The following is a 218,459-nucleotide window of genomic DNA, read 5'->3' on the forward strand; positions in this document are numbered from 1 at the left end:
CAAACCTATTATAGAATTAATCAAGATCTTGATTCATCCAACATATCATTTTGATGCGATTCCATTCTCCTATATCTGACATTTTCTTCATTGCTTTTTATTATACATAAACACTTGGGCCACAATCTTTTGAGAGCTTGTAATCAATTTCGCAACTGCTGCTATTTGACTCCCTTTAACAGTTACTAAAGAAAAACCGTGGCAAAGCAGGTCTGGTGCTGGACCAGAATTACTTCCACGACACTCCTCTGGAAAAACTGGTTTCTGACAGAGACACCAACCCACTGAAGTTCTTGGGTGTGTCATATTCTCACCAGCGAGGTGACACAATTAACTGTAGGTGTGCTTCATGAAAGAATGTGTCGATACTGAAAACAGCACTGGATTCGTGTCACCCGCCCCCACACTACCTGCCGCGTACCTGAATACTGATTAAACAAAGCGTAGCCAATAGCGAGAGCCCACCAAGTTCAGTGCGAAAGTAAGCTCCACCCCATCACGTGGTAACGGAGACCGAGGGATGAGACTTGCAATTGTTGGTCACTTCGCTGTGGCTGCTTCACCTGATCTCTTAACAGGTAAAAAAAAAAGGTTTCCTTTAATCTTTTTCAAATTGTCCTGGATTTTCGAATATACGTCTTTTATTTCATGATTAAAGGGGGTAACAGGTTTGTGTCATTCAAGTAGTTGCAAAGCAGTTAAAAAAAAAAGCAAATGTTGAATTGGATTGAAACGTGAGCTTTTGTGTGTTTTATATAAAGACGTTTCGCATCTACTTTATTTAACCTTGACCATTGGCGGGCTTTTATTCAATTTTTTAAAAGCTCAGAGCTGGTGAATGAGTGTAACAGTCACAGAACTCTTACTGACTACACGTGTCTAATGTTCGGTGCATTTGAAAGTCGTCGTTATTCCCTCAAATCATCTCCTGGTTAATGATATAAATGCAGGTGGACTCCGAATGTCGTAAGGCTCCAAAGAGACGGGTTTGATCCAGTTGTAGTAAATTAGGCATGAATTCTATTGTTTATCGAAGGGTGTGTTGCCCATTTCCAATTGATAAGGCCAGGGTTGATTTGGTTAATCTTGGCATTTAACCTACTCACGCTCTCTGCTACTTCGCAGACATTACGTTCAACACTGATAACCTGCACTCATTTGTGTATTGATTGAGGGTGGATTTATGCGATAGCTACTATTGGTTTTGTATAAATCTTAACCTTGAACAGGTGAACTGATTCTGAAGCTTTAAATGCAAGTTTCTTTTCTCTTATTTTAGTTTGGGCCCTGGGTCTAGATTAATTTCACAAACTGCACTCCTAAGTAAAAGACCATTTTAAGACTGGTATAACATAAATACACTTTTATTAGCGTTTAAGCAATACTTGCATGGTTTCCTCCAGTAGTTATGAAAAAGTTTGCTGCACTCTTTCCCTCAGTGCTGCTATGATAACATTTCTATGTTAAATTTTCCTCTTGCTTCAAAACCCACCCAAGTAGTTACAGTGCCTCTACACTGGAACTAGATTTGTTAGCTCTGCACCTCTTATAATGTGCCTAATTACTGATGTCTCTTAACTGCTTAGTGTATTTACTAGTTTGAGTGTAATCCCACCGCAGTACTGTAATTATCTCTTGCCCCATACGTAAATCCATCAAGTTTACCGATACTGAAATTCCATTTTGTCTTGGGCTGGGTTACAGCTAGTGTAGTTTTGTCTAAGGTTTCAGTGAGGTGTAACATCTGGTTTGTGGCTTGTTCTTTCTCTGTTTGAACTGTTCTAGATAAACTAAAGCCGAAACTCTGCATTTCTACCTCCTTCCGCCAATGCACAGCAATTATGTATTATAAAGTGTTCACAGCACAGAACCATAGCATTTTGCTCAACAGGTCTATTCTGGTGTTTATCTTCTACATGAATCCCTTCTAATCCAGTCATCCATACCCTTCTATTCTTCTTCTCTCTGTGCTTACCTAACTCCCTCTTGAATGCAGCTATGTTATGCACTTCTCTCTGGGGCAGAGAGTTCTGCATTGTAACCACTTTCTAGTAAAGAAGTTTCTCCTGAATTCCCTATTTGAATTATTGGGTATTATTTTGTATTGGCAATATCATTTTCTGTCTACTCAGCCAAACCCTTTCATAATTATGATATTGAAGCATGAAAACAAGCCATTTGACTAAACCAGTCACGAATGTACCGTAAATGAAAAAGGTAAGGGAGATTATCCACGTAGGACTGAGATAAACGTTCCACATGTCTGCAGGCATAATTAAGAGACACACTGGTTCACATAATGACATCTTTTATTTGGAAGAAGTGAGTGGAGTTGAATGAAACTAAGATCACTGCTCATGTGGATGATAAACACCAATTGTTCACCCACATCCCATGAACAAATTTAGAAAGTTGGTATTTATCATCCACATGAGCAGTGATATCAGTGTCATTCAACTCCACTCACTTCATCCAAATAACAGGTGTTATTATGAACCAGTATATGTTTTAATTATGCCTGCAGATATGTGGAACGTTGTTTATTCCAGTCTGATGTGGATAATCTTCCTCACCTTATTCATTTGTGGTATGTTCATGGCTGCTGATGACACTTAGCACTCAGTTTGAACTGCAAAATGTCATCAACTTTTTCATTAATATGAATTCCTCCTCCTTTATGCGATTAAGGGGAGGTGATGGTGTAGTGGTATTGTCGCTGGACTAGTAATCCAGAGACCCAGGGTAATGCTCTGGGGATCTGGGTTTGAATGGAATTTGAATTCAATACAAGTCTGGAATTAAAAGTCTATGAAACCATTGTCGTTCATCTGGTTCACTAATGTCCTTTAGGAGAAGGAAATCTGTAGTCCTTACCTGGTCTGGCCTACATGTGACTCCAGACCCACAGCAATGTGGTTAACTCTTAAAATACCTTCTGAAATGGCCTAGCAAATCATTCATTTGTAACAAACCACTACAAAGTCACAGAACCCAGCATTGGCCTAGGCACCAGAAATGACAATGGCATTTGCAGCCCTGTTGACCCTGCAAAGTCATCCTTACTAACATCTCACAGACTAGTCAAGCAACAGCCTGACATAATTATCCTCACTGAATCATACCTTACAGATAATGTCCCAGACACCACCATCACCATGTCCTGAACAGGACATACCCAGCAGAGGTGGAGGCACAGTGGTATACAGTCGGGAAGGAGTCACCCTGGGAGTCCTGAACATTGATTTTGGACCCCATGAAGTCTCATCAGGTCAAACATGGGCAAGGAAACCTGATTACCGTGTATCACCTTCCCTCAGCTAATTAATCAGTGCTTCATCATGTTGAACATCATGGCACAGAAGGTACTCTGGGTGGGGGACTTCAATGTCCATCATCAAGTGGAGCTTGGTGGCACCACTACTGACCAAGCTGGCCGAGTCCTAAATGTCATAGCTGCTAGAACCAATAAGAAGGAAAAACATACTTGACCTCATCCTCACCATCTTGCCTGCTGCAGATGCATCTGTCCATGACAGAGGGTAGGAGTGACCACTGCAGAGTCATTGTGGAGACCAAGTCCTGCCTTCATATTGATGATATCTTCCATCATGTTGTGTAGCACTAAATGGGATAGATTTAGAACAGATCTAGCAACATAAACTAGGCATCCATGAGGCACTGTGGGCCATCAGTGCTGAGTGCCAGAAGCACTCACACAATCTGTAACCACATACCATCAAGCCAGGGGATCAACCCTGGTTTAATGGAGAATGCAGAAGGGCATGCCAGGAACAGGCATACCTAAAAATGAGGTGTCAACCTGATGAAGTTATAACCCAGCACTAATTGCATGCCAAACAGCTTAAGCAGCAAGTGATACAGAGCTAAGCGATCCCACAACCAACGGATCAGATCTAAGCTCTGCAGACTCCACCAGTTGTGAATGGTGGTGGACAATTAAACAGCTCACTGCAGAAGGAGGCTCCATAAATATCCCCATCCTCAGTGATGGAAGAACAGTGCAAAAGATAAGGCTGAAGCATTTACAACAATCTTCAGCCAGAAGTACCGAGTGGATGATCCATCTCTGCCTCCTCTGGAGGTCCCCAGCATCACAGATGCCAATCTTCAGTTAATTTGGTTCACTCCACTTGATATCAAGAAATGGCCAAAGGCACTGAATACTGCAAAGGCTATGGGCCCTGACAATATTCGGGCAATAGTATGGAAGACTTGTGCTCCAGAACTTGCCACACTCCTAGTCAAGCTGTTCCAGTACAGCTACAACACTGGCATCTACCTGGCTATGTGGAAAATTGCCCAGGTATGTCCTGTACACACAGGACAAATCCAACCTGGCCAATTACCGCCCCATCAGTCTATTCTGGATTATCAATAAAGTAATGGAAGGGATCATCAACAGTGCTATCAAGTGGCACTTGCTTAGCAATAATCTGCTGACTAATGTCCAGTTTGGACCTCATTATAGTCTTTGTTCAAACATGGACAAAAGAGCTGAATTCCCGAGGTGAGGTGAGAGTGACTGCCCTTGACATTTATGCAGCATTTGACTGAGTGTGGCATCAAGGAGCCCTAGCAAAACTGGAGTCAATGGGAATCAGGGAAAAGTTTCCACTGGTTGGAGTCACACCTGGCACAGAGGAAGATGGTTGTTGCGGGTCAGTCATCTCAGCTGCAGAACATCACTGCAGGATTTCCTCAAGGTTGTGTCCTAGGCCCAGCCATCTTCAGCTGCTTCATCAATGACCTTCCTTCCATCATAAGATCAGAAGTGGGGATGTTTGCTGATGATTGCACAATGTTCAGCACCGTTCATGACTCCTCAGACACTGAAGCAGTCCATGTCCAAATGCAGCAAGAACTGGACAATATCCAGGCTTGGGCTGACAAGAGGCAAGTAATGTTCACACCACACAAGTGCCAGGCAATGACTATCTCCAACAAGAGAGAATCCAACCATTGCCCCTTGATGCTCAATGGCATTACCATCACTGAATCCCCCACTATCAACATCCTGGGGGTTACCATTGACCAGAAACTGAACTGGGCTAGCCATATAAATATTGTGGCTACAAGAGGTCAGAGGCTAGAAATCATGCAACGAGTAACCTCCTGACTCCCCAAAGTCTGTCCACCATCTGCAAGGCACAAGTTAGAGTGTGATGGAATACTCCCCACTTGCCTGGATGAGTGCAGCTCCCACGACACTGAAGAAGCTGGACACCGTCCAGGACAAGGCAGCCTGCTTGATTGACACCACATCCACAAACATTCACTCCCTCTGAGTAGTAGTAGGAACAGTAAGAGCAGCCGTAGTAGTAGCAGTAGTAATATGCACTGCGCCAAGGCCCCTGCGACAGCACCGCCCGCACCCACGACTGCTACCGTCCGGCAGACAAGGGCAACAGATAGATGGGATCCCCTCCAAGTCGCTCACCATCCTGACCTGGACTTGGAACTATAACGCCATTCCTTCACTGTCGCTGGGTCAAAATCCTGGAACTTTCTCCCTAACAACCCTCTGTGTTTGTGTGTGTGTCAGCCTACACCACATGGACTGCAGCAGTTCAAGAAGGCAGCTCACCACCACCTTCTCAAGTGCAACTAGGGATGGGCGATAAATGCTGGCCCAGCCAGCGAAGCCCATATCCGATGAAAGAATTAAAAAAAAATCTCCAACTCTTCCCTATTCATTGACATCTGCATAACCCACTAATGCCTGCAGCAGCTTGGTTACATTGTCTCCCACCCTGCTTCCTATAAGCACTTGACTCCATTCTCCCAGGATCCTCATCTCGGTTTTATTTATTCTGACGCTGTCACCTTCCACATCATTGTTTCTGATATGTCTGTTTCCTCAATCAAGGAAACCCTTTTGCAGTTGACAGGCCTTGACTGTGTTTGTCCTATTTCCTGCATTTCTGCTCATGTCTTCCTTCCCTCAACCACAATTAGGTTCCCCTTGTCGTCTTCTCCTTCCATTCCACCAGCATATACTTTCAACAAATCATTTTCTAACACTCGCATCATTATACCTTCACCAAACACATCTTCCCACATAACCCCACCCCCCCCACAAAAGCCCTGCCCCTTTCAGCGTTCAAAGCGTGCTGTTCCTTCCTTGATACCTTGGACCACACTTCATGACCTCCAACACCTTACCATCAAAGTGCAGTGGACCGAGCACCAGTCCTTTCACTTCTTCCATACCATACAAGGCCTCAAATGCTTATTCCAGTTGAAACAGCAAAGTACTTGTACTTCTTCCAGTTAATACTCTCCTCTCCAATTCGTGATGCAGTCCCCTCTACATTGGGGAAAATAAATGCGGATTGGATGATTGTTTGTCTGACCACCACCACTCACGCCCAAGCATGACCCTTAGCTTGTGGTCAATTGTTAACTTAATTCTCCATCTCCTTAGATCCTAACCATTTCCTCAGACAGTAGGTGCTGGTAATGGTTCTCTAATCATTTTTCACTCTTGCAGATTCACCCTTTGTTTCTTTACTTGGCCCATTATCACCACCTTTTGTCTTTATCATTCCTATTCTCTATCTCATCACAGGCCATCCTTTTGTTTTTTTTTCTTCCAGCCTCCTCCACACACTTTTCCTGACTCTATATTAGTTGATAAACTGTTAAATCTAACAATCTGAAATGTTAACTCTCATTCTCTCTACAATTGCTGCCTGACCTGTTGAGTGTTTCAGGTATATTCTATTTTTTATTCTTAATCCCATATGACCTATTTTTAACTGTTGACAAGCTTTCTGTCAATCATAATGCTAGTACTGCATTCCATAGCCTCTCAAATTCTCCTACCTCTCATTTAACCTTGTAGAAGTGCCTGTGCTTGGTAGGGCCCCACAATATCTTCCAGGAGCGTTGTATGGTTTCAGTGATTAGGCAAACCTGTATAATTGAGAGCAAGGCCTTAATGAAACCTTTCATCCATCTTCACAGCCATCAGCTGATCCACCATTCAAGGATTTTCTTCTGGTAGGACTTATTGAATGGTGCCTCTGCTTGCCATGTCACTGGGTGCAGTAAAGTAAGAGGAATAATTATTGGCCAGGGCACTAGGAATAACTCCTGTACTTTTCAAAATAGTACCATGGGATCTCTCATGACCACCTGGGAGGGCACGTAGAGTCTCTGTTTAATGTCTCATCCGAAAGGTGACACCTCTGACGGTGCAGCAGTACTGCGTGTTGAAATGTCAGTGTAGATTATTGTGTTGGAGTAGGACTTGGACTCATAGCCTTGGGACGTAGGAGAGAAGCTAGAGAGAGATGCAAAAACAGGGCTACGGCAAGGAAGAGTATTAAAGGAGGCTTGGCCAGGTACCAGAAACACTTAATTGTGTTTCTTTTCCTCCTATTTTAGTTCACTGACTTAAGGGTCTGTTACAGATTGTGACAAATTGCTCCAGCAGCTAACAGGTGAAAGGAGGTGGGCTAATGGAAGGGAGGGACATGAGAGACAACTAATCAGATAGTCTCAATCTTAACAACTAAAGTTCATGAACTCCTCACACTTATTGGGGCAGGGGGACAGGGGTTTAAGCAGATGGTTTTTAGTTGAGAAAAGAAGCCGGCATTATCTTAGCATTCCAGGATGATCTTAGAATAGTGGGTAGGACTCGATAGTGTTTTACATGGTTTAGCCAGATTTGGCAGTGGATGGTTAAACCAGTTGTCTATCACATACTTTCAAGTCTGTATCCCTTGGGCTTAAGGGAGCAAATTGTGGGGATGTTACTGGAATTGAGTCATCAGAGCCAGAGAACTTGGACAAGTATGGCTGTAAAGAGTGTGCCGGTTTTAGCTAAACAAAATAAGTGACAGCCACTTGCTGACTCATTCCTCAGGGCAATGCCTTGACCAATCAGGGTCAAGCTGCCTGGTTTAAATTTCAAACAGTGCTTGACAGTTAACTGTCATTCACCATAAATTGGTGCATTCTCCATGGCAACACCTCTACCAATCAGGGTCCACTTGCCAACCAATCAACACTCTTCTCATACAGTATAATTTGTTTTCCCCTTGTGAAGTGTTCTGATGAGTGCAACACAAAAAGCTTTGATATGTCTCTTTTCAGCAATACTCAAGTTCTGCATTACCAAATGACTAAAATCTGAAAAATTGACTCGAGTTCAAATCTAAGGCCTGAACCAAATCTGAACCAATTGGAAGCAAAGAGGGAAAATTCAGTGGCTGGAATGATTTTTAAAATGAAAGAAAATTACCACAGCAAATTCCCTTCCCCAACACTCAGAAAAAGGCAACTTTCAATACACAGATGTGTATAAAGCAAGGAAACTTAAATGGTGAAACATTAGCATCATTAAGCACAGAAAAACTGAAAGCTGTAGCTCGGGAAGTAGAGTTGAAATTACCCAGTAAAGTGAAAAGAAGTGAACTGGTCCAGCATTTGGACCTCACTTATCAACCAGAGCAGGTAGCAAATGAGTTCAACCCTGAATCTAAATCCCTTCCCCTATCCAAATTTGAGCTGGCAAGTTCAGAATGCAGCTAGAGGTTTTGAAGAGTGATATGGAATCCTTTTTTGCGACTTTTGAGAAAGTAGCAGGACAGCTAAAATGACCAGCTATCTGGACTTAATTCAAAGGCAGTTGTCAGGGTGAGCCCAAGAGGTCTACTTCATGCTGATTCCTGACATGTCCACTAATTACGAACAGACCAAGGCTGCTTAGTGCCTCCGAGTTAGTCCGAGAGGCATATCGCTAACAGTTCCAGAACACCTGTAAGAAACCCACGCAGATCAACATCACGTGATTTGTTTCAGCCGTTCGAATGTTAAACCAGTGGGTACGCCCTTTAAAAATACCACGTACCTACGAGGGATTGCACAACTTTAATGTTGAAGGAATTTAAAAACTGCTTGCCCTCCAACCTAAAAATGCACTTGGAGGAGCTGTGAATCCTCAGGCAGGGATGCAGCTGTCACAGCAGGCAGCTATGATCTCACCCATAGGCCTTTTCCATATTATTCCCATGACCATTGGGAAGATAAGCAGGGCAAGATAGATAGGAAATGCCCTCCACCCAGAAAGGAAAGTGCAATGAGGGCGCAAGGAGTTCTCCTCAAGCTTGAAAGGAGAACATCTAGAGACTGGTTTGTTCCCATTGTAATAAAATAAGACATTCCAGACCTGAATGCTGGAGGTTGAAAGGGAAGCTGGTGGGTCTAATTGGGGTCAAGCAGATGGGTGAGGCATCTCGCACTAGTTGACAAGCCCTGAGGGAGTTCAGCAGGTGCTGAACATCCACTTGGGGACAAAAGCGTTCCAGGGGGAATTGAACAAGTTAGGTGATCGCCCTTTCCCAATCTAAAGGAACGAGCTAATGAGCCAGGATCGGTTTAGCCAATAGCTTTATGGCAGACTTAAAAGTGGACCAGAGAAGTTCCCAAATAGACAAAGAAAGCATAAGGTGATACCTTACTAAGTTAAAGAGCAACAGGGGAGTACTGCAGAAGCTGAACATCCACCTGAGGACATGGGTTTTCCCCTCAGCTACTCCATTCCTGAAACAGAGGAACTGGGTCTATACTCGATGGAGTTTAGAAAGATGAGGGGGGATCTGATTGAAACTTACTGAATGCTGAAAGGCCTGGATAGAGTGGACGCGGGGAAGATGTTTCCATTAGTAGGAGAGACTAGGACCCGAGGGCACAGCCTCAGAGTAAAGGGAAGACCTTTTAGAACAGAGATGAGGAGAAACTTCTTTAGCCAGAGAGTGGTGAATCTATGGAATTCATTGCCACAGAAGGCTGTGGAGGCCAGGTCATTGAGTGTATTTAAGACCGAGTTAGATAGGTTCTTGATTGGTAAGGGGATCAAAGGTTATGGGGAGAAGGCGGGAGGAGGGGTTTGAGAAACTTATCAGCCATGATTGAATAGGTGGAGCAGACTCGATGGGCCGAATGGCCTAATACCTGCTCCTATGTCTTATGGTCTTATGGAACAACAAGGATGAATTGCAGCAAGACATAGGTGAAGCCCCACATTGAACCCCCTACTATCCGATTATTAACAGGGAAATTCTAATGGGATTGGACCTTGTATTCACCCATTTTAATGCAGAACCACACAACAACCTGACAGGGCTGCCCACTGCATTTAAAACAATCTGTAAAGACAAACCACGCTGCACTACTCTAACTGTAGCTCTAACTGATGTGGATGCTGGAAAGACCCCCTTCCATAAGGAAACATCCTGATCATCTGGGTCCATAAAAGCTGGCCCAGGTTCGGGAGTAGATTAACCCCATGTTGCAGAACCCACTAGTGGAGCCTGGCAGCAGTAAACTGGGACACCCCAGCTGTGTTCATGCACAAGCCGGACCCTAAACTGGAATCCCTGCAGGACGCCAAAATCACATTGCCAGGAGATAGGTGGGCTGCAATCAGCTTGATGACAGTGCATGGGTTTGAGCAACTGAATTCACAGGTTAAAAAGGTGGACAGGGAAGAGTTAAGCTTGACGAGCAGCTCAGCCCCACAGTCAAAAGACTCCTCACTTGGAGTGAGAAACCCAGATTACCCCTCGAGCTAACCCAGAGCAGCTTGACTGTCATTAACAACCTGGATGCTAACCGCAATGTCTAAAGGGTCTTGGGGTTTTACAATACATTATTGGGATTTGGAGAGGCACTGAGTTCTGAAATTAATATCTCTGCCCACGCCTGACCCCAAAAGAGAAAAGACATTCAGAGCTCTAATCCCCGAATAGTCTTTTCCCAATAAAGTCTTGAATGTAACTAGGTCACCTAAACATTACCCACATTGCAGGAAAGGGCAGCATTATTGCTGACACCCTATCCCAAATAAACTTCAGAAATGCAGTAGAGACCTGACATTGCCCCTGCTAGCTGTGTTTTTCTTTCCAGTGTGCAAGAAAGACTGACTGCATACCTCTTTATTTATTAGTTTTCTTTTGCAAGACCGCGTTTTAAGGAAAAATAGAAATGGAATTCATTTTTTCCCAGAGGGTGAAAGGACTGTTGGGTTCCCTATGACATGAAGAGAAATCCAGAACTTTATTCTTTTGCCATTTTTGTTTTTTTTTTAAAAAAACATGACTTTCTGCTGAACCAAAAAAGATAGGCTGCTTCAAGTCACATGACCACAGGTTTGGCTCTTTGTTCTGGTGAACCACCAAGAAGCAGACCCCCAGGTAGAACAACAGCCTGCTCCTTGAAGACTATCTTTGCTGGAAGACTTCCTACCAATTTCCTGCACAACCAATGGAGTTTCTGTGTACCTGCTTCATCTTGGTATCAGCCTAAATATAAAGCAAACTCTACAACTCTGGTCTTCAGCCACCTCAATTTGAGCTCCTATGTGAAAGAATTCCTCATTGGACTCTAACTCTGGAAACTCATTTCTGTGGTTCTTGTACTGTTACCATCCATAGCTGTAAAAAAAAAAAAATTCTACCCCTTACTTTACTGTGTGTGCACGTTCATGCCATGTGGTGGGAAGTTGCAAACATCACTGCCCTAGATTTGCACACACCAAGGGTTTCACAAAATATGCTACTGGGTACCTTCTGCTTATGGACAGGTGGTGAAAGGCAAAAGTAAAGTTTGCCTGTCCATCCCCTGTCCATAACAGGAAGTTCAATAAAATCTAGCAGGAAAGGCATCAACAATATTATCTTGGTAATGTCAAAAAGCTAATGTTGCAGGGTTGTTTCTCAAGTTGAAAACCTTCATTGGGCAAAAAGAGAAATCAGCAATGTTGAAAGCTGAAAATATCCTATCACTTATTAGAAACTCATGAACTTTGAGACCAAGGTTTTCTGTTTGTTCAACTCCAATTAATCGTTAATTGGCTTTTGTAACTTAAATTTATACCAGTATTGCCTTGAATGAAGTTACACCATTTGAACACATTTAATTTGATGACACCAATATAATAAACACTGGACCATAAAAGAGAACTCATCTTAGCCACATTGCAGAGGAGGGTGACAGAATATAGTAAGATCAAAGAACAGCACCTCCTGTTTCGACTTCTGGACTCAATGTTGAGTTCAACAATTCTAGATTGTAGCCTCTACCCCCATTTTATTTATTTTTTGTTTATTTCTATATTCTGTGGCAAGGAATACTACTATACATTCCAAATATGGAAATTTCTCTTTAACTCTCCTTTTCTTGATTTTTAAATTGACTCCTCACTACTGTCCCAACCTGTAGAAATCTCTCCCTATTCACTATCAAACTCTAATTTAAAAAGCTCTTCAATAGAAGGTACTACACAGAAACAGACCATCACTGAGTTAAATGTTTGTTCAAGTAGTGTCACTTCATTTAAGTCAAGATTGGTGTAAATTACTATTACTAAAGATTCACAACTGACTATTAATTATGGGAAAATAAACTTGGCTTTGAATGTTCACATTTCTAAGTCATGGGCTGTTTATTTTTAGCTTTCAATATTACTGATTTTTGTCCAGTGATGATTTTCAGTTCCACGCCAGCTTCCTTCCACTCCATTTCATCTAACCCAATGAACGTATCCCTAACCATATCCTTCATTCCTTTCTGCCTCATGTTGATCTAGCTTCCCCTTAAATGCATCTGTTACTTGTCTCCATTTCAGCCATACTCAGGGTAAAGAAGTTTCTCCTGAATTACCAGTTGGATTCAATAGCAACTATTTTATATTTATGGCCCTACCTTTGGTCTCCCCACAAGTGGGATAGCATCTTTTCTGCATCCACCTATCAAATCCTTTGATAATCTGAAAGACCCTCTAGCAGGCCACCTGTCGGAATTCTCTTTTCCTTAGTTCCCTTACATTACTTGAATATGAGAGAATATCAGCAGATTGGGGAAAAAAATGTTTAATACTGTATCAGTGCTTTGTCCTTTCCATAATGGGATATATAAATTGCACATTCAGTATACTTAACCACTGTATAAATTTCAGTACTTTCTTTTATTGTACTGTTTCTATTTCCAAAGCTCAATGCTGAGAGACTTTTATGGCTTTATTCCTGCAATTGGATAAAAATCTATTTGAACTTCGCAGTATGTTTGTTTGCACCCTTTGTGATCTTTTCATTAAGCATGTGCTCCCATTTCTTTTGATTTTCTTAAAAAAATATCTTGCCACACCCTGCTGCACATTTGAATTTCATCTGCCACTTGTTAGTTCATTCAGCTAAAATGCCTCCTTGAAGCCTTTCAGAGTCCTCTTCGCCAAATCTTTACCAACAAATTTCAGTGTCTTTCCTATCCCTCTGAGTCATAGGGTTTTGGGTTCAAGCCCCACTCCGTGGTTTAAGCTCAAAAATCGAGTCTGACACTCCAGTGCCGTACTGAAGGAGTACCGTACTGTCGGAAGTGCCGTCTTTCAGAACAGACATTAAACCAAGGTCCCGTCTGTCTGCTTGGGTGGATGTAAAAGATCTCTTGGCAATATTTCAAAGAAGAACAGTGAAATTATGCTGGACAATATTTATCTCTCAACAGCACAAAAAAAAATTAGCTGATTATGATCACATGGCTGTTTGTGGGACCTTGCTGTGAACAAATTGGCTGCTGCATTTCCTACATTACAACATTGACTGACTACAGTACTATAAATGCAATTTGATTTTTAAGCCAAATCCAAAGAGGACCCAACATTGACTTCTCTGATAACCCAGTACCAACCTTCCTACAATCTGAGCAACACTGATGAACCTAGTCTCTGTTTGATGCATTGTATGTTTCCTCTTGTATCATATGTCTGAATTTTCTTACAAGCCTCTTGTAAGATATTATTGAATGTTTTCTGAAATTCCACATATTATGGCTTCCGTATTCCCTTTATCCAATTGGCTACGTTTTCAAAACACAACTTGTCATTAACAAACCTGTGCTGGCTGTCCTTGGTTAACACATATGTTTTAAATGCTTGATAATTTTACCTTGGATTATCGATTCTGAATTTGTCCACAAATGTAATTGGTTCAAATAGTATATAGTTAGGCAGTTTATCCTCTCTTTACATTGGCTTCATGATCATACACAACTGCATATTTAAGGAAGATTAAACATTATGGGCAGAATCTTGCTATCTCCTAATCTAATATTCATTCATCAGCCTAGGATATATGCCATGAAGGTCCAGTGACCTATCCACTGAATTCTACTTTTAGAACCAATTTTTTTTTTCCTTTTTATTCTTTCATGGGGTGTGGGATGTTGCTGGCAAGGCCAGCATTTGTTGTCCATGGTGGCATGAACAGCTCTGTAGATTTTTAGATTCGCAGTGCTATTGAATTATTTGAACACTGATTGATACTCCATTATTAGATGATAGAATCTTACAGTCTGGCTTCAATGGGTACTTGAGGTTTTTTTTCTTCCTCAAACTTTCTGCTCCTCTCCTTGGAAGGCAGTGACCTTCAGTCTGGAGTACAGTTTCATAGGTACCACTTGCTTTCTGGGCATTCCATTAATTGTGAGACTAAGTAATTGGGGAAAGTATATCATTGAGCTTGATTTAGCCTTGCATTGCATCCCCCACCCTCCCCCTCCCTCCAACGACCTTTCATGCTCAATTGCAGGACAGACTGAAAACAGTTAACTCAGAGGGGGATAACGAATGAACTGTTTTACAAATGTGTCTATGAATTTGGCAGGTGTGTATACAAATTATTTTGTTTCCTGGCAACATTAATGCACAACATTTAACAGTCACTAACTTGACCAGTGGACTTCGCTATACTGAAATGAGTGCTGTAAACTTGGTCGTCTTCTGATCAAAACTGGGGTAAACTAATAATGACACAATTTTCTCTTTATTTTGTTGATAATTTGATCAAATCCTGTATGCATGTCTTTGATTTATATTTTAGCAAACATGCATTCCCATTATGAACTAGAATGTAAGCAGTGATTTGACATCAATTCTTAAGGTGACTTTGTTATACAGTACTGACAGAATATCAATTGGGCTGCTGATATTGAGTAGATATTTTGAATTTGCCAAAAAAGGAAGGGCAGAGATGTTAGCATTTATGTATGCTGAGTTTTTTCTCTCAATCTTACCACTAGGCGTTCAATAAGGTGTGATGAGCTGGAGGGATGGGCAGGCTTTACCTGCTCAGTCTCAGCTCTGCTGAGGAGTCTGATAGCTTTTTTATGTATCATGTCATGAGCTACCCAAGTGTGGTATTAACGTGAATTGTAGCTGTTAGTATCTGGCTATTTGGGATGGTCTAAACATTGTATATCAAATTTGAGAATCTGCACTGGTCTTGAATGTCAATAAGATTTCAAAACAGAGATCACTGGGAATATGTAATAAAAACAAAATGCTAGAAATACTCAGGTCAAGCAGGATCTGTGGAGAGAGAAACAGTTAATATTTCAGGTCCTTGAACTTTCATCAGAAATAGTAAAAATTAGTGATTCTAATAGATTTTGAGCAAGTGAAAGGGGGAGGTGGTGGGGTGGGGAGAAATTGAACAAAAGGGAAGGTCTGACAGAGTGGAAGGCAGGAGCAATTAAATGATAAAAGGGTTGATAGTGCAAGTCCCCTTGCAAGGCTCAGATCTTTCTCTTCTCAGTCCACCGTTCCAAAGAAGCTTGAGGAACAGCATCTCATCTTTTGACTGGACATTTTATAGCCTTCTGGACTCAACTTTGAGATCAACAATGTTAATTCATAACTTCTGCCCACATTTTGCTTCCTTTTTCATGGTTTTGGTTTTACTGTTTCTTTCCCCTTTTTCTTTGATTTCAGATGGCAGCTGTTCATGATTCTGCCATTCACACCTGTTTAATGAGATATTTAGTGGTAAAAGTATGCTGCAGATTGTATGTAATGTCTGCTTATGGGAGTGATGTTGAAACTGAGAGAATATTGTCATACCCAGTACAGGCATGTCATATTCATAACTTTACACATGAACTGAGCTCATATGAAAGCTTCTGGAACTGTAATTTATTTAAAATGGACACTGAACTGTTGAGATGACTGCCCAAGGGTGACATTTGTTTATTGAAATTGGGACAACAAGCTTCCAGAAAGTTCTGAATTGAATAACTATTCAAGGGATTTGGGCCATCCCCAGGAATAGACATACCAAGATGAATCTTACCTGTTGAACTGGCACCTGCCATTGTTTGAAGCTTACCCGAAATAGAGTCAATGGACTCCTGGACTCTGTCTCCAGATTTGCAGTTCAACAAAGGAAGCTGACAAGACCAATTATCCACAATTTAAGTATGAAAGCCCACCATGTATGTCCTATTGTATCTCAATGGCCGCCTTAGCTTTAAGCCATTCTGGGTGGACAATGGCTGTAGACCATGTGACTGAACCTGGCTTCTGACTCTGAAATCCTTTTATTATTCCAAGGCCCAGAAGAGATTTGGGCAGACTGTTGAAGAACACAGACAACAGCTGCAGAGAGACTGTATCATCTCTGCCTTTTTAAGATCCACCTGTCATTAGCCAGCCTGAGAACCAGACTCAGGAACTAGCTGCAAGTCATCCAGCAGCCAAAGGACTTAACCTGCTCCAGTTTCAAAGTTCACCTGAGAACCAATCTCCTAGATATTAAACTACAAGAAACCTCAACCTGCTGTGAACCATTTGCTTTACAAGACCCTCCATGCTTGTGCAAATTTGAGCTAAGGTTTTAAATTAAAATAAGTCTGCTCCTACGTCTTACAGTCTTATGGACTACACACTTTAAGGTTAAGAAAAGAGACATTTCTTTCCATACAGAATATACATATTACAGGCAATAAGAGAGCAAGTATATTGCTTGACAGAATCTAACGCAGACCTGAAATTCTTGCCCTATTGTTTTAAGGCCCTTTTCTTCAATGCACCATTCCCTGATCCAATAATCTCCATCGTTTACCAAGTGCCAGACATTCGCTTGTCCAACTATATATAAATAGGAGGCAAAAGTACAGTAGGTTGAACTGCCTTTATAACTGTTGATTTCTCTTCTGCAGAACAGTGCTTTGCTGTCTTGTTGCTTGTTCTGTCCAAGCATGATAGCCTGATTGAGCTTGAATGGAAAATTTAAAGGATGTTACCTACAGTAACTTTATTTTGGGGGATTTAATGCTGTGGTGAGAGTTTAATTCAGGGTTTCTTGGGGTTTAGTGCTATGGTAAGGGTCCTTTGGGGGTGGGGGGGGCGGAGTTAATGCTGTTGTAGAGATCTTTTGGGAGAGATTATAGTAATGTAATGGGGGCTTACTGAGGTGGTTTAGCACTGAAGTATGGGTTTACTAAGGGAGTTAAATTGCTGAGGTGGTTTAGTGAGGGGGCTTAATTTAGCTTGTTAATTTGCCCAGGTGGGGGCTCTATAAAGGGATATTAATGGCCAGGCTAGGTTTGGTCAGCAGGCACCATAGGTAGGGGCTGGCTGCAGTGAGGGACCAAGGAATGGCACACCTGCAGGACAAGATCAGATCTACGTTCATGGCGATCTGGGCACTGCTGATCGGTGCCTCTCAACATTAACTATGAGTTAATGGCTAAAGAATTAAACCCAACAATCTGCAGTGGAGTCCTATTAGGCCGTTGGCATTTCCCCGGCTAGAACCTTCTGGCAATTCCTGCAACTGACTAGACTCCAGATAATGTGTAGGCTTTAGTCTTTCCTCTGGATACCAACTTATGAGGTCAAGAGGTGGGGGTTGGTAAAGAAGCTTTGAAAGTCTGCACCTCTAAAACCATACCTAGGCTATGCAGCAAACAAAGGTAACCTTTTGGCTTGGAAGCTGGAATATGGGGGCTATGCCCTGGCATAAACAACCCACATTCCATAGCAAATGTATGCAAGATGGCCCTGATTGACAGTGAGCTACTTAAGCTTATTGTTGACATTGCTGCTCTACATGAAACAAGATTAGCAACACAGGCTGAATTCTTGGGGGTAATTATACTCTCTTTGCATGGAAAGAGTGCTGAACCACTCTATATGGTGTTGGTTTGACATTGAGCAACCAGCTGATGGTCTGAATCACCAGGAGCAAACTTGAAGAGCCTTATCTCCCTGTGGCTATCATCTGGAGGTGCACTTGACTCGTGCGCCCAAGCATCAACTCTATTATTATTTTTTAAATTCATTTATAGGATGTGGGTGTCATTGGCTAGGCCAGCATTTATTACCCAGCCCTAATTGCTCTTGAAGGTGGTGGTGAGCTGCCTTGAACTGCTAAAGTCCATGTGTAGGTAGTAATGCCTGGACAATATCCAGGCTTGGGCTGACAAGTGGCAAGTAACATTTGCACCACACAAGTGTCAGGCAATGATCATCTCCAACAAGAGAGAATCCAGCCCTCACCCCTTGATGTTACCATCACTGAATTCCCTACTATCAACATCCTGGGGGTTACCATTGACCAGAAACTGAACTGGACCAGCCAAATAACCATTGGCGACAGGAGCAGGTCAGAGGCTAGGAATCCTGCAACGAGTAACTCTCCTCCTGACTCCCCATCTACAAGGCACAAGTCAGGAGTGTGATGGAATACTCCCCACTTTCCTGGATGAGTGCAGCTCCCGCAACACTCGAAGCTTGACACCATCCAGGACAAAGTAGCCCACTGGACTGGCACTTCATCCACAAACATTCACTCCCTCCACCATTGACGCACAGCAGCAGCAGTGTGTTCCATCTATAAGATGCACTGCAGAAATTCACCAAGGCTCCTTGGACAGCACTTTCCAAACCCACGACCACTACTATCTAGAAGGACAACAGCAGTAGATAGGTGGGAAAACCACCACCTAGAAATTCACCTCCAAGTCACTCACCACCCTGACTTGGAAATATATCGCTTCCTTCACTGTCACTGGGTCAAAATCCTGGAACTCCCTTCCTAACAGCACTGTGGGTGTACCTACACCACATGGACTACAGCGGTTCAAGAAGGCAGCTCATCACCACCTTCTCAAGGGCAACTAGCGATGGGCAATAAATGTTGGCCCAGCTAGCAAAGCCCACATTCCATGAATGAATAAAATAAAAGCTACGCCCACAGTGCTATTAGAGAGGTAGTTCCAGGATTTTGACACAGCAACAGTAAAGGAATGGGGATATATTTCCAAGTCAGGATGCTGTGTGGCTTGGAGGGGATCTTCCAGATGGTGGTGTTCCCATGCGTTGAGGGTGGTGGTAGCATAGTGGCATTGTGACTGAACCACTAATCCAGAGACCCAGGGTAATGCTTTGGGGACCCAGGTTCAAATCCCACTGCAGCAGATGGCGAAATTTGAATTCAATAAAAGCCTGGATGGTGAAAAGCTGATGAGCACAAAACCATTGCCAATTGTGATAATGACCCACCTGGTTCACTAATGTCCTTTAGAGAAGGAAATCTGTCCTTGTGACTGCAGCCCCACAGCAAAGTGGTTGAATCTTAAAATGCTGTCTGGGGACATAAATGCTTTGCCAGGGATCCCATATCCCATGAACGAATCAAAAAAACAGCTGCCCTTCTCCATCGTAGCAGTTGTGGGTTTGCAAGATGCTGTCTGAGGTTTGGTGAGTTCCTACAGTGCATCTTGTAGATGGTACACACTGCTCCCTAATGTGCGTTGGTGGTGGAGGGATTGAATGTTTGTTTGTGGATAGGGTGCCAATCAAGCAGGCTGCTTTGTTCTGGATGGTGTCGAACTGCACTCACCCAGGCAAGTGGAGACTGTTTCATCGTACTTGTGCCTTGTAGATGGTGCACAAGCTTTTGAGAGTCAGGTGGTGAGTTACTCAACACAGGATTCTAGCCTCTGACCTGCTGTTGTAGCAATGGTATTTATATGGCTAGCCCAGTTCAGTTTCTGTTCAATGATGACCCCCAGGATGTTGATAGTGGGGGATTCAGTGATGGTAATGCCATTGAATGTTTAGATTCTCTCTTGTTGGAGATGCTCATTGCCGGGCACTTGTGTGGCACAAACGTTACTTGCCACTTCTCAGCCCAAGCCTGGATATTGTCCACATCTTGCTGCATTTGGACATGGACTGCTTCAGTATCTGAGGAGTCGCGAATGGTGCTGAACATTGTGCAATCATCAACGAACATCCCCACTTCTAAACTTATGATGGAAGGGGCGTCATTGATGAAGCAGCTGAAGATGATTGGGCCTAGGACACAACCCTGAGGAACTCCTCCAGGATGTCCTGGAGCTGAGATGACTGACCTGCAATGACCACAAGCATCTTCCTTTGTGCTAGGTATGACCCCAACCAGTGGAGAGTTTTCCTCCTGATTTATTCCTTGTTGCATTTCCAAACAGACTTGTAGCAATTGTACTCGGCTAAGGCTAATCTAGCATCCTACAGCTTTCCTCTCCTGGAAGCTTGTAATAGCCACGGGTTAATGTTGAACAAAAGGTCAATCCCGAAACTGTAGCAGGAATTGTATAACAATGAACTATGGGTGGAATTGCATAAATAATGATTTCCAACCATAATGATGGTGCGGATTTTCTGATGAAATTAGAATCATAGGTGGTAACGTAGGAAATGACCTGGGCTTGTCGCTGGAGTCCAAAAGCTATGCTTGAGGCAGAAATGTTGCAATGGCTCTGGTGATCAAAATCATTCTCCTAATTATTTTAGTGATCTGGAATAAAAAAAGAGATTTTTATTCTGGCAACACTTCTGCTCCATCACTTGCCTCCCTCTAACAGAAAATAAATCCAGCCCTACTCCTTGTGTGGAGTAAAAAGACTTAACTAGACAATTCATTGATATTGGTATTTCATTTTTGTTTTCATATGGTGTTAGTTTTCTAAGTGAGTAATTTTGTGCAATGGATTAGAAAATTGCAAATGTCACTTGATTATATAAGTGGAAGAGAAACTAAGTTACTCCAGACTTGTCAGTCTAATGTCAGCTATGAAAAATTAGTAAATCTCATTTGCGACAGAATGACTTGGCACTAAGACAATTATGAGGTGATGAGTTTGGATAAGTCATGTTTGAGGTCACACATGGTGAATATGGATGTTTCTGTATGGAATTTCAGAAGACATTTGGTAAAGTTCTACGTAAGATTTTTTTAGCAAAAACCAGAATGCACAGAACTGAGGAAAGAGATGAGTAAGGATAGAGCTTGTTCTAATTGACAGGATGTGGCCAGTGGTGTCCCCTCAGCTGGGGCCTCGGCTTTTTGCCATTCTTATCAATGAGTTGGATGAAGAAATAGAATTGCATAATCCAAGTTTTCAAATGACACTAAGTTAGGCAAAATAGGTTGTGTGGAAGGGTGCAGGAAATTACAAATAGACCGACAGATTAAGTGAGAGAGCATAATTGTGCCAAACTATAATGTTGGGAAGTATGAATTTATCCACTTTGGATCCAAGAAAGATGCGTCCGAATCTTTTTTAGGGGTGAGAGACTAGGAAATATTGGAACAAAGGATTTGGGTGTCCAAGTACAGACACAGTGAAGCTAAGGGCAAAGGTGCAAAAGGGCTCCTGGAATCCAGGGTGGGGTGGGGGAAGTTTCAAATACAAACTGGAGGGAGTGACACCTCGGTTGTTTTGAGCCTTGGAATACTGCATTTAGTGGTGGGCACTACACTTCAGGAAGGATGTATTTGTCTTGGAGAGCGTGCAGTGTAGATTCCTCAAAATGATGGCGATTGGCGCATACCAGCAGAAGAATGAATAGAATCAGAGGTAATTAAAATCCTACACAAAGGTCATCAGGAGCAGAATGGTAACCATCAGGAAGGGATCAGAGCTAGGTGAAAGAGTGAAACATTTCCTGGCAGAGGGTCAGAGAACTTGGTCCATATTCTACAGTATAAATACTATACATTTACTGCTGCATGTTTCTTTCATGATGTCCTCCATTGAAGCCTGGCATGGATGGCCCAGAGGGGAAGCTAAATCAGCCAAAAATAGTCCACTTTGAATTCAGACTCCTGACTATTACCCTTATTTCTAAGAATGGCCCCTGGCAAAAAATATGCTGAGAGGAGTTTCCTGTGACAACCAAACCAATTGATTTTTCAGGATGGATGTGGGGTAAATTGTAGTGTTCAAGCTTGTCATTCAATCAGTCATGACCAGCTTAATTTAAATGGCCATTGCACAATACCCACGTAAGTGTGGAAAAAAGGTGGATTTGTGGAATGTGAAGTGTTTCAATGCAGGCTGTCTCAAGACTTAAAACAGGTTTTTCAACATACTTGAGTAAACTGATTTAGTATATCTGCCATGTATCCTGTTCACTTTTGCAAAGATTCTGAGGGATTCACTTTTTTGATGGGAACTATTTTTACCAGCAGAAGAGGGGGCTATTGGACCTATTGTATCTGACTCTCTCTTTTGTTACAGTCCAGAACCACTCTGGCTGCCCTGCTGTCTCTGTCCTGTATTTTACATCTATTAAATACTCACCACCTCTTCCTAGCAAAGGATGCCATGGTCTCTGATCTGTGACAAAGCATTCCATATATTTAGCCTATTTACATTATGACCTCTCCATCCCTGTTTTAAGTTGTGTGCTCCCTCACACAGAAAAACTCTCCATTGTTTAGTCATACCTAATACAAAGCTTGTGGTTGTCGGAGGTCAGTCATCTCAGTTCTAGGACATCACTGCAGGAGTTCCTCAGGGTAGTGTCCTAAGCCCAATCATCTTCAGCTCCTTCATCAATGACCTTCCTTCCATCATAGGGTTAAAAGTGGGGACGTTTGCTGATGATTACACAATGTTCAGCTCCGTTCATGACTCCTCGGACATTGGTGCAGTCCATGTCCAAACGCAGCAAGACGTGGACAATATCCAGGCTTGGGCTGAGAAGTGGCAAGTAACGTTGCCTGACAGTTGTGTGGCATGATTGACCATCTGCAACAAAAGAGATCTAACCATCACCCCTTGACATTCAATGGCATTGCCATCACTGAATCCCCCACTATCAATATCCTGGGGTTACCATTGACCAGAAACTGAATTGGACACATAAATACCACTGCTACAAGAACAGGTCAGAGACTCGGAATCCTGTGGTGAGTAACTCACCTTCTGACTCCCTAAATCGTGTCCACAATCTACAAGGCACAAGTCAGGAATGTGATGGAATACTTTCCACTTGCCTGGATGACTGCAGCTCCAAAAGCACTCGAAGCTTGATACCATCCAGCACAAAGCAGCTCGCTTGATTGGCACCTCATTCATTTCCTCCATCACTGACGCACAATCACAGCAGTGTGTACTATCTACTAGATGCACTGCAGGAACTCGCCAAGCCTCCTTAGATGGCCCCTTCTAAACCCACAACACTACCATCTACAAAGACGAGGGCAGCAGACATGGAACACCACCACTGGAACTCCCCCCTCCGAGCCACTCACCATCCTGACTTGGAAATGTATTGCTGACACTCACTGGGTCAAAATCCGGGAACTCCCTAACAGCACTGGTGTACCTACACCACATGGACTGCAGCGGTTCAAGAAGGCAGCTCACCACCACCTTCTCGAGGGCAATTGGGGATGGGCAATAAATGCTGGCCTAGCCAGCAACACCCTCATCCCATGAATTGAATAAAAAAAGGAAGGAAATACAATAATGCAGTGAAAATGGTACTGAACAGAAACCCAAGTTGAATCCAAATCCCACCATTGCAGTTTGAAGGATTGAATTCTACACTCCAATCATCTTGAAAGAGGTTAAGAGACACCTTTTAAGATCCCTTCATCAGAATCTCCAACTAGATTAAATATTTTCCAATATTTCATAATTTTAAAACATCATGTAAACAAATCATGTTAACCTCTTTGTCCTTTTGTCTGTGACATCTTTTGGTTATCTCCACCAATCACTGGCCCTCTATCCGGCTCTTCTTGTCCCAACAACCCCTCCCCCACCCTTAAACCTCTCTTCTATTTTTACTTAGTTCTGTTGAAGGGTCATTCGGACTTGAAATGTTAATTGTGCTCCTTTCCGTGGATGCTGCCAGACCTGCTGAGTTTTTCCAGGTATTTTTCTTTTTGTTTTGGATTTCCAGCATCTGCAGTTTTTTACTTTTATGCTGTTAGCCTTCCCTGCTTCCATGGAACAGTACCAGTAATTCAAAAGTCTCAGAAACCATTTACCACCCTGGGATCATTCTGATAAATCTCATCTTTTTATGTTAGTTCTCTTTATGCAATGGGGCACAAAGCTTCACACAGCACTCTGCTGGTCAAGCAATTATTCGAAAGTAGTAAAACCCTCCATTTTATTTCCCTGTGCCTCAGACTGGCTTAGTACAGAATAAATTTCTATTTAAAAAGTTTGTTTGCTTAGATCAATTTGGTTTTATCCTTAAATTGCTTTTAAAGGGGAATGCACATGATCTGCCTAAATTTTATTCTGAACCTATTTTCTGGAAATTGCTGCACTGAGCTGTTCACTAATTCATTTTGTGTCTCTTCCATTCTCTTGTGCTCATGCTCTTTACAATTGTTAATGACTTTAGTTCGTTCTTAAACTGCAGATCTAATGGGTTCTAATCATTCTCACACCTTGTGAAGCCAGCTAATAGAAAAAATATCCTGGATATTTTGTAGTGCTTTTGAGAGAAAATTGGTATCACATTACCACCTCCAATGAAACAGATTTATAGGAAGTAACATGCATTTTGTTTGCAGGACTGAAGTACTCCTGAGTAGCATTTTGTGCATTGCTGGAAATGTCCTTCAAAGAACTGACAGCCAGAGCCGTGCTCCTATATGATGAATGGCTTAAAGATGCAGGTAAGTGCCTTTCTATGCAGACCAGAACTAGGAAGAACTTGATGTTAGTTTGGATATTAGGCTGTCTTTGAATGTGACGGAGGAGGGGTGGGTTCTGTTGCAGGGTGGGAGGAGGGGGGCATGGGTATCATGGTACACGTTCCGTGCCCCGCTCTTTCTCACGCCCATAATACCTTGCATGCTCTGAGTGACCCAATCCCTCTTGTCGATGTTTCTGAAAGACCTTTAATGACCTGCAGGCTATTGGAATCAAAGCAATCTTCCAGGATTAGAATTTTCATAATCCTTACCAGTAACTTACCCACTATTGGTTCAATGATGACTAATATTCAGCTTTGCAAATTCTGTGTACGAGCTGGGTGGGGTCAGTAAAAGCAGTTACACAATTTTTTTCTTGGTTCTGAGAGTGGTGACTTCTTGGGGATGTTCTACTTATGTGGTTATCAACAGCCCCTTGTCACAGCAGCAACTTACAAAGCTTATCAGTTTCATTATTTGGGTTGAGAAGTGTTCTATAAGAACATGATCCTGGCATTGTCCCAGACTCTCAGGTTTTCCTGCTCTCTTCAAAACTCCCTCCCTCCCTACCCCTAGTTGATTTAACAATTGTGGAAAATCAGGTGAGTCAAGCATATGCTAACTTCATTCATTTCTCCAACCACCATGTGAGGCTGCCAAACAAAGAGCAAGTCTAAATATTAACCTAATGTACTAAGCACTAGGACTTTAGGAGGGCTCATTTTAGTCATTCATTTTTGGTGACTCTGGCGGAACCCAAACTGGGCTTCAGTGAGCAGGTTATTGATAAGCAAGTGCCGCTTGATAGCACTGTTGATGACCCCTTCGGTCATTTTACTGATGATGGAGAGTAGCCTGATGGGGTGATAATTGGCTGGGTTGGATTTGTCCTGCTTTTTGTGTACAAGACATACCTGGGCAATTTTCCACATAGCCGGATAGATGCCTGTGTTATAGCTGTATGGAGCAGCTTGGCTAGGGATGCGGCAAGTTATTTAGCACAAGTCTTAGGTACTATTGCCGGAATGTTGTCAGGCCCAAAGCCTTTGCAGTATCCAGTGCCATCAGCAGTTTCTTGATATCACGAGGAGTGAATTGAATTGGCTGAACTCAGGCATCTGGGATGCTGGGGGTCTCTGGAGGAGGGAGAGATGGATCATTCACTCAGCACTTCTGGCTGAAGATTGTTATGAATGTTTCAGCTTTATCTTTTGGACTGATGTGCTGGGCTCCCTCAGCATTGAGGACGTCAGTAAACCAGGGACAGTGATGGTCACTCCTATTGACACTGTCATAGGACAGATGCATCTGCGGTAGGCAGGTTGGTGAGGATGAGGTCAAGTATGTTTTTCCCTCTTGGTTCCCTCACCACCTGCCGCAGACCCAGTCTAGCAGCAATGTCATTTAGGACACGGCCAGCTCGGTCTGTGGTGGTGCTACTGAGCCACTCTTGGTGATTGAGATTGAAGTCCCCCCATCCAGAGTACATTCTGCGCCCTTGCCACCCTTAGAGTTTTCTCCAAGTGGTGGTCAATATGGAGTACTGATTCATCAGCTTAGGGGGGTTGGGTGGGGTGGGGGTTGGGGAGGTGCTCGGGGGTGCAGTATGTAGTAATCCGCAGAAGGTTTCACTGTTGATGCTTGATGCCATGAAACTTCATGTGGGCTGGAGTTGATGTTGAGGACTCCCAGAGCAGCTCCCTCCTGAATGTATACCACACTGTGCCGCTACCTCGGCTGGGTCTGTCCTGCCGGTGGGACAGGACATGCCCAGGGATGGTGATGGTGGTGTCTGGGACATGATCTGTAAGGTATAATCCTGTGATGATGACTATGTTAGGCTGTTATAAAAGCAAAATACTGCAGATGCTGGAAATTGGAAACAAAAACAAAAATTGCTGGAAAAATTCAGGTCTGACAGCAACTGTGGAGAGAAAGACAGAGTTAACATTGAGTCCGTATGACTCTTTAGATAGATGGAGGCAAAGAGAGATTGCAAAAGATGTCATAAACAAAAGGTTGAAGGGGTGTTGATGGTGACATTAAGAGTAGAAAGAAGAATGAGCAAGTGACAGGTGGCCCTAGTGGGGGTGGTGTGGGGAAAAAAGATCAAAGTAGCTAAAAGGTGGGGATAAAACAATGAGTGGAAATAAATTTTAAAAATAATAAAATAGGTGGAAAAAAAAATATATATATAAAAAACTTTTTTTAAATTGAAAAAAGGGATCAAAAAGAGGTGAGGATGGATGAGAGAGCTCATGATCTGAAGTTGTTGAACTCAATGTTAAGTCCGGAAGGCTGTAAAGTGCCTAATCGGAAGATGAGGTGCTGTTCCTCCAGTTTGCATTGAGCTTCACTGGAACATTGCAGCAGACCAAGGGCAGACATGTGGGCATGAGAGCAGGGTGTTGTGTTGAAATGGCAAGCAACAGGAAGGTCTGGGTCATGCTTGCGGACAGTGATCACTCAGTCTGCGTTTGGTCTCCCCAATGCAGCGGAGGCCACGTTGGGAGCAGCGAATGCAGTAGACCAAATTGAGGAAAGTGCAAATGAAGCGCTGCTTCACCTGAAAGGAGTGATTGGGCCCTTGGACAGTGAGGAGGGGGGGAAGTAAAGGGGCAGATGTTGCACCTTCTGCGATTGCATGAGGCGGCACCATGGGAGGTGGTTGAGGTGTTGGGCATGATGGAGGAGTGGACCAGGGTGTCCTGGAGGGAACACCAGACATGGAATGCCGAGGGGGGGGCAGGGTGAAGGGAACGTGTGTTTGGTGCTGGAATCATGCTGGAGTTGGCGGAAATGGCGGAGGATGATCCTTTGAATGCAGAGGCTGGTGGGGTGAAAAGTGAGGACAAGGGGGTTCCTACCATGGTTCTGGGAAGGAGAGGAAAGTGTGAGGGCAGAGGCGCAGGAGATGGGTCGGACACAGTTGAGGGCCCTGTTAACCACCATGGGTGGGAAACCTCGTTTAAGGAAGAAGGAAGACATGTCAGAAGCACTATTTTGGAAAGTGGCATTGTTGGAACATATGTGACGGAACTGAGAGAATGGGATGGAGTCCTTACAGAAAGCAAGGCGTGAGGAATTGAAGTTGAGGTAGCTGTGGGAGTCTGGCTTGTAATGAATATTGGTGGACGGTCTTATCACCAGAAATTGAGACAGAGAGGTCAAGGAAGGGAAGGGAAGTGTCAGTAATGGACCATGTGAAAGTGATGGATGGGTGGAAATTGGAAGCAAAATTAATAAATTTGTCCAGGTCCAGGCGAGAGCATGAAGCGGCACTGAAACAGTCATCGATGTACCGGAGAAAAAGTTGTGGGAGGGGGCCTGAGTAGGACTGGAACAAGGAATGTTCCACATACCCCATAAAGAGACAGGCATAACTGGGGCCCATGCGGATACCCATAGCCACGCCTTTTATTTGAAGGAAGTGAAAGGAGTTTAAGGAGAAATTGTTCAGTGAGAGAACAAGTTCAGCCAGACGGAGGAGAGTAGTGGTGGATGGGGATTGCTCGGGCCTCTGTTCAAGGAAGAAGCATTGACCTCTCAGATAATCCTGGTGGGGGATGGAGGTGTAGAGGGATTGGACGTCCATGGTGAAGAGGAGGCGCTTAGAGCCAGAGAGCTGGAAATTGTTGATATGATGTAGGGCATCAGAAGAATCGCGGATGTAAGTGGGAAGGGACTGGACAAGGGGAGAGAGAATGGAGTCAAGATAGGAAGAAATGAGTTCCGTGGGGCAGGAACAGGCTGACATGATTGGAATACCAGGACAGTCCTGTTTGTGGATTTTGGGGAGAAGGTAGAAGCGGGCTGTCTGAGGTTGGAAGCTGTGGAGGGAAGATCCCCAGAGGAGATGAGGTCAGTGATAGTCCTGGAAATAATGGCTTGATGTTCGGTGGTGGGGTCATGGTCTAGGGGGAGATAGGAGGAAGTGTCTGTGAGTTAGCGCTCAGCCTCTGCGAAGTAGAGGTCAGTACACCAGGCAACAGCACCATCACCCTTGCCGGCAGGTTTGATAACAAAGTCCGATTTGGACATGAGAGAACGAAGTGCGGCAAGTTCAGAAGGAGGCAGGTTAGAAAGGGTGAGAGGAGCAGAGAAGTTGAGACAGCTGATGTCACGCCAACAGTTCTCAATAAAATGATCAAGAGCAGGTAAGAGGTCCAGGTGGAGCAGAATACTGGAGGCAGGTGAAAAGATCCATTGAACGGGGGGAAGGACTCCTGCCCAAGGAAGTGAGCACGGAGATGAAGGCGGCAGAAGAAGAGTTCAGCATTGTGCTGAGCCCGGAATTCATTGAGGTGAGGGCGTAAGGGTATGAAACTCAGTCCTTTGCTGAGTACTGAACTGAATGTTCAGCATCAGAGTGGGGAAGGTCATGCTGAATACACAGCTGGGGCTGGGATTAGAAGATGGGATGGGGTTAGGGGGATGGGAAAGGGTGGAGGGTCCTGGATGGGCGTTGGTATCAATGAATTGTTGGAGCTTGTGTTCCTTAGCACCTGTCAGGCTGTTGTTTGACTAGCCTGAGACAGTGTTCTCAATTTTGGCACAAGCCCACAGATGTTAGTAAGGGGGATTTTGCAGGGTCAATCATATTTCTGCGGATCTGAAGTCCCATCTGAAGTCCCATGTAGGCCAAACCAGGGCAAGTGAACCATATGGTTTTGTACGACAATTGACAGTGGTTTCATGGTAGTCGTCAGACTTTTAATTCCATAATTTTATTGAATTCAAGCTCCACCAGCTGATGTGGCGGGATTTAAACCTGGGTGCTGGGTCTCCACTGCATTACTGGCCCAGTGACAATACCACTATGCCACCACCTCCCCCTAAAGGGGTGAGAGTGCCTTTGACACCAAGGCAGCATTTGACAGAGTGTAGTATCAAGGAGTCCTAGCAAAATTGGAGGCAATGGCTATCGGGAGGGGAAATCTCTCCGCTCGATGGAGCCTTATTTAGCACAAAGGAAGATGGTTGTTGGAGGTCAATCATCTCAGTTCCAGGACATCACTGCAGGGGTTACTCAGGGTAGTGTCCTTGGTCCAACCATCTTCAGCTGCTTCATCAATGACCTTCCATCCACCATAAGGTCAGAAGTGGGGATGTTCGCTAATGCTTGCACAATGTTCAGCACCATTTGCAACTCCTCAGATACTGAAGCAGTCCATGTCCAAATGCAGCAAGACCTGGACAATATCCAGGCTTGGGCTGACGAAGTGGCAAGTAACATTCACGCCACACAAGTGTCAGGCAATGACCACCTTCAACAAGAGAAAGCCCAACCATTACCCTTTGATGTCTGATGGCAATACCATCACTGAATCCCCCACCATCGACATCCTGAGGGCAGCCAATGTCCAGAAACTGAAGTGGACTAGCCATATAAATATGGCTACAAGAGCAGGTCAGAGAGTAACTCACTTCTTAACTCCCCAAAGCATATCCACTACCCACAATGCACAAGTCAGGAGTGTGATGGAGTACTCCCCACTTGCCTGGATGAGTGCAACTCCAACAACACTTGACACCATCCAGAACAAAGCAGCCCGCTTAATTGGCACCCCATTCATTAACATTCACTCCCTCCACCATTGATGCATAGTGGCAGCAGTGTGTACCATCTACAAGATGCACTGTAGAAACTCATCAAGGCTCCTTCGGTAGCACCTTCTAAATCCATGACCACTACCACCTGGAAGGACAAGGGCAGCAGATACATGGGAACACCACCACCTGGAAGTTCCCCTCCAAGCCACTCACCATCCTGACTTGGAAAGATATCACCGTTCCTTCACTTTTGTTGAGTCAAAATCCTGGAACTCCCTCCCTAACAGCACTTTGGGTGTGCCCACACCACATGGACGGCAGCAGTTCAAGAAAGTAGCTCACCACCATCTTCTAGGGGGTTATTAAGAAATGTTGGCCTAGCCAGCAATGCCCACATCCGTGAAATGAAAAAAGAAATATAAATTATGAAATTGAAGTGAAGCTAAGAGAGAACAACTATTGTTTTTTTCCTTCCTGTAGATCCCAGAGTTGAAGACTGGCCATTAATGTCTTCTCCACTCCCACAAACAATTATTCTTGGAGCCTACATCTACTTTGTAACATTCTTTGGACCAAAACTGATGGAGAACAGGAAGCCATTGAACTTGAAGCAAATAATGATTGTGTACAATTTTTCCATGGTGATCTTTTCAATATATATGTTTTATGAAGTGAGTATTTTCTTTCTGCGATTTGACTACTTCTGTAAAACTTGCACCTTTTAGAAGACTATTCATGAAATTCATTGTGTTGAATTTGCATTTTTTAGCTGTTAGGGCCATTTGAAAGGATTAAGCTGCAAGTTCATATTTCCTTGTGTGTGAGAGCACATTGCTGATTTCTTTTGCCCACGTTCACAGCAAACTAGTTCCTATTCTTTTCTTCATGGTATTATATATTTTTATTTACTTCAAATTTGAAAGGTGCAAGTTTGAACCTCCCTGATGTCCAGTAAGCTTAGTCATCCATCACATCTTGTTTAACCAAGTCGAACATTGCTGTCTTTGATTCTCAGCTGTGAAAGCCACCTACTATTCCAGGATTGTGCTGAAGGGCAGGTGTAACATCTTGGGGCACTCTTTCTCTCATCAATCAATAAACTCCTCCCCTGCCTCTTTTGGGCTGTCCTCGTAGTTCCACACCGCCCACCCACCCTCCCCCCCCACCCCCAACCCTCACAGGTAGTGCAGGAAGCTTATAGGTTTCTTTGGGCTGAAGAATTTGAGTAGCTGCTTTCCAAAACACCACTCGGGCTTTTGCACTCACCCGTGCTCTCGCCCTGAACTCTGTTTTATCAGCTTTTCCCTTATCCCATAAGCAATATACCCTCTAATGTTTATTTGTAGGCATGGCTCATTAATTTTGTGCATGGGCCCTTTGTTTTTGGTACAGCTGTGCGCACACGGTATGTTTAAGGGACCGAATTGTCTGCAGCCTGTGCAGGAACTTTTGGGTTGCACAGCTTACCGGGATCACTGCTCATGAGCTTCACTTCCTGTTCCCTCAGTCAACCTCCCACTCAGTGGAACAAGCATATTCTCCTTTCTTGCTGTAATGCTGCCTTAATATAATAATAAGTTTCTTTTCCCCTCCAGTACATAGCTTCTTCCGTTCTTGCCACCTCAAAAAAATTTGGTCTTGCTTTCTATCTCTAATATTCCTCAAATGTTTGGCTTGATCTCACATCTCCATCTCTCGCATGGCTCTGTTTGATTCCCTGTATCCAATTACACTCTCTCAACTCTGAAACAACATTTTCTGTGCTGCTTTATCCTTTCCACAGAATTTTGAAATGCAATCTCGCTTTGTGTTGCCCTCAGTTCCATTTCTACTTATCCAAACGCAGCCATCACATTTCTACCAATAGTTGCCTTATGTCTCCTTCACATTAGCATGAGGTACCTGCAGATTTGTCTTCAAGCCCCACCTTATTCATATTTACATGCTGTTCCTCAGTAACATCATGCAGTACTATTGGGTCTGCTTTGCTAATTATACAGCTCTATTTATCCACCACCACCTTTTGGTTTCTTATCTGCCTTTGTGTTGTCAGACTGCTTGAACCATCATCCAGAGGTGAGTTACAACTTCCTCTAACTCAACAGATGACCAAATTTTCAGATCCATACCATGTATTTCTTCTGTCTCCATGGACTCTCCCTCGAGCAAAATTAAACCATTTCTAACCATCGGTCATCTTATTTAATTTTGAACTGTTTCAGATCCTATATTCTCTACAGTAACGTTGCCCACTCTCACCTTTGCAATATTGTTCTTCCCTGCCTCTAAATGCCTGTCTTTGCCTCTCCCAGTTTTCACTCGTCCAATTCTCACCCTTCCTATATGTGTAAGACTCTGCTGCATAATTCCTGTCTGCACAGACCTATTTTGACTCTCACCCCCAGTGCCTTAAGTTTAATCTTTTTAAATCTGCTAATGGCCTTGTCCCACCATATCTGTGCAATCTCTTCCTACCTTGTTTTTTCTCCTCCCTTCACCCCAGTATTTGCAACCAAGCCTTTAGCTGCTGTGGTTCTTGTCTCTGAAACTCTGTGTAAATCCAACCCTCTGTTTTTTGTGAAAAATACATCTGTGAAGTAAGTGTATTCACCCAGCAGAATCTCTCCGCTCCTGTCCCAGCAGCGGTTTCTGTTTTGCTTGTTGTTGCTTTCATGTTAAAAGCACTGCATAAAAGCAATTTGCCATTCCATTGCTCAAAGGCAGTAAGAATAATTGGTGTGGAAACTGGAGGAATCATCATTGCTCTCTGGAGTGTGCTCTTTTGTAGCTGGGGAGGGAGGTAAAGTACAATTTTGTTGACCCAGGTGCTTAGTGCACATTACTGGCTATTCCATTTTCCAACACAGGCATGTGACAACTTCGTCAGCGTGAAAATTCATCTCATATAATCACATTTTTATGTAGATCATTGGGAAATATTCCAAGAATCCTTGTTGGATGTAAAGCCACTTTGGGTAGATTTCTAAATGGTGCACTTTTGGGTCAATGCGGAAAATGAAATCCATCCAGCATTATTTAATCTCTCTTGCTGTAAAACTCAATAAGTTTCACCTCATATAAGATTATGTTTATTTTGTATTCCCACTGTGGACTTGCCTACTAACTATGCTCAATTTACTTGAGGCCTGTTTCCTTATCACTATTGTCTCATTTACATTTTTGGCTGCTTATCCTTACACTTGCATAGTAATCACAAAGTAGGTTCAACTTCTCATTTGCTCCTCCTTCCACATCAGTTCTTTACCCAACTTTATTCCCAGAATTAAATCAAGCAGCATTTCTTTCCTCATTTTATTTGAAAAACATTGACCTGTGTATTATGTTCTTCTCTTTGATGTAAAGGTACCAATTGCACAACAAGAACTGGTAACAATAATATGGGTTCTTTATTTGAAAACAATTATATACTGAGAGTTAACTTGGAGGGAGTTTGTACATCTAGTCAGTCTACAAGCAGAGATCAGAAGTCATGAGACTAATATATCACACTCCGTGTTGGTTGGTAGTAGTTGACAGCTGTTTGAGATAAGCATCCTTTTAAAGGTACATATGCATCAGGTCACAACATCTTTCTGAGCCATTGTTTGGTGAGTTTGGCTGTGAAAGGCTGAATCATCACTTGTCACTTCTGTGGGTACATACATTTCGGTGCATAAAGTGGAAGAATGTTTGCACCCACACCCGTATCCAGTTTTGCATAGAAGTTATGCTGACCTTGCATCTGTGGGCATGCAATCTCGATGGTGGCAAAAGCTTCTGTTGATACCACTGTGCCAATAAGTTTTTTGATCTTCACCGCACTGATTGTCGGCTCACTTTGTGTATTAAAGGCCTGGTCATCCTCCTCATCTGACTTTGTAGCTTGGCTAGACATTTTGTGCATCTTGTCTTCATACTGTTTGGTACGTGCTCTTGGTTGTTTGGAATGCTGTACCAATGTGGCTTCTCATGATGTCTAGCCACTTGTTCCCGCCTTTGCTTTCTGCATTGGCATTACATGTCCTCTGGTGCTACTTGCTTTACATACAGTGTTAAAAGCTGGACAGTTTCTGGGTGCATGTATGTAACTGCATCACCCATATTCCTTACTAGTCTTGCCTGCATTGGCTATTCTGGCAAGGGTGGACGAATTATGCATAGCCTGTAGACTGTCTACCCAGTAATATGGCTTTGTATTTTGGTCTGCTTTGGTTTGGTTTAAGAGGTCTTTTTTGTAACGCCTCTATCAGGGTAGATGCTATCACCAGTTTGATTTTATCCTATTGGCTAGCTCTGTTGCTGTGAAGCTGTAATTACACCCCTTGGGCAGAATTTTCTGCTAGTCGGGCGGGCCCGACCCAATCTCCGGCAGGTGGGGGGCTAATCCCCATTGGAGAAGTGGGCCCCGTTGCCATTTTACGTGGGCGGGCCAATTAAGACATCCAGTGGGAAGCGCTATGTGCTTCCTGTGCGATTGGGGGGGAATTCCCTAAAAGCGAGAGTGCGCTCTTTCGCGCACGAAAGAGCGCACATCTCCCTGAGGCTAAGTGCTGCCTCATGTGACAAAGTCACATGAGATGGAACATGTTCATAATTTACATAATTTTATTAAACTTTTTAAAACCCTACATGAAACCTCATCCTGCCGGTGGATGCGGTTTCATGTTTTTTCTATTTGCTGCCGGGGCTCCTGGCCAACCCGCCAACCTTAAGGTTGGACGGGCAGGTCCTTTTAATTGTATAATTGATCCTTAGCCATTGACAGGTTGGCGGGCCCGCAGCTGATTTTGCTGAGCCCCCGCCTTCCTGAAAATTTAAATGGGCTGGGATGACGTCGGGGGTTCCACCTGACATCATCCCATGTCATTTTATGTGTCAGCGAGCGGGCCCTGCCCCCTGCTTGCCAATGGCAAAATTCTGCCCCTTGTCTCTGCATCTACCTACAAATTGGTCAATGGTCTCTGTCGGTAATTGCCTAAAAGACCAGCTTCACTTGTAATTGGTCTTCGAGTTTTGGGCATATTTTATCTGGATTTTTAAGATGGTTGTTGCGCTGACCTGTATGTTCAGTCTTTGGAGGCTTTGTTGTCTATAACAATTCTAATTTTCATGGCTTGTTTGGTCCGTAAATATTGAGGTCCAGAAAATGTAGCCCAGCTTGTTGGAACACAGTAAACTCAGGTGGGTGATCTGTTGCTTTTCAATCAAGTGTTGGAAACTTTGTGGTCATCTTGTAGTTTTTGTGGAATTTCTAATACTATGTGGAAGCCATTCAGGTTGATTCCCTTTTCCTAAAAAGACGGTGGAAGCAGAGTTTGTATATTTTTAAGGCAGAGGTAGATGGAATCTTGATATGCAAGGGGGTGAAAGGTTAACAGGTAGGTAGGAATGTGGAGTTGAGGTCAGCCATGATCCTATTGAATGGTGGAGCAGGCTCAAAGGGTTGAATGGCCTACTCCTCTTTCATATCTTTATCAGCTTAAAACTGCACAATTGGTTCCCAAAAATAGTAAAATTCCCAGAATGTATGCCATATAATTCAGTCATTGTAAATGAATGGTCATGATGAGCATTAACATAAAACCACATCTTGTCAAATTCTATGCAAAACCCCAGGGCCATATTTAGTATAAAAATCACATGACCATGTGCATTTCCTGAATCTCATGTTCCATTTCTAGACAAATTTGTTGAAAATTACACTCTTGCCCTTGGTAAACAGTATTTTATCCAATTTATTGAGTAAGGGATTCAACTAATGTGATTGTCGCATGCTAATTAAAGTTACAAGAGTAACCAATCACTTGTGGCTCTCCTATAAATTTCAAGCAATTTATTTGGAAATCAGCTGCTTGCAGGTGTAATGGTCAGCAAGGGACTTATTCTGAAAGTGAAGAATGCAATACTAAAAACATAATTTTTATATATATTACACCCCATGCATTTACCCCTGAATGTTTGGTGCTTTTATACCTGTACTAGTATTTGTTTAGTTTTGATTTTCTGCTGTCATTTATATTTATATTAAATTTGGCTTCATCCTTGTGGGTGAAGGTTTTGATTCCACAGCTGATATTGGGATTGGAGTGTGGATAACTCAGATCCTGGACTCCCAAATCTAGACTAGACTCTGGTACAAAACAAGTATTGTTTTGTATGACAAAGTGGTGCAGGAGTTGAAAAGAATTCCTGCAACAAAATTGAGTTAGCAAGGATTTTTTGGTGTGTAAGTCAGTGTTAACATACCTCTGATATTTGTGTGTGTGTGTGTACGTGTGTGTACGTGTGTACCTTGCAATAATTAACTTTTTTTGGTTGCTTTACCAATTAACAGTTTCTTATGTCTGGCTGGGCCACTGGATACTCATTCCGCTGTGACATTGTGGATTACACCAGGTCACCACAAGCCCTCAGGGTAAGTGAAAATTCAGCTGCCCTTTTTCAGTTCTGCTTGGAGCATATCTGGGTTTCAGATTTCATCTCTCGGTTAATTCTGAAAGTTGTTGAGGGAAAGGAGAGGCACATGGATTAGCAATTGGCTCTGCCAGAGAAACAACCTGCTATAGCAACAGCCAATTGTTTTGGCTGAGCAAAGTCTTACCACTGTTAGTTAGTTCATTGTACAACTTCCCACAAATCATGTTTATTTGCATGCAGCTAAAATTTTCATATACTGGAGGAAACATCTGCTGAGAAGGGCAAGGGCAGTAGGCGCATGGGAAAAGCCATCACCCAAGTTCCCCTGTAAATCAGATATCCTCTCGACCTACAGAGACATCACTGTTCTTTTGTCACTGGATCAAAATTCTGCAAATCCCTTCCCAATAGCAGTAAAGGTGTACCTGCACCATATGGACTGCTGCATTTCAAAAAGGTGGTTCAGCACCACTTTCTCAGGGACAATTAGGAATAATCAACAAACCAGTCAGTGAAGCTCACATCCTATGATCTAATAATAAAATATAAGCATGCATGAGTTTTATATGAGATAACTTAAGCAAATTGAAGATAGTGAATTTAAAAAAACCAAATGTCAGGGATTTCTGAATCTCATTGTCACCTCTGGAAACAAAATCTCAATTGAGGCTTGTTGTTGCATTCAATATGTTACTTTCTGTATCTTCATGTTTTAGATGGTGCAAGTTGTAATTTTTTCCTGTCTTGTTTTGAGACTTTGAATACAGGCGCAATCTGTCCTTGAAGTAATGTAAATGAGTCCATGGCATTATTTAAAGATCAAGGGTTTTATAAGACCATAAGACATAGGAGCAGAAATTAGGCCATTTGGCCCATCGAGTCTGCTCCGCCATTCAATCATGGCTGATAAGTTTCTCAACCCCATTCTCCCGCCTTCTCCCCGTAACCTTTGATCCCCTTAGATAGAACCTATCTATCTCGGTCTTAAATACACTCAATGATCTGGCCTCCACAGCCTTCTGTGGCAATGAATTCCATAGATTCACCACTCTCTGGCTAAAGAAGTTTCTCTTCATCTCTGTTCTAAAAGGTCTTCCCTTTATTCTGAGGCTGTGCCCTTGGGTCCTAGTCTCTCCTACTAATGGAAACATCTTCCCCACATCCAAACTATCCAGGCCTTTCAGTATTCTGTAAGTTTCAATCAGACCCCGCCTCATCCTTCTAAACTCCATTGAGTATAGACCCAGAGTCCTCAAACGTTCCTCATATGTTAAGCCTTTCATTCCTGGGATCATTCTCGTGAACCTCCTCTGGACCCTCTCCACGGCCAGCACATTCTTCCTGAGATACGGGACCCAAAATTGCTCACAATATTCTAAATGTGGTCTGACCAGAGCCTTGTAAAGCCTCAGCAGCACATCTCTGCTTTTATATTCCAGTCCTCTTGAAATAAATACCAATATTGCATTTGCCTTCCTAACCACTGACTCAACCTGCAAGTTAACCTTAAGAGAATCCTGGACTAGGACTCCAAAGTCCCTTGCGCTCCAGATTTCTGAATTCTCTCCCCATTTAGAAAATAGTCTATGCCTCTATTCTTCCTACCAAAGTGCATGACCTCACACTTCCCCATGTTGTATTCCACCTGCCACTTCTTTGCCCATTCTCCTAACCTGTCCAAATCCTTCTGTAGCCTCCTGGCCTCCTCAATACTACCTGTCCCTCCACCTATCTTTGTATCATCTGCAAACTTAGCCAGGATGTCCTCAGTTCCTTCATCTAGATTATTAATGTGTATAGTGAAAAGTTGTCCCAACACTGACTCCTGCGGAACTCCACTAGTCACTGGCTGCCACCCTGAGATGGGCCCCCTTATCCCCACTCTCTGCCTCCTGCCAGACAGCCAATCTTCTATCCATGCTAATACCTTGCCTCTAACACCATGGGCTCTTATCTTACTGAGCAGCCTCCTGTGTGGCACCTTGTCAAAGGCCTTCTGGAAGTCCAAGTAGATAGCATACATTGGGTCTCCTTTGTCTAACCTACTCTTTACTTCCTCAAAGAAGGCATGACGTCCCTTTGATGAAACCATGCTGACTTTGCCTGATTTTATCATGCACTTCCAAGTATTCGAAATCTTACCCTTAATAATGGATTCTAAAATCTTATCAATGACCGAGGTCAGGTTAATCGTCCTGTAATTTCCCGTCTTTTGCCTCACTTCCTTCTTAAACAGGGGGGTTACCTTAGCGATTTTGCAGTCCTCTGGGACCTTCCCTGACTCCAGTTCTGCTGCCTCAAGCAAAATTTGTCCCTTAACCATGAGCATCAAACAGACTTTATGATTATAAAAACAAAAAAACTGCGGATGCTGGAAATCCAAAACAAAAACAAAAACAGAATTACCTGGAAAAACTCAGCAGGTCTGGCAGCATCGGCGGAGAAGAAAAGATTTGACGTTTCGAGTCCTCATGACCCTTCGACAGAACTTGAGTTCGAGTCCAAGAAAGAGTTGAAATATAAGCTGGTTTAAGGTGTGTGTGTGGGGGGCGGAGAGAGAGAGTGAGAATGGAGGGGGGGGTGTGGTTGTAGGGACAAACAAGCAGTGATAGAAGCAGATCATCAAAAGATGTCAACAACAATAGAACAAAAACACATAGGTGTTAAAGTTGGTGACATTATCTAAACGAATGTGCTAATTAAGAATGGATGGCAGGGCACTCAAGGCATAGCTCTAGTGGGAGTGGGGAGAGCATAAAAGATTTAAAAAAATTTTTTTTTTTTTAAAATAATGGAAATAGGTGGGAAAAGGAAAATCTATATAATTTATTGGAAAAAAAAGGAAGGGGGAAACAGAAAGGGGGTGGGGATGGGGGAGGGAGCCCACGACCTAAAGTTGTTGAATTCAATATTCAGTCCGGAAGGCTGTAAAGTGCCTAGTCGGAAGATGAGGTGTTGTTCCTCCAGTTTGCGTTGGGCTTCACTGGAACAATGCAGCCAGCCAAGGACAGACATGTGGGCAAGAGAGCAGGGTGGAGTGTTAAAATGGCAAGCGACAGGGAGGTTTGGGTCATTCTTGCGGACAGACCGCAGGTGTTCTGCAAAGCGGTCGCCCAGTTTATGTTTGGTCTCTGCAATGTAGAGGAGACCACATTGGGAGCAACAAATGCAGTAGACTAAGTTGGGGGAAATGCAAGTGAAATGCTGCTTCACTTGAAAGGAGTGTTTGGGCCCTTGGACGGTGAGGAGAGATGAAGTGAAGGGGCAGGTGTTGCATCTTTTGCGTGGGCATGGGGTGGTGCCATAGGAGGGGGTTGAGGAGTAGGGGGTGATGGAGGAGTGGACCAGGGTGTCCCGGAGGGAGCAATCCCTACGGAATGCCGTTAGGGGGGGGTGAAGGGAAGATGTGTTTGGTGGTGGCATCATGCTGGAGTTGGCGGAAATGGCGGAGGATGATCCTTTGAATGCGGAGGCTGGTGGGGTGATAAGTGAGGACAAGGGGGACCCTATCATATTTCTGGGAGGGAGGAGAAGGCGTGAGGGCGGATGCGCGGGAGATGGGCCGGACACGGTTGAGGGCTCTGTCAACGACCGTGGGTGGAAAACCTCAGTTAAGGAAGAAGGAGGACATGTCAGAGGAACTGTTTTTGAAGGTAGCATCATCGGAACAGATGCGACGGAGGTGAAGGAACTGAGAGAATGGGATGGAGTCCTTACAGGAAGAGGGGTGTGATGAGCTGTAGTCGAGATAGCTGTGGGAGTCGGTGGGTTTGTAATGGATATTGGTGGACAGTCTATCACCAGAGATTGAGACAGAGAGGTCAAGGAAGGGAAGGGAAGTGTCAGAGATGGACCACGTGAAAATGATGGAGGGGTGGAGATTGGAAGCAAAATTAATAAATTTTTCCAAGTCCTGACGAGAGCATGAAGCGGCACCGAAGTAATCATCGATGTACCGGAGAAAGAGTTGTGGAAGGGGGCTGGAGTAGAAATGGAACAAGGAATGTTCCACATACCCCATAAGGAGACAGGCATAGCTGGGGCCCATGCGGGTACCCATAGCCACACCTTTTATTTGGAGGGAGTGAGAGGAGTTGAAGGAGAAATTGTTCAGCGTGAGAACAAGTTCAGCCAGACGGAGGAGAGTAGTGTTGGATGGGGATTGTTCGGGCCTCTGTTCAAGGAAGAAGCTAAGGGCCCTCAGACCATCCTGGTGGGGGATGGAGGTGTAGAGGGATTGGACGTCCATGGTGAAGAGGAAGCGGTTGGGGCCAGGGAACTGGAAATTGTTGATGTGACGTAAGGTGTCAGAGGAATCACGGATGTAGGTGGGAAGGGACTGGACAAGGGGAGAGAGAAGGGAGTCAAGATAATGAGAAATGAGTTCTGTGGGGCAGGAGCAAGCTGAGACGATCGGTCTACCGGGGCAGTTCTGTTTGTGGATTTTGGGTAGGAGATAGAAGCGGGCCGTCCGAGGTTGGGTGACTATCAGGTTGGAAGCTGTGGGAGGAAGATCCCCAGAGGAGATGAGGTCAGTGACAGTCCTGGAAACAATGGCTTGATGTTCAGTGGTGGGTCATGGTCCAGGGAGAGGTAGGAGGAAGTGTCTGCGAGTTGACGCTCAGCCTCCGCGAGGTAGAGGTCAGTGCGCCAGACAACAACAGCACCACCCTTGTCAGCGGGTTTGATGACAATGTCAGGGTTGGACCTGAGAGAATGGAGTGCAGTAAGTTCAGAGAGAGACAGGTTAGAATGGGTGAGAGGAGCAGAGAAATTGAGACGACTAATGTCGCGCCGACAGTTCTCAATGAAAAGATCAAGAGAAGGTAAGAATCCAGAGGGAGGGGTCCAGGTGGAGGGAGAATATTGGAGATGGGTAAAAGGATCCGTTGAACTGGGAGAGGACTCCTGCCCAAAGAAGTGAGCCCGGAGACGAAGACGGCGGAAGAAGAGTTCAGCATCATGCCGAGCCCGAAATTCATTGAGGTGAGGGCGTAAGGGTATGAAACTAAGTCCTTTGCTGAGCACTGAACGTTCAGCATCGGAGAGGGGAAGGTCAGGGGGTATAGTGAATACACGGCTGGGGTTGGGATTGGAAGATGGGGTGGGGACGGAGGGACAGGCAGGGGTGGAGGGTCCTAGATGGGTGTTGGTGTCGATGAGTTGTTGGAGCTTGCGTTCCTTAGCACTTGAGAGAAAGAGAAAAAGTTTCTTGTTGAGGCGTCGGATGAGCCGAAGGATAAAATGAAACCGGGGGCACGCGCAGCTTTGAAAAAGAGTACGGCGGTGCTGCTGGAGGGAGAGGTCGAGTGTGTTCACATGGCGGCACATGGCACTGAGTGTGGATTTCAGAATGTGACGGGAACAGCAGTCCGAGAAACGTTTTATGTCCCGGAGATACCTGTAATCCTGGGTGCGTTCGAAACATGAGGGGTGGAATTTCAGTTGAAATCCACGTGGGGTAAGTCGGAGATGGAGACAGTCACTGAGAAAGGAGATATGGCTGTGAAAGTGGGTTTTAGTAAACACCTTGTCAAACACCAGGAGGGAAATGGAAAGCAAGGAAGGTGAGCAGGGCAAAAGAGAGGAACGGAAATCGAATGCAGTAGACTAAGTTGGGGGAAATGCAAGTGAAATGCTGCTTCACTTGAAAGGAGTGTTTGGGTCTTTGGACGGTGAGGAGAGAGGAAGTGAAGGGGCAGGTGTTGCATCTTTTGCGTGGGCATGGGGTGGTGCCATAGGAGGGGGTTGAGGAGTAGGGGGTGATGGAGGAGTGGACCAGGGTGTCCCGGAGGGAGCAATCCCTACGGAATGCCGATAGGGGGGGTGAAGGGAAGATGTGTTTGGTGGTGGCATCATGCTGGAGTTGGCGGAAATGGCGGAGGATGATCCTTTGAATGCGGAGGCTGGTGGGGTGATAAGTGAGGACAAGGGGGACCCTATCATATTTCTGGGAGGGAGGAGAAGGCGTGAGGGCGGATGCGCGGGAGATGGGCCGGACACGGTTGAGGGCCCTGTCAACGACCGTGGGTGGAAAACCTTGGTTAAGGAAGAAGGCGGACATGTCAGAGGAACTGTTTTTGAAGGTAGCATCATCGGAACAGATGCGACGGAGGCGAAGGAACTGAGAGAATGGGATGGAGTCCTTACAGGAAGCGGGGTGTGAGGAGCTGTAGTCGAGATAGCTGTGGGAGTCGGTGGGTTTGTAATGGATATTGGTGGACAGTCTATCACCAGAGATTGAGACAGAGAGGTCAAGGAAGGGAAGGGAAGTGTCAGAGATGGACCACGTGAAAATGATGGAGGGGTGGAGATTGGAAGCAAAATTAATAAATTTTTCCAAGTCCCGACGTTTACTGTTTCAGGGACTTATAGACAATCTATACACAATAACTGTGGCTACACCTCAAACGTAATGTAATGTTGCAAAGCCTTTTTAGACATCCCAAGGATGCTGTATCAATTCAAAGTTCTTCATCTGGAAGAAAGTAGATGGGCTCCACTAAGATGTATCATTATTTTTGTCCTAGATGGCCTGGACATGTTGGCTTTTTTACATATCAAAGTTTATCGAGTTATTGGACACTGTAAGTATCATTGGAGCAGATTTGAAACTTTATTTGTATCTTGACATTGGCACCTTAGATTCTTTTTATAAATCTTGTAGAAATATATATCAGACCTTTTATAGCAACAATTAGCTATAAATTTGTAGCACGATGTTAAGTGTCTTTAAAAGTTTTCAATAGAAGTTGTATTAAAAATTGTACGCTGTTATCTAAAGCTGTAACTTGCTTACAGGACCTCTCTGTTCACATCTTGTGGCACACAATTTGGTGTCTGGGCTTTTGCAACTGCAACCAGTGCCAACATTTGATATCTTCTCTGTCCCATAAATGCACAAGGACATAAAATAAATGCTGACATTGCATCAACTCAGGGAATGCTTGAACATAGTCTAATTGCTGCAAACTTTTATACAATATGAAGTATTGGTACCAGTCTTTCCCTACGTGGAGCAATATTGATGTTTAGTCCTGAAACAGGTTTCTTGTGCATGAACAATTAACCTTAGTTTTATAGTATGTAAATCTAAGATAATATGCCCTAAGAGAAGTCATGATGCTGAGTCATACAATTGCTCTTGTGCTCTCGAACTGAATTTCTGCTCTTCTGTATGCAGCTGTGGCAAAGTGCTAGAAAAAGGCAGGGTTTATTTCACACTCCAGCCGGTATTTGGCTTGCAGTTGCGTTTTTTAAGAAAGAGGAACAGCTCACCATTCCACTGTGTAGATGACAATGATGCATGGCCTGGGGCAACCAAAGAAATGTTTTTTTTAGAATGTTCATATGTGCCAACTTAGAAACTGAATCAAAGCTGATAACAACTTAAAAGACAAGTAGTTACATGGACCTTGACACTTCAGCTGTAGGTAATGGTTTAGGAAAGATGTGAACGCTTTAGAATGCGCGCAGAAAAGATTCACAAGAATGGTTCCAGGGATGACGAACTTCAGATACATAGATTGGAGAAGATGGGACTGTTTTCCTTTGGGAAGAAAAGTTTGGGAGGGGGTTTGATAGAAGTATTCAAAATTATGGGTCAGAAGAGAGTAGATGGCGAAAATCTGTTCTTTCTTGTGGAAGGATTGAGAATGAGAGGGCATGGATTTAAGTTAATTGGCAAAAGAAACAATGTGGGCATGAGAAACTTTCATCAGCCAAACAGCTGCCTTCTGTGCTGTAATGATTCTGCAATAATGCACAACACTCCTTCAATTGTTTTGCGAAATCAGTACATATGAATGGGAAATTGATAGGGTTCCAAGAAGCATGCTTCCCTGGAAAATGTTGAACTTTTACCTTGAATTAAATATTTTAATAGTGCGAATATTTTAATAATGCAAATAATTTAAAATTCAGCTAATTTTAAAAATGCCTGATTTTCAAGCAACCCTTTACTTATTCAAAAGGGTTCTCTCTTCTATTGAAGCAAAGATCTTAGAGATATGCTACGCCTTCTAGAGTGTATACAATAGCACATCCAGCTTCCTTTTATAGAGTTCCTCGTCTTTTCACACTGCCAGTTCATTATAGCATTCTTCTGCTTTTTCTCCCCCCCGCTCCCACTTTTAACTAGTCTCAGTGCAACCTGACCAATTCCTTAATGTTGTTTTAAACTTTCACAAACCCACTTAGGATTTTTAAAAAAACATGTATTTAATCAAATACTTGATTTGCTTACTTGGGTGAGGGAAACCTGATCTGAAACTCCTTGAGCCCAATTCTCTTGGCAGTGCTATGGAGGGTTGGGACTTTCCAGTGCAAGCTTGACCTGCCTCCAACCTAAAATTTTTATTTCACAAAAACTGTTGACTTCAAACTTGCTAGTTTGCGAATGGGAAGCATTAACTCTTTGGATTTGCCATGAGGAAAGGTGTATTGTGGGTTGGGTTTCCACATGTGCATCATGCAGGCCTAGCGGCATATTGGCATTTATTGCAAAGGGATTGGAGTACAAGAATAAATTAGCTTTTTGTTGCACTTATACAGGGTTTGCGAGACTGCATCTGGAATAGTGTATGGTTTTGGTCTCAACATTTAAGAAAGGATTATACTTGCATTGGAGGCAGTACTGCAAAGGTTCATTAGATTGGTCCCTGTGATGAAGGGAATGCCCTATGGCAAGAGGCTGAGCAAATTGGGCTTGTTTTCTCTGGAGTTTAGAAGAATGAGAGGCAATCTCATTGAAACCTAAAAAAATCCTGAAGGGGCTTGATAGGGTAGATGCTAAGAGATTATTTTCGCTAATTGGAGAATCTAAAACATGGGGGCACAGTCTCTGGATAAGGGACCAATAATTTAGAACTGAGAGGAGGGAGAATTACTTCACTCAAAGGGTTGTGATTCTCAGAGCATCCACAACCCTCTGGGGTAGAGAATTTCAAATTTTGAATATATTTAAGGCTGGGATAGACAGATTTTTGGTGTCTCAGGGAATTAAGGGATATGGAGAGCAGGCAGGAAAGTGGAGTTGAAGCCCAAGATCAACCATAACCATATTGGTCTGTTCCTGCTCCTACTTCCTGTGTTTGTATTTTTCTATGGGATACAAGAGACAGGATTTTTGATGGGAACCTGCGGAATGACAATACCCCTTTTGCAGTTGCTTCTGTCAAAATGCCGAACTGGATCTTTTCCAAATGGTGTGTCTCCCTCCCCAGCCTATCAGGGCCTAAGCCATGGAATTCCAGTGCTTTTCTTTAATGTTCAGTCACCTTGCAGAAATAAGTTTTCTTCTTATTCATTTGAGATGGGGTGTTGCTGGCTAGGCTGGTATTTATTGTCCATCCCAAATTGTCCTTGAGAAGGTGGTGGTGAGCTGCCGCCTTGAACTGCTGCAGTCCATTTGTAGGTATACCCACAGTGCTGTTAAGGAGGGAGTTCCAGGATTTTGACCCAGCGACACTGAAGGAATGATATATTTCCAAGTCAGGACGGCGAGTGACTTAGAGGGGAACTTCCAGGCAGTAGTGTTCGTATGTGTCCTCTGCTCTTCCACTTCTAGATGGTAGTGGTCGTAGTTTTGAAAGGTGCTGTTTAAGGAGCCTTGATGAGATTCCTGCAGTGCATTTTGTAGATGGTACACACTGCTGCTACTGTGCATCAGTGGTGGAGGGAGTGAATGTTTGTGGGTTAAGGAGGCTGCTGTGTCCTGGATGGTGTCAAGGTTCTTGCGTTTTGTTGGAGCTACACCCCAGGCAAGTGAAGAGTATTCTATCACACTCCTGACTTGTGCCTTATAGATGGTTGACAGGCTTTGGGCAGTCAGGAGGTGAGTTACTCGGCACAGAATCCCTAGCCTCTGACCTGTTCTTGTAGTCACAGTATTTGTATGGCGAGTCCGTTTCATTATTGGTCAATGGTAATCCCCGGGATCGTGATAGTGGTGGGTGGGGATTCAGCAATGGTAATGCCATTGAATGTCAAGGGGGTGATCATTGCTGGAGATGGTCACTGCCTGGAATTTGTGTAGCATGAATGTTACTTGCCACTTGTCAGCCCAAGCCTGGATATTGTTTGGGTCTTGCTGCATTTGGACATGGGACTGCTTCAGTAACTGAGGAGTCACGAATGGTGCTGAACATTGTGCAATCATCAGCGAACATCCCCACATCTGATCTCATAATGGAAGGAAGGTCATTGAAGCAGCAGAAGATGGTTGGGCCTAGGACAAGTTGGGCTGAGGGAACCGTGTCCTGCAGTCAGCGTTACGGTGAAGCAGTCTGGGAAGAGAGTCCTGCAGTCAGTTCTTCTTGAAAATAACAAGAGTAACATCACAAGATAGTGCAAGAGAGCGGCAGAGAGATCAGAACCAGCGCAAGTGCAGGGAAGCTTCAAAAAATGATATCAGCACAAAGGTGAGATCTGATTGGTGAGTAGTGGGTAAGTGTTTTTCTCCAGTTTAAAATATATTAAGCTAAGGACAGTTAAGAGTTCTAGTTTTTATTTAAAGTACATAAATAATTTAATGTTTTTACTGTATTTAAGGGTTTTTTCAATTAGAGGCATGGCAGGGCAACTCAGTCCCATGTTATGTATCACCTGCAACATGTGGGAAGTCCTAGACACTCCTTGCGCTCTGACCGACCACGTGTGCAGGAAGTGCCACCATCTGCAGCTACTTGAGCTCCAAGCTTCGGAGCTTGTGCGGCAGCTGGAGGCACTGAGGTGCATCCGCGAGGCTGAGAGATTCATGGAGAGCACACTTTTAGACGTGGTCACCCCACAGCTTACGGAAGTGCAGACAGAGGGGGAATGGGTGACCATCAGTCAGAAGAAAGGTGTCAGGCAGGTACTCAGGCGATCCCCAGGGTGCATCTCGCTTGAGAACCGTTTCTGTATTGCAAAACAGTGACAGCGATGGTTCCCCTGGGGAGTGCAGCCACGCTCATGGCACTGTGAGGGGCTCAGCTGCACGGGGGGTAGGGGGGAGGTGGGAAGAGCAATAGTGGTAGGAGACTCGATAGTAAGAGGAACAGACAGAAGTTTCTGCAGCTGTAGACGTGACCGCAGGATGGTATGTTGCCTCCCTGGCGCCAGGGTCAATGATGTCACTGAACAGCTCCTGGGCATTCTAAAGGGGGAGGGCAAACAGGGAGTGATCGTGGTACATATTGGTATCAATGACACAGGTAGAAAGAGGGATGAGGTCCTGCAAACAGAATTTAGGGAGCTAGGAAGCAGATTAAAGAACACGACCTCAAAGTAATCTCTGGATTACTTCCGCTGCCATGCGCTAGTGAGTATAGAAATAGAAGGTTAGTCCAGATGAATGCGTGGCTGGAGAGATGGTGCAGGGTGGGGGGGGGGGGGGGGGGGGGGGGGGGGGGGGGGCTTTAGATTTCTGGGACTTTGGGACTGTTTCTGGGGGCAGTAGGACCTGTACAAGGCGGACGGGTTGCACCTGAATCGGAATGGGACCAACATCCTTGCGGGGAGGTTTGCCATTGCTGTTGGGGAGGGTTTAAACTAACTTGGCAGGGGGATAGGATCCTGAGAGGAGGTTCAGCAGAGGGAGATGCACAGCCAAAATTAGAAGAGAGAGCAAGTGACTGGAGGGCATAGAAATTATAGGCTAGTTAAGGCACAAGGGAGCTGGGCAAGGTTGGATGGTATTTATCTTAATGCAAGGAGTCTGACAAATAAGGCAGATGAATTGAGGGTACAAATTAACACATGGAAGTATGATGTCATTGCTGTCACAGAGACATGGTTGAGAGAGGGGTGGGCAGCTCAATATTCCAGGATATAAGGTCTGCAGGCAAGTCGGAAGGAGGTAAGAGAGGAGGGGGTATTGCAATATTGATCAAAGAATCAATTACAGCAGTAAGAAGGGATGACATCTTAGAAGGCTCCTCAAATGAAGCCATATGGGTAGAACTGAAAAACAAAAAAGGAGCAATCACATTGCTGAGAGAGTACTATAGGCCCCCAAACAGTCAGAGAAATAGAAGAGGAGATATGTAGGCAAATTTCAGAGAAGTGTAAAAATAATAGGGTAGTTATAGTGGGGGATTGCAACTTCCCCACCATTAACTGGATTAGTCATAGTCTGATAGGTTCAGAGGGAGCAGAATTCTTAAAATGCATCCAGGAGAGCTTTTTAAGCCAGTACATAGAAGGTCCTACGAGAGAGGGGGCAGTCCTGGACTTAATTTTAGGGAATGAAGTGGTAGAGGTATCAGTGGGGGAACATTTTGCAGATTGTGATCATAACTCCGTTAGATTCAAGGTTGTATTGGAAAAGGACAAGAATGGGCCAGAAATCAGAGTTCTCAACTGGGGGAAGGCTGATATTTAATAAGATCAGGTGTGATTTGGCCAGAGTGGACTGGGAGCAGCTGCTTTTAGGTAAATCTGCATAAGAGGAGTGGGACTCATTCAAGAAGGAAATAGTGAGAGTACAGGGCCGACATATTGCAGTAAAGATAAAGGGTGGGACCAACAAATCCAGGGAACCCTGGATGTCGAGGGATATGCAGGATTGGATAAAGAGAAAAAGGGATGCTTATGGCAGATACCAAGGGCTCAAAACAGCGGAAGCCCTAGAGGAGTATAGAATGTGTAGGGGAGAGCTTAAAAAGGAAATTAGGAGAGCAAAAAGGGGGCATGAATAATCATTGGCAGGCAAAATAAAGGAAAACCTGAAGTTATTTTACAAGTACATTAAGAGTAAGAGGATAACTAGGGAAAGAGTAGGGCCCATTAAGGACCATAGTGGTAATTTGTGTGTGGAGCCGGAAGATGCAGGTAGGGTTCTAAATGAATATTTTGTGTCACTATTCACAAGTGAGAGGGACAACTTGGGTATGGAAATCAGGCAAAAGGACTGTGATATAATTAAAGAAATTAGCATAGAAAGGGAGGAGGTGCTAAGTGGTCTGGCAGGCTTAAAAGTAGATAAATCTCCAGGCCCGGATGAAATGTATCCCAGGCTATTGAGTGAGGCAAGGGAGGAGATAGCAGAGGCGCTGGCAATAATTTTCAATATCTCTCTGGCCACAGGAGAGGTGCCAGAGGACTGGAGGACAGTCAACGTAGTACTGTTATTCAAGACGAGAGGAAGGGATAAACCAGGGAACAACAGGCCAGTCAGTCTAACCTCAGTGATGGGGAAACTATTGGAAGCAATTCTGAGGGACAGAATTAATCTACACTTGGAGAGGCAGGGATTAATCAAGGACAGTCAGCATGGTTTTGTTAAAGGGAGGTCATGTCTGGCCAATTTGAATTTTTCGAAGCAGTGACCAGGTGTGTAGATGAACGGCAATGCATTTGATGTAGTCTACTTGGACTTCAGCAAGGCTTTTGATAAGGTCCTGCATGGGAAGTTGAGTGCCCCTGGGACCCAAGGCAATTTGGCAAATTCGATCCAGAATTGGCTGAGTGGCAGGAAGCAGAGGGTGATGGCTGAGGGATGTTTTTGTAGACAGGATGCCTGTGTCCATTGGGGTTCCACAGGGATCGGTGTTGAGTCCTTTGCTGTTTGTGGTATATATAAACAATTTAGACTTGAATGTAGGAAGGTTGATCAGTAAGTTTGCAGATGACATGAAAATTGGTGGGGTAGTAAATAGTGAGGAGGATACCCTTAGATTAGAGGAGGATAAAGATGGGCTGGTCTGATGGACTAATCAGTGTCAAATGGAATTTAATCCGGATAAGTGTGAGGCAATGCACTTGGGCAGGACAAACAAGGCACGGCAATACACGATGAATGGTAGGGCCCTGGGAAATACCAGATCAGAGGGACCTTGGTGTGCATGTCCCTTAAGATAGATAAGGCGGTTAAGAAGGCATATGGGATACTTGCCTTTATTAGCCGAGGCATAGAATATAAGAGTAGGGAGGTTATGCTGGAACTGTATAAAACACTGGTTAGGCCACAGCTAGAGTATTGTGTGCAGTTCTGGAATCCCCATTATAGGAAGGATGTGATTGCAGAGGAGATACCAGGATGTTGCCTGGGCTGGAGAATTTAGTTATGAGGAGAGATTGGATAGACGGGGGTTATTTTCCCTGGAGCAGAGGAGATTGAGGGGGGACATGATTGAGGTGTATAAAATTATGAGGGGAATAGAAAGGGTAGACAGGAAGGAACTTTTCCCCTTGGTGGAGGGATCAGTAACCAGGGTGCATAGATTTAAGGTAAGGGGCAGGAGGTTTAGAGGGGATGTGAGGAAGAATTTTTTCACCCAGAGGGTGGTGGGGATCTGGAACTCACTGCCTGAAAGGGTGGTAGAGGCAGATACCCTCATAACATTTAAGTATTTGGATGTGCATTTGCGATGCCATAGCATACAAGGCTTATGGACCTGGTGCTGGAAAATGGGATTAGAATAGTTAGGTTCTTGTTTGACCGTCGCAGACTCGATGGGCCAAAGGGCCTTTTTCTGTGCTGTAGACCTCTATGACGCTATTGAGGAACTCCTGCAGTGATGTCCTGGAACTGAGATGATTGACCTCCAACAACCGTTGCCGCCATCTTTTGTGCTAAGTATGATTCCAACCAGCGGAGAGTTTTCCCCCTGATTCCCATTGACTCCAGTCTTGCTAGGACTCCTTGATGCCACACTTGGTCAAATGCTTCCTTGAGGTCAAAGGCAGTTGCTCTCGCCTCACCTCACCTCAGGAATTCAACTCTTGAGTGAATTAGCCAGTTTGGATTTGTCCTGCTTCTTGTGCAGAGGACATACCTGGGCAATTTTCCACATTCCTGGATAGATGCCAGTGTTGTAGCTGTACTGGAACAGCTTAGCTAGGGACGCAGCAAGTTCTGGAGCACAAGTCTTCAGTACTGTTGGCCAACTGTTGTCAGGGCCTTTGCAGATCCAGTGCCCAACCAGTTCTTGATATCACATGGCGTGAATCGAATTGGCTGAAGACAAGCACCTGTGATGCTGGGATTCCTGGAGGAGACCAAGATGGATCATCCACTTGGCACTTCTGGCTGAAGATTGTTGCAAATGCTTCAGCCTTACCTTTTGCATTGATGTGCTGGGCTCCCCCATCATTGAGGATGGGGATATTTGTGGAGCTTCCTCCTCCAGTGAGTTATTTAATTGTCCACCACCATTCATGACTGGATGTGGTCGGACTGCAGAGCTTGTATCTGATCTGTTATTTATGGAATTACTTAGCTCTGTCTATCACTTGCTGCTTATACTGTTTGGCATGCAAGTAGCCCTGTGTTGTAGTTTCACTAGGTTGACACCTCATTTTTAGATATGCCTGGTTCTGCTCCTGGCATGCCCTCCTGCACTCTTCATTAAACAAGCATTATTTTATTCATTCATGGGATGGGTGCATCACTGGCTAGCCCAGCATTTATTTCCCATTCCTAACTGCCCTTGAGTATTGAGAGGACATTTCGACTCAACCATATTGCTGTATGTGTAGGCCAGACCAAGTGCAGACGACAGGTTTCCTTCCCTAATGGATATTAGTGAACCAGAAGGGTTCTTCCGACAATCAACAAATGGTTTGATGATCATCATTGGTCTTTTAATTCCAGATTTTTAGTGAATTCAAAACGCACTATCTGCTGTGGTGGGATTCAAACCCCCAGAGCATTACCCTGGGTCTCTGGATTGCCAGTCGAGTGGTAATACCACTACACCACTACTTCCACCTTTCAGATATGAATTTAATTCCAAGTAAAGTTTGATTTAATCCAAATTGGTTCAAACATCCCAAAAAAATTCATCACTTATTACTAGTCAGAGCTGTACTTCCAAAAAAAAAACTGCCAGTTAGTTCTGCTTTGGTTTCACCTTGTGTGGGTTTAAAATGCCAATTTGCTTTGGTTTCACCTTGTGTGGGTTTAAAATGTTTGAAATACAAATTTTCTGGGTCACCATCTGTTGAAACTACTATATGAAGTTGGTGAAGCTGAGCTTAACTTTAGAGAAGAGAAGCTTGAGAGGAGATTCGATAAGAGGTTTTCAAAATCATGAGGGATCCAGACAGAGTAGACGGAGAGAGTGAGTTTCCCCATTGGTGGAAGAACAAGAACCAGAGGACACCAGTATTAAGATGAACGGCAAAAGAACTAACAGCAACATGAGGAAAAGCTTTTTTTAATGCAGTAAATTGGTAAGATTTGGAATGTACTGCCTGAGAGGATGGTGTAGGCAAAATCAATCATAGCTTTCTAAAGCAAATTGTATGAGCACATGAAGAGAGATTTACAGATCTATAGGGAAAAGGGCAGGGGAGCTAAATAAATCTTTCAATGAACTGGCATGACACAATAGGCTGAATGACCTCTGATTCTTTATTGTTCAGAACCACTTACACATGATTTTATGCAAATTTTCAACTGATACCAATTTCTTTCACTTTTTCCTCTTTCAGCCTCTCCGTCTATTTTCTCTACTCTTGCTGGGATAAATTTCCATAGGCTCTGAAGAAGCCAGTATCATAATGTGATATAAATCAAGACCACAAGTATCGTTAGCCTCTTTGACAGCTTGGGTCACGGCAGCCAACCCAATTATTTGCAACGAATATATGAATCAGGAGCAGGAGTTGGCCGCTCAGCCCCTTTAGCCTGCTCTGCCACTCAAGATCATGGCTGATCTAATTGTAACATCAACCCCTCGTTCTAGTTTACTCACCTGACACCTATCCACCCGTGCATGCACACAAATCCATGCTTTATTTTTGAAGATAGTGAGGGGGTGCCCTGAATAATTATGTGCTCTGTATCCCCATCAAACCCAGGTGTCAGTTATAATTTTCATCTCCTTGGCTAATTCACTTGGCTAAGTCCACTAATTCACCAAAATAAGACCCTTAACCATTTCTGATCCGAATGGTGCTGCTGGTCAGTATTTATAACTGTCATGGAAGTGCCACTTGAATCCAAAATCTGCCATAATCCTGCCTCTAAAAGTGTAATTAACAGTCCTGTGTATAAAGCTCAAAATTGGCTTTATACCAGCACCATTTTAATCCTGCTTAACCTACAATTTGTGGACATATTTCATATTGTTCCCTTGTTGCAGTTAATGTGTTCCACTTGATTCTACTGTAGTTTATTGGTGGCCTATTATTTATCTAAAAAAAAAACCAGTTTTATTAATTCAATATAATGGGCTGTTCCATTTATATTATACTTATTTCTGGATTATGGCAATAGTTTCTCTCTCTAATGGAAGATTTGCTTTCATAAAGTGTGGGTTTCTTTCACATACTTGAAGCCAATCACAGGCACCTCTAATCCAATTGTTGCTGCACAATTTGGCAATAAAACCTACTTTAACTACAGGAGTAACATTTGTTTCTTTTTCTTTGAGGATGTCAGCCCAAAATCATTTCATTCAGAATGGTTTACCATCACCTCAGGGCATCCAGAAGTGGACAATAAATGCTAGTGTCTCAAGCAACATATCCTAACACTGAATAAAATACAAAGATATGCCAAGTTTGTGGAAGCAATTAATCACAAGTGGGGATTTCTTAAAAGACACTACATTTTTATATTTTAAATTTATTCAGCAAACATTCATATATGATTGGAAACTCTTACCCTGCTGTGTACCCACCCCAGCCTCTAACTGTGAAAGAACTATTCTGATTGAGCTGAAGTTATTATCTTGACGTTGACCTCCAATTAACATTTCTAAAACTAAAAGGTGTGCTTATAAATTACTTGTAAATTGGTAAAATAATTTTCAAATAACTCAACACACATTGTGATGGCATTTCTTGTTTTCCCGCACAGATCTTCTTTGTGCTTCGAAAGAAGAACAGCCAAGTGACATTCCTTCATGTTTATCATCACACCATCATGTCTTTCACATGGTGGTTTGGAGTCAAATTTGCTCCAGGTAAACTTGTTGACCTGCTGATTTGCTCTTATTGTGTGAGATGTTGAACCCACGACTAAACAGTGAAGGCTTGTACTTCGTTATACTTACAACAGTTGGCTCATTCTCTACTGCTTTTAAGCTGTGACTGCGTGTTTTTGTTCACAAAACTAAGTTACCTTACTCAGCAGAAACACTGCATACGGGGATTTCAATTGTTGTCTCTCTGAATCTGCTGTTACTCCAAAACACAGAAAATACTTCACATTGGTCCACGTTGTACAGGCTGAACCACTAAATGAAATTTGAACAATTGTTGAAGTTGGGTAATGTTGAAACATACAATAAATTATTTCACAAGTATAATCTAATAAGCCTTGTTTACAGCACACTGAAATGACACAATGCCATCACTTAATTGTCAGTCTGTTAAATAACTCTTTTAAATTTAATATATATGTAAATATTTAAGACCTGATTCTGCTTGTTGCCAAATCCTAACATCCCTATCTCAATGTTACCTTCTGGGAGCCTCACCCCATAACCAATAGACTCTCAGATTTCCCTTTTGGGGAAACCAAAAGCAAATTGACTGTCCACTTTGCAGCACACCTGCTTTCAGTTCCCCATCTTGACCCCAAGCTTCCAGTCACTTTCCATTTTAATTCTCTTCTGCTGACGCTGTCCTCTGTTCCTGTGATGCTCAATGCCAGGTTGAGGAACAGCACCTCATCTTTCAGTTAGGCACTTGGACTCAACATTGAGTTCAACAATTTCAGACCATAACCTCTGTATCCATTTTTTCTTTTTTTCTTCCAACTGATCAATAGATGGTTTTTGCAGTCCTGCCACAACCAGTCATGAATAGTGGTGCATAATTAGGCAACTAACAGGAGAAGGCAGCTCTGCAAATATCCCTATCCTCAATGATTCGGAAGCTCAGCACATTAATGCAAAAGACAAGGCTGAAGCATTTGTAACAATCTTCAGTCAGAAGTGCTGAGTGGATGATCCATCTCTGCCTCCTCCGGAAGTTCCCAGCATCTCAGATACCGGTCTTCAGCTAATTCAGTTCACTCCAGTTAATGTCAAGAAATGGCTGAAGGCACAGGATACTGCAAAGTTAATGGGCCCTGACAATGTTCCAGCAATAATACTGAAGACTTGTACTCCAGAACTAGCTGCACCCTTAGTCAAGCTGTTCCAGTACAGTTACAACAATGGCATCTACCTGGAAATGTGAAAAATTGCCCAGGTATGTGCTGTCCACAGAAAGCAGGACAAATCCAACTTGGCCAATTACTGCCTCATCAGTCTACACTCAATCATCACCAAAGTGATGGAGAGTGTCATTGACAGCGCTATCAAGCAGCACTTACTCAGTCATAATCTGCTCACTAACACTCAGTTTGGGTTTTGCCAAGCCACTGACCTCATTACAGCCTTGGTTCAAACATGGACAAAAGAGCTGAACTCCAGAGATGAGGTGAGAGTGATTGCCCTTGATATCAGGGCAGCATTTGACCGTGTGGCATCAAGGAGCCCTAGCAAAACTGGAGTCAATGCTGAATCCGGTGTGGGGAGGGGGGGTGGGTGTTGGTGTAGAACACTCCACTGGTTGGAGTCACACCTAGCACAAAGGAAGATGGTTAGTGGAGGTCCGTCATCACAGTTCCAGGACATCACTTCAGGAGTTCCTCAGGGTAGTGTTCTAGGCCTAAACTGGGCCTGTTTCATCAATGATCTTCCCTCTATCATAAGGTCAGAAGTGGGGATGTTTGCTGATTGTGTAATCATCAATATTCAGCACCATTTGCAATGACTCAGATGCTGAAGCAGTCTGTGCCCATATGAAGCAAGACCTGGACAAAATTTAGACTTGGGCTAATGTGGCAAGTAACTTTTGCACCACACAAGTGCTGGGCAATGACTCTCTCCAACAAGAAAGAATCCAACTATCTCCCTTGACATCCAATGGCATTACCATTACCATTACCACCACCACTCCTCCCCCCCCCCCCCCCCAACACCCCCAACTATCAACATTCTGGGGGTTACCATTGACCAGAAACTGAACTGGACTAGCCATATAAATACTGTGGCTACAAGAGCAGGTCAGAGGCTAGGAATCCTGTAGAAAGTAACTCATCTCCTGACTCCTCAAAGCCTGTCCACCATCTACAAGGTGCAAGTCAGGAGTGTGATGGAATACTCCCTATTTGCCTGGATAAGTACAGCTCCCACAACACTCAAGAAGCTCAACATCACACAGAACAAAGCAGCCCACTTGAATGGCACCCCATCCACTACCTTCATCCATTCCCTCCACCACCGACGCACAGGGTAGCAGTGTGTCCATCCACAAGATGCACTGCAGCAACTCACCAAGGCTCCTTCGACAGTACCTTTCAAATCTGCCAACTCTACTAGCTAGAAGGGCAAGGGCAGCAGATCGATGGGAACGCCACCAGCTGCAAGTTCCCTTCCAAGCCACAGACCAGCCTGACTTGGAACCATATTGCCATTCCTTCACTCTCATTTTGTCAAAATCCTGGAACTCCCTCCCTAACAGCACTGTGTGTGTGTGTGTGTGTGTACCTGTACCTAAACCACATGGACTGCAACAATTCAAGAAGGCAGCTCACCACCACCACCTCGAGGGCAATTAAGGATGGGCAATAAATGCTGGCCCAGCCAACAACACCTACATCCCATGAAAGAAAAAAAGGCTGTCTGATTTATACAGTGAGTGCAACTTCCAGTGATTGCACATGCGGTTAAAAGCTGAAATCAGGAAGTTGCTGTCTGAGTTACCCTGGGCCTCCAGAAACTTCTTGAATTAATATCTCACCAGACGATTCAATTGAAATACATGGGCCATGAGAAGTTACTGTACTTCGTTGAAGGCCGCTAAATGTGCCAGAAAAATGAGAATTTATCCATTCCAATGCAAGTATATTTTTAATTCGTAATTCCCGCTAAACAACCTTCATGGCACTGAAAATTAACTTGTACAAGTGTGGAGTTTCATTCTTTTAGATTATCATAGTTGGAGATTTTATTTTGATCAGTTCAGTCTGGAAACAGTTAAGCTATTGTAGCTATGTGCAAGGTGTGCCATCACCTAATGGCAACATGAAAACTAAAGCAGTGAAGAAAAGTGTCAGTTGATCTTCACTAATTTCTTCCATTAGGTGATGTAGTCATGCTTTGGTAGTTAAATTGGGAAATGCTGTCCTGTGATGCACAATTAGTAGTGCTGGAATAGATTGGATATATGGCATGGGGGAGTGGAGAGAACTAACTTATCCATGCTAGTTGTTGCTCTGAGCATGTCATCAGTATGTTAAACCACGGATTTTTGTTTTGATGAATAACTTGAGCATTAATGCATTGGATCACTTGAACATTTTTAAATAGAAGGATTGGCACAGCAGATTGTTCTTGATTTTTTTAACTTTTTCAAAAAATATTGCTTTATTTAATATAATGTTAATTTTTGTCTATACCATCTTTAAAAGTAGAAGCTTTGTGATGTTCTTTCTACGGACTTTTTGTTGTCTACCCCCAGAGAAGTGGTTTAAAAGTGCACCAGCGCAATCTTTGGAGAGACTACCCAGCATCTTTGTATAATTGCTTTTTATTTTCTCCCCTTCCCCATACAGGTGGTCTAGGAACATTTCATGCTCTTGTAAACTGTATTGTACATATAATCATGTATACATACTATGGGTTATCTGCACTGGGACAAACTTACCAGAAGTATTTATGGTGGAAAAAGTACATGACCACAATTCAATTGGTAAGTTTTCTTATTATTCTTGGGGTTGTGGATGACATGAGCGGTTAATTAATTCACAGGTCCCATTCCTTGAAGGACATTAATAACCCAACTGGGTGTATGTATAAATCCAGTAGGTGCCTGGTGCTAGTCCACAAACTGTCATATATTTAAAATGCATTTTTTTTTTTTATTCATTTCATGGCGAGGCCAGCATTTATTACCCATCCCTAGTTAAGAGGGCATTTAAGAATCAACCACATTACTGTGGGTCTGCAGTCACATGTAGGTAAAGATAGTAGATTTCCTTCCCTAAAGGACATTTAGTGAACCAGGTGGGTTTTTACAACAATCAACATCATTAGACTTATAATTCCAAATTTTTATTGAATTCAAATTTCACCAACTGCCGTGGCGGGATTTGAGCCGGGTCTCTGGATTACTAGTCCAGTGACAATATCACTATGCGATCGCCTCCCCATAAATTTTGTAACATGCTGTTGTGGGATTTGAATTCTCCTGTACTTGTTACAATTAGTCTATGGTAGCCGAGTGTTTGGGCCTAAGTTTCCCTTTGAGCAAAATTAAATGGAAATCTGCAATATTTATCACAATTGAAAATTTGTGACTTTGATTATGTTCTGCTAGTGCTTTTTAAAATATTCCTACTGAGAGGATTTGTGGAAATGGTGTCCTGGAAAGAACAAAATCACTTCAGTGTTTTTCTTGGACTTACAAAAAATACAGCCTGCTTTAAATTGAAGTTTTATTTGAATTATACGATTTGATGTGCGGAGAAAACTTAACCCATACAGTAAAATTCAATGTTTTGAACAAGAAGAACACAGTAGACAATATTGATATGTTTGGCACTATATCCGTAGTAAACCTCCAGCTTTCTGTTATGATCCCCGGATGAGGTTACCACTGGACAAACCTGATCCCAGGGTGGAACTCAGCTTGATAGATCCTAACCTTTATTCGTTTAGATACATGGAGAGGGGCTACTAAACAAGTCACCAAAGACAGCTAATGAACTTTTTTTTAACAAAAGCATAAAACATTTATTAAACAAGTAAAGATTACTATATTACAGTACTTCTTCACCCACAACTACACCTTTTAAAGATATATACAGATATGTAAGGAAGATGCAAGTTACAAAAGCTATCTTATACGCTCATATTCCCAGTGGGTACACGGTCCATGTAAATTTATGGCACCCTGTGGTCAGACAGCACACTGAAACCAAATGACAGATGCCACCCAAGACAGATGCTATGGATCTCTCCTCAACTCCCCCCAGATATTTGTTACACCGTGAGCCAACCAGTCTCATTGAACTCAGTCTTTCACATGAGGATTTCCAATTGCCACTTTCCAAGAACTTGCTTTGCAATCTTCTCCCAAACCGATGCTTTCTCTCAGCCTTCCTCAAGGGTTCACCTCCAGGGTTTTGAACTCTCCTTCCAATGTCCCTCTCCCCTGGATCACCACATGCATTCAAGCTGTTTTCCATGCACACATACTCACTGATTCAGCCGTCAACAGTACCACTGCTTCACATGCCCATAGCAAAGGGTTACAGGCCTTCAATTATCTCTTTTGGACCTTCTGGCCTCTTGCAAGCTGTCTCACTTTAAATTTGTTTTCTGCAGCTTTTGTCTCTTTAAATCTGAAGCTTGGATCCTTTTTCTCTGCCCTTCACTCTTAACTTTCCATGTTCCTGCCCTTCCTTTGACTGGAAGGTCTTCTTGGGACTTTCCTGGATTTTGGGGTCTCTTCTTTAGCTTGGGACTGGCTACGAGTCCCCTTTGCTCCAGTCTCTCCTGGCAGCTGTCTTCAAAATCAACTGAACTCAAACAGCTTCCAAGTAAAGCTGCTGTTTCTGGTTTCTTCTGTGTGTGTCTGTGGGAGGGATCTGCCTCTTTGGATCCTGTTGCTAGGCAACAGTCCAGTTTCTCTACTGTTTGTTTAACTTAGTTGCAACAATCGTAAAACTCTCTTAGAAATGCAGGCACCTTTTAAAGTGAAACTAAAACTCAACTTGACCTTTTCTTAACACACACAGATACAGAAATACAAATCGAACTTTAAAGTTTAAAGCTAAAACTCATTCCTAACACCCACAAAATACAAATATAACTTGAGTAAACTATCTCCTAACACTCCACTTAAGGAAACCATTATTCCTTTGTCATTTGACTAGTTTGTGCTAATGCAGGTTGGAGCATATTACCAGCAAGGAATTAATTAAAGATTGTTTTTGCTCTCTTCATAAAACAATTGGGTTAGCTTATGTTACAGCAATGTCACTCTGATCTTATAAAGCAGCCTAACTTTCAATTGTAAAGGGACAACAGTGTCTCAGCAGAGTATATTACAAGATATGTATTTTTGCTTTCCATTTTCTTCCTCTTCTTGCCCAACATCCCAATTTTTCTGAAGGTCATTCTCATTGAAGACCAGACAACATTAGCATTTGGGCAGGAATCACTGAATATGATCCTATTCCATAATCATATCTGCACATTTCCAGAAGTATGAACTTTGACATGCTCTCCATTTCCCAGATGTCAGATATTTAAGGGGAATCCATCCTTCCTGTCTGATTTGTAGCAGGTTGAAGATTTTGGCTGAAGGCGTTGAAATGAATGACCTGTTTACACAATGAAGTGCCTTAAAGTACACTAAAATACATTGAGTGAGGAGTTTGTTTGCTTGTTACAAATTATTCTTTGAGATTATAGTTTAATTCTGTTGAAGATGGTTCAGCTGCAAACCTTTGTAGCTCTAAGTGTTACCATGGCTCTACACCGATGAAATTATGTTGCTTTATCTATTTAAGAGAATCTACTTTTAAGACAAATCAACCAAAAACCTGGTCTGACAGAAGGTCATCAACCTGAAGTATTAGTTCTGTTTCTGTCTCCACAGATGCTGCTTGACCCAAGTAATTCTAGCAGCCACAGTATTTTGCTTTTGACTAAAAATATGCTAGAGAGGTCTAGTTACAACCAATTAACTAGCTGCTTTTTCCCTCCATTTTCAGATCCAGTTTGTGGTGATTACTGTCCATATTGGGCAGTTCTTCTTCATGAAAAATTGCCAGTACCAGTATCCAGTTTTCCTCTACATAATTTGGCTTTATGGAGTTAGCTTTCTGATTTTATTTCTCAACTTCTGGTACTATGCATACACAAAAGGGCAAAGATTGCCAAAGAATGCAATGAACAAGTCGAAGAAGGAGCAGTAAAAACACTAACAGGAATATGTTTGATTTGTACTTATGCTTTAGATGATCATGAACATATACAATATTGTGTAATACATGGTGTACTTTTTTTAAAAACTGGATAATATGGATCTGTTTCTGTGATTCTCTGAAGTTGATCTATTAGGGCATGCTACCATGTAGTTGCTAAATTTATGAAATAAAATGAACCTCTTCAAAATCTGTTGCCACCCTCGCAAACTTGATTCTTTGCCTGGTGTTAACACATCACCTGCTATAATGTGATTGGTCCAGCTTGTAACACTCAAGTGTTTCTACCTTTGCCTCATCCAACTTTCCTAATTGTGTGTAAAGTTATGCAAATGAGTCTTGTGCATTGTTATACTGCACGTTTGACCTTGATGCTGTGTTGTGTTGTTTTTCTTGTGTCAATGGCAGAAGTACAACATCGTGCTGTTGGTCCCATTTTAGTAGCAGTGGTGCATCTGGGCAACTTTGATCTTGCATCAGTTTTGCCTTGCATGGCCACAGTATTTGGGATTGGGACAAAGCCTCTTGTTTAATAAATACTTAAATGAACAGGGTAAAAACTGGCAGGCTAGGTTTCTATTTTGTTTAAAGTGTTTCCTGTATGATGTTTAAATTACAATTTAAAAGCAGTAAAAAGATGGTCAGTTTCAGCTCACCTTGGTGCTCTGTCTTTCCCTATTTAGGTTGCAGATATCATGATGTTGGGCTGTTCTCTTTTTGAGGGACATTAATTTTTCAGCACACATTTCTGTAAATCACTTACTTTTAAGAAGGGAAAAAACCTCCCATGTCATCTAAAAATTGAATTTTATTTTGATAGCTTTTTAATTAAACAAGCTTTCAATAAACAGCTAGAGAGCTCTGCTCTAGAAATATGTTGTGGGAATGCAGAGCCTCACTGTGCCTATGCTTGTGTCTTCATGATTGAAAGTAATTCTGCCTTTAATTTCTGCCTGTGTTTTTAAAGTTGCAAAAAGTTTTTAAAATGTTCCCCTTTCTTTCCCCCCACCCCACCCCTCTCCCCAATCCATCCAGCTTGCTAGTGATGCTTGTAAATGTGTTTAGCTGTAGCTTTTGTAAAAGGCAGAAGATGGTGTTTGGGAATACTGGTAGGAAGCTGTTGAGAGTTAGGCTTTTGCTTTCCTATTTCTGAAATTTTATGTGAGCAGCAGTTTTAAAATGTGAATCCTCATTTTTGAGATGCTATTGGTTTAGGTATGTTAATCACAAATGTTTGCTTAGTTTTCAAGGAAAATGGTTAAAGGAATGTTTAGATATTTCAGCTTTTTCATTGTTGGATGCTGCAGTTTATTCCAAATGCATCATCCTATGGTTAAAATGTTTTTTTTCACTGATTTGGCTTTCTACACAAGGTCAGTTCCCATTTTCTCCACTTATTTTTCTTTTTGCATCCCTTCCTTGTTCAATTGTTCTTTGTATGATTATCGGGATAAATGCTTGATCATTGGATGGTTGGCTATTTTTATATTATATAGGCATATATCTGCCCTATTTGCAGACAAAAATATTTACAGGTTTCTCACCCACAAGCTTTAAATTCTTCACTAAAGTCAAATGTTTTCTGTAACGCTCATTTTTGAAATGCACATTGAATTATTTTTATCTCTGGAAGCTGTTTTGAATCCAGACTAGGATCAAAAACACCTTTCCTGCACATAATGGTCATAATTGAAATATATTTGGGAAGTCTTTGCATAGCAGCGCTACAGATTGGTACTAAACAATGTCGTTTGAAGAGGACAGTAGTGTGGCTGCTACAGGATATGGAGATTTTACTGTTCTATTGATGGTCTGTGTTTTGAGTTTTGAATAGAAGAATATTTTGAAGATGCAATTGAAGCATACAAATCCGGCATCAAGTTTACCTGATTTTTTTTTTTCCTTTTTAAAAGGTGCCAAAAGGGAAGAAATTCCCCAAAAAGCTGTATTCCCAACTGACTGCAATATTTCTAAATTCTTTGTTATTATTAGATTTTTTTTGAGACTGTTACAAAGCATGCTATAGTAGAGTTTTCAGAGGAGATAAACACAGTATCCAATCCAGATATCGCAAACAAGGAGCTGGAGGCCACTTGGTTTGTTTTAATAGGGAGTGTTGTGTCACAAGTTGGAAATTCACAGTGCAAGCACTGTAGTGTAATAATGTGACATTGAGTAAATTGTAAATGCTTCACTTTCTAAAGAGTGTTGAATTTTGCTTTACCATTTTTAAACTTAAGTATTAAGCTATTACAACTTAATGAAAAATGCAGCTTATTGCAAATTAAAAATGAAACCATTGTTGGTGGAAAACTATTGATACAAATGCTACAACAAGTTCATCAAGTGAAATATTGAAGAAAACATGATAGGTTTGGAAAATTGTACCTTGAAGTTTCTGAAATGTTGTACTCAGTCGTAATAGCAGAAGATAAGCATGTTGTATTCTAATTTTAGCAAGTGTTTCCAAATGAATCAATTTCTTTTGTAAGTGGTAACACTTGCAATGATGTCTTAAAATCATTTATATGCACATCCATAATAAATATTTACTATGAAACCTAGATAATATATTTTGTATTATGACAAATGGTATTCATCCAGCAGCACCAACTCCATTCATTTATTGCTCTTAATTTTTTTTTGCGGGGGTGGGCGTGATACTGGCTGAAAAGGTACCTAATGGAAAAGTTTAGTGATGGAATTGAATAGTAAGATTTAGGTAAGTGTCTGTTCTGCCACCAATTTGGGGATGGTGGTGGCAGCTGGATGGTGATTGACTTACAGAATTGGGGAAAGGCAAGGCTACGAAGGAATTTAATCATGGGGATGACAATTTTAAGTGAAGCTTTGGAGTATTGGGAGCTAAGGGGCTGGTAGGTGTGGTGCTTCTGCAGGACTTTTGTGGGCCAGCGTATGGGCAGCAGAATCTGAGGAGCTATTGTTTTAGAATATTACTTGAGATTGGCTGAGAGTGTAAGAATAACAAGAAGCCAAAGGCAATAAGGGCATGGTTGGTGAGCATTTTAGCTGCTGGGCTGAATTTGGGAGGAAGGATGATCTTTTGCGTTGATGATATTGGGTTGGAAGTTCAGTTGAGGAATTTTGTGATGGGCACAGTTTTGTGGTGTAGATTGAAGGCTATAGCTTTAATTTTGTGTAATGGTTTGCCGGAGAAAATCTTGGCACACCCAAGGCTAGATATCAGAAGAGCAGTCTCCAATGAACAAAAGAGATAGAGCTGGGTACATATAAAACCTGACACCATAATGTAGCTGAGTAGCAGCATGTAGATGTGGGATCCAATGATGCAAACTTGGGAATTTGGGGGCAATGGGGTTGGATGAGAAGCCATTGCTTGAAATGTTCTGGCTAAGATTGGATAGGGAAGAATGGAACTAGGCAAGGGCATTCTGACTAAACTGGCCAACAGATGATTGATTGAAATGACATTAGTTGAGGTGGTCAATCAGCATTTTTTTTTTTTGGTTTGTTTCCAGTCAAATTTAAATGGACAAAATCCTTAATTGTAGACTTGGTGTTTTTAAAAGACCATGAAGACTTATCTTAACTTTTTCATCTACATCTACATCTGCTTCCTGTCTAAAACATACATCCTCTTGTTACTTTAATTCTTAGGTTGGCTTTCATCAATCATGAATTCCAATGCCTTTGCCTAGTGGAAAATACCATTATAAAGTGCTTATGCTGTTGTTCCCTCCTGCCAGTGGTGGCACTGTGTTTTGTTCTGTAGTTCCTCAAGTTCTCGAGAAACTCTTATGCTTCAATCAACTATTTTATTGGTATCTAAAATTGTCAAGTTTTACTATAATGACAAACCCATGCTGGCTCCCTGTGATCAGCTGAAAAATTTCACTTGATCTTTAATTGTGGACTCTAGTAATTTCCTGACAACATGTTAGGCTAACTGGTCCAGTTCTGTTGAAGGGTCATAAGGACTCGAAACGTCAACTCTTTTCTTCTCCGCCGATGCTGCCAGACCTGCTGAGTTTTTCCAGGTAATTCTGTTTTTGTTTTATTATTATTATTTTGGTCTATAATTCCCTGATTCTCCCCTCTCACCTTTTCTTAAATAGCAGAATGACGTACACAATTCTCCAATCTAAAGAAATGGTTTCTGAATCAAGAGACCTTTGCAGATACCCTAACTACATAATCTTCCACAGTTCTTACTTGCTTTCTGGGATTGAAACCATCTGGTCTTGGGAATTTGTCACCTTTCTTTAGTGTCATTTGCTTACATTAATTCTGGAGTAAAACAAAAACAGAATTACCTGGAAAAACTCAGCAGGTCTGGCAGCATCGGCGGAGAAGAAAAGAGTTGACGTTTTGAGTCCTTATGACCCTTCAACAGAACCATTCTTCAACAGTCCATTAATTCTGGAATCCTTGATTCAATATTAGTTTCGTTAGGAATGTCCTCTATTGTAGATACTGACCTACAGTTCTGGCCTACGTGTGACTCCAGACCCACAGCAATGTGATTGACTCTTAACTGCCCTCCGAAATGGCCTAGCAAGAGATTCAATTCAAGGGCAATTAAGGATGGGCAACAATGTATGCCCCCTGGTTATTGACCCGTCTACTAATGGAAAAAGTGCTTTCCTTTCCATGCCCATCATAATCTTATAAACCTCTATCAGGTCCCCTCTCACCTTCGTTGGTCCAAGGAAAACACCCCCAGCCTATCCAATCTTTTCTCATAGTTCAGACCCTCCAACCTGGGCAGCTTCCTGGTGAATCTCCTCCAGGCCCTCTCCAGTGAAATCACGTCCTTCCTATAACGTGGTGACCAGAATGGCATGCAGGACTCCAGTTGTGGCCTAACTAGCATTTTATACAGTTCCAGCATAACCTCCCTGCTCTTGTATTCTATGCCTTGGCTAATAAAGGCAAGTATCCCATATGCCTTCTTAACCACCTTATCTCACTGCCGTGCTACCTTCAGGGATCTATGGATATGCACAGACTTCCAGTCACAGAAACATTCCTCCATCATCATCCTCTGCTTCCTCCTCTCAGCCAATTTTGGATCCAACGTGCCATTTTGCCTTGGATCCCATGGGCTCTTACTTTCTTGACCAGTGTGCCATGAAGGACCTTATCAAAAGCCTTGCTAAAGTCCATGTAGACTACATCAAATGCATTACCCTCATCAACACACCTGGTTACCTCCTCAAAAAATTCGATCAAAGTTGTCAAACACGACCTTCCCTTAACAAATCCATGCTGAATCTCCCTGATTAATCCATGTTTCACCAATTGCAAAACTAAAACAAAAATACCTGGAAAAACTCAGCAGGTCTGGCAGCATCTGTGGAAAGGAGCACAGTTAACGTTTCGAGTCCGAATGACCCTTCTGTATTTTTGTTTTGGATTCCTAGAATCGGCAGTTTTTTGCTTTATCTTAGTTTTTTTCTCCAAGTGCAGATATATTCTGTCCCTCTGGATTCTTTCCAGTAACTTCCCCACCACCGAGGTAAGACTGACTGCCTATAATTTCCGGGTTTATCCCTTCCTTTTTTAATAATGTGACATTAGCAGTCCTCACTTTGCAGCTCTCACTTTGTCTGAAACAGTACAGTTGGCCAGGCAGGCTGAACTTCGCAAGCAAAACAGGCTATTCATCCAGGGTGATAGGAAGCCTTCCTGGGGGCAGACCACTGACTTGACTCAAGTAATGAATCATGGGGCTATCAGCGTGCCTGCCAGAAAACACAGCCAGTATGATGAGAGCATGGTCAGTGCCATTGTTCCCTGTTCGCATTGTGGCAGGAAAAACGTCATCGGTGCAAATTAGCCATTAATGAAGAGTGCCGCTCCTGCCATAAGAGGAGGCATTTTATAATAGTAAAGTCCTGTCTTTCGCGGTTTCCTTGTTCGCATATTCACTTACCCATGCTTTGTATTTTGTACACCGCATCGCCCATTTTGTGAGCAATGTTCGCTTATCCACGTTTTCTTTCTCTGAGGAGAAGTCTCTGATAAGCGGATCCCTTCCATTAGTCCTGGACGTGGACATTTAAATCTTTTTCTTTTAATCAGTTTTCCGACGGAGATAAGAAGCGGTGATTGGGATGGTTGCAGCTGTAGTGCAGCCCAAACTGATAAGATTAACTTGGAAATGTCCAAATCTCTTGGTCCAGACCTGCAGTAACGGCTCTGTTCAATTTTGAAATGCTCACCGATTTTGTCTGCCAGTTTCGAGGTGATTAATTTTTTTCTTAAATGAGAATTACCTCTTTTTAAAATTTTCAACACGTTCTTGCATTTCTCAGAGCTTATCCCCTTCTGTCGTATACAGGTACCACAATTTGCTGGACAATACTGTAACTGCACAAACCAATGTTGTCCTCGCATTGCTGCAACCCGTTTAATTGACTCCCGTTGAAAATCATGTTCGTCATTTGTGATTTCGCTATTTGCAAAGTTTCGTGGGACTTTACTGTATGCTGCAATAGCAGAAAACTTCCATTTTTAGGTAAAAAAAATTTAAAGGGTGACCAATCAGATCAAGTAGTATTCGGGAAATAAAAGATTCAGAGAAACACAAAGTGCCTTACTTGAATGAAGTTACTAACTCTATGGACACTTCTTAGAATGCAGACATCATAGTCAATCACCACAAAACTAATTTTAAGTTGGACATGGTTGCAGGAGAGGCTACTCTGTCTGATATGATAACATGGTTGAAGCCTGAATTTCTTCAACATTTAGGACTCGACTGTATAGTCCAGAGGGTATTCCACTCAAGGTGCAAGGGCAGGTGACTGCCATAGGGGAAGAGAAATTACAGAAATTCTGTTATCCCAAGTCAGGAATGTTCATTACTGAGGCAGAGAGCCCGTTCGGATCTGCAACTCTTCTACCTTGTAAAGGAGTTGAAAAACCAGGGCAAACTTAATAAATTCAAAAGGGAATTTCTGAAATGTTTACAGGTCTGGGGAAACTCCACACTGCAATACCGCATTGCTTTAAAACCAGATGCCAAGTTGGTGTGCTTATTTATCTCACAAAAGGTCCCTTTTTTATTAATTCACGGGATTCAGAGGAGGGCTTCTCTGGCTGAGCCAGCATTTATTGCCCATCCCTGGTTGCCCTTGAGAATGTGGTGGTGAGCTGCCTTCTTAAACCACTGCAGTCCATGTGGTGTAGGTACACTTACAGTGCTGTTAGGAATGGAGTTCCTGGATTTTGACCCAGTGGCAGTGAAGGAACAGTGATATATTTCCAAGTCAGGATGGTGAGTGACTTGGAGGGGAACTTCCAGGTGGTGGTGTTCCCATCTGTCTGCTGCCCTTGTCCTTCTAGATGGTAGTGATCGTGGGTTTGGAAGGTGCTGTCTAAGGAGCCTTGGTGAATTGCTGCAGTGCATCTTGTAGATGGTACACACAGCTGCTACTGTGCGTTGGTGGTGGAGGGAATGAATGTTTGTGGATGTGGTGCCAATCAAGTGGACTGTTTTGTCCTGGACTGTGTCCAGCTTCTTCAATGTTGTGGGAGCTGCACTCATCCAGGCAAGTGGAGAGTATTCCATCACATTCCTGACTTGTGCCTTGTAAATGAGTAAGGAGGCGAGTTACTCATCACATGATTCCTAGCTTCTGACCTGCTCTTGTAGCCACAATATTTATATGGCTAGTCCAGTTCAGTTTCTGGTTAATGGTAACTCCCAGGATGTTGATAGTGGGGGATTTAGTGATGGTAATGCCATTGAACATCAAGGGGCGATGGCTGGATTCTCTCTTGCTGGAGATGGTCATTGCCTGACACTTGTGTGGCGTGAATGTTACTTGTTACTTGTCAGCCCAAGCCTGGATATTGTCCAGGTCTTGCTGCATTTGGACATGGACAGCTTCAGTGTCTGAGGAGTCATGAATGATGCTGAACATTGTGCAATCATCGGCAAACATCCCCACTTCTGACCTTATGATGGAAGGAAGTCATTGATGAAGCAGCTGAAGATGGTTGGGCCTAGGACACAACCCTGAGGAACTCCTGCAGTGATGTCTTGGAACTGAGATGACTGACCTCCAACAACCACAACCATCTTCCTTTGTGCTAGGTATGACTCCAAACAATGGAGAGTTTTCCCCCGAATCCCATTGACTCCAGTTTTTCTGCCTTGATATCAAGGGCTGTCACTCTCACCTCTCCTCGGGAATTCAGCTCTTTTGTCCACGTTTGAACCAAGGCTGTAATGAAGTCAGGATCTGAGTGGGCCTGGCAGAACCCAAACTGAGCATCAGTGAGCAGATTGTTGCTAAGCAAGTACTGCTTGATAGCACTGTTGATAACCCCCTCCATTACTTTACTGATGATGGAGAGTAAACTGATGGGGCGGTAATTGGCCGGGTTGGATTTGTCCTGCTATTTGTGTACAGGACATACCTGGGCAATTTTCCACATGGCCGGGTAGATGCCAGTATTGTAGCTGTACTGGAACAAATTGGTTAGGGGCACGGCAAGTTCTGGAGCACAAGTCTTCAGTACTATTGCCAGAATGTTGCCAGGGCCCATAGCCTTTGCACTATCCAGTGCCTTCAGCCATTTCTTGATATCACGTGGAGTGAATCAAGTTGGCTGAAGACTGGCATCTGTGATGCTGGGGACCTCCAGAGGAGACCGAGATGGGTCATCCACTTGGCACTTCTGGCTGAAGATTGTTGCGAATGCTTCAGCCTTATCTTTTGCACTGCTGTACTGGACTCCTCCATCATTGAGGATGGGGATATTTGTGGAGCTAACTTCTCTAGTGCGTTGTTTAATTGTCCACCACCATTCACAACTGGATGTGGCAGGACTGCAGAGCTTAGATTTGATCCACTGGTTGTGGGATTACTTAGCTCTGTCTATCACTTGCTGCTTATGCTGTTTAGCACACAAGTAGTCCTGTGTTTTAGCTTCACCAGGTTGAGATCTCATTTTTAGGTATGCCTGGTACTGCTCCTGGCATGCCCTCCTGCACTCTTGACTGAACCAGGATTGATCACCTGGCTTGATGGTAATGGTAGAGTGGGGGATATGCCAGGCCATGAGGTTACTGATTGTGTTCGAGTACAAATCCTCTCTTGAAAAATGTAAGGCAAAAGATTGATTCCATGCTACACCAAGGAGTGACGTCGCTGGTAACGCAACCCACCAAGTGCTCTGGCATGGACCTGTACCCAAGCCTAACAGCTCACTTCGCATTTATGTGATTCTCACACATTTGAACAAGGCCGTGGAGAGAGAAGTTCACCCCATAGCATCTGTCGATGAAAGCCTGGCAAAATTTGCGAGGAGCACTGTTTTCACTAAACCTGATGCCAAAAGTGGCTTCTGGCAGCACCTGTTAGACGAGGATACAAAATTGTTAACCACGTTGATCACGCCTTCAGCTGGTACTGTTTTAACCACCAACCATGTGGGATTGCCTCAGTGTCCGAGATCTTTCAAAATACTATGACTGGCATTTTGGAAGGCCTGGATGGAATTACCTGCCAAATGGACAATATTGTCATTCGTGGATCCACCACTGAAGAGTGCAATGCCAGGGTGTGAATGGTGTTATGATGATTGCAGGCCATGGGTCTTGCACTTAACCACAAATACAGGTTTTCTAAACCCACTATCAGCTTCTTAGGCCATATTGTTCACACATCTGGCAATCAAGCAGATCCTCAGAAAACCAAAAACATCACAGAACTTCAACATTTTATGGACATGGTTAATCAGCTGGTTAAGTTCCTGCCTAATCTTGCACACATCAACGAACTGTTACGACAACTTCTGAAGCAGGACCAGGCCTAGTACTGGGGCAAAAACCAACAGAAGACATTTGACATAATCAAGGACATGCTCATGTTCACCAAAACACTGGCCCATTACAACCCAGACCTAACCACCATAGTGGTGGCTGATGCACAGCCCATTGGCATAGGGGTTGTTTTGTTCCAAATTCAGTGAGGTAGTTCTCATCCCCCAGCATATTATGCCTCCAGGGCACTGACAGAAACAGAGCAGTGGTATGCTGTCATTGAAAAAGAGGCCTGAGCTGTCACTGGGCTTGCAAAATGCTTTCAGATTATGTCCTTGGACTGAAATTTATGATCCAGACTGATCATAAACCACTGGTTACTCTGCATAACACCAAGCAATTGGGGAACATGGCACCATCCACCACCTCCACCCTCAACATTCAAAGGTTTTATGTATGGCTCATGAGGTTTGACGCTAATATAAAATGTATCCAGAGTAAGCACCAGGCCATGGTGGATGCATTGTTCCACATCCCCATATTGAAACCAGAGGAGGTGGAGTCCAATGTCTCTTCTCCCTTCTGGTGACCACCTAGAAACTAGAAAAAACTTGAGCAATCCAGAAAATTGATGCTGAGTGTGCTCAGATACGGAAGTACTGTACTAATGAATGGCCTGCATATATTCCTAGCAATTGTATTCTGAAGCAGTACTTCGAACAGCGCCGCCATCTTAGCCTCATGGAGGTCTCGTTAGCCTACAATGACCATAATTGTCATTCCCAGGCCCCTCAGGCTAGATATCCTCCAATGGCTGCACTTAGGTATCACCAAATGCAGGGCTAGGGCCTGTAATTCGGCCTGGTGGCTGGGTATCTCCAAAACTATTGAAGATATGATTTCCAATTGTGCTACCTGCACTGTCCATAGACAAGACCACAATGAACTACTGATGACGTTCTCCTTCCTATCCCAACCACTGGGGACACTTCTGGATGGACCATTTTGTCTTTGAGGATAAAACCTTTCTTACTGTTGTGGATTATAACTCGCTGGATCAAAGTCAAATGGCTACATGCACCCACCTCAGTGGCAGTTATTACCATGTGCAAGGAAATTTTCACCACAAGTGGCATTCCCGATTAGTTGTCTCTGATAATGACTCCCAGTTTGCCAATGACTGCTTCAATCACTTCACGGAGACATATGGCTTTGTCTACATCACCAGCTCGCCCAGGTACTCACAGACAAATGGTGAGGCTGAAAGAGAGATCCGTATTGCCAAATCTTTGAAGAAAAATTATGACGCTGACCTAGCCTTACTGAGTTACCGGTCTACACCACTGCAGAGCGAGCTACTACCATTGGAACTCTTTTCTAGATCTAGATCTTGGTCTGCAGGGAATAATTTCAAAGTTTGCAAACGACACAAAACTTGGGAGAATTGTAAACTGTGAGGACAGTGTAGAACTTCAAAAGGACATTGACACATTGGTGGAGTGGGCAGAAAGATGGCAGATGAAGTTCAATGCGGAGAAATGTGAGGCACTTGGGTACAAAGAACATGGAGAGACAGTATAAAATAAACGATACTATTCTAAAGTGTGTGTAGGAGCAGAGAGACCTGGGCATATTTGTACATAAGTCATTAAAGGTGGCAGGACAGGCAGAGAGAGCTGTTTCTAAAGCATACAGTATTCTAGGCTTCATTAATAGAGGCATAGAGTACAAGAGCAGGGAGGTTATGATGAACTTATTTAAGACACAGGTTAGACCTAGCTGGAGTATTGTGTACAGTCCTGGGTGCCACACTATGGGAAAGATGTGAATGTATTGGAGGGAGTGCAGAAGAGGTTTACAAGAATGGTTCCAGGGATGAGGCACTTCAGTTATGAGGAAAGATTGGAGAAGTTCAGTCTGTTTTCCTTGGTGAGAAGGCTGAGAGGAGACTTGGGAGAAGTTTTCAAAATCATGAGGGGCCTGGACAGAGTAGATATGGAGAAAGTGTTCCCGCTTGTAAATGGATTTGAGAACCAGAGGGCACAGTTTTAAAGTGTTTTTCAAAAGAAACTAGTGCGAGGTGAGAAAAGCTTTTTCACACAGTGAGTAGTTAGGGTCTGGAAAGCACTGCTTGGAAGTGTGGTGGAGGTAGGTTCAATTGAGGCATTCAACAGGGCATTGGATGATTATCTAAATAGAAACAATGTGCAGAGTTATGGGGAAAAGGCAGGAGATTGGCACTAAGTTAAAGTGCTCAGAAAGCTGGTGCAGACACAATGGGCCGAATGACCTCCTTCTGCACCATAACAGTTCTGTGGCAGCATCGACGGAGAAGAAGAGTTGACGTTTCGAGTCCTCATGACCCTTCAACAGGTCATGAGGACTCGAAACGTCAACTCTTTTCTTCTCCGTCGATGCTGCCAGACCTGAGTTTTTCCAGGTAATTCTGTTTTTGTTTTGGATTTCCAGCATCCGCAGTTTTTTGTTTTTATAACAGTTCTGTAACCGATTCTCAAGGGCAATGAAGGATGGACAATAAATGCTGGCCTAGCCAGCGCCGCACCCATCCCAAGAATGCATTTTAAAAAGCAACAAAACTGCGGGAGTCCGGGAAAATACTACAATGGTGGAGAGTTGGGGTCAGGAAAGAGGTTAGTTTCAGCCTGCATAGGCCAATTCACCTGCTCACTCCCTTTGTCTGTGCACCTTTAGCACCAGATCCCTGCCTCCCTCTCCCCACAGCGATCACTCTACCTCGCCTCTGATTGGTCCAAGCCCGTCAATTCGAACCTACAGCGGGCCTTACCGTTGTCCAATCCGAGCAGAGGTCTGTCGGTCACGGGGCTATCACTTTCGTCCAATCATAGGGCGAGTTCCCCTCTTGCTCCAGTTTTAAACTGGGCCGAGCACCGCCGGGAGGCTTTGAGCGATGTGATGGGAGCTAACGGACAGCGAGGCCGCATCGCCGGTAACCGGGCACCGGTGCTGCAGGCGTAGTGAAGAGCAGGCAGTGCGAATGTGGAGATCATGGAGAGTAAGATAACACCGGGTCCGTACCGGGCCACCAAGCTGGTGAGTCCCTCTGAACGGTCTTGGTGTCTATTGCAGGGCCGCTGGTTAAAATGCGTCCCCTGCAATCTTCATTTGAGTTACACTTTGTATTTGAAATGCCCTCGTTCGTGATTTAAAACAACCGTATTTAGTTCCTGAGAGACCTCAGTAGTCAGGGTGAGAAGTGAAACGGCAATTCCAGGGTTAAAATAGCAGTCGATGTGCAGATTAATTCAGGAAAATCAGCGCAGGTTTGTTAAAGACAAGAAGTGAAATCTGAAATAAAAACAGAACATGCTGGATACACTCAGCAGGTCAGGCAGCACTTGTTTGTGGTGCGGGGGCGGTGTGGTGTCAAGAGAGAGAGAGAGTTAACATTTGAGATCGACAATCCATGAAAAGTCATCGACCTGAAACTCTTCCCCACAAATGCTGCCAGACCTGCTGAGTATGTCCAGCACTTCATTTTTATTTCTTGAAGGCAAATCGTGTTTAACTATAGTGATTGAGGCCCCAAGCTCTGGAATACCCTCCTGACACCCCTCCATCTCCACCGTGCTTTCATCCTCTTAAGACGCTTTATATCCTACCTCTTTGACCAAACCTTTGGTCATCTGAGCTAATATCTCTTTTTGGATGACTTGCTGTGGTATTTTGTTTTATAATGCTCCTGTGAGGTGCATAGTTTTTTATGTTGAAGGTGCTATGTAAATAAAGTGATTTATTATATATAAATCTTGCTCAATCTATAGCCTTTGACGCAATTAATCACACCATTCTCCTCTTGCAATGTTCCATTCTTATCTATCTAATCTTGGCCAGAATGTCACCTGCAGTTACCTCTCTTCCTGCTCTTGCACAGTTAGGTGTCTCCCTAGGATCTATCCTTGGCCACCTCCTATTATTTGCCTATTATCTACATGTTGCCCTTGGTGACACCATTTGCAAGCACAGCCTCATGTCTATGCTGGCAATGCCCAGCTGTACCTCTCCAATGCTCTCTTGATTCCACTTGTGTAAAATGAATCTCAAAATGAATGTTCCCCATAATTTGAGGAAATGCAATAATTACACTTTTCAGGAAGCACTGTTGCATATTATCAGATCATAGCTTCAGACCTCTACAGGAAATGGTGATTATTTGTGATTCCTGAAATAACTTAACAATCCTTCGGGGAAAGGTGGAGATGAGGAGGAATTTCTTTTCTGAAGAGGGTGGTGATCCTTGGAATTTTCTTTCCCGGAGAACAGTGGGGCTGGGTCATCAAATATATTCAAAGCAAAGTTAGACATCATTGATGGTGTTGTAGTGATAATGTAATTTTGAGGAAAGGAGAGTTGGAAATTGTTGTAAAATGAGACTTTTGGGGTTTATACTTTGTAATACTCAGGTGAAGAATAAATGTAAATACAATTTAAAAACTAAAATGGAATACTTGGAATGCAAATTTTTTTGAGAATTTACATTTTTCACTTCTGCTTTTGCCAATATAGCTAGGACAGAGACAGTTGACGCAAGACTGGCTGTGTGGCATTTAGGGCACATTGAAGGCTATGGTAGCAAATTTCACATTCTAATCATACTTTTTAAAGTTTCTCCTGAATTCCTTATTTGATTTATTAGTGACTATCATATGTTTATTAATTGAATTCGAATTCCACCAGCTGTCTTGGTGAGATTTCAAACTTGTGTCCTTTGAGTTTATGTCCTGGGCCCTTGGATTACCAGTCCAGTGACATTACCACTACGCCACCATCAATGATGTCTAACTCAGCTTTGAATATATTTGATGACCCAGCCTCCACTGTTTTCTGGGAAAGAGAATTCCAAGGAATACCATCCTTTTCAGAGAAGAAATTCCTCCTCATCCCCATCTTAAATGGGAGACTCCTTATTTTCAAACCCTGCCCCCAGCTCTCAATTCCCCCAAGAGAGGAAGCATCCTCTTGGCACCTACTCTGTCAAGCCCCCTCAGCATCTTGTTTCAGCAAAATCACCTCTTATTCTTCTAAACTCCAATGAGTACAGACCCAACCTGCTTAACCTTTCCTCATAAGACAGCCTCTTCATCCCAGGAATCAGCTCAATGAACCTTTTCTGAGCTACTTCCATTGCAAGTATACCCCTCTTTAAATAAGGAGATGAAAACAATACACAGTACCCTAGGTAGTCTCACCAATGTCTTGTACAGTAGTAGCAAGTGTTCCCTGCTAGTCCATGCCACTCCCCTTGTAATAAAGATCAACTTTCATTTGCCTTCCTAATGCTGTACCTGCCTACTAACTTTTTGTGATTCACAGAATAATTATAGCACAGGAGAAGGCCATTTGGCCCATTGTATGTGAACCAGCTCTCCAAATGAGTTAACTGAGTGCCATTCCATGTACATTCTACGTAACCATGTACATTCTTCCTTTTCAGATAAGTCTAATTCCATTTTGAATGCCTTGATTGATCTTGCCTCCACCAAACCGTCTGACAGTGCATTTCAGACCTTAACCACTCGCTGTGTGAAAGTTTTTCCTTGTGTTGCTTTTGCTTTTGCCAATTAATGTAAATCTGTGCCCTCTTTCTTGATTGTTTCACGAGTGGAAACAGTTTTTCCCTTTCTGTCCTATCCTGACCCCTCGTGATTTTGAATACAATCGACTTCTGACATTTGTCACTCCCCTCTATCACAAATTAGTTTACCTGCACAAACGTGTATGTACACCAAATCGCAGTTTGCAGCCCCAAAACTTCACTCATCCACGATTTATAATGTTAATCTCACCTTTCCCACGACGAAAGTGCACATTATGCATGTGCCACCTCTGTACATGTGCAAGTTCACTGTTTACGCTTTCACCTTTCACAAGGTTTCACAGGAAATGAACCCCTGTAAATGATGGGAGTTGATTGTGCCTCTTATGAAACCTCCCCTTGTCCTTCTCCAAGGAAAGTAGTTCCAACTTCTCCAATCTACCTTTGAACTGAAGTTCCTCATCCCTGGAACCATTCTTGTGAATCTTCTCTATACTCTCTTTAATGCCTTCAGATCATTCCTAAAGTGGGGGTGCCCAGAACTGGATGCAATATTCCAGCTGAGGCTAAACTAGTGCCTAACCAAGTTCAGCATAACCTCCTTACTCTTGTACTCTATGCCCCTATTAATGAAGCCTAGGATACTGAATACTTTATTAACTGCTCTCTCAACCTGTCCTGTCATCTTCGATGACTTATGCACATAGACACACAGGTATGCCTCCTCCTGTGCACCCCTTTAGATTTGTATCTTTTATTTTCTCTTCCCTCTCCATGTTCTTTCTACCAAAATGAATCACTTCACATTTCATTGCAATGAGCTTTATCTGCAAGCTGTCTGTCATTTTGACATTCTACACCATCCTTCTCACAGATCACAATGCTTCCAAGTTTTGCATCATCCACAACCTTTAAAATTGTGCCATGTACATCAAGGTCTATGTCATTGATATGCATCAGGAAGAGAAAGGATCCCAATACTTAGCTCTAGGAAACTCCACTACAAACTTTCCTCCAGCCTGAAAACATCCATTAACTGCTCACCACCTGACTTCCCAAAGTCTGGCCACCATTACAAGGAACAAGTCAGGAGTGTGATGGAACTCTCTTCACTTGCCTGGACAAGTGCAGCTCCAACAACACTCGAAGCTCAAGATCATTGAGGACAAAGCAGCCTGCTTGATGGGCAGCCCATCCACCACAAGACAAGAAATAGGAGCAAAGGTAGAACATATGGGCTGCCAAGCCTGCTCTGCCATTCAATATGACATTTTCCTGCACATTCCCTGAGACCAAAAATCTGTCTATCCCAGCCTTAAAATATATTCAAGAATGGAGCATCCACAGTTCTTTGGGGTAGAGAATTCCAATTCCCCTTTGAGTGGAGTAATTTCTTCTCAGCTCATTCTTAAATGATCAGCTTCTTATCCTGAGACACTGTCTCCGTGTTTTAGACTCCCCGACCAGAGGAAACAATCTCTCTGTGCGAACCCTATCAAACCCCTTCAGAATTTTGTAGGTTTCAATGAGATCACCCTTCATTCATATAAACTTCAGAGAATATAAGCCTAATTTACTTGTCCTCTCATCATAGGACAACCCCCTTACCCCAGGGATCAACTTAGTGAATCTTCACCGTGCAACTCCAATACAAGTATATCCTTTCTTAATGTGGGGCCAAAACTGCACACAGTATCCCAGATATGGTCTCATCAAAACCCTGTACAACTGTAGCAAGACTTCTGTATTCTTTTACTCCAATCCCCTTGCAATAAATGCCAACATGCCATTTGCCTTCCTAATTGCTTGCTGCATCTGCATGCCAACTTTATGTTAGGGAGGTTATGCTTCAGGTATACAGGTCATTGGTGAGACCACATCTGGAGTACTGTGTACAGTATTCACCACTTTATCTTGAGGAAAGGTCTAAATGCATTAGAAGCAGCTCAGAGAAGGTTTACTAGGTTAATACCTGGAATGGGCAAGTTGTCTTATGAGGGCTACAGGCCAAGTGCTGGAAAATGGGATTAGAATAGAAAGGTGCTTGATGGCCGGCACTGACATGATGGGCTGAAGAGCTGGTTTCTGTGCTGTATAACTCTGGAAAAACTGGACAGCCTAGGATTGTACCCTGTGGAGTTTAGAAGAGTAAGAGGCTACTTGATTGAAACATAGGATCCTGAGGGGACTTGACAGGATGGATGTGGAAAGGATGTTTCCTTTCCTCTTGTTGGACAATCTAGGACTCGGGGTCACTGTTTCAAGATAAGGGGTTGCCCATTTAGGACAGATGAAAACATTTTTGAGAGTTGAGACTTTGGAGTTCTCTTCCTCAAAAGATGGTTGAAGGCAGAGTCCTTAAATATCTATAAGGCAGAGGTGGATACATTCTTGATGAGCAAGGCATGGAAGGTTATCGGGGAGAGGTAGGAATGTGAGGTTAGAATCAGATCAGCCGTGACCTTATTGCATGGTGGAGCAGGCTTAAGGGACCAAATGGCCTACTCCTAATTCATATGTTCAAATGTTCATATATTGCTATTCCTCCACTGTGCTGGGTCAACATCCTGAGCTCCCTTCCTAACAGCTGTGGGTGTTCAATGACACGTGGGCTGCAGCAATTCAAGAATGCAGCACATCACCGTCTCAAGGGTATTTAGGGGTGACCAATAAATACTGGCCTAGCCAGCAATGCCCACATCCCATGAATGGATAAATAAAAAGCCACCGCCTCTAGCATTTACGCTACTCTTTCTTTTTATATACTTGCAGAAGCTTTTTTTAATCTGTTTTTATATTCTTGCTAGTTTTCTCGTACTCCAAATTCTCCCTCTTTATTTTTTTCAGTCATCCTTTGCTGATTTCTTAACTTACTGAATCTTCCGGCCTAACTCTAATCTTGGCAGTATTGTGCCTTTTCTTTCAATCTGATATCATCGTTGACTTCCTTAGTTGGGCAAGGACAGTGCATCCTTCTCAGTGTTCCTTCTCAAGGGAAGTTATGTTTGAGAGTTAAGTGTCTGCCTCTGCATCTCTGCCATCCCGGCTTTTAACCTATTTTTTTCTTTCCGCTTTAGCCAAGTTTGTTGTCTTGCTCTTCTAATTGCCTAAATTAAGACACTAGTTTTAGACCCAAATTTCTCGTCCTTAAACTTACAATTCAATCATGTTATGATAATTCTTGCTCAGAGGATCCTTTCCTATGAGATCATTCATTAATCCTATATCGTTACACATTACCAGGTCTAAAATAGCCTGCTCCCTGATTGATTCAAGTATTGTTCTCAGAAACGATCCTGAATGCATTTTATGAACTCATCCTCTATGCTATCTTTGCCAATTTGATTTGTCTAATCTATATGAAGGTTAAAATTGCCCACAATTAATACAGTATCTTTGTCACAAGCCCCAATATTTCTCCCTGTATATTTTATCCTACTGAGTAGATACTGTTAGGGGATCTATAAACTATTCCTACCAGTGAATTCTCTCCTTTGCTATTTCTCACTGCAGCCAAACTGATTCTACATCTTGATCTTCTGAGCCAAGAATATTTCTCACTCTAGTACTGATCTCATCTTTAAGTGCTACCCCACTTCCTATTCTTTTCTTTCTGTCTTTTGGAAATGTCAAATATCTTTGCATATTGAAGTCCCAGCCTTGGTTGCCTTGTAACCACATATCTACAATGACTATCATATCATACTCATTTTTTTTGTGTGTGCTATCAATTGATCTATTTTGTTATGAGTGCTATATGCATTCAAATAAAGAACCTTCAGTTTTGTCATTTTACCTTTTTTCCCCATGCTGACCTTACTTGTTGGTGCACTCTTGTTTATATGTTCTGTCCCTCCCTGTCGCACTTTGGCCGTCATTACCATATTGTTTCTCTGTCTCGAAACCCATTTCGTATGAATCCAGAGAATATAACCTTTGTGGTTCTGCCTTTTAATTTGTGCTTAGATGCTCGTACTCCCTTAGCAGAGCCTCTTTCTTAGTCCTCCTATGTCATTGGTACCCAAGTGGACCACAACAACTGGATCCTTTGCCTCCCATTGCAACTTCCTCTCCACAAAGCACATGTCCTTAACCCTGGCACTGGCAGGGACTCGCGCTCATGGCTACAGAAAACTGTGTCTATCCATCTAACAATACTGCCCCTTACTAAAACTACATTTCTTTTTACGTCCCACACTTGAATGCTCTACTGCACCATGGTCCTGTGGTCAGTTTGCTCATCCTTGATGCAATCCCTGCTTTCATCCACGCAAGCTGCATGAGCAGCATTGAACCTATTGGAAATGTGCAAGGGCTGAGGCTCCTTCACTGCTATCTGCTGTATCCCCATATCTGCCTCACTTGCAGTCACACCCTCCTGCCCCTGATCATGTACCAAATCTGAATTACCTAACCTAAAGGGTGTGACTGCCTCCTGGAACAATGTCCAGGTAACATCCCCCTCCCTGAATGCATCATAGTGTCTGAAGCTTAGATACCGGCTCATCAATTCTCTATAAACCTTAATAAAACACTGGTTTGGACTCAACTGGAATATTGCATCCAGTTCCAGGCACCACACTTCAGGAAAGATGTGAAGGCATTAGAGAGGGCTCAGGAGAGATTCACGTGAATGGTTCCATGGGTGAGGAACTTTAGTTACCTAGATTGGAGAAATTGGGACCACTGTTCTTGGAGAAAGAGAGGTTGAGAGGTGATTTAATAGACATATTCAAAATCATGAGGGGCCCGGACAGTGTAGCTGGGGAGAAATTATTCCCATTGGTGGAAGGATTGAGAATGAAGGACACAGATTAGGTGATTGGTAAAAGAAGCAATGGCAACATGAGGAAAAAGCCCTCATGCAGCAAGTGGTTTAGATCTGCAATGCAATGCCTGACTATTATGGAGGAGGCATAGTCAATTGAGGCTCCCGAAAGGGGATTCGATCATTATCTGAAAAGGAAAATATTGCAGCACTATGGGGAAAAGACAGGGAAGTGGCATTAGGTGAACCGCTTCTTCAGAGGGCCAGCACAGACACAATGGGCTGCATGGTCTCCTGTGCTGTAACCATTCTATGATTCTAACTCTGAGCCAAAGTCCTTTGAGCTGCAGATACTTCAGATGTGGTTGCCATGGGTGGTGTCCACCATCCACATGCAACAACAGCAATACATCAGTGTCCTCCTATCTTTATTGTTTTTATTTTAACTTCATGTTTGGAAATGTCACTCAACAGTCAAGTTATTCAGCTGGTTAAGCCTTAAAGTTAGTGCAATACATATATCTTCCCAGTAGCTGTTTAAGCTATTGCCCCAGTTTAGAGAGGGAAAAAACCCTTAGAACTTACCAACCTGCTCACCTACTTAATATCTCTGAGCTTTGGCTCTTAAATGTTTATATTTGATCAGTTTAGATCAAATTTTAAAAAGTGCCAGAAAACTCCACCCTCTCCCCCACACACAAGTGACTCCGTGTCTTGTGACCTCACGTCACTTCCAGGAAGCCAGATCCCAAACTCTCGCCATTGCTTGCCTGTTTCCTTGTGATATCAAGCTATGTTTCTCTTTGAATGTGTTAGCTCCGGTCTTTACACTGCTGTCACTTTACTGAGGAGAAGAAGGGCAAGGAACTGGTAAAGCAAGTCATTGGTGACTGGTGTTACAGAGGGCCGGAAAGAAAAATTATTGGAGTTGATGAATAAGTGAGCAAGTTGGGGAGGTATTTTTCTTGGATAAATGGAAGATCGTTGTGGTATAGAGAGAGCAGTGGCATGTGGGTAGAGAGGAGATGTGGAAATAGCTGGGGACAGCCTTGGTGATGAATGTCTTGGGAGAAATGTGGTGGCTATGAGTGTAGGTTGGAAAGTTTTGAGGAAGTGATTAAGTGTGATGGTGCAGTTAAGTCAAATCAATTGAGGGAGTTGAGCAATGATTTGAAGTCTGGATGAGTCATTTGCTGCTAAGGGAGAACACCTGAGGAAATCAACTTGGGAGTTTGAGGGAAGTAAGCATGGATTTTAAATAAGGCAGGGGAAAGAAGGATGGGAATGGAAGACTAGGAGGTGAAGATGCTGCAAGAATTTGGTGAGGAACGAGGCCTAGGCAGTTTTCAGCATTGTACCTGAGTGGTTTCACCCTGTCCTCTGCATTTGACAAACCTGAAACCTTGGCTAAGGTCATTGAGCCATTGAGGAAGATTTTCTCATTTACTTTACTTTCAGCCATTCTGTCTGTAATTTCATTAATTCAGCTGGAATGACTGAATATTGTGTTTTGACAAAGTAAAGGAGATGGTTTACATATTCTTTATTTTACCTAATTTGAAGATATTACATTGGTTGCTTGCACTGAAAGCTTTATTTCTGTTTGTGCCAGTCTGTTGTAGATATTCTTATTTTACGAGCTCATACAACTGAGGACAAGAAGTGGAGCTGTTTAAACCAATGTTGAATTCGATAAACTTGCTTTGCACATTTCCAATTTACAGTTGATTTTTTTTTTGTGCTTAAGACCTGGAATGGGACTTGAACCTAAACTTTGTGTTGTAGAGACAAGTGAGCCACAACTGGGACGACAATTTACAGTTGAGTTGCAGTACTTGCCCATCACCTGAAAAAGCCTGTCAGTGCTGGGCCAATTGAAATTCATGATTGAGATCAACATCTTTGTTGAGCAAGGTTATAGAGGAAGGTTGATTTGAGATATAAGCCAACCATGATCTAATTAAAAGGTAAACAGACTTTTAGGATTAAATTGCTTCCTGTTTCTATAGTTTTGCCAGGTTTTTAAATTATTCTTTACAGTTTTTAAACATGTAATTTCATCAAGTGATGTGCCTGGACATGATGGGATGTAGTGTGTACCTCAATTCTTACTTTTGAAAATGCCTCTGCTAGTCTGAATAGGTTAGATTACTTTTTTCCCCCTATGTCTCCTAGTGGAATGAAACCATTGAGTTATTTCGAGCCAAGATGCCCCTGAAGAAGCATCGTCTTCACTTCCGTACTCATGATCGCTGCTTTACTGCCTCAGAAGGTGTTGATTGGTTACATGAATTGCTTAAAAGTAATCACAATTTTGGGCCTGAAGTTTCTCGTTTTCAGACTGTGCAGTTACTCAAAAAGTTCTTAAAAAATCACGTGATTGAAGATATAAAGGGAAGATGGGGGAAAGAAGATTTTGAAGATAATAATAGATTATACAGGTATGGCACAATTATTAACTGTTTAATTTATTTTCTTCTTGTGACATATGCATCTGAAACAAAGGCCTACTGCTCACTCGCTGTGGCTATTGCTGAGATGCCAAAATGTTCCTACTGAATCTCCCTTTGATTCTTGTGTCTCAAAAGGAAACTTATTGCTTGATGCATCTCAGATTGGCAATCAAACTTTCATTCATCCCTGCTCAGTAATATCAAACAGTAAATTACTACTATCCTACTCATTGGCTCAATTCAGTCCAATGGCTATTCTGATGATGGGCAGTTTGCTCCCATGCTAACAATGTCACTCTTGAACTGAATGCTGGGTTTCATTTTGTTGCTTCTGTTCAGAAACATTTTCCTCATAGCATATTGATAGTGGTTGATATTGCTGGTATTTTCATTTTCTAATCATCCTTCCAATCTTTGCTCCCTCTTTAATTGTGAAGTTTTTTCACATGACATATATTTCTCAAATTGTGATCTCCTCTTCGTATTCTCTTTCCTTTTTCAATGGTAGGTACCATTTTTGCTTCCAACTTGCAATGTTCTTGTAGTCTTTTTAATATTCGCAAAAGCTAAACTTGCTACAAATTTTGTTTGTATTTTTAAAAGTTCCTCCCATCACTGGATCCTATAATTGGGGCTTTTCCCTTCATGCCCAATAGCTTATTTCTTAATGGCCCAGGTCACAATGAACCCACCCCCCAACATTACGTAAACTCAATACTATTGCATATGAACCCACATGTTTTGTTGTCTTTGTAAAAGATGGATTCATATTCTCTCAGCCGGTTGTAAACCAACCAGTTATAATTTTAAACAATGCCTTGTAAATTCATCATAATCCTAAACTATCCCTGTTAATGGAGTTAAATCATTTACAAATCTCAAACTAGGCAGCACTGTGCTTAAGATACAAACTTTTTTTTATTCATTAACAGGATGTGCGCTTTGGCTGGACCATCATTTATTGCCCATCCCTAGTTGCTCTTAAGGTGGTGGTGAGCTGCTGCCTTGAACTGCTGCAGTCCGCATGGCATAGGTACACCTACAGTGCTGATAGAAAAGGAGTTCCAGGATTCTGACCCAGTGACAGTGAAGGAATGGTGATATATTTCCAAGTCAGGATGGTGAATGACTTGGAGGGGAACTTCCAAGTGGTGATGTCTGCTGCCCTTGTGCTTCTAGATGGTAGTGGATGTGGGTTTGGAAGGTGCTGTTGAAGGATCCTTGGTGCATCCCTGCAGTGCACCTTGTAGATGGTACACACTGCTGCTACTGTGCCTCAGTGGTGGAGGGAGTGAACGTTTGTTGATGTAGTGCCAATCAATCGGGCTGCTTTGTCCTGTACAGCGTCAAGCTTCTTGAGTATAGTGGGAGCTGCACTCATCCAGGCAAATGGGGAGTGTTCCATCACACTCCTGACTTGTGCCTTGTAGATGGTGGACAGGCTTTGAGAAGCAAGGAGGTGAGTTACTTGTTGCACGATTCCTAGCCTCCGACCTGCTCTTGTAGCCACAGCATTTATATGGTTAGTCCAGTTCTAGTTTCTGGTCAATGGTAAATCACCAGCATGTTGATAGTGGGGAATTCATTGATGGTAATGCCATTGAACATCAAGGGGTGATGGTTGGATTCTCTCTTGTTGGAGACTGTCAATGCCTGGCACTTATGTGGCACAAATGTTACTTGCCACTTGTCAGCCTAAGCCTGGATATTGTCCAGGTCTTGCCGCATTTGGACATAGACTGCTTCAGTATCTGAGGAGTTGCAAATGGTGCTGAACATTATGCAAACATCCCCACTTCTGACCTTATGATGAAGGAAAGTCATTGATGCAGCTGAAGATGGTTGGGTGTTTATACATATGAAATAGGAACAGGAGTAGGCCAGTCAGCCCCTCAAGGCTGCTCTGCGATCCATCAACATCATGGCTGGCCTGTTTTGAATTCCACGTTCCCATCTACCCCGATAACCTTTGATTCTCTTAAATTTCACTAGCTGCTTTGGTTCCTTGAGCATTAACCTGGGCCTCTAGTTTACTAGTCCAGTGACGTGACCATTATGCCAACATTTCCCCAGATGGTTCTCTTGCCCTCGACCAGGTTTTCCCATCTGGATGAGAAGGCAAAGATGACGTCTGACCCACTTCATGGGTCTTCATGCCTTCAGCTTTTGTTGCACTTCCGCACCGCCCCTCTCTGCTCCCCCCCAACCCATGTATTTGCCGTAAAATCTGATAAACCTTCCAAGTTATGTGGCATGTGTGGAGCTACCCTTTTCCCTTAGCTGTTTTTAGATCGACTTCATTTCTAGAGCAAGCTTTATTGGAGATTTTTCCCTTGTCTGTTGAATTTATCCTAATAGCATAATATCAATCACACAAAGACCCACAGTGCAATCCTAGTGAAACCAAGTAAATGTTTGGACAAGGTAAGAGGTACATATTTAATTGTACATTCATAAATTTGCAATTGTAAGTGATTAGCTTTGGCCAAACCAAATGTAATGTAAATTTGTTGGCCTGAACTGAATGAAGCAGACCAATACATACTTCAGGGCATCTTTTTGCTTCAATTCATTGTTAGCTCAGGCCCTGATTCTGAATGTGGACTGTATTAGCACTAACTGTTAATATATATTGGTGTGAAGCAAATTCCACTTGTACTAATGCTACTGTGTAGTATAAATCCAGTTAGTCTTCCAGTCAAACGTCTTGGATACATAGGAACACCACGAACTGTAAGCTCCCCTCCAAGTCACACACCACCCAGACTTAATACTATAATTGCCATTCTTTCAGTGTGGTTGGGACAAAAACTTGGAACTATCTTCCTAACAGCATTATAGGTGTACATACGCAAGATGGACTGCAGTGGAAGAAAGGAGGTGACTTGTCATCACCTAAAGTGTTAGGCTGCCAGTGGTGCTCATGTCCCATGAAACAATGTTTAAAAAAAAAATCACCGGCCCACTTGTCAGTTTAAGTTGTTGCAGAATATACAATCGTTAACCATTGTGTAAATGGATTAATTGCATGATGCATGCATTTTATTTTGCAGATTTCCTCCATCCTCTCCTCTGAAGCCTTACCCAAAAAAAACATCTCATTTAATTTGTGACACACGTCCTAAATTTCCAAATTGGAATGACTATGATATTCCAAAGCCAGGCCCTGTCCCAGTAAGGCCTATAATTTTGGTAAGACATCTTAGAAATTATTTGTATTTTAGATTATCATTCAGTTGCAATTCAAGTTTTGTCTATAAAATGTATATACTATACATATCCAATGACCTTCACTTCAGCCATGTACCTACCTTGTTAAACATTGAAAACTCCACACTAAATTGTGCTTTCATATAACTTTTTTTTGAGGTGTAAAACATGCTATAGAATTGAGATCATGTGGAAAATGATTATATTTCCATGTGAGACTTGGAGGTGGAGAATTTTGGAGGTGATGTTGAGGAGGTCTTGGCAAGTTACTGCAGTCCATCTTCTAGATGGTGCACACGGTGTTGCACAGTTGGTGGATGGGGTGCTGATCAAGTGGAGTGTTTGATCCTGTCAAGCTTTTTCAGTGTGGGAGCTGCACTCCTCCAAGCACCTAAAGAGTATCTCATCACTCTCCTAATTTGCATTTTGTAGATCATGAGTCCCTCTCTGCTTCTGATCTGTTGTTGTTACAGTTCAATTAAGGTTCTTATCAATTGTGGTCCCAAGAATGTTGAAGATAATGAGAACTGGTTGGTTTATCATTGGAGATAATTGATTGTCTGGCACTTCCATGGTACAGTTGTTACATGCCACCATCATCCTAAGCCTGGATATGGCCCCAGAGCCTACTTCATGTTGGGAACAACTGTTTCGTTATCTGAGGAGTTGAATGGAATAAAGTACTTCAATCACCAGTGAATATCCCCACATCAGGCCTTATGATAGAGAGAGGGCTATTGAAGCAGCTGCAGATGGTTGGGCCCACGATACTGCTCTAAAGAATTACTGGAACAATGTCCCGGGGCTGAAATAATTGGCCTCCATCCACCACAGCCATTCTCCTTTGTGCTAGATATGACTTGAGCCAGTGGAGACCTCAATTTTATTTAGGGCTCCTTTATGCCAAACTAAGGGAAATGCTGCCTTGATATCAAAAGTTGTTTTTTATTCATTCATGGGATGGCTAGGTCCTCATTTATTGTTAATCCCTAATTTCCCTTGCGAAGATGGTGATGAGCTGCTCCCTTGAACTGCTGCAGCCCATGTGGTGTAGGTACAACCACAATGCTGTTAAGGAGGGAGTTCCAGGATTTTGACCCCCCCCACCCCCTCCCACCGCCAGGCTTTTGATAAGTGTGAGATTCAGCAACAACGGTAATACCATTGAATGTCATGGGGTGATGGTTAGATTCTCTCTCGTTGCAGATGGTCATTGCCTGGTACTTGTGTGGTGTGAATGTTACTTGCCTCTTGACAGCCCAAGCCTGGATATTGTCCAGGGCTTGCTGCACTGGGACATGGCCTGCTTTAGTCGCAAATGGTGCTGATCATTGTGTAACCATCAGCAAACATGCTCATTTCTGACCTTTTGATGGGGGGAAGGTCATTCATGAAACAGCTGAAGATTGCTGGGCCTAAGACACTACCCTGAGGAACTCCTGCAGTGATGTCCTGAAACTGAGATGGTTTAATTCCAACAAACACAACCATCATGTTTTGTGCTAGGTAAGACACCAACCAGGGGAGAGTTTTCTCCCTGATTCTCTGACCCCAGTTTTGCTAGCGCTCCTTAATGCCATACTCAGTCAAATGCTGCCTTGATGGCAAGGCAGCCACCCTCTCCTCCTCTCTGGAGTTCAACTTTTTTGTCCATGTAATGGACAAAGGCTGTAATGCGGTCAGGATCCTACTGGTTCTGTCGGAACCCAAACTGAGCATCAATGAGCAGGGTGTTGCTAAGTAAGTGCTGTTTGGTAACACTGTTGATGACTCCTTCTGTCACTTTACTGATGATCGAGAGTAGACTTGGGTGTTAATTGGCTGGGTTGGATTTGTTCTGCTTTTTGTGTACAGGACATACCTGGAAAGTTTTCCATATTGCCAGATAGAAACCATTGTTGTAGCTATACTGGAACAGCTTGGCTAGAGGCACAGCAAGTTCTGGAGCACAAATATTTCGTATTCTTGCCAGAATATTGTCAGGGGCCATAGCCTTTGCTGTATACAATGCCTTCAGCCACTACTTGATATCACATGAAGTTCAATGAATTGGCTAAAGACTGGCACCTGTGATTCTGGGGACCTCCAGAGGAGGCTGAGATGGATATCCACTAGGCATTTCTGGCTGAAGATAGTTTGCAAATGTTTCAGCCTTATGTTTTGCGCTGGTGTGCTGGACTCCCTCATCATTGAGGATGGGGATATTTGTGGAGACTAGTCCTTCAATGAGTTGTTTAATTGTCCACAGCCATTCATGACTGGATGTGGCAGGACTGCAGAGTTTAGATGTGATCCACTTATTGTGGGGTCGCTTAGCTCTGTCTATTGCATGCTGTTTGCACACAAGTAGTCCTGAGTTGTAACTTCACCAGGTTGACACCTCATCTTTTAGGTATGAATTGTGCTATTCTTGGCATGCCCTCCTGCACTCTTCATTGAACCAGGCTTGATCCCCTTGCTTGGTGGCAATGGTAGAGTGGGGGATATGCTGGGCCATGAGTTTACAGATTGTGGTTGTATACAGTTCTGCTGCTGATGGTCCAGAGTGTCTCATGGATGCCCAGTCTTGAGTTGCTAAATCTGTTTGAAATTTATCCCATTTAGCACAATGGTAGTGCCACATAACATGGAGGGTATCTTCAATGCGAAGATGGGACTTCGTCTCCACAAGGACTGTGTGGTGGTCATTGCTACTGTCATGAACAGATGAATCTGTGGCAGGCATGTTGTTGAGAATGAGGTCAAGTATGATTTTTTTTGTTTTTTGAAGTCCCCTACCCAGAGTACATTCTGTTCCCTTGCCACCCTCGGTACTTCCTCCAAGTGGTGTTCAACATGGAGTGCTGATTCATCAGCTGAGGGGTGGGCAGTGCATGGTAATCAGGCGGTTTCCTTGCTCATGATGCTATGAGACTTCATAGGGTCTGGAGGTTGAGGACTCCCAAGGCAACTCTCTCCTGACAGTATACCACTGCACTGCTGCTTCTACATCTGTCCTGCTGGTGGGACAGGATATACCCATGGATGATATGGGACATTGTCTGTAAGGCATGATTCTGTGAATATGACTGTCAGGCTGTTCCTTGTCCAGTTTGTGGGACAGCTCTCCCAATTTCAACACAAGCCCCCAGATGTTCATAAGGAGGACTTTGCAGTCGACAGGGTTGAGTTTGCTGTTGTCATTTCTGGTGTCTAAATTGATGCCAAGTGGTCCATCCACGGTTTGATGCAACTGAGTGGCTTGCGAGTCCATTTCAGAGGGCATTTAAGAGTCGAGCACATTGCTATGGGTCTGGAGTCGCATGTAAGCCAGACCAGGTAAAGATGGTAGATTTCCTTCCCTAAATGACATTAGTGAGCCAGTGGTTATTTTCTGACAATCGGCAAAGGTTGTTTGGTCATCATTAGACTTTTAAGTCCAAATTTTTAATGATTGAATTCAAATTCCACCATTGCCATGGTGGAATTTGAAATTGGGTGGCTGGATTATTAGTCCAGTGATAATACCACTATTCCACCGCCTCCTTAGTTTCATCTCACCTTTGAAATTCAGCTCTTTTGTGCATGTTTGAGCCAACTGTATAGTCCTGGCAAACTCCTATCAAGTGTTGGTGAGTAAGTACTGCTTGATAACACTGCCATGTGACGTGCTCTATTTTGCTGATGGGGCAGTAATTGGTGGGGCAGAGCATACCTGGGCAATTTTTCACTGTAGGTGTCAGTATTGTAGCTGTCCCAAAACAGCTTGGCTTGAGATGGATCTCATTCTAGAGCTTGAGTCTTCGTCACAGCAGGATGTTGTAGTGCCAGCACTGACTAAGCCCTGGTCATAGCTTTTGCTTTGTCAATGCACTCAACTGTTCCTTGGTCAATCAAATTTGCGAAAACTGACATCTCTGATAACTTCTGGAGGAGGCCCAGACAATTGTCTACTTGGATAAAGAAGGTTGTGAGCACTTAACTGCTGGTTCTGCCATTGTTGAGAATGGGGGGGTGTTCATCCATTATTTGTTGAAAAGCGCCAGGCTGCAGAGCTTTGAGCCGTTGGTTGTGGCATCTCTTGAGCTCTGCTTGTATTATTGTACTACTATTGTACTTGCATGTAATTTTATGTTGTGGCTTCATCAGGTTTTTAATTTTTTTAATTCATTCATGGGATGTGGACATTGGCTAGGCCAATACTTATTGCCCATCCCTTGTTCAGAGGGCATTTTTAAAGAGTCAACCACATTGCTGTGTCCTTCCTAAAGGACATCAGTGAATAATCAGACTTTTTTAATTGGATTCAAATTTTGCCATTTGCTGTGGTGGGATTCGAACCCAGAACATTGCCCTGGGTCTCTGGAATACAAGTCAGCAACAATACCACGATGCCACCGACTCCCCTTAATTTCAGGTTCATTTTCTGCTGCTCTTGGCATGCTCTTCTAGACTCCATTTTATCAGGGTTGGTCACCTGGTTTGATCAGACCATGCACATACAACTGATTAGTGACGAGTGAGGCCAAATAAGATTTTTCCCCCACTGTAAGCCCAGTTTACTGGCTTTGTCCTTCAGGGCTTAGTCAGTGCTGGCATTACCATGTCATCCTTGGTGATTGACACTGAAGCACCCCATCCAGAGCACATTCTGTGCCCTTACCCTCTGTTTCTTCTAAACTGTATTAACATGGAGTACTGACTTATTTGCTGAGGCAGGGCAGTAAGTAATCAGAAGGTTCCCTTGCTCACTTTTGACCTGATTCTGAGTGCAATGGCCTAGATTCTGTTGAGGATGCCCCAGTGCTACTTGTCTTGACTGTATACTATTGTACTGCCATTCTGGAAGGTTAGGATATAACCGGGAAAAGTGATGGAGTCTGGTACATTGGCTGAAAGAAGTTTCTGAGGGCAGAAGTTTTCACTCTGCGGGTGCGCATGTACCCAACCCGCTTGAGCATGAAACAACACGCGATGACATTGGCCAAGTGTGCTGATGCTAATGTGCACTCGTGCAATATTTTGCTACATGGACATGTGATGGATACAGGTGAGCCTGCCATTAATTAAGAGGCCAGTTAATGACCTTGAGACACTAATTGTCTCTGACTTTATGTAGCCCGTGTGATTTTTTTTGGCCTTTGAACAGGCAGGCCACAATTAGCAAAAGCTCATCCATGGGGTAAGAAGGGTCAGTGGCATTGTCAGTGTGAGTAGTGAGGAGTTTTGGATCAAACTTGCTGCTGGTTGCTTATGTGGACTGGACAGCTTCATCTTGTTTATGAGGTGCATTCTGAGCATTTCTAGCCTTCATTTCAGGACTCGGTTTTGTTGTCCATTCCCCCTGAGGATTCAGACCGCGTGGGCCCTCGCAGGTATCAGACAGCTTTCTGTTACCCTGGTAATGGGGATTGTGGCTTCTGCTGGAGGCACCCTCTCAGAGGAGGAAGAGAGGGGCAGAAGGGAGAGGAGGCCTGGTGTCCCAACACAGCTTCCTGGGGAGTGATCTGTGGGAGGAGGTGCAGGCACAAGGGCCAACAGGAAGGCTAAGGTGGAAGGGGCCGCAGAAGTCACCACTCCTGCTGCCAGGGTTTACAAGCAACAATGCAGCTAACTCAATGTCTGAGGTACAATGCCGAAGGAGGCTCCATCTCTCAAAGGAGAAAGTGACCTCCATCTATCAGAGGCAGGGACACTGGGGACGCTTTGATCCAATGCTCCTTCAGCTAGCCTACCAAATAAAATCCACCACCACATGCCAGGGCTGCAGGCTCCGTACTCGATCCCTGACAGGGCCATTTCCTTGGCCAACAATATACACTCTGTGCTTTTGCAATAAAATTTCAGGAGGCCTGTTCATCATTACATAATGGCCTACCCTGCACCTACAGAATAAATGAAGCATACAGAGACCAATAGCATAAAATAACACCTCATTTAATTGTGAATGTGAAAAAGAGCTGAAATGAACATTAACCGATGTTTTTAATCACACCATGAAAAATTTCGCACCAAAATGGGGGAACGAAATATTACAAGTAATAAGTCAGTCTTATGCTTAAGGTGCTTTATATTTATGTTTGAGGGTGCAACGCCTAGATGCTTCCCCATTGCTGGCACTGGCATTAGAGACAGTCTGCTGTCTTGTTGGCCTTGATGACCTTAGCGGTTGTCCTCTGGCCTGTGGAGCCTGTGAAGGCCCTGCCTGGGAGGGAGTGGCCAATGCTATAGCTGGCATCTCCCCAGTTGTCGCAGCCTCATCAGATGCCATGGTCACTGGTAGAGGGGTGGAGGAGCTACTGGCATCATCCAGAGCAGCCTGAGAGGACCCCACAGACAGGTAGCTTGTGCACCAATGTGAGGTTGCTTTGAACCTCCCTGCTCGCCACAGATGGCCATGCACCCAGCTGGGATACTGCATGCCCAATCCATTTCCCACATTGACACTGACCAGCTGAGGGCATTGCTGGTGTGAGGGCTTGCAGTTCAGAGTGCAGCCCCAGGGACCCCAGAGTCAACGCAGTGGTCATGCTCCGCAGTGACTCTCCACTGTGGACAGCGTGGCACACATTCCCTCATGTATCTCTGCCAGATCCTCTCACACACCCCACTGGACTTCCAGCATCTGCCTAATGGACGACTCCAGAGGCCCATCATTAACCATCAACTGAGCATTGTCCTGGTCCCTAACAGTCCCCCACCTGTTGGCCTCTGGGCACACTCTGCATCCGCCTGCACCTCAAGTGAGTATGAGGTGGCCTTACCAATGTGCACCAGTGATCTTATGCCCACTGAGTGCTGGTTCTTGCTTGACGGAGGGTGTGACGCATGTGCGTGCTCAGCATGGTGGTCCTCCAGGGTCTTGTGGGCCTTCAAGCTCCTTATAAGGACATGTCATTAGCTTAAGTCATGACACTGTCACTGTGCATGCCAGTCACCCTGGAGAGAAGATATGCATCATGGTGCCCTTGTCTCCCCATTATCAATGGGGATTCCAAGTTCGCGGCTCAGATCACAATAGAGACAACACCAGAATGATTGCAATAGCCGACATTCTCACCTCCGTGCACTGCATTCGTACCTCTGTCTGGCACCCCAATTTAACCGCGGCCACTTGACCAAGTTGCATGTCGCCTCTCGAGCTCCAGGGCCTCCTGCTCATAACGCATGAGGACTAAGAGGTGTGGGGGTACCTCGCCAGTCCTTGACCCCTCAATATTTTTATGGGATGCCTTAAAGGATAGAGGAGCATTGATCAGACTACTCTCTACCTGCAGCGCCATTGCACCATGGCCAACCCCACCTGAGGAACACCTCACAGGGCTCAGCCGATTTGTGAACCTGGAGCCCTAGGGCACTCAGTCTAAGCAGCCATGGCTCACCCCCTTGGCCAGCTCCTGCCTCAGACATTTTCCACTCACTCTAACACCTCTTTGAGGTCCACAGGGGGGTGGCCAGCTCTTAACTGTTCTGCAAAGTGATCCATTGTCAACACTGTACTCACTTTCCCGATCACAGCAGGTCGTTGAAGCGCTTCCGACGCTGCACCCATGTGCGCCTCACCACGTCGTGGCTGCTGACCCTGGATGCTGCTACTTCCCAGGCCTTTTTGGTAAGTTTGGGAGTGAGGGGGTTGCTCCCCCGCCTCTTAAAGGGTTTCTTTCCTGGCTGCAACCTCCAGGAGAGCAGCAAGACACTCATCTGGGACACATGGGGCAGACTGCCCTGCTGACCTGCCCTCCCGCCTGCCGTGTCCAAATGCAACTGGATCCATCTTCACTTCCGCATCCTTCCGTCGCAGCCTTCTCGGGGCTATCTGGGCCAGTTTTGAATCAGCCGCTGGGTTACCATTGGACCCAGCAGACATCATGTCCCTGCCCGGCCCTTCTAGCTGATTCCTCAGCTGCCTTTCACGCTGGGCGGTCCTTAATTGGCCCGCCAGTGTGAAATTGCAGTGCGCTGCTGATCGTGGTCGTCCCTGCACGCCAAGGGTAAAATTCTGCCCTGAATGTGTGAATGTCGGGCGGTTGCTTGACTAAGCTGTAGGACAGTTGCCTTGACCTGACACTAATTTCCAGGTATTAGTGAGAGAAAACTTTGCGGGATCAACTGGGCTGAGGATGCCAAAGTTGAAGCAGAATGTTCTGTACGATTTTTTTCCGCTGTCCGTCTAGTCTGCATGCCCATGGAATTTTTAAAACACAGGCAAACGTAAGAAATAAGATCAGGAATAGACCAAACGGTCTGTTGAACCTCCTCTGCCATTAAATAAGATCATCATTGATTTTTGGGCTTTAACTCCATTTTTCCTGTATGCTCCCCATATATTTAGATTCCTCGAGAGACCAAAAATCTCTCTCCCTCGGCCTTAAATATATTCAATGGTGAAGCTTCCCTCTGGGAGGGGAAGCTCAAAGCAAAAAGGTTGAATGTCTGCTAGAAGAACTATCCATAAACATGCAAATCACACAACCCACACAAAACAGCATCTTGATGTACAATTTGAGAGATACAAAATGCTTGTGTTTGAGACACTTCATGTTGGGTCTTTTGTGAAGGGTGGATGATTGATTAGCTTTTTGACAATATAGGCTACATTACAAATATGGCTGAAAATAGTTTAAAACCTTAAGTTTTATGTTCTTCCCAGTGGAAACTTCTACAATAGGTATGCTTATGACTTATCTATCTATCGGCAGTTTCATTATTGTATTTATTTTTTTAAAAGAACTCAAAGGTTAATCATTCACAAGCCCTGTTTGTGAATTGTTTTTACAGCCATTCAACTGCCCTTTTGATTTATTGCAGAATTCTGACTTGTGGCAAAAGCGCCACAGCATTGCAATTGGAGAAGTTTCAGAATGTAAAATTGTACATCGGGAAGAGGTTTCCCAAGGAACTGTGGAAGAAATCTGGAAATCAATGACCCTAGCACAGTATGTTAAGTCTTTCTTTTCTTGTTCTTCATTATTATCTTTGCCCTACTCCTGGATTCCCACTCTCCTAGTAAGGCAATTGATGTTGATGTTACTACTTCCTTTCTAGGATATAATGTTCAAAAAGCATATTTTCTGTGAAATAGAAACAAATTGCTGGAAATACTCAGCAGGGCAACAGGGTCTGTGGATAGGTTTCAGGTTGATAGGCTCTAGGCATTGGCCTAGAAACCCAGCCCAGTTGATGCTGAAAAGCCCTTTTTGCTAATGTGTGGGCACTTGTGCCAAAATTGGGAGAGCTATCTGACAGACTTGTCAAGCAACAGCCCTGGCATAATCATATCTTACTGCCAACGTACCAAACTATTTTAACACCATCATTGGGCCTGCCCTGTTCCATTGGTAGGACATAACTAGCAGAAATGGTGGTTGTACAGTGGTGTATAGTCTCTCTAGCAAGTAGCCCCAGGAGTCCTCCACATTGACATCAAACCCCATGGAGTGTCATGACATTAGGTTAAACTTGGACAAGGGTTCTTCTGCTGAATATCACCACGTGCTTTCCATCAATTGATTAGCCTATACTCTTCATGTTGAACACCACTTGGAAAAAGCACCAGCAAGGAACGCAGAATGTACTGTGGGTGGGGCACTTCAATATCCGTCATCAAGAGTGGTTCGGTAGCACCACTACTTAGAGATGACTGAATCATGAAGACAAAGTTGCCACTTGGCTTGGTGAGATCTACCCGAGGGAGAAAAACTTATTTGACCTTGTCTTCTCATTGTACCTACCATGTAACTATCCCTGAGAGCATTGGTAGGAGTGACCACCGCACAACCCTTGTAGAGATGTCCTTTTTTCACTGAGAACCCCCTTCTTCTATGGTGTTAGCACTGTGCTAAAATGGGATAGTCAGACCCGATCCAGCAGCTCAAAACTGGATATGGTGGTGTGGGCCATCAGCAACAGCAGAATTGTATTCCATCACAATCTCCTAGGCAGCATGTCCCTCACCCTAGTATTACTGTCAATCCAGGGGTCCAATCCTGCGCCAGTGAGGAATGTAAGAGGGCATACCTGGAGCAGCACCAGGTGTACCTGATTTTAAAAAAAAATGAAATGTCAACTTGAAGGTGAAAAACTAAATTGCATGCATGCTAATTGACAGAAGCAGCTAAGCACTCCCACAAACAACAGATTAGATCAAATCACTGTAGTCATGCCCCATTCAGCCTTGAATAATAATGTATGCTTGGACAGCTAACTGAAGGAGGAGGCTCCCCATCCTCAATGATAGTGGAGGCCAGTGCATCAGTGCAAAAGACAAGGCTGAAGCAATCATCTTTCAGCCAGAAGTGCCAAGTGGATTATCCATCTCTGCCTTGTTCTGATGTTTCCCAGCATCACAGAAGCTAGTCTTTTATACATGGTATCAAGTAATGTCTTAGCACACTACAGCAAAGGCTTACGGCACCACCAACATCGCTGAAGACTTGTGCTCCAGAACTAGCTGTGCTCCTAACCAAGCTGTTCCAGTACAGCTACAACCCTGTGTCTATCCAACAATGTAAAAATTCTCCCTGAGAATTAAAAAAAAAAGTGGTATACTGAGCAATGCCATTAGATCTAGTTTTTACATTTTTTTCTTCCTATTAAGGGGCAGATTGTAAAATATTTACTGTTTAAATTTAGGATAAGCTTACAAATTACTATTTATATCCTTTGCTTTTAGGATAAAAAGAATAATTGTTGAAAATTGTGTTGACCTGTTTTGTCTTTCAGTTTGCAGAAGATTCTAGGGCTTGATTCTCTGGATGGAGTGCTGGATTCTAAACTGCTCAATCCTAAGCATATCATCTATAATGTTCACCACATTAATAAACAAGGAGTAGTAATTCTAGAGAATAAACTGGGTATGTATTCTTACATAATTCAAATTCTTCAAAAATGAAATGCTGATCTCCAATGTTATTGAAAATGAGCAGAATATTTGTCAAAAATTCTTAGATCCTGATTAAGAGGTGCAAGCTGCCTACTTGCATTTTTGATTTTTTTTTACCTCCCCTCCCTTTTTTAACCTGTCCTTAAAATACTAACTAATGCTCGTCATGGATGCATGAATGCTGGCGGTCATCCAATTCTTTGCCCAAGTCTTTATTTGCAAGAGGTAGCTTGGTTATTCAAATGTAACGGGCTATTCTGAAGCATGGCCAATCAAAGCCTAAGTTGGTCCTTGCAGGATATTTAAACAGGCAAACTTCCAGCCGGGGTTGCTATCTGGGAATGAAGAGAACAAATAGGATATTTCTCTTCCTTACTCCAGACCAGCAAGACTAAGTGAAGCATTGTGATGCTGCCCAGCTGTGATTAACAAATTCTAGGGAAACTCTTGATTTCTGGATCTGTACGGCTTAGTACTACACCTGAAAATGCTTTTACTGACTTGAAGGATGTGGAAATTAAATAAAGCTCCTATAAAACAAGGGAATTCTTGTCATATAGTGATGTTTATAGATTTTATTTTTTTGAAAGGGTTTGGAGGAAATAAAATATTCAAGACTTTGTAAACTGTAAAAATCCTTTAAACATTCACACCTACAGGATTTAAAATCCTAAAAAAAATTCAATGGCATTTCCTTAAATCTCTTTCTGGTGAATACAGAGTACTAAAAATGATTAACTTCCCTCTTTTAAACAGAAGAGCTTCCACACTGGGTTCTGTCAGCCATGAGGTGTCTGGCAAATTGTAAGTATTGAAGTAGTTGTCTATAATTTGTTTTGTGACTTTGTATACAATGATACTCCCATGGATGAATTAGACTCGTAAACCAGGATTTTCCACTTTTGCTGAAGCTCAATTAATCTTTTTTATGGTTGTTGTTTCATTTCAGCTTGAATGAGTGGTGCATCCCTGACTGAGTTCATGCATTTTGCATAGTTTAGGTAGGCTCAAGTCGAATCTGCCAGGGAGATGCTGGAGAACAACTGATAGTCCTGAGTGTTAATTCCAACAATTATATGTTGAGCAAGAGTAAGCCTAAAGCTAGCCTGTGCCTTTTTAAAATGGGTTTATTTCAGAGAGCAAAATAAAGTCAGATTCTCCCAGTTACTGCCAGACACTTGGAATGAACTGGTTTATGTACTCTTGCAATGATTCCCTAATTCATCCACATTTGGGGATAGCTGCACTTAATTACCAACTTAAAGCATGTATTCTATGCAGCACAATTTCAACATTAACAGAGGTCCCTGCTACATACAGTGCAACATTCTGATGATTTCAGAGCTAGATGCTAATGATTTTTTAAAGTAAAAGCTATCCCTTAGCATATACACTTATGTAGACTGTGCAGCCCAGACTGTATTCCTTGTGCCCAGCATTGACAGAAAATGCACTAAATGGTATAGTTTTGAGTAGTGTATCACTATCTGCCAGTTATAAGGTATATTTTATACCCCCATCGCCTTTAGGAGGATATCTTTGGTCCCAGTTTGTTAAAGTTGCATTCCTGAAGAATGTAACCAGAGTGCGAACTTCAGGCCACATTGTAGCCATAAATTATAAATAGGCACATAACACAAACTCCTCATTTAAGTGAGAGCAGAAGAATTTTATTGGCTTTCCTGGGTTGGAGATGATGTGAAATAACGATGGTCCTAAAACAGAGTTTGTATTAAAGCTGACTGATGGCCTTTTTAAAAGCAAAATACTGCAGATGCTGGGAATCTGAAATTAAAACAAAATGCTGGTAAAACTCAGCAGGTCTGGCAGTATCTGCAGAGAGAGAAATAGGTTAACGTTTCAAGTCCGTGTGACCCCATCAGATCTTGAGGTGGAAATGTGACAGATTTTACACTGTTTAAGAGGGGGTGGAGCAACATAGAAGGTCAGGGATAGGTGGGAGTCAGGAGAAGTTTGACAAAGATTTCATGGACACGAGATAAAGGAGTGTTTCATGGTAGTGCTAAGGGCTAAAAAACTGCTGATAGTGACATAAAGGTAAGATAGAATGTGTTATTAGCAGAACAAGGGTCAGCGCTCTGAAAACAAAACTTGAGAACAAGTGACAGATGGCATTTGGTGGGGGCCGCTTGGGGAAAAAATTGGATTTAAAAGGGGTCGAGGTGGAGGAGGGAATTCATGGTCTGAAGGGCTGAGCGAAGGTGGTCTGCAAAGCGGTCACCCAGCTTTTGGTTTAGTTGCTGTAATTAATGTTCTTGAAGGTGGAAATAGTTTTAACCCATGATTTGTACACTGCACCCAATGCAGTGTAATTTTCGTATATTGTGGATAATAGGTTTATTTAACATCAAGCTGAGACTATATTTCAAAATTCCTGATGCTGGAGAGGGCAGAAGTAGCAGTTTTATCAGTCAGTTTAACTTTGGTGGTGGGGAAATGTCTCGGAACAATTATTTGGGATAGAATTAATAGTCCTATGAAAAAATGTGGGTTGATTCAGAAGTGTCAGCATGGATTTGTTAAAGGAAAATTGTGTCTAACTAACTTGCTGGTGCTTTTTTGAAGGGGTAACAGAGATAGTTGATGAGGGCAAGGCCATTGATGATGTGTATATGGAATTCCAAAAGGCGTCCGATACAGAGCCACACAACAGACTTGAAGAAAGTTTATAAGTCATGGAATAAAAGGGACAGTAGCACCATGGATACAAAATTGGCTGAGGGATAGGAAACGGTCATGGATAGAAAACGGCAATGGTTAATGGGTATTTTTTGGTCTGAAAGAAGGTTTGTAGTGGAGTTCCCCAGGAGTCAGTATTGGGACCTTTGCTTTTGCTGATGTATATAAATGATCTCGGCGTGCAGGGGACAATGTCAAAGTTTGCAGACGATACAAAACTTGGGAGAATTGTAAACTGAGGACGACAATGTACATTGGTAGTAGGCAGATGAAGTTCAATGCGGAGAATTAAGGTGATACACTTTAGCACAAAGACCATGGAGAGACAGTATAATATAAAAGATACTATTCTAAAGGGTGTGCAGGAGCAGAGAGACCTGGGTGTATAAGTACATAAGTCATTAAAGGTGGCAGGATAGGTAGTGAGCTGTTTCTAGAGCATACAGCATTCTAGGCTTCACTAATAGGGGCATAGAGTACAAGAGCAGGGAGGATATGATGACCTTATGTAAGACACTGGTTAGACCTCAGCTGGAGTATTGTGTATAATTCTGAGTGCCACACCATGGGACAGATGTGAATATATTGGAGGGAGTGCAGAAGAGGTTTACAAGAATGGTTCCAAGGATGAGAGATTTCGGTTAATAGGAATGATTGGAGGAGCTGAGACTGTTTTCCTTGGAGAGGAGACTGATAGAAGTTTTCAAATCATGAGGGGCCTGGACAGAGATAGGGAGAAAGCGTTCCTGCTCGTAAACTGATCAAGAACCAGAGGGCACAGTTTTAGTGTTTTGCAAAAGAAGCAAATGAGAGGTGAGAGAATGTTTTCACACAGTGAGTAGTTAGGTTTTGGAATCCATTGCCTGGAATTGTGGTGGAGGTAGGTTCAATTGAGACATTCAAGAGGGCGCTGGATGATTTAAATAGAAACAATGTGCAGGGTTACAGGGAAAAGGCAGGAGATTGGTACTAAGTTAATGCTCAGAGCTTGTGCACACACAATGGGCTGAATGGCCTCTACACTAACGATTCTGTGATTTAAAAAAAATTTTTATTATTTGTTCGTGGGATGTGGGCATTGCTGGCTGGGCAGCATTTATTGCCCATCCCTAATTGCCCTTGAGAACCGAGTGGCATTTAAGAATCAACCACATTGCTGTGGGTCTGGAGTCACATGTAGGCCAGACCTGATAAGGGTGGCAGATTTCCTTCCCTAAAGGACATTGGTGAACCTGATAGGTTTTTACAACAATCAATAGGGGCTTCGTGGTCATCATCATTTAGACTTTTAATTCCAAATTTTTTAATTGAATTCAAATTCACCATCCTCCACGGTGGGATTTGAACCCAGAGCATTACCCTGGGTATCTGGAGTAATAGTCTGCCACTGCCTCCCTACCAGGCAGGGTTGGAAAATGAACCAAATCCTGGTAATGCTTGGCAAATCTTCCACTTGTCTCTTCTTCCTTCACCCAGCCCCCAATGTACCCTCCATTTCATATTCAAATAACAAATATAAAGTTATTATTTGGCATCAAAATTTATATGGTCCTTCCTAGACATGCAACTTAGGAACTGAAATATGTGCCTCCAGCTGCCATTTACCTGGGTCGAGACTCATTTAAAGATAGCAGTGCTGCAGTGGCAAGAGAAAGGGACATTCATAAGATTTGGAAGACTTTTTAAAAAAAAACAATAATCCCAAGGCTCTTGAGTGAGCTGAGAACTAGTCATTACCCTACATGAGAGCAGAGGTGAGGGAGGGATGGCTGGTCTTATGCCCTCTTCCTCCCAGAAGAGCTTAACTAGGCTTTCAACTGTTACCCAAGATATTACTACTCCACTCTTAGGCCCAAGTTTCTTGCTCTTGAATTAATTGCTCTGTAAGTCATCATTTTGGCATAGATATCTTTATGATTTTATGCTGAGAACCCATACGTATAACCATTCTATTTTATCCTTTTTCTTTTAGGGCCAAATGGAAGTGAATTGAACCGACCTATGTACTCCGGGTTTGAAAGAGATGTGTTCAAGACAATAGCAGATTACTTTCAAAAACCAAAGGAGCCATTGCTGACATTTGAGTTCTATGAACTTTTCATTAACATTTTAGGTGGGTAATTAATAAGACATACACTCTGTAATTTTAAGCAAAAATCACAAATTTCTTTAATTCATTGTCAGCAATTACTTGAATGCCCAATACTCAAACCTTGTGTAATTCCATTTGTAACTGGCTGCTCTGTTACTCAACCCCACTCCCTTATGGGCCTATTGTATGGGGCAGTATCAAAAACTACTTGAAATCTGCCTACTGGTCTGTAATTTTCTGCAAAGAAATTCAATAATCATGACCTCATGATCCTAAAGCCATGCTGATTGTTTTGGGTTAGTGTATGACCCTCTAAATATTTGACCTATATTATTTCTGAATACTTTTCTAAAACGTTCCCAACAGTACAGTTAAGACTTTGCCCCATTTTGGTTTCAGTTGCTAACTTCCAATCTTCTGAGATTTGACCCAAGTCCAGTGAACCCTGGAAAAACATCTGCAGTAGGTCTTGGATATATAGAGCATGGCTTTCAAAAGGAAATTAGGTAATTAACTAAAGAGAAAAAAAATTGCAAAACTATACTAGTTAAGTTCTTGCACAGAACTGATTTGGATGACTGGCATCCTGTGGGGTAACCATTCTGTGATGAGTCGCACGCCATCCTGGCTTGGAAATATACCTCACTTCATGGCATCAAAACCCTAGAACTCCCTTGCTAATGCCACTGTACGCGTTCCTAGTATTTGGACTGCAATGGTTCATGAAAGCAGCTCACCACCCCATTCTCGTGGGCAATTAAAGATGGGCAATAAATGTGATGCTCCCGTCCAATGAATGAATAATAAAAAATTACCAAAGATGCAATAGCCTGCTTGAATGGCAACTCCAGCTGAACAAACATTCACTTGAACATTCATGTTCCATCCCTGGTGCACTATGGCTACAGTGTGTAACATGTACAAGATGCACTGCAGCAACTCACCAAGGCTTCAGCAGCACCTTCTAAACCCAGAACCTTTACCATCTAAAAGAACAAGAGCAGCAGAAGCATGGGAATGCTGCCATCAGCAAGTGCCCTCCAAGTCAGACACCATCCTACCTTAGAACTATATCACTGTTCCTTCATTGTCACTAGATCAAAACCTTCCTAACCACACTTGATGTGTACCTACACAACTTGGTCTGCAGTGGCTCAAGAAGGTGGCTGACCACCACCCCCTTAGGACAATAAATGCTGGCCTTCCCAGTTGTGCCCACATCCTGTGAATGCGTAAGAAAAAGAAATTGTGACCACCTCCCCAACATTACAAATTGGAGATCCCCATAATTAAGATTGCTATATAGAGTGAGCCCCAATCTCCAAAAAAAAACGAGACACTCCTTTCCACACAGAGACCCCATCCTCCTCTGAAGTCCAAAATCTGTGATGTTTGTGTTTAACGCTTATCCTTTTTTTTTGTATAAGGACATTTTAGTTAGCACAGCCTATTGGCAGGTTTTTATATAACACTAAGTCCCAGATGTATTGCTCTCTGGTGCAGAATTAAGGAACTTTGTGTAAAAAAAAAAAAAAAAAAGTTGGGGTTCAGAAGCAGATAGCTGTGTATATTCTTAATTAAGTGACAAAATACTTCAAATGAGATCCTCATTATTAGGGGCTTTAGAGGCTTTTGACCAGCTGCTATGGACTTTGTAGTTTATATCGAGCAAATGGTAGTTTTTCATTGCGATCGAGATTGAAGAGGAAAAGCAGGCCTCTGTTTCTTACAGTCACGGAATGAAAAATTTTGTTTTACTGAGAAATCTCATTGCTCCTGAGAAGCCAGTAGATAAAGGCTTTAAAGAGCTTATGAACATTTTGAAAAAAAACACTTTGATCCCAGACCAGCAATTATTGCTGAAAGATTTAAGTTTCACTGAAGAGAACAGCATGAGAGTGAGTCAGTTTCCCAGTTCCTGGCTGAGTTGAGAAAGTTAGCCGAACGTTGTGACTTTAAAGGTTACCTGGAAGCATTGCACGATTGCTTGGTTTGTGGATTAAAATGAGAGAATTCAACATAGATTTTTAGAGGAGCAAGTGTTGACACTGAAGAAAGTGTTCAAGCTTGTGCGAAGCATAGAAATGGCAGGGAAAGAAACGGAGATTTGAAAGTGCATTCTAACAATGCCCAAGTTAAAATAGTATAGTCATGGTTTACTTGCTTTCAAACACATTACCGCTGTAATGAAATAGGGCATAATGCAGAAGGCTGGAAGTGGAAGACTGCTGATTGTCACTACTGTGGGGGGTCGGGGGGGGGGAATAAAGGACGCATATAGCGTATATGTAGATCAAAGGCTGATCACAATAAGCAGTACCGCTAAGAAAAGGGCATCATGAGGAGCACACAGACAAACCACACTTGAAAATAAGTAGGCAGTTTTGAAAAGATACTTGGAAACAGAATACGAAAGTAATACAAGTCCAGGCAAGACAAAGTGAAACTAACAGCGACAATGCAGAAGAGCAATTATCTGGCATTCAGTCTGATCTGAAACCAGATGAAGGACTAAAAGTTGGCATTGCCTTAAATGGTAAAATGGTTGAAAACAGGTTGACACCAGAGCATCTGTTTCTATTGCTTCAGAGAAGACAAGGAGAAAAGTTTCAAGAAATACTCATTGGAGGAAACCCTCCTCCAGCTTAGCACCTACACCTGAATCTGAGAGTATACCTGGAAATATGTCAGTTCAAGCTAAGTATGGATATCAAATAGCAAGGTTGCCACTTATTGTGAAAGATGATTGTCCATCGTTTATGGGCAGAAACAGACTGGAATAAAATAAAATGCATTGCAACCCCATGTTGCAGTCCTTGTTAGACAAGCATGCTGATGTCTTCAAACAAGGTCTTGGGAGTTATTAAAGACATTGAAGCCAAACTTGCTGTGAAGGCCAAAGTTTCTCCAAGGTTCTTCAAACCATGTTCAGTTCCCTAAATGTGACAAAATCGAGCAGGAACTAGAACGACTTGGAAACTTTCAGGTAACTGAGAAAGTTGATTATGCAGAGTGGGCAGCTCCGATAGACCTGTCATCCTTCACTACTGGGACTATCAGAATATGTGGTAACTATAAAGTCATCATTAATCCTTTCCTGGAAGTGCATCTGTACCCGCTACTGAAAATTGAGGACCTGTTTGCTGTTCTGAATGGAGGTGAATTATTCATAAAGCTTGACCTATCACAGGCATTTTCACAAATGTGACTGAGTGAAGAATCCAGGGAGTATACAACCATCAGAGGTCTATATCAGTACAAATAACTACCATTTGGAGTCACATCATCACTAGCCTTATTCCAGCAGGCCTTGGACAAAATATTGCAGGGCCTCCCTGGTGTAATCTGCTTCCAAGACAACATGCTCATCACTGGGAAAAACCTCCCGACTTTTTTAGAGAACCTAGGCAGAGTCCTGCCTAGACTGGAAAAATAAGGCATCTGCTGTAAGAAATCCAAATGCTCTTTTCTGAAGCCCTCAATGGAGTACCTGAGATATGTGATCGATGAAACTGGTGCCTCATCCTCACCCAGAAAGGGAAGGCAGTGGTGAATGCATCACAGCCCATAAATGTTAAGGAGCTTTGTTCATTTTTGGGACTTGTGAATTACTATGGCAAGTTCGTTTCCAGTTTGACTACCAAGGCAGCACCACTGGTTAATCTGCTGGAGAATGCAAAATGGGATTGATCACGAGCCTGTCGGGAAAGTTTCAAGGAACTCAAGCAAGAGCTCACTTCTGCTAAAGTCCTGGCTCATTTCAATGAAAAGTTGCCTGTCAGCCTGCCTTGTGATGCATTTGGTTATGGTGTTGGAGCTGTCATCTCCTGCACATTTCCTGATGGCAGAGAAAGGCCCATTGCATATGCCTCATGCACATCGTCCAAGGCAGAACAAAATTATGCCCAAATTGAGGAGGAAGCTCTTGGACTAACCTATCGAGTCAAGAAGCCTGTATGAGGAGCTAGGTACCAAATTAAGAAGCAGAACCTTAAAAGTAATAATCTCCAGATTATTACCTGAGCCAAGTACAAATTGGCATAGGGTAAATTAGATTAGAGAGACTAATGTGTGGCTCAAAGACTGGTGTAAGAAAAATGGGCTCTGGTTTGTGGGGCACTGGCGTCCGTATGGGTGAAAGTGGGGGCTGTACTTTTGGAACGGTTTACACCTGAACCATGCTGGGACGAGTGTCCTCTCAAATCGCAAAACCAGAAGTAGAGAGGGCTTTAAACTAAACAGAGAGGTGAGGGATCAAGCTTGGGTAGAGATAGCAATTCAAGGTGTAGAGTCAAGACGGGAGAGCAAAATAGTAATATAAGAAATGAGGGTCGAGAATGGCAGGAAGGGGCAGAGAAAAAGACCTAAGTACATAGACAGTCAGTTCTAGATTTTTACAAAAGCAACAAAGACAAAACTGAAGGCTCTCTATTTGTGTGTAGAATTCATAACAAAGTAAATGAATTAATGGCTCTCATTTGAAGTAAATAAGTATGATCTGAAAGCAATTACCAGAGACATGGCCGCAGGACGATAAAGACTAGGTCCTTTAGTATTGAAGGGTACATGACATTCAAGAAGAATAGGAAGCCAGGTAAAGGTAGAGTGGTAGTTCTGTTAATCAAAGAGGGCATTTATGCAATAGTTAAAGATGACCTTGGTTCAGGAGAGAGAATCGGTTTGGGTGGAGTTGAGGAATAGTAGGGGAATAAATTCATTAGTGGGAATGGTCTGCAGGCCCCCTAACAGTAATCACAGTGTAGGACAAAATTTTCAAGAGAAAACATTGAGTTTGGGATAAAGGAATGGCAGTGATCATGGGTGATTTTAATCTACATATAAACTGGAAAAAAATCAGATTGGTGGTGGTGGTGGTAGTAGCCTGAATGAGGAGTTCTTAGAATGCTTTTGACATAGTTTCTTACAGCAGCATGTTCTGGAACCAACCAGAAAGTGGGCTATATTAGACTTGGTGCTGTGCAATGTGACAGGATTTATTAATGACCTCCGAGTAATGGCAGCCCTAGGTAGCAGTGACCACGATATGATTAAATTTTACATCCAGCTTAAAAAGGAGAAGTGAGTCTAAGAATAGCATCTTAAATTTAAGTAAGGGCAACCATGTGGGGATGAAAGCTGAGCTAGCTGAAGTGTATAGGGAAACTAGGCTAGAGGATAGATCAATAGAGAAGCAGCAGCAGACATTTAGGGGGATATTTCAGAATATTCAGAACAAGTACAACTTAAGGAAAAAGCATACAACTCTGTGAAGAGTGGCAGGACAGCTAATTGGTCAGAATCTGAAGAAAGGCAGAGAATGACTAAAAGGTTAGTCAGGATGAAGAAATTAGAGTGAGGGGAAGCTAGGTAGAAATGGAAAAATGGGTAGCAAGAATAAGGAAATGGCAGATGAAATGAACAAAATTTGCTTCTGTGTTCACTATAGAGGATAGAAAAACATTCCAGTATTAGCTGCAAATCAGCAGGTGAAAGGGAGAGGGGAACTTGGTGAAATTGAAATAAACAGGGAAACGGTACCGAGCAAATTGATGGAGCTGCGGTCTGGCAAGTCTTCAGGTCCTGATGGACTACACCTTCGGGTCTTAAAAGAGGTGGCTAATGAGATAGTCGATGTGCTGGTGTTAATTTTCCAAAATTCGCTATATTTGGAAAGGTTCTATCAGGCTGGAAAGTAGCAAATATAACCCCACTATTTAAGAGGCAGTAAACTGGAAACTATAGGCCAGTTAGCTTGATGTCTATTGTGGGGAAGTTGTTAGAATTGAGGAGGTTATAGCTGGGCACTTAGAGCTCAAGGCAATCAGGAAGAGTCAGCATGGTTTTGTGAAAAGAAAATCATGTTTAACCAATTTATTGGAGTTTTTTGAAGGACTAACATGCGCGGTAGATAAAGGGGAGCCTGTAGATGTATTGCACTTGGATTTTCAGAAGGCATTTGATAAGGTGCCACATCAAAGGTTATTACGGGAAAATAAAAGTGCGTGGTGTAGGGGGTAACATATTGGCATGGATAGAAGATTGGCTGGCAGAAAGCAGAGTATGCATAAATGGGCCTTTATCAGATTGGCAGGATGTGACAAGTGGAATCCCACAGGTCTGTGGTGGGGCCTCAAACTTTTTGATTTACATCAATGACTTAGATGAGGGGAGGAAAGACATGGTAGCTAAGTTTGCAGATGACAATGATATGTAGGAAAGTATGTTGTGAAGAGGACATGAAGTTGTCAATGGATATAGGTTGAGTGAGTGGGCAAAGATCTGGCAAACTGCGTTTAATGTGAGAAAATGTGAAGTTGTTCACTTTGACAGGAAGAACAAAAAAGCAGAGTATACTTAAATGGAGAACGGCTGCATAATTCTGATGTGCAGAGGGATCTAGGTGTTCTAGTACAAGTCTCAAAGTACGTATGCAGATACAGCAAGTAATTAAGACTAATGGAATGCTATCCTTAATGATTTAACATAAAATTAAGGGTGTTATGCTTCAGTTATACAGGGCATCAGTGAAACCGTACCTTGAATGCTGTGTGCAGTTTTGGCCTCATTTAAGGAAGAATGTAAATGCATTGGAGGCAGTTCAGAGGAGGTTTACTAGATTGATATCTGGAATGAGTGGACTGTCTTTTGAGGAAATATTGGACAGACTAGGTTTGTTTCCATTGGAATTTAGAGTGAGGGGTGATTTGATTGAAATATACAAGATCCGGAACAGCCTTGACAAGGTGGGCGTCAAAAGGATGTTTCCTGTTGTGGGTGAGTCCAGAACTAGGGGCCACTGTTTCAAAATTAGGGGTTGCCCTTTTAGGACAGAAGAGAAATTCTTTTGAGGGTTGTGACTTTGGAACACTCTGCCTCAGAGGGTGGTGGAGGTGGGGTCATTGAATATTTTTAAGGCAGAGGTAGATAGATACTTGTTAGGCAAGAATCAAAAGTTAGATGTGAATGTGGAAATCAAAACACAAGATCGGCCATCTTATTGAATAACGGAACAGGCTTGAGGGGCTGAATGGTCTACTTCTGTTCCTATTTCTAATGTTCTAAATTCCACCAATATTTTTATGGATATAAATTCACATTAATTGCAGACCACAAACCTTTGACCTAGTTGCTTAGCCTGAAGTCACAAACCCCAACACTTGCCTGCACACCTACAAAGGTGGGTACTGCTCTTAGCTGCTTACCAGTATGAAATTACATTTTGCTCCACTGAGAATCATGGAAATGCAGATGTGCTTTCCAGACTTCCATTGCACCACACCTGAAGTGAAGTCACTGCTTTCAATGTGAACCAGATGGACATGTTACCTGTAAAACAGATCAAATTCGACTTGAAACACAGGGATGCTGTACTCTCAAGTTTACCTGTACACTTAGAAGGGTTGGTATATACCTCAAGAAATGATTACTTAGCTTAAACCTTTTACATGCATAGATTTCAGCTGACTCTGTAGGACAGTTGTTTATTATGCGGAATCAATGGTTGTTCCTCAAATTCTAAACATGAGCGTTAGAAGAACTTCACTTCAGTCACATGGGGATCGTCAAAATGTTTTTTAACCATTCACAGGATGTGGGCTTCACTGATTGGGCCAGCATTTATTGCCCATCCCTAGTTACCCTTGAGCTGCCGCCTTGAACTGCTGCAGACCATGTGGTGTCAGTACTCCCACAGTGCTGTTAGGAAGGGAGTTCCAGGATTTTGACCCAGTGACAGTGAAGGAATGGCTATATATTTCCAGGTCAGGATGGTGAGTTACTTGGAGGGAAACCTCCAGGTGGTGGTGTCCTCCTTGTCCTTCTAGATGGTATTGGTCATGGGTTTGGAAGATGCTGTCTAAGGAGCCTTGGTGAATTCCTGCAGTGCGTCTTGAGGATGGCACACGCTGCTGCCATGCATCAGTGGTGAGGGAGTGAAATGTTTGTCGATGTGGTGCCAATCAAGCAGGCTGCTTTGCCCTAGATGGTGTCCAGCTTCTTTAATGTTTTTGAGAGCTGCACTCATCCAAGCAAGTGGAGAGTATTCCATCACATTCCTGATTTGTGCCTTGTAGATAGTGGGGACAGGCTTTGGGGATCCAGGAGGTGAGTTACTCGTCGCACAATTCCTAGCCTCTGACTTGCTGTTGTAGCCACAGTATTTATATGGTTAGTCCAGTTCAGTTTCTGTTCAAATGTAACCAAATGAAAGCATTTGCTCATCTACATGTATGGTGGCCACACCTGGATAAAGACAAAGGTATGGTCAGTGATTGCCTTCCATGCCTAGAAATGAAGTCTTATCATGAACCTGCTCCATTGCATCTATGGGCTTGGCCTGACCACCTATGGCAAAAACTTCCATGTGGACTTTGCCAGACCACTTCTCTGACACACTCCTTGTGTTGCATGCCTGCACAAAATGGCGTCATGTTATTCCCATGAAGCCGACTATGTCAACAAAGACCATTGATGCTCTCTGGAATGTGTTTACTACTTTTGGATTGCTGGAGGAGATTGTGTCTGACAAGGGCATACTGTTCACATCATGTGAATTTCAAACATTCCTGAAAAACAATGAGGTCAAGCAGATTCTCATTTCATCTTACCACCTATCCTCATGGTAAGGCCGAGTGCTTTATCCAGACATTCAAAATGGCCATATTGAAGGAGAAGGAAGCAAATAGATTGGAAGTTGAAGCTGAAGAACTTTATGATGTATCATAACACTTCACATTCAACAACAGGTGTATCTCATGCTGAGCTGACGTTTGGAAGACGACTGTGTACCAGAGCAGATTTGCAGTGTCTGGATTTGAAAGGAAAGATTGGTTCAAGGCAACTTGATCAGAAAAGATCACACGGCACAAGTAAGCCAGCTCATGAGTTTAACCTGGATCACTCTGGGTCTGAAATTGCAATGGGACACCAAGTGGTGCCTGGGTCGAATCATCAAGCATAGAGAACCACTTGTCTTTGATGTTGAATCTTCCTGTGGAATCTGGAAGAGATGCACTGACCAGACTCAGGAAGCCAAATCCAAGGAACCAAATTTCCAAGGATCTCCAGTCACAGTGGAAGATTTCTGGGAAACTTCTGCTCCAGTTGATGAAACCTGTAGCTCCTGAAGAAGGATCATACAGACTTAATGTTAACTGTTTCTCTCTCCACAGATGCTGCTATACCAGTGGCATTGAAGGTTCCTGCTGAGTTTTTCCAGCATTTTCTGTTGTTGTTTTAAAATTTTCAGCATCTGTATTTTTGCTTGTACCTGTGGCACCTGTAGCTGCAACTGTTGAACCTGAACAGAAAAGTGGAACAACAGAACCTTCCATTTCTAAGCCAACACTCTCCTCTAGACCAAAGCAAATCTGCAAACCACCTGGCTAAAAGGGGAGGAGATGGGCATTTTAGTTAAGTGTTATATAACTACCGGCCAGTAAGGTGTGTTAAGTCCTGGATGGATGCCCTCTGGCGTAGAATGAGGAATAAAGGAACCTTCTGTTTTTTTTATACAGGAAGTTGTGGTTTAGAAGCAGATAGCTGTATGTGTATTCTTAATTAGTAAGTGACAAAGCACTTCAAAAGTTTTGAAGCTTCTGCTGCTGTATTCATCTGGAGGAGTGTTCCCTGCTTAAAGTCTACCATTTGAAGAGTTGTTAACATGCAGCATTCTAGACTATGAAACTGCTGAAGTTGCTTTTTCATATGTGCTATGCAAATAAGAGCTTCACTTGCCAAATCAAAGGTGTTCCTAGGCTGTGTTTGGTGGCTGTGTCTTGAACCCCGTTTTTCTTTAGCATGTTTGCTACCTTGTAATTGATCATATTTTCATGTATTTAAAACGATGGCCTCTATACTACTTATCTAGCTATGTGGTCTGTCAGGTGTAATAGTTTTACTGGTGAGTGCAGGTTTTGGGGGCAAGAAGAAAACATTCTATATTTCACTACTGTATCCCTTAAATCATGGCAATTTTATTCATATCTCATCTTCATGCTTGCAATCCTTCAAGGATAGCCTACTGTACATTCAGATGCTTCTCAATCATGGTTAAGAGCCAAATTATTGTAGGGCAGGTGGATATACTGCTGTACAATGTTGTTGTGCCTATTGCAAATTTCTAGAAATAACTAAAGTTGCTGCAGCTGAAGAAGCATCTTTAATGGACATGTATTGTTACACATGAATTACCTCCTCCATGTTAAATTGCACATGTTGGGCTGGATTTTTGCGCCTGCTAAAGTAGGCAAGAGGGTGGGTGGGCAGCCTCAGAATCATGTGGAAGGCTGCACATCAAATCCCTGGCGATGCCTTAACGCCTATGGAATATGTTGGTGGTAGGAGCGTAAGCAAGTGGGAAATTTGCCTGTTAGGTATCGAAAGCCTACCAATTATATGCAAATTACATATAATTTGCCATGAGTTAAAAGAGCCTCAATTAAATGCAACTGACATGAGCCTTCAATAACCCACCCATTGAATGCTGGAAACTTAAGCATGGCTCACCTGACTCATGGAGCTCTGACTTGCAGGACAGAGTCAGAGTTACATTGTCTTTGGAGAGTTTTTCTTGGTGTTAAAATTTGATGATCTTTCTCTGAAGTGACTTGTCAAGCATTTGTTCAAAAAATTAAAGGGGCAATACATATGAGCCCCTAAGGGGAGGGCACTTCAGAAGCTGCCTTGAAAGAAAGGGGGAGGGTGTGCATATTAGGAATTGCCATTCACCCTGTACCTCTTCACCCTCTAGTACTGGATTGGATCACTGCTGTACAGGAACACCTGTACTGCACAGGAACCAGTGCAGGCAACCTAGCAGTAATAACAGGAGGAAGCATAATTACAGGAGGCAAGCCCCTGTTGCATCCAAGAGTTTTCAGGACTCTGATGTACCTACAAATGTCAGAGGGACAGTGCCTGAAGAGATTCTGCCACTCAAGGGCGACCGTTCCAGAAGCATGCATCCTAACGTCGGATGACCTGCATTCAGGGGAAATGGTGGGCACCCTATACCAGTGGCATTGAAGGTTCCTGCAGCTTTTTTGTAGGTGATTCCTTCCAGAGGTTTACGGTGACTTTTGCGGCATCTCCCAAGCAGCCACTCACCGCTGCATCAAGGAGATGACAATCTACTGTACCAAGAGGGCTGAAGAATCCATAACATTCTGGAGGTGGTGGCATAGTATTGTTGCTGGACTTTGGGGACTTGGGTTCGAATCCCAGCATGGCACATGGTGTAATTTAAATTCAATAAAAAAAATCTGGAATTAAAAGTCTAATGATGACCATGAAACCATTATTGATGTCGTAAAAATGTCCTTTGGAGAAGGAAATCTTATGTACTTACCTGCTCCGACCTACGTGTGACTCCACATCCATGGCCCACTGAAATGGCCTAGCAAGCCACTCAGTTGTATCGAACTGCTAAAAAGTCAATAAAAAGAAATGAAACCTTGAAGGACCACCTATCATTGACCTAGGCACTGGAAATAACAATGGCAAACCCGTCCCTGTTGACCCTGTAAAGTCCACCTTACTAACATCTGGGGGCTTGTGCCAACAATGGGAGAGCTGTCCCACAGACTATTCAAGCAACACCCTGACATAGTCATCCTCACGGAATCATATCTTATAGATCGTGCCCTAGACCCCATCGTCACCATCCCTGTCCCACTAGCAGGACACACCTAGCAGAGGTGGTGGCACATTGGTTTACAGTCGTGGGGGAGTTGCCCTGCGAGTCCTCAAAATCTGCTCCAGGCCCTATGAAGCCACGTGGCATCAGGTCAAGCGTAACAAGGAAACTTCCTGCTGGTTACCACGTGCTGCCTCCTCACAGCTGATGAATCAGCACTCCTCCATGTTGAACACCACTTGGAAGAAGCACTGAAGGTGGCAAGAGCGCAGAACTTACTCTGGGTGGGGGACTTCAATCTCAATCACCAAGAGTGGCTTGGTAGCACCACTACTGACCGAGCTGGCCCCAAGTTCTAAAGGACATAGTTGCTAGACTGGGTCTGTGGCAGGTGGTGAAGGAACCAACGAGAGGGGAAAAACATACTTGACCTCATCCTCACCATCTGCTTGCTGCAGGTGCATCTGTCCATGATAGTAATGGTAGGAATGACCGCCACATGGTCCTTGTGGAGATGAAGTCCCATCTTCACATTGAGAATAAACTCAATCGTGTTGTGTGGCAGTAGCACTGTGCTAAATGGGATAGATTTTGAACAGACCTTGCAACTCAATACTGGGCATCCATGAGGTGCCGAGGGCCATCGGCAGCCGCAAACTTATATTCAAGCAAATCTGTAACCTCATATCCTGATATATCCCCCACTCTACCATTACCACCAAGCCAGGGGCTCAACCCTGATTTAATGAAGAGTGCAGAGGGGCATGCCAGGAGCGGCTCCAGGCATGCCTAAAAATGAGGTATCAACCTGGTGAAGCTACAACACAAGATGACTTGCATGAGCAGCAAGTGTAAGGCAGCTAACCCGATCCCACAACCAATGGATTAGATCTAAGCTCTGCAGTCCTGCCACACCCAGCCATGAATGATGGTGGACAATTCAACAACTCACTGGAGGAGGTGGCTTCACAAATATCCCTATCCTCAATGATGGTGGCGCCAGCACATCAGTGCAAAAGATGAAGCATTTGCTACAATCTTCAGCCAGAAATGCAGTGTGGATGATCCATCTCGGCCTCCTCCGAAGGTCCCCAGCATGACAGATACTAGTCTTCGGCCAATTCAATTCACCCCACCCTACAAGAAATTGGTGTAGGCACTAGATACTGCAAAGGTTATGGGCCCTGACAATATTCTGGCAATAGTACTGAAGACTTGTGCTCTAGAACTGGCTGTGCCCTTAGCCAAGCTGTTCCAGTACAGCTACAACAATAGCATCTACCCAGCAATATGGAAAATTTCCCAGGCATGTCCTGTACACAAAAAGCAGGACAAATCCAACCCAGCCAATTACCTTCCCATCAGACTACTCTCCATCAATAAAGTGACGGAAGGGGTCATCAACAGTGTTATCGAGCAGTACTTGCTCACTGACATTCAGTTTGGGTTCCGCCAGGGCCACTCGGCTCCTGACCTCATTACAGCCTTGGTTCAAACAGAGGTGAAGTGAGAGTGACTGCCCTTGACATCAAGGCAGCACCAGTGGTTGTGGTGTATTTGGATTTTCAGTAGGCTTTTAATAAAGTCAAACATAAGAGGTTAGTGTGTAAAATTAGTGGGTAATATATTGGCATGGATTGAGAATTGGTTAGCAGACAGGAAACAGTGTAGGAATAAATGGGTTTTTTTTTTTGGAGTTGCAGGCAGTGACTAGTGGGGTACCGCAGGGATCAATGCTTGGGCCCCAGCTGTTCGCGATATACATCAATGATTTGGATGAGGGGGCCAAATGTAATGTTTCCAACTTTACTGACAACACGAAATTTGGTGGGAATCTGAGCGATGAGGAGGGTGTTGAGAGGCTTCAAGGCGATTTAGACAGGTTGCGTGAGTGAACAAATACATGGCAGGTACAGTATAACGTGGATAAGTGTGAAGTTACCCACCTTGGTAGGAAAAACAGAACGGTAGAGTATTATTTAAATAGCGATAGATTGGGAAATGCCGATGTACAAAGGGACCTAGGTGTCCTTGTACACCAGTCGCTGAAAGCACGCATGCAGGTGCAGCAAGCAGTTAAGGCAAATGGTATGTTGGCCTTCATTGAGAGGACTTGAGTACAGGAGTAAGGATGTCTTACTGCAGCTTACAGATCACACCTGAAAGGATGTACTTGGCAAAGAGGTAATGCAGCGAAGGTTCACCATGCTGATTCCTGGGATGTTGGAATTGTATGAAGAGAGATTGGGCTGACTAGGCCTGTATGCACTAGTGTTTAGAAGAATGAGGGGAGATCTCCTTGAGACATATAAAGTTCTGATAGGGATGGACAGACCGGATGTAGGGATGATATTTCCTCTGGCTGGGGTGGGGGTGCATAGAACAAGGGGTTACAGTCTCAGGATATGGATTAGGCCATTTAGGACTGAGATAAGGAGAAACTTCTTCACTCAGAATTCCCTACCACAGAAGGCTGTGGAGGCCAATTCACTGAATATATTTAAGAAAGAAATAGATATATTTTTGGTGTAAAGGGATATGGGGTTGAGGTAGAGGATCAGCCATGATCATATTGAATAGCAGAGCAGACTCAAATGGCTGAATGACCTATGTTTCTATGAGTCAATAGAAATAAGGGGAATACTCTTTGGTGGTTGGAGTCATACCTAACACAAAGGAAAGTCTCAGCTCCAGGGCACCATAGCAGGAGTTCCTCAGGGTAGTGTCCTTGGCCCAACCATCTTTAGATGCCTCATCAATGACCTTCCTTCCATCATAAGGTCAGAAGTGCAGAAGCTCACTGGTGATTGCACAGTGTTCAGCATCATTTGCAACTCTTCAGATACTAAAGCAGTTCATGTCCAAATGCAGCAAGACCTGGCCAACATCCAGACTTGGGCTGACAAATGGCAAATAACATTAATGCCACATGATGCTAGGCAATGACCATCTCCAAAAAGAGAGAATCTAACCATCGCCGCCCCCTTAACATTCAATGGAATACCATTGCTGAATCCCCCACTACCAACATCTTGGGGGTTACCATTGGCCTGAAACTGAACTGACTAGCCACATAAATACAAGAGCAGGTCAGAGGTTAGGAATCCTGTGGTGAGTAACTCACCACCTGACTTCCCATAGCCTGTCCGTCACCTGTAAGGCACAAGTCAGGACTGTGATGGAAATCTGTCCCCTTGCCTGGATGAGCGCAGCACCAACAACACTCAAGAAGCTTGACATCATCAGGACAAAGAGCCTGCTTGATTGGCACCCCACCCATAAAATTCACTCCCTCCATCACCGACGCAGTGGCAGCAGTGTGCACCATCTGCAAGACTTCTTAGCACCTTCCAAACCCATGGCCACTACCACCTAGAAAGACAAGGGTAGCAAATGCATGGGAACACCACCACCTGGAAGTTCCCCTCCAAGCCACTCACTGTCCTGACTTGGAAATATATTGCCTGTCGTCCTGTCACCAGGATTAAAATCCTGGAACTCCCTAACAGCACTGTGGACTGCAGCGGTTCAAGAAGCCAGCTCACCACCACCTTCTCAAGGACAACAAGGGATGGGCAATAAAGGCTGGCCTAAACAGTGACGCCCACGTCCCTTGAATGAATAAAAAAAATAAAATGGATGGAAGAGGGCAATGGGATTTGCAGCTGGCATTCCACATGTTCAAGGAGTAATAGGCTGCACCAATGTTGCCATCAAGGCACCATCCAAGCAGTCAGCCCAGTTTATTAATAGAAAGGGGTTCTATTTGCTCAATGTGAAGTTAATCTGTGATCACAAGAAATGAATCATGTAGCTTTGTGCCCTCTATTCTGGCAGCAGCCACGATGTCTATGTCCTTTGACGCTCGCAAGTGCTGTACCTGTGCCAAGGCCACAGATCAATGAATGAATCCTAGGTGACGAGGGCTACTCTTTTCACACGTGGGCGATATTGCCCCGTCAGAAAACTTCGCAGTGTGGCAGTAAAGAGTTTCAATGCCAGTCATAGTGCAACAAGGAATGTCGGTGGATGTTGAAAGATTGTTTCCATTGGTTGGGGAATCTAAAACATGGGGGCATAGTCTCAGGATAAGAGGCTGATTGTTTAGGACTGAGATGAGGAAAAATTACTTCACTCAGAGTTGTAAATCTTTGGAATCCTCTATCCCAGAGGGTTGTGGATGCTCCATTGTTGAATAAGTTTAAAGCTGAGATAGACAGATATTTGATGCGTCAGCGAATTAAGGGAGTGGATGAGAAAGTGGGGTTGAACCCAAGATCAGCCATGATTGTATTGAATGGTGGAGCAGGCTCGAAGGGCTGTGTGGTCTACTGCTGCTCCTATTTCTAGGGCAGAATATTACATTCATTATGCGGGTGCGCGCCTGAAACACCCAAGCATAAAATGAGGCATGATGCCATCGGGTGAGCATCCTGACGTCATTGCACAGTCTTGCGATTTTTCATTCAGCGGGCGCGCGCCGGAGTTGGCTGTGTGCCCGCCAACAATTGCAAGGCCTGTTATGGCCATTAAAGAAGCTAATTAAATTCAAATTTATGCTGCTCGTCCAACCTAACAGTTGGTGGGCAGGCAAAAAAGGGCAAGCGGCCTTTACTTTTTTTAGGAAACCTCATCCAGGAGCGGGATGAGGGTTCCTAAAGCAAATAAACATCAAATAAAAATTTTATTTTTGAATTAAAAACATGCCCCAGCTTATGTGACAGACATGAGGGGATGTTTCATGACAATTTTATTTCTTTTTTATTTTAAACAGCGATTCATCTCCCTGAGGCAACTCCATGCCTCAGGAAGATTGAAGCGGTCTTTCGTGTGCATGCGCAAAGATCGCACTAGGCCCGTTCGCCCACCTCTCCCTGCCCTCACAGGCAGCGCAGAGCGCTGCTGCTCGCATTCCACGATGGGCGGACCGTAATTGGCCCGCCATCATGAAATTGTGGTGCAGAGCCGATTGCGGGCAGCGGTTGGCTTCCCGATCGCTCCTGCCGAGCACCCCCACCAAGGGCAAAACCCTGCCTCAAATGTTCTTAGTGCCATACAATATTAATTTTTTTTCACATACCATTTTGTTGCATCTCATGCAGCACCAAATTTTTGAAAATGAAGAGAACTACTTTGTAAACAATCACGACTGACTGGTGCTTCAGGCATCTGTTCCAGGCTCAGTTCATTTTCTTCTTCTGCACATCTTTCGTTGAGTTCAACTTTAAAAGGTTCCACTGAAATACTGCCAAATCAGTCATCACATGGCTGTTTAAAATCAAATCCATGCAGTCAGTCTTTAAATGACTGACATGGAAAGAAAAGTTAGAGGATCGTATTTTTCATGGAGCATACTTAAAGTCACGCTTTTTCTTTAAAAAAAAAACTTGCACTGGTTATATTCCTCACCCCAGATTACAAGCTTGTACAAGATTTGTAGATCACCAGAACATTAAATGCATTTCTAAGGAAAGTATACATTCTGTCAAGATGAGTCAACGCAATAGCTTCAATTTAAAGATGAAATTTAAATCCTTGGCATTGTTCATTAGAAAACCTCATCATGTCAGTAAATGGTGGTATAGTGAAGAGATGTTCTTCCTTGCTCAATTCAAATGGGAATTCACTTATAAAGTGGAAAACCAGAGAATATGCCTAATTCAGTAGTCAATCAATGCAATCAAGGCATGTTTTGGCTATGAATCAGTCAATTTTCCAGTGTGAATTTAGAATAGATTGGATCTGTCATATTTAGCGGAGGCAGTAAATGAAAAATATTGCTAAGGAATTAAAGCTCAGTGGGATAATTTTCAGCATAAAGTAAAGCCTCAACACCATCATAGTGGCAAAACATATTTCATACGAGCAACTGATAACATATTAAATGTTAGCATTTCAAACAAGCCAATGAGCCTCCCATCTCAAGTAGGGCCAGGCAATGACTTTGATAATCAATACGGCACTTGTAACTCACAAAAAAAGTACTATTCAACTTTAGCAGTATGCCAATGCCTCATGCAAATGATTCCGCTCTGTTCTGCTTTCAGGAAGCATCCTTTTGTTAAGCTGCTTTGTGGTGAGCTTTACTTTTCTGTAATATACTTGCATAATGTGCTTTAAATTTTTCTTTGTATGTATGAAGGCATTTTGGGATTATGACTCAAAATGTTATTTGAAACACCTGCTTTAAATAAAAGAGAACTACTGAGTAAAACTGGTGTAACTTAAGCTTTGGGACAATTTTCACGAGTTCTGGTGAAGAAGCAACTTCAGAAAAGTGAGGCTGAATCAGTGCATTCTGTTTGAAGTTTTTATAACTTATTTTTGTCCCGATTCAATTGACTTAACTGTGATTAGATGTAGCCCAGTGGCAATTGATTTAACTTTCCTTTTTGAAAGCTAGGTCTTTTGCAACAAACGCAACATGGTATTGAAGCACTTCAAGTTTGTTGTCTTCTTTTGCCCCCGGAAAACCGAAGAAAGCTGCAGCTCCTAATGCGAATGATGACTCGAATTGCTCAAAACGCTGAAATGCCACTGCTTCATGATGCTATTGCAAACAGAATGTTGGTGAGTTTGACAGTTGACTCAGTTCATAAAACTACTTTGTGATGTATTAAATAATAAGCAGTAACCCAAAATTTCAACTTGATAAATGTAGTTTGTATTGTTATTTCTTACTTCTGGATGTTCTCGTTAGTAAATCATTGGTTAAGGACATTTGTGGCAAACGCTTTCAGATAAAGTTCAATAAATATGCCATCAGCCAATATAAGCTAATTGTGTAACATTGGGTATAATATATATTTTCAAGGCAGTGGGACAAACTTCCTGTTCACTTTTCGTAGACTTTTTTCCAGTCATCTTTATAGAATTTTCCATTTGCTCGTAGTGGTCCTGGTGTTAGGTGCTTGCCTTTGGGTATGTGAGAAACTATGTGCATTACCAATCTTTAAAGGGCTACAGTTAAAATTTAAAAACCTGCAACCAATGTAACATAAGAGAGGAGGCAAAAAAAATTCAGTTGCAAATAAAAGTAATCTATAACCTCAATGGCATCACAATTGGTGTTGGATGGCTAACAGTTAATTGGACAATTATGCAAATGGCTTCCTGCTCATTTGAAGCTGACAGTCATTTTCCAGTGGTCATTACCAGTTAGATATGCCAGATCCCTGCAGATATGTTTAGTTCCACAAGGTTCTTATAGGCACTTTGGCTGTGATGCTTGCTAGTCTCCTTGTCATCCAATCTTCCTATTTGTGCAACTTCCATCACAAAATACTGCATTTTATGTTGCTAAAATACCAAATCCCCTTATTAATTTGAATTTGTTTGGCCACTATAGGGCATTTGCTGAGTTGCCTTGTTGTTCCATGAAACTTATATTGGAAGAGCTCCTTTTTCCTGCTTAGTATTTTTCATGTTTTTCTTTCCTGTTGGCATCATCTGTACTATCAGGTAATTTACAGCCTATACTACCCATGAATGGAACTGACACAAAATAAGAATGTAGGTGTATTGCTAAGAAAAAGAGACATGCTGTCAAAGCATTTTGTCTTGCACTTATCAAGACAGATTTGCAAGAATACCAATTGTAATGGGAACAATAATTTATACTGCATGAAAAGACAGTGCTGATTGGTTGACAATGTGTTAGAAGCATTGTCATGGAGAATGCACCTGGGAACAGTTAACTGTGAAGATTTTGTATAAATTCAAACCAGGCAGGTTGACTTTGATTGTTCAAGACATTACCATGGGGAATGAACTAGGGAGTGGCTGTCCCCCCAAGCTTTTGTTTAATTGAAAAAGGCGCAGTGAGTGTACATGCTCCTTCTGTCTGCAAAGAACAAGGCCCTGTTGTAACTGTTTCCTTGCGCATCCTCCTCGTCAACACCTCTAGCAATCAGCACTCTTCTCATGCAGTATAAATTGTTGTTTCTTTTACAATTGGTATTCTTGCAAATCTGTCCTGATCAGTCCAAGACGAAAAGCTTCGACAGCATGTCTTCTTTCAGCAATACTCAGTTCTGTGCTGCAAAATGTACTAGAGGAGAATGCATCAGCCCCTTCCTAAACATCTCCACTCTCTTAAGATGATTTGAAGATGATCCTTAAAACCACTCCCTTTGGTCAAGTTTTTGGTCACTGTCCAAATAGCTTTTTGTATGGCTCAGTGTCAAATTCTGTTTAACATTCCTGTGAAGCACCTTGGGACATATGAATGATTAGTGATAATTGTAGAAAGAAAATTGCTAATTTTTCCAAAACTAAACTTTAAGGTGCATAAGCTATTGGAACTTGATGGCTGCCTTTTCCGCCTGCCAGCTCTTAATTGCCTCCTTTTGGTATTATCATGGAGAAAGTTCCACTTCCTGTCCAACCATACCAGTCTCCTGAAAACCACACTCCATGATAGGACCTCAACTGCTCTGGCAAAATCTCACCTTACAGCTCTTAGCAGGAAACTCTGTCAGGATAATTCTGTAACTTCACTCTTCTAACTGAAAGCACAGAACAGAGTTCAGGCTACAAAGAGAATTTCATTTTCTACTTTACTCTTGGGTATCTATTTCCTTGAGGATGGTGCAAATAAGCCAAGAGGTTTACCGACTAGAAATTTTCATTTTCTGAATTCCCACTGACTGACTATTTCTTATTAGCCTTATTAATTTGTTTGGCCACTATAGGGGCATTTTGTTAAGTTGCCTTGTTGTTCCATGAAACTTGTATTGGAAGAGCTCCGTTTTCCTGCTTAGTATTTTGCATGTTTTTCTTTTCTGTTGGCATCATCTGTACCATAAGGTAATTTACAGCTCATACCACCCATGAATGGAACTGACACAAAATAAGCATGTGCTCCACCAGCCAAATCTTTGAATAAGTTTCATTATTTTACTTTTGTTTAATATGCTAATGAACCAGTAGTAGACTTTGCTAGATTTGCCCTTTTTCTTTACTTAGTCCTTGTGAAACCTTTCTATTATCTGAGGCTCATTTATCTCAAGCCACTGTTCCACAAATTTATTCTTGATGAACTTTCAACCTATCAGATTACAATTTAGGGAATTCGGTTTTCAATCTCTAATCTGCACTTTAAAAATCTTATTTTCTTTTGAATTTGAAGATGATTCAAACCTTCTCTCGCTGTATCCTGTGTTCAGAAGATGAAGTTGACCTTGATGAATTGCTAGCTACTAGACTTGTCAGTTTCATGATGGACAATAACCAAGATATTCTGAGAGCTCCCGACCATCTGCAAAGTGCAGTAGAGGAACATTTAGCCCACCTCCGAAGAGTTCAGGTATTTGAAAAAATTTTGGTTTGAGACTAAATGTGCTGCAGTATTTTTTAATTTGAAAGGAATAATATTATTGGAAAATAATATGCAAACTGATCTCCTCCTGCAATAACTTTTAAATATGTTGGAAACTCATGCATACAGCCTCAAAGATTAAACATTCATCAAACAAGATGCTCAAAATTATATATTTTTTTCCAGATAAAATACGCAGGTGCTGATGCTGATGCCACACTGGCTTCCTTCACATCTTGTCATCAGATTGGTACTGAAGATTTCAAAGAACAGAGAAGTTCTCAGGTTGCAGTTGCAGCCCTGCTGGAAGAAATAATAATGAATAAAAGCATGTCTGTTAAAGAGAAGAAGAAGAAATTAAAGCAGGTTAAGCATTTAAGAACTCAATTCTGACATTGATTTTGAGTATTACTAAAAATATTTTACTACAGTATATATAGGGTTTCTCCCCTTGAAATTCTGTATTTTTCTTCATTATGTATGCTCCACATAAAGTAAGATTAAAGCCTTGCTTGTTTGGTCCTGGGAAGATTATGCATCTAGGACACAAATAAGAGGATTTTGCAATTAGGCTGTGTTCTACATGTGGCTACCATCTCCATGTTATATAAAGCCCCAGAATCTGCATTGTTGCACTTGTTGATTTGTCACAGTAGAAGGTTGCATTCTTTACTTACTTTGTACCTTTCTCTAACCTTTATTTTCCCTAGTCTAGGGATACTGTATTTCACTAGATACCTGCTACTGCTCGAGGTATAATCAGCTATCTCAATTGAGACTGGATATGAAACCTGGAATGTTCCTGGTCTACACAGCACATCATGTCACATGGTGCATTTATCCACTGAGCTGTTCGGCCTAATAATCAGTTTCTTTGGATGGGGAAATCAGCTGATTGTCTAAGACAACTTGAAACTGATCATGACCTTTAAGAGCCCGAAATCCAATTTACAAAAATATCGCCACCTATGAATGCATAGGAAAGCGCTCAACTTTCCAAAGTCCAGAGAGCTTGAGACCCTCAACTATGTGCATATGTACTGTTGGAGTTTAACCTCCTAAGATCACTTACCATTGGAAATTCCATAAGCTTCCCCACTGCTGCCTCAGTTAGGACCACTGCACCTAATACGGACTCTGCTTGCAAGATTATCTTGAGCAGAATGTGAAGAATCCATGATCCCAATAACTGGTCTACTCTTCGAGGTACCAGACTGACTGGTTCATGTGCTCACCACGGAGAATTAACTTGGCTATGAACTTTCATAGCCAGGTGTATCGTCTTGGAACCATTTCACGCCCAAGGAGACCTTGTTTACTTCTCGGTGTTTCCCGTGAAGGATATTCACAAGTTAGTCAAGACAGTCAGCATGAGTTTGGGTACTTGCTTGGTGGACAGCATGTAGTAGAAGTTACCCAACAGTGATATAGCGAGCAGCATAATCTGCAAAACATGAGTGCAATGTCACCATTATCCTGACAGCAGATGCACAGATCATATCCCATGAAAACATGGTTCCTACATCTGGAAGGTGAGGAGCATGAAAGACAGTTGCTTCACCGTCTGTAACCCAGTCGGTGTAATCGCCAAGCCCTATATATTTACTCCCCCAATACTCAGAATAGGGAGTTGATAAATTTCACAACACCCACAAATTCGGTAGTGCTCTCGCTCATTAGAATGCCTGTAGTTCTTTTGTTGTAAGCACTATATCTTAAAGTCATTAGGTCTGGAGGGTAACACACAGGCAATTTATTGTCCAGTGAAGGAGAGCTACAAGTTACTTGCCTGTGTTATGAATGCAAATTCTTAATTTAATTTCTAAAGCAACACTGTATTGGTTTAGTACAATCTGGTCCTTATTGTAAACCATTTCTCTCTTTCTTTCAGTTTCAGAAATCCTATCCTGATGTTTACAAAGGCCGGTTTCCAACGACTGAGAGTGAGGCAGTGCTCTTCCCTGAGAAACCAAAGTTCAAATCACAGCTCATGTTTTTCACAATGAAGAAATCATTCCAGCCATTTCATAGAACCCGGAGTTTCCGGATGTAAAATTTTATATCTGTGGCAAGCTGCTGCTGCTGTGAGACTTTCTTGGTTCCTGCCCTTGGTTTTCAATTCTGTGTCTGTGGAATTTGGAGATCCTTGGTGCTAAAAATGTTTGTTACTTTGTATAACATGCAGTAATTTTAGTAGAATTCTCTAAACCCTGTTACTTAATGAGTATAAATAGCTGAGTCAAAAATTTAGGAAAAGCCATTCACTTTACAAGCTTATCCATTGGATACTGTGTATAGAAAGTTTCAATTTGATCAATAACCATTAAGTATTAAAGGCAAACTGTTTGGCAGAGCAGAAATGTAATCAAGAATGTTATGCATCTAGCTATTGATGAATTGTTGGCACATTTTGGGCCCCATTTTCAGTGTTAATTTTTGTGCTGATTTAATCCCAATTGGAAATTGGCAGAATAGCTCTCTCTTTTGAGGGTACAGTTGTTGATGGGGCTGGATTAGCAACCTTGAAGTTATAAATTCAAATCCTGCAATAGCAAGTTGTGAAATTGAATTTAAGAATTTGGCAATTTGTTGCCTGGCACCAGAGCAATTAAATGAAAATTGTTGGCTTGTCATTTTAACAAAAATATACTGGTTCACTAATGATCTTCAGCATCTGTGGAGAGAAAAGCAAAGTTAATGTGTTAAGCCAATAATCTCTTGTCAGAACTGCAAAATGTTTATAACGGGTTCTTAAGCAAGTACCGAGGCACTGAAAGTAGGGGGGGAATAAGAAAGAACAAAAGGGAAGGTCTTTAAAATGGTGGAAGGCAAGAGAGTTCAAATGACAGAAGGGAACGATGATGCAAGGTGAAAGATGGTAATGGGACAGGTAAAGAAACAAGGTGTAAATGGGAATAGCAGAATCGTCACCAATAGTTGCCATGTAGAAAAAATGGGGACATAGGTTGTGATCTGAACTCTACGTTGATTTCAGAAAGCTATAATTTGCCTGATTGAAAGGTCATCTATTCCTCAAGCTTACACTGAACTTCGTTGGAATCGTGAGGGAAGCCAAGGACAGAGAGGTCAGTGGGAGTGGAGAAGAGAACGAAAATGACAGGTGGCTGGAAGCTCGGAGTCACATTTGTGACTCAACAGAATGGGTGATTGCTGTGCAAACAATCTGCATTTAGTCTCTCTAATGTAGAGGTGGCTACATCATGAGCATTGAATACAGTATAGAAAATTGAAGAAAAATAAGTAAATTATTATTTCACCTGGAAGGGAGTGTTTGGGACCCTGGATGCTAGAAAAACTAGACTTAATCTCCTAAACTTGCATAGGAAGGTGCTGTGGCAAGAGGGGGGAAATATTGGGAGTGATTGAAGAGTGAACCAGGGTGTTATGGAGGGAATGGTCCCTCCCTGAATGCTGAAATGGGAGCAGGGGGAAAGATGGTGGTGGCACCGCACTGGAAATGGTGGAGGATCATCCACTGAATGTAGAGTCTGGTGTGGTGGAAGGTGAAGGCAAGGTAAACCCTATTGTAGTTCTGAGAGAGAACAGAAGGCTGAGAGCAAAGGTGTAGGAAATGGAACAAACACAATTGAGGGCCTGTCAGCCATGGTGGAGGGAACCCTTGGTTAAAGAAAATGGAAGATACATCAGAAGCACTGGTATTGAAGATAGCATCATCGGAACAGATGCGATAGAGACCGAGAAATTTGGAGAATGGAATAGTGTCCTTGCAGGAATGGGAGGGGGGGGGGGGGTAAATTAGTCAAGGTAGCTATGGGAATCAGTGGGCTTATAGTATAGAATGGTCAATAGCCTATCCAATTAAACGGTGAGAGCGAAATTGAGGAAGGGAAGAGTTGGAGATTGACCATGTGAAGGTGAAAGAAGGGTGCAAATCGGAAGCAAAGTTGTTTAACTAAAAAAAACAGTTTAGGGTGAGACCTGTTATCAGTATAATGTATTGATGAATACATGTTCCTGTGCTCTTATGAAAAAGATTTGTGGGAGTGGATCTGAATAAGACTGGAACACATATCCCATGAAAAGGCAGGTATATACAGGACCCATATCGGTTCCCATAGCATTGCTTTTTATTTAGATGCCATTTCCTGTAAATTTCATCAACTTTGCATCCAATTTCCATCCCTCCCTCATCTTCCTATGGTCCATCTCTACTCTTCCCTCCCTCAACTTCACTTTCTCTCATTTTTCGGGGGATAAGTTATCAACAAATTTCATTATTATCCCCCACCCCCCCCTCACCACCACCACCACCACGCACACACACTGTTTGACGGGGCCCTGACGTTGTCTTTCCCATTTCTTGCACATCTACCTTTTTACTTCCTCTCTTCCCAGGGTCTCAAATGTTCCTTCCAGCTAAATCAACAATTTTCTTGTTCCTTCAACTTAGTATATTGTATTCATTGCTCATTACGTAGTCCTCGCTAAATAGGGGAAACCAAATGCAGATTGGGTGACCGCTTTGCTGAGCGCCTCCACTCGGTCCAAAAATCTGAACTTCTGATGACCTGTGATTTTAATTCTCCACTGGAGTCCCACACTGATTTTTCTGTGGTTGCCCTCCCACACTGTTCTAATGAAGCTGCTCATAAGGTTGAGCAACAGCATCTTGTCTTTTGATTGCAGCCTTCCAGAGGTTAAAATCCCTGCCCCCATTTCTTTTGGATGACAGCTGTTGATGATGATTCTGTTATTCCTGTTCACACCTCCTCTAGACCCATTTTCAATTTCTTTACTTGTTCCATTGTCATCTCCTTTTGCCTTGTACCATCATCCCTTTTGTCATTTAATCTCTCCTGCCTTCCATCCTTTCTCAGACCTTTCCTTTTGTTCACCACCTCCTTCCCCATCTCTGTATTTGCTTAAAACCTGCTATATCTCTAACTTTTCCCCCTTTCTGATGAAAACTCAACCTGAAACAATAACTGTTTCACTTTCCACAGATGCTGCCTGACTTGCTGTGTTTCTAGCATTTTCAGATTTCCAGCATCTGCAGTATTTTGTTTTTGTATTGGCCCATATGTGACTACAACTGTACACTAGAGGGTTGAATTTTAATATCTTCAGGGCAACAAGGATTGAGCAATAAATATTGCCTTGCCAGCATTCTATACACTCAGAGAAATAATTTTTTTTTAAACTCTGCATTAACTTTTCAATTATGTGCTTAACTTGGTGGATAAACATTTACAGTAAGTAGCCTAAAAGCATTAACTGTGTCTGTTATTGGCACAGTAGTCCTTAATTGAAGTCTAAAGGCTTTGCTCAGTCCCATTAAGAAATATTGAATTTGAACTTTGTTTTCTTACTCCTCTTAGCCCACCAGCCCACCACACACACAAGACTCAGCCAATGCTCCCAAAAGGGAACGCATCACAGGAATGGACAGAAATTTATCGACTGTTCTTCTGTGATATGCTCCTTTGAGCATGGTAACAAGTGGCGAATAAGCTGCTTCTTATCTACCAATATAACGTGCCAAGTACTGAGTACTGGAAATTTAAGATAAAGACCGGCAACATCTTTGGAGTGAGAAGCAGAAGTAATGTTTTGGGTTAAATCCTTTCATCCGGACAGTTTAATCACTGACATCGACTGGTTGGCTGAATGGCCTATTTCTGTGGTATATATCCAACATAACCGGATTTGCTCCTTCACTGCTATTGCTGCTTTTGAGCTAGCTACACTGGATGCAAGACTTAGTTTTTTCCTATGCTTTTCTCCTCTAAAGCTATCGATTCCTGATAATTTAGCTGACATTGGGAATTTGTCGACTGGGGAGGCTACAGTATGAGAAGACCTACATAAAGTACATTAATACACCACTGTTGCTATGTCACTAGGTCACTATCTTATTGTTCTGACTGTTCCCTATCTTGATGTAGGGATACAAAAGCAATATTGGAGACTATGACCATTGTTCTTCTAATATTGGCACAATTGGCTAGATTTTGCATTCAAAATAATAGTGAGGCTAACAGCAATCACCATTATTTGCATCAAAATCAGACAGCAACTTCTTATGACCACACATGCTCAGTTAAATGCTGAGCAAAAGCTCAGTTGCTGTCTGAGATGCAATATCCCTGAAAAGCTTCCTAAAATTAAATTTTGCTGTTTGGTTCCTCATTCAAATACATTAGGCAGAATTTTCCCCCTGTCAGGGGAGCGGGCCCGCCCAGCGTGATATCTGCAAGGAAGCACTATGCGCTTCTTGGGTGAGCAGGGGGGGGCGGAATTCCCTGAGCTAAGAGTGCACTCATCTCCCTGAGGCTAAGTGCTGCCTCAGGTAGATCGGCTCCTGTCTGGAAAAATTTTAAAAACAGAAGATATAAATTTCCTTGACATGTCCCCTCATGTGACATTGTCACATGAGTTGGGACATGCCCATCACTTTCATTGACAATTTTATTAAAAATTTCAAAACCAAATGAAACCTCATCCCACCTGTGGATGAGGCTTCATGTTTTTTCTTAAGCCTGCCATGCCCACCAACCTTACGGTTGGATGGGCAAGTCCATCAATTACTTTAACTACTTTATCAATGGCCTCAATTGACAGGACAGCAGGAAAACAGCTGATTCTGCTGAGCCCCTGCCTACCTGAAAATTGAAATGGGGCGGGGTGACATCGGGAGTTCCGCCTGATGTCATCCCTCAACATTTTACATATCAGCGAGTGGGCTCTGCCCCCTGCTCGCCGATCGGGAAATCCTAGCCATTGAATAGCATGATGTTGCTGTATGTGCCTCATAGATAAGAACTAAATTTACCAGAAAAAGTTGGGGCTTGTCCATTCCAGTGTACGTTCCCTTTTAAAAAGCTGATACTGAACAATAACTTTTACAAGTGTGCAGTCTCATTCCTATAGATTTTAATTATTGCTGATGCTTAAAGTAATTTTTTTTACATTTGTTTTCTCTCAATATAACTCCTTTTTCTCTTTTTTGCTTTCTGTTTCTGATTTTTGTATTGAATTCAATATTCTAATGACTGTTCTTTTTCAGTCTCTGATCTTCTTGTTAATAATTCTTAAATCTGATTGGTTAAGGAGATTTTAAAATTCCCATTTCCTTTTCCACAGGTGCTCTGTAGAAGGTGCTGTGCTTTTTGGCTTTGATTACATTAAGGTCCACTGAAATCCCATAGAAAGTATATGCACATGTAAGTGAACAGCACTGAGAGCAAATTCTGGCCCAATTTGTCCCTTTTCCCACCCTCCTTGTAAGTAAGAAAGAACTTGGCTGCCACAATGTACTGAGCAGACCATAAAGATTTGATGTCAGTTGAGGTGGGCAGCCCACGCACAGAAGTCAAAATTATGTTTTAGTGTAAGGGAGAATATTGAAACTAGTTAACTAGTATTTGGTATATGCACAGACTTTCATTTTTTATGTTTTGCCCAGCTGCCAACATTGTATGAGTTTTTAACTTTTCAACAGTTAATCTAATTTGTTAAATGCCTTTTGAAGCTATTACCTAAGTGCTGTCAACTGCAGTTAGTCTCGATCACTGAATATACTTCATTTTGTTATATTGTTACATTGTTCAAATGCTATGTGTAGCATTTTATTAATTGCCTCAAGTAGTGTACATGGAGTTTGTATTCTATTTGGACAATTCCTCATTTTTGTAAAATATAATTTGCAAATCTTTTCTTTTGCTTGATATTTTGTTTCATCTCTTTTTCCTCATACCATTCCTTAGCCTTGAAGTGGCATGGTGACCTATTTCCAAACTTGGACACTGTTCTTGATGTTGCTGCTGGACAGCATGCAAGAGTATTCTGGTTTAAGCTAGCTATTTTTATTAAAGTACCCTTTCTGATGGGGATGTAAGTGTTTTGCTCTGGTTGAGGTTGGCAACTTAGCTGCAGTTGTGAACCTTGTATTCTACCACTTGGTGTCAAAGAATGACTAACTGTAACCTCTGAAAAGTAAATGTACAGTTGTAGCAAAGTAGCATGACAGTTAATGCAAAATTGTATTACATCTACTGTTGCTTTTCTGGTGAAACTACTGAAAACTATTTTACCTCTAATAAAATATTTGAAAATAATCAATTTGGTAATTTGCTGAATCATTTACCAAATCTCTGCACTATTTTGGATCATACAGGTTATTTTGTAAATGACTTAGCATCAACTTTAAGTCAGTGGTTCTCATACTGGGGTCCATGGATGCCTGGAGACCCGCAGAGAACCTTCCAGTGGGTCTGTGACACAGGACTGTCCATGCAAGTGGGTGATGGCCTGGGACGCCGTGGTCAAGTGTGAGAGTGGTGGTTTGAGATGTGCTCTGCTTCCCCTGTGCTGCTGCTTTCTCCAGGCTTCTGCTCCCTCTTGGCTCCTGTTTTTTCTGTGCTCTGCTCTCCCCATCTTCCCACCCTACATTGCTTTTGCTCCCCAACTGTTCTTCTCCATACTCCTGCACAGGATAGATGGATTCTGCTGTGAGAAGCAGGCACACTGATATCTGTAAGTAAATAACTGTTTTCTTAAAAGCACTATTAAACCATTCTGTACATGCAGCTGTTGCATTTTATAGTATTAATTTAGATGGGGGATCCATGAATATTAATCTATTTAAAAAGGGATCCTTCAAACAAGATTTGATAACCATCACTTTAAGTTGTATGGAACAGTTGCAGCTGTTGAAATAGTTGCCTATGTTTCAATTTTCTCCTTTTTGAAAAAAAACCAGCATTTTTTTCTCCTGTTGTATTGCATCCTTTCTTGAAGGAAATGATACTTGGAACAGGCCCCTAGACTCGACGGAGGCGAGCTTCTGGCCACCAGCCAGCCTGCCAGTTTGCCGACACCATCCTGCCCCCAGGCCATTTCCTCCAGACTCTGGATTGGGAGGGAAACAACAGGATTACCTGCCCCCAAGCAGTATATAACTAATTAATGGCAGCTCAAGGTCTATTAAAACCTAAAACTAAAAAAGGCTGGCTGGAATTTACCAGCCGGCCTCTAGACCCCCACCAAAGCATTGGGAACTAAGCCAGTTGCTTGGAGGTGGGCTCCTGACAGCAGACCAGGGGGACTGGCACTCCAGATAGGCTTTAAGGGCATCCTTGCTTGTCTGGCTTCAGCTGAAGCTGCCCGGTGGTGGTGGCCCGATTGCTGAATCTGTTGTTTTATTTAAAAGTTTACAAAGTTGGATTGAGACAAGATTGTTTCATTCTTTAGGTTCCCCCTCTCTCAGCTGAAAAAGCAGTCTTCTGCTTCTTATCTGCTGGAGGAGGTCCTCCTATTGACCCTCCAGCTTTAAGAACCTGCCTGCTGTCCTCAATTGGATATCAAGCTCGCTCTCTGGTCACTAGTTGGCCAGTTCATGGAAACTCACTCTCAGGTTAATGTTCCCCACGCAGTGTAGGGTTCTGACCCCCATTCGAGCCTGATGTCGAGGTCACGTTTCCAATGGCAAAATCAAGCCCTCAGTGTGCAGTTCCCCTGTAAACTAAGATAGTAAGTGTTGATAGGATGAGATTTCCAAAAGCAAATACAAATGAGATTAAAATTTTAATTTTTAATTTAAAAACATGTCCCTGTTTATTTGACAGAGTCACATGAGGGGACATGTTTTGTTAAATTTTTCTGTTGTGGAAAATTTTTTTTCATATATTCTTCATCTCCCTGAGGCAGTTCCGTGCCTCGTAATTATTCAGTGCTCTTTCGTGCACGTGTGCGAAGTTTGTTCTAGGCCAGCTTACCCTCCTACCCCCGCCCTCACAGACAGCGGTCAGTGCTGCCGCTCGCGCATCACGCTGGGCAGGCCTTAATGGGCCCACCAGCATGAAATTGCGGCACGTTGCTGATCATGGGCGGCAGTCAGCTTCCCGCCCGCCCCTGCCAATCCTGTATGCCAAGAGCAAAATTCTGACCCAGGTGTCCAGTAGTGCTGTTGGCAAGCAGCCATTCGCACTGAAGTACTCTCATAGACAGCAAACCCAGAAAATTAAAAGCATTGAATCTCTTAACTTTTAATTTAAATTTCCAAATAGCAAAATAAATGATTATGATTGGATTAAGAACCTAAAATCTTACAAACTCATTATTTTAAAACTATGGGGAATGTTTTATGATGATAGTGAGATTAAATATTCCACAAATATGAAAATACGTTTTTGGGGCCAGTGAGGATGTTCAGCAGTAATGATGAACTAAATACATTGTTTAAAAACACTTGCGTGCTTAAGCGGTTTGTAAAATGTTAAGTTCTTGTCAATTCACTGATTGTTTGTTTGGTGATTGAACTCTGAGGGGAACCTTAAAAGCACAACCTATGGAGGAACCACTGACCGCAACCTCTGGATTCCTGCAATATTCTGCACATATGTGGACTCCCAAGTTGCTGTCAATTTCAGTGGAGTAATGGCTGTGAATGTTGACAGTTTCATCACAGTTATCACTGCAAAATGTGGGCTGATATTTTACAGATATTCAGTGTTTAAAAGGAATAGAATGGAGCAAAATGCACAAAAAATGGCCACAGAGATAAAAAGACAATGGGCAGGATTTTTGAGTCGTTGGGTGGGCACGGCGGGTGGGCCCAGAAGCAGCCGGCAAACGGCCCTGACTGTGATATGCTGGCAGGCCAAGTAACAGCCAGCCAGCGTGAAAGGCACACTAAGAAAGACAGTGCTGTGGGGTTGGGGGCGGGAGGAGGGCGAGTGCTGAAGTCAGCGCAGGCACAGGGGAGCACACAATGAAAGCTTCCTGAAGGCAAAGAGCTGCCTTGGGGAGCTGAAGTGTTTTAAATCAATGAATAAATTTTTCAAAATTCTGGAAAAAATGTCCACATAGCGGACTCACTCACCTTAACAAGTGCTCAAGGAGGATAGCTAATTGGATAGGAAATATGAAAGTGGATTGACCCAACCTGAACATTAACCCACTAACCTCCCTGACCCAAGGAACACCGGTGCACCCATCCCTCATTGTTATCCTGTAGGGCTGGGGAGAAAAGGAAAAATATAGTTAAGATCTAAAGTTGTTAAAAGTCAATATTAGGGTAAGAGACTGTGAAGTACCTCATAAAGGGATGAGGTGCTGTTTTTGAGCTTCATTGGAACAGTGGAGAAGGCTATTGAGAGAGGTCAGAGTGGAAGTGCAATGGGGAACTGAATTGATGCTTAACAGCAAGTTGGAGTCAGGCTTATAGACAACAGAAATGTCAGGCAAGGGATAATTTTGCATTTGATTTCCCCAGTGTAGAGATCGCACCGTTATGCATGAATACCCGTCACTAGGCTGGAGAAAGTACATGCAACTTGCTCTCTCACCTTGGAAGGAGAGGTTGAGGTCTTGAGCAAATACCCAAATATTACCCTGGTTAAAATCAATTCACTCAGCACAAATCAAGATTGAATTTGGTAGCTTTCTGATACATATGATTTTAATCTATTAGTGCTTTTAACTACGTGAGAAACCATGCCCCTTCACCTAGACCTTTCTACCTTGGGAGGTGACCATAACCTACAATGAAGCAACAATAACTTGCACATATATAACACCTTTAATTTCATTAGAACACCCAAGATATTTCACAGAAGCATTATCAGTCAAAACAGGACACTGATCTACTGAGGTATTAAGGCAGGTGACCAAAAGCTTGTTCAAAGAAATAGTTTAGGCGAGGGGTAGAGAAGCAATGAGTTTTTGGGAGGAAATTTTAGAGCTGCGGGCCTAGGCAGCTGAGGACGTTGCTGTCTAAGGTTGCCTACTATGATTAAATGTATTCCTGGAGGTTTCATCACATGACTTACGAACATACAAACATGGAGCAGGAGTAGGCCACTCAGCCCCTCAAGCCTGCTCCGCTATTCAATAAGATGATGGCTAATCTGACTATAAACTTCCGCCTACCCTGATAATCTTTCATCCCCTTGTTAATCAAGAATCCATCTGGTTCTGCCTTAAAAATATTCAAAGGTCCCGCTTCCACTGACTTTTGAGGAACAGCATTCCAAAGACTTATGACTCTTAGAGATGAGGAGAAATTTTTTCACTGTCTTATTGAGCAATTGCTTATTTTTAAACCATGACCCCTAGTTCTAGATTCTCCTACAAGAGGAAACATCATCTACACATCCACTGTCAAGACCCCTCAGGATCTTAAAAGTTTCGATCAAGTCGCCTCTTACTCTGCAAACCTCCAGTGGATTCAAGCATAACCTGTTGAAGCATAACCTTCATAAGACAACCCGCCCATTTCTGATATTAGTCCGGTAAACCTTTTCTGAACTGCTTCTAATGCATGTACATCTTTCCTTAACTAAGGAGACCAATATTCCATGTGTGGACATAATATTCCAGATGTCTCACCAGTGTCCTGTACAACTAGAGCATAACCTCCCTACTTTTGTACTCAATAAACAATAACAGTCTATGAGCTTTTCTATTTACTTGCTGTAACTGCATATTTGCCTTTTGTGATTCATGCACTAGGACCCCCAGATCCCTCTGAATCTCTGTGCTCTGCAATCTCATCATTTAGATAACATGCTTCTTTTTGTTTCTTCCTGCCAGAATGGATAATTTCACACTTACCCACATTATACTCAATTTGCCAGATCTTTGGCTACTCACTTAACCTATCTATGTCACTTTGTAGCCTCCTTAAATCCTCTTCACAATTTATTTTCATACCTATCTTTATGTCATCTGCAAATTTGGCAACCTTACCATCTGTCACTTCATCCTAGTCATTTACATAAATTGTAAAAAGTGGAAGCCCCAGCTCTGATCCCTGTGGCACACCACTCGTTACATCCCACCAACCAAAAAAAGACCCATTTATGGTTACACTCTGTTTCCTGTTAGCTATCCAATCTTCTATCCATACCTATATACTACCCCCTACACTATGAGCTTTTATTTTCCTCAATAACCTTTGATATGGCACCTTATCAAATGCCTTCCGGAAATCTAAGTACAGTACATCCATCAGTCCCATTATCCATAGCATATTTGACACCTTCCAAGCACTCCAAAAATTGGTTAAACATGATTTCCCTTTGACAAAACCATATTGATTCTGCCTAACTGCCTTAAATCTGCTATAATATATTTAATAATAGATTCTAACATTTTCCCTATGACAGATGTTAAGCTGATCTGATTGTAACATTCAGCCAACCCCTGATAACCTTTCACCTCCTTGTTAATCACGAATCTATCTAACGCTGTCTTAAAAATATTCAAAGACTCTGCTTCCACTACCTTTTGAGGAAGAGCACTCCAAAGCTAACTGGCCTGTAGTTTCCTGCTGTCTCCCTCCCTTTTCGGATAAAGGAGTTAAAATTTGCCATTTTCCAATCTAATGGAACCTTGCCCAAATCTAGGAAATTTTGGAAAATTAAAACCAACGCATCAAATATTTCACTAGCCACTTCTTTCAGGACCCTAGGATGAAGCCCATCAGGACCCAGGGTTTTGTCAGCCCACAGCTCCAACAGTTTGCTCAATTTGCTTTGGTGATTGTAATTTTCCTGTGTTCCTCGTTCCCTTCCATTTCCTGATTTATAGCTATTTCTGGGATGTTACTTGTATCCTCTATAGTGATGCCAACTACCAGTTCAATTCATTGCTATTTTCTTAATTTCCATTCTGAATTCCCAGGCTTAATTTCCATAGGACAAACACTCACTTTGTTAACTCTTTTCTTATTTAAATATCTATAAAAACTCTTCTTTATATTTCTAGCTAGTTTTCTCCTGTACCCTAATTTTCCCCTCCTTGTTAATCTTTTTGCCATTCTTTGTTGCTCTTTATATTCTTTCCAATCTTCTGACCTGCCACCCGTCTTTGCACAATTATATGCTTTTTCTTTAAGTTTGACACTGTCTTTAACTTTTTTAGTTAAGCACAGATGGTCGGTCCTCCCTTTGGAAATTTTCTTCCTCATTGGAATGTATCTATTCTGTGTATTCGGAAATATCCCTTTAAAAGTTTGCTGCTGCATCTCTATGGACCTATCCCTTAACTTCATTTGCCGGTTTACTTTAGCTAGCTCTACTTTCATGCCCTCATAATTGCCCTTATGATTGCCCCCATTAGTCAGCCAACACATCCATCCGTGTGACACATTGCCTTCCTACGTCAATTGGAAAGCTAAGTGACTCATTACCCAATTGGATGATGCTTTACTGTCAGCCAAAGAGCTTTTCTTTTCCCAATTTTTAATATTTTCACATCTGGTAAAGAGAAATGTTCAAAGAAAATGACAAAAAATATATTTTTTCATGTTCCTATGATTTTTCTCCAGGGTTGCACAGAGTGTGTCCTGGAGACTGATCTCTAATTCCTGGAGTCTCCATGCCAATCCTGGAGGGTTGGCATCCCTACTGCTGCCAATGGTAGAGTGATGAATGTTGGGGATATGCAAGAGGCTAGAATTGGTGAAACACAGGTATCTTGGAGGGTTCAGCGATGGAAAGTCTGAGGACATGAGGAGCAAGAATGAGAATTTCCTGGAGGATCCTTTGGGGATGTGGGATAGAACCAATACTTAAATCATTCAAGTTTATCTGTCTATTATCCTGGTTTCATTAGAATGTTTGATCTAAATGTCAGGGCAAATGGAAACACTCGGAAACACCCAGTGAAGTGTGAAGCCACTTGAATGAAACAATAGCAATGATGACATGCATTCATATAGCATCTTTAGCCCAGTAAAACAGCAGTTCCCAAACTGTGGGTCGTAACTCCAATTGGAGGCACACAAACAATGGGGTATTGAGCTTCCCTTTCTCCAAGGCTGTGTCTGCAATGGCCTGCTTGCCTCTCAACCTCACTTCACTGAGCCTCAAAGCCCAGCCCGACCATGATGTCTCCAAGGCTGAGCTGCAGCCTGTCTGAACCCAATCCCATCACCCTGACAGTGAAGAATGACCTGGGCTCCAACATCAGTCCCCCAAGACTCTCAAACTGCATTTCCGCTGCTTCCTGGCCAAGGACCATATAAGCTGGAGCAGCACAGATGATGTAATGAGCTAGTGAGTACATGAAGTACTTTAAAAATACAGATTTTCATAGCTATATGATGTATTATATTTTGATCTATAATATATGAATGTTAATAATTATATACTGAATGTTATTATGCTGCATTTTTGCTGTTTTGTTTTTGTTGACATCTGGGGTCACATTAATTTCCAAGTGTTAAGATAGGGTTGTATTAGTTTGGGAACCGTACCAAACATGTCAACGTGCTTCATAGGAATTATCAAACAAAATTTGACAATAGCTTTCAGGGACCCTGCATTAGAGAAGGTTTTAAAAACAAAAGCCATGCCTACCACTTCTAATCATTATCAAATAATCCCTGTTGGGGGTGGGTGGTGTGGGGGGAGGGGGAGGTGGATGCGTAAGTGAAAACTGAGAGAAGAATTTAGCTTGGCTTTGAGGGTCCTGCAATCCACTCACTATCTCTGCTCACACTTTAAAAAATGTCCATTTGACTTTCCAAAGGCAGTCATTGGTTCAAGCAATAGAGGAGAGTTCAGGAGAGATGGGGAGAATGTTTGCAGGTATGTGTTCTTAACACTTTTAGAAAACCTAATTTTGCGTTTTAAAAGGAAAACACTATCACATTGTTGAACTATGAATATTGGACAAAAAGCAACTAAGTTGCATTTATATATGGGTATTTTGGAATGTGCCAAAATGTTCCACATCAACTGAGTTACTTTTACCAAAGCAATTGTGAAATGCAGATTATTTAATTTTTTTTAAAAGTCACACAAATCAACCAAGCAATTTATGGTAATTAGAAACCAAAGATGATCAAAACAAAACTAAAATTTGCAGTGACAAATATTGTACCTAGGAATATTCTGCTTGCTTGAGTAGCTTTGGTACTTGTCTGGAGGGTGAATATTGAATGCCAAAAGTCACATGGTAATCGAGAAAACATTTTTTCCTTTGACAATCCCAGAAATTAGAATCTCTGGGTGAACAAGCAGAATCAGCTGATTATTTAACAGAATTTTTTAAAACTAGCAACCTGTTGGTTCAAATAAATTATAGCACTCAAATCTATTTTGCTTTTGAATGAATTGATAAAATAACAATACACCAAAAGCAAATCTGCAATAACAGTATTTATCTACAATCTTCTAGAAGTGAATATCTACTTCATAAAATGTCATTTATTAGCTGTTAAACTATTACTTCCTGTTTGCTTAATTTGTTCTTTTAAATTAGGTGATCTAAAAAATCTATTTATATTCCTCAAGGAGGATGTCACTACATCTAATTTATTTATTGGCATCTGCCCTGACAATGGAAATTGTTAATATGTCTTTCATATTGAATTATGTACACAGTTCCATTTTGAAAGTTGGTATTGAATTTGTCTCCACCACCATTTCAAGCAGCACAACTAGATCATAACTCATTGTGTTAAATAAATCTCATTCCTTCTCTGGTTCTTTTCCCAATTACCTTAAACCTGTGTCATCTGGTGATTGACCATCCTGGCAATGGAAACATTTTCTCCTTGTATACTCTGACAAAACCTTCATAATTTTAAGCTTTCAAATAAAGTACTGCATTTAATTCACTTAGATTAACATGTAGAGTGTATTCAAATTAGTATGCAAGAGTTTTGCAACTTTTATTCATTCTCAATTCACTTCTGTGTGACTTGTGTCCCACTGGAACTCTGTCCTCTTTGCACTATGACATACTTTCATTGAGTTGGGGAGCAGCGGAGTAGCTTGGTACATGCCTTAAAATGGTGGCCAGTTCATTTGAATATTACTTTAGGGGCAGAATTTCCTACCACAAAATCATAGTAACTCATAGCTATGTAACGTGCACAGCTAAGCTCATGCCTCTAGGGGCAGCTCCACCAGTCTGTCCCCACAGGTGATAGAGGATACGTCAGAAAGCAGATAGGATCAGGCAGTCACAATAGCAGTGGATGTAGTGCCACCAGTTGCAGAGTTACCTCATGACCCCACACTAGGTGGTACCAGGTGGCACCCATTAACATGTAGCAGTCAGCTACTGCACTTATTGCTGTCATTGGAGAAGCATCTAGAAGGGGTACAAGATTTGAGCACACAAATATACAATATCACCCAGGGAAACATGAGGGTAAAACGTACAGAACATATAGGTATTGAACATATATAGGAAATAAATTGAGTTAAGTTCTTGATAATTTATTTGTGCTGGTGTGAGCTTAGCCTTGTGGCTCAGTGGGTAGTGCTCCTGCCTTTGAGCCAAAGCTCTGGGTTCAAGTTCCAATCTGAAACCTTTATATTGGAACTGAGAAGCAGGTTGATAATCAATTTGCTAATCCTTCCATATGCCTATGGCAGGTAGTAAAAGTGGGAGAGATTCCTGCAGGACATTCTGAAGGAGGAGGGTGAACAGCTAGATGTCGTGGTCCATATCGGTACCAAAGACATAGGTAAAAAGAGGGATGAGGTCTTGAAAGCAGAATATAGGGAGCTAGGCAATACATTAAAAAGCAGGATCTCAAAGGTAGTAATCTCAGGATTACTCCCAGTGCCAAGTGCTAGTGAGATCAGGAATAGGAGAATAGACCAGATGAATGCGTGGCTGGAGAGATGGTGTAGGAGGGAGGAATTTCGATTCCTGAGGCATTGGGACTGATTCTGGGGAAGATGAGGCCTGAACCTGTAGCTGGACAGGTTGCACCTCAGCAGGACTGGGACCAATATTCTTGCAAGGGTATTCACTAGTACTATAGGGGAGGGTTTAAAGTAGATTGGCAGGGGGATGGGAACCTGAGCGGGGAGACACGAGAGAGGGAAACAAGGATAGGAATGAAAGACAGAAAAGTAGAAAACTAAAGTGGAAGGTAGAGGAAACAAGGCCTATTAGCAAATAGGAACATAGTACAAACAAAATGTGTAAAAATGTTAAAAAAACCAAGTCTAAAGGCACTGTATCTGAATGCACTGAGCATTCGCAATATGTTAGATGAATTAACACCTTGGGCCCCAGCTATTCATAATATGTATCAATGATTTGGATGAGGGAACCAAATGTAATATTTCCAAGTTTTCTGACGACATGAAACTTGGTGCGAATGTGAGTGATGAAGAGGGTGTTAAGAGGCTTCAAGGTGATTTAGACAGGTTGAGTGAGTGGGCAAATAGATGGCAGATACAGTATAATGTGGATAAGTGTGAAGCTATCCACTTCAGTAGGAAAAACAGAATGGCAGAGCATTATTTAAATGGTGATAGATTGGAAAATGTAGATGTGCAAAGGGACTTGGATGTCCTTGTACACCAATCACTGAAAGCACGCATGCAGGTGCAGCAAGTAGTTAAGAAGGCAAATTGGCCTTCATAGTGAGAGGACTTGAGTACAGGAGCAAAGATGTCTTACTGCAGCTGTACAGGGCCTTGGTGAGACTACACCTGGAGTATTGTGTCCAGTTTTGGTCTCCTTACCTAAAAAAGGAAATACTTGTCATAGTGGGAGTGCAGCCAAGATTCACCTGACTGATTCCTGAGATGGCAGGATTGTAGTATGAGGAGAGATTAGGCTGACTAGGCCTGTATTCAGTTTAGAAGAATGATAGGAGATCTCATTGAAACATATAAAATTCTGACAGGGATGGACAGACTGGATGTAGGGATGATGTTTCCTCTGGCTAGTGGGGTGTCTAGTCCAAGGGGTCACAGTCTCAGGATACGGGGTAGACCATTGAGGACTGAGATGAGGAGGAACTTCTTCACTCAGAGGGTGGTGAACCTGTGGAATTCTCTACCACACAAGGTTGTGGAGGCCTAGTCACTGAATATATTTAAGAAGGAAATAGATAGATTTCTGGACTCTAAATGTGTCAAGGGGTATGGGGAGAGTGTGGGAGTATGGCGTTGAGATAGAGGATCAGTCATGATCATATTAAATGGTGGAGCAGGCTCGAAGGGCCCAATGACCTACTCCTGCTCCTATTTTTTGTTTCTATGTTTCAATGCTCTGTCATTACTTGACAATGTTGCTAGAGCATCAGTATATGACAGAAACCTTTCATAAAAAAGGCATGAGGAGAGCCACATCCCACACTGGATGAACACAGCTGAAGAAAAAGGACTAAACTGCCAGCTTTCTTCTTGCACCTTTAAAAGCACAAAATACAATGTTAGGGACACTTACAAAGCAACCCTGACATTAAAGTAACAGTGATTTCCTTCCTTCCATCATAAGGTCAGAAGTAGGGATGTTTGCTGATGATTGCACAATGTTCAGCACCATTTGCGATTCCACAGATAGTGAAGCAGTCTATGTCCAAATACAGCAAGAACTGGACAATATCCAGGCTTGGGCTGACAAATGGCAAGTAACATTCGCACTACACAAGTGTCAGGCATTGACCATCTCCAACAAGAGAGAATCCAGCCATCACCCCTTGATGTTCAATGACATTACCATCACTGAATCCCCCACTATTAACATCCTGGGGGTTACCATTGACCAGAAACTGAACTGGGCTAGCCATATAAATACTGTGGCTAAAAGAGCAGGTCAGAGGCTAGGAATCATGCAATAAGCAACCCACTGCCTGATTCCCCAAAGCCTGCCACCATCTACCAGGCACAAGTCAGGAGTGTAATGGAATACTCCCCACTTGCCTGGATGAGTGCAGCTCCCACAACACTGAAGAAGCTTGACACCATCCAGGACAAAGCCACATTCACTCCCTCCACCAACAATGCACAGTAGCAGCAGTGTGTACCATCTACAAGCTGCAGCCCAGGAATTGACCAAGGCTCCTTAGACAGCTCCTTCCAAACCCACAACCATTACCATGTGGAAGGACAAAGGCAGCAGATAGATGGGAACACCACCACCTGGAAGTTCCCCTCCAAGTCACTCACCATCCTGATGGGGAAATACATCACCGTTCCTTCACTGTTGCTGGGTCAAAATCTTGGAACCCCCTTCCTAACAGCACTGTGGGTGTACCCACACCACATGGACTGCAGCAGTTCAAGAAGGCAGCTCATCACCACCTTCCCAAAGGCAAGTAGGGATGGGCATTAAATGCTGGCCCAGCCAGTGAAGCCGACACCCCGTGGATGAATGAATAAAATAAAATTGAGAATAAGTCCTGGACTCTGCTGGCAGACCGATGTCATGGGATATCCTGAGATGGAATGAACCTTGATACTTTATAAGTCCAGTGCCTTTAAAGGTTCTTCTTCTGTTGAATTCTTGGAAGATTTATTTTTATGTACATTTCTCTTTCATGTTGGAAACAAATTCAGATGCTTGTTTGCAAACATAAACATTTCCTCTGTGTTCTAACCTGAGAGCCTAGCCAGAATTTATGGAAAGTATCTTTATTAATTGTATAGTTACAATTCAACCAAAAGAATCATTTTAAAGCCTACTCCACTCTACCATGCTCATGCATCTTAATGTTAACTCCTGGGCTGCGTGGATGTACTAACACTTAAACATGAGGATATTTAATAAGGAAAGGTGCATGCTAAAATTTTCCCACTGCGAATAGCCAGGGATAAATGACATGGAAATACAGCCCAAGCTGAAGGAATGCATCTAATGGAGATTGGGAAGAGCAATGGCTGATAAATTTTCTGCCCCACATGCCCAACTGTAACTGACAACCTTCACTGTCACTGGGACAAAATCCTGGAACCCCCTTCCTAACAGCACTGTGGGTGTACCCACACCACATGGACTGCAGCAGTTCAAGAAGGCAGCTCATCACCACCTTCCCAAGGGCAAGTAGGGATGGGCATTAAATGCTGGCCCAGCCAGTGAAGCCGACACCCCGTGGATGAATGAATAAAATAAAATTGAGGATAAGTCCTGGACTCTGCTGGCAGACCGATGTCATGGGATACCCTGAGATGGAATGAACCTTGATACTTTATAAGTCCAGTGCCTTTAAAGGTTCTTCTTCTGTTGAATTCTTGGAAGATTTATTTTTATGTACATTTCTCTTTCATGTTGGAAACAAAGAACTCAAGTTCTGTCGAAGGGTCATGAGGACTCGAAACGTCAACTCTTTTCTTCTCCGCCGATGCTGCCAGACCTGCTGAGTTTTTCCAGGTAATTCTGTTTTTGTTTTGTAACTGACAGTATTGATATCAATGGTCAAATATTTAATTTTCTAGCCTCGAAATTTTTATAGTCTTCCTACAAATGCATCTCACTACCTTTCAGTTTGTAATGTGGTGAATATAGTGAATTAAAATGTTTTAAAATAATATTGATTTTATTAAGTTTGAGATATAATCTGTCTTAATTGATTTAATTGCTTCAGTACGGCGGTGAGGAAGTGATGTGGAAAGAACATGGGTGGAGATGGAAGCTAATTAGTTCATGGTTGGATGATAAATGTATTTTTGAATAACGGACTTTTGAAATGTTTGTGCCTCAATTCTTTGGTTGCTAAGAAGTGTGAAATCATGTGCAACATCAATTGCAATTGGAATCTATAAAAATAAAATTTTAATTTTCAACCAAGATGAAATGTGGAATATATTCTACTTCACCATTCATTCGCATGTACAGTGTCAGAATCCCTCTCTCAAGTCACTCCATTAGAAAGGGCTGCAAGCTCTTCTGATTCTTATCTCATGTAAGGCTTTCCCTGCTCTGCTTTTATCTGCTGGTCCTAACTACCATTATAATATAGACAGAATATGTTATTCTCTTCTAATTTACAGTGAAATAAAACTCAAGGTTATTGCAGCTCAAATAATCTGTGGTGCAAGAGTACTTCAGTTCTAATCACAAGAACAACTCAAGATCTTCTCTTCTTCTACATCAAAAATCTGGGAAACTAATTCTAATCCTGATGTAATCAGTGTTCCCAGACCATGAACTGATGTTTCCTGTTTGCTATCATTTTTACTTTTAGTTTCCTGCACACATATAAATGTGACCACTCCAAGGGAAATCTAGACTTTCTCTAACTGTTCACATATTTCTCTTAATGTCCTCACTGCCATGTGTCTCCAGAGAATACTTTAATGAGATAAGCATTTAAAATAAACGCAAGCTGTGATAGTCTCAATAATATGCAGCAAAGTAATCCCAGAAGCTACTGCTGTTTAAATTCCATAATATATCATTGCTGTTCCGGATAGATAATTCAATTCCTGGAGCTCTTTGGTCAAGACTCAATATCTGACAAACACAAAAACTGTTGTTCATGAGGTAAATGCACCATCTGACAAGATTTAGGTCTGTGCTGATTTACCTAATCTTAACTGGGGCTATAGTGAGCTGCACAAATGGAGGGAATATTTGCTCTAGGGCCCAGTGCTTGCTTGAGGACCCTTTGTTCAATTTTGTTGAAAGCTGCTGTCTATTTGCTAACATGAGAATAAATTATTCTTGTGTATATCTTAAAATTACCTTCTCCCAATGGCAGTAGGAAATCTATTATTATGAAAAAACTTTCAATCAGGATGGGATTGAGTTGGACCTGCTGACCCAGGGAGCAGATCATAGGCAGCCATTGAGTGGGTGAGTGCCGAGGTGGGCTGGTTAGAAGCTACTTTTCCTTCTCTGGGGACTTCATACCAGTTGCTTTAAAAGCTGTTATATCCTCTAGCCCTCACCTCTCCAACTCCCTAACCCCACCCATCAACTCATGTCCCCACCCATGTGCAAATTGGCATAGGGTCAAACAGATCAAAGAGTTAAATACACGGCTCAAAGGATGGTGTGGGGGACAGGAGTTTCAATTCATGGCGGCAGTTCTGAGAAAATAAGGAGCTGTTCCATTAGGATTGTCTCCATTTAAACCAGGCTGGGATCAGTGTCCTGGCAAATCAAATAGCTAAAGTTGTAGATAAGGCTTCAAACTGAAAAAAGGGGACGTGGATGAGGTGGAAGGAACAAGATAAAAGTCAATCCCATAGAAAAGGGTAGTGACTTGATCAAAGTTAAGCAGGACAGGGAGTTTAACAGTAATAGTGCATCAGTGTATTTAGTTGAATCAACATAAATGATAAAATGTTAGAACTAAAGGCACTCGATTTGAATAAACACTGCATTTATAACAAACACAGACAAAAAAAGAACAAATAGAGATAAATGGGTTTGATCTAATAGCCATTATAAAGAGACAGTTCAATAGTGGGAGGTCTTGTAGTACAATGGGTGGTGTCCCTACCTCTGAAGCGAAAAGCCCTGGGTTCAAGTTCCATTCCAGAATTTGACGACCAAGGAAGATGCGGAGAGAGAGAGAGAGAGAGAGATGGAGAGAGAAAGTTGCTGTTTTTCTGTTGTGATCCTCACAATACACAATAGCACCAGAACTAGATCATTCAGATCAGGTGTGCAGCTGGTTTTTTATCCCATTCCCTTGTGTATTCCTGGAAGGGGAAAAATCAAACATGTCCTTTTTCCAGAACCTGCTTTATTTCAACTCAGACCATTTTCACATTCTGAGATATAACTCAACAGGAGATGGTTTCTGCTGAGATGTGGTAATCAGTCTTCATTGTCTCAGCAACCACGGGAGATTAAAGTTCAGTCTTTTGCATTGCATCTTTTCCTTTCAAGTGTCTCTGTCTGAAGTAGGCCTCGACACCTCTTTAGATGCGACATTCCAAGGTCTCTCTGACCACGTCAGTCAAGTATAACCCATGTAGGAGTTTTCCAGAAAATGTTTACTTTACATTCTCAGCCAACGTTTTGCCTGTATGTCTTTTTACTTAAAAAATTCAACATTTGGGGCCATGATCCACTGTTATGTCATAAAAACATAAGAACTAGAAGCAGGAGTAGGCAATTCAGCCCCTCAAGCCTGCCCTGCCATTCAATACAATCATGGCTGATCTAATTTCGGCCTCAAACCCAATTTCCCGGCCTCTCCCGTAACCTTTCAATCCATTACTAATTAAAAATCTGTCTATCTCCCCCTAAATTTATTTAGCGTCTCGGCATCCACTGCATTCTGAGGTAGTGAATTCCACAGATTCACGACCCATTGAGAAAAGTAAATCCTCCTCATCTCTGATTTAACTCTATCCCCCTTAGCCTAAAACTATGGCCTCTCATTCTAGAATGCCCCACAAGGGGAAATAACCGCTCCATGTTTACTTTATCTATCCCCTTTAGCATCTTATATACCTCAATTAGACCTCCTCTCATCATTCTAAACTCTAGCGAGTATAGGCCTAAACTGCTCAAGCTCCCCTCATAAGACAAGCCCCGCATCTCTGGAATCAATCTAGTGAACATCCTCTGAAGCTCTTCCAATGCAACTACATCCTTCCTCAAGTAAGGGGACCAAAACTGTGCACAGTACTCCAGGTGTGGTCTCACCAATGCCTTGTACAGTTGCAACAACACTTCCCTATTTTTATACTCTATTACTTTAGCAATAAATGCCAAAATTCCATTTGCCTTCCTTATTACTTACTGTACCTATATACTAGCTTTCACCCATTCATACACAAGGACACCCAGATCCCTCTGCACTGAAGCATTTTGAAGTTTCTCTCCAATTAAATAATAAGTCACCTTTTTATTCTTCTGATCAAAACGGATAACCTCACACTTATCCACGTTAAACTCCATCTGCCAAATTTTGGCCCATTCACCTAACCTATCCATATCCATTTGTAAATTTCTTATTTCTTCATTGCAACTTACTTTCCCACCTATTTTGCTGTCATCTGCAAATGTAGCTATAGTACCTTCTATCCCTGAATCCAAGTCATTAATATAGATTGTAAATAGTTGGGGCCCAAGGACCACACTCTGTGGCACCCCACTAGTTACAGCTTGCCATCCAGAAAAAGACCCTTTTATCCCGACTCTCTGCTTTCTGTTGGTTAGTCAATCCTCTATCTAAGCTAATATATTACCCCTAACTCTTATCTTGTGTATTAATCTTTTGTGCGGCACCTTATCAAAGGCCTTCTGGAAGTCCAGATATACGACATCTACAGGATCCCCATTATCCACTTTGCTTGTCACACCTTCAAAGAACTTTAACAAATTAGTCAAACACGATTTACTCTTCATAAAATCATGCTGACTCTGATGGATTGCATTTTGACTTTCCAAATGCCCCATTACTTCTTCCTTAATAATGGATTCCAACAATTTCCCAATGACAGACGTTAAACTAACTGGTCTATAGTTTCCTACTTTCTGCCTCCCCCCCACCTTTTTGAATAATGGCGTTATATTAGCATTTTTCCAATCCACTGGAACCTTTCCAGAATACAGGGAATTTTGGAATATTATAGCCAATGCATCCGCTATCTCCGCTGCCACTTTCTTTAAGATCCTGGGATGTAGGCCATCAGGTCCTGGGGATTGCCACTCTTTATTCCCAACAGTTTGCTCAGTACTTTTTCTCTGGTGATGGTAATTGTTCTAATTTCCTCCTTCTCTATACCCTCTGCACGACCTGTTATTGGGATGGTACTAGCGTCCTCCACCATGAAAACTGAGGCAAAATATTGATTAAGCGTCTCTGCCATTTTTACACCCCCCACTATTAACTCCCCTGTCTCTTTCCTCCAAGGGACCAACATTCACTTTAGCTACTCTCTTTCCTTTTATATACCTGTAGAAGTGACAGTGGTGTTAAAAAATCACAAGGGGCAGGGTGCATTGTGGAGTAGTTTATAATCCCTCAAACAGTAGCTATATTGTCAGATAAAATATTGATCAAGAAATAAGAGAAAATTATATTAAAGATAATACAAAAATAATGGAGGATTTAAATCTTCCTATAAACTAGATAAATCAAATTGGTAAGAGTAGTTGGAGGGTGAGTTAATGGAATGCATTCAAGACAGTTTCCTAGAACAATACATCATGGAACCAACCAGGGAATGGGCTTTCTTAGATCTTGTCTTGTGTATTGAGGCAGGTTTAAATAGTAATCTCCACAGTTGGGATCCTGTTGGGAGGAGTGATCATATTATGGTGGAATTTCACATTTAGTTTGAGATTTAAGTACTTTAATTTGAAACAAGAGTCTTAGGTTAAATAAATCCAGATATGAAGAGTGATTAGGCTGAGTAAGGTTTGGAAATTAGATTTAAAAATATGGTGGCAGATGAGTAATGGCAAACATTTAAAAGAATATTTCATAATTCCCAGTGAATATACATTCCATTGAAATGTGTCAGGGGGCTAAGTCCTTACTCTATAGTTTTATAAGATACATATACACATCATGCTGGCTAATCTATAAAATTATTTTTTTAATACTGGACTAAGGCTTTAAACAGATTGAAGTCATGACTGGCTATGACTCACACAAAAGGAATTTTTGCTCTTTAGAATAGCAGCAACCTTGTTATCTCTAAAGAGGTGCTGATGTAGAGATCAAATTGTAAGGAGTTGTACAAAGACCATTTACACTTCTAAGACCAGGTTCTGGCCAAAGGAGATGATCCATCTGTAAATACAAAGGACCCTGAAACCCCTTTTTGAAATTACTAATGGATGCAGCATTTAGCATCTCAAGAATCCAGACAAGGAATGATATGTCATTTGTCCAACCAAGGTGGAGAAGTGAGATTAAAGTAAAATACTGCAGATGCTGGAAATCTGAAATAAAAACAGAAAATGCTAGAAAATCTCAACAGGCCTGGCAGCATCTGTGGAGAGAGAAACAGAGTTAACATTTCGAGTCTTCAGAGCTAAAGAGAAGTAGAAATATGATGGATTTCATATTGTTTAAAAGGGGGTGGAGCGAGATAGGAGGTCAGGGATAAGTGGGAGCTAAAGAGAAATTTGACAAGTATGTCATGGACACAGGATAAAGGGAGTGTTAATGGTGGTGTTAAAGACTAATGAAGGTGCTGATAGTGGAATAAAGGTAAAATAGCAGAATGTGTTAATAGCAGAAGCAAATGGGTGTATTAGTGAGAGGCAGCATGGTTTTGTGAAGGGGAGGTCGTGTCTCACTAACTTGATCGAGTTTTTCGAGGAAGTGACAAAGATGATCGATGATGGAACGGCAGTGGATGTTATATACCTGGATTTCAGTAAGGCCTTTGACAAAGTCCCTCATGACAGATTGGTACAGAAGGTAAAGTTGCACGGGATCAGAGGTGAGCTGGCAAGATGGGTACAGAATTGGCTTGGTCATAGAAGACAGAGGGTAGCAGTGGAGGGGTGCTTTTCTGAATGGAGAGCAGTGACTAGAGGAGTTCCACAGGGATCAGTGCTGGGACCTTTGCTGTTTGTAGAATACATAAATGATTTGGAGGAAAATGTAACTGGGCTAATTAGTAAGTTTGCAGATGACACTAAGGTTGGAGGAGTTGCAGATAGTGAAGAGGATTGTCAAAGGATACAATGGGATATAGATCGGTGGGAGACTTGGGCGGAGAAATGACAGATGGAGTTTAATCCGGACAAATGCGAGGTAATGCATTTTGGAAGGTCTAATACAGGCAGGAATTATACAGTAAATGGCAGTACCCTTAAGTGCATCAACGGGCAGAGGGATCTGGGTGTACAGGTCCACAGGTCACTGAAAGTGGCAATGCAGGTGGATAAGGTAGTCAGGAAGACATATGGCATGCTTGCCTTCATTGGCAGCGGTATTGAATATAAAATCTGGGAAGTCATGCTGCAGCTGTATAGAACCTTGGTTAGGCCACACTTGGAATATTGCGTGCAATTCTGGTCGCCACATTACCAGAAGGATATGGAGGCATTGGAGAGGGTGCAGAGGAGGTTTACCAGGATGCTGCCTGGTCTGGAGGTTATTAGCTGTGAGGAGAGGTTGGAGAAACTCGGATTGTTCTCACTAGAGCGACAGAGCTTGAGGGGTGACTTGATAGAAGTTTACAAAATTATGAGTGGCATGGACAGAGTAGATAGTCAGAAGCTTTTTCCCAGGGTGGAAGAGTCAATTACTAGGGGACATAGATTTAAGGTGAGAGGAGAAAACTATAGAGGAGATGTGCGGGGCAGGTTTTTTACGCAGAGGGTAGTGAGTGTCTGGAATTCACTGCCAGAGGAGGTGGTGGAAGGTGGAAGTAGGTACGATAGTGGTATTTAAGAGGCAGCTTGACAAATACATGAATAGGATGGGAATAGAGGGATATGGACCCCGGAAGTGCAAAATGTTTTAGTTGAAAGGCAATATGATTGGCGCAGGCTTGGAGGGCTGAAGGGCCTGTTCCTGTGCTGTACTTTTCTTTGTTCTTTGTTCAGAACAAGGTTCAGCACACTGTGAAAGCATAACAGCAAGTGATAGATAGCCCTGGCGGAAGCAGGGTGGGTGTGGTGGGGGTGTTGGGGTAAAACTTTAAGTATAAGAAGAAATAAACTTTTAAAAATTAAAAAATTAGATTGAAAAAGGGGTAAAGATGGAGGAGAGAGTTCATGGTCTGAAGCTGTTGAACTCAGTGTTAAGTCTGGAAGGCTGTAAAGAGCCTAATGAGAAGATGAGGTGCTGTTCCTTCAGTTTGCATTAGGTTTCACTGGAACATTGCAGCAGGCCAAGGATGAACATGTGGGCATGAGACCAAGATGGTGAATTGAAATTGCAAGCAACAGGAAGGTCTGGGTCATGCTACCAGACTGAGGGAAGGTGTGTTCTGCAAAGCAGTCACCAGCCTGTGTTTAGTCTCCCCAGTGTAAAGGAGACCACAGCTGGGTACAGTAAATACAATAGACCAAACTGAAGAGGTGGAAATGAAGTGCTGCTTCACCTGAAAGGGTGTTTGAGGCCTTGGATGGTGAGGACGGAGGAGGTGAAGGGGCAGGTGTTGCACATTCTGCGATTGCATGGAAAGGTGCTGTGGGAAGGGGAAGAAGTGTTGGGGGTGATGGAGGAGTGGACCAGGGTATTACAGAGGGAATGGTCCCTATGGAATGCTGATGGGGGGGTGAGGTGAAGGTGTGCTTGGTAGTGGCATTGTGCTGGAGTTGACGGAAATGACGGAAATGACGGAGGACGATCCTTTGAATGCGGAGGCTGATGGGGTGAAGATTGAAGACAAGGGAAACCCTATCATGGTTCTGAGAGGGAGAGGAAGAGATGAGGATAGTGGTGCAGGAGATTGGTTGGACAAGATTGAGGGTCTGTCAACCACAGTGGGACGACCCCTCAGTTAACGAGAAAAGGGAGACGCGTCAGAAGTGTTGTTTTGCAAGGTAGCATCATTGGAACAGATGCTATGGAGGCGGAGGAACTGGGAGAAGTGGGAGTCATGTCACATGACACCCTCCACAAGCTGCTAGACCCTGTAATATTGCCTTGTGGAGCTGATAAAAAGGCAGACTGCCATTTTCCATCTGGCAGGCAGCAGCAGAGAAGTGCCTGGTCCAGGTGTTTTGAATACCTGGTTCCTCATTTATACTAAACAAAAACAGAATTACCTGGAAAAACTCAGCAGGTCTGGCAGCATCGGCGGAGAAGAAAAGAATTGACATTTCGAGTCCTCGTGACCCTTCAACAGAACTGATTTTTCTTTACAAGGAGAGGGTTGAAATATAAGCTGGTTTAAGGTGTGGGGGTGGAGGGGGGTGGGTGGGGGGGTGGGGGGGTGGTGGGGTGGGGGAGAGAAGTGGAGGGGGGTGTTGTTGTAGGGACAAGCAAGCAGTGACAGGAGCAGATCATCAAAAGATGTCACAGACAAAGGAACAAAAGAACACAGAGGTGTTGAAGTTGGTGATATTATCTAAACGAATGTGCTAATTAAGAATGGATGGTAGAGCTCTCAAGGTATAGCTCTAGTGGGGGTGGGGGGAGCATAAAAGATTTAAAAATAATGGAAAAATGTGGGAAAAGAAAAATCTTTATAAATTATTGGAAAAAAATCAAAAGGAAGGGGGAAGAAACAGAAAGGGGGTGGGGAAGGAGGAGGGAGCTCAAGACCTAAAGTTGTTGAATTCAAAATTTAGTCCAGAAGGCTGTAAAGTGCCTAGTCGGAAGATGAGGTGCTGTTCCTCCAGTTTGCGTTGGGCTTCACTGGAACAATGCAGCAGGCCAAGGACAGACATGTGGGCAAGAGAGCAGGGTGGAGTGTTAAAATGGCAAGCGACAGGAAGGTTTGGGTCATTCTTGCGGACAGACCGCAGGTGTTCTGCAAAGCGGTCGCCCAGTTTACATTTGGTCTCTCCAATGTAGAGGAGACCGCATTGGGAGCAACGAATACAGTAGACTAAGTTGGGGGAAATGCAACTGAAATGCTGCTTCACTTGAAAGGAGTGTTTGGGCCCTTGGACGGTGAGGAGAGAGGAAGTGAAGGGGCAGGTGTTACATCTTTTGCGTGGGCATGGGGAGGTGCCTTAGGTGGGGGTTGAGGAGTAGGGGGTGATGGAGGAGTGGACCAGGGTGTCCCAGAGGGAACGATCCCTACAGAATGCCGACAGGGGGGGGTGAAGGGAAGGTGTGTTTGGTGGTGGCATCATGCTGGAGTTGGCGGAAATGGCGGAGGATGATCCTTTGAATGCAGAGGCTGGTGGGGTGATAAGTGAGGACAAGGGGGCCCCTACCATGTTTCTGGGAGGGAGGAGAAGGCGTGAGGGCGGATGCGCGGGAGATGGGCCGGACACAGTTGAGGGCCCTGTCAACGACCGTGGGTGGAAAACCTCGGTTAAGGAAGAAGGAGAACATGTCAGAGGAACTGTTTTTGAAGGTAGCATCATCAGAACAGATGCAACGGAGGTGAAGGAACTGAGAGAATGGGATGGAGTCCTTACAGGAAGCGGGGTGTGAGGAGCTGTAGTCGAGGTAGCTATGGGAGTCGGTAGGCTTGTAATGGATATTGGTGGACAGTCTATCACCAGAGATTGAGACAGAGAGGTCAAGGAAGGGAAGGGAAGTGTCAGAGATGGACCACCTTTGTGGGGGGGGGTGGTGGGGTGGCGCCCTGTGGAGGGTGGTGTGGTTGTAGGGACAAGCAAGCAGTGATAGGAGCAGATAATCAAAAGATGTCACAGACAAAAGAACAAAAGAACACAAAGCTGTTGAAGGTAGTGATATTATCTAAACGAATGTGCTAATTAAGAATGGATGGTAGGGCACTCAAGGTACAGGTCTAGTGGGGGTGGGGTGGAAAGACTAGCGGGGCATAAAAGATTCAGGATTACAGGTCAAGCATAGTATTAGATTAAAAGAAGAGACTTATAATATGGCCAAGTAATAGCAAGCCTGAAAATTAGGAGAATTTTAGAAACCAGAAAAGGATTACCAAGAACTTGATAAAGAGGGAGAAATTAGAAAATTACAGTAAACCAGCAAGAAATATAATAATAGATTGCAAGAACTACTATAAGTATGTAAAAAAAAAAGCACAAGTAAACAAGTTAAAGGCTGAGGTAGGGGAAATCATAATGGGTAATAAGGAAATGCCAGAGGCATTAAGCAAATATATTCTTATATATCCTTACAGCAGATGACACAAGAAGCATATCAGAAATAATGGGCTCCAGTGAGAGTAACGAACTTAAAGTACAAATAGCTATTTGGTAGTACAGAACATGAGTATTACTGAAAAAAGACATTTTGTTGAAGGTTTTCATCTTGCACTCATCAGGACAATCGCAAGAATACCAGTCAGGGGAAGTAACAACTTTATACTGTATGAGAAGAGACTGCTGATTTATTGGCAGGTGGTCTCTGATTGGTAGAGGTGTTGCCATGGCGAATTCACCAGTTAATGGTGATTGACAGTTAACTGCCAAGCATTGTTTGAAATTTAAACCAGACAGCTTGACTCCGATTGGTCAAGACATTGCTCTGAGGAATGAACCTGCGAATGGCTGTTACTTATTTTGTTTTGATTAAACAGATGCAATGTGTGTACATATGCTTTCTGTCTGCAAAGAACAAGGCCCTGTCAACTAATATATGTAACTTCCAATACAATTAAAGTAATTAATATTCATAAAGATACAGCACTGGAGTAACCTGACGATACCCTGGGCCTGATGGTTTAAATCCTTTGATTCCAGAGGAGGTGGCTTCAGAAATAATGCATACATTGGTCGTGATCTTTCAAAATTCACTAGATTCTTGAATATTTCCAGTGGATTGGAAATAGCAACATTGCTATTCAAGAAAAAAGGGAGAGAGAAAACAGAGAACTATGGTCAATTAGCCTGATATCAGTTGGTGGAAAAATCCTGGAATTCATTACTAAGGAAGTGGGCAACAGGGCACTTAAAAATCATGATATAGTTAGGCAGAGTCAACATAACTGTTTGAAAGAAATTGTGTTTGATAAATCTATTTGAGGATTTTGGCGATGTAACTAGCAGGGTAGATAAAGGGAAACTAGTGAGTATAGTATATTTGTATTTCCAAATGGCATTCAGTAACGTTTGTCTTTGGCCGTATCCCAACCCAGGCAGGCAGATTGCTCAGACGTCCAATATATTCAAGAATGAGATAAAGGGGTTTTTGGAATCTAAGGGCGGAATTGTCCCAGATTTGCACTAAATGCAGGAGCATGTTTTACCTACAGGCCACAATGATGGCTTTTCATGCTGTATCATCCCAATCCCGCCTCATTAATGATGCATTCCCAGGAAACACATTCTGATTTGCCTGCCACACCGTCCCCTTGCTGCTTCCTCACACCAGGCACCATATTTAAAGTGCAGCTGCGTGTAAATCTCTCAGTGTTTCCAGCCAAGAACTGCTGCACAGAAGACATGGTCCTGAAAGGCAAGAATACTGCAGCCCCCCAATTTAGTGATGTGCCCCTCAAGCGCCTTTTGGGTGCCGTGGAGGTCCGCCTTGATGCCCTCTACCCCCACACTGGCCGAAGGAGGGGCAGCAAAATTACTAATCCAGCTTTGGAGGTGATGGCAGTGGTGGTCAGTGCCAACGCCCTGCAAAAGATGACAGCCACCCAGTGCTGCAAGAGGATGAATGATCTACTCTGTGTCATCAGGGTAAGTCACATTTCTCATCACTTTCAACTAACACACTCACAAACCCATCAGTCATCCACAGGGCCGTCACTCACTGCCAGTTCAATGGACATCAGCATTCAATCTCTCACACAAGCCTTCATTGTCCTCATGCCATCCATTGGACCACTCTCCACCCACAAATGACAGGTATACTTATCGTCTGGCCTGGCAGGCATCCGGCTTACGCTATCTCCATTTGTAATCGTGCAGGACAAGCTGGCACACAACAAGAGGGAGAGGTCACAGACCAGTGGAGGATTGCCCAACATGAAGGTCCTAACAGACTTTGAAAATAGAGTCATCCAGCTGGCCAGTGAAGATCTGAATTAATAATGCGCTGACGGTGAGGTCGGTGGTGCTGAACCAAGTGAGGATCCAGCAGTGCAACATCCATCAGACAACCATGCTGTGAGTGATGTGCCCCGTTTTACAGCCACTGCCATGCACTAATTATCTCTCTTTGCTTTCGCAGGCACATGTGTGAACTGCTGATGGAGTCCATGACCAAGACCTCCAATCAAACCCCGAAGAAACCTCAGAAAAGGAATATGATGACAACCTAATTGAGGACCCGTCACAGTATTCACCCACACCCTCCAGCAGTGCGGAGATGCACACATCAGTGGGACCTACCTCTCAGGTAGCCTCAGGGTTACAATATGGTGGGCACATCACACCGTCTGATCCACAGCAGGTGGCATCAGGGACTTCCCAGGTGTCTGGCACTTGGTTACTGCTGGAAGCCAGAAATCTTCTGAGTCTGAGTCAGTTATGTCACAATTGCTGGAGCTGCAAAAATAAGCTCAGGAACATGAGGAAGGGATGTCTGCTGCACTCTTCAGAATGCAGGGCACGCTGGAGGAGTCCGTCTGCCTTCAGGCATGCCAATGCACCAAGGTCAATATTGGCAGGGTGACAGCTGCCATGGAGACCTTGCTCCAGAACATTGGTCCTGCCCTGCTGTGCGGGCTCAACTCCACCGCTGACGCCATAGTTGGCCTCCAAAGCTGTTAACATGAAAGGGGTGTGGGACAGCTTGATCTCACTCCAGCTACACCTTCTCCTCAAGGAGTCAGCCAGGGGCCCATAGGGAGGAGGATCAGCAGGTGCACGCTACAAGGCCATCCACCTAGGTGACTCTGGGAGTGTCCAGCCCAAGCGAATTCCCACTTCCTGTGACCTCAGCAGCTTCAGTCACACAGCAGGACCCCAAAAGCAGGCCGGTACCCTCCACAGAATGCCTGTCAAGGCCATCACAAACAGGGCGTAGCAGTCAGCAGACTGCCTCCACCTCTGCTGTGGATTTCAGGGGAGCACCAAGACAGGGTTAGGAAGGTTAAGAAGATGCAGATGCACAGCCTGGGCATGGATGTTAATCACTTGTACAAACTGTTCACTATTGTTAATAAACTCCCATGAATGTCTCCCTGCCTATGGCTTCTTGTTCTGATGAGCAGTGTTTGGGTCACTCAGATGCGAAATCTTTCTGCACAAGATTCTGCACCTGCAAAAGGCAGGTGTCTCAGTCCAGAGCCTCTTTCCTGTGCAGTGTGTAACCTTCAGACCAAACTGATGGTCTGGTCTCACACTCCCTGGACAGATTAGTAATGCCTGCACCTCGATGATGTTTGTCATTGCTGCCAGAATGTCATGGGCAGGTGTCACAGAGTTACGTCATTCTCTCTGTGTGCTCTCAGCACCTTTAAGGTAGGGTTCCCCCCCTCGCCCCTCTCCCCCCCTTCCCCCCTACTGGCTTAAAGATTGAGCATCAAGGTCACTTTCACAACCACGGGCAGTGGGCACCCTCCATGTCCCTGTGGCACCAAATCCTGCATTAGCTGGCATATGTGACTGACCAGTTCCTTAGATATGCACAGTCTTCAGCGACACTGGTTCTTGGTCATCTGCTGGAATGAAAGGTGGCGTCTATAGTCCCTGGGCCCAGCTAGGCACTAACCATCAACGGCTCGCTAGGGCTCATCAGCGGCGTGTGTGGGAGCCCCAGCCGCCCCTTTCTCCTGAGGGTGCCACTCCTCCCTCTGCGCAGCCAGGTGCCTCAGTCGCTGTCTTCTCCTTCTTCTCTGCACTCTCTAAGCCATGAGGCATAGAGCTAGGTCACCAAGTTCCATGCTCCTGATGTACTCCTCCTGCAGGAGGAAAGAGATAGATGCATGGGCTAGCTTGTGTGTACTAAGAATTGCTCTTGGTTAAGTCTGAAGGCCCCTTAACGCAGCCCAGAGAGTGCTGGCCACCACTTGGATGGCCAGAGATTAGTGCACTTCATGGCTGCCTGAAACCCCAATCACCTCTGCCCCACTCCACTTGACCGATTGGCAGCAGCTTTGCCCGCTGTACTGCATGCTGTGCTCTCAGCTCAGGTGCAGGCATTCTCCTAACCCACACTGCAAGTCTGCACTGTTAGCTTGAACCATGGGGGAGACTGATCCAAACCGGGATGTTGACATTGCAAGGGGCTGTGAGTGCCTCCACTAGTGACTGCTCCATGGCCAGTTATAGCAAGGAGATTGTACAAGATGCGCAGTTGTCCCAGTGTTCTGCAGCCCACCAAAATGCTCATTAGTTTGCAGTCTGTGCCTAAGGGATGAAAAGTTCTGGAGCATTTGATGCCTCTGAACTACTTGGGGTAGGCGGGGTGGGGGGGTGGGTGGCTGATTCCAGTGAGCTGGGCTTACAGTGATATACAGATGTATCACACTGAAGTTCCTGACGTCTGACATGGGAAATGTAACCCGGCGTTGAAGGGCAGAGCAGACTGCTGCAAATGTGTTTCCCAAAGGTGTGAAACCGATTTTTGGCCATCCTGCCATATCACCCACTCACACTCACCATAACTCCCACCACCAACGTGGATGAACAATTTTGCCGTAAGAAAATCAAGAAATATGGGGATTGGGTGGGAAAGTCTAGTTAAGGTTGAAGATCAGTGGGCTCATTGAATGTCTGAGCAGGCTCAAGGGGCCATATGACCTCCTCCTACTGGTATTTTAGTATTTTCTTACTTTAAATGTTTGCACGAGAAGCAGAGAAAGAGCTGTAATGTTGTATTAGGACTTATCATGGGGAAAGAGTACATGTAGTTCTTCATGGGGCGCACAGTTGGGTAGATTTCCCTTGCCAGATTTTTTTGTGTGTATTGTGTTACGCATGGTTGCCAGGTCCTACAGTGTTGATCCTGTTCACCATCTGCTTCATGCACCTTCATCTATTGGGGTGCAGTGTTTTAATACTCTCTGCAGCACGAGGGGTGAGGTTCCCTGTTGCCATTAGGCAATCAGAAAATCACTCTCCCCCCCCCACCCCCACTTTAAGTCTTGTGTTTCTAGTGTCAATTTTTCCATTTGCTCAATCTGTTGTTGACCGGTTAGGTTTATACTGACACAAAATGAATTGGAAATACTGATACTTGCCACTAGAGGTCTCCTGTGTGATGTGATAGAAATATTTCAGTACCACTGACCATGCACATGTATCATTGATTCAACACAACTTACAAATAAACATAGGGCAGAATTCTCCTATCTGGGACTAAGCCCCGCGGCAGGGATGGGGAGGTACGGGGAATGTTTGCCGTTGTGAAGGCCGATGGGAAATCCTGGCCCCGGCGTCACTAATTATGCAGTCGGGAGTTTTGAGATGTCTTCTGTGGCGGGGCGGGTTGGATGGCGAGCACCCCGCCGAAATATCCTGTCGCTATATTTAAAGGGCTCCTGGATATCCTCAATATCAACGCAACCTACGAGATGTCTGGGAGTGGAGGTGAGGGCCCAAAATTTAGTGACACTTCCCTGCACATCCCCCTGGACCATGTCGAGTTGTGCAGGAATATATTGTACCCGCCTGATGAGAGAAGGAGGAGGCCAAGATGTGAAACCAATGCTGCATGGGTGTAGGTGGCTGATGCCGTCAGAGCCCAGGGGGTGCACAAGGGGTGGACCATACAGTGCCGGAAGAGGATGAACAAACTTATTCATTCTGCTAGGGTAAGTCTCATCAGATGGTCGCATAAACCACAAGGACATGTCAGGGTACAAGGCCCTCAGTGGCTCCTGACCGCAATTTCGCGCTGGCTGACCAATTAACGGCCAGCCAGTGTGAAGTACACGGTGAAATGTTCAGCACTGCAGGGGTGGGGGCGGGAGGAGGGTGGGCAGTGACATAAGTGTGGATGTGGGGGAGGGCTAAATGAAGGCTCCCTCAAGGCAGAGAGCTGCCTCAGGAAGCTGAGGGCTTTAAAACCAATAAATAAAGTTTTAAAAATCATGAGAAAAATGTCCAGGCATCACAAATATACATGATAAAAATGCTGTCCATAGATTTTAATTTTTTTTAAATTTAGTAACGGAAACCTCATCTCGCCCTTGGATGAGGTTTGATGGAAAATGCAAAGTCCGCCTGGCCGATTCACCCATCCGCCAACTGTAAGGTTGGACAGACCACAAAAAATCAGACAATTACAGCTCTAATGACCTTAATAGGCTTCTTAATTGTCAGCAGGCGCGCTTCCCACTTTCACGCATGCCCACCGACTGAAATATTGTGAGTGTGGGATGATGTCGGGACGCTCACGATTTCACATCTGATCGGGTCAGGCACGCACGCACACACCTACCTAAAAATTCTGCCCTCTGTTTTTATTTCAGATTTCCAACATCCACAGTACTTTCCTTTCATTATAAAAGACAAAATGTCATTAGCCCTGTCGACCCTGCAAAATCTTCCTTTCTAACATCTTGTGCCAAAATTGGGAGAGCTGTTCAACAGGCCAGTCAAGCAGCAGCCTGACGTAGTCATCCTCATGGAATCATGCCTTACAGACTAAGTCCCAAATACCGCCATCACCATCCCTGGGTATGTTCTGTCCCACCAGCAGGACAGACCCCGCAGAGTCAACGGTGCAGTGGTATACAGTTAGGAGGGAGTGGCCCCAGGAGCATTGATTCCAGACCTCATGAAGTCTCATGGCATCAAATGAAATATGGGCAAGGAAACCTCTTGCTGATCACCACGTACCTCAGCTGATGAATCAGTACTCCTCCATGTTGAACACTACATGGTAAAAGAAGCATTGAGGGTAGTAAGGGCAGAGAATGTACTCTGGATGTGGACCTCAATGTCTAAGAATAACTCGGTAGCAAAGAACTGACCAAGCTGACCAAGACTTAGAGGGCATATCTAGCAGACTAGGCCTGTGGCAGGTGGTGAAAGAACCAATATGAGGGAAATACCTACTTAACCTGGTCCTCACCAATCCGCCTGTCACAGATGCATCTGTCCATGATAGTATTGGTTAGATTGCCTGGGGTTGGCTGTGACCCCGATATCTGGAGCGGACCCATTAGGAAAAATGGGGTGGGAAAGGCCAATGCAAATGGCATCCTCCTGCTGATAGCATATGGTCTCATTATAACAAACACCTTCTTCCGTCAGAAAGACAAATAAAAAATCACATGGAGGCCTCCTAGATCAAAGCATTGGCACCTCCTAGATTATATCATTGTTCAAGTTAAAGTTCTAAGTGATATCTGTATCAGTTATCCATGTGGGGGACTGATGCCTGCTGGACAGATCATTGACTTGTTTGATTGGTGATGTAATTCCACCAAGACATCGCAAGACCCAAATGTCTGAGAGGAAGAGGATCAATATCTTAGCCCTAAAGCAACCCGAGCAAAGAGAGGAATCCCAAGTGCAGCCCACAACCAATTTGGAAAATTTTCACATATCCAACTCAATTCAAGAACAGTGGGATCAAATAAAATCAGCTGTACTAGAATCCTGTATCCAGAGCATTGGGTTTGAGCAGCGTTGTCACCAGGACTGGTTTGACGAAAGCAATGCAGAAATTTGTGGCCTCCGGGAATAAAAATGAGCAGCTTTTATTGCCTGACAGAACAACCCAAGGTTGCAAGCCAAGAAGTCAGCCTTCCACCAGCTCAAAGCTGACACCCAAAGACAGAACCAGAAGATAAAGAACATATGGTGGGAAGAGAAAGCCTGGGCAAGCCAACAATATGCTGACCATAATGACATGCAAAGCTTTTTTTAAGCCACGAGGGCCATGTATAGACCAAGGTCTAATGGACAAAATCCTCTTTGCTCGCAGGTTGGTGTCTCTCTCCTTCAGAATGACAATACCATTTGTCAATGCTGAAACTAACATTTGCAACAGCTCCTCAACCGGGAATCCACAGTTGCAGCTGATACCCTCCAGATTATTCCCCCAGTACTCTGTGGTAGAATCCATGGGTGAACCACCATCGATAGGAGAGCTGCAACAAACAATCAAATGGGTGAAAAACAACAAAGCCTGCCGGCCCAATAAAGTTCCAGCTGAGATCTTCAAAGCTGGTGGGCCTTTGAACATATCATGACTCCATGCACTCATCCTATGGAATTGGGAGGAAAAAGTACACCCCCACACTCCTCCTTCCCCTTTCCCCCCACCCCACTCCCCAACCAACAACTTCAGGAATGTGACAATTGTAACTATCTTCAAGAAGGGAGATAAATCATGCTGTGGAAACTATCGAGGTATTTCCCTCTTGCCCACAGCAGGGAAAATCCTGACCTGCATTCTCCTGATTTGCTGACTGCCTATTGCTGAGGACATCCTCCCAGTGTGGCTTCAGACCTTCCAGGTGCATCTCTGAAATGGTCTCTGTTGCCAGACAAATCCAATAAAAATGTTTCGAACAATACCAGAAACTCTTAATTGCATTCATCAACCTGACCAAAGCATTTGAATCAGTAAATCACAAGGGTCAGTGGATTATGCTCCAGAGATTTGGATGCCCAAGAAACTTCATCGCAATCCTGCAACTGCTTCATGATAAGATGACTGCAGCTGTCTTGAGTGGGAATTCTGAAACCATCCACCTGTCCACCATCTACAAGACACAAGTCAGGAGTATGATGGAATACTCCCCACTTGCCTGGATGAGTGCAGCTCCCACAACACTGAAGAAGCTTGACACCATCCAGGACAAAGCAGCCCGCTTGATTGGCACCACATCCACAAACATTCACTCCCTCACAGACGCACAGTGACAGCAGTGTGTACCACCTACAAGGTGCACTGCAGGAACTCATCAAGGCTCATTCAACAGCACCCTCCAAACTCATGACCAGTACCATCTAGAAGGACAAGGGCAGCAGACACATGGGAACACCACCTGGAAGCTACCCTCCAAGCCACTCGCCACCCTGACTTGGAAATATATCACCGTTCCTTCACTGTCACTGGGTCAGAATCCTGGAACCCCCTCCCTAACAGCACTGTGGGTGTACCAACACCACATGGACTGCAGTTGTTCAAGAAGGCAGCTCAGCAGCTCCTTCTCATGGGCAACAAGGAATGGGCAATAAATGCTGGTCTAGCCAGCAACACCTATATCCCATGAATAAATAAAAGTGAGCCTTCAAAATCAGGACCTGTGTTAAGTAAGGCTGTGTAATAGCCCCCAAACTATTTAGAATCTACTTGACAGTGGCTATTCATGTCATCAAAGATCAACTGCCCTCTGATGTCAGTATTAAACACTGCTTAGATGGAAAACTCTTTAACCTCAGCCGCCTCCATGCCAAAATTAAACTGACCACGTAGACGCCAATGGCTGCAGTGCTGCTGCCACTCTGCATCAGATTTGCAAACCACTCTTGATCTATTCAATTTTGCATACAAAAGACTCAGCCTGTCCTTGTTGCCAAAACAAAGCACATATATCAACCCACACCTGGTCAGTCAAATATTCCAACTTTCAACTGAAGGAGAGACTCTGGAATATTTTGTTCACTTCCCACACCTTGGCAACCATCTCTCCCAAAAGGCCATCAATGATGAAGAGATCCAACACCTGATCAGCCTTCTACAAACAATGGAAACGAGTGTTTGCCAATAAAGACCTCTGCAAGTCAACATAAGTCTTAGTGCACAGAGCAGTTGTCACCACTACACCTCTGTACTGCAGTGAGACCTGGACCATGTATCAATGACACATAAGAGCGCAAGAGAAATTCCACCCATAATGCCTCTGCCACATCCTCTAAATTCAATGGGAGGACTATTGAACAAACGCTAGTGTCCTTCTTGAAGCCAACTCCACAAGCATTCAGGCAAAACTCCTGCAAAATTAACCGTGGTGGAATGGACACTATGTCCAGATGTTCAAAAAAGCATCTCTCCTGCCAGGGCCTGTCTTTTCAACTCTCAAATGGCCAGCATTCCAGGGGCGGACGAAAGAAGGCTACAAAGACACATGAAATCTCTCCTTGAAGTGCAGCAGCATTGACATTAACGACCGGGAGGAGCTTGCTACAATTCATTCAAAATGGTGACAACTTGTCCATCAAGTTGCATCATTCTTTGAGTCCAAATGGCTTAATGATGAGGCAGAGAGGTGACAGAGAATGAAAGAAAAGGAAGCAAATCCTGCACTCCAGATCCCACATCCTCCCCCATGCGCCCAAAAATTTCCGGGTTGAGAGTTGGCCTATTCAGCCACATAAAGACCCAATGCAGAACTCACATGCAGTTTTTGTGGAGAGAAAGTTCCGTCTTCACAGTGAGGATACTTTCCATTGTTTAGCATCATGTTATAGGCATAGATTCAGAACAGATCTATTAGCATGAAACTGGGCACCCATGAGTTGGTATGGGCCATCAGCAGCAGAAGCATTGTATTCCACCGCAATTTCTAATTTCACGACCCTCACTCTGCCATTACCGTCAAGCCAGGGGCTCAACTCTGGTTCAAGAAGGAGTTTTGAAGACCAATCAGGAATAGCAGCAGGTATCCCGAAAAATGATTTTCAAACCTGGTGAAGCTACAACACAGGACTACGTGCATATTAAAAAAGGGAAGCAACATGCATCAGACAGAGCTAAATGAACCCACAACCAAGGGATCAGATCAAAACTCTGCAGACCTGCAATACACAGTCTTGAAAGGTGGCGGACAATTAAACAACTAACAGGAGAAGGAGACTCCATGACCATCCCCATCCTGAATGATGATGGAGCCCAACATGTGGATGCAAAAGACAAGGCTGAAGCATTTTAAACTATCTTCAGCTAGAAGTGCCAAGTGGATCATCCATCTCTGCCTGCTCATGAGATCACGACAGATGCTATTTCACAGGAAATTTGATTCACTTCTGACTAAAAGAAAAATTGTTCAAGTATGTCCTGTCTATAAAAAGCAGAACAATTACAACCTGGTCAATTTATTAGGTATTTATCACCACCTTAAACATTCACTCCCTCCACCACAGATGCACAGTGGCAGCAACTTGCAAAGCCCCCTTGTCTTCTTTAACTGCTGTGGTCAATGTAGTGTAGGTGCACCCACTGTGGATTTTGGGAAGATATTTGAATTTCCTGTGGCTAACTGAAAGGATCATATGACAAGATATTGAGTTTTAAGACTGTAACGGTCACATCATGCCTGTAAAGCAACATGAATTATGGACACTGTACGTCACAAAATAGATTTCAGAAAGTTAGGTGACTTCATTTGGTGTCTGGGCAGGGAGAGACTGGGAAGTTACCTAAAATGCAAATTGCTTTCCCAGGTGTTACCATTTCAATAGAAGAAGCTTAATGGGAAATCACTGCTCTACTCTGCTGGTCTCATGAAGATGGGACTTCAAGTAAATCCATTCAGTGAGGATGGTTGTAGCTTGATGGGATCTAATCACCTCCCCCCTGCCAAAGCCCAAAGTGTTTCAATTAAATTGGCTCCAATCAATTGTGTGGATAATGGCATACATGGATAAAATATCACATGACTGAAACTGACTAGAGAGGGATTCGATCCCTTATTAATCCCCAAGGGTGCCCAGCCGGGCAGTTTGTGACCAGCAATACAGAGAGAGATCAGATCCAGTGAAAGGAAAGAACCCTGCCTCAAAAAAACAATAATTTCAGGCAGTGAAAAGGGGCTAATTTGTTTCCCCTGCAAGAGTACATTCCTTCACTACAGGAGCTCAGCCACAGCTTCATCTGAAACAGCTAGAAAGTTACAACTTTCATTTATCTTCAAGGAACCAAGAGACAATTCTTCAGGCCAACGTTTTCAACCTCAAACTTAAGGACTAGTTAAACAAGTGGTTTGTTTCTTGTAATCTAAATACATATTACATGTCTAGAAATTACCCTTTCTCATGCCTGTGTGTTTGGGGAGTAGTGATCCTTTCTTTTGATTTAAACTTACAAGAAAGTTTGTTTATGTCTGTTCTTTAAAGTCACAGCACTCAAGAAGGTTAAAACACTCCTTCTCAAAAATAGATCTCGTTGCAGAGAGTTGAGGAAAAGATGAGAATTATCCTATGCATCTCTCCCTGTCCATTACAAATTTTAATATCATAAAGAAACCAAAGGCAACATTGTTTAGACACTATTCAATGGGCACTTATATTCTAAACTACAGAAAAGATTACCACTTTTAAAGCAACAGAAAATCTCCATCCATGGTTACAATTTTGTCACTGACAGGTTTTATGTGTTTCTTTTTACTGCACGGGATCAGTATGTATGGAGGTAAGGGTTATGTATTTTCTTACCCTCAGAATGATTGTCCCAACTTAAACTAACCCAGCAGCAAGCTTTTTGTGAATCTTAAAAATAAAGAACATTATTTATTATAACACACTTGCCCTGGATGTTTAAAATGCAACATCTCAATCTCTCAACTCACAAACACTATCACACACACAAAGTTTAGAGACGGGTGAAGGTAAAACAATTGAATTACAGTTTATGATTGTATTAGTCCATTTCATGACAGGCACATAATTTCTTAGGTGAGTTGATCATTAAGTTGAAGTGAAAGTCTTGTAAAGCCGTAAGCTATGTGGTTTTTGTAGTCAAATTTCCAGGAGATTGGTTCTCAGATGAACTTGAAGCTGGAACAGATTGGGAGAAGTCCTTCTCCCACTTTCAAGGTATTGCTGTTTATTGCTTTCTCTGCTTAGATAACTCACAGCTGGTTCAGTGGCTTTCTCTTGGAACTCTGTCTTCAGAAAAGCTTCTTGCTATTATTTTAAAAGCAGCCTTACCGTATGACGCGTACAAGTTCAAAGTCCTTTTTCCAAAAAGGGGTGGACTGTTGATTACACATCCTGTCTTGTGGTTTGACACTTTGCAATTCACCCAGTTTAGGTTGGACAGGGGAACCATTATAATACAATGGAGGGTTGATAGGATCCATTAACGTTTGTCTAACACACATTGAGTTTCAATGTTTCTCCTGTCCATGGTGAAACAGAAAGGACAAGGTCAAATAGGTTTTGTTGGTTCCCTCACCAGCTGCCACAGTTTATCAGCTATGCCCTTTAGGACTTAGCCAGCTCAGTCAGTAGTGGTGTTACCAAGCACTCTTGCTGATGGACATTGGAGACCCCACTCAGACTACATTCTACACCTTTGCCATCCTTATTGCTTGGTCCAAGTGGTGTTCAAGATAGAGAAGCACTGATTCATCAGCTGGGGGTGGGGTGGTCGATGGTAATCAGCAGGGGGCTTCTTTTCCCAGATTTGACCATGACACTTCTTGGGCTCTGGAGTAAATGTTGATGACTTCCAGGGCAAACTCCCTCCTGGCTGTATACCACTGTGCTGCCACCTGTGGTGGGTCTGTCCTGCCGGTGGGATAGGACATACCCAGGTATGGTGATGGTGGTGTCTGGGACATTATCCGTAAGATAAGATTTTGGGAGCATGACTATGTCAGGCTGTTGCTTGACTAGCCTGTGAGACAGCTCTGCCAATTTTGGCATACACACCCAGATGTCAGTAAGGAGGACTTTGCAGGGCCAACTGGGCTAGGTGTGCCGTTGTCGTTTCCAGTGCCTAGGGCGATGCTGGGTGGTCCATCCAGTTTCATTCCTTATTGACTGTTCTGTGGGATTTTGGTACAACTGAATTGTTTGCTAGGCCACTTAAGAGTCAACCACATTGCTGTGGGTCTGGAATCACATGTGAGCCAGACTAGGTAAGGATGGCAGATTTTTCCCCCTAAAGGGGCATTAGCAAACCAGATGGGTTTTACCGACAATCGGCAATGTTTTCATGGTCACCATTACTGAGACTAACTTTTAATTCCAGGTTTTTTTGTTAAACAAATTTAAACAACACTAGCTTCTGTGGTGGGCCTTGAACCCATGCCCCCAGAGAATTAATCTGGGCCTCTGGTTTACTAGTCCAGCGACATTACCCTATGCTGCCCCATTGAAAGCATTCTAGAATGTCCAGCAAAAATTCTATAGAGAATAACCTTTTCTGTTTTCCTTAGCTATTTTCTTGGTCAGTGTTCTGTGCTGAAGACCACTTGTTATGAAGTGTATTATGGTTACAGGTGCACACAATAGGGTTGATTTTCATTATCAGCAGATATTGAGCAAGCAGTCATCTTGCCCGTCTTGCATCCTTGGCGAGACGGCCAAGCCACTTTGATTTGCATTTGATTGATATAAGTTGTGGGTACAATACCATTGCTCAGATGCACCTCATTGGAGGTGAGGAAACCAGGAGCCTCTCTGCAAAGCCCAGCTGGAAGTCAAGACTTAAAGCAGGCATGTGCTCTGGTTACTTGTTTCCAGGATTATTTGAAAATGGCAGATCAGGAGTGGGATGTGGTGGTAAGTTTAGACCATGCTTTTTGGAACACCATCACCCCATTCCCACAAAAGAGACAAGGAAAATTGGCACTGATATCTGGTAATGTAGAATTGCCAAGGGATCAAACAGATCAGTTGAATTATTGTATTCAGCTTTCTGGATCTGACAGTAGCCCTATTGTGATCTTATAGATTCTAGGAAATGGAGGAATATACTCTATTATCAACTGTGGTTTAATCTACAAAACTGGTTTATTAAAAGTAACAGATAAAACAGTAGCAATAGACACTATACCCATTGCAGTGTTTTTATAGAACTTCTAATTCATGTGCAAAAATAACAAAGTACGCAATACTTCACTGATTCTACTAATAATGCTAAACCTAGACCAAAGCCCATGAAATTTATGTTCTGATGAAGAGTCATATGGACTTGAAACATTAACTGTGTTCCTTTCTGCAGATGCTGTCAGACCTGCTGAGTTTTTCCAGCTATTTTCGTTTTTGTTCCATGAAATTTAAAAGTGGGTTCTCATTTATCTATCATGGAGTCTCGATACACCACCTCTATTTGAGCTGATACGGTGATATCCATGTTGTTCTTCTCAACTCTTTGAATTTGAAAATTGGGGTGTGATTCTGCCTCAACTGGGATAGGACAGCAACAGAAAACAAGGCAAAATCTAACGGCAAGGATTACTGCTATCTCACTGCCCAACCTTTCATCAGAACTAGAAGATGTTAGAGATGAGCAGCTTTTCAGCAAATCCTGTTCTGATGAAAGGTCAGCAACCTGAAACATTGGGCAAAATTTTACAGCAGCGGGATTTTACGCTTCCGCTGAAGTCAATGGGGTTTAGAATGTCTCGCCGCATTTTAACGCCCTGTCCCCACCGAAACAGGGCCATAAAATTCTGCCCATTAACTCTGTTTCTCTCTTTACAGATGCTGCCTGACCTTGAGTGTTTCCAATATCTTCTGTTTTTAGCTCAGATATCCAGTATCTGCAATATCTTGCTTTTTTTATTGTACTTTCTTAATTGTCTCTTGAAGTTGGTTTCCAGTTTGACTTAGTGGGCAAGTCTCTGATCTATACAAAACACAAGAAATATTGGTGGAACAAAGATAGGTTTGTTTTGTTAATTTCCTCCACCAATTTTCTCTCTCCACCACCCCCTCCACCCCCGCACCCACCCCCCCCAAAACCCCCAACCCCAACTCCTCTCTTCTCCTGCAGATATTGGTTCTTTACTGCAGCATGGTTCCATTGGTACTTGGCAAATGCCATTATTGATCTGTTAGCCTTGACAGAGTGCGAGCAGTCGCTTTGATTACAGAGTACATCACATTTGAGCTCAATTTTATTCTCATCCTTATCCATTGTTAACAAAGGTGCTCTTTCCTGCTGGGGTCATTTGAGAGCAATCAGGAATAGATATTCCTTCCCCAGTCCAGAAGAAGCCATTAAAGCAACTTGACTGAGATCGGTGTTGAGACTCCACCTTAGAGAAATGCATATTTTGACTTGCTTGTTTATAACCCTATGGTTCAGCAAATGATATTACTGACAACTGCATAGGTCCACTTCCTGATTTAAATAGTGATATTGCTATTTCATGAAAGAGAGAACTCTCGCTGTATAGTCTAGCTCTACATATTTGGTGATTTTAAACTCATTGAATGGATCCTAACATTTATTACTCTGTCTATGTTCAAGGCTGTGATGGGGGTTAAGTCCACCCTTGTTTTCATTGATATTCTAGGATACCTCAAAACTATAATTCAAACATTGCAACTCAATACCAGTGAGGTCACTCACTGTAGCTCTGAATGCAAGGTCCAACTTTTACAGAATGAATTTTGTACTTAACTTCCTGGGGGAAGCCTTGCAGGTAAGCAGTTAAAATCATCAAGTTACCTGTCAACTAACGTCCCACTATTTCTCATTTTCATCAGCAGTTCTGGACAGATGCCTAGGCTGTCCACCCAAAGCCTGCATGCTCCTTCTTTTGACGGGATCTCAGGCTGTGACTCCATTCCAACTGTAGTTTTAAATGCTCTGAATGAAGAAGTTTCTGACGTTCCTCAGCCAGGTGAAGGCCTGGCAATAAGGGTCAGAAGTAGAAGAGGCCACTTAAAGTAGGATTTTAACAGGAGTGCTCCTCCAGTTCCCCCAAGTAAAGTTTAGGTTTTCCCTGCCTGGAACTCTCCCTCCATCCATACTATGAGATATGCCTAGAATCCCATGCCCCAAAATACCTGAGTCTTGGCACACTGCCAGCAGCAAACCAGCACCTGCTTCCTGGCTGGCAGGGTGCTAATGAAGCTCAATGATTAAAATCACTGTGGTCTCATTATGCCATAGGCAAGTGGGAAATTAACTTACCACCTTTTGATGCTATTTGCTTGAATGTTAAAGCTGATGGTATTGCTAATAGATTTCATACTTCACACTCATGGATGAAAGTAAAGAATTCAGACTGTGCATTTGTATTAAAACTCTGACTTCAAACCAGCCAATTATTCCTTGAACTATTCCTACATAGCATGCTGGTGTCCTATAAAGCCCCCAGTTAGTGATATGATTAATTTGCTACTAGATCAGTAAAATACAGCCCAAAATCCTACTAGGTTGAACAGCTTCTTCACAAAGGTCTGAATGACCTCCTTTTGCACTGTAGGATTCTATGATTCCATGATCCCACCAACCAGAATCAATAGAATTAATTTTATGTTGAAGGTATGGTATTATGTGCTATTCTTCAAGATTGTCTCAACTGTATGCAGATATCAGTGAACCTATTCTTGACTGCACCACAAACCTGAGAATCAGTGAATTTACTTTCATCCGAATGCATTCCATCAAAAATTCCAAGGGTCAAGACTCTGTTGTTAGTAATCAAATGACAAATGGCGCTGTAAATGCTTTAACTGAGCTTTTATGGTTGTTATTGGGTGGAATTGCCCCAGATTTGCACTAAGTGCGATAGCGGGCAGGAAAAAGGAAGTTTTACCTGCCGGCCGCAGTGGCGGCTTTTCGTGCCTTATCATCCCATTCCTGGCACGTCCTGCCTCATGAATTATGCATTTACTGGGAACATGCCAGATTGCTGGTGGGCGGGCTTGGATTTGTCTGCAGTGCTGTGACTTCAGCGCTTCCTTGTTCTAGGCACCATATTTAAAGTGCACCCGAGTGCATGCCTACTTCATGTCTTCAGAACAGGACTGCTCCAGGCGACAGATGGACCTGAAAGCAAAGAAGGTAGCAGCCCCCAAATTTAGTGACGCCTCTCTGGGGTGCCTGCTGAGTGCAGTGGAAGGCCGCTGCGATGTCCTCTATGCTCACTCTGGCTGTAGGAAGTCCACCAGAATCACCAATCCAACCTGGGAGGTGGTGGCAGCAGCAGTAAGTGTCACTGGAGCACAGAGGAGGTCGGTGATCCAGTGCAGGAAGTAAGACACCGCCATCCTTAGCCAGCCAGCCCCTTAGTCCATCCAGGTTCGCACCACCAGCCAAGACCACGCTCTCTTCCTGCACTACAGGCCTTTTTGCCTGTGCTGGCTCTTTGAAGAAGCTGTTCAATTTAGTGGGATTTTGGGCTGTATTTTACTGATCTGGTCGGAAATTAATCATATCACTAACTGAGGACTTTATAGGACAGCAGCATGCTATGTAGGAACAGTTCAAGGAATAATTGGCTGGTTTGAAGTCAGAGTTTTAATACAAATGCACAGTCTGAATTCCTTACTTTCATCTGTTGCACCAGGGTAAGTCAACAACGCCATCACTCCCAGCTCACAACTCACAAACCCATCACTCATCCACAGGGATCTCACACCTCAAGGGATAACATTACTAACTCTCACATGCACCCTCACATCTCCATCAGGTTCATACACTCTCGAGCTCACATCCTGATCCCGTCCATGGCTCCACTCATCACACAAACATTCCACGCAGTGCCATGTGTCCTGCTCACACTCTGTCCATCTGTTTTCATGCAGGATAAGCTGGCTCACAACAGTAGGGAGAGGTCCAAAACTGTGGGGATGGAGTTGCCTACATTAGGCCTCTGACTTACTTTGAGAAGCATGCCATCATGCTGAGTGATGAGGAAATGGACCATGCCTGTGGCAACGGTATGGTTGGCGACGAACACCCACGTGAGGATCCTGCATCACATCATCCTTCTCTCAACACAACTGTGAGTGCTCTCTCTCCTGTTTTTGACTCTGCTGCGATGCACTAATTATCTCTACTTTGGTTCACAGGGAGCTCTGCCAAGCGACTGGCATCCTCAGCCAGCCCCTTAGTCCATCCAGGTCCGCACCACCAGCCAAGAGCACACTTCTGTTGTGTACTGTATGTCTTGTTTAGCTTGCTGTACTTTGCAAGCCAGTGCATTATGGAGTTGCAGAATCCATTTTCTTTGTTAGTTCGGTTGCTAAAGCAAAATAAAACAAAAGCTGCAATGATCAATCACTTCCACACCTATGTGTATATTGACAAATCTTTGAAAAGTTATCAGCAGTACCAGTATTAAAGTGTAACAAATTGGCAATGAGGACGACGGACCTTTAAGTTAATGACACTCAAAAAGTGAAATTAAAGTGAAAGAGCTAGAAGAAGGAAATTATTGGCAAAGAAAGCAGAAATGACAGTAATCAAAAAGCAACTGATGAAGAAGCAAAAATGGAAAAGTGGAAAATGACTGTACTTATCTGACCTATGGGACATTTCGATGAGGCTGTTGAACAGTGGAGCTCCTACACTGAACATTTTGGTTTTTTTGTCCTTGCAAATGGAATTGGAAATAATAGAAAGGTGGCAACTTTCTTATGTGTGATGGGAGCTAAAACCTTTGGGTTATTAAGAAGCTTGGTGTTTCTGTTTTCCCCCAAGCCACTTGTCATAGCAGAAAGATTTAGGTTTCACAAAAGAAACCAAGAAGAGGAGGAAACAATTGCCAGTATGTTGCAATACTTAAAAAGCTCACTGAACATTGTGAATTCAAGGAAACACTGAATGATACCCTCTGTGACAGGTTGGTCTGTGTCCTTCACAGTGAAGCAATCCAAAAATGCCTCCAGACAGAGGCTAACCTCACTTTGAAGAAAGCCATAAAGATTGCAGTCTCCATGGAGCTGGCTGCAAAAGAAGCACAGCAGCTGAGTGCATCAACTTGAGTGCATAACGTGACAGCTGAGCACGCATACAAAATAGCAAGCAGAAGAGTGTGTTACCGTTGTGGAAAGACTGGTCACCTTCCATCTGAATTTTGGTGCTGAGACCTTGAATTCCGTCAGTGTGGCAAAAAGGGACACATTGAGTGTGCCTGTAAAAACAAAAAAGTAGCAGTGAATCAGGAAAACAAACCAGAGAAAAAGAAATCTGCAGTCTGGCATAACAAGAAGAAAAATCTTCTATGTCTTGCAGCAGGAACGGGAGGACCAGAGTGACACCAAGTCTGAGGAAGTGCCCCTCCACATTTTGTCAGTGGCAGGTGGTTCACAGGGCTACTGGGTAACACACTGCTGGAGGGCTAACCAATACATATAGAACTGGATACCAGGGCAGCAGTTTCTCTGCTCCCGAATGCTGTGTATAAGGAGAAGCTTAAACATCTTCCTTTGACACCTGTAAAAATTGTTCTGAAAACATATACAGGGGAATCTGTACCTATAATGGGCAGAGCAGAAGTTAAAGTGGAACTAAATGGACAGACTGCTAAGCTACCACTGTTTATGGTGAAAGGCAACTACCCAGCTTTAGTTGGACAGTCATGGCTTGAGCATACCCAAACTGGGTAGAAGCACATAGCATTATAAAAGAAGAAACTGGTCTGACAGCTGTTATAAAAAAACATGCTGTTGTTTTCGAATGAGATTTGGGAAGCATGAAGGGAATCACTGTAAAATTGAATATCAAAGCTGACTCTCAGCCAAAATCTCTGAAGGCCAGAACTGTGCCTTATGCCATGTGACCAAAAATCGAAGCTGACTTGGAGCATGTTGTCAAGGCAGGAGTCTTGGTACCTCTCTCTCAGTGAATGGGCAACACCCATCGTCCTAATGTGCAAGAAAGACAACTTCATACGCATCTGTGGAGATTTCAAGGTTACTGTTAAACCTGTGTTGTGTGCTGAACAATGTCCATTTCCCCATATTGAGGACCTTTTTGCTGGCCTAGCTGTTGGACAGAAATTCAGCAAATGAGATCTATTCCAGGCCTACTTACAAATGCACATTGATGAGAAGGCACAAAATTACCTTACAATCACAACACACAAGGGACTGTACAGACATTGCCATTTGCCTTTTGGAATAACATCAGATCCAGCCTTGTTTCAGAGAGCCATGGACCAGCCATGGCTTGCCTGGAGTTCAGTACAGCCTTGACAACATCTTGGTAATGGGCAGGACTGATGAGGATCATCTCAGGAACTTGGATACCACTCTACAAAGACTAGAGAAGCGTGGCCTCCGGGTTCACAAAGATAAATGTGTTCTTTGAACCCTCTGTGGAATATTTGGGGCACGTCGTTCATACTGCTGGGCTTCACAAAGCACACTCCAAGGTCAAGGCTATTGTGGATGCTCCAGCTCCTCAGAATATCAGCCAGCCTTGCTTGTTCTTAGGTTGCTGAATTATTATTGGAGATTTATCCCACAGCTGGCAGCCCTGCTGAACCCCTGCATGAACTTCTGTGTCAGAACAAAGCCTGGAAATGGACAGAAAACTGCGATGCTGCATTCAACAAGGCTAAAGCAATGCTGACAGATTCTGAGGTACTGACACACTTTGACCCCCTCCTTACCTTTGCAACTTGTATGTGATGCATCGCATTATGGAGTTGGGGCTGTTGTTTCCCACATAATACCTTCAGGTGTGGAGAGGCCCATAGCATTCGCTTCATGGACTTTAAGCAAAGCAGAAAGCCAATACGCTCAAATCAAACGCGAAACACGGGAATCATTTTCGGAATCCGGAAATTTCACCAGTACCTGTTTGGATGGAAACTCACGCTGCTGACTGATCATCGGCCACTCACCTCAATATTCGGTCCACACCAGGCATCCCTTCTTTAGCTGCAAGCAGGATGCAGCGTTGGGCCTTGATGTTGAGTGCTCGCACAAATGACATCAAATATCAAAAATCTACTTTACATGGCAATGGGGGTGGTCTTTTGTGGCTGCCCTTACCAGTCAGCCATGTGGACACTGCTCAGAAAGACATCTTCTACTTTGTACACGTGGAGAACACACCCATCATTTTAGTCCAAATCAAGAAGGCCGCTCGAGTGGACCCAACATTGTTCAAAGGCATGGAGCTTGTGATGCATGGCAACTCTTCCCCGAACTTCAGAGTCTCACCTAGCCTTCATCCTTACGTTTCCAGGAAGATGAAGTTATCAATCATTTCAGGATGTTTGCTTTAGAGCTTGCAAGTTATTATTCCATCAACATTGAGGAAACCAGTGTTGGACCAACTACATTCTGGACACTGGGATAGTTCACATGAAAGAGAATGCAAGAAGCTACTTTTGGTGGCCTGGCCTGGGCCAAGACACTGAAGCCAAGACAAGACTTTGCCCTTCGTGTCAGAGTATGAGAAACATGCCTCAATTGGCACCCCTCCATCCATGGGATTGGCCGGAAAACCCTTGGCAGCGCATCCATGTCAATTTCACTGGTCCATTTGAAGGAACAATGTTCATGGTTGTTATAGATGCTCATTCCAAATGGCGAGAAGTGTCAGTGATGTAGCTGTAGGGCTCCAGCATCTTCTGCTCCTTGGATGTCTGCGATGTGGGCGAAGCATTAACAGTAAGTCCTGACCTCTGCACATCAAACTTGCCCAGATACGTTCTGGGCAGGTGTACTTACCTGTTGATGTGGGTGGTAAATTTGATGTGGGGGGGATGATTCTGGTGAGCAGGCAAGATGATCAGATGCAAATGCATTGAAATTAGGTTCCTGATATCGGAGGGCGGGAAGGTGGCCCACCATTGATGGGCGGAGCGGACGTTGGCTAACTAGTTTCACGATGACATGAAACCAATTATGACCTTCCTGCCATATTATCCACGCCCAGACCGCCATGATGCCCGATGCCAGCAGGGACGGAAAATTCCGGATGTAGTCTGGCTGTAATCCATTAGCTGTGTATTTGTGTGGATCCAAATAATATTAAAGTCTATTTGTAATTTGGTGTGTTTCTCTCCTTTTTGTTGTTTTACTATCTGCTATGTTTGTATCCTCACCTTTCTACCTGGATGACTTATGCTTCGCCAACAGTGCAACATTCCTTCATCTAGATCTTTGTGTTCAAGTCCCGGAATGGGACTTAATTCTATAATCTTTTGATTCTGAGGCAAGGGACCTACCCACTGAGCCATAGCTGATGCTACAACAATGCATCCAAATGTGGTATGGGTGGGATGTGTTGAGAAGCTATTGGCAGTTGCACCTGAATTGCTCTTCTAATATAATAACATTAAAGTATTTCTCTTAGTCTTTATTGAAGCAGCCAGATAAATAAATGAATAATATGCAAAGTAAAAGTGGAAACTTTAATTATCTCATGTGGCTTCCTTCAGGCTCAGGTGATGACAGGAGCCTGTGTCTGACCAGACAGATACAGTGATTCCATTATAAGTTACTGGCAGCAGGCGAGGCTGTGAATCTGATAGTAAATTCCCCAGTGGTCATTGTCATGACCAACCTCTTCCTGCAAGGCAAATTTCTAAATTTGAAACATGGAAGAGCTTATAATGCACAGAATAACAGTCTCAAACAATAGTTGCTCAGTGTACAAGCATTGCAATACTTTGAGAAAGTAGATAAAGATAAGACTATCTATGCTGAACACTTCCAAGTTTCGGTTAACTTTTTATCACCATTTTGTCCTCTCCCATAGGTTCTCCTCTCTGCCTACCTACAACTTGTAGTGCATCTTCTTTACATGCACTTAGAGATTTCAATTTGTCTCTCCTTCCCCCAGTTGTATCACTATGGTGCTGGTTGTAGGTCATCTGTGAGTGAAAGCAGACAATCTTAAGCGATTGTGAATAGCATAGATACTACCCCCACGGTGAATTCCTGCAGTGCATCTTGTAGATTGTGCACACTGCTGCTACTGTGTGTCAATGGTGGGGGGAGTGAATGTTTGTGGATGTGACACTAATCAAGTGGGCTGCTTTGTCCTGGATGGTGTCCAACTTCTTGAGTGTTGTGGGAGCTGCACTCATCCAGGCAAACATCACCCAGAAAGTGATGGTCCCTATAACTGGCTGAACTGTACTCCCCTTTCACCAGCTGTGGTAGAGTTATTACACAGTATTACACCAATCAAAATTTGCACAACAAATGAAGTACCTTGAAAAATGGTAATGTGTCACTATTGTGCTCACACTGGGGTGAAATATTCTCACTGCCATTAACCCACCACAGGAGGGAAAATTAAGCCCTGATGCTATCTGCTACATGGTATACACTCCCCAATAGTTATAAAACAAAATGGTCCAGAAATTGGGTTTATTCCCTGTGATAGAATGGTGAGGCTCAAGTTTCAACAGATATTAAGCCATGAGCCTTATTGTAATGCAAACAGTACAACCTCAGAACCTACTGGCTAAGAGTCATGGAAAATTTGTCTGGGGCTAGGGTAAGTGTGAAGGCAACTGGGTCTAAGGTTCGAGGGGAGGGGGATGGGTGTTGTAGCTGGAAACAGAGAAGGTCCGAGGTTGTGGCCAGGAGATTGGGCATTGAGTTTGGGAGTGCAGAACACTGAGGATTGGGGCCAGGGTTGGGGAAAATGTGGCAGGAGATCTTCCCAAAACCTTATTTCCCGCGTTACAATTTTGAATTATGTTTTTTATGTCAACATTTAACATAGAATGGCCCATATCAGCATTTACAATGGGCATGTGCTTGTCAAGATAGTGCCAAAATCCTATTTCAAAATTTTGCCTTCAAGGTTTATTAATGTTGAATTGGCTGGAATTTCCATGTTTAAATTAAAATTATTACCAAATTTTTGAAAGCAACTTTTAGGTCATTCATTTCATGGGATGTGGACATCACTGGCTAGGCCAGCATTTATTGCCCATCCCTAACTGCCCTTGAGAATGTAGTGGTGAGCTGCCTTCTTGAACTGCTGCAGTCCCTGTGGTATAGGTACACGCACAGTGCTTTTTAGGAGTTCCAGGATTTTGACCCAGCGACAGTGAAGAAATGGTGATATATTTCCAAGTCAGGATGGTGAGTGGCTTGGAGGGGAATTTGCAGGCAGTGGTGTTCCCATGCATTTGTTGCCCTTGATCTTCTAGGTGGTAGGTATTGTGGATTTGGAAGGTCCTGTCAAATGAGCCTTGGTGAGTTGCTGCAGTGCATCTTGCATAGGGTAAACACTGCTGCCACTGTGCATCAGTGGTGGCGAGAATGAATATTTAAGTTGGTGGGTAAGGTGCCAATCAAACGTTCAGCTTTGTCCTGGATGGTGTCAAGCTTCTTGAGTGTTGTTGGAGCTGCACTCATCCAAGCATATGGAAAATATTCCATCACACTCCTGACTTGTGCCTTGTAAAGGTGAACAGGCTTTGGGGAGTCAGGAGGTGAGTTACTTGTCGCACGATTCCTAGCCTCTGACCTGCTCTTGTAGCCACAGTATTTATATGGTGAGTCCAGTTCAGTTTCTGGCCAATGGTAATCCCCAGGACTTTGATGGTGGGGGGTTCAGCGATGTTAGTATCAAGAGCAAATGGTTAGATGCTTTCTTGTTGGAGATGGCTATTGCCTGGCACTTGTGTGGCATGAATGTTATTTGCCGCTTGTCAGTCCAAGCCTTGGATATTGTCTAGGTCTTGCTGAATTTGGACATAGACTGCTTCAGTATCTGAGGAGTTGTGAATGGTGCTGAACATTGTGCAATCATCAGTGAACATCCTCATTTCTGACCTTATGATGGAAGCAAGGTCATTGATGAAACAGTTGAAGATGGTTGGGCCTTGGACACTACCCTGAGGAACTCCTGCAATGATGTCCTGGAGCTGAGGTGATTGACCTTCAACAACCACGACCATCTTCATTTATGCTAGGTATAACTCCAACCAGTAGAGAGTTTGTCATTGACTCCAGTTTTGCTAGGGCTTCTTGATGCTACACTTGGTCAAATGTGGCCTTGATGTCAAGGCCAGTTACACGCACTTCACATCTGCAGTTCAGCTCTTTTGTCCATGGGCAGAATCTTCCCAGATTTACACTAAGTGCAGTAGTAGGCGGGGAAAATGACCTTTTTCCCCGCCAGTCGCAATGGCAGCTTTCACGCCGTATTAGTTACGTATTCACAGGAAACATGCTGCTTCCATGGAAAGCAGGTTCTCATTTACCCACCATGCCATCATCTCGCTACTTCATCACGCTGGGCACCATATTTAAAGTGCAGCTGCGCGCACGCCTCTCAGTGCTCTCAGCACACGACTGTTGCAAAGAAAACATGGCCCTCAAAGGCAAAAAGACTGCAGCTCTCAAGCACCTTTTCGGCACCGTGTAGGCTCACCATGATGTCCTCTACTCCACTCTGGCTGCAGGATGGGCAGCAAGCTCACTAATCCGGCTTTCAGGCAGTGGCAGTGGTGGTCAGTGCCAATGTCCTGCAAAAGAGGACAGCCACCCAGCGCTGCAAGAGGATGAATGATTTTCTCCATTCCATGAGCACACTCACAAACCCATCATATATCCACAGTGCCTCACTCACTGCCAATTAAAGGGACATCATCATTCACTCTCTCACAAACACCTTCATTGTCCTCATCCTGTCCATGGGACCACTCACCACCCACACATGCCAGGCATACTTCCGCTGCACTCCTCAGATTGCAAGGTACGATGGCGGAGTCACTCTGTCTTCCGGCTGAGGTGATTGTGCTGGCATGTCAATGCACTGAGGTCAACACTAGTAGGCAGCCGCCATGGAGATCTCAGTCCAGAACATTGGTCCTGCACTGCTGCACAGGCTAAATTCTATTGCTGACACCATAGTTGGCCTCCAATAGTGTGTTCACAAGATGGGTGTGGGGCAGCCTAATATCACTCCAGCTATCTTTTCTCCTCAAGGAGTCAGCCAGGGACCCTCGGACATCCATAGAGAGGAGGATCAGCAGGTGCACACCCCGGGGTCATCCACCCACGTGATTCCAGGAATGTCCAGCCCATCCAAAACCTTCTTCCTGTGACCCCAGCAGCTCCAGATCACAGGTCGAGGAAGGTGCCACTGCCATACAGCAGGATCCCAAAAGCAGGCTGGGCCTCCAGGTTTCATCCTTCCAAAGGACGCCCATCAAAGTCATCACAGGGCGTCATAGTCAACAGGCAGCCTCCACCTCCACTGTGGATGTCGGGGGAGCACCAAAATTTAGCGGCAGGACTAGGAAGGTAGTCAGTCGCACAACGTGGGCATGGGTGTTAATGACTTATACATACTATTCAACGTTCCAAAGAATGTCTCCCTGCCTACGGCTCCTTATCCTGATGAGCAGTGTTCATGTCACTCAGATGTGAAATCTTTCTGCACAAGATAAAGGCAAGTGTCCTAGTCCAGGGTCTCTTCCCTATGCTTTGTGCAGCCTTCAGGCCAAAGTGATGTGTCTGGCCTCACACTCCCTGAAAACATTACTGATGCCTGCGCTGTGCTGTGCTGCGCTGCGCTGTGTCATTGCTGCCAGAATGTAGTGGGCAAGTGTCACAGAGTTCTCTCATTCTCTCTGTGTGCTCTCAGCATGTTTAAGGTGGGGCTGGCCCCCATCTCTTCAGCATCTGTGACCAGTGACACTGTGCTCCTGAAGGGGTCAGTTGCTGAAGGCCGAAAAGGATCAGATGCTTTTAAAGTTTCATGCTTGTACCTCTATGATATGACGCCGATCACAGAGAGCAAGTGAGCTGCCCTCGGCCAGACAGGAGTCAGACATTCTCAGAGGCTATGTGAAGATCTGTGGAGTGTCCTCACTGCATGTCGTCATTATCCTCCTGCAATCGAGCGACTATTAGGGCCCCCACTGCATCTCCATGACAGGAGCATTATCACAGAGGGTATTCGCGCTGCCATAAGCGAAACTGGAGTCAAATGTTCAAAGATGCAATGTGAGGATCTATGGTGTCTCCTCCCTGCATGTCGTCATCATCCTCCACAAATCTAGCAGCTATGAGGGCCTCTCGAGCGTGCCTGCCTCATCTGGTCAGTGAGAGGGCCTCATCATCACCTTTGAGGACCTCCTTACCCTCATCATTGTTGACGTCCTCCTCATCGGAGGAGAATTCCAGTTCCTCCTTCTCTTCCTCAGCTGCTTGTCTTCCCATTGCAGCACCAAGTTGTAAAAGGCGCAGCAGGCGATGACGATGCGTGAAACCCTCTATGGACTATATTGCAGGGCTCACCAGACCGGTCCAGGCACGGGAACCTCATTTTCAGCATCCTGATGGTCTGCTCCACCAAGTTGTGAGCCGCAGCATGAGCCTCGTTATACTGTCACTCTGCTACAGTCTGAGGCCGCCGCATGGTGTCATCAGCCACGGCCTCTGTGGGTAGCCCTTGTCCCCAAGGAGCCATCCCTGCGGCATCTGTGAACCCTGGAAGATGTCAGGGCTTTGTGACTGACTGAGATTGTGGGAGTTGTGGACACTCCTTGGAAACTGTGCGTAGACCTGCAGGATGCATTTGTGGTGGTTGCCACCAGCTGCACATTCAGTGAATGGAACCCCTTGTGGTTAACATAGTTGACCGCGTGCAGCGACGGAGATCTGAGTGCCACATGATTGCAGTGGATGGCACCCTGCACCTATGGGAAACCCAAGATCTGGGCAAATCCAATCATTCTTGCATCCTGGCTCTCCTGGTCCTGGGTGAAATGCACAAACTTGTGTGCCCTTGAGAAATGACATCCATGACCTCATGGATGCATTTGTGGCTGGAGGCTTGTGATATCCCACAGAGGTCACCTGTGGAGCTCTGAAATTGAGTGCCGCTGTCATTTTCACAGCCACTGGCTGTGGATGCCCTCCATGTGCCCGTGGTGCCAAATCCTGCATTAGCTAGAAGATGTGATCGACCAGTTCCCTAGACATGCGCAGTTTTTGGCACACTTTCAGTTATCTGCAGGAATGAAATGCAGCGTCTATAGACCCTGGATCTAGCTAGGCTCTGACGAGTGACGGCTCGCTGTGGCTTTTCGGGTGTGCAGGACCCTCAGCCGCCCCTTCTTCCAGAGGCTGTTGCTTCTCCCTCTGTGCAGCCAGGATCCTCAGTCGCTCTCTTCTCCGTTGTCTTCACTATCTGTAAGCCACGAGGCATTCCACTAGTTCACCAGGCTCCATCATCCTGATGTGATCCTCCTGCAGGGTGAAAGATAGAGACACGTAGATCAGCATGGGCGTACTCAGAACTTGTCTTGATTAAGTCTGATGGCCCCTTAACACACCCTGGAGAGTGCTGGTAACCACTTGGATGTCCAGAGCTTAGTGCACTGCATGGCTGCCTGAAACCCCACCTTCATCCACCCCACCCCCCCGACCGATTGGCGGCAGCTTTGCCCATTAGACTGCATGCTGTGGTCTCAGCTCAGGCGCAGGCACTCTCCTAACCCACACTGCAAGGTTGCACTGTTAGCTTGAACCATGGGGGTGATTAGTCCAAATCAGAATGATGACTTTGCACTTCCACCAGTGACAGCTCCATGGCTAGCTTTAGCAAAGAGATTGTACAGCGTGCCCAGTCACCTAACTGTTCTGCCGTTTATGTCTGAGGGGTGAAAGACTCTGGAGCATTTTGTTTGTTGGCATTTTGATGCCTCTGCGTTGCTTGAGTGGCCAGAGAAGTTGGAGGCCTGGCTCCAGTCGTATCAATGTGGCTGTGCCTGAACTGTCTCAGCTGTGGAGGAATGGTCATTTTATACAAGGTGTCCCCAGTGTGTGACCATTTCCCTCACCCATCCCCTCCCACCCTGTACGTGCTTGTGCGCTACTTCCAACCACAGGGCAGTCTTTGCTCCAACGCACCTCAACCTTGAAGTCCAACAGGCGACCCTCGCGAGTGGCCTGCAACGTTACTGTGCACTCACCTCCGAGTTCCCTTTGAAGTGTAGCCCGCCATGTGCATGCTTTTAACATGATGTTGTGAAACATGCCAGTGTGCAATCATGCTGATGTGGACAGATGACCTAACAGCAGGGGTGGGGGATGAGTCCAGCAGGCTGGCCTTATGATGACATGCATCTGTATTACAATGAAGTTCCTGATGTCCGATGGCGGGAAACGCAGCCCGCCATCAATGTGCTGAGCAGATGATCATAAACTGCTTTCACGATGCCATAAAACTGATTTTTGGCCTTCTCGACATATTATCTGCTCACACCACCGAACATGCCCAATGCCAGCGGGTATGGACGATTCCGCCCCATGTTTGAACCAAGGCTGTAATGAGTTCAGGAGCTGAGTGATCCTGGCAGAACTCAAACTGAGTGTCAGTGAGCAGGTTATTACTAAGCATTGCCATCTGATAGCACAGTTGATGACCCACTCCATCACTTTACTGATGATGGAGAGTAGACTGATGGGGCGGTAATTGGCTGGATTGGATTTGTCTTGCTTTGCATTTACAGGACATATCTGGGTAATTTTCCACAAAGTTCAGTAGATGTCAGTGTTGTAGCTGTACTGGAACACTTAGCTAGGGGCTTGGCAAGTTCTGGAGCACAGGTCTTCTGTACTATTGCCAGAATATTGTCAGGGCCCAAAGCCTTTGCACTAACCAATTCCTTCAGCCATTTCTTGGAGTGAATCAAATTGGCTGAAGACTGGCATCTTTGATGCTGGGGACCTCTGGAGGAGGCTGAGATCGATCATCCACTCGGCACTTCTGGCTGAAGGTTGTAGTGAATGCTTCAGTTTTACCTTTTGCACTGATTTGCTGTGCTCTCCCATCATTGAGGATGGGGATATTTGTGGGGTTTCGTTCTTCAGTGAGTTGTTGAATTGTCCAGCACTGGATTTTGCAGGGCTTCAGAGCTTAGATCTGATCTGTTGGTTGTGGGATCGCTTAGCTTTGGCTATCGCATGCTGCTTGCACTATTTGGCATGCAAATCGTCCTGTGTTATAGTTTCACCAGGTTGACACCTCATTTTTAGGTATGCCTGGTGCTGCTCCTGGCATGTCCTCCTGCACTCTTCATTAAACCAGGGTTGATCCCCTGGTTTGATGGTAATAGTAGAGTGGGGAGTATACCAGGCCTTGAGGTTACAGATTGTGGTTGAGTATAATTCTGCTGCTGCTGATGGCCCACAGCACCTCATGGATGCCCAGTTTTGAGCTGCTAGGTCTGTTTGAAAACTATCCCATTTGGCATGGTGGTAGTGCCATACAACATGATGGAGCGTATCTTCAATGTGTAGATGGGACCTCAAGGACTGTGCGGTGATCACCCCTACTGATACTCTCATGGACAGATGCGCTTGTGGCAGGATGATTTATGAAGGTGAGGTCAAGTATATTTTTCCCTCACCTCCTGCTGCAGATCCAGTCTAGGCGCTATGCCCTTTAGGGCTAGACCAGCTTGGTCAGTAGTAGTGCTATTGGGCCACTCTCGCTGATGGAGATTGAAGTCCCCCACCCGGAGTACATTCTATGCTGTTGCCACCTTCAATGCTTCCTCCAAGTGGTGCTCAACATGGAGGAGCACTGAGTGGGGTGGGGGGTGGGGAGGGGGTAGCTCTGTGGGCAGCTGGTGCGGGAGGTTTCCTTGCTCATGTTTGACCTGAAGTTGAGGATTCCCGGAGCAGCACCATCCCGACTGTATACCACTGGGACAGGACATACTCAGGCATGGTGATGGCACTGTCTGGGACATTACCTATCTGGTATGATTTAGTAAGTAGGACTATGTCAGGCTGTTGCTTGACAAGCCTGTGAGACAGTCCCCTGGGTGCCAGTAAGTCGGCCGAACTTGCCTCCTCCTGCTGCGGAAACATGTCTGTACGGTGACCACCAGATTGTGAATCTGATCTGCTTTAGATCGAGATTCCATCGGGGTGTGTGTCTCTGTGCTGATGGATGGTATGTGTAAGCACTGTGATGGGCCTTCCAGGCTGCTTATTTCCAGCTCTTCAATGGATGAGGTGTCCTTTTGGCAGGAAGTGACGATGTGAATGAAGCCGAGGGACTGGCAGTCGGTCACTTGGCAGAACTCCCTGTGAACCAAAGTAGAGATAATTAGTGCAAGGCAGCAGAGTCAAAAACAGAAGCGGAGCATTCATAGTTGCACTGAGAGAGAGATGATCTCTCAGAGGTGCAGAATCTGTAGGTGATCACCACTAACCTCACTGTCGCTGCGGGCACGGTCCACGTCTCACCAGTCAGTATGATGGCACATTCCTCAAACTGGGTGAGGCACCCAATGAGGGCCACTCCGCCCCCGGTCTGGGACCTTTCCCTCCTGTTGTGAGCCAACTTCTCCTGCATACACATGCATGAGTGTGAGCAGGATGCATGCTATGGCTGAGGATAAGGACGCGTGGATTATTTGTGTGGTGAATGGAGCCATGGTTGGGATGAGGAATTGAGCTCTGGAGGATATGAACCTGGTGGAGATGTGAGGGTGTGTGTGAGAGTTAGTGGTGTTGTCCCTTGAGGTGTGAGATCCCTGTGGATGTGTGATGGGTTTGGGAATGTGTGAGTTGAGAGTGATGAGGTAGTTGACTTGCCCTGGTGGAATAGAAGAGATCATTCATTCTTTTCCTGCACTGGACAGCTGACCTCCTCTGTGCTCCGATGGCACTGACTGCTGCTGCCACTGCCTCCCAGGCCGGATTGGTGATTCTGATGGATCTCCTGCGGACAGAGCAAAGGTAGAGGAGTTTGCGGCAGCCTTCCACTGCATCCAGGAGGTGCCCCAGACAGGCATCACTAAATTTGAGGCTGCTGTCATGTTTGCTTTTGGGGCCATTTGTCACCTGGAGCAGTCCTGGTCCGTAGACATGAAGTAGTCTGAGCACTGGTGTGCTTTAAATATTATTTCTTGTATTCTTGTGGGCTTTGCTGGCTGGGCCAGTATTTATTGCCCATCCCTTATTGCTTTTGAGAAGGTGGTGATGAGCTGCTTTCTTGAGCCACAGCAGTCCATGTGGTGTGGGTACACCCACAGTGCTGTTAGGAAGGGAGTTCCAGGATTTTGACCAAGCAACAGTGAAGGAATGGTGATATAATTCCAAGTCAGGATGGTGAATGACTTGGAGGGGAACTTCCAGGTGATGGTGTTCCCATATATCTGCTGCCCTTGTCCTTCTAGATGGTAATAGTTGTGGATTTGGAAGGTGCTGTCGAAGGAGCCTTGGTGAATTCCTGCAGTGCATTTTGTAGATGGTACACACTGCTGCTGCTGTGCATTGGTGGTGGAAGGAGTGAATGTGGTGCCAACCAAGCGGGCTGCTTTGTCCTGGACAGTGTCAAGCTTCTTGAGTGTTGTGCTCATCCAGGCAATGGGGAGCATTACATCACACTCCTGACTTGTGTCTTGTGGATGTGGGACAGGCTTTGGCGAATCAGGAGGTGAATTACTTGTCACATGATTCCTAGCCTCTGATCTGCTCTTGTAGCTAGCTCAGTTCACTTTCTTGTCAATGGTAACCCCAGGATGTTGATCGTGGGGGAGTCAGTGACAATAATGCCATTGAACGTCAAGGAGTGAAGATTAGATTCTCTCTTGTTGGAGATGGTCATTGCCTGGAACTTGTGAGGAGCGAATGTTACTTGCCATTTGCCAGCCCAAGCCTGGATATTATCCAGGTCTTGCTGCATTTGGACATGGATTGCTTCAGTGTCTGAGGAGTTGTGAATGGTGCTGAACATTGTGCAATCATCAGTGAACATCGCCCCCTTCTGATCTTATGATGGAAGGAAGGTCAGTATTGAAGCATCTAAACATGGTTGGGCTGAGGACACTACCCTGAAGAACACATGCAGTGATGTCCTGGAGCTGACATGACTAACCTCCAACAAACATAACCATCTTACTTTATACTGGGTATGACAGGGGCGTTTTCCCCCTGATTTCCATTGACTCCAATTTTGCTAGAGCTCCTTGATGCCAACAATCGGTCAAGTGCGGCCTTGATGTCAAGGGCAATAACTATCATCTCACCTTGGGAATTCGGCTTTTTTGTCCATGTTTGAGCCAAGGATGTAATGACATTCCTGGCGGAACACAAACTGGGCGTCAGTGAGCAGGTTATTGCTAAGCAAGTATCGCTTGATAGTACTGATGATGACCCCTTCCATTACTTTACTGATGATTGACTGTAGACTGTGGGGCTGTAATGGCCAGGTTGGATTTGTCCTGCTTTTGTGTACAGGATGTACCTGGGCAATTTTCCACATAGATGGGTGGATACCAGTGTTGTAGCTGTACTGGAACAATTTGGCTAGGGGCATGACAAGTTCTAGAGGACAAGTCTTCAGTACTATTGCCGGAATATTGTCAGGGCCCATAGCCTTTGCAGTATCCAGTGCCTTCAGGCATTTCTTGATATCATTTGGAGTGAGTCGAATTGGCTGAAGACTGGCAACTGTGATGCTGGGGACCTACGGAGGATGCCGAGATGGATCATCCACTCAGCACTTCTGGCTGAAGATTGTTGCAAATGCTTCAGTCTTATCTTCTGCACTGATGTACTGGGCTCCCCCATCATTGAAGATAGGGATATTTGAGGAGCCTCCTCCTCAAGTGAGTTGTTTAATTATCCACCATCATTCATGGCTGGATGTGGTAGGACTGCAGAGCTTAGATCTGATCCGTTGGTTGTGGGACTATTTAGTCCTCTCTGTCATTCGTTGCTTATGCTGTTTAGCATGCAAGTAGTCCTGTGTTATAGCTTCACCAGGTTGACACCTCATTTTTTTCAGTATGCCTGGTGCTGCTCCTGGCATGCCATCCTGCACTTTTCATTGAACCAGGGTTGATCCCCTGGCTTGGTGGTTTGGTAGAGTCGGGGGGTATGCTGGGCCATGAGGTTACAATTGTTGAGTACGATTCTGCTGCTCCTGATGCCCACAACGCCTCATAGACACCCAGTCTTGAGTTGCTAGATCTATTCAAAATCTATCCCATTTAGCATGGTGGTAGTGCCACACAACACAATGGAGGAAATCCTCAATGTGTAGGAGGGACTTTGTCTGCACAATGACTGTGAGGTGGTCACTCCTACCTATACTGTCATGGACAGATGCATCTGTGGCAGGCACGTTGGTGAGGATGAGATCAAGTATGTTTTTCCCTCTTTTTGGTTCCCTCACCACCTGCTGCAGACCCGGCCAGCTCAGTCAGTAGTGGTGCTACTGAGCCACTCTTGGTGATGGACATCGAAGTCCCCTACCCAGAGTATATTAAATATGGCACTTGGAGCGAGGAAGCGCTGAGGTCATGGTATGGCGGGCAAATCCGAGCCTGCCTGCCAGTGATCCTGTATGTTCCCTGTGGATGCATTATTAATGAGGTGGGACATGCCAGAAGGGGGCGATAAGGCACAACAATTATGGCTGGTGGGTAAAATGTCATTTTTCACACCCACTACTGCACTTAGTGCAAATCTGGTACAATTCTGCCCTATGGAGTCACAGAAAGGGAAAATATTTACCACACATCTCTAGGACAAAATCTTTGAGACATTTTGTGTGTCATGCAACTGTTTAGCACATATATCCTCAGCAGGGGCAAGCAAAATGTTTGAGTGGCATCTCCTCATGCTATATCGGCTGCTTAATGATGACTAGGTTCTCGCCATGGGCATAATTGCAGCCGTGGACTGTAAGCACTACATAGGTTGTTGCATGCCAAATAGCTCCCCAGTCCCCAGATCACCTACCTCTAGAGGAATGACTTTGCAAATGACAGTATTCTACACAAGTGGGAATTGGAAATATTGCATTCGCAGTATTATTGCATCCCACTGAGCTCTACTTACTTCAAACGTGCTGCAAAAAGGGAGACGTGGGGTCGGACTTTCATCTTCTCATGGAGATGGGAATCACCTTGCAAAACACAGAACATTAGTTTTTTTTCAGGAAAACAAATTTTCCTGTGCCTTCTCACCCCTACACTATTTCCGTATGGCCTTTTGCTTTTTGGGAGGGCCTTGGGTGCAAAATGTACAGGTACCTCTTCCGAGGTCACTGCCTCCATTGTGAGGAAAATTGCAGACTATTTTCATGTGCTGGTGAAGGTTTAAGAAGCCCCAAAAAAAGTATCCCCTTGGAGAGTTCATGATCATGAAGGGAAGCCCCTTGAGGAGTCAGGAACATTCAGACAGTGAAGTGTGAAGCATTTGGACACCTTCAGATGTCATGATTAGATATTGTATTGTAATGTAAATGTGTTTTAACTGTAGTGATTCATCTTAGGGCTCTGGTCTGCAAAGATAAGTTGACCATTGCATTGATCAGCATTGTGTAAGTGTTGAAAAGCCTACAATATTTTACCTTCGGGAAAATGCCACAATGCATTCAAAAAGGTAGAAGAATATCACAAATATTGCAAAATTACAAATATGACAATCACCAGGTAAGTGGTACTGAGCAGGACCTGGACATTATCCAGGCTTGGGCTGACAAGTGGCAAGTAACATTTGCGCCCCGTATGTGTCAGGCAATGACCATCTCCAACAAGAGAGAATCCAACCATTGCTCCTTGATGTTCAAAGGCATTACCATCACTGAATCCCCCAGTAACAACACCCTGGGGGTTATCATTGACCAGAAACTGAACTGGACTAGCCATATAAATACAGTGATTACAAGAGCAGGTCAGATGCTAGGAATCGTGTGACAAGTAACCCACTTTGTGACTCCCCAAAGCCTGTCCACCATCTACAAGGCACAAGTCAGCAGTGTGATGGAATACTCCCCACTTGCCTGGATGTGTACAGCTCCCACAACACTCAAGAAGCTTGATACCATCTAGGACAAAGCAGCCTGCTTGATTGGCACCACTCCACAAACATTCACTCCCTCCAACACCGACACACAGTAGCAGCAGTGTGTACCATCTACAAGATGCACTGGAGGAATTCACCAAGGCTCCTTCAATGGCACCTTCCAAACCCACAACAACCACCATTAAGAAGGACAAGGGCAGCAGATGGATGGGACCACCACCTAGAAGTACCCCTCCATGTAATTCAGCACCCTGACTTGGAAATATATCCTTGTTCCTTCACTGTTACTAGGTCAAAATCCTGGAACTCCCTTGCCAACAGCACTGTGCGTGTAGCCACACCGCATGGACTGCAGCGGTTCAAGAAAGCAGCTCACCACCACCTTCTCAAGGGCAACTAAGGATGGACAATAAATGCTGGCCCAGCCAGTGAAGCCCATATCCCGTGGATGAATTAAAAAAGAATTGTTGGAGCTGCAGGCTGACAAGTGCTTGGGTCTTGATTCAGAGAAGGTCCCATTACATTGAGAGACAGAAAGCTGGAAACTATAGCCCAGTTAGTCCAACATCTATCATAGAAAAATGTTAGAAGCTATTATTAAAGACATTATAGCAGGGCTTTTGGAAAAATTCAAGGCAATCAGGCAGAGTCAACATGGTTTTGTGAAAGGGAAATCATGTTTAACCAACTTATTGGAGTTTCGTAAAGAAGTAACAAATGCTGTGGATAAAGGAAATCCAGTGGATGTACTGTACTTAGATTTCCAGAAGGCATTTGATAAAGTGCCACATCAAAGGTTATTGCAGAAAATAAAAGCACAAGGTATAGGGGGTAACATATTGGCAATGGATAGAAGATTGACCAGCTAACAGGAAGCAGAGAGTAGGTATAAATGGATCATTTTCTGGTTGGCAAGATGTAAAAAGTGGTGTGCTACAGGGATCAGTGCTGGGGCCTCAACCTTTTAAAATTTGTATGAAAGACTTGGATGAAAGCACCAAAGATGGTTGATAAATTTGCTGATGAAAAAAGAAAGGTAGGAAAATAAGTTGTGAAGAGGACATAAGGAGGCTACAAAGGGACATAGATAGGTTAAGTGAGTTGGCAAAGGTTTGGCAAATAAAGTATAATGTGGGAAAATGTCAAATTGTCCATTTTGACAGGAAGAATACAAAATAAGCATATTATCTGTATCAGTGATCTTCACTATTTTGCGAGCATGGGTCACTTTAGCAAAAAACCTGCAATGTGAGAGCCACATTGACTAAGATAATAGAAGCAATTGCCTCATTTACTCTTGCTTGCAATAATGCAAATGAAGAAATAACATTAATTGAAAAGCAGAATACATTCTTCTCTCTGGGGGAATGCAGGCTTGAAGTGAACTGACTGGGCCTTGCCTCAGTGCCAGGGTGAGGGATATCCTGCAGGATGTAATTCTCTCTCCTGGTCACCTGGTGGCACACTCCTGTACACCACATCCTGCTATGATGGCGGCTGCCCCTTGAACACTTCCAGTCACGAACTGCATTGAAATGCCAGGTTGCGTCTGCCTGTGTGGAGGCCATAGTCAGGACTGGCTCACTCCTGAAGGAGCGGGTCCATTTTGGATACAAACGGGCCTCCCACACACATGCACTCACTCACTCATTCCCACACACACACTCACTCACTGTCTCACTCCTAAACACACACACACACTCACTTTCTCAGTCTCTCCCCAACACACACACACTCACTCTCCTCACACTCCTACTCACACACACACACACACACATAAACAAACACACTCACTCTCTCACTCCCAGACATACCCGTTCTCTCTCTCACTCCAACACACATACCCAATCTCTCACTTCCCCCACCCTCCCCCAACACACACACACAAATACACTCTCTCTCACTTCCACACACACATACACATACACACATGCACACATAAACACTCTCTTTCACTCCCACGCACACATACATATACACACACACACACACACACATAAACACTCTCACTCCCAAACACACATACATGTACACACACACACATACACATAAACACTCTCTCTCACTCCCACACACACATACACGTACACACACATAGACATACACGCACACAGATACACTCAGCTGTCAACCCTTCGTCCCCCCCATGTCCTGGGGCTCCACTCTGCAGCGGCTCACTCTTGGATCTCACAGCCAGCCTCTTCTTCCCGGGGCCCTGGACCTTGCAGCCAGCCTCTCCTCTCTGGGGCCCCGGCACTCTGCCCTGCCACACCCTATTCTCCAGGCCTTGGTTGCAGGTGCTGCAGTTCTGCTCTAGCAATACTACGCCACTGTTTGGGGAGCTGCACTTGGCGTTGATGGGAACTGGCACTGGCTTGCGGACCTTGCAATGAAGAAGATTGATCTAAATGGTGAGAGATTGCAGAGCTCTGAGATACAGAGGGATCTGTGGGTCCTAGTGAAGGAATCACAAAAGGTTAGTATGAAGGTGTAGCAAGTAATTAGAAAAGCTAATAGGATGCTATCGTTCATTGCGAGGGGAATTGAACACAAAAGTAGGGAGGTTATGCTTCAGTTATACAAGGCATTGGTGAAACCACATCTGGAGTATTATGTACAGTATTGCCCTCCTTACTTAAGGAAGGATGTAATTGCATTGTTAGCAGTTCAGAGAAGGTTTACTAGACTAATACCTGGAACGGGTGGATTGTCTAATGTGGAAAAGTTGGATTGTATCTGCTGGAGTTCAGGAGAGTAAGAGGTGACTTGATTGAAATATATAAGATCCTGAATGGTCTTGACAAGGTGGATTTGGAGAGGATGTTTCCCCTTTGGGAGAATCTAGAACTAGGAGTCTCTGTTTAAAAATAAAGGGTCAGATGAGGAGAATTATTTTCTCTCAGAGGGCTGTGAGTCTTTGGAACTCTGTTCCTCAAAAGGTGGTTGAAGCAGAGTCTTTGAAGATTTTTAAGGCAGCGGTAGATAGATTGTTAAAAGCAAAATACTCCGGATGCTGGAAATCTGAAACAAAAACAGAAAATGCTGGAAGAGCTCAACAGGTCTAACAGCATCTGTGGAGAGAAAAAAAACAGTTAACGTTGTGAGTCCTTATGACTCTTCAGTCATAGGACTCTTTGGAAGGGTCATATGGACTTGAAATGTTAACTCTATAGATAGATTGTTGATGAGCAAGGGGGTGAAAGGTCATTAGGGGTAGCTGGGAATGTGGTGCTGAGGCTATAATCAAATCAGCCACGATCTTACTGAATGGCGGAGCAGGCTCGAGGGTTCGAGTGGTCTACTCCTGCCCCTAATTCGTATGTTTGTAATAGGTTGGCAAACACTCCTGTCATGATTGGTTCTGTGATTTAAATGTACAAACAGTTCTGACTTTGAAATGAAATATCCCTGCTGTTGAATGTTAAAAAAATCTGAGCACTTGCTCGCTTCCATCGATTGAAAAGCAATCTGCTTTGAAATGGAAATGTGACATCATCTGTTATTTCAATTCTAGGGTATTGTCGCTGTAATGATTTGCTTTGATAGCTCTGACTATTGTGAAAGTTTGATTGAATTCCAAAAGTTTAAAATGGCCTGAGATCAGCAGCTGGTCTATTGATACAATTACAGGGGAATGACTGACAGTTTAAAGTGGTTGTAATAACATTCTGCCTTTGATGTGATATCTGCATGCATGGTTTGTTTGCACAACTTAATGGTCACTTAAGGGAGTAAAACTTTTCTATAGGAGTGCAGTTTCTTTTCTTTGCAGCATCAATTACATGTTTCTGAGTGAGAGCTTTTTTAGATTGTCATGGGTTTAATATTTTACACCTGCCTTTAAAAGAATTCCCATTGCTATTGCATGGCTCTTGAGGGCTGTATATAATGGATACTGGGTGAGTGGCTATGGAGGGTACATGAGGGACATGGTGGTGGCATGAGATGGAACGGGGTGGCATGGGATCTGACGGGACATGGAGGAGGCGTGGGGTGGCATGGAGGGTGAGTGGTGGCTGAAGGGGGTGAGGGGAGAGGTTTAGGGGCCTTTTAGATTATGTTGAGAGCCAGGGTGCTGTCTCCAAGAAATGAAATAAGCCTTCTTACAGCCCATGCCCACACCTGCACCCCTCTTCTATTCCTTCACAGCTGCAAACTGAATTGCGAACCCAAACCCTGCATGAAAACGCAACTATCCCGGGCAAATTCAATCATGAGCCTGGTGTCCATTTTGGAAGCCACAAAAGGGCCTGATGTGCATTTCGCCAGACTGAGAGGAAAATCTGGGCATTGCTTTCTATTTTTTCCTGAGGGTGGATGAGAGAAACACTTCCTTTTAGATCATGCCTTCTATGGGTGAAGAGCAAATATGTATACAGAATTCCTTCATCTTCAAACAGCCAACTTTCCTACCTGGCTAAAATTACTTCAATATGAAAGTGATGATGTTTAACCCTTGGGTAATATGGATGATTTACATGCATTGGTTGTCCTATTTTATCAGGAAGACCTCATAGTTGGCTGATAACGCAGAGAAATCGAGGGGAACGGGATGGTGAAAAAGGTGTAGTAAGATGTTCACTAGTACTTGGGTTCAGAGCCAGTAGAGTTTAATGGATTGAAGGAATGTAAGGGTCCTGTGTGAAATGAGTGTGAGTAGTCTTCATTCTTCTCATTGCATAAAATTGTTCATAATTTGGTACAAATCACAGAATCAAGCGGGGCTATAAAACTGACTTGTGCAGTCAGGATTGCTGTTCAGTTTAAGGCATATTTTTGGAATAAAGAAGTGGGAGCTTTAATGTGCATCTGGCCATATTACTCTTTACTTGGAAATGTTTAATATCTGTCCAGGGTAATTAAGCTGGAAAAATATTCATTGTTTCTGGATTTGTACCCCTCAATTGTTCAATGTAAAGTCATAAATATATGTGGACAGCACTATTCATTTGTGATGATCCTTGTCCTACAGTATCCGTGATATTTCCAAATGTTAACAGCTGACCGAAGTTCATACTCAAAGGATGCTTACTGCTACAACAACTTCTTTACTGACTTTTTATTTTACTTCTGCCTTGGTTAAATACCTTACAAAATACCATATCCGTTTAGAACTTTACAGCTTGCAAAGCTGGGAAGGAAACAAGGTGAGAGATGAGGCCAAACAGAAATGGAAGTGTGACATTGCACTAGATTCACAGTTTGGTGCCCAGCAAAGCAGACAAGCCACTGCATGAGATAATTGCAAGGAGGGCTGCCCTCTTTGAAACTCAAAGCTCTCAGAGCTTGGTAGTACCCCACGTCTGACAGAATGAATCATGAACGAGGGAGCTGCATCCAAAGACAAAGCTACTTACAGTTTCAGGGCAAATGTTCACTGAAGAATTACAAATTGTGGCTAAAGAAAGAATGGCTAGGATCACTGCTGCAAGGGAGTGCTGTCCGCCAACAAACTCAAGTATGACTGTATGCGGACAATACGGCAGATTGCTTCATATGTGTGGATGTTTTCACATCTGACTATCAATGATCCTGGTCAACTACTTCAGATCCCTCTGGGTCAGCATGGTATGAGTCACTAAGCTTTGCTGTCTAACGATACCTGCACGTATATTGTGTCATTGGGATTATACTGCTCTCAATGTTTGCATTAGTGACTCATTGCCAATTAGCACTCCAACATCAGCTAGTTATAAAGATGATTTTTTTTGGTCATTACACCCAGGGAACTGAAAAAATAAATGTAATAAAAATCAAAAGGGTTCTTTAAGAAGCAGGTGATCCGTCTCATCAGGTTACTGGCCAAGTGGTGAAACTGAAAATCTACTGCATTGAGATCTTACTCCATAACATGGCTCTTCTACAGATTGCAGCACAAAAATTCTTGTCTTTCTTATTCTTTCCACCTTTTTGAAATTGTATTTTGCAACTGTAGTAACATGTGACAGACTTAAAGGCTCAAAGATTCGAGGCCCATCCGACATTCTCCCACTGTAACTTGCGTACGCTGGGTTGTTATGACCATGGCTGGTGTTAATTGCTGCACAAACAAAACCCCAGAGGGATTTTCTTTTTGGTATTCTGAAAAGGAGAAGAAGACATATCAATATCAGTAGTAAGAGATCCAGTAACACTCTTGGGATTTTAAAAATTAAAAGCAAGTTTTATTGACAAGGATAAAAGAAAACTTAAGTACATAAGATTACAGTTGCACAATTAATGTTAGTCTTACAAACATTCCCCCAACAAGACTTGCCACTTGGTCAGACCCATAATAAACACCTTCCAGGCAACATTCCCTTATATATGTTTAACTATAAGAAATACAGTAATACTATCCAAGGCAAACAGCTGTGGCTTCAATAAAGGCATACCACATGACCTGTAAATCACTTCCTCTCTGCTGTGGAAAACCAAGCTTCAGAATAAGATTGCTTATTGTAGCCCAAGACTTTTCTGGCTTGACTGGATGGTTTGCATCTCCCCCCAGCCCAGAGCTAACAGCTCCCAACTCAACAGCTCCAGTTGCCACCTCAACAGCTCAGACAGCTATCACTCCAGCTCAACAGTAACTCAAAAATTCCATTTTTCCCCTTTCATCTCAGGTTCCATTGTTTTCACACCTCTTTGAAACTCAAACCCTTCCAAATATAAGATCTTTTGTGTTTCCATCTTTGCTTTCTGGTCAATAAAAAATAATATCCCCACTTCATGTTTACCCATGGAACTCCTGCAAGAGGCAACCATGTTTCTTTCACCTCTGACTCCACTTTGATATTCAAACTTTCAACTTAACTAAAAGTACAAATTTTAAACTTAACCTATTTACTTGTACCTCAAACATAACACTTCTATCCTTTTCTTGTTTTAACCTCCCCAGACACCCTAGCTTCTATTAATTTCTGCCCTGATGAAATAAATCATGCACACACACATTCAGACATACACAACCTTTTCCACAGAATAACACAATATTCCCCAAAAATATTTTAAAAAAAAAATCCATTTCTCACATGTGTCTAGCCTCAAGTTAGAATTTCCACTCAGCCTCATAAGGGGACTGTTCTCTGTCCACCCATGACAAGATAACAGCATGAGAAAGGGTGAGGTTGAAATTCACATCTCTTTAGGCTGGGATTTTTCATGCCCTCTGGCATCAGGTGTGTTTTCAGTGGCATGGGTGGACAATATGGCGAGAAGGCCAAAAATCAGTTTGACGACCAGTGAAAACAGTTTGTGGTTATCTGCTCAGCCCATTGATGGTGGGCTGCATTCTCTGCCATCAGACGTTGGGAGCCTCATTGTAATACATCAGCATGTCATTATAAGGCCAGCTCGCGAGACTCATCTTCTCCTTGCCGCTGGATTGTCAGCCCATGTTGGCAGGAAAACACACCGACGTGTTTCACGATAGCATATATATAAAGTGTGCACTTGGTGGGCTGCACTTCCTCAGGATTTCAAGATTTGTTTGCCTGCTTTGCTCTGGTCAGCATTCACAGTCATCAGCACCAGGCTTCACAGACAGCACCACATCACTTTTAGGGGGGCTCACGGGCAGGTCTCTATCTACCAGACCAGCCATATGTGGGTGGCTTTTCAATGGCTGCAGGGCTAGGACTTGCTTGGGGAATGGGGAGAAGTGGCCTCAGGCAAGGGAAGAGGCTGCAGGACGAGGGCTATACTTAGCAAGTGGGGTATCTCAGGGTGTGTGTCGGGCACATGTTGATCTGTGCAAGTGGCTTCAAAATGGTGAGGGCTGAGGAGGCCGTCTCTAGAGGAGATGAGGCCAGATGGAGATGTGAGGGTATGTGTGTGAGAACGGGTGGTGATGTCCCTTAAGCTGGCAGTGAATGAGATGCCAGTGAATGTGTGATGGTCTTGAGTATATGAGTTTAGAGTGATGAGATGGTTGTCATACCCTGGCTGCAAGGATGAGATCATTCATCTTCCTTCTGCATTGGATGGCCAACCTCTTCTGTGCAGCATTGTCACTGATCACCACTGCCATCGCCTCCCAAGCTGGAGTGATAATGTTGCTGCCTATCCTGTAGTCAGAGCAAGGGTGGAGGACATCACAATGAGCCTCCCCGGCATCCAAAGGCGCTCAAAGGCTGCAGTCTTCTTGCCTTTTGGGGCTATGTCTTTTTTGCAGCAGTCCTGGGCTGGAAGTACTGAGCGTGAGTGTACTTTAAATGTGGTGCCTGGTGTGATGAAGAGGCGAGGTGATGGCATGGCAGATGAATCAGAGCCATCCCTGCCATGGAAATGGCATGTATCCCAGGAAAGCATAATTAATGTGGCGGGTCTGGGAGGATATGGCGTGAAAAGCCGCCATTGTGGCCGGCAGGTAAAGCATCGTTCCTCTTGCCCGCTACCTCACTTAGTGTAAATCTGGGACGATCCTGCCTTTAGGGATAGGATTGGCAACCAATAACAGTAGGCCACCACTCAGCATAAATATGGGGGAATCCACCCCCAGCTCATGGCTGGAATCCCTGAAAACAATCTCGGTCTAGAATCTCTGAAGACAATCTAGAATTTTTCCCCCTAAAATATTTAAATATGGCACATTTACAAAGGAGAAGGGGAGGATTCAGTACATCTCCAGTCGTTCATTCATGAGTTGAACTTTCTGCTCCCTTTAGCAGACACATGGGTGCAGGGTTTTTGGTTCCCACCACCAATTGATCAAATGGAGTCGGGTGGAGATTTTGGACAGCCATGAAGTCTACTACACACTGGCCAACCAATTGGTGGCCAGCACTCCCCTGCATGCATGAATGGGCCTTCAGACTTAACCAAGAGAGATTCTTACGACACCTATTCTAACCCACATATCTCTCTCTTTGATCCTGTAGGAGGTGAACATCAGGCGCATGGAGCCTGGTGATTTAGTGGTATGCCTGATGGCTTACAGAGATCAGAGAAGTAGAAGAAGAGAAGGGCAGATGCGCCTGGCTCAGCAAAGTGAGAAGCACCTCCCACAAGATGAAATAGCGGCAAGGTTTGCTGCGCACGCAGCTGAAGATACACAACTCATGGCCACCTTGTTGGACCCAAGGTCTACAGAAGGCGCTTGTCATTCCTGCAGATGACTGAGAACCAGTGTCGCCGAAGACTGTGCAGGTCTAGGGAACTGGTTGGTCACAGCTGCCGCTTGCTTCAGGGTTTGGTGCCACGGGGACATGGAGATCATACACTGCCAGTGGCCAAGAAAGTGACTATGGCGCTCAATTTCTATGCCAGTGGCTCCTACTAGGGGTCCTCAGGTGACCCATACAGGATCTCGTAAGCCTCCACACACAAGCATATCCAGGAGGTCATGGATGCCATCTTTACAAATACACAGAACTTTGTGCATTTCGTCCGGGATCAGGAAAGCCAGGAAGCAAGAGCACTGGGAGTTGCGCAGATCTCAGGTTTTTTACAGGTGCAGGGTACCATCGACTGAACTCATGCAATGCTTAGATCTCCATGGCAACAAGCAATAAAATATGTCAACTGCAAGGGCATCCACTCAATGAATGTTCAGCTGGTGTACAACCACCACAAACCCATCCTGAAGGTTGGCGCTTGATTCCCAGGGAGCGTCAACGACCTCTACATTCTTAGTCAGTCTCAGATCCCTGACATCTTCCAGGGTCCACAGAGGCTGCAGGGTTGGCTCCTCAGGGACAAGGGCTACCCAAAGAGGACGTGGTTGATGATGCTCGCGGGGTGATGAAAGAACTGAGGGCATCCTGGCTAAGTTTGCAGATGATACAAAGATAGGTGGAGGGACAGGTAGTATTGAGGAAGCAGGGAGGTTGCAGAAGGATTTGGACAGGTTAGGAGAATGGACAAAGAAGTGACAGATGGAATACAATGTGGGGAAATGTGAGGTCATGCACTTTGGTCGGAAGAATAGAGGCATAGACTATTTTCTAAATGGGGAGAATTCAGAAATCTGGAGTGCAAAGGGACTTGGGAGTCCAGGATTCTCTTAAGGTTAACTTGCAGGTTGAGTGAGTAGTTAGGAAGGCAAATGTAATGTTGGCATTTATTTCGAGAGGACCAGAATATAAAAGCAGGGATGTACTGCTGAGGCTTTAAAAGGCTCTGGTCAGACCACATTTAGAATATTGTGAGCAATTTTGGGCTCAGTATCTCAGGAAGGATGTGCTGGCCCTGGAGAGGGTCCAGAGGAGGTTCACGAGAACGATCCCAGGAATGAAAGGCTTAACATATGAGGAACGGTTGAGGACTCCAGGTCTATACTCGATGGAGTTTAGAAGGATGAGGGGGAATCTGACTGAAACTTACAGAATACTGAAAGGCCTGGATAGAGTAGACGTGGGGAAGATGTTTCCATTAGTAGGAGAGACTAGGACCCAAGGGCACAGCCTCAGAATAAAGGGAAGACCTTTTAGAACAGAGATGAGGAGAAACATCTTTAGCCAGAGAGTGGTGAATCTATGGAATTCATTGCCACAGAAGGCTGTGGAGACCAGGTCATTGAGTGTATTTAAGACCGAGATAGATTGGTTCTTGATTGGTAAGGGGACCAAAGGTTACAGGGAGAAGGCGGGAGGAGGGAGTTGAGCAATTTATCAGCCATGATTGAATGGCGGAGCAGACTCGATGGACCAAATGGCCTAATTTCTGCTCCTATGTCTTATGGTCTTATGGTCTTATGGGTGGCCTCAGAGTGCAGCAAAGTGACTGTACAATGAGGTTCATGCTATAACCTGGACTTTGGTGGAGCAAACGATAGGATCTGGGTCATAGATCCTCTCGGGGGCTTCCCAAATGTGCCTGCGTAAGCAGGGAGAGATAATTAGTGCATGGCTGGGTAATGCGGATCAGGGGCACTGATTCACAGCATGATTGTCTGATGGATGTTGCACTGCTGGATCCTCACTTGATTGAGCACGACTGACCTCATCATCAGCACAGGAACAGTCCGGATCCTTGCCAGCCAGCTGGATGGCTCTATGTTCAAAGTCTGTGAGGACCTGGATGTCAGGCATTCCTCCACCAGGCTGCACCCTCTCCCTTTGGTTGTGCGCAAGCGTGTCTTGCATGAATACAGATCAAGAACATAAGCAGGATGCCTCACAGGCCAGAGGATAAGGATGCCTGGCACATGTGGGTGGTGCCATGGCCGGGATAAGGATGCGATCCGCAGGGCAGATGAAAGTGTGTGTGAGAGAGTTAATGGTGATGTCCCTTGAACTGGTGGTGAGTGAGATCCCTGTGGATGTGTGATAGGTTTGTGAGTGTGTGAGATGAGAGTTGAGAAAAGTAACTTATCCTGGCAGAATTGAGGAGATAATTCATCCTCTTTTGGCACTGGGCAGCTGTCCTCTTTTGTAGGGCATTGGCACTGACCATTGCCTCCTATGCTGGATTGGTGACATTGCTTGCTGGTCTTCACCCACACTGGGGGTAAGGACTTCGCAGCAGGATCCACTGGGTCCAGTAGGTACATGAGGGAGGCATCACCAAATTTGCGGCCAGTTTTTTCCTCCCTTTGGCAGCCATGAGTTTCCAACAATTTCAGGGCCTTAGAGAGAGCAAGCACCCTTTAAAGATAGCGTCCGGATTCCTGGTGGCCTGAGTTGATAGCAGAGTGGGCAAACCTGAGACGACCCCACCAGCAATCTGGCATGTTTCCTGGAAATGCATATTAATGAGGCCAGACGCCCCAGCTATGGGAGGATATGGCGTGAAAAGCTGCCATTGCGGCCAGTGGGTAAAATGCCCTTTATCCGAACCGCTACCGCGCTTTGAGCAAACCTGGGATGATTTCACCCGCAGTCTCACTGGGACACTGTACAGCTGTTGCAACAGAGGTTAATGATCTAAAACTGAACCAAAAAATCGTTGCTCATCTAAGTTTTCTGTGCACAATTATGTAAATAGATACATTGGGGCCGATTTTAAAAGGGGCCGGAGGTTGGCTGGAAAGACATGTGCAAGCCCAAAGTGGGGCACACCAGGAGAGTTTGTGTATGTAGGGGCCCTGCAATCTTAATGGCAAGGCCTCATTTAAATACAAGTTCCTGGAGTACCACCCAACACCAAGCCATTCTCATCATCTGACTGGTGGGAAGGGATGGGAATTTGTGGGCAGATAGTCGTAGTTAGGGAGTTGCACAAAAGGCCACTGGCAGTTAGTGGGTGGAGGGGTCTGGAGGTGGTTGGCAGCCGGGGTGGGGAATTGTGGGTAGGGTTCCAGGGTGAACAGTGAGGGGATGGGGAGGCCCAAAGACTCCTTGTGGGATGGAGGGGAGCACTCCTGCTCCTCCTGGCTCACAATGGCTTTTAACAGGAGTAAACCTCTAAGCTTACCATGGCCTCTCCTGGCCAGTTGATATGTCCTGCTATGATTTTGCTGCTGGACTGCAGTCAGTACATGTCTTCCCCTCACGTGAATTTAATATTATTTCATAGCGCCCTTTATGATACAGAGCCATAATTTTTGAATGTTAAATCATTTCCCAACTGCCTTTAGCAGGAGCTAATTCAATGGCGTGATTTGGCATTATAAAAATTCCAACAGCCGAGAACTAAGTTTTTCATATTTGAACCTTTCCAACTCAACACTCTCGGTGGACAATGAGGTTGAAGTTCTCAACCATGGTGTAATAGTGGGTTGGGTTAAAAACTTGGAAATAAAAGTATACAGCATTGTAAACAGAGCAGAAACTGGAGATGTTTACCTGAGAGGAATAGAAGTTGAAGGAAGCTTACTTCAACATTATTTTGAAACTGAGTGTTTCGTCATATAATTTTCGTAATTGCTCTGTTCTTGTTTGAATGGGGCACAGTTTTCATGTCAGAAAATGTCCAAAAAACATAAAATAAATGATGCAATTAGTGATGAAGACACTGCGCCTTTTAAAATATGAGTAAGTATGACAAAAGGAAAAGTTCAGATTTCACTAGTGTGCACAGTGAAAAAAATGATTGATGTGAAGTCTCTCTGGGTATTATTTCCTTAGCAGCTTTTTCAGCTCGACACAGCCAGCTAGACTTGTTACATAAAGTATGGTGATTGGCTGGATTCTTAGCTGAGGTTCATAAATTCTAAGCGAGCGTGTATGAGCATGAAGCTCTCATAGTTGAAGGCAACACAGAGGCCTGGCTGAGTCCGACTTCTTGCTTGTTTATTCTTTGTTAGTTTTCTGTACCACAGCTTTGGTTTTTTTGTTCCAAATCGATTGATGTTATCAGCTCCCTTTGGCAAAAAACAGTAAGTTGTCACTTTTCTCAGTCAGGAATCTTACACTTAAATGAAAATACTCTAATTTAACATGCAAAGTGCGTTTGTGTTTAGGAATGTTCAAAACTGATTCCCATTGTGGGTGTATTAAGCTATGATGATTCAATTATGGACTGATTTTATACTGATGCAGCTTAAAGATATTGCTGGAAAGCATTTTGTTTCTGCTTCTTGTAATATGGTGTGATACTGATATAGCATTCTCCAACTCAATCGAGTAATTGAAAGCTACATGGTAATTAGATTCAAAATCTAATTTATATTCCACAATACAACACCATTCCTTTAAAGATGACTTACCTTGAATATTGAACTGTTCATTGTCGGGATGTCTTTAATTTATTCCCATTTATTATTTACACAACTTGGTTAATGACAGTTTAGCTGTCTGCTTTGGTAATTTTCCACTCACTGCTGAAAGCAAGATGTTACTCACCACATTGTAAGAGCACACAATTATTCACTAGATCTGGCATAAATCTACTGATTAACTTCCAAGGCCAAATTACCTATGGATAATTACCTATGGGTAATGGGCTGGTTTAAGTAATTATTAGTTTTCTTTCCAAGACTCTGATAAAAGTTGGGTCTGAAAACACTATTGAAAAGGTCTACACAATGTAATTTTCTGTGTTATATATGAAATTTTGGAATCTTTCAATTTCCCTTTATGCTTCATATTTAGTCACTTATATGGACAAGCAGTAAGATTTGAATTATATTTGTTTGTTGTTATGTCAGTAATCATAGGTATTGTGGAAAATTGTTTATTGCCCTTGTTTTTTAGCATCAATGTAGATTTGGCCTAACAGATTCTGTGAAATGATAAGTCAAAATGCTTATTAATTCGGAAAATAAAGAAAATTGTCAGGAGAAATATGATGTACCAGCTATTTTATGAAGTAGGTCAGTTCAGCTTGGACCATGCCTGTAGCTCAATTCTTTTTGATATGAAAGGAGACAATACAGTAGGTTTGCCACTGCAACCTCACAATATTGGTGCTTTAAATTTAACAATGAGGGACATTAATATTCAGCCATATACAAAATAGACAAATGCAAAATACTGTGGATGCTGGAAATCTGAAATCCAAACAGAAAATGCTGAAAGCAGCTCAGGAGAGCATCTGTGAAGAAAGAAACGGTTAATGGGGTAGAATTTATGGGGAGATGTATCCCCTGCCCCTGCGGCTGATGGAAAAGCTGGTCGTGAGTTTACTCGCTCAGAAGCCGATATTACGCTGGGAGCAGCCTTAATTGAGTTCACCCACATCTGGGAGGATGTCCTGCACTACAGAGCTGCTGGCCAATCTGATTGGCCGGTAACTCTGTAGTCCCAACAGCACCAGGATTGATCCCTGGCCACTGATGGGACTATAAGCAGTCCCAAAGGAAGAAGAGTTATTGAGCCTGGACTCGAGGCAAATCTGGTATTTTGGATGACCCTGTCTGGGAGACCATGTGGGGGAATGGGGTAGGTTTGAGGGGGGGAAGGGGGGATGAGGATGGAAGTGAGGGGGGTTAGGGTTTGAGAGACCAGGTGGTGGGGAGTTAGCGTTAAAGGGAGGGGTACGACCTTCGTGTGGGATGCCTTCGATGAACACAGGGGACTTCTTCCTGCCCAACAGCAGCCTGAGCAGTGAAAGCTGCCAGGCTAGCCTTCTTGCCTCCACCATCCCCTGATGTACATAAAATAGCGGCAGTGGTGGAATGAGGCCCTTAAGTGGCCATTGATTGGTCAGTTAAGGGGCTCAGTAAGGCGGTAGGCCTTACTGTTCACCATATGGGAGACAGGTCAGGGGCGCGTGGCAAGGCCACCCATTTTATTTTACAAGCCCCCACACTGCCTGCCTTCAGATACACTGGTGGGGACCATACATTCCAGCTCAATATTTCAGGTTGGTGACCTTCTGTCAGAAATGGAAAATGTAACAGGTTTTCAGCAAGGACAGGCAGAGATAAAAAGTTATGGTGGAGGTGCAGGTGGAGGGGAGGTAAAAGAAACAAAAGGAAAGGTCTGTTCTGGGGTGGAAGGCAGGAGAGATTAAATCACAAAGAGAATGATGGTGCAATGCCAAAAGGAATAGCAATGGAATAAATAGAGAAACAAAAGATGGGTCCAGAGAAGGTGTACGTGACAACAGTCGAATCATCACTGGCACCTACTAAAATAGGAGCAGGGATTATGACCTGAAATTTTTGAACTCGATGCTTAGTCCAGAGGGTAGTAAGTTGCCTCATCAAAAGATGAGATGCTATTCTTTGAGCTAGTGTTGAGCTTCATTGAAATGCAATAGGAGGCCCAGGACAGAATGGTCAGAGTGGAAGTGGAACAGAGAAACAAAATGATAAATGACCGGAAGCTCAGGATCACCCCTGCAACTGAATGGAGCAAAGGATTTAGTGTTTGGTTTCCCCAATGTCAGAATCACTGGTGTGAAAGGTGACATCGTCAGAACAGATGTGGCAGAAACAGGGAAACTGGGAGAATGGAATACAGTCCTAACATGAAGCAGGGTGGGATGAAAAGTAATCAAGGTGATGTTGAGGTCCAGCAGGTTTAGAACAGATATTAGTTGACAGCCTGTACCCAGAAAGGGAGATGGAGAAGGAAAGAGTGGGCGTGGGCGATGGACCATATAAAGGTGAGGTAGGGGTGGAGGTTTGAAACAAAGTTAATGAAATTTTCCAACTTGGAGCGGATCAGGAAGCGGCAGCAATGCCAGAACAGAGTGAGAGCAGCATGGAGATAAAAGAACATACAAATTAGGAGCAGGAGTGGGTCACTTGGCCCCTCAAGTCTGCTCCACAATTCAAGAAGACTATGGCTGATGTGATTGTGGCCTCAATCCATATTCTGCCTATCCCCAATAACCTTTGACTCCCTTGTTAGTCAAGAAACGATCTCCCTCTGCCTTGAAAATGTTCATTGACACTGACTCCACCACTCTCTGGGGAAGACAGTTTCAACGATTCATGACTCTCTGAGAGAAAAAAATTCTTCTCTTCTCTGTCTTAAAGAGGAGACCCGTTATTTTTAAATTGTGTTTCCTAGTTCATTCTTTCAGCATCCATCTTTTCAAGTCCCCTCAGGATCTTATATATTTCAATAAAGTCACCTCTCAATCTTCAAAACTTCAATGGGTACAGGCCCAGCCTGTCTAAACTTTCCTTATAGGATGAATAGTCCAGCCCAGGTGTCACTTGAGCAAATCCTCTCTGAATTGCTTCAATCACATTTATATCCTTTTTCAAATAAGGAGACCAAAACTGTACACAGTACTCTCGATGTGGTCTTACCAGTGCCATGTACAATTGTATCCAAACATCCCTATTTTTATAAATTTTTATTTTAGAATATAAAAGTAAGGATATAATGTTGGAACTGTATAAAACACTGGTGAGGCCACAACTGGAGTATTGTGTGCAGTTCTGGTTACATTACAGGAAGGATGTAATAGCTCTGGAGAGAGTGCAGAGGAGGTTTACAAGAATGTTGCCAGGGTTAGAAAAGTATATCTATGAGGAGAGATTGGATAGGTTGGGGTTATTTTCCTTCGAACAAAGAAGGCTGAGAGGTGACTTGATTGAGGTGTACAAAATTATGAGGGGAATAGATAGAGTGGACAGGATAAAATTGTCTCCCTTGGTGGAGAATTCTAGAACCAGAGGACATATATTCAAAATAAGTGGCAGAAGGCATAGTGGGGACATGAGGAAGAACTTTTTTATGCAGAGGGTGATGGGTGTCTGGAATTCGCTGTCCAAGTTGGTGGTAGAGGCAGAAACTCTAAACTCTTTTAACAAGTACCTGGACCTGCACCTTAAGTGCTGTAAGCTGCAGAGCTATGGGCCAGGTGCAGGAAGATGGGATTAGAAAGGGCACCTGGGTGTCCTCAGGCTGGCATGGACAAGATGGGCTGAATGGCTTCCTTCTGTGCTGCAACTTTTCTATGGTTCTATGGTTCTATATTCCATTCCCCTTGTAATAAACAACAACATTCCATTTGCCTTCCTAATCACTTGCTGTACTCGCATACTGACTTTCTCTGATTCATGTACCAGGATACCCGGATCCCTCTGCACCTCAGTTCTGCAATCTTCTCCATCTAAATAATATGCTGCTTTTCTATTCTTCCTGCCAATTTTCCCACATTATACTCCATTTGCAATTTCTTCCTCACTCACTTAATCTTTCTATGTTCTGTTGTAGGCCCTTTATGTCCTCTTCACAACCTACATTCCTACCTATCTTGTGTCATCAGCAAATTTAACAACCATACATTCACTCCCTTCATCCAACTCATTGATATAAGTTGTAAATAGTTGAAGCCTCAGCATTGATCTCGATAGCAGTCTACTCGTCATAGCTTGCCAACACAAAAATACCTGTTTATCCCTGCTCTTTACTTCCTGTTAGCTAACCAATCCTCTATCCATGCTAATATGTTACCCCCTACACCATGAGCTCTTATTTTGTGTAGTAATCTTTGATGTGGCACCTTATCAAATGCCTTTTGGAAATCTAAGTACAGCACATCCAGAGGTTCATTTTTATCCACATTGTTTGTTACTTCCTCAAAGAACTCCAATAAATTATTCAAAGACAATTTCCCTTTCATAAAACAATGTTGACTCTGCTTGATTTTACTGAGATTTTCTAAATTCCATGCCATAACCTCCTTAATAGATTCCAGCAATTTCCCTATGACAGATGTTGAGCTAACTGCCCTGTAGCTTCCTGCTTTCTGTCTCCTTCCTTTCCTGAATAGAGGAGTCACATTCGCTATTTTACAATCTGATAAGACCTTTCCAGAATCTGGAACTTTGGAAAATTGAAGCAAATGCATTTACTATCTCAGCAGCTACTTCTTTTAAGACTCTAGGATGAAGTCCATCAGGTCCTGAGAACTTGTCAGCCTTTAGTTCTCAAAATTTTATCAGTACCCGTTCCTGGTGGTTGTCATTGGTTAAGTCCCTCCCTTTTACCTCCTGATTCACAATTATTTCTGGGATATTATTTGTATTCTCTACAATAAAGACACATGCAAAATATCTATTCAATTCATCTGCTATTTTCTTATTTCCCATTCTGAGCACCAACTCTCACTTACTTACTCTTTTTTAAATACGCATAGGGCAGAAATTTTCACTCAGCGGGCAGGTGTGCACCTGACCTGCTCGAGCATGAAATGACGTGTGTTGATGTCGGCCAAGTGTGCCAATGTCAACGCACACTCTCGCAACGTTTCGCAAGGGACATGGAGGCACGCCCGCCATTAATTAAGAGGCCAGTTAAGGCCCTTGACACACCAATTGTTTCTGAGTTTACGTAACCTGTGCAAATTTCCGGCCATCACACGGGCAAAACGGGCAGGTGGGTGGGCCACAATTTGCAAAAGCTCATCCACGGCTGGGATAAGAAGGGTCAGCAGCATTGTTAATATGAATAGTGAGGAGTTTGGGAGATCGTGTGCTGCTTATTGATTTTATGAACTGGACAGCTTCATCTCGCTTCAGGGCTGCATTCTCATAATTTCTAGGCTTCATTTCAGGGTTCATTGTTGTCTTCCAGCCCCCCGGAGGATTCAGACCATGTGGGTCATTCCAGGTATCAGACGCCCTTCCATAACTCTGGTAATGGGGATTGTGGTCTCCTCTGAAGGCATCTCCTCTGAGGAGGAAGAGAGGGGTAGAATGGAGAGGAGGCCAGGAGTCTCAGTGCAGCTTCCAGGGAAATGAACTGTGGGAGGAGAGGCGCAGGCACAAGTGGGGCTGGCTGTCCAAGGCAGAAGGGGCCACAGAAGATGACACTATCCCACTGCCAGGGTTTACAGACTACCTCAATATGTCCGAGCTGCAATGCCGAAGGAGGCTCCATCTCTCAAAGGATGACAGTGACCTCCATTTGTCAGAGGATCGGGCTCCGACTGTTTGGGTGGAAACCCCATGCCAGTGGCTCTGAAGGTCATAGTGGTCCTCAACTTCTATGTTTCTGGCTCTTTCCAGGGCTCAGTGGGGGATCTTTGTGGAGTATCCCAATTAGCTGTCCATAGTTGTGTCAAGCTGCTGACAGAAGCTCTGTTCAGGCGGGTATTGACTTTCATTCATCACCATATTGAAGAGACCACCAAGGCTGAATGAGCCAGAGACTTTGCAGTGATTGCGGGGGTCCCCCGCATCCAGGATGCAATAGACTGCTTACATGTAGCCATCAAGGTGCCAGTAGATGAGCCCGGTGCTTTCGTCAAGTCCATGAATGTGCATATGGTGTGTGATCACAAAATGCAGATTCGTCAAGTCTGTGCACGATACCCAGGCAGCTCCCATGACACTTATGTCCTGAGACACTCTCAGGTGCCGAAATGAACATAAACCGGTGTTGTTAATCACTGGTCATCTCTGCGGGCTCCTCTCATGGCACTCTGGATGACGGCAGCAGCTCCTCCACCCCTGTGCCAATGACCGTGGCGTCTGATGAGGCTGTGGCAACTGGGGAGATGCCAGCCGTGGCATTGGCCACTCCCTCCCAGGCAGGGTCTTGACAGGCTCCATGGGCCAGGGGACGACCGCCAAGGTCATTCAGCAGGCTGTCTCCAGTGCCGGTGCCAGCAACGGGGGAACACCTAGGTGTAGCACCCGCAAATATAAATGTAAAACACCTCAGGCACAAGATGGCCTTATCACAGGTGATATTTTGTTCCCCCATTTTTTTAATGGTGTGATTAACAACACCGGTTTATGTTCATTTCAGCTTTGTTTCACATGCGCAATTAAATGAGGTTATTTTGTGCTATTGGTCTCTGTATGCTTCATTTATTCTGTAGGTGCAGTGAAGGCCATTATGCAATGATGGAAGTGTGTCTCCTGAAACTTTATTGCAAAGGCACAGAGTGTATGTTGATGGCCAAGCAAATGGTCCTGTCAGGAATCAAGTATAGAGACTGCAGCCCTGGCACGTAGTGGTGGTTCTTACTTGGTAGTCTAGTTGAAGGAGCATTGAATCAAAGCGTCCTGGGTGTCCCTGCCTCCCTGGAGGTTATCCACGTCAGTGTCCATACCCTTAGCGTTCTCCTGACCGTGCTTGTCCTCGGACTCACTCCTGGACTCATCATCTATTGCCTGCGCAGCTGCGTCAACATCCTCTTCTACAGTGGGTCCCCCCTTGCCAGTGCCAGATTGTGCAAAGTGCAGCATGCAACCTTTATCAGTGACATGTGCTCTAGTGGGTATTGCAGTGCACTCCCTGAATGGTCCAGGCATTGGAAGCACATCTTGAGAGGACCTATGGTTCTCTCTACCACTGCCCTTGTGGCGGCATGGCTCCTGTTGTACCGTTGCTTGGCCTCTGTTCTTCGGTGGCAGAGAGACACATGAGCCACCTTTTCAGGGGAGGTCCAAAGCAACCTCACTTTGGTGCACAAGCTGCCGAGGATCTGCAATGCTCCAGCCTGACTAGATAGATGGCTGCTGGGTGCTTTGGACCTCCCTGCTCACATTAATGCATGGGCACCTAGCTGGGATACTGGGTGCCCAATCCATCTCCCACACTGACACTGACCAGCTGAGGTCATTGCTGATGTGTGGGTTTGCAGGTCCAAGTGCATCCCCAGGGACCCCTTACTGAGTCCCTGGAGGAGCCTCTCCATGGAGTTGCCACTTTCTCCATGGAGGAGGCATTGCGCTTGGCCGTGACGGTTAACGCATTCTTCATGCTCCTCAGGGACTCCTCCCAAACGAACGCCATAGCACACATTCCCTCATGTATCTCCACCAGATCCTCCTGCACACCCCGCTGGATATCCTGCATCTGCTGCCTAATGGACGACTCCAGAAGCCCATCATCAGCCATATACCGAGCATTTTCCTGGTCCCCAGTAGTCCTCTGACTGCTGGTGCCCTGGGCATTCTCTCCCTCTGCCTGCACCTCAAGAGAGTATGAAGTTCCCTCACCAATGTGCACTGAGATACTAGGCTGCAATCTTATGCCCACCAAGGTACTGGTATATGCCTGCTTGACAAAGAGGGTGTGACACAGCTGCATGCTCAGCATGGTGGTCCTCTGGCATCAGGGGTGGGCCTTCAGGCTCCTCATAGCGATTCCTGCTGGTGAGCGTAGAAGGGACAAGAAGGACGTGTCATTAGTTTAAGTCATGACACTGTCGTAGTGCATTCCAGGCACCCTGGTGAGACAACAGGCATCATGATGCCTTCATCTTTCCATTATCAATGGGGATTCCTGTTTCCAGGTTCACTTCAGTATAGATACTACACTACAATGATTGCAATAACTGACATTCTCACCACAGTGCATTGCACTCTTACCTTCATCTGGCACCCCAACCTCACCGCAGCCAATTGATCGATGTGCAGGCTGCCTCTCGGGTTCCAGTGCCTCCTGCTCATAGTACATCAGGATTAGGAGGTGTGGGGGTCCCCTGCCAGTCTTCGACCTCTCAATATTGTTATGGGATGTCTTCTTCTGAAAGGATAGAGGAGCATTGATTAGTCCACTCTTTAACTGCATTGCCATTGCAACCTGGTCAATGTCAGCTGAGGAACACCTTGCACTGCTTAGCTGATTTGTGGCCTTTGAGTCGCAAGGCATTCAGTCCAAGCAGCCAGGGCTCAACCTCTTGGCCAGCTCTGGCGTCAGTGACAGTTGCCACTCACACTCTAACACCCCTCAGGTCCACTGTGGGGGGCAATGGCCTGCCCTTATCTGTTGTGCACACTGCCCCATGCCAACACGGTACTCGCCCTTCCCAATTGCAGTAGATCGTTGAAACACTTCCGGCACTGCACCCATGTGTGCCTCACCACGTCATGGCTGCTGACCATGGGTGCTACCTCTTCCCAGGCCCTTTTGGTGAGGTGCTGGGGCCTCCTCCTCCCGTCTCTGGGAACAAGGGTTTCCCTCCTGGCTGCCACCTCCTCCAGGAGGGCTGCGAGGCACTCATCAGAGAAACGCGAGGCTGACTGCCCTGCCGACCTACCCTCCCTCCTGCTATGTCCAACCACACTGGAATCCATCGAGACTTCAGCGTCCTTCCTTGGCAGCTTTCGAGGGCCTGCCTGGGCCATTTTTGAATCGGCCACCAGGTTGCCATTGGACCCAGTGGACATCATGCCCCCGCCCCCGCCTGTCCCTTCTCGGAATTTTCCCAGCCACCTTCCACGCTGGGTGGGCCTTAATTGGCCCCCCAGTGTGAAATAGCAGCGCGGTGCTGATCGCAGGCTGTGGTCGGCTTTCTGACCTTGCCCACCCGCCAAGGGAAAAATTCTGTCCATTGATACTCTGATTATCTCTTTTCTCATTTCTAGCCAGCTTTCTCTCATACTCTAATTTCTTCCTCTTAACTAATCTTCTCGTCATTCTATGCTGTTCTTTGTATTCTGCCCAACCTTCTAACCTGCCATTCATCCTTGTGGAATTATACACTTTTTCTTTCAATTTGATACTATCTTTAACTTCTTTAGTTAGCCATGGATGGTCTGTCCTTTCCTTAAAGTCTCTCTTTCTCACTGGAATGTATCTTTTTGAGAATACTGAAATATCTCTTTAAGGGGCTTGACAGGGTAGATGCTGAGAGGTTGTTTCTCCTTGTGGGAGAGTCTAGGACCAGAGAGCATAATCTCAGAGTGATGGGGCGCCCATTTAAAATGAAGATGAGGAGGAATTTCCTCTCTCAGAGGGTAGTGAATCTATGGAATTCTTTACCGCAGACGGCTGTAGAGGCTGGGTCATTAAGTATAGTCAAGGCTGAAATAGACAGATTTTTAATCTGTAAGGGAATCAAGGGTTATGGGGAAAAGGCAGGAAAGTGGAGTTGAGGATTACCAGATCAGCCCTGATCTCATTGAATGGCAGAGCAGATTTAATGGGCTGAATGGCCTACTTCTGCTCTGGTTGATGCTGAAATGTGCTGCTCGAAGAAACTGTCCCAAAAATATTCTATGAAATCATCCAGGCTACCTTTGCCAATCTGATTTGTCCAATCTATATGTAGATTGAAATCATCCATGCTTATCGTCGTACCTTTCTCATGAGATCCCATTATTTCTTCCTGTATCCCCCATCCTACTGTGTGGTTACTGTTAGGGGGCCTATGAATTACCCCCACAGGTAACTTCTTACCCTTACTATTTCTCACCTCTACCCAAACTGATTCACACCTTGAAATTCAGAGCTATGGTCACCTCTCTCTGTTGTACCAGTGTCATCCTTAATTAACAGATCTATCTCCCTACCTTTTCCTAGTTTCCTGTCCTTCATAAATGCCCAGTGCCAGGGTTAAGGACATCCATTGTGGTTGGAGCAGAACTTGGAGTGGGAGAAGAAGGATCCAGTTGTTGTGGTCCATGTAGGTACCACTGACATAGTTAGGATTAGGAATGAGATTCGGCTAAGGGATTATGAGCAGCTAGGAGCTAAATTAAATAAGGTAATAATCTTTGGGTTACTAACTGAGCCACAAGCAAATTGGCATAGGTAAATAAGGTTAAATGCATGGCTCAAAGACTGATATGGGAAATGTGTTTTGATTGATTGGGCACTGGCACCAGTATTGGGGAAGCAGAGCGCTGTCCCGCTAAGAAGGTCTTCACCTGAACATTACTGAGACCATTGTCCTGAGGCATCGTAAAATTAGGGGTGCCCAGGGAGGGCTTTAAACTAAATAGTGGAGGGGAGAGGTCCTCTGAAGGAAAACTTGGAAAGTTAAAGAGAAAGGACAAAGTACTAATGCAGGGTAGGGATATGGGTAACGATAACCAGAGTGTGACAGGAAGGCACAGAGCATACAAACATAAAAGTGCACCAACAAATAATGTCAGAGTAGGGAAAAATGGTAAAAATACAGAATTAAAAGCTCTTGATCAGAATGCTAGTTGCATTTATAATAAGATGGATGACTTGATAACACACACAAAAAATAAATGTGCATGATATGATATGAGAGGTTACAAGGTGACCAAGGCTGGGACCTAAACATTCAAGAGTATTTGATATTTTGGAAGGACAGGAAGAAAGGAAATGGGTAGCTCTGTTAATTAAGGATGAGATCTGTAAAGTAGTAGGAAATGATCTTGGTTCAGAAGATCAAGATATAGAGTCAGTTTGGGTGGAGATAAGAAAGAGAAAAGGAAGGAAGTCACTGCTGAGAGTAATTTATAGACCCCAAACAATAGCTGTACTATAGCATTAAGTATAAATCAAGTAATAACGGTGGCTTGTAAGAAATGTACTGCAATAATCATAGATGATTTTAATTTTCATATTGATTGGATGAATCAAAATGGCAAAGGTAGATCACAGGATGAGCTCATAGACTCCATTCAGGACAGTATTTTAGAACAATTCATTCTGGAACTAACAATGGAGCAGGCTAACTTAGAATTGGTAATGTATAATGAGACAGGATTAATTAATGACCTCATAATTAAGGATCCTCTGGGCAAGAGTGATCGTTGCATGATAGAATTTCACATTCAGTTTGACAGTGAGAAATATGGATTTAAAGCTAATGCATTAAACTTAAATAAAGGTATTTACAAGGGTTTAAAGACAGAGGTGGCTAAAGTGGTCTGAGAAAATAGGTTAAAAGGTAAAACAATGATGAAGCCGTGGACATTTAAGGAGATAATTCATAATTCTCAAAGATTATGAATTCCATTGAGAAAGAAAGAGTCTATGATAGGGATGCTAACTAAGGATTTTAAGAATGGTATCAAATTGAAAGAAAAGGCTTACAATGTTGCAAGGATTGGCCAGAAGATTGGAAAATTTTTAGAAAACAGCAAAGGCTGACTAAAAACAGAGGGAAAAATTAAAGTATGAGGAGAACTAGCAAGAAATATAAAATCAGCTTCTACAAGTACATAAAAAGGAAAAGTAACTAAAGTAAGCTTTGGTCTCTTAGAGGATGAGACTGGGGAATTAATATTGGGAAATTAGGATATTGCAGATACCTTAACTGTCTTCACAGTAGAAGATACAAAAAGCATTCCAAAAATAGTAGAAAATCAAGAGGCAGTAAGGAGTGAGGAACTTAAAACAATCACAATAACTAGAGAAAAATATGGGGAAATCTACTGGGACCAAAGGCTTACAAGTTCCTGGCGTCATGCATCCTAAGGTCTTAAAAGAAGTGGCTACTGAGATAGAGTGGCTATCTCTATTGAGATAGTGGATGCATTATTGGTGGCAATCTGTCAAACTTCCCTAGATTCATCAAAGTCCTAGGTGTGCTAAGAATTAGATTAACAACCCAATTAAGATTATCAGTTGGCTCACAATGTAGTTCACTTACACTTGCTAGAAGCTATATATATTCATATGCAGGAACCTGTCCTCTGCAGACAAAAGGAATATGTTTGATCATTGCACCTTTTTTGCATAAACAAAAACATGGGGAGAATAGACCCCTGACAATGTCTCGACCATTCAGAGCCAGCTTGCCAACCGATCAGCAGGCTGGAGAGAACAAAGGAACGTAGGCTTAGGATCAGGAGTATGCCATTTAGCCTTTCTAGCCTGCTGTGCCATTCAATAAGATCATGCCATTGACTTGCTGCCCACAAGGGCCAAACAGTATGCCAAAACTTCAAACAGTTTGGTTCAGCTTGAGGAAATGGCCAGGTAGAATTTAGCAAAGTAGCAGCATTGGTTGTGGGCAACAAGTCACCAGTTTCTACTTTTCATTATTGTAATCATGAGGTGAATGAACTGACTCATTCATGACTTGATGTTGCACATGCAGTGAGACTGAACAGAGACACTGGAGTGATCTGGTGAAGTAGCGGGCAACAGAGTTGGGTATCATTAGTATCCATGTGAAAGCTGGCCCAGTGTCTATGGATGATGTACCTAGGGCCCAGCACAGTGATAAGCAAGATGTAAGAGCCACAGACAGATCTTTGGAGGACCTTAGAGGAGACAGTGTGGGGAAAGGAAGCCTTTGCTGGAGATGCCTTTCAGAAATCTACTAAATGTCAATCTGCATTTTTGTTTAAACTTCTCAAATGCCTCTAGGACATCATCAGCCCCTCAGATATTAAATAAATATAAACCCTTCTCTCCTGCTCACGAAGGGTGTAGTTGACCCTTTTCTCATCACTAGGTAAGTAAAGGATAGTAAAGATAGAAATGCCCTCTCTTGAATATTTTAAAAGTTAAAATAAGAAATAGATTAGGCCACCATTGTGCAGGAGGAGGCTCTTCAGGGAGCAACCTGTGGCTACAGCTGATGCCTGGAAGTTGGGAGGACCTCTAAGTCTTCCTGGAGCGCTTGTCCCTCAGTCAGCCATTGGGAGGCTGCATCCAGGCAGCTATACTGTTCCCTGTGGCTCCAGGGATCTGGAGGTCAACTGGAAAATCCCAATCGCCTCTGACTATAGGGCCTTTAATTAGTTTTGTTGACTACCTGCTGATTGCGGGCCATCACCTACATCCTATTTCTGGGAAAATGTCCCAGGGGTATGATGGAACTGAGGAACCAGCATGCTGGCCAGCAGTGCAAAGTTCTGCACCTGGCTTGTCATAGCTTAAAAATTCAGCCCTCTGTCTTGACGTTCATTG

At 43.6% G+C, this 218,459-nt stretch overlaps 2 protein-coding genes across 4 annotated transcripts; both read left to right on the plus strand.

The window, feature by feature from the left end:
- Window positions 1–452: 452 nt before the first annotated feature.
- Window positions 453–64,253, plus strand: elovl7a (ELOVL fatty acid elongase 7a). Its single transcript, XM_041200353.1, has 8 exons — window positions 453–578; window positions 24,675–24,779; window positions 30,831–31,021; window positions 36,685–36,765; window positions 43,298–43,354; window positions 54,559–54,664; window positions 58,309–58,445; window positions 61,477–64,253. Exons 2-8 carry the CDS (start codon window positions 24,716–24,718, stop codon window positions 61,678–61,680), a joined length of 840 nt encoding a protein of 279 aa, XP_041056287.1. The 5' UTR covers window positions 453–578; window positions 24,675–24,715; the 3' UTR covers window positions 61,681–64,253.
- A 10,206-nt stretch (window positions 64,254–74,459) lies between these two features.
- Window positions 74,460–127,791, plus strand: LOC121279882 (DEP domain-containing protein 1B-like). Of its 3 annotated transcripts, XM_041191419.1 has the most exons (12): window positions 82,534–82,662; window positions 83,578–83,759; window positions 83,968–84,233; window positions 87,299–87,437; window positions 96,243–96,370; window positions 98,157–98,287; window positions 99,073–99,120; window positions 102,989–103,129; window positions 121,147–121,313; window positions 123,874–124,050; window positions 124,249–124,428; window positions 125,954–127,791. In XM_041191419.1, exons 3-12 carry the CDS (start codon window positions 84,001–84,003, stop codon window positions 126,113–126,115), a joined length of 1,506 nt encoding a protein of 501 aa, XP_041047353.1. In that variant the 5' UTR covers window positions 82,534–82,662; window positions 83,578–83,759; window positions 83,968–84,000; the 3' UTR covers window positions 126,116–127,791. The 3 variants fall into 3 exon arrangements, with proteins under 3 accessions (XP_041047336.1, XP_041047353.1, XP_041047345.1); XM_041191402.1 differs by lacking the exons at window positions 82,534–82,662; window positions 83,578–83,759 and adding an exon at window positions 74,460–74,521; XM_041191411.1 differs by lacking the exon at window positions 82,534–82,662 and having other exon boundaries at window positions 83,489–83,759.
- Window positions 127,792–218,459: the final 90,668 nt, after the last annotated feature.

Source organism: Carcharodon carcharias, chromosome 1 (assembly GCF_017639515.1).
Source record: "Carcharodon carcharias isolate sCarCar2 chromosome 1, sCarCar2.pri, whole genome shotgun sequence".
Lineage (NCBI taxonomy): Eukaryota > Metazoa > Chordata > Chondrichthyes > Lamniformes > Lamnidae > Carcharodon > Carcharodon carcharias.

What these genes read in the sequence shown, in the direction of transcription:
- LOC121279882 (XM_041191402.1), top strand. Translation starts at nt 74,477, where the DNA reads ATGGAGAGTAAGATAACACCGGGTCCGTACCGGGCCACCAAGCTG. An exon ending in CATGAGGTGTCTGGCAAATT is followed by an intron (nt 99,121 to 102,988) that starts GTAAGTATTGAA and finishes TTTTTCTTTTAG; the next exon opens with GGCCAAATGGAAGTGAATTG. An exon ending in ACTTTTCATTAACATTTTAG is followed by an intron (nt 103,130 to 121,146) that starts GTGGGTAATTAA and finishes TTTGAAAGCTAG; the next exon opens with GTCTTTTGCAACAAACGCAA.
- elovl7a (XM_041200353.1), top strand. Translation starts at nt 24,716, where the DNA reads ATGTCCTTCAAAGAACTGACAGCCAGAGCCGTGCTCCTATATGATGAA. An exon ending in TTATCGAGTTATTGGACACT is followed by an intron (nt 43,355 to 54,558) that starts GTAAGTATCATT and finishes TTTCCCGCACAG; the next exon opens with ATCTTCTTTGTGCTTCGAAA. An exon ending in TGGAGTCAAATTTGCTCCAG is followed by an intron (nt 54,665 to 58,308) that starts GTAAACTTGTTG and finishes TTCCCCATACAG; the next exon opens with GTGGTCTAGGAACATTTCAT.